The sequence below is a fragment of the Motacilla alba genome, chromosome 9 (genome assembly GCF_015832195.1).
Source record: "Motacilla alba alba isolate MOTALB_02 chromosome 9, Motacilla_alba_V1.0_pri, whole genome shotgun sequence".
In the NCBI taxonomy this organism is placed as follows: Eukaryota; Metazoa; Chordata; class Aves; order Passeriformes; family Motacillidae; genus Motacilla; species Motacilla alba.
The window spans coordinates 3,345,513-3,605,646 of NC_052024.1; the positions used below are offsets into that span (position 1 = coordinate 3,345,513).

Here is a 260,134-nt window from a genome sequence, read left to right on the forward strand (position 1 = left end):
TTTCAGTTCAGCTCACCTGGGGCTTCCAATGCTCTAAATATCACAGTAAAATCCAGGTGAGTAGAAGAACCCTGTAAAATTTTCCAGGTTGTTTGTTGCACAAGTAAAAAAAACACTCATGGAGGCAGATGTTGAAACAATTTGCAAACAATTTCCAGAGTTCAAGGAGCATTTGGACAATGTTCTCAGGCACATGGTGAGGATCTGGGGGGTGTCCCCTGCCAGTGTGTAACTGGATTTGATGATCCTTGTGGGTCCCTTCCAACCTGGGCTATTCCATGATTCTACAGGCATTTCCTTATCTCCTCCTCATGTCAGTGCATACACACACTTGTGTAGGGCTGGAGATTGATGAAAAAGCAGAACTGTGGCACTGATCACTGGTTTTTTCTGTGTGAATAATGACAGACCAATTTAGCCCAGCACATGAGGAATTCAGATCAGCAAGTGTCCAAAATGGGTTAAAGCATTGTGAGTGCTACACAAACAAAAAAAAAAATCTATAAAAATGCCCAATTTCTTATCTATAAATCCCAGAATATAATTAAAAAGTGACTCCCATGTGAATTAAAGTCAAAAATTCCCATGAAAATCAGGCAGATGGGAGAGGAAAGATTATACCAAACTGTCATGGGGCACTGAAGGATGTCTGGGACCAGCCGTAACATTTACCAGCTAATCCTTAACTCCATATTCTCTTATAAACCATGAGCAGTGGTTTATTACAATTCAGAAATGTATAAACTGCCACAAACTGTGGAAGCTGCTGAAACAAGAATGCTGATGCATAAAACCTATCAGGAAGAAATAAATTAAACTTTAATTCAAATTTCTAGTCGAAATTAACTTTCTTGGTACTAGGCCTTGTTAAAAAATAAAGGAAAAATGTTCTTCAGAAAGATTTGGTGAAGAACAGTAAAGAGAAGGAATTAAATAGGAGTTGGGTACTTGAATTCTTCTTCCCAAAGTCTCAAGTGCCACAGATAAGTAATAAGAAGTTAGCATAAGTAATCAAAGTTTGGGTGGTTTTGCCAGTACCTGCTTGACTGCATGTTCTCATCTTGCAGTGAAAAATAATCTATAAAAATGTTAAGAGAGTAGGTGCATAAGGGTAATAAAGCACTGCTGTGGGTTTATGGGTTTTCTTTTTCCTGATCTAGATATTTAATACTTTTCCCTGACTTAAATATTTTTAAATGAAGCATTTTCTTGGGTAATGGTAGGGTTTCTTAGATGCACATTGCTTGTACTTTCCCTTGTAGGACAAAACACTTGTTGAACATACCACTCTTCTCATCTAGGCAGAAAAACATCTCTGAAAAAACAGCACTTTTCATAATAATACCCCATAATGGACAGAGTATTTTATTTAGATTTTATTTAGTCCTCTCTGATGTGTATTGAATAATTGTTCTCCTTTTTTTTTTTTTTTTTTTTTTTTTTTTTCAATTTATTATGTTACTGCTGCTTAAAAATACTTGCTTTTGTTTTAATTTAATTTATGATTCAAGCAGAAGGGGCACCTTTGTGTTCTGTCATGGGCATCAGTGCCTTAATATGTATCTAATGTAGGAACTCCTTAAATAACAGGGTTAGAAAAAGCACTTGTTTGGCTGATGAAGTCTGGAGGATACTGGAGGATACTGCACATTGCTTTTTGCTGAAAGCTTCTCTTCCAGCAGCTTCTATAGATTAAATACTTGAGAAAATGGCCTGAACTTCCTTTCTGGGTTCTGTCAGAGAACATGAGGAAGGCTTTTACTAAAAATCCATTTTTTTCCTAATGTTAGTGGCCTAAAGAAGCAAGGCATTCCATAAAGAGTTTTGTTTCTTACAAATGAGGAAAGGGAAAAACAGTGCTGCTGATTAACATTAAACACTTATCTGACCATAAACAGTGCTGATCTTTCTTCCTGCTCTTCTTTGGCCTGTCATTTATTCTGCATCTGATCAGTGGAAGTGCCAAGCACCAGCAGGGATTTGAGAACTGTGAAATGGCTTTTGAAGCCTGAGGATGAAAGAAGATATTTCCTTGAGCTTGGTTCCACAACCAGTATCCATGTCAGTGCTGTCCTACCCTGATTCTTTTCATTTTATGCATAACTTTCATTTCCTAATAAGAAAGGTAAAGATAGCAATGCAAGTTTTGCCTTAATCCCTTGTTCAGTGCCATTCTTCAGCATGTTAAAGACACTCCTTGCTTTGGAGCAAAAATGTCAGCACCATCCTGCAGCCAGCCAATGATTTTTGTGCTGGATTTATCTAGATTTTATCTAACATAGTCTCATCAGACAGTGTACTGGCACTCAAATAAGGTGAATTTTACAGCAGACAGCACCACAGCATCAGAGCAGTGGGCTACCTTCCCCCTTCTAGGGGTAAATTTTCACAGTGAGAGCATCCCTAAATCACAATTTAGCTCCACAGTCAAAGTGCTGATTCTGCCAGACACATTCTATCTCTTCTGGGGGCATTGCCAGTGTAACCACACTGGTTTTTGCTCTGAGACATGCAGTTTGCTTTTTCTCAGGTAAAGCACCCAGGCAGACCTCTAACATTTTGGTAGCAAGGACTGCAGAGAAGGTAAAGCTGCTCAGACATCATTTGGGGGTTTCCTTCCCTCCACAGTACCTTCTGCCCCTGCACAGTGGAAAGTGAATTTTGTATAATACTGTTGTCTTGTTTGGCCATTTCCTCATGAGTAAAACAGTATTAGTGAGTCAAGGAATCCAAGAGCTTCATCACATCTGCTTAGAGAGCTGGAATTACTATGGAGCAGTATGGAGTTAGGGAGGACCATGCAGGCTCCTATGAATTTGACCACTCTGTTGTCATTAATGGGTGGGATGGAGGTCAAAGACCTGGCTGTTTACAAACAGAACAACAACAGATGTCTGGATCACAGGGATTTCTGTGAGAAATTCTGCTTTGAATTTTCTTGGAGCTAAGTGTTTCTCATTCTGGAAGCCCCTTTTTTAGTACAAAATGGCTTAATAAATGTACATAAATGCTTTGGGGCATTTATGTAGCTGAGGTGAGCAACAAGAAAAATCAGTCCACAGATGGGAAGTGCCAACTTGTAGAAGACAATGCAAGTAACACAATTCTCCATTTCCACAGTCACTCTGCTGGGAAAAAGAAAAATCCTGATCCTGGAAGTGCTGAGACTCCTGAGGGATATCAGTCAAATTGGGTGGGATAAGGAATCTCAAGGACACAACACAACTATAAAGGAAACTTCAGAAATCTGCTAAATTATGGTTTTAGGTTTTGGGTAGACGACTTCTTATGTTTTGCTCTTGTTTTGACATTAGAAAGAGCTCACTGAGACCTAGCAACAGAAGGAACAGCTTTTAGTAAGCTTTATTCTTTACATGGACCACAGTAGGGAAAAAACCCTGCAGTACTTACTCTCCTGCCAAAATTTCCCGAGAAATGTGGTAAGTTCCTGAAAGAATGATTGTTTACATGGAGGTTCTGCATGCTAGTGATGTGATTAAGAGGAATATTTTAGATGGGTGGGAATTGCTAACAAGGCCCAACATGTCAAACTTAAAATCCATTAATAGCATTCACATCATCTTTGTATTTCTACCAAATAGCAGATAGAATCCAATTCAGCCACTTTTATGTCTTAGGGGTTTTTTTTTAACTCATAAAAACTGGAGTCCTGCCATTATTCATAAACAAGGCTGGAAAAATCAGAGTAAACTGCTGAATACCATCAAATAATCGGCTCAAATTCACTTTGGAAATAAACAGCTCCAACTCAACTGCCAGACTAACTAAAATTCTGCTTTGTTCTTAGCTGAAAACATGAAGTTGATCATCTGAACTAGTAGTCAGCCTCCTTGCACATCATTTCTCACACCATTACAGCTTCTGGTCTATACACACCTGCTAACAGATAAGCCTGTGTCATTTAGCTTTGCTCTGAGGAGGAGTGATAGCAGAACCACAGCTCAGCAAATTTTCCTGGTTTCTCTATTTCTCAAACTTTCCTGTTTTTCCAGTGCAAAGTTGAAAATGTGAAGGTGATTTTATTGCACCTGTACTGAATGGGTCACCCGTAAGTACAAATGTGATAAACTGATGAAAATGAAGTAGTTTTATTAATTACATCTTGCCAGAATGTACTTGCTATCTCAGACACATCAATTAAGTTCTGATATTACTAAATATTTTCACAGGTTTATCATTATGGGATCAGGCTGTTCACTTGCTTGGATAGAAATGACATGCTGGGTAGGATTTCTCTTTTCAGGTTTAATCAGGCTTTTCCAAGGTTTTTTTTAAATGCAATATTGGAGATTATAATTGTTGTTTATGTGCCAGTTGCACAGGTGACTCTGTCAGCTCAGCTGGGGTGTCATGTCCATACTGCATGCAAAGTAAAATATGCAGAGCAAATAAAACCAATATTCAATAAAGTCAATGATAGTATAATAATAGTCAATAAAGAATAAGCTTCTCCAAAGAACAAGGCAGCAGCATATCAAAGTGTTCAAGGTTTATTCAGTGTAGTGCCATTAACAGACCTGGTTTGGGGGTTGGGGTGGGAGGGGGAAGGGGCTTTGTAACAACCCACAGGCAGTGCTGTAACATCACTTGTGCATTTAATTATTTCCTGTTAACCATCAAGCTGTTTGCATTTTTGATTCTGCAAAGAGCCTCCAGCATTCCAAAAACAGCTTTGAAGATTTCTCCCTGGCTAGTAATCCATCAGTTTAATTAGTACACAGGATAGCTGACAAGATGAGCAAATGCCTTCCCAAATAACTGATGTGCCAGTTTTGCAGCAATAAAATCCTCACAATGATCCTCCTCCCCACTATTTACTGTAAATCAGAAAATTTGAAATTTGTTTCTCAATTTAAAGGAAGAGGGAGAAGCAAAGAAAACTAGTAAGTTATTTTACTACAAGACTCAGGACATTAAAAAAGTAATGAAACAAGATACAGTAATTTAGAACTTAATGGAAGGTTCATCTTGGCTATATATGACCAATTTACTACCTAAATATCTTCAGAAACCCTGGCCTCAACTTTCAGTCCTCTGGTCATTGTTCATGTCTTGCATTTGCAAAAACCGTTTTTTATTTTCCTTTCCCTAAAATGTAATCTTGCATAGGCACAGCACTGATTGCACCTTAGTTGTGTGGCTTTCAGCATCCCTCTTGCCAAGCAACTGTGCAGTAATTAAATCACTTTGCAAACTGCACACATATTTCTTTTGCCTTTGGTAAAAATTTCAACATCTTTCATGCCTAGAGGAGAGTTCAACAGCAACATCTGAAGTGTGTAAACAAAGCAGGATGGCTAAGTAGAATTCAATAATATGTATTTGAGTTGCCTTTTAGAAAAAAGCTCCTGGCAATAAACTTTGGGCATGGAGGACATCTCATTCTCATGTTAATTTTTTTTTTTCACTTTCTATGTTCAATTTCATATAATTTATGTCTCAGAATTTATCTCAACTGTGGAACATTCCAGATCTCTTAGTACTCCACTTAGTGATGAACTGAAGAACTAAGGACATGGATGATTTATAGTATCTTTATCAAAAGTGACAGATTTTTATAATACACATCAAAGTAACATTTGTTAGGCATGCAAATGTAATGATAAAATGTCTGCAATGCCATTTTCTGAACTAAGTGTGAATGAGAGTATTGGAAAGATCAGATGAATGTTATGATGAGGCAGACTTATTCCTTGTCCTTTATCAACTCCTGTATATTTAACTCAGGAAAGTATAATGGCTTCTATTAGTTTAAGCATTGCAATATTTCTTGCTGCAAATTAGGTGTTGCAGCTTTGCACATGTGTGGGTCTGGAAGAACAACAGGTAAAACAATGTGTTCCTCTGTGCCTTTCTTTACCTTTTGTCCTTCTTTCAGCGGCACTGGCAGCCTTTCTGGTTTTAACCATGTTCAATGTGTGAAACTGCAAAATTTTTGCTTGTAAGGAATCACTTGTCTAAAGTAAAAATGATAGCTTAAGGAATTGATGCAAAAGAGCAACTTTAAAAGGAAAAAAAAATGCTGTAGTCATGTCCCAGCCTCAGTTACTGCAGAACTGCATTTTAGGGCACTCACCACTTTGTCAGTCTAAGCCTTTCTAGAGGTACCCTAATCCAGGAGCTGTTTTTTATACGGTTTTTATCTGCTCTGGAGTATAAAAATGGAAAAGCAGTATAAAATAGCATAAAGAACATTTTCAACTACTCCCTGAAATTGTTTTCTAAGGCAAACATCCCTTGGCCACTATTTATCTTCACCCAATGCTCAGTTTCTTAAGAGTTTGTGGAGATTTTTACCACAGAGGATGCTGTTTCAGGTGCCTGGAACAGAAATCTCTTTCTTATTCAGATGCTCTCTGATTCAGGCACTGCATCAGGCTGAGATTGCCACAGAATGCCACTTATTGCCCCATTGTCCTTCTCTTGGCCCTCTGCTCACTGGTTCCTCATCTCCCTCCCAATCCAACAAAATGTTTGGGTAGCTGGGAGGTGAAGTTCACCTGCCATTTCCTTGGTTGGGGTGATAACTCTCCAGAAGTTAAAAAAAACATTTGTGGCACAGCAGTAACAAAAGAGAACAGCACACAATGGAATTGATTGCAAGTCCATAAGCAGAAAAAAAAAAAGGAATTCCCAAGGGCATGGGCCAGTATTCCTGCCTCAGTCTGTCAGGAGCAAGTGCAGCAGCATCAGACCTGTCAAGGAAATTCTGGGCAAACAAGGACATCACTCATCAGTGTCAGTGGTGAGATTCTGAATTTGACAACAAGAAGAATAAGGATGGGTTGATAATGGAACCACATAAGCAGCACTTGTGGGGATAGGAAAGCACTTGGGAATGACAATGAGCTGCTGTCAGCACCTCTCCTCTGTGGGGATGGGAGGGAGTGAGACTTGGAGTCTTATAATGACAGGTTGGGAAATATTCCAGGCTGTGAGCTGCCGAGAGTCAAATCCCCTGGAAACACAAACACCATTAAATCACCTTCATGGTACCTGCATATCCAAAAAATATTTGAAACAGTTTCTCCAAGAAGAAGGAATGCATGAACCACAGGCCACCCCATAAGTAGTGACATGGACCTTCATGTGTAGCTAATAATTTAAATTCCAGGAGCAAATTCGCCATCTTTTACAGGTCCTACCTTTAATATTGATCTTACCTGGCCAACGAATACATAAATGTAATAAACTCATATTAACATCAGAGGATTTTATTAAAGTAAAGAGGAAATCAATTTAAAGGTCTACAGTTCAGTGCAATACATTCAGCTAAACAAAGTCAGCAGTGGTGATGCTGTTCCATCAAAATGAAAACCTCCTCCACAGAATATTTTTTAAAGAAATCATGGTAGTACTTTTATTATTTGAAGAGCCTGTATAAAACCCCCAGGTTTAAGAGCTGCTTCAACCACAACCTAATAGACAGCAACCTCCAGTCTTGAGCAGGGACTCAAATATTTTTTCTTTTCATTTTTTTAGGATATGGGTAAAGTTAATTTCCACAAAACTATACTTCCCTATAGGTAAACCATACCACAACAACAAGATTCATGTTTCAGGATCAGAGCACTCAGAATGATCAAGTTCATTACAACCCAGGAGTCCACAGGGAAAAATTGATTTACTGATGGATTACAAATAGTTGCTGTCAACATGTTTTTTATCAGTTTGTGGAAAAACCATTTTGGAGCACAAGGCCACACCCTGTGTATAAATTTTTCTGTAGGCTCAAGACTCCTGTAACTTCTTTATTTTGTATCTGCAGACTGGAAGAGGAATGGCTCAATGTTAACTTGTTAGAGGTCTTTATATTTCTTGCCATGACAATATCTTTATACCATTTATTGTGAGTTGTATAACATTATATTCAATAACATTTTTGACAATGTGTCTATCCAGTGTCCTGGATGTAAGAGCCAGGATTCATGACTTTATCTTTAAAGCTACATCTGTAATTCTAGAGATAATCTTCAGTTATAGAGAAAGTGTTTCTGCATGTAGCCTAACAACCAAATATCCCTGAAAGCTGAATGACAGGAGGAGCTGATGCTGCTGGGAAATGCTCAAGGAAGAGGGACAAAACCCAACACTAATTCTTGCATTTAATTCAGAGGTCAAGTGAATTTGTAGGGCTTCAGAGCAGTTGTGCTTTGTGGCCTTGAATCTTGAGTTTTACATGGGACAGTGCAGATAGGATCTTTTGCATGTCAATCCCAGGTCTAAAAGAAGTTGGGATGAAGATCAAGACTGATATAGCATTACTGAGCCCACTCCTGGCAGATTAACCAGCTCATTCTATGCTGCTGCCAATCAGACTTGGTCAGAAGAACATTTATTGCTAAAAAGACAATTTGGTTCATATTTTTGCAACCAATTATAAAGTAGAGTTGGGTTAAGGATTGTGTCATCTTATTACCCTTACCCTTACCAACTGTGAATTGGCATTAAAAGTTTCAAGGCTTTTGCTTATGGTTAAGAATCTTGACTTCTTGCATCCATGATCTTTTTACCATGATTAAATTGATGTCTTGAGCTCAAAGTCACCACTGGTATTTGCTACAATTTGAAATCCTCAGGGTTCAGGATTGTTTGATGCTCCAGAGCAATGACTGAGCTGGCTGACTCTGCCTTGCTCTGACATGAGGTGATGTATGGGCACCACAACTGCCCCAGGAGAAAAAACCTTGTGATGGGTCATAGTGAATCACCTCCAGCCTTCTTCTTCCATCTCTTCTGGAAGGAAACTCAGTGCTTGAATCCCTCCAGTGTATCAGTCCGCTGGGCTCTGCTGCTCAGAGGAAATTTTAAGGGATGAGGAAAGGAATGGTGTCTTCTGACATCATCATCTTCAATGGAACCTTTTCCCCTGAAAGGAAAAGGTTCCATTGAAGATGGTGATGGCATATGACAGCATGGCTCTGTAGACAGAAAATAAGAGAAAAATTGACAATTTTTCTTAATGGCAGTTTTACCAATGAGTGATAAAGGACCTTAGACAAGTTGAGAAAAGAACCTGGTAAGAAGCCAGAAGTGGGGCATGGCTCACAGAAACTCTGCCTTTAAGTCTCTACTGCATTCCTTTTGGGTGACTTGGATGTCATGGGTGATACTCTGTAGGAAATTAGAAATTAATTTCTGTAGGAAATTAGAAATAAGTGAATTGCATCTATCTCCTATGGACAAATTATGTACCTGCATAGCTGCCAGGGGCTCCCTGCAGTGATGGGTAAGACACCTGGACATGCTGATAGTGACATCTTAAAAGATTAAAGTGAAGAAGTTACAGTTACAGTTATAGTTACTGAGACTTCATACAGAATGTTGGAAGGGAAGGAGGAATTGCCATGAACCTTTCCAAGGTGCCAAAAAGTCCCATCCTTGTGGTGTGCTTGTACTAGAGCTGAGTCTGAGCTCAGCTTACTGCCAAAGCTGCTGCTTGTGGAATCTGTAGGTAGGAGGTAAATGTCAGGGAATTGTAATAAATGTGTGGCCAATGCGATGCAAGAGGAAGGTGGATGAACTCAAAATAACATATGTGCCATAGTTTCTTCCCATTTCCCTTTCTCCCAGTGTAGTTATGAAACACCTGCTGTGTTTTCAGTGCCTAAAATGGAAAGGTTGTTTTGTGTGCATTATTTGTGTGTCTTGTTTCTGCCTTGGACACTACTGAAAAATCTGTGCTCAGATTTTATGTGATTTCTTACAAATCAGTTCTATTCTAAATATGACATAAATAAAAATCTTTTACCATAAAAAGTGTTTCCTAATAAGTGAAAGTACCATATAAAGAGAGTTTTGCTGGTGACAGCTTTGTGATCTGGTGGAGCTGGACCCATGTGTGTGCATGGAACAGTAGCTCTCCTGCAGACACCTAAGGCATCTCTGCCTATCTCCCAAATCTTGGCTGGAGTGGTTGCTGTTTTGGCAATGAGATAATCTCCTGTGTTTCTCAGCTTCTGGTGCCTTGCTGGTTCTTCAGTTCAACTCTCTTTCAGCAGTTAATGCTTGTGCTGTTTTCAGAGTTTTGTTTCATTTCCTGGGTCTTCTGTTTCCTGCTTCCCAAAGTGGAAATGTGCATTTCTTTATTTAAAGTAACTCATTAAACACTTCTGAAAAAGATGGGAACCACTGTAAAAAGTTTAAAAATGGTGCAATGAGAAGTATAAAGATTAATTATCTTATTCCATTATTCTTTCATGAATAGACTAGAAGTATTCTTGTTATTGATGTCTCTGAACAGCAGCTGTTCCAGGTATGATGGAGTGCCCCTCAGAAAAAGCAGGCTGCATCGAGCCCGCAGATGACAAAGTGGTGCTGTCACTGCAGGCAGCACAGCTAACTTGCCAAGAGGGCTCTTTTTTGGCACAGGTCCTCTGTTGACACCTGGAGTTTTGTTAAACACTGCAGTTCCAGCTAGAGGTGTGTGTAATTCTCATGTTAGGCCACTTCTGTTAGACTGGCCAGACTTTGCAGCCCTGACCTGTGGCAGTGCAGTGCTGTTACTGATGTGGTTAATTAGCTTCCACTGTGTTATTGGTGATTTTCAAAGGTAGAACATTTGGTAAGTCAGTGGATCTGGAAACCCTCTGGCCACTTCTAACCTTCTGTCCTGTACAAATATTTGAGGTATAGATATCATAAAGCACCACTGCTCACCTCTGCTGGAAAAAAAAAATTTCTAAGTAAATGAACAACATATAAATTTAAATATAACCCATTTTTCCACCATAGCTTTGTTTCAAAAAGCACATTAAGTTACTGTCAAGGGAATAACACATGGAGAACCAGTTTTATTTAGTTAGATTAATTCCATTTTAGTATTTCCATTAGCCATTTTAAACTTGGCACTGCAAAGAAATAAAGTCCTCCAAATATTGACAGACAGAAAAGTAAATGCCACCCAACCATGACAAGCCATTTTTCACCCAACCTCCTGGAGACAGAAAGGCTGCTATCATGATTTATTTATATATTAATAAGGCACATGATTTTTATCACTGGTTATTCCCTTCTAGCAATTAAGGCAAAGCTGATAAAATCTTTGCTAAGTCAACATTTTGGACAACTTTAAAGAATTTGTAGCTAAGAATCTTTCTGGGCTGCACACTGGGAAGAGAACAATAAAGCTTCTCTCGTGGAGTGTGCCAATGACTCAGCCATGAAGGAAAGTGAAGAGTCACAGGGGTTTATAGGCACAAGGACTGGCAATGCAGCCCCCTGAATTTGCAGATTTCAAATATTTAAATAATCAATATTCATGAGGTTTATGCACACTAAGGAAATATTTTCTGATTTGTAAATACTGGAAAAGTAGGGCACACCTGTATAAAGTCACTTCCTGTTTTTCCACATCTGTCTCTCTCTTGATTCAAGACCAGAACTTCAGCTGATGACAACACAGCTCCAAAGTGGCCATATCAGCTGAGAATTTATTCTCTTTAGTTCTGGTGTTTGTCTCAGAAGCATGATAATTAGCATTTATTGTGAAGTCTAAATGATTTCTACTATATGATTACAAGGAAAAAATTAATTCTTGGAGAAATCACCCTTGGAAAAAGGATTTATACAGCATAAATGGGGAGAAACAGCTCCTGGCCTTTGGACAGTGACAATCACTTCTTCAGCAATATTATGGCAGTAGCTAGTAATCCCAATTTTGTAAAGTGTGTTTAAAGTGTGCACAGTGGTTTGCCACATGTCAGTGGGCCACGTTTTCTAGAAACTTATCATTCTGCTTAATAAGATTACCCAGGCACAAAAACAAAAATAGCTGTGTATTAACACAATATTCTAGAAAATGCATTTGCTACTTTCTCACTACCCAAAGAATATAAATCCATATATTGGATTGCCTGTAAAGTTATCCCTTTGTCCCTTGACAACAAAACTTGTGACTCAAAAAAGGTGAGGTGTCTAAATACAAATGAAAAGTTTGGGGTAAACCTTGCAGTATATTACACTATATAGATAGATAGATAGATTACATTTTACACTAGTATATAAAAATATGTATGTACATATTTGTATATATTTATAATATGTACAATATTATATATAATATAGATACATTTATATATTATATATATATGTATATTATGTATATATACACATACATACATACATATTATATTTCCAGCTAAGCAAGGCTCCCAGCAGCAGCTAAAAGATTTGCTGGGATAGGGACAAAAAGGATGCCTTCTTTAAGTCTGTCTTCATTACAAGGCCATGAATTTCATAGTAGAACTGAGATAGGCTGCTAAAACCTGTTGTTTCAGCGATAGAGAATTTTACAACTGTTGCTGGTTTTAACCTGCTAATTCATCCTTTCCAGCTGCATATCTTAATACAAAAACAGGAGCACCAAATGCAATTTTGTTAATGTATTTAGCAATCTTAGGTTTCCTAATGATTATTATCATTCCTAATTTTAATGATTTTCTTTAGAATTTTACATTTGGTTCTGCTATCCACTGTATTTTTAGTTTTTAATCAAATTATAGGTTTTAATCAGTTTTAAGGTATGCTGTAAAGGATCCAATGGTTTCATGTAGAAAGGGAAAGAATAGCATAAGAGTCCCACCTCACTCCCCTAGAAACAATTTTTTTTTAGTTCTCTACACACTGAATCCTTAAATTATCTCAACAACCATGCTGGCTTTGTATACTGAACTAGTGAAACTCTGTTTAACCTGCAAATCCTATAACTGGCAAAATCAACTTATATTTTCTTAGCCAACACAGAACTTCATTAAACCACTGTTCCTTAATTTACTCTTAAGCCACAGTAGTTCAAGTCCTGTGGAATATTAAAATATGGCATGACTTAGGTTTAATAAAACCAAGTGAATGAAGTGTGAATTTGATAATTGTGTGGTTCATCTGAGCACTAAAGCATGCTTTATGCCATCATGCCAGGCTACCTCAGGGGGATTCTGATGGTCTCATGCCTCTCACCAGCCCAGCAGCATCACAACCTCCACCAAAGTGTGCCCAAAAGGCTTCACTGCAGCTGCAGGGCAGGTTTCTGACAGCTGCTTTCATCCTGAGAGATGGACCATGCTTTGAAAAGCATTTTCAGTGGACACAAATCTAGTTTAATATAGCTGTATGTAAAAACAGAGTACACGTAGTCAAAGTAGAAATTACCCTGGGTATTGTATTTGCAGGGACCCTCGCGGCAGGAAGGAATGATGAATCTGACTCCATATTCTCAGAAGGCTGATTTATTATTTTATGATACTATATTACATTAAATAATACTAAACTAAACTCTGCTAAAGAATACAGAAAGGATACTTACTCAATGCTAAAAAAATAATAATGAAAACTCCCGACTCTCTCCAGAGGTCCTGACACAGCTTGGCCCTGATTGGCCAAAGAGTGAAAACAACTCCCAGCAGAATGCAATGGAACAATCACCTGTGGGTAAACAATCTCCAAACACATTCCACATGAGCAAACCACAGGAGAAGCAAATGAGATAAGAACTGTTTTCCTTTTTCTCTGAGGCTTCTCAGCTTCCCAGGAGAAAAATCCTGGCAGAGGGATTTTTCCAGAAAATATGAATGTGACGCCTGGGTTTTTGTTTGGCATTCTTTCTTAAGGTTCTGACTTTGTTTTCATAAAAAGAAAAATGAGAAGAGGAGCTCAGTAATAAGGCCTTAGATTCTCCAGTGAATCAGGGAAAGGTGGGTGATACAGGGATGATAGAATTTCTTTCTCTTTGTGCCAGTGTCCTCCTTGGGATTAGAAGATATAGGTCCAATATTATCAGGTGACATTCTTATTGCACAGAGAAAGAGGGGAGAAGGTGGATCCAACAGTACCTGCAACTATTTGGAATCCAGCCTTAAAGAGTTCCTGCTGTAAACAAGTCTAGTCTCAAAACCAGAGTCTGAAATATGCAAAAATATTTCAAGACTTCTGTCTACTTCACCCACCCCAGCTGCTGCTGCCAGCTGACCAAAGGCCTATTTTAATTACTTTAATATTTGTGAAGCCTGGTCTATCATGTTCTAACAATGAGAGTGCTCAGCCATAATTACAGCACTGTTACCATCAGCCTTGCTTCTCAGTGTTTGAAATGGCATGTTCTAATTGAATAGCAAGGCTCAACAAGGCAAAGTATGTGCTGGCAAACTGTAAAAGCTCTGATCTCATGGTGGCTGCAATCCCAAGATGAAGCCTCTTCTTTGAGATTGCTTTGATGCTGTTGTTGAAATACATAACCCTGAGAAATCTGGCAAGAGGAGTTTAGTTTGTGTTGCTAAGCAATGAAACCAACCTTCATGTGACAAATTTAGACTCTTGAATGAGTTTTTCCCTCTCAATATTTTCTGGAGGCTACTAGTGTCTTTTGTAAAGTAACTTGTCCTAAGGCTCCCCTCAGTCACAGAACTGCTCCAAAATCCAGAGTAATAGCTCAATTTTCAGAAGATTGTTAATCTCAGTATGTGATGTCTTCACTGCACTTTTGGCAGAATTAGAATCTGATTTTGCAGCTGCCTTTGTACTAATGGATCTCTACTGTTCCTGAAATTGCATTGACTCTTAACATTTATTTTATTGCAATATCTAGAACCATCACTGTGGACAAGCCCATTGTGTCAGACACTTTGCTGACAGAATAAAAGGATAGTTTGGGCTCCCAATGGTTCACTTTCGCTCTTATGCAACAAAACCCTTTGGGAAGATGCACAGACCCAACTCTGTGGCCATTTTAAACCACTGAAGTAGTTTTAATGCTTCATTGCTGCAAAAGGCTGAAAGGGCCTTTCTTGGCTGTGAAAAAGTGAAGATAACCCAGGCTAGATAATGCATTTGAACTGGAAAGAATTGCTTTTGCATACCCAAGTGAAAACAAAAATACTTTGTATAGTTTCCAGTATTTATAGGAGGCTGTGCACCTACACAGTAAATTATTTCCTTAGTGATGAGACCCTTGCAAGCCAAATGCCACCTACATACTATTGTATTAAAGTGACTGGCATGAAACTGTATTTGCAGAGCAAGGAATTGATTTGCTTGTCACAGGTCCATCTCTTCACCTAGAGGTTTTCTGGTGCACTGAATTGCCCCCAGGGCTGAAACTGTCACCAGGAATTCTAGCTGCAAGTAATTTTTAAACACGTGTCTAAGCTTTAAAATCCCAGAGGCAACAAAAGTTATGGTTTATTCATTAGAGCTTCTACCAGTCACTGAAGCACCCAAACCATCTGTATTGGGATATACAGCACAATATCCATGGCCATCAGCTAATGTCTGTAACAAATTTTGTGTCAAAACCAGTCTGAGGCACTGACCAGATTGAGGGCAATGGGGGGAGAAAAAAAGAAAGCACCAGTTTGGTTTTAAAAGGAAACAACCTGGTTCTTTAAGATGCTGGACAAAGAAAAGAGACCTAAATGAACTGGAAATTATTTCCAGCTCATCTACAAGATGACTAAGTTGTTTCTGCTCTCACTGCTCAGTGCTCTGTACTAATTTGAAGTAGGATTGCCCTCCAGGGATGCTTTTAGAACCCTGGTGATGGCTTGTGTAGGCTGACCTAGAATAGTGGCTAGACAGAGTTAAAGAATAAAGCAGGAATTTATTAAAAGGCCTCAATGGACCCACCTTGGGCAGCACAGGAGCCCAGCCAGGGCTACATCCAGGATGAACCAAAATGGCCACAAAATGCACGACCGCTCATGGGGTCTCTCACTTGGATCAGTCCTGCTCCATTTGCATCTTGGAGTTCATTGTCCCATTACAGCTTTAGCCCATGCAGTATATCCTTCTTTTTTCTCTCTCTCTTCAGTCCATCATTGTTTATGCTCTTGGGTCTGAGATTTGGATCATTTGTCCTTGGTGCCCAGCTAGAGCAGGAATTGTTTTGTCTCCCTGCTCTGTGCAGAGAGCTCAGCATCCCCTAATATGAAGCCCAGACCCACACACTAAAGCAGCACAGCATCTAAAAAAACATAAAAGCTAAACCCTGAGGCATCACTGGCAGAGAGAGGCAGAGATGGCAGTCACAGGACACCACATGTGCAAACCAGCTGTGTCTGAAGTTTGTGGCTGTTCTGGGTAGGTATGAGTTGAACCCTGACCTTCTTTTTTAGTGTTGGAAGCTTGTTTCCTGATATTTTCTTGCTGGCTGACACACATCTGTGTCAGGTGTGGTTAGGAAATAGCTCTGAGGAGTGTTTTGGAACTTGTGCATAGGATTTGTGTTTACAGTTTGTGAGGGTTAGGGTTTTTTATTATTTTTTGGTTGATAATTGGACTATGTTATAGGGATTTAAATGTTTTGTTTTAATATTGTTTATAATTGTAATTTCGTAGTATTTTAAAGATGGATTAAATAATTAATTATACATTTATTAGGTTGTCGAGTGTAATTTTTTTAGGTTATGAAGGATTTTTAGGGAATAGGATTTAATAGAGGTTTTTGATTTTGTGTTAGTTGTTTTAATTTTGATTTTTGTGTTAGTAATTGGTGTTGACGGGTTTTTTTATTATTCTTGTTGTTTATTGGTTGATTGGTTTTCTTTGTGTGGGGTTTTTTTTGTGGTGATTGTTAGTGGTTTAGGGTTATTGTTTGATTTATTTATAATTTGAGTAGTTGGGATGTTGGTTGTAGTTTGAGTGATTAGGGTAGCTGTTGATTTATTTTTGGAATTTTTTTTGTTTTATTTGTTGTTTTATAGTATTTAGTAGTGTGTGATAAGTATAGGTTTAGTCTATTGCAATGAGAGTTAAGGTAATTTTGTTATTTGTTTTTAAGTTATGAAAAAAAAGTATTCTAAAAGTTTTGTGTGCGAACACATTGTTCAGCTGAGCCTTTCCAAAAGGGGAGGAAGCTGTATTTAAATTGTACATCAAACACATGAAAAATAGAAGGAATGAGCTGGATGTAGGCCAGTCTATTTCCTATCACCAACATCCAGTATCCCGTGTTCTGCAAGAAGTGGGGCAGAGGCATGAAACACTCCTACTTTTGTTCTTTAAGGCAATTCTTCTCAGGCTTTGCCAGCAAACAAGGTCAGCTTGCTCAGGCTGCAACCTCTTTAACATCTGAATTATGTCAGCAGATAAAATAATTTATAACAGAACTTCTCAAATTATAAGTCTTTTTTTCCAGTGTCTATTCCAACATGAAGTGTGTGGATTTGGTACTGGGAACTCAATGGGGTGTTTTTCTTTAACAGCATGGGTTTACAGCTGCTTGAAACAAACATGAACCCCTGGCACTGATTTTTTAAATCAGCTAAAAATTACTTGACATTTAACTTAAAAATAGAGCAAAACCATTAGTTCTCTAATTGCTTTCTTGACATGATATGTTGGATATAAAGCTCATTGACATTAATATGACTTTCTGTTAAAAAATGAGTTTCTGATTGGGAGTTAAAAGTGTTTAAGCAGAACTAAAATGGAACTAAGTGACAAAAGAAAGTCAGGAAAGATTTAGATTCTAGTGTTTTATCACTTATAATGTGGGATGGAAGTGTTTAAAAAATCAGCATAGCGAGTAATAACAGGAATATAGAATCAGCCAAAACAGAATTATGAAAGTAGTCCTTTTTGTCATTTCCTTTTTATATTTTGATAGCAAAAATGTTCTGTATAAAAAGATTCTAAGTATAAGGAACAAAAAGGATGCTACAGAGCTAGGATATTACTATAAGTATTGCAAACTTGCTACAAATTTTAAAAAAAATCTTGTGAAACTGATTTTTGAATGTGAATTTGAAGGCACTCAGCAGAATAATTTCTTGTAGCACATAATTTGTTGACCTCTCTGTGGTCAATGGGAGTTACAGTGGCTGAAAAGTAATTCACACCTTTGGACACTTCTCTCTCCTCTTCCAAAACAGACTGAGGTGTAATTGATGTGAGGAGAATCATTAGTTTTATACAGCCTTTTAAAATTACTAGATTAAGTATTTCATTAGAAAAGTTGAGTGATACTTGGTTGCAATTTGCCTTCTTTTCCCCCCACAAATCTATAACAATATTCAATATTCTTAATTGAGATAGAAACCCAGGAAAGAAATTTTTGCATAGATGCAATATATTGTTTCCCACTTTGCTTGACTGTAACTTAAGCTGTCAAAGAGTGTGTCAGTGACAAGTCCCACTGCACAGAGAACTCAGTTTCTGCTGTAAAGTGTCATTAATCTTTTAATACCCCATAAGAAAACCTTTTTGAAGGAGATCAAAGCAGGTACATCTTGGATTCTCTCTATGGTTTCATTGTGACTATCTGCTGTGGAATCTCATGAGTCACTTCAGATGTAATGGTCATTTCTCCTGCTGGGTATTGCTGGTGCTGATTCACACACATTTTTCTGTCTCTATATCTGCACTGTTTCTGGTACTTTTCCCGGCCCTTCCCATGTTGAAATGGTCTAGTATGCATCCTAATTCCTACAGAATTCAAATGTAAAATGGTGAAAACCAACAATCCTGTTCAATTACAAGCTGTTTGTTCACTGGAGCATTGATGTATGTAGCCTTGAACTGGTCTGAGGTACTAGTTTATAACTAAATATTCTATTTTCTTTGTCAGAAGTGTTGCTTGTAATGAAGTGCATATAGAGGCAAACTTTGAATAACCTAGATTATTTGTAACAGCACTAGTTTACAAACAGCTTTACTCTGATAACTCTGATATTCTATTATCTTTCCAAAGGAGCACCTGCTCTGGACTGCAAAATTTGAGATGGAGCATGTAATGGGACAACCTGAAAATTCATCCATATTAAATTTTGATCATATGTAGAGTGTTGGATTTTGGTTTTTAATATAAAACTCTATCAGTAGAGGATACTTATACCACACCAACAGGATTTTTCTCTGTGTTGCTTTCCTGTTCATCATGTTTAAGAGCCATGGCTGCAGCTTTGATGCTTTAGTGTTTGGATGAAATAACTGGATGAAAGAGGGCAAATGTCATTTCCTTATCAAAGGAGAGAATGTCAGCTTTAGACTAGATAGCAAGTGGAGATAAAATTCAGCTTCCAACACTGACATATACTGACACATTCTGGGAAAGCATTTCCTGGGGTTTTTTTGTACTTCTTGTGTCATTTCCCCTCACATAAGAGAAGTATCTGGCTGCTTAAACTTGTAAAACCATCTCAGCATGCCAGGGAGGAGACCTCAGCTCTCTGCTGCAAGGGGAGCATCACATTTTCCTCACCACACCCCGAGGCCTTTGGAAAACTGCACACAGCATTAGAAGAACCACACTCCTCTCATTCCTCAGGTCTTTAACAGGGCCAGCTTTCAGGATATGCTGTATTTTCTGTCAGAATCTGTAAAAGCTGAATATTTTGTGATGAATCTAGATGAAATTAAATAGCTTTTTCTCATTTCATCATTTTTAAACATTATTCTAGTCAGAACTATGTTAGTAAATTGCTCATAGTATTTCCATTAACAAATAGATAAGGGTGTTGACTATTCAAATTATGAAAATAATCTTTACAGCCTGTAGTATGGAATCTCATGATGGTATTTCAAGACCTTGCTTTAAGGCTGTTTCACCAAATAGCTGAAGAAAAAAAATTAAAAACAAAACACAGACAGACAAGACCTAACTCATGCAGAAGGTGAATTACTGTCATATCAAAAAATTAAATGTAAGTACTGTGAGATATGTAAATTTACTTTTAATTAGCATCACAAACTGCTGATATAAAAAAAATTAGAACAGATGGTCAAGTGAGTGATAGGTTTGCAATGCAGTGCTGTGGTGAGAGCTGAGCTTCAAGGTGGGCAGCACAGCCCACCTTGAAAAAATTTGAAAGAGGCCTTTTCGCAGCAGAAAGAGATGAAATAAGTGTTACTTTTGGGTATCATATGTTGACTTTGGAATCATTTTGGCAAAGCCCTATAATTTTTCTAAAGGCCATCTTTCACCTAAAGCCTTGTTGTACTTCTTGGAAAGTTCTTGGAAAAATCTTGAGATGGCTTTAGAAGTCCAGAATTTCAAATAAGTGATTTCTTTGCCTGACTTTTAAATTATTCTGCATGTAAGTTTCAACCTCTTTTCCAAAACTAAAAATGCTGGGAATGTACATAAAATAAAATGCAATGTGATTATGCCCTAGCTCTTGGCATCAAGGAATATCTCCCAAATAATTCAAGAATTGTTCCAGGACTGGGAATTTACTGTTAATCTGATTAATTTTCTAGCTCTATAATAATAGAAAGCCTAGATGAAGAGAAAAGATTTGGAAGTGAGTTGTGTAGACACAGGAAGAGCTGTATAAGGATTCCTGCTTTTTTGGGCCACACTTCTGATTTTGTCAGGCACAGATGAGTGACATCAGCTGTAGGGACAGCTCCAATGTGATTTTGAATAACATGTTTTTCCTCTGTGATGGTAAAGACTAAAAAGATCCAGCTGCAATTGAAATAATTTTGAAACAGTTATTTACTAAATTGTGAAATCAGTGTAATTTCTTGTTCAGGTTCTGGCTGGCCACAAATCCTTTGTTCTGGGTCACTGAATAGGAAAAAGACATTTATTATAGACAGTAATTGCATTGTTTGTACAGTCTGCAGGCTGTGCATGAGGAACTGGGAATGCCTACACAAATAGATGGGACAGGCTGGTAAGTGCAAAATTGAAATTAAACCACATACAGTAGGTATTGTGGTTTTGTCTTAATGGTTGCACATTATCCTGTCAATCTCAAGGTATTTTATCCAGGGAAAATAATAATAATTCTAAGCAAGCCTGGAAAGAGCTTCTAGAAACCAAAGCTTGAGTATAATTCAAGCTCTCTGAAGAAACACAAGAAGTAAAGTGAATTTTGTGACCTGGTGCTACGAGCACTTAAATATAGTCCAGCTCTTCAATGTAACCCCTTTGAAAGTCACTCTGAAGTCACTGAGCTGAAATACAGCTTGTTAGGCTATTAAGTCCCTCTTTTCAAGAGGATTAGAACATGCGAACTGGAACTTGTGTTCTAGGCTGGTAACTGTGGGTTTTAAGTAGGTTGTCCAAGTTGTGATTTCATGCCTCCTGCATGTGCTAGAGAATTTTCAATTCTAAATATGTTGTTGCCCTTATTACAATTACAACTCTCTTGCCAACTATCTTGCAGGTATTTTTAGCTTTCCTATCAATGCTTTTCAGAATAAATCAAGAAGAGATTTTCAGGAGAAAAGACAGCAAGCCAAGTCCTCTTGGACAATCCTTTGGACAAGGTAACTTGGAAAGGAAACCAGGCTAAAAAATTATATTTTACATCTTGACAATTTGTGGAAGTAATTAGAGCAAACAAAGCCCATCCATTAAGAAGCAACAAGCTAGATGAGATGAACTAAAGCACATTAAAACATGATGTGGGAAATTGTGAGCTGCTTCTCCAGAAGATTTTGTTGCTCTGCTCCTTGTACCTTTCTCAGTGATGCATTCCTGGGCAGGAAGCATTAATTGGATTGTGTACAAAGATCCCTCAGTGTATGTTTCCCTACAAGATGAGGTTTGTGGGGGTTTTATAACAAGAATTTTGTGTTTCTGGCTATGTCTAATTTGCCAGCCATTACTGTGTCTTGTTTTTTCAGTCTTACCCTGTCCAGTTACCAGGATCCCAAGGATGCAGTGACACTCAGTCCCTTCTAGGGCTGTGGTGGCTGGCCTGGTAGAGCCACATGAAGAAACAAATCCTATTTTGTGTTAACAGCAGCAGAACTGGAAGCACACCCTGCCCAGCCCCAGTGCAGCACGTTCCTCAGGATGAGACTGCTCTCAAACACACGGCAGTTACTGACAGAAAAAGCTTTATCTTCTCTTTCACGAGAACCTTTAAACCTCCCTTTAAATAAAAGCTTTTCTGCTAATTGGTTTGACCCCCAATTCACCTGTTCAATAAAGGAATTCATCACTTTTGCCCAATCTGATGGTTAAAGGTACTGGTAACTCTTACCTGGGAGTGTGAATGAGGTTTGGTTTTTTTATTCCAGGCATCATGCTGTAACATTTATTGGGAAATCCCTACAATACCATTGATAAAGACTTTTTTAAACCTCATAAATCAGTGATTTATGTAATACTTAATGACAAGTCAAGGATATTAAAGTCTCACAGAATATAGTAATTTTAAAAAAAGAAAAAGGACAAAACCAGCTGTGCTTGCTTAAAGACTTGCAGAAAGGATTGATAATTATCCTGGCATTATAATAGGTTGATTTCTACAAGGTTTGCATCTCTTCACTTTATATGACTTTGCACATATGACTTCGAGGTATTAGTTTTAGGCTAATTTCTTACTAGGTTTCAGAATCTCATACTTGATGACAAGCCTGTACAAGCCTAAATAGGGTTCCAGTTCCCAAGGGGAGACTTGTTAAAAAAGAATTTATGAGGCACTATCTTAACTGGAATATTCACCTCATCTGCATCTTACAGAAACCTCTGGAGCCTGTCATCCACCAGCTGCACTCTTATCAATTCACAGGAATGATGCTTGAGAATTAACGCTCTGGTGCTGGATCTTCTCAAAAGAAGAGACAATTTATGTTGGCTGTGACACCATATCAATAAAGACAGTAAACGTGGAAGAGCAGACCTCAGCTGCAATCAAAGGTCATTGTCTTGCAATACTGGATAAAGTGACAGTTGGATAAAAAGAGAGAGATGGTGTCTATGCACGTGTGTGAGGGTGTGTAGGTCACAAAATGGAACCAAAATGAAAAATCAGTTAAGTGGCCTGGAAAAAAAATCCCAGTTTTCTTTTCAGTTTTCCATTGTCCTGTAGAAATTCAGCTCTGTAGAGAAAATAAATACCTACACCATGCAGGGATAAATAGTGATGTTCACCTTACTTTACCCAAGTCAGGACTGAACACTAATGCAGCTGGAAATGTTTTGTTTCTTCCAGAGAAGAAACAGCCTTCAATATCAAAGTTCTGACAAGTCTGGAGTGTCTTAGGTTGGAAATGGGGATGTGTATTCTATTTGCCATCTGTCAGAGCTGGGGCAGTTCTCTGCTGTTCATGGGGCAGGTTTCTTTATCTCTCCCACAACCAATCCTCCCTCCAGGAGATCTCTGCTGTCCATGGCCACTGAGTGTCCCTGCATGGCTGATCAAATTCCATCATCCCATGGGAGATGCTGCGCCCAGGGCAGGAGCCAAGCATTCCTACCTGGATCCAATCTGAGCCTGGGAGCAGCACAGCAGCCTTTGCCCCCTGCATTCCCAGAGGAGCAGCTTTCTTCTCACTGCATTCCCAGAGGAAGAGCAGGCCCATCTCCAGCAGCCCTGGAGCTGCAGAGGAAAACTCCAGCCTTGTCCAGGATCCCTGCTCCAGCAGAAGCACAGCTGGCACTGCAGGAGGGCTGAGCCACCATGGAATGGCACTGCTGCCACCACCCTGACCCACAGGGGGTCAGGGCATGCTCTGACTCTGGCAGTGTTGGTTTTTAATGGTTTGTTGGGTTTTTGTTTTTTGTTTTTTTATTTTTTATTTTTATTTGTACTATTGAATTAGTATTTTTTTTTTCTAGTAAAGAACTGATATTTCCATTCCCATATCTTTGCCTGAGAGGCTCTTAGTTTCAAAATTATAATAATTCGGAGGGAGAGGGTTTACATTTTCCATTTCACAGGAGGCTCCTGCCCTCCTTAGCAGACACCTGTCTTTTCAAACCAAGACACTGGAGGAAATCAGTAGAGATTCAGAGGGTGGGACTTACAGTTCTATAGAGCTTTTCAGATTAATGTTCATCCCGTCTGACCTTTTGTAAAGCTAAAAGTTCTCAAGGCTCCAGCTACTGTTCTTTAGCACTCAGATCTCTCCAGCCACTCTTAAATATATTTGGTCTCTTGCTAAGTTGGTTCCAATTCTTTGCCCTTAATTGTATCCATGGAGAATGACCAATCTAACTGACTGAAAAATGCATTGAGCCCTTGCATGACAATTTGTCAAATTACTCCTGAGAAATCTCCCTCATTTGAAGCCAACTGTAGCAGTAAACAATCTTGGGAACCTTTTGTGTGAGGTTTTTGTGTAGAAACACAGAGCAGGGCTGGCATTCCAGACCAGGAAAGAAAAGCTTATTTCTTTACCTGTTACATTAAATCCCACATGAAAGCATTCATGAGCATGGCTGCAGGTCCAGCTCTCAGAGCTGCCAGAGTTCACACTAATGACTAAGAAATCTCATCCTATTTATGCACAGCACAGGCCTACAACCCTATGTAAGGAAGTACAAACCCTCACTTAACTGCAGAAAGGTTCTCTATGTCATCCACATCCTTTGGGATATCTTTCCATTCTGTCAGCTGCTCCCAGAGCTGATGTAAGAAAAGCAAATTTCCCATAAAGATGATTATTTAGGAATTTGGAGACAACTCATGCAGCAGATGCCTTGTAATTTTTCCATCCTTGTCTCTTCATTTTTGTGCTTTGGCAATGAAAGGATTCCTTTTTCCAAGTTCTCCAAGCATGTAGTCAACCACAAAGCAGGTGGAAGACTGGATAAGGGACCTTCCCTAGACTTCCACTACAAACACATGGACACAAGCCCTTTGTGGGTTGAGATGTGAGTGAGAATTGCATCTCCAGTCTCCTGTGCGCTTCCTCTAGCAATGGATGTATCCCAGGGAGAGGAGCTCCCCAAAGCCCAGGATTTGCTGTGTCAGGACTTATAAGCTGCTGGGCAATCACAGTGAGGAAGGAGTCATCTGAGTTCCTCAGAGTCAGGACAGTGACCAGAGTAGGACAATGACCTGTTTCCTTCAGCAAAAACACCATCAAGGAGCCAAAGCAGGGGAATGTGGAAGCTGCATCAGTGCTCAGGGCACTCCCTGGTGCTGTCCCTGCAGAGCTGACAGTGACACTGGGGTCACAAACCTGTAGGGTGTCTCTTGCCGAGCTCAAGGAGCTTCTTTCCGTCCACTTCCCTCTGCATGTCCAGTTCCAGCTCTGGCATGTGCTGGGGTAACTGTTGGACTTGATAACCTTAGAGGTCTTCATCAACCTAAACAATTCTGTGATTCTTTTCAACAGCAATTGAACAGTTCTAAGCAGGTAAAGTCCCTCTGAAATTTGCAGAATTAGGTAGGACAGGAAATGTTGTATCTGGGAGAAGTTCAGCTTAATGGTGCCAGGACTTTGCACTTGCTGGAGGAGCCACTCCTGTCATTCCTACAATTCCTCTCTTGACTGATAAAAGAAAAAAGTCAGGAGAAAGAAGGGCTTGGGATCCTTGCAGGGGTGACTGCCGGTGTCTCTAGGAGGCAGCCACTGTTTTCAGAGTATTTAGGATGGTTTTCCCTCTGGGGTTTGAATTCCCAGGGCACCCAAAGCCCTTTGTGGGTGCGGGGAAGGCTCGGCGGTGCCCGGGGCTGTGCCGGGGCTCTCTGCTGCCATCTCCTGCCGCTCCTCCACCCTGGCACCGGGACCAAGCCAGCCCCGAGGAGCCTCGAGAGCCCCAGGAAAAAACTTCCCCGGCGATACTGAGTCACCGACATCCTTAGGAAAATAGCCAACAAAGGCATCTTAGTGTCGCTGAGCCAGAAGGGGCTGGCTTTTTAAAATTTAAGTTATTTTTTAAATTCAATTTAAACTATTTTAAATTTAATTTAGATAATTTTAATTTAAATTATTTTATTTTAAATTATTTTAAATTTTATTTAAAATTTTTAAATTATTCTAAATTTAATTTATTTTTATAATTAAATTGTGTTAAATTTAATTTGTTTTTATGCTTAAAATTATATTTAAATTTTTATAATTATTAATTTATTAGATTTAATAATTTAAATTATTTTTTCCCATATGCTCTGAAGTTACCCTGCTGGAAGAGTAATTTCCAGCCATACTTGTAGCTCTGTGTAAGAGCACAAGGAGATGATGTAGTGGCAGATAGGGGAGAAGATGCTGTATTTCCATAGCCTGGAATGGCACCTGGTTCCTGATGCCCTGGGCTCAGTAATCCCCCAGAAAACACTACATTTAACATAAAACCATTTTCAAATCTTCCAAAATTAAATAACAAAACTGAAATTATGAATGTATGATTTAAATAGAGTGTATAATATCACATAGTAGAATGCTTAAAATGTAAAGTTTTAAATGTAATAATATAAAACAAAAGTTTTGAGAGAGAAACTAGTCCTTCTTCACCTTCTTCTCCATAATTTTAAGTACTATAGTATAATTAAAAAGTCCACTTTACAAACCACAAGTAGTTAGTTATTACGTTAAAAGTAAAAATAATTTAGTAACATTTCTCAATTAAACAGTTAATCCTTTAAAAGCCTTATTAAAAAATACATCTCCACTTTTGATTTGTTAAAGTACTGTAAAACTCCTAATTTGTGACACTGTAATATAAATAAAAACTAATAAACATCTATATCCAAACAAAAAATACTATCTCACACATTTAATCCCAACAAAAAGAAGATCTAAAACTCAATATTTAATGATGTTTGTGTGAGGAGCTTGGTGGCGGTGAATGGAGTCACATGGAGTTTCCTGCAGGTGGATGCTTCCAGCCAGCCCTGGGTGCGGCACACATGGAAAGTGTGGCACTGCCAGGCATGTAAAAAAAAAGGCAAAGGATTTTTCCAAGGATATTGTAGGGATATATAAACATACAATATAAATGTTTTGTTATCATATTTACCCAGATTACCCAATAATACCCAAGCTGTAACTCTGTAAATTGTGTTTATTTGCACTTGCATGCTGAACCAGCAGCAGAGGCTGGCAGCATCGCTGTGGTTACTGAAGGAGGATATTATGTTTCCTACGTTATTGGGAAAAAAAGCCAATCTTTCCAAGAGTCTTTCCCCTCCCTTCTCCCCCCACAGTGCAGAGTTTTGAGAGACTTGAGCCATGTCTATTGTTTACATTGACCAAATTTGTTGTATTCAGGAAAAAAAAAGTTGTGCTCCAGCTTTAGGAGGAAAACTCTTTTACCAAAAATCTACTCAGCAAAGCAGAGTTAAGCAGCTGAAAAACTGGAAAGCAACAGCAAAGGAGTGCTGTGAGAAAGAGGTTAACAGCAAGGAATGAGGAATGTCCAGCAGCAGGAGAATCATGAAGTAAAATGAGAGTGGGTGTCAAGCAGCAGTGGAGCAAGAAGCAGAGAGAGTAGATGGGAGAAAAGACCAGGCAGTGTCCCTGGAAATACACCCTGCCCTGAATTCCTTCTCTCTTTACTGAGTGTGGGTGAAGGATTGGGATGACTTCCTATTGGTTATAAAAATTCTTCTTGTTTCCTGACTGAGGCATATTTTTAAAATGGGAATTAGTTGGCTAAAAAAGAGTGAGCTGGGCTAGTACAAAGGATTTGTAAATCAATATTTATCCTTTTACCAGCTAGGATACTTCTTCAGTACCAGCAGCTTGTAGTCAGCTACCTTTGGTTAGGTGTCTGAGTCCTGTCAAAGCACAGCCTGGCTGTGAGAGGGCTCATTGCACCCAGGAAGAGCAAATTTAAGAGTTTTACTGCACTTGAACACACACTTTGCTTTCTTTATGCCATTACTTTGTGACATTGGTCACTGAAGGGCTTCTGGACATAAGCACAATGTGGTAAACTTAACTGAAGGTTCTTTGAAAAGTGTTTTATGCCATCATAGTTTTAAATCTCACTTGCAGTGGACAATTGGACTAAACCCCTTCTGTTAGGGTTTATGCTCTTACTGCCAAACTTGGGACATGGAAATTGCAGGACTTCAAATAACTGCCCTGTAAAACGGGAATAAAAAAACAGTCAGGGAAGGGACAATGGAGCCTTAAGATTTAAAATATATTTCTTGCATGTTCCTCTCATAAGAGAGAAGCAGAAATAGCAGACTTTCTCCCTAATTTGTTGGTTCTCATTTGGGGCACATTTTTAAACTGAAAGTCTGTTTGCCAGTAGGTACAGATAAGCTCAGCAGCATGGTCCCTGTCAGGTTCAGGAGGCAGCATTGACCCTGTTCTGGGCAGATCTCCAGCATGGAAACTGGTCACAGATGTCATATCTGGAGCTTGCTGGAGATACTTGCATCATCATGAACAAAACGGTACCTCAATCAAAAGTATACAATATAGTAATTAATAACTGAGACACTGAAAGATGCTGTTACCTGCAGTGGCTGGTGCTGCTGTAGTGGTAATTGTACCACAATTAATGCCTTGTGTTTCTGCTGCAAAGGCCTGAGATTTTTGCAAGCTCAGTTTTCAGTGTCCCAAGGATGTTTTTGTCATGATGTAAAGTCACAGAAGAGCATCAGACCTATCCTGGTGAAAGGTCTAAAGAACAAGTCTGATTAGGAGCAGCTGAGGGAGCTGAGGAAGTGGCTTGAAGCTGTTTAGCCCCAAGAAAAGGAGGTTTGGGAAAACCTTCTCTTTCTCTTACATTTGCCTAAAAGGAGGTTGTAGTGAGGAGACAGTCAGTCTCTTTTCCCAAATAAGTGATAGGACAAGAGAAATGACCTCAAGTTGCACCAGGGGTAGTTTAGGTTGGATACTAGAAAAAAGTTCTTCACTGGAAGAATGGTCAAGCATTGGAACAGGCTGCCCAGAGCAGTGGTGGAGTCTCCATCCCTGGGGGCATTTAAAAGATGCGTAGATGTGGCACTTGGGGGAATGGTTTAGTGACAGACATGGCAGTGCTGGGGTAACTGTTGGACTTGATAACCTTAGAGGTCTTTGTCAACCTAAACAATTCTGTGATTCTTTTCAACAGCAATTGAACAGTTCTAAGCAAGTAAAGTCACTCTGAAACTTGCAGAATTAAGTAGGACAGAAAATGTTGTATCTATAGGAGAAGTTCAGCTTAATGGTGCAAAGAATACAAAGGATTACCAGGTTGTATTTTGATATTAGTTTCAGGCTCCCCAGCATCACTATATTTTGTCAAGACAATAAGAAAGAAAAGTCAGTGGCATTGAATTGAACAGGATTAATATTTTCTCTGGCTTTCTCTTGCTGTACTGATTGCTGAAGGGAGAGCTGGGCTTTTTGATGGCACATGGGAATCCAACTTTGCATTTGAAGCTCAAGCAAATTTTGCCTAGCTAATTAAGCTTAAAGCTAAGCTCTGTATAGACATGCCATTAGAAAATGCATTTATTGTACATGCCATTAGAAAATGCACCAGAAAATCTTCCAAGCATGTTATAACCCTTTCTCTGCTTGGTAAAGCTTACAGTGCTAACTGGAAGATAATCCTGTAATATTTAAGAAATTGCATTTTGTTTGCGGTTTTGGATCATTGCTGCTGGAAGGTTTTAGTCCTGAAGATAAATTAGACAATCTGATTTATTTAAGCACTGAACTTGGGGGTTTGGTGGTCACTGGATTATTATGAATCAACCCTATGAGGAGAGGGGCATTCCAAGTGTGCTGCATCATCTCAGAGAACCTGAAATGAAGGTGGGATTACTACAATTAGGTTTGGAGATGATCATGTTTGATGATCAAGTTCTTCTACTTGCATTTTCCCTCTTCTCACTTTCTTTTTCAGTCTCTGGGATATTGACTTGGAATTTAAACTTGTATTTTTAGCAAAATATAGTTTCTATATGGAAAAGGCAACAATTTTACCCTTGTCTGGTGTAGTTTTCTCTCTTTTTTTCACTTTCTCTATCCTTTCTATTTCTTTTAATTGCCTTTCCTTTCTTGCTGGCACATAAAATGCCTTCAGTGACTTAATGAAGGGGTTCCAGGGCTACCAAACTCCTCTGCCAGGACCAATCACTGGCATCCTCCAAGTCAGACAGCCTTTCAAGGTCTGGGCAGATGTTTTCAACATTAAGTGGAAACTTGCTTCCACAAAAAAGACACAGTATTATTAGAAATGCAGTAGTAGCTACCCTTTAATGGCCACAGTAATGGACTTACAAATGAAAATGAGATTTGTGATGATTTATTGACTGAAGAAGTAGTGAAATAAAAGAAAAGCTGGCAAGAGCCTCAGGAAATACTCTGATGTAAAGGATAAGATGGGCACAGTTAAAACGATATTTACATTTTCTTGAGAGAAAAGCCTACTCCAGCATATGTTCAGACACTTTTTACTGGGAGAATACAGAAGTTTTTCCAAGGGCATTGCACCATTGCTGTGATTTCAGCAAAGCTGATGGTGAGTTGCAGCCTCCCTTCTGTCAAAAAATAAGATGCAGGAAACTGCATTCCATTACTGAGGCTAGGGCTATGTACAGAAAGGCCAAGCAGGATTATGAACCGATGCAGGAAATCAGTAAGGAAGAGGTAAAGGAAGATCTGAAGGAAAAAACCCAACCCTTTCCCCACCTTATTGGTGCCAAGGTGATATTCTCACCTCTACATCCACCATTCAGCACCTCTGATGTTTTGAAAAGTTGTTGTGAATGTGGTGTTTGCTTTTCATTGCTCCCCCAAGGTTCCCAGTGCCCCACAGCAGACACAGAAGTGTGCTCAGAAGAGCTCTCCTCACCTACAGGGAAATCCCTTTCTTCAGAGGTCAAAGGAATAGGATGTTCCTCTGAGTATTTTGCAGACCTCAGTCTTTTCCAAACTCTTAAAAACTTAGTTTTAAATGGGTTTTCCCCACATCCTTATTCATCATCCCTGTGATGCCAGGAAGACCTGCCTGTTCTCTGCTGAGCACAGTACTGGAGTTCATACCAGCAGCAGAATGCATGGCAACGTGTCAGAAGCAGTGGGAGCTGAGGACATGTGCCTTCAGGGAGCAAAACAGAACCTTCACATGACCTCTGTGCTGTCGGCAACCCCTGGCCAGTGCTACAACCTCCCTTTTCCTTTTTGAAGGCATTTGGTTGGAATAACAATCCCCAGCTCTGGTCAGCTGACAAGTTTAGATTCATGTCTGTGGTGCAGAACTGTGCAGGTAGAGGAAGAGATAACACAAATCTACAAGTCAAGCTTGGAATGGAGAATCCATTTATCATCAATACATTTATCATCAATACAGCATCACAGTAAAAATGTCCTTCTGTCTTTTCCTTGCTTGCCTCACCTCACTCCTGTTTCTCCTTTATTTTCTTTCTCCCTCTGGTCTTAACCAAGCAAGAAGAAAGGTGGGTGCAGGCCCCAAATGCTTAGTGGGCTGTTGAAATAAGCATCTCTGACTAAAGGGATTGCTTCTTTGAAGTGCTGCAACACCAACAGTTCCAGCAAAGCTACCCTCACACTCTAGGAAATAATTCATCCATGCCCTAAAATTCAAGGAAGAAGGAAAAAGCAGTTCAGTTTCCCTTGACTGCACAGACATTATTGCAGCTGATATGAAGACAAGGATGGCTCCCAATTTACATTCTGTCATATGGATTTACTGCTAATGTACTTCTTGCCACTCCTCATTGGTGGGATAAGACATTTGCAAACATGGATGATGAGTTAACAGGAATCTTTCCAATTTCCTGCAAAGAAATCCTTTTTTCCCCTCTTAAACTTTATAACCCCACTCTAAGCTATCCTGTGTGAGAACTTTATGGCATCAATTCCTAACAAAGTCAGATGTTAGGTTACAGACAGGTCAAGGCAAAAGTAGATGGTACTCTAGGGTTATTTGTACTGCAGGTGAGGCTGCCGGTGAGTTTGAATCAGAACTGGAGAAATATGCTAAGAGCCATCAGGGTTTTCTATTGCTAATTGCAACATTCCCCTTTGCTAGGTCCACTTCAGCCTCTGAGACTGGCATTGCAAGCCTCTGAGTGGGGCTGGGCTGAGAATTTCTGTGGTCTGTGCTAAGAGTCCCACAGAGAAGGTGGTGGATGCTTTTTAGCTTTTGGCTGCTAAAACCATTAGCCTGGATGAAGGGATTGTTTGTGTTGTGTACCTGCCAAATGTGGTAGCCAAGAGAAGTCAAAGGACACTAAGTTTAGGAATATCTTTAACCACACATCCATCACTGCTCATTTTAATTGGATTCTGTTTTTTTTTTCATCACAAAACCTCTCAGAAATCACCTACCTCTTCCATATGGTCGTGGTTTCACTTTTATGTTGCAGCAGCATGAGGACGAACGGTTGGCATAAACACTGTGCTCTGGAGAGATGAAAAGAATGATTTTTATACAGGAAAAATGTGTGGGGCACAGTGTGGTCACTTCATTGCAACAAAATTTGCTGGCTGCAAAGATTCTGCCTGCGGTGGAAGGATTTTCTGTCAGCAGACTTCTCAAATAAATATTCATTTCTTTGCTGGAGGACCTTTCCTGTACATTCAATCCTTTAAAAATGAAAGAGCTATATTGCAAGTGCAGATGGTACCTTCCAACATAGCTGCTTCCAATTCGATATTCCTTGGGCAGCACACCATCCAACACTGTTGAGATATTTTCATTTTCCTTCTCCTGCAAGACACTGCAAAGATCATGCAGTAGGTGACAGAGGAGGCTGGGCAGTCTGTGACATTCACATTCTCTGAACACGATCCTTTCGCCCAGGATTTTTCTCCTGGGAAGCTGAGAAGCCTCAGAGAAAAGGAAAACAATTCTTATCTCATTTGCTTCTCCTGTGCTGTGCTCATGTGGAATGTGTTTGGGGATTGTTTACCCACAGGTGATTGTTTCATTGCATTCTGCTGGGAGTTGTTTTCACTCTTTGGCCAGTCAGGGCCAAGCTGTGTCAGGACTCTGGAGAGAGTCACCAGTTTTCATTATTATCTTTTTTAGCATCCTTTCTGTATTCTTTAGTATAGTATAGTATTCATTAATATAATATAGTATAATAAAATAATAAATTAGCCTTCTTAGAACATGGAGTCAGATTCATCATTCCTTCCTGCCACGGGGATCCCTGCAAATACAATAGTGGTCCTTTCCAGAGTGTAATATCAGAGACCACTGTGGTCAGAACCAAATGAGACTGGACAGGCTGTGGTGGAATGCACAGGTATTCAAGGTTTTACAAGTCTCTGTCCTGAGCATCTCCTTTGCTACTCTGAGGCTTCAGTCAGAGGGGTCTGGGAAAGGGACAGCTCAGGCCTTTGAGACACTGTCTAGAAGAGTTCATGGAGAGTAGATTTGATGATGTTCTCCTCGGAGGGAATGAAGGCACTGGAAGGAAGCTCTGCTGGGCTCTTCTTCCTTTTCACCGCTGGGAGAATGGGCTCCCCAAATGCCCCGGTGCCTTCAGGGCTGTTCAGGATGCGGTGGAATCAGGGATGCCTGAGAAACGTGCCAGCGCAGGGGAGGGTCTGTGTGTGCAGGATAAAGAGAAGGTCCCTGCATGTACATTTTCCTCCTTGGTACATTAGAGGAAGATACTCCTTTCAGCTCAAGGATCTCTCTTTAAATAGCACATTGCATTGGATTAGGTGCTGTGAAATAGCCAGAAACCAACCTGCTCCAAGTGGTATGGAAATATCAAGAGACATGTCACATAGGAATGAATCACACAAGACTCCATTTCCTTCATGGTGGAAAAAGGCCTTTCTTTATTCACATAACTCCTTTTATACAGTGTTACAGACCTCACGTGTGACTCCAATTGGTCAGTAGCTTTCTTGCCAATTACTTTATTGGTTAGCAAAAGGTATTTTACTTGTCCTTTAAATCTCTCTACTCTTAAATTGTTTACATATTTTCTTCACTGGTTCTCATGGGATAGATTTCATGTTTGTCGGTGCTAGCTGTTTTTGACTCAGGAATAGACTGTTGTGCTAACAAACTGTTCACACCAGGATTGTTCTCACATGGGAGCTTGCAAAGTGCTAGCCTGACAGGGCCAGCCACTGATGTAACAGAGCAGGCCTGATTGTATGAGGCCTTTATAATTTTTCTACCTTACTGCAAGAATGTCAAAGCCATCCAAAAGCAAAATTTTGCCTCCAGTCAAGAGGCAAATGCATGCCCAGGCCTCCAGCCTGGTCAGATGCTTCAGGAAGTGTTCCTGCCCACCTGACGGGCACAACTGCTCCCTGTACAGTGGGCAAGAGCCCTGCAGAGAAGGGAGCAAGAATGCTGAGACCTTTTCCAAGATGTCCTGGCTCAATTGCCTTCTCAGCTAAGGGCAATGAAGAGGTTCTGAGACTAGAAATTCAAAAAGAAAAATAAGGGTTGAAGAGCGTGATAGGTGTAGACTCTTCCCTCTCAAGACAGCAACTGGCAGCAGCAATGGGAGTGTCTGTGGCTGGGATAAATCAGCTGTCCTATGTTGTAAAATGTGGTTTGGGGGTGTGTATTTTATTTGCCATCTGTCAGAGCTGGGGCAGTTCTCTGCTGTTCATTGGGCAGTTTTCTTTATCTCTCCCACAACCAATCCTCCCTCCAGGAGATCTCTGCTGTTCATGGCCACTGAGTGTCCCTGCATGGCTGATCAAATTCCATCATTCCATGGGGAGATGCTGCACCCAGGGCAGGAGCCAAGCATTCCTACCTGGATCCAATCTGAGCATCTTTTAAGTTGGCAGCACCCCAGCAGCCTTTGCCCCCTGCATTCCCAGAGGAGCAGCTTTCTTCTCACTGCATTCCCAGAGGAAGAGCAGGCCCATCTGCAGCAGCCCTGGAGCTTCAGAGGAAAACTCCAGCCTTGTCCAGGATCCCTGCTCCAGCAGAAGCACAGCTGGCACTGCAGGAGGGCTGAGCCACCATGGAATGGCACTGCTGCCACCACCCTGACCCACAGGGGGTCAGGGCATGCTCTGACTCTGGCAGTGTTGTTTTAGTTTACTGCATTTTTAAATTTTATTTTTATTTTCTTCCCTAATAAAGAACTGTTATTCCTATTCCCATATCTTTTCCTGAGAGCCCCTTAATTTCAAAATTATAGTAATTTATAAAGAGGGGGTTTACATTTTCCATTTCACAGGAAAAGCTCCTGCCCTCCTTAACAGACACCTGTCTTTTCAAACCAAGACATCAGCCCAGTAATTCTTCCTAGCTTGCATCTTTTAAGTTTGCAGAATTATTTCTGTGCAGCATGAATGAAATACATTATAACTTTGATCTTTGACTTGGGACACTGATGACAAACATTGTGCAGCCCCTCCAAAGCTGTCTCGGGATGAGGCAGTCACCTGTACCTCACCTCAGCCTCTCATGGAACAGCCCAAGGAACACCTGAATACCTTCAGCTGTGGGAAGAAAAATGGAAGAGTGCCAAATGCATTTCCCTGAGCTACAATTTGTCTATGATACTATAGAGTCTTTTTGTCTGTCTGTTTGCCCTGAAGGTTTTCAGGCTGCACTGCTCCCCAGGAACAGTAAGAACTTATGCTAAAACTTTGAAAAGCTAGAACAGTTCATGAACTTCCACCTCTACTTAGACACTGAGAGATTGCAGAAGTTAATTTAAAGAGACCAGGTAAGCCACACATCCTGACATTTAGCAGGGCATTTCACACCTACTGTGTCATGTATGGTTAGCTAATGGAGTGATATGATTTGGTGAGCACCTCTCAAGCAAAAATACAAGAGCTATTTGAGTGAAGCAAGAGCATGGAAGCAATTTGAATATTTTCCATCTCAGATGCTGAATTTATTGCCTTTTTAAATTTCGACAATCCAAAAGGCCAGGGAAAGTTTTTCATGCCAGTGTTCTGTGTCAGCACTTTCTGATTGAATGATATTAATTTAGGCATATACACTTTAGATCTAAGTCTAGGTTAGAAGAGGACAAGTGATCTTTTCTTTCTGTTCAGTGTTTGGTGGAAGGAGGAATGAAATGTCTTTGTTTAATTGGAGAATACTTTATTTATGGAATGCATTGCAGTACTGCCATTATACTTAAGTGGAAATTCATTATGTGACCATGCTTTCTTTCAGTCAAAATAGCTTCCATTTTTCTCTGTGATCAGTGGAAAATTTAAATCTTCAAAGTAATGGTCTAATCCACCTAAATTGCAAAAATGTTAATATTTCCTGTCTCTTCCTTTTCCCACTGTGCCTCTTTCCCCCTCATTTTCTGTGAGCTTCCATCCTAAGTTCTTTGCTACAGCCAGGAATGCTGCTTTTTCTTGGCCGTGTTCTTTCCCTTTCTTCAGGGCTGTGTGACCTGGGAGAATTACAGCAGCATTAATCCAAAAAAAATGTTTGCCAATAGTGGCTTGGAGTAGTGTAACTTCAACAAATCTTGGCCTTTCTTGTCCACTTACTCTTTACTATCATTTGAGTTCAATGCTCTCTCTCTTTTCTGCAACACAAGAAAAGCAGTGGTTTAGGAAATTGTGGAGTGACCAAACTTTATTCTGCAAGGGACTCTCAGTAGTGATCAAGACTGTGGTTCGGTTTGTTTTAGAAAATAAAAATTAAAGGAAAATAAAGCAGTGGCATACACAGGGAGATGATCTAGAAAGCCTGAGCTGGTGGCTTTAGGAACACATTACATGGAGGCAGAATAAATAAACGTTAGTCAAAAGTGGTAAAGTGAATAAGGACCCTTGTCTGTGTCACAAGAAAATTCTCTGTCTTAAGAACTGTTCCAGTTTCCTAAGTGGCAGTTTTGTATTTATATCCCTCACAAAGCTTAGGAACATGAAAGTAAAGAAACAACCAAGGATATCACAAATCTGAGCTTCCCATGCAACAATTGCTTCTTCAGTCAATTAAGAAGAAACATCTTTCATGACAGCATAAATATTAGTGGTACACAACAAAAATAGTCATTTTTAAGTATTGTAAATCTTTAATCACTTCCATTGTCAGATGTGAATCTTAAGAGCCCTGTCTCCCTTCACAGCTGAGGGGAATGTGTGACATGTGGAGGCACAGCCTGGCTTGTCCAGCTTTCTGAGGATACCAGTTTGAAGTGTGAGCTGTGCAGAAACTTCCAGCTTTTCACAGCATCTGAAAGCTGTTCTGAACTTGTGGAGAAAATACAGGTTAAAGAGCTGATTCATGACCAGCAGAGAGTTGATGTAACAGGTGTTGAGGCTTTAAATCCATAAGATATAAGAGGGTGTTTTTTTCCTATAATCAAGGGACAAAGCAGTGGACTCTAAAACCTTTAGATTCTTGTGTCTAGTGAAGATATCTCCTGGCATGCTAAATTTTAAAATATTTTTCAATTCTTCTGAACCAGAAAGACAGAATTACCCATCTTATTGGCCCTCTGAAGTTGTCCTTTGGTCCTTGACATTATGAGAACCATCAAGCTCTCCTTGCAAGACACCTGTAATGAAATAACATGGAAATTATAGCAAAGGAAGGGAAAAGATGGTGATCTGTTTGCTTTAGCTCCTTCATGCAGCAACCTAAGGACTTCAGTTGCTTCGCCTCATTCAAGTTACAGCTCTGTAACTTAGTGGTTCTTCAAGCAAAGGAAATACCAGTGCCAAATATCCAGGTAATGGCACAGAGCATTTGTGGCCCATCCTCTTCTTCCAGATGAGTTTGTGCAGATTTGTGTCTGTTTGGAGCCATACCTCAGAATAAACCACCTGTGTTACATAAGTACCTCAAGCAGGGTTTTAACATTGTTAACCCATTGTTAAGCAGGGTGTTAACATTTTAACATTTTAACATTTTTGCCTCTGTTGCTGTCCTGTTAACTTTCAGGAATGAACAATATTTCCAAAGGTATTAAGTTCCCATGCATTTTTCTTTTTGAAAAATCCTCTTGTATATGTAGGAAAGAAACAAGCTGCCAAATTCTGTGAGAAAGCTGGGTGGGCTGAATTTTACTCTCCCCATATATGAAGATCCTTAAATAGGGTATTAAATATTCTGATATCTACAGTTATATATGGATATACACACACATACACATATTCTTATCTATTCTGATATAATTAGTAGCTAGAGATGGTGAATCACCCCTGGAATAGTCTGAGTGTTGCATAACTGCAGATCCAGGATGTGGGGGAGGCAGTGAGCATTGGGAGAGTGGTAAAAACATGGGAGTTCTGCAGAGCAGGGGGTGAATTCAGGAACACAGTGTACAAATCTGTACAGACCCAGACTTTGTTAGTTTTGCTACTCACAGTTCAAAAAAGCTCTTATTTCTCCAGGGAAATTGTCATATAGCATAGGAGTACATGCAAACTGTGAGTGGAATAGCACTAACCATTAGTTCCTGGTGGAAAATTTAAAAGCAAAGCTTATTTTAGCCTTCATCATTATTTGAATCTTTTTCAGGTCAGGCAATTACTGTGAATCCATGGCAATTTTTCCTTTAGACTGTTCTATTAGTATTTAAGTGAGCAGCTAAAGGGACCAACAGGAGACTTTATTATCAGTGCAGCTTCACTAGGACTGTACAAAGGTCAGAGGTAGTAAGGGAATATTTCCTTAAGAAGCCATACCTGGGTTTTTCTTACTCCTTTGTAAAGCCATTGAACATGGCAGAGGTTCTCAGCCTTGAGGAAAAGGATGAATAAAGCCTTTTATTTTCACAGTTCAGGGTTGAATCAGCAATGAAAATTTATTTTCTTGTTGCCTGCCTTTAACTAGTCAGTGGCAAAGTTAGAGTCAAATTCACATCAAGCTAGCTGGCCAGGAAGAAAGAGGAAAAAACCCTGTTCCTATAGATTTACTCCTAATTGCTTTCTAATCAGTTTACATTCCATTTGTAATCAGTGAAGCCAAATCAATATTCAGCTAGGCAGGTGTGCTATGGGGGCAATCTTCCCTGATGCCAAATATTAAAATAATGCCAGCTTGCAGTGTTACAACCTTTCTAATCTCACTGTATGAACAATGCTGAATCTTCAATTTCACAATTGCCAGGTTATCACAGCACCCCTGGCTGTGAGGACGGTTTGCTATAAACTGACAGGACCTTACCCACCTCAATAATTCTGATAACATTTCTGCTTCATAATGTTTGCAATGTTGTTTTTTTTTTTTTTAAGTATGCAATTCCTATTTTACTAGGAAAACCAAGAAGTGAAAGAGAGAGGTTAAAATAGTTGCTCATGGAAAAAATGTAACAAAGTTGCAGAATTCCAATGCCTTTGCTGTACTCAGAATTACAGTGTGCTCTTCTTTTTTTATTACATTTATTTATTGATTAGTTCAGGGACAGTGTGACTATTTCCCAGGCAGTTTACTTTTTCATAAATGTGCTCATCTGAAGAAGAGCTCTCAGAAATCTTTGTTAATATTTTTGTTTTAATCATATTTATAATTATCCTTATTACTATGTCTTAAGCCAAAGTACTAATAATCAGTGTTGATATATGTGTGTATATATATATAAAATATATATATATATCATATATATATATATATATATGCATTAAAATATCCAAATTCTTCAAAGTTTCCCTAGTGTAAGTCTGTCTAAAGTCCCAGAATTCATGAGCTCCAAGTGCAAAAATGTGTATTCTTCAACTGCATTTTTGATTGAAGAAATTTCTGTCTTATATCTTTGGGCCTAGAATCTGTATTATTTCAGGCATTTTTGATTAGTAGTGTAATATTTGTAGTTGCTAAACTTGCAAATTTACACCAAGGGGAAGGAAAAATTATCAGGGGCATATTTACAACTATTTACATGCATATTTACAGGACCATAAAGTCCAGAAACAATGAAAGATATTTGGGATAGGAGACTGACAGCTGTAAACAACTGCATGAACCTACTTAGCCACTGCATGATTTAATTTAATTTTTGTGCTTAGCCCCTTGGGGCTAGAATTGTTGCCTTTTAAAGTAAAAATTGCATGTGTAATGATGTATTTCAATATTGTATCCTCCACAGCAAAAAAGTGGGCAAACTGAGATTAGACAAGCACCTTAATTTCTGATATTTTTAAGTTTCAATGAAGGGAAGTACTGGGAGGGGAGGGGAGGGGAGGGGAGGACAGGACAGGACAGGACAGGACAGGACAGGAGTTCCCATTATTGAAAAAAGATGCAAAGTACTTTTCCAGCAGGGCCCTGGCTGTTCAAAGCTGGGAATACTGAGGAGCAGGAAGGAACTAGCTGTGTGTAAATGAATGCAAGCAACGAGTGACAAGTGGGTGCACAGATTTATATAAGTAAATGTGGTGGTATTTTGGAGTCTTCTCAAATCTCAGATTCCCTTTTGCTTTGGTGGCCACATGTTCCTGAAGAGGCTGACAGAAAACCCTGAGTGCTCACAGGGCTGCAGCCTCAGGAAATGGAGTTTTGAAGCTACTTCAGAGCACCCCCTTGGCAGCAGGGTCCTACTTCAGTGAGGGTGAGCAAAAGAGTGGTGCCCAAGATGCTCAGCAGGGTTTATGGAAGAGCTTAGTGGCACAACCTCTAGCAACTGAAGAAAGTTTATTTAAAAATCAAAAAATCCAAAAGAGTGATGAGTTCCAAAAGCAGCTTGTTAAGAGCTCAACGTTTTCAACAATATATAATATTTTGAAACAATTAAGTTGACACTTCAAGTATCAGCATTACATCTTTATCTGAGGTCTGTGACAGGAGGACCTATAGCTTTAATGAAAGACACAATATTAAAAGCAAGCAACATATAAAAACTTGCTTCAGTGACTCAGACCAGTGTCCAAAATCACATGAGAAAATGTTGAGAATATTCAGGTATCAACAGATTCATGAGATCAGCTTAATTATCAACAGGATGCACTGTTAAAAATTAGTTGTGATATGAAATTCCAGATAACAAATGAAAACTCTGTGGTTTTAAGAGACAGAATTGAAAGAATTTAGAACAAGACCAAAGGATGATGAGGTTTTAGGGAGGAAAGCATTATTATTCATAAAGAAAGAATAATAAAAACTAAGTCAATAAATGTGCTGAAACAATATGATTGCCAAGCAGCTTAATTTTCTTTTTTTTTCTTTTTTTTTTTTTCTTTTTTTCTTGGGGGGGGTGTGGCTGTAGTTACTCTGATCTGTTAATTTAGGATAGCTTCATTTTCCTTTTTTAGGCAAGAAAAGATGGTTGATATAATAATCTTAAGAACTGAAAGGGTACATAAGCTTTCTGCATCTTGAATTAGACACAGGAAAAATAACTTTTTCTTCAAGAACACCAGCTCAAAGAGCATTTGCCTCTAATTGTGTAGCTTAGAATAATGTAAAGATCAGGGCAATTCATAGAACACTGACTACTTTGTTATAGCCTAAATTTCATGTGTGCTCAGTTTAGGCTCTGGCACAGATATAACTCCATTTTGACCAAAGTTAATTATCTTCAAAAGATGCCTGAGACTCCTCTACTGCCTCCATCTTCTGTGAATTACATTGTTGTCAACTCAAAAGATGGGATGAACTCAAATTTGAATGCACTGGATTGTCTTAAACATTTTTACTACAATAAAAGATTTGTCTCTTTAAAGGTAGTTGTTTACAGAGAAACAATAAATACTAATTAGGCTTTCCCTTTTTCTCTCCCATTATAGTCTCTGGAAGAAGACAAAAGTAAATTTGAGTAGAATATGGTCAAGATTGGATATTCAAGTGCCTAAAGCTAAACCACATTTGTGTGTCTGCATCTTCCATCCACACAGTGCAGGGAGCACAGGATTGTGCTTTGTGCAGATCTAGGGCAGGATGGCACAAATTCTGGGAGTTGTTTGGACTAAATATTATAGGTAAAGTTCTTGGCTCATGGCCTGAATTTCATAAAATTTACCAAGTTAGCAAACTTCAGAGTACAAGGTCCAATGATTATCCAACCTACCACAGTGCAAAAAAAGTCATACAGGAGGTGGCTGTACACTGTGATATGGCTTAAGGTCAAATGTTTTTCTGACTATGGTACTTCCTCAAACTTCCCTGTCATTGTGATTATCATTCTGTATCCAAAGTCACAAGGCACTGATAAATAGATCTCCGTGCTCAGGAACTCAGATTTTCAATCTGGGAGATCAAAAGATCTTAGAGAGAGAGTGGTTGTGCACTCTACTATCAACACCTTCAGTATGTTCCTGCACCCTCATGACTCAAGCTGTAGATTTTTGAAAAGCATGCAATGTAGTTCACTGCTGAGAATTGTCTGCAATGTGTGTGAACCTACAGCAGGATCTTTTCAATGGTTTAATGTACAGCTATCTCCCTCAGCTATACTGGGCAAAGGGAAATGTGCTGCAGAGCATCAAAACCCTCATCTTGGTCTGGGGAGAGATAAAGTGGCACAGAACAGGCACAAGTTGTTCTTCTCACAGAGGTTAATGTCCAGAACCAAGACTCTGTTTCTTCTTCCCTCCAGATAATCTCAAATGGGAGGACAGTGCTCATTTTTTTTTCCTACCTCTTTTCTCCTGCATGCCACAAAACTTGTCTGAATTCTTCTTCCTAGAGACAAATTACTGCAGTTCTTGGGCTTGTTTTGGGACTATAATTCCTAGGGTAGCCTACATAAGGGAGGTCTGATAATTTCTACTCTCAGCTTGCCCACATTATCTTTTCTATTGAGATGCCTGCTCCACTCCAGTGCAAGAAGGCCAAATTATCTGAAGAGCACCCAAATCATTGTAAATTATACCTGACACAATGGGGAAAGCTAAAATCAATGACAGTTTACCATTCTATAAGTTCTTACAGTTCAGCCCCTACCCAATACAATCTCAGGGAGCAGTGAGCCAGCTGTGTATGGAAACCATAACTGCAACTCCTCCCACTCAGCTGTGTGTATTTCCTGCACCAGGCCCTTTCCCAAAATGACAGTGATTTGTAGAAAGAAATCTTGAGGAACCTAAGCAGGGAGATAATGAAAGAGTATTTTGCCTTTCCCATTTTGACCTTCCCCTGCACAGCATTGTGCAGTTCAGCAGTGTAAAACAGCACCACAGAACAGCACATCTGTAGCATTCACATTCTCTGGAAAAATCCCTCTGCCAGGATTTTTCTCCTGGGAAGCTGAGAAGCCTCAGAGAAAAAGGAAAACAATTCTCATCTCATTTGCTTCTCCTGTGCTGTCCTCATGTGGAATGTGTTTGGAGATTGTTTACCCACAGGTGATTGTTTCATTGCATTCTGCTGGGAGTTGTTTTCACTCTTTGGCCAATCAGGGCCAAGCTGTGTTGGGACTCTGGAGAGAGTCAGGAGTTTTCATTATTAGCTTTATAGCATTGAGTAAGTATCCTTTCTGTATTCTTTAGTATAGTTAGTATAGTATTCTTTAATATAATGTAGTATCATAAAGTAATAAATTAGCCTTCTTAGAACATGGAGTCAGATGCATCATTCCTCCCTGCCACGGGTATCCCTGCAAATACAATACACATCCTGCTGCTGTGGCTGCTGCCAGGGAGCACTGCTGGCAGTGTGCACACAAGCACCCTCTGACTGCTGCTCAGAGCTGCCCTTTCCACAGCTCTTTGCAGTGCAGTTGCCATAAAACCTGCTCAGAGCTCAAGCCAGAGGCACTCCAATTGTCAGCCTCCCACTGTGCCTGCATGAATGCCACTAAAGGTGGCATTTTTGTGGGAAAACTTATATGTGAAACCACACCCATTTTGCTGATTTCCACTCACTTTTGGTGCACTTTTACCTACCTTTTCTAGAGTTGAGCATCTTTTTCAGAGGTTGTATTGGCAAAGCCACCAGGCACTGGCAGTACAGGGCTTATAGCTGCTGTGTTAGCAACAACCAGAAAAAGCAGTGGGAACAAAAATTTTCCAACTCTGCAGATCGCAATATCCAAACAAACACAGTCTGCTGATACATATTCATTTGCTGTATTGTTTCTACAATTCTGCACGTGGAATTGTTGACTCTCTTGAAGTAATTTAAAGGAATTCTTGCCGGTCCAGTGGCAACAAATAGTAGATAGAGGCTTGACCTTATCAGCAGACAGCTGCTTGCTCCTTGAAGCTATGAAGAGGAAAGTGCTAACCCCATTTTACTTGAGTTTCTGCAAAATCAACACAAAATGTTCTCCAGGATTGTCTCAAGTTGCAAGATGTGGCTGGGGTGTGTATTCTATTTGCCATCTGTCAGAGCTGGGGCAGTTCTCTGCTGTTCATGGGGCAGGTTTCTTTATCTCTCCCACAACCAATCCTCCCTCCAGGAGATCTCTGCTGTCCATGGCCACTGAGTGTCCCTGCATGGCTGATAAAATTCCATCATCCCATGGGAGATGCTGCGCCCAGGGCAGGAGCCAAGCATTCCTACCTGGATCCAATCTGAGCCTGGAACAGCACAGCAGCCTTTGCCCACTGCATTCCCAGAGGAGCAGCTTTCTTCTCCCTGCATTCCCAGAGAAAGAGCAGGCCCATCTCCAGCAGCCCTGGAGCTTCAGAGGAAAACTCCAGCCTTGTGCAGGATCCCTGCTCCAGCAGAAGCACAGCTGGCACTGCAGGAGGGGCTGAGCCACCATGGAATGGCACTGCTGCCACCACCCTGACCCACAGGGGGTCAGGGCATGTTCTGACTCTGGCAGTGGTTCTTTTTTCTATTACTGCATTTCTATTTTCTTCCCTAATAAAGAACTGTTATTCCTATTCCCATATCTTTTCCTGAGAGCCCCTTAATTTCAAAATTATAGTAATTTATAAAGAGGGGGTTTACATTTTCCATTTCACAGGAAAAGCTCCTGCCCTCCTTAACAGACACCTGTCTTTTTAAACAGAGACAAGGATTTATCTCCAGGAATGGTGTGGAATTTTTTCTAGTATATTTGGCCAGATTGTCTGAAGAACAATAATTAAGTGCTCATATCTTTTCTTGGTTTCTGCTTTACTTGGGACATTCAGATCCTTTTCATAAGTGCGAGCAAGGGATGCTGTAGTTACCAGCAGGATTTGTGCATTCCTGCAAGGAATTCCTGGTTTGTCCTGCCTTGTTATAGCTTTTGTTTCAAGATAAGATACATTTTTCCAATTTCCATTCCTCTATCCCCCACAAAGTTTAAACACCTTCCTTCCTACACCTTCTTCTCTGAAGAAATTGCCCCCTCTTAACCTAGCAGCAGGAGCAAAGGAAACTCTGAATTAAAATTCTCCAATTACTCAACTTGGCTTTTGCTTTTCAATCAAATTTTTCTCTTGTTCAATAATGCAAGTATCTACCTAAGGGGCACATCTGTCCTGAAATGATGCAATAGTTTAACATTGATACAAAGCCCCAAATTCTGGGCTGTATTTCCTACAACAGAAGCCTCACTCATATAGTGAGGCTCTCCCTCAAAAGAAAGCACTTCCACAATCCCTTCCACAGGCTTACAGCATGTCTCTGTTAGGTAGTAAATGAACACACTAAGAATTCCAGAACAGTGCTCTGTGTGGGCACTGCTCTAGAAAATCAGCTCTGTGTATGTGTTATACTAAAAGAACTTACATTACATTTGGAGAAAACTTATTATTCCAAAATAAATAGTTTTTATTATAGAACAGTGTCCACCCTGGGAACTATTATAATACATTTCACTATATTGTGAAGCACAAACTAGAAAGAATATTAGCTTTATTTTAAACAATATCCAGCCTGTGTGAACTCATCTTTTTTCAGGCTATTTCCATTGTGAAAATAGTATTAAACAGTCTGTTTCTTTCCAGAGATTCTTAGTGTTCTCAAAAGCTGTTTTTCAAAAGGTTACCAACATGACAGATATGTGGATTTGTTTAATGTTCTGGCTGGAGAGAGAAATTTTTCTTCTTCTATTTCCTAGACAGTACAGTTTTCCCTTGAGTTTGTTCTGTGAAACAAACACTCATGTCTGAGCCAGGGAAAATGATCTGTCACCTCTGGCTTCAGTAAGTAGCCTTGTCATGAAAACTTCTCATCAAACCTAGGAAACTAAGTCTGAGATAATCATTATTCTTATCAATAATGTCCCACATGCCCACAAATTGAAGCTTTCAACTCAAATCCACTAAAATCCAATTTTAACTAAGAAAACTCCTCTAACAGTTTTCCAAGCAAGAAGAAATTACAAAATATTTTTCAATTAGGGATAGCAACATTAGAGTCAGGTTTCATTCAGTACAGGCATATCAGCTCCACCTGAGGACAGGGCAGAGACAAGGATTTTGTATTTTTGTCTGTGACAAAGCCTCGGCAAGGTGACCCCTGTTATATTTCAATCTTCTCTCCAGTGTAAGTAAGGTAGCTAATTGCTGATAAACAAAATTTTGCCAGCTTGGAGGAAAAAAAGAAGACAGAAAAAAATGGCTGATTAAAAGGGCACTGTGATATTAAAACTTCAAGTGTTTTGACTGTGTAATAAATTTATCATAGGGAGAGATTAAAACCTCTGAAATTAGGGAAAAGGAACTAAATTATTCATTATTCATTATTAAAAATTATTAATTATTATAATAATCATAGTATTTATTATATGTTATCGACTTTATCCAATATATATTATTATAAATAATAATTAGTTATTAATTATTAATTATTATTATAATTAAGGTAATTGCTGTCTATTCATTCAGCTTCTTTCATTTTCTGTGATACACATTTTAAGGGAAATAGGTTGCTGGGCTTCCTACAGCAGCATGTGTGTGTTCTGTGTTGTTTTTTCAGAACATGCAAAATCTGCCAGGGCTAGCTGGTCTTGCTTAGGTCCTATTTTATTATCAGTGATAAAGAATTCTTGGAATTCCTCCTGTTTCCACTCAGCATCATCCAGTGGTTAGAATGTGGTACAATGAAGAAGGTAACACTGCATCCTCCCAGGGAATGATGTGGAATTCTCTCTTGGAATTCTGGCTGTGAACAGCTGTTGACCAAAACCTCTCTGACAGAGGAGAACAAGGCAGGTTGGTTTTTTTTTTTTTTTTTATTGCAGCAGAAATAAATGGAAGTACCAGCTGGATGAAGTGTAGTGACAGAGAGAAGGAATCAGTTAACTGCAATTGTCAGTGTCTAGGAATGAAATCTAGGAAAAAATCAGCACAAGTTCAGAGTAAGTTCTGTTGTTGTTGAACCATAGAGAGTTTTATGCTTACCTGGCTTGTGAGACTTGGTGACAGGGTACTTGGGACTTCTGTGTTTACACTAAAATTAAATAATACATTTCAATTTTTTTTTAAGTCTCTATTTTTGCTATGTATGGACTAGTAGGCTCAAATTTATTTGGGGTTTCCTCTTATTGTTCTTATGAGTACTTAATCCCAACTGACTGTAATACCAGTGTACTTCATCCATACATATTAGGCCAATTTCTATGACTTCACATCAAAATTGAAGAGGCAGACAAGTCTGTGCCACCAGCTATCACTGATGCCCAGGACAGAAATCAAGAAAAAGAATTAAGAGACTCACATACTATGGATAATGCCTTAAGTAGATCAAGCTAAAAATCCATAAGCTCTCAGAGCAGAAACTGCTGGATCCACATTTATTCTCCCTGTGTGTCCCCATATCAGGCTTAGCTGATGATCCCCTCTGGAGCTGGTCACTCCTTCATCTGGTGCAACTTCAAGTCAGCACTAGGTATTGTTTGGGTCTTATCTCTCTGCCAAGTCACCCTGTGGCAAGGGTCAAAAAGGGACAGAAGTGCCACCTCTGACAGAAGAGGCCAGAAAAGAAGGTGAAATTCAGTCTGGGAGAGCATCCTGAGTGCTCTGCATGGGTCCCTCTGCTTTCATTGTGATCTAGAACAGGTTTGCCTTGTGCCATTTCTGCCCTTTCTCCCAATTTTCTTGTTGCTGTGGCCTAAAAATGAGCTCCTTTTGCAGTAGTTTTCCCTTACTTATAAATGTTGTGGATTTCATTTTAGTCTTGCAATCTCCACGAGATTCCTTTTCCTTTTGCTCTCATGTGTTGCTTTGATATCAATTGTAAGGACTGTTTTGATAAGATGCTGATAATCACAACCCCTGTGATAAAACCAACTGTGGAAAATCCCTTCTGTTCACCTCATCAACAGGTCTGGGAGTGCCCAGATCCATGGCCTGGTGGGTGGGCAGCAGTGCAGGAAAATTCCCCATCTCTTGATTCTGGCAGCTCCTACTACACAGAGGCAGCTGGAATGTGAACTTCTTCCTCTTGCTTTGCCTCTGAAATAATTTTACAGTGCTTCAAATATTGCAAAAATGAAGGGGGGAGAGAAGGGGGCATTTTTTTCTCTCTAAGGGATTTTTAAACCAGTGGCATTTATTTGGGGAGGAAGTATTCAAACTTTCACAGGTCAACCCTACAGCTCCTCTGCTCCATTGCTTGTAGAAGCAACACAGTTGAAAGAGCTGATGCTGTGAACAAAAGGCAGAGGTTGTGATAATTCACAGTTTGGCTTTGCCAGTGCACTTCTTTTTTAAAAAAAATACATTAAACAGTGCACTTCAAATTCCTTGTACTTTTCAGTTGATTGACTTCTGTCTAAAAGCCTCCTAAGAACTGAATTGTGCACATTTCTAGTTTAACTGCAACATATCTAAGCATAATTGCTATATAGCCAGTTTATTTTATAGCTTCCAGACTATTCACTTTGTTACATAACTTCTTAATTTAAGGATTTAATGAGAAAGTGATTCGTCATTTTTTGCATGTAACTCCGTTCTCATGAACTTCAGCATCCCTGTTTTGTCTAGTCACTATTTATCAGCAAGGAAGGAAAAATGTAGGCTCTAATTTTTTTTCCCCAGAAAATCACACAGATATGGAAAGTCAAAATTCTGTAAGCACACATGCATTAGAATTTAATTTCCTGCAGTTTTTTACCAATTTTTTTTTTCACAAAAGGGTTTTTTTTTTTTTTACAAAGATCAAGAAAATGATGGTATAAAACATTAAAATACAGTGCATGTGCTAACAGGACAGGCATATGTTTATGGAAGTCCCAATGGCAAAGAGACAAGGATCTTCCTTGTGCATTGCAGCATTTACTGAAGAGTGTAAAGATTAAACAATTGTATTTCCAATAATACTTAAATTAATGTTTTATTAATTAGAATTTATTATATATATAAATTTAAAATTTTCTAATATATATATGATCTAGAAATATAACCTATATATATATATATATATAAATAGTCTATATATTAATTAGAAATTATGAATGTATTAATTTAGATTAATACAATTCAGATAACTCACGTCAGCCAGCTTGGGCACAAGCCAGTCTTAAGCTTCAAGTCACTGCAGAAAGTTACTAAGCTGTCATTCAGAAACAATTCCAGAAAAAAGAAAAAGAAATTTTGAGAATTTTTTTTAGATTTTAAGGTTTAAAATTCTTTTTGTACTTTGGTTTATATTAATTGATTGATTTTTTATTTTTATGTTTTATTTTTATATTGGGTGTTAGTAGAGTGAGTTTCTTAATGTCATATAGTTTATTTTTATGTATGTTGAGATAGAAGGTTAAATTTTATTTTTATAAATGAAAAATTTTTTGGTAATTGAAAAGAGATATTATTAAATGTAAATTGAACAAAAGAAGTATTGTTAGACTAAAAGGTTTGAAGTTTTTTGTATATAGTGTGATAATGAGAAATATTTTTAATTAAAACTTGATTTTCTGACTGTAGAGATACAGCTTACACATGTGGAGAGAGCCAAAAACTTTGCAGTCTGCCTTCCATGACAGGAGCATCTTGGTGCTTCTAAACACATCCCACTGGTGTCCCTGCCAGGAGCCAAGGATTTGTGTTCTGAGGGGTTTTACAGAGCAAGGCTGAAAGGGCTCCACTTGTTCCCTACTAACAGGCATGTCCCAGTGGACAGCTGCTGCATGAAGGAGACTCAGGGGAAGTAAAACCTTGTAGGAGCCAAGCTCCCTTTACATTTATTTAATACCCATGAAGGAATGGGGAATAATGCTAATAATATGCCACTGCCAAATAGGCCTGTCCTTTCCATCAAGCCCAGGCAGCAGCATCTTGCAGCTGTTGTGGTACAAGCAGGAAAAAAAAGAGTTTGAATGGGGAACAGCTGTCACCTTGTGCCTTCTCTGTGGAGCCACAAACTCCTTCCTTACAAGGATTAGTACCTTAGAAACTATATATTCTTCAGCTGCAGTCCCAGCTTCCTACTTGGACTTGTAGGCATTTGTGTGTCACTGTCATATTTTCTGGGAAAAATCCCTTTGCTCAGGATTTTGCTCCTGGGAAGCTGAGAAGCCTCAGAGAAAAATGAAAACAATAATTATCTGATTTGCTTCTCCTGTGTTTTGCTGCTTTGGAATGTGTTTGGACATCAACAGATGATTGTTTCATTGGTTTCATGTGAATTGTTTTAACTTAATGACCAATCACTGTCAAGCAGTGTCAGGACTCTGAAGGGAGTCACGAGTTTTTCATTAGTATCTTTATAGCCTTCTGTCTGTACCCTTTCTCTATTCTTAAGTATAGTTTAGTATAGTATTCTTTTATATAATATAGTATCTTAAAATAATAAATTAGCCTTCTAAGAACATGGAGTTGGATCCATCATTTCCTTCCAACGATGGGGGACACAGAAAATACAACATTTGTGCATTTGAGAGATCAGTTCATGACTTTCCAACATCACACATGAAAGCCTGGCATCTGCAGGCACTACATGCAACACGTGCTTGTTGAGGCTTTGAGAAGCTCCACTGTTGCTTATCACACGGGCACTGATCTGTACATGAAGGCTTTTGCAGTAGGTCTATTTCAATCATCTTCCCTTTGCAAAAGAGAAAATACAATTATTAACTAACTGGCTCTGTCTTAGCAGTCATGAGCTGACATCCTGCTAAGTGACTGTCTTGGTTTGAACAGACAGGTGTCTGCTAAGGAGGGCAGGAGCATCCTGTGAAATGGAAAATGTAGACCCCCTCCCTCTGAATTGTTATAATTTTGAAATTAAGCTCCTCTCAGGCAATGATATGGGAATAAGAATAACAGTTCTTTATTAGGGAAGAAAATAAAAAAATAAAATAAATAATGCAGTAATACAAACCAACACTGCCAGAGTCAGAGCATGCCCTGACCCCCTGTGGGTCAGGGTGGTGGCAGCAGTGCCATTCCATGGTGGCTCAGCCCTCCTGCAGTGCCAGCTGTGCTTCTGCTGGAGCAGGGATCCTGGACAAGGCTGGAGTTTTCCTCTGAAGCTCCAGGGCTGCTGGAGATGGGCCTGCTCTTCCTCTGGGAATGCAGTGAGAAGAAAGCTGCTCCTCTGGGAATGCAGGGGGCAAAGGCTGCTGGGGTGCTGCCAGGCTCAGATTGGATCCAGGTAGGAATGCTTGGCTCCTGCCCTGGGTGCAGCATCTCCCCATGGGATGATGGAATTTGATCAGCCATGCAGGGACACTCAGTGGCCATGAACAGCAGAGATCTCCTGGAGGGAGGATTGGTTGTGGGAGAGATAAAGAAACCTGCCCCATGAACAGCAGAGAACTGCCCCAGCTCTGACAGATGGCAAATAGAATACACACTTATCTTACAACCCAGAACAGTGACATGTCTATAGATCCACGGCAGCCATGTGAGAGGAGGGAGCAGGATTATATCATAACCACTGTGAAGGTAGTTTGAAAACACAGATTTGATGTCTGTAGCTAATGAAGTTACACCTTCCTTTATTTAGGACAACTGTTAGTACCTTCACTGTTTTGGTTTCTGACAGGGTTTCTAAGAGTGTGTTTGGTACTTTTCATACAGCAAAACTTTCCTGTGGTCCCCAAAAGCAGTGCAAAAGCCTCAAATCAGAACCAGGTTTGCTGAGTCTAACAGATTTTGGCATCATTCAATACCTGCTTCTCTTAATTAAGTGGAGCTGTGCTGTACTCAGGGATCAGTGATCCCCTCGCTGGCTGTGAGAGCTGTGGGGTTGTGACCAGCCTAGCAGTGTAGTATTTACACTAGAGTTTACAAACTGCTACAGGTTTCCAGCTAGGTGTACAAATATCACAGGAAAATGATGTGTGAGTGCTGCCACTCTGTGCAAATGTGCAGGGCTGGTAAGCGCCAGTGATGCTGCAGCAGCAGTGGACAAGAAAACCAGTTTATATCAGAAAAACAAGAGTTATGCACTTTGCTGTGGGTCTGTATGTTGATATTACAGGTGAAGGGCTACAGTCTGTGATTTGTGACCCCTCACCATTCACTAAGTATATTGTGGACTTACATCAACAAAGCAAATGAGTATCACATGCCCACTCTTCCTAAAGGAGCTGGGTTATAAACCCAAACAGCTAAATTGAGGTAACAAGTGGTTTGTTTCATCCTATTTGGGGTAACGGGGAGTTTATACTCCAGAAACAAAGTAAACACAAACTTTTTTTTTCTTAAGAGTGAGTAGTAGAACTTTATTTAAGGGTAATACATTTATTGAGGTATTTCTTAGGGTTTGCAAGTGTTAAAAGAGAATTTTTTTGCAACGTTTTAATTAACTAAGTTATACTAGTTCACAGGAAACTATTGTATCTTCTGAGTCAAGAAGCCTTTAAATTTTCCTTGCCTTGTAAAGCCATTATTTATTTATCATGCTTTGAGGTGAGTATTTCATTGAGGTTGTGGGGGCAGAGGTGATGTGTGGTTCACAGGTTTTTTACTGATATTTTCTCATGGCAGGTTTCCTGTGATAAGCCATACTCTGAAAATACCCAAGTTTGTCCTCCCCTCAGTGTTAATTCACATTTAAATATTTTATTGAATTAGATTAGAATATTTTAGTAGATTTAACATAAATATTTAGGCATCCTATAGCCAGCAGCAAGCAATGATAAAATACTTTTCAACTGCCTGTTCAAAATTTGTGTCTATTTATTGTTATCTCTAAGAAGATCTCTAATCCTTGTACCTGACTCCTAGCAAGGTCATACCATGAATAAATCATGAGTGCTGGCTTAACTAGTTAGGAAAGCCAGGAAAGGGGCTGGGTGTAGACCAAACTTAGGTAATTTAACCTCAGTCTGAATTATTTTGTAGTGAGAATTCAAAGTTAGTTTCTTCACAAACACAGGTTACTGTTGGGGAGTTACACCTTTCAAATGTACCTGAAGAAACACAGTCATGTGAAAATCACTGAAAATCAATGCAGCTTATCCTCCAAGATCAACTGGATCCCGTAAAAAGTATCAAACACAACATTTCACTTTGCTCGTGTAAGAGGGTTCTGCTCAGTGTGGCACAGTTCTGGAGTGGAAGGATGCAAAGGATTAGATGGACACTAAAATGATAGAGAACGTTTTCAGTGAGCTTTGTGGGGGTCTTCTGTTTGCATTTGCCTAGGAGAATGTGGAGAGAAAATCTGAAATGCAGCTCCTCTAGTCCACAGGTTAGAGATAAAAAAAAACAACTCCCCCCCCAAAATGCTTTTTACATAAAGAATTTACATTTTAGGCACCTCGATGACTGCAGATTGTCAGTCTCATTGCTTCACAGGAAACTGAGCTTTGCTTCAGGAGCTAGTCAGATGTAGGGTGGTAAATTCCAGAGAAGATGTAGGAAAGACTAGGGAGGCCTGGCCTGAGAGTGGAAGATTCAGCTTGGAAAGATGGACAATGGCTAAATTCGTGGTGGAGGTAAACTCAGAGGATAAACAGGCAGTTAGAGTATGGAACAGGAGGCAGCAGGAACAACTTGCATTTATCAGATTTCTCACCTCTTTATATTGTTGCGTTCAATGCAGGAGCCAGGGAAAGTGTCAATCTTCTTATTCTAACTTTACTTGGATCTTCTCTAAATTCTGCTAATCTAAATTAGCACTGATCTAAACCAGCACTGACGTGGTATCTGATATTTAACTCCTCATGCAGTGAAAAACTATTCTATCATTGTCTTCAGTGGAATTTTGAGTGTAAGTAGAGATTAAGTATTTGCTTAAGTGATCATTTTAGGTGAATCACACCTGTAAGAACCTTTAAAAGACCAACATTTCAAAGCAGCATATAGAATTATCAGGGAAGGATGCCTAAGCACTTCATAAAAATAAAAGCATTAGTAATTGTGTAAGTGTAAATCAGAAGGGTACAGGCCTTCCCTATGCTTCCAGCATGTTCCCCAACCCCCCACTTTTACATGAAGGTCCTACAGTAAAGAAAACAGCACATTTTCAGCTGTAACTCTCTATTTTCCTTTGTGGTCTGTTTATCTTACATGGATTGAATTTTTAGTAAGTTCTTTCACAAACTAACAGGCACTATATTTACCACAAATGTAAATCTGTAATGAAATATCTCCATCTTTATAACTAATGAAAAGGGCAAAATATTGTATATGTTAAGAGTTTAAAACAATTAATTAACAATTGCTCATGTAGCTGGAAATTATTTAATGGCTGATTTCTCCACAGTTCTGGCCTTTCTAAATACTTACATGTTACAAACAGATTGTAATCAGAAACTCTGCTCTGTGTTTTTCATGCTGCAATGTATAGTGCAACAATGTAGGTAAACATGTTTATAGACATGTATTTCACAAATCATAATATAAATTTCAAACCTGTAAATTAGGTTTGTGCTGTGCTTCTCAGTGTAGCTGAACTCTGTGCATAAGAATGACATTGTTGTTTCTGGAGCAAATAACCTACATGAGAAGAGGAGAATCAGAAGCAGACTTTTAAGAGGAAAATATCAAACAGAATGAATGGTTTGAACACAACATATGATGCTTTTGGGTGCTATAAACATTTTATTGTTACTTGTTTGGGACGAACTGCATAACTCACTGGGGCTCCATAACTTGTGAGTAATGCAGCCATCTCAAAATGTAACAGATTTATCTGTCAGGGTGTTCAAATGAAAATGCAGGATCTCATTTCCTCCCTGGCCATTGTAAATTTGACCCAGTGTTTAACAATGACCCATCGGCATTAATTCTTTTACATTTACATAAAGCATTTGGATTAAAATGTAACCTAAAACTTGCATTTAAAAAATATAACCTGATGGAATATTTCAGTGCCAGAGCACTAAAATATTTGTAACTTCTATTTTTAAAAAGCACCAGAAATTTAAGGAAACTTTCTCCAACAGCAGTAACAACAGGAGAACAGGGCACTTCAGTTAGACTTTTTTTTTTTTCTAGAAATTAACAATTGCCCGTATAATTTATTCTGCACAGACAATAACCCGGGTCTCGATGAAGTGGCAGCATTACTGACACTACATTTTAGCCTCACTCTTTCACATGAGGCCATGTTTCATCCTCCGTTTACCCTCCGAGAGGCATCAAATGGTGCTTTCCAGGGGTTCCCTGGACACTTGGTGGCAGTGACCCCCACCTGCCTTTGGGGCCGGGGGTCCTGCCTGCCCCGGCCGCTCCGGTAAGGGGATGCCCAGCTCCGGGCACACCGGCCGGGCTCTGTGAGTCCGCATCGCTCCGATCCTCGCAGCATCTTCCCCTGCCAAGTGCTGCCCTGCAGAGGAGATCGCTCTAAGCCGGCTCCGTGCCGGGCACTTCCTGGCGTTTCCAAGGCTTTGCTTCGTTTTGGGGGACTTAAGATGACAAACCAACCCTGCAGTAGCCCCGCTGCTGGATGGAGTCTGCCTGACTGAGCAGCACAAAGCTTTTCGCTGGGAAAGTTTGCTATAAATAACACCCCCGCCGATTTTCGCCTCAGCTTCACCTAGTAGCATTATTATTCTTACTATTCACACATTCTGTGGCTGATGGTGTCCCCAGGCTTCTTCCAGCTCACAGCCATCATGACCCCGTGTGTAGCCGGAGCATTTTCCTCTTCCATCCAGTTGCGATATCGCAACCAGAGGCTTGCGGTGGCCCGTGTGGCGGCCGCAGCGGGAGCAGACCCGCGGCAAGCCCCACTCCTATTCCCATGCAAATTGCCTCAAAGCGGGAGCAGAAACCTAGCCCCGAGGAGAGCCGAGCTCCGCTTCTCGGGATTCATTTTAAGGCGGCACATAAAGGCAGCGTTAAGAGCCGAGTGCTTCGGGGAGGCACAGCCGGCTCGCAGGCCACCTAGGTACGCAGTGGTGGGGATTTCGGCGGGGGAGGGGGGCTGGGAGCGGTGCCCAGCGAGCGTTGCCCGGAGCGGGGCCGGGGAACGGAGCGGGCTCGGGCGGGGCCGCCGCCGGTCGGAGCGTGGCCGCGGGCGCGGGGCGGCGCGGGCGGCGCTGTGCATGCCGGGCGGGGCGGCGCGGCCAGGAAGCGCTCGCTGCCGGCCCAGCCGAGCCGAGCTGAGACGAGACGAGCCGAGCCCGGGCGCAGCCGGCGGCAGCGGCGGGGGCGGGCACAACCGGGCCGGTGCCGCGGGGGCTGGGGCACGGCAGAGGTAGCGCCGGAATGGGGGTGGCTTCCTGAAGCGCGAGGAAGGGAGGGCGGGAGGAGGCTGGTTCTTGCCTTTCGGTGCCTCTCCGCCCCCCTCCTGCCCCCTTCTCTCTCTCTCCCAAGTTTGCCGCTGTGTCGCGGCGCCTCTGGAGCGGCTGGCTGCGGGCTGCCCCTGCCCCGCTCCCGGCGCTGCCCGCGGCGGGGCGGGCGGGGACGGCGGCGAGCCGAGGCGACCAAGGGAGCGGCCCACCGCCCCCGGGTGAGGCTCTGCTCCGGGGAGCAGCGGCGGGAGGCGGCTGGCACGGACGCCGAAGCTCCGCCGCCCACCCCCCGGCAGCGCCGCAGTCTGCCCAGCGCCGGCAGCCCCGGGAGATGGTGACACATGAAGCGTGCGGGAAGGACCATGGTTGAGAGGACCAGCAAGTTCTTGCTGATCGTGGCCATCTCGGTGTGCTTCATGCTTATCCTGTACCAGTACGTGGGGCCGGGGCTGAGCCTGGGTTCCCCCAGCGGCCGCTCCTACTCGGAGGAGCTGGACCTCTTTCCCACGCCGGACCCGCACTACGTGAAGAAGTATTACTTCCCCGTGCGGGAGCTGGAGCGGGAGCTCGCGTTCGACATGAAGGGCGAGGACGTGATCGTCTTTCTGCACATCCAGAAGACCGGCGGCACCACCTTCGGCCGCCACCTGGTGCAGAACGTGCGGCTGGAGGTGCCGTGCGACTGCCGGCCCGGGCAGAAGAAGTGCACCTGCTACCGGCCCAACCGCAGGGAGACCTGGCTCTTCTCGCGCTTCTCCACGGGCTGGAGCTGCGGGCTGCACGCCGACTGGACCGAGCTCACCAACTGCGTGCCCGGGGTGCTGGACCGCCGGGAGAGCGCCGCAGCCAAGACGCCCAGGTAGGTCCCGGCCCTCGGCCGAGCCCTGCCCGCCGCGCTACCCCTCGCTCCGGCCGCCTCGCCCGCCCGGCCCTTCCCCTGCCGAACCCCCTGCCGTGCGCTGCCGGCGTGCTGTGCCTCAGCCTGCCCCGAGCCTTCCCGGGGCTGCTTCACCTGTCCTCCCCTCCCGTCCTCCAGGCTGTGCCCTGCGCCTTCCTCCTGCAAATTTCTTGCTCTTTGCCTCCCACGCACCTCGCACGCTGCGCCCTCAAGCCCATGGTCTGCTCTAGCAGCCTCTGCGGACACTTTACAGAGAGCATCTTTGTGCTGTTTGCTTTCTCTTTTAAACGTTTAGCCTTTACCTCAGGCATCGCTTGCCACCTCTTGAGAACCGTTTATACGCCACCCTTAGTCTCAAGCTTGTCTTTGTATCTAGCTTTGCCCCAGCCCTTTTCCTCCAGCTGAAATTGTTCTCCAGTGCAACCGAGGAGAGGCACACGAGCCCATCAGTACTCATGCTTCCCTCCTCGGTTTACTCCCCCCAGTCTGCGCACAGGTTTTTGCACATTGCAGAAAACACTTCTTAAACCCTCTTTTTATGTTCCTTGCTGTTGATCTCCATGGGAGACCTGAGGTGATCACTTCTGGGGAAAGCAGCGTTCCTTGAGCGTTTACTTGAGGTGATCACTTCTGGGGAAAGCAGCGTTCTTATGTGCCCCAGGAGAGAGGGAGAGCCATCCTAAAGCACCCCTCGCTGCATCCGTGTGGAACACCCGGTGTATTTTTGCCGTTAGCCCATCATTCCTCTGCCTTGGTCTTGTCATGAATTATAAGCTTATAAGAGGAATTTTCTGTTTGAAGCACTGTAGTAAAGACAATGGAGTATATGAAGATCTCCAAAAGATTGTGTTATTTTAGCTCAAATACTGCTGCCTCTCATTTCACAAGACAGTTTTTTAAAATTCTTTTTTTTTAAATTATCACTATTTTTTAGCACTATGCATGTTCTTTTGACGTATTAGTCGTTCTGTTGCTACACTTTGTAATCTGTTTGCCTTAAAGTTTCATTCAAGATCTTATGCTAATATTTGCTTATGCCATATACTTTATTTATAGGTGTGTTGTTAATATTATATATAATCCCTTTAATGAAAAGTGACCTTTAAGAAAGCACGTTTGGGCATCATAACAGTGTTTTCCCTGCGTTTTTTAAAAGCAATTCTTAATGATATTTCTTCCCTTGGAGCTGTGTGCAATTGCTGGGGTTCTTTATTGTCTCTGTCATGATTGCTGCTGTTTTCAGCCCATTTCACTGTTAGTCATCCAAGTGTGCTCAGACTGCTGTCGTGTAAACTGAAGCATATAACTGAAGGGTTGAGGCTTTCCTGTGCTCTCTTTTTAATAAGGTGTTTGAGAACACCTCGGAGTAAAATATCCTCTGCCCATCTAGGTTGCTGCAGAGATTTTTGTGAAGTGTGGTTAGGAAAAATGCACTAAGTTCAAACCTGATTTTAAAAAAGAAACAGAAATTACCCGTTTTGTGAACCTTGGCACTTACCTAGCAAACCATTAACCTTATATAAAGACCTGTGTGGGTTTATGAATTGTCTCAGAGCCTTGTGTGCTTCTGTTGGCAGTTTTGTATGAAAATTTGTTACGTGTTCAGTATTCAACTTTATTCAGCAGCTGCATTTTTTTTTTTTGTACAGGTACTTGAGAAAGGGGAATGTCAGAATGTGAGGTAGCAGTTAAATTCCTTACAGCAACTCGTAGGAAGTTGAGAATCAAAAGTCTGCTGCTTTATCTCACATGCTTGTAAATAAGACTTTCCTTGCCATTTGCTTTGGAACTTCAGGAACTGTATGCTTCCACATGCCTCTTAATTGTCTTGAATTTTGGATGTGCAGGAAAAATCATTAATGCTGTCCTATTCCCTCATGTCTCTGCATATCAAGAAATAGTTGTGCTCAATGTTGTTTCTTGACTTCCGTTAAATCTGAGTTAGAACTTCTTTTCCATGAGTTCAAGGACTGTGATGTGGAAGCTTTAGATAATCTATGGTTTATCACCTTGGTCTGTTAAACAAAACAAAATTTACTGATCATTGTATCCTGGGGATGGTTTTAGTGCAATCAGCTTCTGGCTATTTTAATAATACTGTCCCAGGATCTGTTGTACTGCAGTCCAGTTCAGTTGGCACCTTACCCAAATTATGGTTTATTTCATGCCTAAAGAAATTGCAAATAAGAGACAGGCAGTGCTTGTTTAAAATAAAAATTTAATGGGTTTTCTTTGTTAAAATACACATAGTCTTGTATTATGTCCATCACAATAAGAGCAATATCACTTTATTTGTCCATTGTGAGTGTTGGCTCTCTTATGTTGAAATGGGACATCTTTTTAGAAAAGCTATCTGCTAGAGAGGCTCTTGTTTTCTAATGGAACTGAACTATGAACATATCTCTCTCAAAGGAAACAGAAAAGAGAGCAGCAACCAAACATTTTCTCAGATTCTAATGTTATCTAATCTGGATTTTGGAGTGTAGTCTTCAAATTCAGATTTTAAAGCTAATGTATTGGCTTCTGCATTTGCTGCTTAATACAAAGTTTAAACCTTTGCTCTTCCAAATATATGTTTGTCCCCAAAACCAAAACAGCTGACTTGTGATTACAAAGAAATCTACATTCTAGTGAGTGCTAGAAAGCATGAAGGTCACTCAGTTATTGCCCACATGCACAAATCATGAGGTTCAAGCTGTTCCCTCTGTGAGGAATGCAGTTTTGTTGCTGCTGAGTGCCCTATTGCACTACATTCCATAACCTGGGAATGGAACATAAATTTGCAATGCAATTCAAATTTCCTCATTGTTCAGTTGTTCTGTGTCAGACTTAATGATTAGAAGCCCTAGATTGCCAAAGGCTGCATTTTTTTTTCTCTCTTTCTTTCTTTTTTCTGCATTGATGCAGTGTCAGGGATGGGTGTGTTAGCTCTAATGGGTCAGCACTCCAAAAGAGTGCTGGTTCTCACCCCCTTCTCACTCCCTCCTGGTGACTTGCCTGGTTTATATTCAAAAGGCTTCTGGACTTACTGAAGCAAATGTTATGTTTTATACACAGCCAGTGAAAGAAAGATTGATTTGTTTGGGGGTTGTAAAACTTGGGACTCCAAGGAACTCTGAAGTTGGCTGTGCTTATCAGTTAAGTCACTTAGCTGCAGTTCTCTTCATGGCTTTGGTAGAGGGCAAGTTCCAAGATTTGGAGAATGGAGGCCTCATTATTCCTTGTGCTGTTGGGCATAAATAACGTTGCAAAAGGCTCTTTTTAAAAAGAAGCAAAATTAGGATGCGTGCCTTCAGTCACCATGCTGATATTTCTGCAGGCAGAAACTGTGAACTGTTCCCTCCAATTTGTTTCACTGAAAACTTCAGAGATCAAATCTCTTCACTTGATTCTGAAAAAAAAAAGCCAAACTAATTTCTTTAATTTGACTTCCAGAATTATAAAAATCAGTGGACTGACCCACTAGTGCCTTGTTTGCTTCCAACACAGGAGCACAGCCCTGGGTGTTCTGAACTTGTACTTGGAGGACACTTCATCAGTGAACTCGACTCTAATATGCTGCAGAAGCAATAAAACAAATGTATTACACCTGAGGAATTCTGTGTGTTTCCTCTTCTTCCCATTCCAAAAAAAAAAAAACCTGAACAAACTCCAGACAACCCAGGCTTTGTTGCTGTCCTGCTGGCTTCTGCTGCTTGGTGAAAACAAGAGCATCAGAGCTGGCCTTTTCCTGGAGCTGCATTATTCACGTGGAAAGGATTCAAGACACACAGCTCCTTTAAAACAGCATTTCTGGAAGCTCCCTGTTGCTGGGGAGAGCCCATGGAGCTGATGGAGTGTTGGTTGGGCATTGCTGGCTCTGTGCTCCTCCAGCTCACACACACACACTTCTTAGCATTGTGTAGATTTTAAAATTTATTATTTTTTCAATGAGCTGCCTCAAGACGTGAGCTTAGCCTTGGCTTTCTGTATGGACTTCTGTGCTAGTCTGTCATAGGGGTTTGGTTTCTGAGTTCATCTGTGGACAAAACTAACTAAAGTGTGTGCATGCTTCTGATTTCTGTATTTTTTCTCAAGGTTTCATATGTGTAGAAAGAAAAAAAAAATTTTAATCCACAGACTTTTATGTAAGAAATCCATGGCAGGTCAGTAATACCTGCTGTTATGCAGATCAGTCAAGAATCTCTCTGATTAGCTATTTACAGCTTATGTTTTGGGGTTTTTGTTTTGTTTTGTTTTGTTTTTTTTTTTAAAGAAACAATTAACAGGGCTCAGCAGTTTGTTAGTTTGATTTTTCTGAAGTGTGAACTTTCACAGCTTCCAACTACATATCTGTCCCATTGCAGGGATCTGTTCTTGATGAGGTTTTTATTATATATGTGCTTGTGAGCTGTAGAAACACGTTGTCAAGAAACCAACTGTTTGAGAGTGAAAAACCTTACCACATCATTTTTATAATATTAGCACTTTCTAAAAGCCTGGGCTTGTCATTCTTTTGGGATCTGTGTGTGTTGGGGGTTGAGTAATACCTGTCTGCAGGGAGCAAGGGGCATTGTTTTTCCACTCACCAGTTCAACTCAGACTTGTTTATCATAAAGACCAGTGGAGAAATATCAATATAAAGCTATTTTCAGTAGCCTGGTTCATTTCTCAAACCTCTAGCATGTGGAGTATTTTAAATCCTCCTAGTCTGATTGGAAACTTTTTGCACCTGGTTGTGCTCACCCGCAAAGCCAGGGTGAGCTTTTTTGATACAGTCACCAAAAACTTGGAACTCTTTGAATAGCTGCCTTAGGTTTGAGGTACTGTATTTATCTAAGCTGGAGACTTTTGGCTGGTATGCCAGGTTTAATTACTCTTACTGGGTTTTTGTTGCTGTTGTCGACAAAGCAGAAGGATGTGTGTGTTTGTATTGACCTGATTTTTCACAATGAGACATTTGGATGTTTTTCATTAATCTTTGAACGAAAGTTGCATCATAGCATAGTAATTTCGTTTTTCTTGCTTAGAAGTTTGCAAACACTCTTTGCTTAGACCTCAGATTTTGCCTTTTTCTGGTTATCATTTCCTGCTCTCCAAATAAAAGTGTATAGTATTCGGAATAAAGCCTTGGATAATCAACTCTTTCCTTTCTTTCCGTTGTTTTTCTCATTTTTCTCATTTGTTTATTCCTTTTTCCTTTTTTTCTATTTTTAAACCATTTTGTAATAATTACTTTAGAAGAGCTGGCTTGAATTTTATTAATAACTGAAGTGGATGATTTGCTAGATACTCTCATTATAAGAAGAGTCATTAAGGACTGGTCCTCTGTAGATGCACAGCTGATGGGTTCCACTATGCTAGTGCAGGCAAACTTTTTTGAGGTTAATTACTTAGCTATTCGAGTTTATAACATTTTATGTGACACTTCTTGGACACAGCAATGCCAAACCCAGTTTTCAGGGTTCTGCTGAAGGCTCACACTGGTTTGTCAGTGTGAGATGGGGAACGCTCACCAAGAAATAAAAAATCATTATGATCACCAGCAATGCCACTGTGTCACCTTTATGATTCACAGGAAGAAATCTGTGATGGAAGGAATTTGGATTTCATTAGTGCTGTAGGGGCTTTAGGTGAAAACCAGCATGAAAAATTTGATGTTGCCTGGTAGAACAGCTGCAGAATTACCTGGTGTGACTGGGGGAGGGGAGTGTGGTGAGGACTCTTTCCTGCAGGAGGCTGGGGTTGGATATCTTGAGTTGGATATGAGAGCGTGAGCTGGACGAGGTCACGTTACCCCTGTAGAAAGCACTGCTAGAGAAGATGAAGTTACAGCTGGAGATGATTGCAATGCTGCCCTCTCCCTGGGCCCCTGCTCCTTCTAGGAAGGAGGAGGAGATAAGCCTCCTCTGATGGCCCCTTCCCTCCTTGATTTGTGGGGTTAGGCTTAATGGGCTTGTCCAGCAGTCAAGCAGAAGCTTTTGGCTGCCTGTTGTAGAAATTGGAGGATTCTTACCTGGGACGTGTTTACTGGAAAGTAATTCAGGACATGCAGGGCTGGAGTTATTTAAGAAAACTTCCTCATAAACTCATTTCATAGGTGAGATGGATGTGCCTTACCTGAGTCATGTTTGTCCACAGTGCCCACACTTCTGGCTTGCTCCAGAGTCTTTGATGACTCCTTGCCAGGATGTTCCTACCCCAGATGTTACTCCCACCCAGCAGGGAAAAGCAGAGCTCCAGAAAAATCAAGGCAAAGCAAATCAGGAGGGGTTGTGTGCTCTTCTAGTGACTTTAACCCAGAAGCAAAGAGTAATGAGAGAACACACCTGATTTTAAATTTGTTTAGAAATACCTGTCTTATCAAACCTATGACATCCATTCGGAGTCTCCCTCCTATACATCCTGCTGTCTTGTACAGATTATGGCTTTTGTAAATCTTGGGAAGTGGGAAAGCAGTGTGAACAATTGCCTTCAGCTAGTCAAAGAACCAAAATCTCTGGTTTATGTCTCTTCGATTTTAAACTTCCAATTGTTTGGAAGCAATTTTACCAAATTTATGGTAGTAATGCTTAAAATAGGTAATATTTTGTCAGTGAACACTTGGGATTGTGCTTGCTTTAGAAAGCCAGAGTGACATAGTCTAACTCCAAAAAGCTTTGTTTGTGCTTTTATTTCCACAAAGTACTAGAACAGAGAGGAATTTTCTGTTATTGACTGAAATTGTGCTTTGTCAAGCAAAGATGAAGCATGGTCTTTAATTCCTAATATTCACAAGCTACCAAGTCAAGATTTTTTGATGAAATTTCACTTGATGTGGACAGAAGGGAATGATACTTATACATGAGAAGCAAAGACCTTCATAAACTGAGATGTTACTGGGTTTGGAGAATAAAGAAAGTACAGGAAGAACACGGAGCTGAAGTGGCCCATTAGAAACTTCTTTATTTCATCAGTGATCGCTGACCTCAAAAGCAAACAAACAAGCAAAAAAACCCCCACCCTCTGCTTGTTGTAAAGGAATTAAAATAGAATGATGAGGGAAATATACCCACTTGAGGCCACACAGCTTCTGTAATCACTGTTTGTTGTAGTTCTGTTCCCCCTTCTGTTTCCATAACAGAGTACTCTGCAGGAAATGCAGCCTTGAGAATGTCTCTGAAGAGTCCTTTGGAGATGATTGTCACAAAGGCACAAAGAGCCTTCAACACCCCTGTGCTGTAGCATGTCAGGTCTGAGATCTGAGGAGGCCGCTCCACACAGTCCCAGGTGCTGCTGCCGAAGGAGGAGCTATTTCCCTGTGCATGTCTGCTGGAGCCTGGCATCTCTTGGGGGTGGGAAAAGGGTTTTCAGGAAAGGTCCACACAGGGAGAGCTCATCAGATGAAAAGCACAACGTGTGCTTAATAGGGTTTAAATGTCTACATTTAGTTAAATTTCTGCATTTATAAATGGTGTCAATCTGCGTCTTTTCCGTGCTTAGTAGTACAGAAGTACAAGACACTATTCTGGATTGTGAGAAATGGATTTGTAAATAGCAGTATTGTGTAGCAAAAGCTAATAGGCTGAAAAACATTTATAAGGTATTTTAACCAATAAATAAGTTTTCTTATAGTTTATACATAGTATAGTATAGAAATAAGTTTTCTGAGAGTATGGTGTTGAATTTTGCATCTCTTCATCGAGACTGATAATAGAATAAAATCTTTTAAAACACCTCTCAGTTACCCTGTCTCTATGAAAACTAAGAAAGCCAACACTGGATGTGTTTCATCCCTACAAATTGCTGAATAAGGCTAAGAATATGAGATATTCGTATGAGATATTCATCTCTTTTTCAGTGGTGTGCCCAGAAAGGGTTAAGAAGGTCCTGTTGTCCACCTTTAGCTGTAAACTGAACTTTTTAGCAGCACTAATTATATCTTAGCAGTTCTAATTATAGCATTCTTTCACCTGTGCACCTCAAAGCTTCTTTAAAATTTATAGTAAATATCACCTGGTGTTACATTAATTTCAGACTTCAGGTCTGTGCCTTCATTTCAACCTGAAGTACTAACAAGATGATTTGAGAATTTTCTGCCAAATAGCATTGCTTAGAGTTTGAAAATGCATGGTGACTTGGCATTATTTCAGATATATTGAAAGGGACCTTGCTTTTGGACAAGTACTAAAGATTTAAAAGTGCTGCTTCTTCCATATATTGCAGTTACTCTGCATGTTAGCCTTAGTTCTAGTTAATTATATACATACATATAAGATACCTGATAACAGTGAAATATCCAGCAACTTTTGGAAGATTTGGTGAAAAGCATTGCACCGGTCATTCATTTTTTTTTTTTAATAGAAAAGTGTGGCTTGTATTTTTTCCTCTCAACTGTCTCAGAAAATTTAAACATTCAAGCAAATACTGTAAAAACAGAATTGACTTTTTTTTGTTTAAACGAGCAGCTCTTGCTGCCATGACCCCCTTGCTCTCAGTAAAGATTTTAGTTCGGATATCTGTGACCCTGTATCAAAGCATCAGGGAGAAAATCAATGCCTCACAGCTAAGACAAACAGAAGCAGCATGCTGACTCGCCAATTTCCTGACAGGTTGTGCTTTCCTGGTGGAGATAGACAAAAGTACAAGCGGAACAGGAATCACTGAGTATAACCATATTCAGTAAACCATCCCTTCTGTTAACATGGCTTAAATCACAAAAGACAGGATTACCTTCTTCTGTTCTCTGCCTCTTCTCTTGCCACCTGTGCCTTTTTTTAGGCCTTTGAAAGAGAAAAGACAGACATGAAGTGGGTAGCTGTGCAATGGAACAGATTTATTCTGGCTGCTGAAGCAAGTGCAGGAGGGATCATTTAGATTAAACCCCCCATTAAGGGGAATACTTCATCTGTGGTGTATTGCACAGAAAAGAGATACCCAAATGCAAAAGGAGCCCTTTCTGGTAAGGAAATGCTTGGCATCTCCTCTAGAAGGCAAAACTGTAACTTCTTGTTCTGAGCACCTGAGAGAAGATTCTCTCCTTGGTTATACTCCTCTGCTGGTGTTAATATTTGCACCATATCCAAAATAAATCATCTGAAGTATTTTTTTCGTGCTGAAGCTTTCTTTGGTTTATTTGGCTGTGTTCACAAATTTGTTTTAAAATGACACCATCTTTCTGTGTGTGCATAATCTGACTCCAGTGGAGCCTCCGACCTGGCCAAAGGCTGTGTGGTGAGGTCCTGTATTTTTAACAACCAGATTGTGTTCCACATATCATGTCTCTGGCTGCTGCTACCGGTGGCTTTGATTTTGAAATGTAATATTGCACTGAATGCTAATGACTCAATATTGCCCTTCATTATTAAAGCCTTTATTTGGGCCCAGCATTTAATCCTGCTCTTTTTCTTGTACTTTGCAAATGGGCTTTTTCTGAGCAACGTGTTATTTCTTTATAACACCTGGGCAATTTTATTTTCCATTCCCTGAACTAATCCTTTCTTTCAGGTTGTCATCATCTTGTACCTTGATTGCTTCAATCTATGTTTCTAAAATGGATAAATTAAGTTCCTTTCCCTTTAGAGATCTCTTACTGCGTAACCCTTCTCACTCTCATAAGTTACCAGATTTTTCCGGGGGGGGGCCTCTTCTTGTTCTGGTTTTTGAAGAGCCCCTTTTGTAATAGGTCAGAAAGTTTTTGCCATACAAAATATAACTGTGCCAACATCAGAAACAACTGTTAAAATGAACAGTCAAATTTAATGCAAGTCAATACACTTAAATGTTTTTGGTGACATAATACTGCCTTCTAACACTACTCAGAAGGGGTTGTTTGATGACTTTGACTAAATTGGATGAAGCTGACACGTGTTTATGAAGCCAGTCATACATAGCAAACACATACCTTCTAGAAACTCCAAAGTAGCCAATTGCTATTTTCAGCAGTTCCACTTCACAGTTCCCAGTTTTCAGCCCTGACTCTTCAGAATTCAGACTCCAGGCAGTGTGCCAGCAGTTTATATGAACATAATTTTTTGTCTTTAAGAAAAAATGACCCTCCAAATATTGAAATGGTGACACAAAAATCACTGAATGATACAAGAGTTTGAATTAAAAAAATAACCCTGTTGTTGACTGTTTCTATTTACACAGGGCTGGCTATAGGTGATCTCCTATGTGTGACTTGGGGCTGCCAAGAAGGGACTGAAGAACAGCTGCCACAATTGTATGAACTCTGGTTTGATTGTATGTCACAAGGACTAATGTGACATATAATCCCACCAAAAAGGGATTTTGAGGGAGTTATTCAATGGCAGAAGGAGCTGTAGTTAACCTTTGGGTGTAAAATGAGCATCTGAGGTTTGCCATACAACAAAAAAAAAGAGGTAATAAGGGAATAAAAAGGAATCATACGTAACTTGTGTGGACTAGGATTTTCAGGTTGTAGGTGGTTTGTTAGTTACCAGTAAAGCTTTTTTTAAAATAACTGTAAAGTCTTTGATCTTAGTGAAGACATAGTTTCAATTTCTTGCCTTTCTTTCCACCTAATTTCTTTGCCTTGGGATTTGCTGCCAAAACTGTGTGCAATTCTTTAAATAAATAATACTGGACTACAGCATGTGAGCAAAATACTTGAAAAGTCTATTGTAAATCAATACAGTTTGTGAGACAACTAGCTTAGAGAATTTAAACACATTTGTCTCCCTTACTTCTAAAACATTTAGATCTTTTAGCTGCTACCTGCAAACAATGTATTTTTTATTATGATTTAGGCAACTCCTTGGAAGAATAATTTGGCAAGTTCTGTGTAACTTTCTGACTTTTTTCTTAGTGTTAGCTGCCTGGAGATGACTGAAGAGGTCATGGATTTGCCTTCAGCTATTCTGAAGGTTAGCCATGTTGTGACATGCTAGTTGCTCTCAACAGCAGTGCATGAAAAAGATAGGTGTTTTTCCCTGAAAATGCAATCAGAAATTAGGATTAGTGCCAGAAAATGGATGAACTTGTGATGGCTGTGATATAGAAGTTTTCCATGTTCCTTTGGGAAGGAATTTCATTTGTAACTTTTGGGAAGCAGGTTCCTGTGTGATCAGCAGTGTGGGGGGCAGTGTGCATGTCTTTCTTGGACATCCCTTTCTCAGAAACATTACTGAACATTTTTCTGGACTATGCTTCTGCCACAGCAGTTCTGTCTAGGTGTTCACCTGCCTAAGACAGCAACTCTTGGGAAGAACTATTCCCCTAGTTGCTTGAAGTGTTTGCACAGTGCTGTAACAGGAGCTGTCAGCAGGAGCAATGCAATTGTTTTGTCTGAACGTTTGAAATGGGCTGATGGAAACAGTTGTGCTTAATAAGATTCCACTGGCTGGAAAGCAAACAGGAAATCAGCCATCCCATTTCCATCCCATTTCCATCCCAGCAGAAGGTCCAGCCAGGTCTGTGGAAGCTGGGCATTACAGCAGCTGGATGCCTGCCCAGGTTAATTTGTTCTTCAGGGAAGTGAGCAGAGACTGTTCTTAGCCTGGCTGTCTGTCCCAGCTTGCCCAGGCAAGTCTCAGGTTTGTTTGACAATGCCAAGACTGGGTTCTGCACACTGTTTGCACAGCCAGCTCTCAGGGTGCTGAGCTGTGAGGTGATCCCTGCGTATGAGGGGCTGCTGGGCATGTTCAGTGCAGGTTTTGTGCTCACAAGGGCAGGGGGTGCTCCTCTCATGGTGTCATTACCAGGATGAATTGACCTCTTTCCTAATTAGGATATTTACTGATTCTTCTGAATTTCTGAAGTTATTTGGGGATTGTCATTAAAAGTTCTTCCTTTTCTTTTTAATGGCACTGTACAGCTATGAAGAAGTTTTTATAAAGACAGTGAGTTGTAAGCTGGCCCAGGAGACAGGAGCAGTTTTCCCACATGTGTTTGAAGGCAGAAAGAGCAGCAGGCACTGCTCCCACCTTCTGTCCCCAGAGCTGTTCAGGGAGCATCTCCCCTGTCACTGAGCCAGCACAGCAGTGTGAGAAAGAAGCAGTACCACCAGCAAACGCATTTGTTACATAATTGAAGATACTTGCCATACCTGTGACTCTGTATTTGTGAATAGCCCAGGTATCATCCCTAAAAGGCAGCAGAGAACTTTGCCTGATTTTCATACTCAGGCAAACTGCTCCTTGCCATCTGACCTGAAGTACTTCAACAATAGGTTTGTTTTTTTTTTATTGTCTCTAACTGGGGTCACCTTGGAGCTCTTTTGAAATCCATTGCCTGCATGAGAAATGGGGAAATGTTTGTATCTGAGTCTTAGTTTACCACAGATGAAAAGCCATTACCTGGCAAAGCTGTGTAAGGGCTGCTGTTCTTAAGGACAGTATTCATAGGATGTGAATGTGGACATACTCTGCTTCTTCAAATTCCTCTACAGTGTAACTGGTAATCTATGTGCCATTCTGAGGTGGGATATTTTTTGTACTTTTTAGAAATGCAGAAACAGAGACAAAGGCTCGATTGCTCACCATGGTATGTGCCAGGACACCAAATCTACAACAATGTGTTTGTTGATGCTCATCCATATGCTTACAGCAGTGCGTTGTGCCTTGCCACAAGCTGTGTTGTACAGCATGATGGAATTTTGGGATCTGCTGAGGGACTGAGCTTGCATTGGACTGTGTAACCTGGTTACTGAGGTAATCATGAGATTTCCTGTCATACAGTCAGACTCTCGGAGTAAAGATCTGCTAAATCAGTTTTCTAAACATCTTGAAACAAATGCAGAAGTAAATCTTCCTGCAGGCTGTCCACAGTATGACTGCTTCCATTTGGAAATAACTTTCCCCTAAGGCTTTCAGTCAGAATGCCTTCTTGGGGAGAGCATTTTCTTCTTGTGATCTAGCTGGTGTTGGAAGGGGATGACTTAACACTTGTAGTTGGCCTGTAATGACAATATAAATCACAGTAGGAGGGGTGCAGCTGCAATTTGTAAAATGTGCTGGATGATCAACAGTCTGTCCTGCCTTCTGCATGGATCGTGGTTAGCTGTGATGAAGCACTGCTTGTCAGGGTATCTCTCAGCTGAAACCTCACAGAAATTGAAGGATGGATTCTCTGAGCATTCTGGAGGTGTGGAATGCTTGGTCTGCCAAATACTTCAGGCAGGATGAATTGACCCCTTTCCTAATTAGGATATTTCCTGATTCTTCTGAGTTTCTGAAGTCATTTGGGGATTGTCATGAAAGGTTTGTTTTCTGAATTGAAGCCCAACCAATCCCAAATCTGGAAATAACTGCTCATGTGAGCAAAAAGAGCAGTTATATTTTTCAGCTCTACTATTGTGAGTAAGCGAGATTTAGAGCCTCTTGCCTAGTGCAGAAAGGATCTGAGAAGAGTTTTCTCCCTGGAAATAAGTAGAATTACTTGCACACCAAGGAATTTATGTGGCACTTTACTCCTTTTCATGGGAATCTGCGCTTGTGTTGGGATGTTTGTGAAAGTTTAAACTAAACCAAGTTAAAATAGATGCATTAAACTAAAACTGGATGTTCTACCTGTATAACATGCTGAATTATTCTGAAAATCATCATGTAATATGTGCAAAAACCACCCAAAACAGTATAGATAGGAAGCGGTGCTGGAAAATTTCCAAAATTGTCAAGTTATAAAGTTCTTGGATGCTTCAGGATTTACTGGAATATTCCTGTCTTGAGAAAAACTCTTTTTCATGTGAATTGGTCTCTCTGGGGTCAGTGAGGAGAGAATATGTGGAGGAAACAACAGGGTGTTGACAGCTTCCCACAGGATAAAGCACAAACAGTCCTTCCTTCCAACACATCCAGTTACTGGGTGTGAGCAGGAACTCAGAACCTTGTTCTTAATTAAGAATACTGGCCTCTTGCTCCAGAAAATAGTTAAGCAGCTGATTATAGCAGTGAGGGAGCTAGGAGGAGGAGCTGGTTATACTGATTAATTCTGGTTATTGGCTTTTCTTCCCCCTTCCTAGTTGTAAGTCATTTAACTGGGACTAACAGCTAAAGCTGGGACTATCCTGCATGTCACATAATCCTTTCTTATTTTCCATTCTGCTTATTGATGCAAGTTGAAATAAGGGCCTGGTTGTTTAAAATCTGTAAGAAAGTTCACGTGCTTCTAAGCCTGGCTTTTAAATCACACCTCCAAGCCTGTATGGAAAAGCTACAGGCAAGTTTTGAGCAATTCATTCTTCACTCTGTTCTGCACACAGCTGATGGCATCACAAGAGGGGCAGGAGGAGAATTAGCATGCAGATGGTTTTTTTAAGTTCTCTGCCCTGGTTAGAGGTGGAGCTGGGACCAGTGCTTTGAGGTCAGGTAAGGAGATACCTGGAGCTGTCACCCCCAGGGTCACAGGATCAATGCTGAATGTGCTAAAAGCTCACATGCTCCTGGTCAGTATTTTCTGTGCTGCTCTTGGGTAGCAGATGTTCTCTTCTAAAATGTGACTATCCATATGGCACCAGCAGACCCCTATTTCTTTTGAAGCCTTACTTGAGCAAGATAGAATGGAGGAACTGAGCTATGCATGCGGCCAGGTCATTCATGATGTTCTAACACTTCTACTGATGGTTTCTGCTTCCTCCAGGTAGCCTCTGTGGCATGCCATAGTGCTCCTCTGCTCTTTGGAAATAGAGGAGTGGTGGTAGAATGGGACACAGGTACAGAGGTGTCGCTGCTCTTGAAGCACATTTAGAGCAGTGTCCAAACTGTGATCCTGACATCCCTGAATCACCTCACTGCAGTTCTGTGATTCAAGGACCATCCAGACTTGCATCCAAGGGCTCCTTCGACACAAGGACCAAAACTTTTCCACTTAATCAGGTTAGAAAAGTTGTTTCAAAGGCACACAATATGGAATGTAGGAGGAACCTGGCCTTTAAAATGAGATAGTCACAGTGGCCATCACTTCAGTACCTTGGGCACGTACTGGATGTTGTTGTTCTTCCTTTTCTTTTTAATGGCACTGTACAGCTGTGAAGAAGTTTTTATAAAAACAGTGAGTTGTAAGCTGGCCCAGTGAGTTGTAAGCTGGCCCAGGAGACGGGAGCAGTTTTCCCACACATGTTTGAAAGCAGAAAGAGACAGTGCTAGTACCAGAAATAAACATAGATCTGGGCTTTACATATGGAGTTCAGTTTTCTCTGCATTTGTGTAGTTTTGTAGTTGTGATTCCTCTTTTAGCTTATCAGGGTTCTCTTTGCTTGGGAAAAGGAAGCAGCTCTTTGGGGTATAGCTCCATCCTCTGTGCCTTAACTCTCTTTTTCCCACGCAGGAGCAATTACAATTTTTCATTTTTTTTTCTTTCTTTTAACCATTTGATGCCACCATCCCTTACCTCTTTTTGTCTGTTCCTCTATATGAGGAAAAAAAAAAAAGAATTGTAGATGCCAGCACTCACTAACTCTCAATCTGAGAAAGATGGAATTCATTCTGAAAGCCACAGAATTAAGTGTACCTGTCACAGGATTCTGAGCCACTTCTGAAAAAAGGCTGGATTTAGTTTTAACACTTTAGTAATGAAATTCAATCGTGGGTAGCAGTCTCGGGAGAGGTACACTAACTAAAGGTCTTCATTTGCAACTGTCTCCTGAGAGCTCTCATGGCAGTGGGAGAGCTCAGAGCTGAAATGGGGATGAAGTGTCATACTGAAGATGTTTTGTGTTATTGATCTAACCTGGAGTGGACAAAAAAGGACTCATGTCAGACAGAAAGAAAGATTGGTCTGTCCATGCAGACTTGTTGCTCAGCGCAGTTGGTTTCAGTGGCAACAAGACAGAGTTTTTGGTGCTATTAATCCTTTTCTGGCCTTGCATGGCAGCGTTTCTTGGGTTTATGTGCTGTATCCAGTGCATCCTGCTAGAAAAGGTAGGCATCAAGAGGACACTGGAAGGTGCCTTAGCTTACTGGCCAAGATTCTGCATTTGCCTGCAAGCCTTTTCTGGCATCAGCCGTTCTGCCATGCCTCCAGTGAGAGTGCACAGTTTTTCAGTTAATTTGTAGGGTGCAGCCTCAGCCAGGTTCTGGCCTGGACTAGCTCACATCCAACTTTTGGTGTCCATGAGCAGAGAGATGTGGGAGGTTTGGGTTTTGGGAAGTTTTGGCAGGTACCACACACTTGCCAGAGATTCTGAAAAAGCAGATTTGGATCAATGGCATTGAGGACAAGCATTGCCCCTGCTTGACCTTTGAGGGTCAGAGCAGACTGCTGCTCAATTTCTAAGCTTTTCAACCCTGTGGTTTTTATGGTATATAATAAAAACCACAGTCCAGAAGTCTGTGCAAGAAGCAACAAAGGTGTCCATCAGAATTTAGGAGTTTGATTTTCTGTCAATTGGATTTTTGAATAAAGGAAGAGATAGTGATGCCCTCAATAGAAGAAGGATTCCTACTTTTTTTTTAAATTTTATTTGAGAAATATAAAAGGATGGAATACAAGAGCATGGTTTATTAGTTTGTTTTGTTTTCCCTTCCTTCAGAGAACAGATGTTGGAGTTATGCTTGATCATTCCAACACTTGCCTTAAGCAGAAGCCTCACTGAAAAAAAAAAAAGAGAATGAAAAGTTGTATGCCATGCCACAAAGCATATATGAATGTGGACTTACATTTCTGAATTTTGACAGGAAGCAAGGTGGGAAATGCTTTATTGGAAACTTTGTCTGAAGAATCTATAATGGCACGAGTCAATTGTGTTAGCAAGGAACTCTGGCAAGGTGCTTCAGCTTCATCACATGTGGACATCTGTGGGTTTTGCCTATTGTTGTCTCATGCCCTGCACACTGATGTTTTAAGAGAACAATGTTTGCTGAATGGGAGCAGGGAGATGGAAGCCAAACAGAGGAACATTTTCAACTCCAGCAGAGTCTACTCTGGCGTGCAGCACACTGCCTTTCCACAGGGTTTTGTGTGCTCTGTGGAATGTACCCCTGTTATCTGTGTAGATATGTGTGTAATGATGTGGTTCTGAAGATTTTCCACATGCTCTCCTCTAAGCCCAGATCAAACTACATGCAGAAGGCATCACCAGTGCTGTGAGAAAGCTCTTGAGCTTCTGCTGAGCTCCCTTCCCATGCCAACTGTCCTTCAGAGCCCATAAAGAGGGCATAAACTGCTTCAAGGCTACCTCAAATTAAGTTGGCAGTAACCTCTGAACTTTTGAGTGTGCTCCTGACTCCTCTCAGTTATGAGCATTTCTTGCTGTTAACAAGAAGTGCAAGACCTGAGATTGAGTTTGATTAAGGACAATTTGACCCCTGCAGGCAAACAGGACAGATACACCCACCAAGCTCAGCAGAAATATCTCATGGTGCCAGATCCCTTGGTGTCACACTTGTCACAGCTCAGAGCTGAGCCCTTGCTTCCTATCTTCTCTTGAAGGTTGTTCCTCTCCTTACCTGTGTTACACAATTTCATTTTTCAGTGCTGCTGTCCCACTTGCAAACATTTCTCCTGCTGCTGGTTGTAGCTTCGCTCTCTAAAATGTCAAGACTGGAGGGGCATTGCGCCAGCACCAGGAAGGATGATGTCACTCCTGGTTTTTCTCACTATTTCAACACTGAATTTTTGATACTTATTTTGAAAATAACTTTCATTTTTTGCAAACCTGGCCAACTAGCACTGGTGGCTGAGGAGCTGCTCCTCTTACAAGTGTTGTACTGAGATGTAGTTTGTGAGGACTGCAAAACCATTTGGCAGGCACCTGCCAAGCCTCCAATTTTTCCAAAGCCGTGCCTAACGAAGTATTTTATGACATCCAGAGATCAGTACAAGTAGACAGTAAAAATCTACTGCATTTATTTATTAATAATAAAAACAGGCACATTTTATTCTATACAAACATATATAAAATTGTTTTTTAATGGGAAATGAGCAGCTTCCTCATCTTTTGAAGTGTGTTATAGATGTTCACTGACAGAGGCTCAGACAGATCTTTAATCTTAGAGGGATTAAGTTTGGTCCTCCTATCTTTCTGAAACTTTGCATGTAATATTAAAATTTAATGTGTTTCATCCTGGTTTCTTAAGAAGTACACAAATCTAATTTCTAAAAAGAAACTGGTAGAGCTGAGAAGTATCATTTTAATGGCAAAAAAGCAAAAATTTCTTGAAAAGAAGCATAAGAGAGACTATTGCTTACTGGCCCTTTTTTCAATATAATAATTGGGAACAGTGGTTTAAAATTCTCTCAAACTTGTTGTGTGCTTACTTTTCTGAGCATCCTAAACAATCTTCAGTTTGAAAACAGATACATTAGTGGTGTGTTGCATGAAACAATTTAATTTGTATTTTTCCTACATTTTTCTTGCTGTTCATAGAATATAATTAAATATACTCTTTAACCTGGTGGTGGTGTTTTTCAGCAGTATTACTACTGAGAATAGATTTAGACTTAGGCCACTAAAATCACAGTAAACTCAGATTTTTTTCTTGCCTTGAAAAACCTGCTGAGCATCTCAGAGGGCCAAGCGCTTAATAAATGAATATTCCAGATACACTGGTCTTTTTTTTTTTTTTTTCCTCTTTTTCCTTGCCTTAGTTTCGTCTTCATTTTTGCAATCTGAAGTTGCCATTTCTTATTTTCCGGTATCTTTTGTCATTTAAGTTTACATATGAAAGCATAAATTACTTATTTATCTGTAGAATACTCAAAAGGGAACAGGACCAGTGTCCTTCCTATTAACCCTTGAGGTTTTTGGCAGGTGCCCTCTAAGCAGGTGAGTAATGCTGATAGGAAAGATGGGGGGCTCACCTGTGAAATGCCAGGGTAAGGAACTCAAAGGTGGTTCTTCCTTGCCTGCTGCATCTTCCCTACAGGACTTTGTTCTTAAGACATTTGATTTTTGTCTAGCAAAAGCATCAAGGAGAGAAGTGTTTTCTGGCTTTTTCATTTGAGTTCCCAGATTGCTGTGGAAGATGAGAAGAAGAGAGATAGGCATTATTGCTGTTTTATAATTAGGTCAGTGACTTCAGTTTGTACCTAAAGGGTTGGAGCTGTAGCTGAGTCAGTGGCGGACCTGCAAAGGCAATTTTATTTTATTTTGCCTAATTTTGTTGTCCTGACAGATACATTATCTGCTAAGGAGAGAAAAGCACTTTGAAATGAAGCTGCTGTGCCTTTCAGTGGTCTTGGCCCTGTATGTCCCTATCAAAGTCTTTATGTTTGACATTGTTGAATGGGTTGGGTTTTTTTTAAAAGATCTATTTTTTTGGTGGATTCTTACAGTTTGGCAATGGTCAGTGTAAGGGTGAGTACAGACTGTGAACTATGACTGTCCTTTCAGAATAAGAGTTTTGAGAATTAAATACGAAATGAGTTGGAGTAAAAAGTGGGAGGATGTGAAGAGAAAAGGGCTGGCAGAGAAAATAAAACCGTTGAAAGCAGGTACTTTACAGCTCACAACCAAAAATTGGCATTTCTCCATCTGTCCTGGCAGCCAGTGTGCCCTTTTACCCCTGTGTACCTGTGGGCACTGGGGAACTCTTTCCATGGAAGAGAAGTCACCCAGAAATTCCAAAGCAAATTATTTTAAAGGAATAGAAGAAGAGTATGTGTACTGATCATGTGAGAACATTTCTATCCATGGTTATTTCTAAGGGAGGTGGAGAGGAGCTGTGAGCTGAGAGAAGAAGAGGAAGGTTGCAAGGGAGATTCTCTGATTCACCACCTAAAAACCTGCAAAATGTGAGTGTGTCTTATAACTGCACGGGGAAGGAAAGGCTCAGTGATTCATTTTGTTTGTTTTAATTGAAGAGCCACTGGAAAAACAACTTATTATCTTAATAAGCCTGTTCAATATTTACTATACTGTTGTATAGTAAAACCCTTTACAACTACCATTATGTTTCCTCACCTCAGAGGTATAAAACCCATTTTTTTGCATCTGTGAAACATTGGCAATCACCCTTTCAGAGATTTTCAGATTGATATGTGAGAAATCAGGAGCATTTAACAATTCTTGCTAAACATATTTTTGGGCTAATATGTTGAGAACATGATGTCTGCAGTTTGAGTTGCATTAGCAATTGTGTGTCCAAGGTGTCACCTCAGGTGTGCAGGGAGTAGGCAGAGAAGCAGGGTGGTTTGAAGGTTTTGGAGGTTTTATTTCATCAGAGCCCATTTCTCAAAGCAAAGGTAGCCAGAGCTTGTTATTTTCTTGTCTGTATCCTTTTCTATGCTGAAAGCATGTGTAGAGGAAGTGGAAATTTCATGTTTGGCTTTCCTCACTCTTCAGTCCCTGACTGTTGAGTCAGCTTCCTTTCAAAGCTTCTGGTGGCATGAAAAGCTGTGTGATATAATTGCTGCTGCTTGGGTGGGTGTTTTAAAGGCATTTTGCTGTAGGTTATTACTCCAGTGCTGGGTGGTTTGTGTGGTTAAATTTGTTACATTTTTGGAGTGATTTTTATTGGATTTTTTTTAGCTGGATCACTGCATGTAAGGTATGAGCAGAAGTAAATGATGATATATTTGGGGTCAGACCTCAAGTGGGGGATAGAGCTCTGTATTAGATGTAGATTCTTTAATGAAAAAGAAGGCCTAAAATTAAATCACCCAACAAGAAATATGAAGTTGAAATAATGTGCAGACAGCTGAAAAGCACTAGAAGATCTTTTCTTTCTGGCAGTTATCTTGAAACAAAATAAAAGAGTTGGTGTGATTTAGTGGCAGGTCAACACAGAAGATAGTGTTATTGCAATTGTCAGTGCCTTTTCAAAGGTGTTGGTGTTTTTCAGAACTCCTGCCTGTGAAGGGTTGGATTTTTGGTACTTGTATTAGACTGCCATGAGGTATATTACTACAGCACAGTAATTTCCAATTGCTCTTGCAGCAACAGATGTTCTGTATAAAGGTTTCAGATTAAAGATGGGGGAATAGAATAGTTATTCTATTCTGCTTCTGTTCCTGCAGAAAAAAAAAAAACAAACCAAACTATAGTGGAAACTCATAAATCAAAGGAAAAGGGAGCATGCCTTGTGTATGTTGAGTCAGTTATGTGGCCTGAGCTTATCAGTCAAACATAATGAAATTCATATTTCTGCTGAAATTACTGTTTTCCGCCTCAGAGAGAAACACAGATCTCACAAATTCATGAAATGCCATGAGTTGTAAATATATGGGAATTCTGTGCATGCAAAAAAAATGTACTGAGGCAGTACAAACTCAAGATAATAATATTCTTTTAATGCAAGGGGAATAGCATCATGGAATCTGGCAGACACCAAGCATGGTGTTTTCCTAACATTTGATGTGTCAGTAATAATCCAGTTGTGAGAGAGAAACACAATGGCATGGGAGATGTATTGTTGTTTTGGCATATCATGATGGTAAAAAAGGATTGTTGCCAATTTTGGTGAAAGGAAGGGACAATTCTTTCTAGTCTTTTTGTTGTCTTGGGGGTGAAAAATGAAAAGCAAAACTTGGTGGGATGAGAGGGTGATGAAGCGCAGTAAAAATGGTTGAGACTTCCTATTAAAACACCTCTCTGCCAAGTTATTAATACTGACAGCTACTCTAATAAAAAAAAAGATTGTGTGATTCCAGAGGTGATGAAAGATACCTTTGTTGGTTTAGCCAAACTGCTAACAAAACACACTTGGTGTGTTATTTTTCTTGTTACCTTCAGCACATTATGTTAAGCGAGTTTGTAGACATGAGCTGGTAGACATGTCTGAGCAAGAAAATGTGCATTTTTACTGTGTTACTTAGCATTATAACAGTTTGCCAAGACTCAGCCAGATTTATATCTGTTTTTCATTTATGGAATTTTCTTTCTGACTGACCAAAAATAGGTTCCCTTTGTACATATAAGTGTCTTTGTGGCCTTACAAATACTTGTAATAAACGTTGGCACTTAGCATACATGAGGTTACTCATTCAGGACCCATGAGCTGCCTGACTGGAGAGTTCACTGTGCTTTGAGGTATGCATCATCCATCCCTTTGCATAACCATCAGCTTCCTCTGTGGACCCAGTGGCATCTTCCAGCTGTGCAGGAGAAGTTGCATCCTCACAGAGGGTACAGAGTTTGGTACAGAAACAATATACTGGGCTAGTATAGCTTTCTTCTAATTAAGGCTAGGACTTGGCCAGGCTCCAGGTCTTAACCAGAAGAGTTGCCCTAATATATTTCTTTTAAAAATCTTTCAATAATAGTAACATTAAAAAGACATTAAATAATTTATAACTGAAAAGAATCATAATATAGAATTATTACTCATTAAGTCAACTTCATAAGAACTTAGCCTTATGAAAACACAGCATAAAATATACTTTAAGAAAATATAAAGTTAACCTTTTAAAGTTTTAATACACATTCACATTTAGAAAATAGAAAAAGGGGTTTTAAAATAACACGTGTCATAGATAATTAGATAAAGATATGTTTAAGTTTATGAGAAGCTAAATATAAATAAGGTAATAATAGCTCATGAACAATGCTTAGTGGATTCATTAAAAAAAATAAATCAGTAGGGATTACCTTAAAGAAAGGAGAACTACAAAAAAGATTATGACAAAATAGCAACCAGCCAGTAGCCACTCCACTGTCCTCCTAGGCCCCCAGAAGGGTGATTTATGCTCAATAACCATGCCATAGTGAACTCAGATGCTGGGCCTAGGCCATGGCACCTGGCTTCTGGTTTTGTGTTTTCACAGCAGGAAATTCAGTGTGTTGCTTCATTGTTGGCATGCCTGTGAGTTTCTTGACCAGCCATGTCTCTGGCATAGCATGAGTATTATTTTTTAGGTTGAAGCTATATGTTGTTGCTCATTTCCATTAAGCTGTATTTTCTCTCTCTCTGCCCTGTGCTCCTGAAATACCTGTCTGACCAGGCAGGGGTTGGAAGGCATTCTTCCCAAAAGTACAAAGTTGTCAGTCAGGCAAAACCCGTGACACTTTTCAGCTTGGGGTTTATGGGGACCTGCATCAAAACATGATTTCTCATTTCAATCTGACTAGTATTTCTGGAGACTTAAATTTTTCAAGTCTAGACAGAGAAGAAATTGAAACTTTTTTGTTGCAGCAAAACCCAGTGGCCAGTGCTGAAAGCAGACACACTGCTCATTCTTAGTGTGGTGGGCACAAGGGGAGCCAGGCTATAGGGCAGCATCCTGGTTTTGGAGATGAGAATTGGACCCTTAGACTTGTGTAAGCCATCTGCAGGGTGGCTGAAGGGCAAAAAAAATAATCAGCCTAAGTAGAGATGAAAACAAACCATCAGGCTTTTAATCACCGGGTCAGTGTGGGAATCATAAATCAGGGAAAGGGCTAATGGAGTGCTTACAGGAAGCACAGGTGATTAGGAGAGGTTAGACTTTTCTTTTAAGATACTTTAGCTGGTCACTGACCCTGCACCAACTCAGTTTTTGCATAGCAGATATGATAAATAGAAAACAGGATTATATAGGAAGAAATGAGCATTATGTAGATTTTCTCGTGCACCTCTTTATAATTGCATTTTCTGTACTCTGGAATAGGTGTACCGTATGTGCTTCTCTTAAGCACATACGGTAGCAAAACACTACTGATGTTCTGATGAACAACATAAGAGTCATACAGTGTTCCTGTATTCCTTTTTCTTGCCTCATGGGTTTGTTTTTTCTTCAATTGCTGTCTCTCAGGATTAAAAAAAAAAAAATCACAAAAAACCACCTTTATAATATGATGGGGTTCTTTTTCCAGAAGAGAAAACCAGTGAAGTTTAAAGAGACAGAAGAACATTGTAAAGTAGCTTTTATGTTCATGTCGATCTTATTTTTTTTGTACTGGGGCCAGCAAGGACAAAACTGGGAAACCCATTGTTGTATTTACTATGTCTTAGGCACAGCTTTGAGCCTGGAAACAGCCATCAGAATTTTGTAGTCAAGGAATGTGTCACACCAATATTTTGTATAGAGTAAGTTAAGAGTTTAGGAGTTATAACAGAAGCATATGTATGTACATGTGATAGGAGCCCATTGGATAAAAGTATACTCATTGCAGCAGAAGTAAGTAAAGGTGATAGATTAGAAAAGCAAAATAAACTTTGTGGCAGCTGTCTATTGGATTAGAAAGTTCTATATTTTCTTGTAAGGAAGAACATGTGGCCACTTTGAGCTGTGGCTGAATACTTGATCTCATAAACCTCACGACCTCTGGGACTGATGTTTACCTGAGCAATAAATCCTTTTTAGCCTGACTGTGGTGCCATCCACCTCAATTAAAGCAGAGTTAATATCATCCTTGGTCCAGCCCAGCTGAGGAGCTCAGGGAACAAGAGAGATGTCTTCTGCTCATCTGTGCCAGAACAGTGTAGGAGAGGCCAGTGACAGGTGTAGGTAGGAATCATGGGCTGAATCAGCCCTGTAAGCACAGAGTGAGCAAAGAGGATCTCTGTGAGACCCTGGGAACTGAAGAGTGAATTGCACCAGGTAATAACAGTATTGGAGAATGGGATTCCAGCCCTGCAAGCCCTACAGCATCTTCTTTACCAGCCTGGCTTGCCTTGTGATTCAGCCTCTTGGCTGCAGGCTCAGGGTTTAACTTTTGGGGGCTAACTAATACTGTGGAAGCTTGTTGATTAGCAGTTGCAGCATGAGATTGCACTTTGGTGAAAACAGAGCTGCTGTTGCAATTTTCCTTCAGGCTTCTCCTCTTGTTGTATTTGCTGAGTTAGTGGTCTGCAAGTGATACTTGGATGAAGGGCTTTTTTTTTCTTACTGTTCAGTTTGAGGGCTCTGCCTTACAGCTGGTGGGTGATCAGCAAATGTCTTGCAAAGTGGTGGTTTTTTAAAAAGGATTGATGCCTTCAACATTAAGAAAAAAAATTCCTTTGCATAAGTCCATTTTAGCAGCCAAGGCAATTTTCCACATGGTGGCTTTATGGAAATGGGTTGCAGCTCTTGCCAACCATGACCAGAACATTACAGGAAATGTATTTTCATGGAAGATTTGCTGCAATTGCCAACTGGAGAAAGGGAGGGAGGCAGGGGTTTGTTCTGTTAATGGACAACTGTGTGCCATGCTAGGAGTCCCTCCTGTTAAATTAAATTGGTTTGCACTTTCCACTGTTGCTTGTTCCATGCTGAGAGAAATATTTACTTCCCCCTGTAAGAACTGACTTGTTGGTGTAGCATGACACCTCATGCTGAAATGGGGTGTACAACAAGCACATTTAGGTGTCTGACTGAGATAATTGAAGTGGTACAAACAATTGGAATATTTCCATGGGGTGGCTTGGTCAGAACCAGAACTAATGGAAATTGGCTTTGCAGCCTTAGTGCTTACAGCTGGTAATATCTTACATGATTTACACAAAAGAGATTTTCAGTCTGCAGATACTACTGCCCATGCCTGTCTTTAAGTATGTGAATAGTATTTTTAAATTAAAAATTCAGCATCAAAGTCTAAAGGTTTGGGTGGATTTTGATGCCCTGTATTCCAAGTAGAAGCAGGAATGCTGTGTGGCTTTATTTATATGTGAAAATGTTATCCATGCTGGGAATATATGATTGCTGGCAGGAAAAAGCACTGCATGACTGATTCCCCTTTGGTAAATATTTGAATTCCAGTAGGTCCATTATCAATTCCATATGAGATATTTTCCAGTTCTTCCTGCGTACACAGGAGATGAGAATAAAAGAGAAACAGAAGAGAGAAAATAGGTGCAACCCCTAGCAACCCCTACACTAAACTCCTTGTTTCTGTCAAAGTAGTTTGGAGCTGTGGAGCAGGGAGACCTCTCAAATACTCATGTAGGGTCATACTGGTTTATATTCTCATTTAATTTTTCTGCTGCTTGATTTCAGTCCTCTTCTGTAAGGAATTTAAACCTGAGTTCTCTAATTTTTTCTTGACCCTGACATTGGACAGGTAAGTCTGTTGAAACAGAGTTTAATAGAAATTTTACTTGAAATCAGCAAATTATAAAGAAGCACATGAAGAAGTAGGTTTTGCTCTGTAAGAGGAGAGTCACGCCAGACTTAGAGTGGGGGTGCTAAGACCATCCAGACAGTAAAAATTGTGTTTGTAAAAATAGTTTTGGACTGGTTGAGGTTTTTATAGTGACGTGTGGAATTTTTAGCAGTTGTGTTGGTTTTACTTTGAATTTATTTCAGAAAGTTTTAGTGCCTACTGTGTGATGTTTGTAATTATATGAGTAGGGAAAGAGAAAACAGTGATTGGATAAAACTACTGCACATACAATCGATGTACTTCTTAAAAAACTGCCAATCTGTTATAAAATTTTCATTATTAGTCCTTTGATTTCCCATTCCCTACAAGAAGAGATTGGTTTAGCTATGTTTGCCTGCAGAAAAACTGGAATGACCAATTGAAGTTGACTCTTTTGAGAAAGAGCAGATCCTGGATAGATATGGTTGATATAGTTCATGTGGCATATGATACATTTAAAGTCTGGTTTTAATTTTGATCCCATCAGTAGCATTATAATAACATTGCACAGGTTATTCTGCTGTAGCTGTGCTTTAACATTTTTTACACAGAGTAAATTGGAAGACATTTGGAATTGGGCGCATGCTGGAAAGGCTGGGGCCTTAAAGGAGATGACAGTGTCCAGCTTCCTCTTTGTGACTGAATTTAGGAAGTACAAGGTTCTTCTTTGTAAAGCTTGGTGATCATAAGGAGAGAGTGATAAGGGTGGATGGCCTCCAACCATTTCTTTACTATCTTGAGATGTGGAAAATATGCATGAAGCTCTTGAAACTGCAGAAGTAATTTAATCCAGAGCTGGGGTGGGGGTCCAGTTGTGCAGTGCTTTATTTTACAAGGGAACGAGGCAACCTTTTCCTGCTGCTGCTCTTCCGAGCAAAGGTATGTACCATGAACCACCTCCCCCAAATGTGACACTTTGATACAGACATGAAGGGCTAGAGGAAACTGAAAACAAAACCCTAAGTCCTGTCTGTACAGGAAATACAGAGAGTGAAGCTCACTGTACGATTCCTGTTTTTTCTTGGCCTGTTTTAATTTTGTTGATGGATAGCTGTTCTTCCTTAGCATGAACTTCAACTCTCATCTGCTTTCCTTGGGGAAAAGCTTGGGGTTTGATAAAGCAGTCAAATGAGGCAAAAAAAAAAAACCCAAACAAAAAACTTCTACAAATCAGCAGTCCCCCCAGTGAGCGTTTCCACCTGACTGGAGTGGTGTCTGTGGTACACTTAGTATGACATGCCATCTCCTGTGCCAAAGACATTATGAAACCAACATACCAGGCATGATTTCTTAACACAGTATCAGCAGAGGATTGTTAAATATTCACCAGGACAGGAAGAAATGCAGGCTTTGGAAGAAAAATGAAGCTTTCGTGTGCCAACTGGCTGTTGAGAACTTGATGAAAAATTATGGTTCCCCACAATTGTGGCCCATTGTGCTCTTGGAGAGCTCTGTGTAGCTTCTTCCCTCTCTGAATCCTGATAGCAAGGCAGCTCCTGAAAGAGAGGGAGGCTGTGCTGTGTGCCTGGATGAAGGAAAAGAGTTCTTTAGATGTGTATAGTGCTTAGAAAAAAGTGGCTTAATCATTTGTGTAGTCAGTGCTCAGCTGTAAGGAAGGGAGATAAATGTCACACGTGCTTGGTGCATGGCAGCAAAACCAATATGTGCCAGTGATTTACCTGCTGTGTGTGTTAGCTGGTACATTGTGGCATGGGTGAAAATAGTAATGCTTTTTGGGGGAAGAAACTATATATTTTGCAATGTTTGTTTCAGGAACAAGCATTAGATGTTTGCACCAGGAGTGACATTAAAAGGTTGATGCCAACTCATAAAAGCTGAGAAATGCAGAGTTATAACCTTATCATCCTTTTTGGACATTATAGCATCTGAATATAAAAGGTTTTAACTCTGAATCACTTGCTTATGAGGAAGACTCAGTGCACATAGCAGAAGCTGTGCAAATTACAGGGTCCATCTTTGATTTCTTTGTTCATTTGCAGTATGTCAAATGATGGAGCAGTGTGATTTTGTTTATGCAGGAGGTTTTCTCTTAGGCAGCTGACGTTTCTTATTCCACTGATGTTTCTTGGATTTTTTTTTCTTTTTGTTGTGTTTCATAGTAAAGAATGGTACTGGACTTGTGACTTGAGATTTTCTGTATTTTGTTGTCTTGACTTTTTCTTGTTGCCAGTCCTTCCCCTGGTTGGGTATCTGGCTATGAGCACTGCATAAAAACATTTTGGTAGTTCACTGACTGCTGTAATTCTGTGATGAGTCTTCCTGGCTGGACTGGAAACGGATTTCCTTGGAAATATAATATGCTGGAGGCAGTTTCAGACATGGCTTCCTGTTTTTTAGCAGAACTTTGCAAAGAGACTCAAGTTTATAAGAGACCTACATTGATTTTAAAAAATCCCATCTGGGTCCTTGCCACTTTAATTAATTAATTAGAACTAGTTCCACAAGCAGAGGTTTTAGTTATGAGCCAGCCAGCCATTATGATCTGTGATTATCTGCTCTGAAATATTGTGGCCTCACACACACCTAAAATGGCTATTGTTTGTATTAGTGCCTTTGGTTCTCTTTACAAGTTACAGAATACGTGTAAGGAAGCAATGTTCAGACCTTCTTGCAGTATAAATCAAATTCTTCCCTTATCTTGAGTATAGGGAAGGTCCCAGAGGTTACAGCTGGGTGGCATTTGGAAAATACAGTGCCATCTTCATCAGATACTAAATAGAATTGAAGGCACAAAAGAATTTAAACCCTTTACTCCAGTCTGAGTCATGACTTGGTCACAGATTGTCTCCTGTTGTTCATGTAAAGAGGAAAGCCTGCTTTTATGGAACAGCTGAGTGGGAGGTGGATTTACATTGGGCGATTTTATAGATGGGTTGCTTTTCTGCTTTCTCTTCAACACTCTGCTTACTGGATATTTGTGTCTGTAGCTGAACAGCTGATGCTTCAAAAAAGGAGATGGGTAAGTGAGAAAAGAGAACAACAGCTATTTCCTGAGCTGCTGTAAATTGATGTGGATATCCCATTGTTAACCAAAGCTTCTTAGTGCTGAGCTGTGGAGTTACAGCTGAAGATTGTGGCAGTGAGGTCCTGTAGTCCCAAGTCTTGCATCCTCTCAGTTCTCAGGAAGCACTTTTTCCTAAAGAAAGGAGCTTTTATTGTTATCCAGCAAAATACTGTGTATTTACTGCTTTTTACTGTTGTGTGCTAATTGTAGAGGCCATTTAAAGCCATTTCTTTTGCCCTTGATTTCTGTGTTGCTTGGGGAGGATCTGGGGCAGTCTAGTTCACAGTAAATAAAGGAGTTTCATGGGTGTCCAGCCAGAGTTGGGCACCTCTTCAAAATGGAGTAGGAAGATGCAAAGGGATCATTCATTCATTCTTTCTGCAAACAGCAAATGTAATAAAAAGCTTCATTGGGTTTTGTTTTCCTTCCTTCACACAGCAGCTGAATTGCAATTATACTTAGATTTTTTTCCACTGTTATTAGAAGGAGAAGAAAACTATTATTCCAGCATTTACCAATTCAGACATGAAAATGAAAATGTTTATTTACTTTTTTACAGAGGTTGAGTGCATGATCCTACTTGCATTGCATAAGCGGCAAAGCTCCTACTAATTTCAGTGAGAACTGGGTTGTCCTCTTGTTGGGAACAGGAGATACTATGATCAGCTTCATTTGTGACAGCTCTAGGAGTGTTCAGAGTCAAGGATTTGGAAAAAAAACCCACAAGAAAGAGGAAAAGTATATCAGAAAAACATCCAGCTGTCATATCTGTGGGCCTGGTAATAATTGTAGGGGAAGTAAACAATGGCAATGGACTGTGAAAACATGCAGTGATCAAGTAAAAAATACCAGATTGTTGGAAAATTTTTCCCTGAGGGAAGAAGTCTCTCTTTTGAAAATAGTAAGTTCAAAACAAATACAGCAGACTTGTTCAAGTTAAGATTTCTGATGCATGAAATGGGAGGTGTGTGGATTTGGGTTAGTCCAGTTTAATTTATCTTTAGATAAGCTTTGTGGGTGTCCCAGCTTGGCAAGTCCTGTTGTCTTTATGTGTTCCCAGGCTTGCAACAGGGTGGGGGAAAGGATGAAAGTATAAAAGGATGAAAGGATGTTCCTGCTGTTTTCTGCAGGTGTGGAGGTGCCCCAGTCTGAGCAATCCATGTGTACTGCTCTGTGCCCCCTTTAAATGGGGTGACCCAGCTCAAGGTCTGCCTATGTGGAGCAGGAAACAGAGTAAATAGTGCATTTTAAATCTCTCTTTGCTTCTTCTGCTGGCAGGAGTGAAGCAGAGCTAATTTTGTTTGAGTTTTACAGTATCTGAGCCAAAATTTATGTAGTCCGTGTCTCTGCTGTTTGGTGAATAATCAACAAAACAAAAGTAATCAGTCTGTGTCTTTCTTCTTAAAAAGCAACAAAAAGTCATTATGGGAACCCTTGAAATAGAATATGTGTTGAGAAAGGAACCCAGATTTTTTTTTCTTTTTTTTTGAATTGTAATGCCTTGCTCTAAGTAGAATGCTTTTAAGTTTAAATAACAGTTTTCAAGTGATAAGAAAGGAATGAAATGTGTCCTTCACCCTACAGCTTTTGATGCATTTGCTTTCTCTTGGAAATAAATTTGAGCAGAGAAGTGCTAATTCCTCAATGGATTCGACTTTTATTTCTTGTCTTGTATTTATATTCACTAACCCAAACCTTCAGTACTTACTTGAGATTTGGTTCTGGGTTAATGCATTTTGTCACTCCTTATTGTAAGCAGCTTGGTAGCTATTCAAATATTCTGCCTTCTCCATGCTCATCCTGTGCAGGTAGGAATGCAATTACTGCCTGCTTCTTGCACATTTGGAGGTGTTAAAAAAGAGCATGAAGATGATGGTGGCCAGAATGGGCAGAACTGATTAATTTGGGTGGGTTTTTTGATTTGGTGAGATTTATTTTGCATGTCTGTCCTCTCCCCTGCAGCCCCCCCCCATACCCAACACTGTGCATGTTCTGAAGAAATAGCATTTAACAGAGGGAAAAATGTCATTATTGCTGATTTCAGTCTGGGTATCTTATTTGATTGCTAACCAGATGGCAAATCCCTGTCTTAAATAAATAAAGGATCCAGCTAGGATAAACATCATGTAATTTAAACTGGTTTTTGGGGGAAAGGGGGAATTGGTTAGCAAACACTAAAATGATGATGCTCCTGGTCTTCCTTATCTCTAGTGCCCATGGGAATCCAAGTGCTGCAATTTCAGATTCCTGCTCAGCTTTTTGGGTTTGGCAGTTTAAGTAGATTTGTGCAGCTGCACGCATCCTACAGGATTGGGCATTGGGGGTCTTAAAGACAAAGATTTGCTTCTGAAACTGTGTTTCACATTTTTAACTTAATTGTTGAGCTTCTGGTGACTGAACTTCTTTTTCAGTGTTGCAAGGGTTTTCCCAGGCCCTGTATTTTATCAGCTATTGTTTTTATTTGATTTTGGTTTGGCCATGCCTATCCCACAGTGAAGTTCTGCTGTCTGCCAGGTTTGGTTCTTCCCGATCACTTTTCCCCTGTCCAGGGGAAGGTGTAAGGCAGGAATGTGTATCATCCTATGCAATCTCAGTCTCAAAATGTGGTGTCAGAAGAGGAGGCAGTGAAATTCTGACTGTTTGGATGCATCATGATGTACTTCAGACTCCTTTGTGCCTTTTCCTAGAAATGAGGTAGACCAAACCTGCTGAAATTGGTTGTTTTGGGTTTTTTTTCTTCCATCAATCCCTGAATATGATGCTAGAAATCACTTTCCATTCTGAAGCAGATCTGATTTGAGGAATTTGGAATAAACCCTCTCTGACAGGGAGTTTCTTTTGGAAGGCTTCTGTCTTGCAGCCCTGTTGTGTGTCCCAACTGATAAAGCTTTGAGGGAGGAGGAGGAGCCTTATGGTCTTTCGGCTTAGAAAACAAGAAAACAAGCATTTGTGTTACTTAGTTTGCTTTTTACTGGATTTTTCTAAAAAAACAAAAGGGATCTCCAAAGTTTCTGGGACATCAGAAAGAAGCCTGACATCTGTAACTGAGATCACAGAGCTGGACAGATTTCAGGCCCCATGTCCCTTGAGGTAATATTGATGTGGTTTTAAAATGTGTGTCATCCATTTTAGTCCACTGAAATCATGGACTAAACCTGTAACCAAGACTAGATTCTTTTCTTTCTTTGCTCACTTTTTCTGTCTAATGATGTTCTCACATCTCATCCAGGTAGGATGAGTTAGTACTAACTAGGGTGTGTTAGTCTTTAGCGTGCCAAGGATAAGCCATTTCTTCTGTGATAAAGGTGAGACAGTAGAAGTTGCAAAAATGCAAGTTCTGGGCTGGCATTCAGCATTCCTCCTCCTTTTCTGTGCTCTTGCCACTGACAGCCCTCCAGGTGAGTGGGGTGAAGTGCTGTGGTCAAACACAGGATGCAGGTCTCAAAAATAAGGTAGAACCTTCTTTTTGGTTTCTGTGATACTTCAAGATGTCTGGCACAAAGCACCTACATCTCATCTCCTAGCATGAGTAGGTTTAACAGCTCATACTGAGGTCACTGCACTTGGAATTATGCTGTTACCAAGAACTTCTGCTTTCCAGTTTGTTTTACCTGCAAACCAAGCAACACTACATGTATTCATTAATTGATTTATTTACTTTCTTCTTTGTTTTTATCCCACGCCACATCACCACTGTCCTGGTTGTACTTATGCAAGTTTTTTGGGACCAGACTTTCAAACAATATCCCTGAAAGCAGTTGATTCCAATAGATTTTCTCTAATCCAAATAACTTTTGATTTCTGTACAAGGTCCCACAAAGGCCTGCCTCAACACAGCTGAAAAAGACTATAAAGTATAATGTTGAAGTATGGATGAAATACAATTTTTGGGGTTTTTCTCATCCTATACCCATGTTTTCAGATGCTGTAGGGTTGGTGTGTCACAAGACCACTAACACAGCTGATTATTCAAAAACAGTATAAAAGCATCAGTGCAAGGCCACACCAGCATTTGGCTCTGCAAGAGCAGAGTGCGCACAAGCCAAACAAACTCCTTGGATGTACTCTTTGCTTTTCTTACTAAATAAAATTTTAGATATTCCCAGAAAATTTACAACATTTAAAGTTTGCTTTGCCTTTTTCACTTGCACCCAGTTACTTTCTCTGGGAAAACTGATCTGACAAACCCAGCAATGTCTGTAAAGCTCTGGGCTTTGTCACACTTGGTTTTATTTTATATCCAAAGCACTGATACTATATTGTTTACTGTGTTCCAGTTTAAATTCTGCAATTTTAAGTTGATAAATGGTCTAAAAAATCTTTTTTGAGACAAGGTAATTTTTTGCAGACTGTCATCTTTTTGGTCTTTCACAGAGATTCCATAGTATGAGAGCAAATTGTTTTTAGTTTAGTGTTTAAAATCCTGTGAATTTTGGCATGTAGAATTTTTCTTTTGGTGCTTTTATTTGTGTTATTTCCCAGATTATTTTTGTTGTTAATCTGTATAGAAACAGTTTATTATAATGCTTAATCCATTGTTAAAGGAGACCTGGGAGCATCCACTGTGCTGTAAAAGAATAATTAGCTATTTTTTTTCTTTGTTACCCTGAATTGAATTTTCACTCTGTGTCATATTGACTTTTAACAGTTTATTGAGAACCAGATTTGAGAAAGTCTGACTCCTGCCTGACAGGCTAATCAGTCAATCTCTAATAGACCTGTGATGCTCCACAGCCACCAGCTAATAGATTTTCCATTGTTGTCCCTTCCTTGCTGATCAGATAATCTGTTGCAGTAGCTGAGCTTGGCATGCACAAATGGTACTTTGCAGAGCATGTAAGACCCTAAAATTCCCCTTATACAAAGTTTCCATTCATTCTGACTTCCTAATTTGCCAGCTTCTACCTGCTTTCTGTCCCATTCCTCTTCTGATTCTGTTAAAAACTGCTGCTTGTTGGATTTAGAGATCCTAGAAGGTGGGATCTGCAACTTTTTTTTTTCTCTTAATCTCCATGGAACTGCTGTCCCACAGAAATCAGGAGGTAAAATTTCAGAATTTCAGGATTTTTTACCTCTGGTTTAGCTGTGGGATGTCAGCCCCTCTGTGGCTGCACTCACATCACGGCTGCTCCTTTCTGCTTGGGAAACACAGATGTAAAACAATTCCCCCTGCTGCAGCTTTATCTGTTGTCAGGGCTCAAGGGATGGCAGGGAGTGGGTGGAAACTTTTCTCTATGAGGGAGCTGATGTTTTGGGAGCTCTCTAAAAGCCTGTAATCTGCCATGAAATTTCTGAATATAAAAATGGACCATCACAGATGAGCATTATTAACAAATGAGTTAATGTCAGCGAAGCGTGAAAGGAAGGCAAAAGTGTAGAGAATTATATTGTTTCTCCATAAGAATTAGACTCTAAAAATAAGATTTTGAGTTATCTAGCATGCTGCTTGCACTGTGGATCCAGGTGGGAAGCAAGGCCTCCTTTCTTCTGCTAGAACTGCTCTTAAAATTTCATCAATGTGAAAGATAGAGCCCAAATCCTGCATAGAAAAGTAGTTGGACTCTAAGAAGCATATCTGGGGCCTGTAGGTCTAATATGAGCAAGAGGAGATGTTTGGGGTTCTGTCAGTAGCTCTGCACCCAACTTTGTTTCTGCACAGAACTTTGAGAGCTGTTTTTAACCAGGACCAAAAGTTAGCAGCTCCTCCTTTATTTATAGATAGGCTTAGTGGGCCACTAGATTGAATTATTCATCCTCAGTGCAGGCGAAGAAGAGTAATTAGGAAAAAAATTCTATTTGTGACTGTGCACTGGGCATTGTTTTGTGTCTGCACATTCCCACCCACCCTCTTGTCCTGACAATGGTAATTTTCAGAAATTTTAGCTTAGTGAATAGTAACTTGTGAGGATGGGGATGTGGATGAACACACTTCCTTCTCCCCACCACCCATCTGCAGGGAATGCATTTTTTCATGGTTGATTCATGAACAAATTACTTGTTCCTAGAAATGGCAAATATTTTAAGGATAATTCCCAAGGAATGTATTTAGAAGAGAAAAAATACCACCTTTGTAGTCAGTTTTCACTTCTCTACTCGAACAGCAGAAGTAATTTCAATAAAGTGTTGCACATGGTAGACACGGAAATTTTGATGTAGCAACACATGCAGCACTGAATGCAGCAACTAATTACTGAAGGGTGGTTGTACCATGAAGCTGACTTTTAAGAACTCAGTAGATTTCAGATGTAGTTTCATATTGTTCCCATGTTTTTGTGACTTTGGGCCCTGAAAGTTAGGGTCTTTTAGACCTGTTAAGCTTTGATCTGGTTTTACAGTCTTCACTGTGTAGCCTTCATTGCAGTAATTTTTTTCCCCTACCCTGTAGTGGTGAGCTTTTAAAATTAAAGTGAAATGAGGATGGGGCTGATTTGGTTAAACTCTCTGTTTAAAATCAGCACATGGAGTTCAACAGCTCAGTTCCAAGTTCTGAGCTTCAAGCACATGGTGAGGGGAGAGCAGTTCCATAAGCCAGTGTCTTGAGTCAAAAAGGGAGAGAAAATGACCTGATCCCAGTAGGTTTGCCCGAATAAAGATGATAGATAAATGGAAAGTAAGTAACAAAGGCTTCTAGGGATATTTGGGAGAAATAAGAGTTTTCTGGTTAACAGATTATTTAGGTAAGCTCACAAATGCTTTTCTTTCCACAAGTTCTCTGTTTCTGCTGGCTTAAGCTCTGAGTGGTAATGAGACAAAGATCTTTAGCTGATAATGTTCATCAGAGCATTACACAGCCAGCCAAAACCTTTAAATTATTATGAAAATGAAGAACTGGGCAACAGAAACCAGAAACTGCCCTGAAGGAAGGACCCAACTTCACAATTTCTTTCATAACTCATTATCCCTTTTTAAAGTCACAGTTTTCATGATGTGCACTTCTAGAAGAACTCTTGGGCCTAAATTTTCTTGACTTTAGATTGTTATTTCGGTGCTTTGCTGAGAGGTTTAACCCCTTGAGCTCCTGCCCAGGTACACTCCATGGATGTGAGGTGTGGTCCTCCACTTCTCTAGCCACAAGTGTTCATGTGGAGTGCTTAAAGCTCTTACAGACCTTCTGGGAAAACAGGGTTCACTGTTATGGGCAGACATTGTCAGCAGCCTTCTGGAGAAGGAACTTAGACTTACTAGACCCAGTCTAACATGCCAATTCAGGCTGTAGTGGAGCCCAGACAGCAGTGAAGATAACTTTTAATAACTCAGGCCAGAGTGATGGTGGAGCCTTCATCCTATGGTGTTTGCTGCTAAAAGTGGAAGATTTCATTATTCTTAACTGCAACTAGAATTGGGTTTTTTAAAAAAAGTCTAAGATTCCATTCACAGGAAAAGAGGAAAAATAAGGGAATTTGTACATGGATCTATGCCTCTACCCAAAGATTTTGGCCAGAGAGAGCAGTTGGCCCCCACAGGCTGAGCCCTTCCCTCTGCCTCTGAGGAGCTGAACTGCAGCACTTGCACTTGGTAGTCATTTAAAAAAAAATCAAACCCCTGATTGGATTGCAGTTATCTGCACTTTGTCTTGGTGGGAAAGTGGATGTATGTGTGGAATAAAAAAGGATTAGTGGTAACACTCTACAGAAAATGATCATGGAGTTTAAACTACCTGAGCTGCTTGTGACTCATTCCAAACCCCTCGGGGGGGGGGGGGGGGGCGGCAACAAGTGCAATCTGCCCCTCTTGCTTTGAGCTGGGTATACAGTTGGCAGCTTGTAATGTCATTTCTGAGAGGATCATTCCAGGCTGTGTTGGTTTGCACAGCCTGTTTCTTGGTAGCCAGGGGGGCCACGGAGTTGGCTTCTGTGAGAAGCTGCTGGAACCTTCCACTGTGTCCAGCAGAGCCTGATCCCTGAGGGCTCTGAGGATGGACATGCTGCTGGCCAAGGCTGGGCCAATGAGAGAGGTTGGAACAGACTTAAGAAGAAATTAAAACAAAATTTGTGGCGCAGTTTTAATTCCAGACAGAGAAGAAGAGGAGGAGGTGAGAACATGTGAGGGAAACAAAGTAGAGACACCGAGGTCAGTGGGGAAGGAGGGGCAGGAGGTGCTCCAGGTGCTGGAGCCGAGATTCCTCTGCAGGCTGTGGTGAGAGCATGGTGAGACAGCTGTGCCCCTGCAGCCCCTGGGGTCCACGGGGGATGCAGAGATCCACCCACAGCCCATGAGGATCCACAGGGGATCAGAGATCCACCCACAGCCTGTGGGGATCCATGGGGGATGCAGAGATCCACAGGGCATGCAGGGATTAACCCACAGCCCCTGGGGGGTCCATGGGGAATGCAGAGATCCACCCACAGCCCCTGGGGATCCAGGGGAGATGCAGAGATACACCCACAGGCCCTGGAGGAGGTGCCCAGGCCAGAGCAGGTGGATGCCTGGAAGAGGCTGGGATCCAGTGGGAGACCCACTGCAGAGAGAAGGCTTTTGCTCCTGGGCTGAAGCAGCCTGTCCTTGAGGGGCTGCACCCTGTGGAAGAGTGACCCATGTCACAGCAGGTTTGGGAGGACTATCTGCTATGAGAGGGACTCACATTGCAGCAGTTTTGGCAGGACTGCTGCTTGTGAGATTAGAGCAATGCTGGAGAAGCTCACAGAGAACTGTCTCCCATGGGAGGGACTCCACGGTCTCACAGGGGAAGGACTCCTCTCCCAGAGCAGTGGGAGAAACCTGGGATGATGAGCTGACCCAAACCCCCATGCCCTGTCCCCCTGCACTATCAGTGGGAAGGAGGGAGGGGCTGGGGAGGAGAGAAAGGTGATTTTAAAGGCTTATTTTACTTCTCAGTTTTCCTGCTCTGAACTTGTTAGTAGTAAATTTACTTTATATCTCTGAGATGAGCCTGTTCTGCCCTTGGAGTGTTTTCTCCCAGTCCTTCTCTCAGCTCATGAACTCTTTATTAAATTTTCTCTCCTCTGTCCAGTTGTGGCAGGGGAGGGTGAGTGAGCAGCTATGGTTGCCTGGTGTCTGGCCAGCACCTAACCACTACACAGGTTAAAAACAACCAAAAGCTGGAAAGAGTCCTATATTTTGTGATAGCTTTCCCAGCAGAGAGCATATACTCTACCCGTGTACTCTAAATGTATTTCTTCAGGCGCTTTTCTCACCTGATTTGGTGATTTCTGAGCACCTTGGAACACCAGAATGGTTTAGTTCATTTTGAAAAGTAAATCAAAGCATGTGTTGTGAACAACAGAATGGATTCTGACAATGCTGAAAAAAAGAATAATAAATAAAAGAATATTGAAACTTTGCAAACAGATTCCAAATAGATTATGTTTTCAATACAGGAGTCACCCCAGGGATGAGCTGTGTTTTATGAACACTTCTCAAAGTGCCAGGTTACATGTTTTTGTTTCATTTTTGCTGGCCAATGTCTTAACATTCACCTAACTGTTTATACAAAAAGCTAGATATTGCAATTTGGCTGAAGTTTCTGGCTTACTCTTAAAGAGCTTGATGCGTCAGAAACCACAACGGATTTCTAAGGAATTGCTGTTGTCAAAATCTACCTGTGGTAAACTTCCATAAGAAACAGTCAAGGTAGAGGGAATATTCTTGGAGATCTCCGTATGTAACAGTGAAATAGGAAAGATTTATGTTCTCTAAACCACATGTAAGCAGCTTCTGCTGAAATCATTACTCTGCCTATGAGGTATTTAAAAGACCTGGCTGCTGGCCGGGCACTCCAAAGGTCTCAGAGAAGGGCTGGGTGCTCCAGCTGAGAAGGGATTGGCTCTTGAGCCCTGGGTTTAGTTGTCATCTTTCAGGCTGCCAAATGAGGAGACTATTATTTTATTAATGATCTATCCAAACATACCTACTTATTATATATACTCCTTTGTTTACCAAAGAAAGTAATCCATTTAATGAGTAATAGCAAAAGAATGGGAGAAGGGAGAGAAAACCACTCCTACATCCATTGGGACAAATGTCCTTGCAGAGAAAAGCCTTCTGTTTGCCATAATGAATTCCTCTACAAATACAAGCATATCTTAAGTGCTCCTGCTGTGCTAATGTGTATACATTATGTATATGAGCATAATTGTGCAATAGGTGTAGAATATGAGGAGATGCCACTTGGATATAAATGCAAAAACATGGGGGGCAAGTTTGTCATGAAATATGTTATCTGGGATTTCTTCAACCTCAATTAATTAGGTGGAAGACTCCGCAATTCCTAAGGAGTGTGTGACATTGTTCCTCCAGTTTCTGCTACCTCTTTCTTTAATGTAATTATTTCTGAAATCTGTTCATTCAGACCTATTTGTCTGAGCATGTAAAGTGAGCAAGGTGGGAAAACCCCAATCATTGGCAAGGTTTTGTGGTACCTTCCAGGGGAGAGAGGGTGTCAGGCTGTTAATGGGAGCGGTGGCTGCTGGTGACAGCAGGTTTCCTGATTGCTATCATCAGAAAGGACAGCAGTGCTAAGTGGACAGGCAAAAAGAAATTTGAGACCAGAGCACAGCACTTCAGCTCTCACAGACAAATGAAGTGCAGAAAAGGGAGCCCACCTTTCATAGACACAAAGTCACCAATCCAAACAGTAGTGGGACCACTGCAGTGACGCCTACGCAGACTTTGAAGATGTAAAGCCAGAACACCCAATGAATACATCTGACTGATGTTGATCAGGAAAATACACTGTTTGCTTGTAGCCTGCATCTCTTACAGTTCCCTTGAAAAGTTACTGAGAGCAGGATCCAAAATCCTTCTTGGAGAAAGATGGGACAGAGGGATAAAAGACAGAGAAAAGCAAGAAAGATGGAACTGGTGTGGACAGCTCCATTTGTATCTGTACAGGATTTGTCATCTCTCCAAAACTGTTCCACTGCATTTGCCTGTTTGCAGGGTACAAACTGTTCCTGTCCCAGCCCTCCCTGTGCAGAAGCCAAATATTGCCAGAAGCTCTCTGGAGATTTGGTAGAGCCTTCCAAGGCTTAGACTTTCTACATGTTCACCTGGGGAGGGAAAAAGAAATGGGATGAATTGGCACCTGCTGGGGGTGGCATTATTTATGCTGTGCCATCCTGATGCACCATTTGGTTTTCGACTTTAGTCCTTAGATGGAGTTACACTTCCAGTCAGTTTTTATCCTAAAATTTGATGGAGAGGCAGGGTAAATAGTAATTCCAGGTGCCTTTTCTGAATCTGTCTTAAAATGTAGTGTGCTGTTTTTTCCACAATGATTTTTAAGCAGTTACACTCAGCTGTGGCAATGGAGGGTGAAAAGAGGAGGAGGAGGAGGAGGAGGAGGAGGTGACGTCTGTGCCTTCACAGGTACTTGGTAACCTCTGGACCAGTCTTGGTTAGGATTAAACAGGTCTTAAATAAAACGTTGTTACTTCTCCTCTGTTTCTATCAGTTTCTACAAAAATATTATAGAAAAGTACAGGTTTGTTTAGGAGAGAAATAAAACAAGATACTGAAAACATCCTTCAGTTGAATCTGCAAGAGTTTAACTTTTTTAACTTTTAGCAAAAGAGAAGATGACAATTTGAAAACAAACACCACTGTGGAAATGATCAAACAAGCATTTTCCTGCCTACTTTACTCTTTTCTAAGCATTTATTGCGTTGCTTTCATTGCAGTGTTTGCTGTTATTTCCACACATGTGCTGTAACTTAACCTTGCAGTTCACTGACCAACAGCAATCATTGCAAGTGCAACCCATTCTGACTTTTAAAAGAAAAATAGAAATACAGTGGTTTTTATAACCAATGCATGCATTTTCTGAATAGTGGAAAAGCATCTGGAAGTTAGCATTCACTTCTCTTAGCTCTAGAAATTCTTTTGAGTCTAAATTGCTTGGATTTTTCCAAATACTTCTTTACCCAAAAATTCAGAAGTATTGAAATGATTAAATGCTGCAAAAATCTGCTACATTTGATCTGTGGGTAATTACAAGTATTAAAAAGTTTTATTTATTGTGTTGTAGATTTGTTAGGGGGGACTTTTTCTACTGCATCCCCAAGGTTGTAACTAGGACTCCAATTAAGGTTGTTGGAGATCACAGCATGAGTTCAGAGTGATGTGCATTGCATTTTATTCCTGACTTCTCACAGCACTGGGCAAGGCAACTTCACCCTTTTTCTGTGTTTTTCTTGCTAGCATGTGTCTGTTCACTCTCATGTCCTATTTCTTCTGGGATTTTTATAAGTATTGCAGGTGCCCTGGGCCAGGATGAGCCTTTGCTTTGTGTATGTCCTAACATACACAAAGAGAAAGGCAGATCTTGCTTAAAAACCTCTAGGTTCTACTGTAATAGTACTGGCAATCCTAAATACTAAATAACAACCCCATAAGCACTTTCTAGTTTACTGCAAACAGCTTTTGTTCATAATACGTAACTTACTTTTTTCTTTTTTCCTTTTTTTAAAACAAATTAGAACATGTGAAGTCAAGATAAAAACCCCAGAGTATTCAGGTTTAAAAAACAATTCCAATTAAAAATAAATTCAAATTGAAATAAATTCAAAAATAAAATAAATTAATAAATAAAATAAATTAAAATAAAAATGAATTCAATTTTAAAAAATCAATTTAAAAATAAATTTCAGAAAGTGCACTGTGTCACTTAGAAGAAGAAAGTGTGTAGAAATGCTGTATTTGCTGTCTAGATGGAAAACATGTCAAATATGCATGAAACTCTTGGCCCAGGGGGTGGGGAGGTTAAGAAATGGAATGCGTTTTTTTTACCAGCTAAGAGAGACCATTTGCTTTCAGCCTCACCTCTAATCCTGATAAAAGAATTCCTTGGACTCAGATGTTTTTCAAAGAGAATTGAAGGGCACGTTCTAATTTTATTTCTCAGAGAAAGTTGAAATGACAGCATTCTCTTCATATTCTTGGGGCTGCTTCAGAGCTGGAAAAAAAAGCAAGAACAAAGCAGAAAAATACTCACTCTGTCTGTTCCCAGGGCTGGTGCTAGAGTGTTTTATGAACTTTGTGTTTCCTTGCCCTCTAGTAAAGCCACGCGGAGCTCAGCACCAGGCATGAATCAAGGGGAACAGCCCATCCTCCTCACTCTGGAGTGAGGACCTGGAAATCCAGGATTTCTGAAGGAAGGAACCACACTGGGGGCTCTGCAATTTCCCCTTGCATCTGCAGCTATGAAAACTTTGCCATAATTGCTGTTCAGCCTTTGCTTTCTCAGCTCCTCTGTATATCCTGACCTGTTTCTAAGGTGGCTGTGAAAGACCCAAGCCAAGTAAATTTGAACAAGCTTGTTTATAGCTTAAAAATTATCATATTCTACTATCCTGATGTATCATTTGGTGTCCCTGTGAGCTTCATAGTGTGAAAATAAGGTACTTTTACATGGCTGGGGAATAAATTTTCAAGGGATATAATTTGTTTTTCGACTTTTGTGCTTCCTTTCTTCAGTCCTGGCTTCCTATTTTATTTGAATGTCTTTGGGAAACTTCATTGTAAGATGGAGTTACACTCTCAGTTTTTATCCTAAAAATTGGTGGAGGGTCAGGGTCCTTGCGTGCATTAGCAGCTGCTCAAGGAAATTTTGCAATGGTGAAAAGGTGAAATGCCACACCTGCTTCTTTACCTAGGTTTTCTAGAAAACCTTGGTAAAGGTTCTGGGTTTTAATGGGGTTTTCTAGGTTTCTATGTTTTCATGGGGTTTTCTTGGGGTTTTTATGATGTTTCTTGGAGTTTTCCAGGTTTCTAGGTTTGCATTGGGGTTTTCTTCCCTATGAAACCCTGGAAAAGTTGAAATCTCCCTAGGAAAAGATGTGTGGTGCTGTAATGGTTGTTTTTAGGCAGTGTTGAAGGACATCAGGTTGTGTTCACACAATGAAGAGGTTTTTTGCATATGTTATGGTCATGTGGGGATTTATGTCATTGTAAGTCTTTAGCCTCTGCATTTTGGACCTCCACAGTCAGAGGACAAAAGGAGTTTGGCTTGTGAAGGTTGTCCTTTTTTTAGAGAAGGAGGAAGTTTTCCTTCCCTGGATCTCAGCTTGCTAAAGGAAGGCAGGATACCTTCACATAATTTTTCATGTGGTTGACCTGTAACACAGCTTTAGAGTCTGTCTGCAGGACACACTCCTGGTGTCTGGAACAGCCCCTGTTCTGTTTATTTTTATTTCTTTATTTATTTTTAATTTATTTATTATTTATTTATCATTTTCTAATTTTATGGAGTTTAAAAAAGAAAAAAAAAGGTTTGCTTTTATACCTTCTCATTATAAGACTGGAATTGTGCTGATAAAGAATGAGCAGAAATGGGCAAACAGCCTCCCAGGGAGAGGAAAGAATGGTGTGAACACCTTTGTTTAGACTTTTTGGCAGTCACTGGATCAGGTTCTGTTTCATTCATTATTTGGAGGTAGAGAGCAGAGCCTGCTGATTGATCTGTTTTATGTTGTATTGAAGAATTGATGGTTCTTCCATTGTATAAATTACTTGCAATTATTTTTTAATTTTTGCTAATCTCCTTGTAATTAAGAGAAGAGGGAACTTTCCAGTTTAGTGCTGGTGGGAAAAGGTTAATTGAACTAGCTTGATCATTTATCAGCTAATAAATTGGTATAGGAAATGTCATTACTCTGTCCAGTGTATGCTGGTTACTAGTTCTGGTTTTTGGTTCTTGTCCAGTATTCACAACTTGTGAGCCGTGTTTTTTGGTTAATTTTTCTAATGTGTTTTATAGCTCTTATTTCATTTTGCCAGAGTGGTAAATTTGTCCTTTCATACAACAACTCCCTGTCTGTATTAGGTCCCTATATTATGCATGAATCTTCCTTCTTTTCAACGCTCCCAGGTCTCCAGGTCCATAAATATTCCATGATTAGAAAGCCCCTTATGTTTCCCCTCTGGACTGGAAGTAGTTTAGAAAGAGGAGAGGTTACAGAAGTAAGGGGGTGGGGCAAATGTTGAGCAATGATTCAGTTAATTTTTTTTTTCTTAATTAAATCTAAAAATCTTTGTGACTTTCCCCTTCTCACCTCTACTTACAGCATGTTTGGGCTGCTTTTTACACTGGAGTGGGGCAATAAACTATTTTATTATTTAGTTCCTGCTGTTTCAAATGTCCTTGGAACAATTTCAGTGTCAAATATCAGAGAATGAGAGCAGAAGAGATAACAATGGTTTGAAGTCAACATGTTGTTTTTAGGTTGTTATTTGTGAAATTAGCCAGTGAGGATGTAATGATACAAAACAGAATGGAGCTGTGACATGCAGCATCGATAAGAGTAGGGCTGAAATATTTATGGTTTTCTCCTCCATGGAACAGTTGTAGTTTTAATTGTTCCTTTTTTCTGCATCCATATGATGTTTCTTTGTCTTCATGTGGTGCAGTTGTTTCTATGAAGCTTTCGTAACTCTTAACTTCTATTGCCAGAGTAGCACCTGCTGGCTAGAATTGATAGAAATGTCATCTGAAATTCTTTGCTGATCTTCTTTCTTCCCTATTTATTCAGGCCATAACTATTTTCTTCCTTAGGTTTGAAGAGTTATGCCAATTGTCAATGCAGAGAAGTCACCATCAGTATCTTAAAAAAATAGTCTGATTTTCCCTCAGGAATTAAGAAACAGGGTGCAGAGATGGGGTTAACAGCACATTTGTACTCTCTTTTCCCCTAAATACATACATTTTTGCTCCTGGACATACTATTTCAGTTCCTATCACAGTTCTCATGCCAAAACAGAGTATCTTTGATCTCTGTCTGTCTCTTAAAATGTGCGAGCCAACTTTCAAACTGACCCCATAATCTGATGTTTCAGTGTGTTCAGTACATGCCATTAGCAGGGAAGACAGTGCTGCAGATACTGGAATGGAAAGCAGTGGCTAAGTCTGTGTAGGGAATATATGACCTTGTTGAAACAAGGCCAATATTGTGTTACCAGAGAAATTAATATGAATCCCTTAATACATGCTAAGAAAGGGAAAAGACCATGAGGGATATGCTTCCCCTGCAGTTCTCCCACTGCACGTGATCTGCTTTTCAGTCATGTTGTGAGTCTCTGAGAAAATTTGTTTTAACTTTCAAAGTTATAAATAAATACACAGAATTAAATGTGTGGTGCTAACCAATGTCCAGCTGGGATTTACATGAGGCATGAGGTGGCCTTTTTGTGACAGAGCTGAATTGGGTTTATTGTGAAATGCTGGTGAAAGATATTCTTGGAAAGTGATGCATTCTGGTACCTGGCAAAGAGAGAAAATGTGTCTGAGAAACATTTTTATGAGGTTTTGCTTTAGCAAGTGTGATTTCATGGTACCCACAGAAAGGGAGAAGGAAAGGGGGAGAGACTGAGAACCCTCTCAGGCCAAGAAACAAAATCTTAATGAGGTAAAAACTTGAGTTGCTCAAGAGTCCTGCAGCATATCCCTCCCTCAGCCCCACCAGCACTGGCTTGAGCTGGCTCAGGAGCTGGGGCATTAAAGTGTTTGTTGTGAAGCAGTGGGTCACAAAGTTGCATTTTTGGGGAGGTTGTTCCTGAGGCTGATGGGCAGTGGCAGTAGGGTCTTGCTGGATGCTGGATAAATGTTGAGCTGTGGCACAACTTCCCAAAGGATGTGGCTTGCACAATGCTGTGGAAGAAGCTGGTGGTGATCAAAACCATGGGTTAGATCTGCATTTTGTCCACTTGCCCATGCTATGCTGTCTGTTTAAATCAAGGTACTGCTCTGAACAGCAATAGAAACAAATAAATGATCACTAGACCCACAAGAGCCAAATGCTCACAACTGTATTGCTCACGGTCTTCATTTTGGTGTCTTTTGTAGAATTACAGAAAAAGTACTAAAAGGGTCTGAAAGAGACTCTTTACATTTAGAAACTCAAACTTTTCACCTTGTAATGGATTGCTGCTGGCTTCAGCTGTAGGTAACCACTTCCTGTTTGCTTCATTAGTGTGAAACTTCAGATGGAAAAATGAACTTTGAGTATCTCTGCAGTGTGCACATCTCAGCACAGTCACCTGCTGCTCTCTGCTCTAGAAATGCATTTGTCATTTCATATCAGAGTTTGGTGAATGATATGTTGAACTATTTGAATATCTGAAATAAAAGCAAACAGAGTGAGCACATAATTTGTTGTGCTCTTCATACTGATATTAAAAAAGAAAAGCAGCTCACTAGAGAAGCAAAACCTTCCTCTTTATGCACTTAACATATTTCTGTTGCTTTGCTTGCATATGAGATGGCTTAGCTACACAATATAGTCTGGGAACTGAACTGCCCAGTGTTTCTGCTCCCTGTCATTTGTCACCTTGTGTTCCTGTTCCCAAAAGAAATAGGAAGGGTCAGACTGGATTTTCAAAGTGTAGTTCTCATCACTGTCCAACCTCTAATTATTCTGCTACCTCTGCTCCTGAAATACAGAGATTTTTCAGTGCTGGGGGCTGGAAGGAGGAAGGGAAGGAGTATTAGCCAGGAATGTGTAAACCTTTTTCTTCCCTGCTTTGCCTGGTGCTGCCCTGACCTCTCATAAACTCAAGGGAATTTCAGGGCTAATGTGGAATTTATTCACATTTTTCTTTGAAAGCTTAGTATTTTGAGCTGATAATAATTTACTGAGCCAACTTCTGCCTGCCAGTGAATGACTACGGTGGTGAAATTAAAAGGAGAAAAAGGAGTTGTAGAGAGAATTTGTAGGAGAGGAGGGGATAATTTTAAAACAGTTCTGACATCCCCATTTACTTGGGAAATCCTGTGTACAGGGCTCAGTCCTGATGTAGGTCTTATGAAGAGAATAGAACGACCTGACCCGAGTAACTAAACTGTTAATTAAGTTGTCATAGGAGTCACGTGAATGGAAGCCCTGGCATTACAGGAGTGGTTTTACTGTAATCCCCAGTTGTTCTTTGAGCAGTTGCCCAAATAGATTTCAATTTGCAAAAATGTGAGCATGCCTGTGAGAATTTGTTTCTTTATTTGTATAAAGAGCAGTTTGACGACCTGCAGAGCCTCTGTGTGTGCTAGGCAGCTGGAGCAGAGTGCTCTCACCTGGGCAGCTCAGGTCTGTGAGCTGCAGGAGAGTTGTTTGAATTTCCTGGTGTCTGCACGACAGCCAGGACTAAACAAAGGTGTGTTCTGAGATCCTGATCTCTTCCCCTTCCAGGACAGGGTGCTGCTCTTCATCCCATCACCATGGGCTGCACTGGGGAGAGGAGGAAGGAGCACAGTGCAGGGTTTGTCCTCCACAGCACCAGGGAACTCTGAGATGGGAGCAATCCCTCAGCATTCATCCCGTGTTTCCAAGTTTGGCAAAGATTTTTTTTACTTTAGATCCTGGCTCCAGCAGCAGCAGTGTTATTCTGGCTATGGGAAAGGAGAAGTAGGAATTGTCAGTAAGGATTTCACGGTGTCTTTGACACGAGGCTCTTTGGTAGGAGAAGAGGGTGAAGGAAAAGGAAGTCCAAAGGCAAAACAACTTGAAATAGACCCAGAGAATGTTTCTGTATGGAAAGAAGCAGGTTACTTTACTGTGCACCATGAATGAGGTAAAAAAAATTCAAGCAAAAGCTTGAACAAAAAACCCAAGCCCATGTGAACCAAAAGGGGGTTTACTCACATATATGTTTCTAAATGCTTTGTATTACAGTCTTTTCATAAACTCTTTTTCTTCAGGTTTTATTGTGTGTTTATTCCAAAATGAGCACTTGATTTTTGTGCCCAGTGAGCAGAAGAAGATTGGTGAGTTTATAGGTGTTGGTTCCCTTTACTTTGGAAAAAGGTCAGTTGGTTCCATAAGCAGCTGTTATTCCTCATCTCACTTTTTAGGTGAGCTCAAACACTTTGAAGACAACTAGAGAATCTTTCAGTTAGACATAAATGAGCATAAACTGAAATTCATAGCTTCATCTACAGTATTTTCTCCAAGAGTCCAAGGTAAGGCTGCAGGTGTTGTTGAAGTAAACAACAGATCCATCAGCTAGCAGTTACATTTTAATGTGGTTTTTACAGAGAATTTATTTGAGCCAAGCTAGGTAAGTGTAGGTTAACAAGCTCTTTCTGTGCCCTGCTGTATTCCTTCTGGTTGAGCTCTGCTCAGATGCTGCCACTTGTGCCAAAAGGTAGAGTGATTTTGCAGCAACCAAGGAGCAGGATGGGACTTGCCAAATACTTGTGTGCTTGCAGCTAATTCCAGAACTAAAAAAACCCTGTGGCTTGGGCTGCTTTATTGAAAATGTTGCTTTTTATTTCCCCTTCATTTTTGTCCTGCTTTCTAACAACTCTGCACAGTTGCAATGGCAGCATCCAGCTGTCCAAAATACCTGTGGGCTTTTTTAGGTGTGTGACTTGGAGCAGGAGAAAAGTAAAACAATGTAGAAATTCTGTTCTTTCCTGTGGGAAATGGATTTGTAGAAAATTCTCAAAACTTGACAGAAGGCTCACACAGCGTGCATCTGTATGCAAACCTTGAGATAAGAAATGCTGGCTTAGAAATGCCATGGAATAGGACAGACATTGCTGAGAGAGAAGTGGAACTAGAAACAAGTTTCAAAGGATGGCCTTGCAAATAAGACTGGATACTTTGGAGAAATAGAACTGTGAAAGATGCATTGTAGCAAGACCCACAAATGGTAATTGTAGATAATTGGCTTTAAGGCATTTATAGCATGCTGTGGCAAAAAGCTGACAGGCCAAAAAACACTTACAGTGTCTTGTAATTAAGAAATAGTTGTCTTCTGATTGTGATAGCATGAATTATAACATCTGTATTGTCTCACCCTTCTCATGAGACTGAAAATGGAATAAAAGTTTTTAAAACACCTCCCAGGTGCCCCATCACTGGGTCAGAAAAGGGCATAATCTGACACTTTCCCTAACCCCATTCCCTTTTTCAGGAAAGGCAAGCTAGGCAGAATATTTAGCAGTGTTTATATCTGTAATTTTTAGAGCTGCAAGTGGAAGGAACCTGCCTAAATTAGCCCAGTGGTCCCCTCTTTGTTCACCCTATTTCTGTTCCTGGTTTTGGCACTTCCTTTCCCACTGGATTCCTGTCAAGGAGCTCCTGCACAGTTCCCCTGCCTGCAGCCAGCTCTGTGGCTCCCAACCCACAGCCATAAATCACCCCCCTGTCCTGCTCTGGATGCTTTTAGCCAGCTCGGGGCTTGTAATGCAGATGAACATCTCAGCCTCTCTGGGGAGCAGAGCAGGAGACGGAAGGAAGGGAGGGAGGCAGAGCTGCAGCTCCTTTCAGGGGCTGTTTGTGCTTTGCCTTTGTTGGGTCCCGGTCAGGTCACACATTTGCACTTGTTTAGAATGAGGCAGAAGAGCCCTTGAGAGGCTGCATTGCCAGGGAATGCTCTGGGGGCTTGGAAAGCAAAGGGAGGGAGAACTAATGCTCCTTCAGCACAGCAAATGAAGGTCAGAGGTCTCCTACGACCTTGCACTGCCTTTGTGACCTTTTCAAGGCTCTTGACTGGGATGATTCCCTGCCTGAGGGATTGCTGGCATCTTCAGGCATTCCAGCAGCAGTTAAACACCTGTGTGTTTGCTGCTGACATTTCATTAGGACAAGTAATGAGCCTGAATATTAAATGTCTGCCTTTCTGGCTGGTCAGGAGGGAAAACAGGAGGGAAGCTGTGTTGTGTCTCAGAGCTTGTGAAATCCTCATTTTACAGCCAAGCTCTCTGCCCTCAGCCCTGCTGCTGAGCAAAGCATGGAGAGCAGACCCAGCATCACCCAGGATGTGGCCAGGACCTAGAAGCTTCTCCCACTTTTATAGCCATGGCATAGCTCCCCTGTGTCCATCTCAGGTACCTCCTAGAAGGACAAAAAAATTCAATCAAGATTCCCTAGGAAAAATGCCCACACTCAGGAGAAAGCTTATTCTGTAGCCTTCAATTGTAGATAATTTTCCTGTGCTGATGGATTGTGTCCCACCCTGGCATACGGACAGGGTGTGCAGAATGCCTGGGCTGGGGAAAGCACTGCTTCCCTCTGACAGCAACCTGTAGGGCTGGGGAGCAAGGTCAAAACATGGGAACTTCCTGCAGTTAAATTCAGCCAGAGAGATCCCTGAGGGTGAAATGGCTCCCTGCTCATTTCAGTTGTCAAAGAACTGTGTGTTTTGAAGTTGCTTATACCACTGGTACACGTACACCAAAAACACATACTTTTTCAAACCTAATAAATGTCAGGCTTAAACAAACAAACAAAACCCCAAGGGTGGGTTAATGAAAATTTATTCTTTGCACAAAGATGTCTCTGCCTATAGCCTGATCATGCAGGAAACTGCACCTCCAAATCTAAATCTTTTTTTTGTTTGTACAGGGGAGAGTGCTTTTCCTTATCCTAACAGAAGCTGAAAGGGCTGGATTGCTGAGAAGGAAGTGGGTTCTGTGTACACCTACAGTGCCTGAAACCAAGGCATAATTTTTCTCTTGGAGTGCTTTTTTCACAACAGAGATGGCAGCTGTCATTTTTTGCTGCTGCTTTGAGCCCTGCTGAAATAAGATCTAGTGACTTGTACTGATGTTCAGAAAAATTGATGTTGCTTTGTTTATGCAGTAACTTAAAGATGTGCTGCTCTTTGCAGACAGTTGGCAAGCTTCTGTACTGAACAGCTGGGCTTGGGATGGTTTAGACAGGCTGGTGGAAGTGCCTTTGTAAATTTTAGGAGGTGTTAAAATTATACTCCAATAGGCAAAGATGGGTTTCCATAACCATTGCTGTCTTCTGCTAAAAGCTTACTGAAATAAGTGGGCTGAGATACAGATGTGGACCACGGTGTCTCCTATTTGTTACAGTTGGCTGAAGGATAAGAGAGGTGTCCCTTAAGCTTGGAATGAGTTTAAGTGGAGGCATGTTATGTTTCACTCTATCAAAATGAGTTTACCATGGTGCAGAGAACAGTTAGCTGGGTTTTTTAGATTTTTTTTTCCCCAGCCATAGGGAAATTATTGCAAGATTGTTTTATTCCTTTTGTTGCTGATGTACAGGACAATACCTTCATGAGCAGCATTTTCATTTCTGACAGTAGCTGGCCCATATATCACTTTGGCATAAAAGTATTGTTTGGAATCTGAAAACCACATGTACCTTACATAACTGTGTTGCTCCTGCCACCCAGGCAGGAATGTATTCACAGAAAGTCTGAGGGCTGCTTAGACTTCTTTATGTCCACATGAAAGAAACAGTGGGTTTTTTTCTTGTTCCCAGGTGTCCATGTGTTGGTTTGGTTATGCATCTGTTTTCTTGTCTTCATTGTACTGCAGGCATTGGTGTCTTTGTGGATTAGTCATGAAGGGCTGTGTGTTTGCCCTTTCCCCAGAGCTGTGCCTTCCCCCACGAGGGCTCTGTGGTGGTTTAACCCCAGCAGCAGCTGAGCCCCACACAGGTGCCCACTCACTCCCCACTGATGGGGGAGAGAATCAGAAGTGAGAAACTCCGGGGCTGAGGTGAAGACAGTTCAATAGGTGAGGCTAAAGCAAAACAAAGAAGAAAAAGAAGCAAAGCAAACCAAGGAATACATTCCCCCCCTTATCAGCAGGCAGGAGTTCAGCCATCTCCAGGAGAGCAAGGCTTCATCATGTGTGACAGTGACTTGGGAAGACAGATGCCATCACACTGCACTTCTCCTCCATGCTGAGCACAATGCCAAATGGCGCGGAATAGACCCTGTTCAGGGTCAGCTGTCCTGGCTGTGTCCTCTTCTGTTCACCCCCAGCCTCCTCACTGGGGTGCTGGAGAACAGAAACGACGGCCTTCACTCTGTGTAACAGGCACTACTCAGCAATTACAAAAGCATCCCTGGATTGTCAGCACTGTTTCCTGCACAAAGGCAGACCACAGTGCCATACAAACCACTATGGAAAAACGGACTCAAAACCAGCACAGATCCTGAGTGGTTTCACCCTTGCTTGGATGTTCCTGTCCCTGCTGTTCCTCTGTCCCTTTGCTGTCCTTCTCCCTTGGCAGAGCTGATAGACACACCAGATTGCTTCAGGGCTGTGCTCAGTCTGAGCAGAAAACTTCCTTGAGACTGCAGTTCAGTCATTTTTGCAGACAGCCCCTGTGGACTATCAGATCCTGACTCCAGCTGAACTGTCCTCCCTGTTCCTTCAGTGTGTTGTGATCTCTGGTCCCTCAAGCTTACGGCTTCTCCTGGCTCTTCCAGCAGTGATGCTTCACCCATTCCCATCAGCAGCAGCATTTGGAATCTAGAAAAGAGCATGTATAACACAGAGCTTTACTTGCCCTTGAGACAAGATTGTGATTTCATGGGCAGTGACAAATTCTCTGAAACAAGGCAGATTTTGGTTTCTAAAGTGCTTGTTCACTCTGGCTCTGCCAAATCAAGTCAGAGAGATTCTGAGAAGAAATACTGAGGGAAGTCTGCAAAATCACTGTAATTTGGTGGAGCAAAGTGGCATAAATATGAGTGGGGATTTTTCTGTTGAGCATTATATGGTAAAAGCCAGTCCCTGTGTTCTGACTCCTGCAATCAAAGATGAGAAGACACCCAGGAGGTGAAATGGGGCTGTAGCTGACAGGGGTCTGGGAACCCTTGTGCTTCATGATCCAGCACATCCTCAAATTCTCAGGGATGCATTTGCCTCTCTGTGCCACTTTTCAGTCAAAGCAAACCTTTGGGTCTTCCTTTCTCATTGAAAAATCCCTATTTCCTTAATACAAATATACACCTGAAAGGAAGAAAAGCACTTTACAGGAAAAGTTGCAAAAAATGGTGCTTTTTTTTTTTTTTTTTTGTTTGTAAAGTAAATATCTCTGTAATGAAGTAACCCTTTCAGAACCATGCTCTGTCCTGCTTCTCAAAACCAGTGCTGCACTGAATGCAGGTGGGATCCCCAAAAATGCAGGATGTTGATCTAATTCTGCTGTCACTGAAGTCAGAGCTGCTGATTTCAGTAAGAGTTAAGGTTTATATTCATGCTTGCTTTGTTTGAGGAAAACAAATTAAATTCCAGTGCCCCAAAACTGTCTCTTGGTTTCAAAGACTGTATGGAATGCCTGATGTGATGCTTAGTTGTAATGAATCCTTAGATTTTTCTTCTCAGTTCTGAAAAATACTATTCAGTGTTTAGTAAAACAAATATTCCAGCATGAAGGTATCACTTTAACTGCCTGAAAAGCTAAATTTTTTGAGACATCTTATCACTGTTTTTCTGTTCACTCAATAGGGGAGCTCCTAAGGTGGAATGCGTAATGCTTTTTAAACTTGTTTTAGAGGAGGAAACTGTAGTTTCATCGATGCTCAATATGAATTCAGCCCACTTCATACAGAAACAGAAAAATATTTAGTGACAATTAAGAGGAATCAGTCTAATTTCATTCCACACAAACATTTTTATGACTAATCTGAAAAAAAAAACCTTATAACTCTTACCATGTGGTTTTATTTCAATGTAATGCTATCTTATTCTAGAGAGTCAAGGAAAGAATAGTGGAAGTCATCAAGGCTTTTGAAAAACATATTTTGAGTGGAATTGGTTTTCATCTTCTTTTCAGCTTGCACAGGGATTGCTGGGATGAAGTCTCAGCAGTTCCCTCTGCCAGCTGGCCTTGCCCTGAGTTGTGCAGGCCATGTGAGATCTCACCCAGAGCCTTTCCTGTTCTGCTCTGTTCATCCCTGCCCATGGAGCCTCCTGGATGTCTCCAAAAAAGAGGGGACACTTAGCAGAAATGCCAAGTGATGATATCGTTGGAGTCTGAGCTACAAAATTATTTGCGCCGTTTTTCTCTGTCACTCTGTGCCCAAGGCTTTGAATTAAACCCTGCTTAAATGCTGAAACAAGGAATTCTGCTGTGTTGCCACAGCCAGCCAAGGCCCAGGTATGCAGAAAACATTGCCTCTTATTTATTTTCCATAGGAGATTCCTTGTAGTGGAGGATGCCAACTGGGCTTTGTTCCCTTATGGTATAGTTGGCTGATACCTGATCTGTGTGTGAGGACTCATCTGTCCTCATGGAAGTGGGAATCAGCATTTTAAAAATGCAATAAGAGAGGGCTTTAAATGGAGTTTAAATCACATTGTGTTAGTTTTGTGCTGTGCTGTAAATATTAGTCTGATCCTAAGCTATTGAGATTAATTAAGATTGGACTCGTGTGGCACTGCCAGGGAAATCGTCTCAGCTCTCCAAGGCTGACAGATGCAGCAGGAGCAGCAAGGGAGCAAAAAGAAGACAAAATTGAATGATAGAACTGGGAATATGGGTGTGGAGTTTGAATAGAAGTGTGTAATATCACAGGGTAGAAAACTTAGAGTATAAAGATAAAAGTTTTAAGGCGGAGGCTGGTTCTTCTTCTTCACCTTCTTCATAAGTTTAAGTAGTATTGTGTAATTAGATAAAAATTCAGTCCACATTAGAGAGCATGAGTAGTTAGTTATTGAGTTAAAAATAAAAATAATTTAATTGTCATTGATTAATTAAACAGTTTATCCTTAAGAAACCTTGTAGAGAGAGATATGGCTCCATTTTTAACTTATTGGTAAACTACTATAAAACTCACAATTTGTGAGACTATAATATAAATACAAAGTAATAAACATTTAAGTCCAAACAAAAAATACCGTGTCACAATTTAATCCCAACCCTAACCAAAAAAAACCCAAAACAAAACCACAAAAACTCAACAGTTCTGTTCCATCCATAGTGCACTAAGGGTTTGGTTTGAATTCTCTGTTTTTTTATCTGCATGCATCAGACTACTGCTAAACTAACACACAGCAAAAAGGCAGCACTGGAGTAGAATTATTTTGTTACACTTTTTCACTCTAATAAAGGTTGAGTCTGATTTTGTGGAGCACTCTTAGCTCCTGCCATCAAGCCGATGGGAATTGCAAGTAATGTACTCCCTCTTTTTTTTTCTTTTTTCATGTTTCCTTGATGTCTTCTGACCTGCACATGTTTCCTCGTTTGACATGGTTTAGGTAAGTGTGTGTGCTCTAAAGAGTGTTGGTTTTTGTGGTGGGATTTTTTATCCTCTCCCTCAACCCTTCTGTGCAGGGGCCAGGGCATTTCCCAGGTAAAACACTCGGGGTGAAATGGGTGCTGCCACTCAGGGCTGGCACACCTAGAGCTGATGAGAAAAGCTTGATGGTGTTACCTAAGTGAGTGCTGAGTGAAAGGCACCTTCTCTTATCTAAAACCCCACTTTTGTTATTTTCCCCTTTTTTGTGCCTATAAATCAAAGATGCATTTCTTTCCTAGGGCACCTTCGTGTGTATTCAGAGTCTACAGCACTTCCAAGCTCAATAGGAGCTGGAGATTTTTTTAACTTCTCCAAAAATTTCAGTGTTAAAAACAAACAGTGGTTCACAAAGCCTTCTTTGAGGGGCTACTTGGAAAATCTCACCCTTTTAGGAAATGTATTTGTATACTTTTGAAGTGATAAATGCAGACAGAAGTCATTTACCCATTGAGCAGTAGAGCTGCTATCATGTGATACTGACTCTAGAACATTTTTGGACATAGCCATTCTTTTTTAAATTCAAAATGAAGTGGATTTTTTAATATTTTCAACATATCCAGACTCAGAGACTATGCTGGCATCTGCTGAGAGTGTTAATATAGCCATGTGACTGAGACAAGTGAAGCACTTCCTGTGGCTGGGGAGCTGACTTGTGTCCTTGTAATAGAAGCTTTAATTGTCATCACTGACTTCTTAATAGATTCCTTTTGTTAGAAAAATACAGAATGTAGAGATACTGATATTCCATGGCAGCGTTTTACTCCTGCATGATGTAATAGAGTAGCTGCTGCCTTTACTAAACCACAGTGGATTTCCACTGATAAAATGAGGCATAATTTGAATTGCAGAATAAAGATACATGGACTGTCTCTCCTTCATGAGTATTTATGTGTGAGAAACATGCAGCTATACAAAACCTGCATGCATAATGTGGGAGCCCATATGCTTGACAAAGGAGAAAGTACAGAGGGCAACCTCCTTGTTAGATTTGCTGTGTAGGAAACAGATACTTGGTGGATTTAACATTCAGAGCTTTTGTGCACAGCAGAGCTGGTTAGTTATCCTGCTAACTTCTGTGGGGCTGCAAGGAGGGGAAACAAGGACCGGAACAGAAAATAATCCCCAGGGCCAGGGCTCCTGAGTGTCTCCATGGGCAAAGCAGGACAGATCTGCTTAGAATTCCCATTCCAGAAATGCCAGCCCATTAGCAGGATGGCTGCTCACAGGAACTGATGGTCAGGCTGCCCCAGAGCTGGCAAGGTGTGACAAGGTGTGACAGGGCGCGACAAAGCGCTTCCTGCACTGGCTGATGTGTCCTCAGGTGCCTGTGCTGGCATGGGCAGAGGAGGGAAGCTCTGCCCTGGAGGCAGATGTGCCCCTGCCCAGTGTCTGGCAAGGGACAGATGGGATACTCTGCCTCTGTATGGTTCAGCTGGGAAAGCAAACACGGGCTGGCTGCCTGCAGAGGGACAGGTGACTTTCAGCAGCTCTGTGACCATTGCTGTGGCTCTTTTCAAAGACAGTTGTCCCAGCAAGAGAGCTTGGGCGTGGCACTAGCCACATCTGCCTTGAAACAGCAAAGGCAGAAGAATTTTGTCTCCAGCACATAAAGTTTGCTACTTGGGCCCCAACACTGGCAACATGGAGAAATGAATCAGCAACCAACCACACACATTTGTGCTTCTGCAGGGACCCTGCTGGCTTCGGCAGTGCCAAGTGCTGTGTCACATGCCATGGTGGCATTTCCCACCTGTTGTAGTTGAGACAGAGACAATACAAAGCAACACACTCCATTTTCAGAAGGCTTCAAACCCATTTTTATTCTAGCAAGCATGCTTTTTTTTATACATTCTTAGAAAGCTCATAAGTTTACACTTTACTCATTGGTCATGAGAGACAAAGAAAGTGCTCTCTGGCATAGGCAGTTGCAGGTTTCTCTTATTTATCCTCCTTTCTTTCTTGGTTTCTATGTCAGTGACCTTGGTAGAAAATTCTGTCAGGGGTAAACATGGATCCTCTTACCAAACTTCTCTCTGGCTCACAGAAGTTGCTGTAAAACCTCTTCCACACCCACCCATGCATGGCAGCAGATTCAGCTCATTCTCTTCAGCTGTCCAAGTCCCACAGGCCCACGTTCCCAGTGTGACACAGTGTGTTGAATTTGTGTCCCCACATGTTCCTGCAGCATTAAATGAGCAATATTTCATTACCTAGACTTTCTTGACAGCAGTCAGCATACCTGTTGTTAAGTGCTCTTTAGGAAAGAAGGCCTCTTTGGAGGCCTTCTCTCAGAAGCTGGGAGGGTGGGGGTGGCTGTGGGTTGGCTCCTTGTGAGCATGGGGAGGGAAGGGGGATCCAACACAGCCGCTCCTCTCATTTGACACACTCTATGGCAGCTACGTGGGGTGTCCATGGTCTAGGAGTCATTACCAGGGAGAAGGAGCTGTAACTCCTGTGAACAGGTATTTGCAGGGAATGCCCCCACAAAGGGAGGAATTATGGATATGACTTTGTGTTCTTAGAAGGCTAATTTATTACTTTATAGTACTATATTTTATTAAAGAATACTATACTGTACTGAAGAATACAGAAAAGATATTTACAGAATGCTAAAAAGATAATAATGAAAACTCCTGACTCTCTCCAGAATCCAAACACAGCTTGGCCCTGATTGGCCAAAGAGTGAAAACAACTCCCAGCAGAATGCAATGAAACAATCATCTGTGGGTAAACAATCTCCAAACACATTCCACATGAGCACAACACAGGAGAAGCAAATGAGATAAGGATTGTTTTCCTTTTCTCTGAGGCTTCTCAGCTTCCCAGGAGAAAAATCCTGGGCAAAGGGATCTTTTCAGAGAATGTGAATGCTACAAACAGGGGGGTTAGGAAGAGCAGCAGTTACTCCAGGCTATTGAAGATATTCCTTTTTAGAAGAGCTGAACCAACCCATTGCTGCCTGCCCCTTGTGTGGAGCAATTTTGAGGACCTGGGCATCAGTCTGGTGAGGGACCAGTATAAAGAGGGCATCAGCCACACTGCCCAGTGTCACAGTTCTTGCGCCTAAACCTGTCCTGGGCCCTCCTCACCCTGCTCAGGGTTGCAGAGACAAAGAGAAGCAACATTTGGGCAGGAGACAGTTCTGAAGGGGGTTGTGCATCATTTGTGCTGTAGCAGTGCTGAAAAGTCTTGATTATTTTAGCTCCTGTGTTGAGCCAGCTTCAAACCAAACCATGTAATTTAATGACTGCCTCTGTTTAAACTTGTCATCTCATTCAAAGAGGAAACGAACAGGTTGGGATTGAGGAGGAGAGGCAGCATGCAGACCATCCCCTGACAACAGCAGCTGTCAGCTCAGCCATTGCAGCGCTTGCTGCTGCTCTGAGTAGCTGGTGTTGCATGTTCTGGTACTTGGGAAACATCACCTGAGAATTAACTGTCCTCAATTTCAAACAAGGAGCTTGTGCTTATATTAGAAAAAGTTGTGAATTTAGTCACTGGAATAGGTTACTAAAGCAGATGGGGGGGGGAAATTTGCTCAGAGTTTATGGACTGTCTGGGTAAATATGTAATTCAATAAAGTTTTGGGTGCAGTTGAATCTGTCTTGTTAGCAGGGTCTCTTCAGGGTCTTTGAACACAGTTCTGGTGAACTTAATCAGTTGTGACTTGAATCCATCTCTTTCTTTTATTTTGTTCTTAATTCTTGCAGGTCAGGGGAAATGTCAAATACTTGGTTAGCATAAAACACCTTTCCAGGGGCTCCAAGAATCTGGTTTACCTGACAGAATAGAAGCAGGATTATGATATTTGTGTGTTCCCTTTTTTTTAAAACATTCTAACTGGATTTCCCCACTGTTGCATGACTCCTTCTGTGGATTATCATGACACTTCACCAAGCTGATAAGTGATGCAAAGAAAACCAAGATTTTGGAACAAGTATTTCATTTCAACTGCCACATAGTGTGATAGACATTTTTGTTTGCAATTAGGCAGCCTGCTTATGTACTCTAATCTGCAGTAATTTTTGCTCTATTAATAACCTATTAGTAGCCTGGAGCATGTTCTCTATATATTACTGCTTCACAAATTATTGAATTTCCCCTCACAAGTTCATATGAAATAAAAAAAAATACAGCAAAAAGGAGAAAGATTGCTAAAGAAAAAAATACAGCAAAACTAAAATAAACTAAAAAATTGGCAGAAAGGAGAAAGATTGCTTTTATAGAAGAGGTAAAATCTGACCTCAAGATCACAAATAATGATTATTGAAAAAAACAGATGCTGAATATGAACTATTTGAGACCTTTGTACTTCCCCCCTCCTGTGCAGCGAAGCAAAGTGCTCACACTCCAGTTTGGGTCACTTGCCCAGTGCCAGCACAAAATTCACAGAATCCCCAGGTTGGAAGAGACCTTAAAGACTATTGAGTCCAACCCAGCCCCAACACCTCAACTAAACCATGGCACCCAGTGCCACATCCAGGCTTGTTTTAAAGCAGCAACCAGGTAAATCCCAGCCCCAGGAAGCCTTCCTTGTCATTCCAGTTACACTGCCCTTTGAGCCCAGGAACTGTTAAATGCCTTGCTCTGGATTTTATAAACAGTGTGCAGAGCAGAGGCAGAGATGATGATGCCTCTGTTGTGGTTGTGGGTAATTAATCTCTGCCTGGTTCTGAGCTTCCAGAGGAGCTCTCTGCCATTGCTCTGCACCTGCCCAGCTGTGCCCCCCGAGATGTGCACACCTGCACCGTGGGGTGTAGGCTGGCCCTGCAAATCCTGCAGGGCTGGGGAAGCCAGGGGGATGCAGGCAGTCATGGCATGGACAGGATCCATGAGTATCTGCCCAGCTGTGGACTTTTAGCTGCCTGGTGATTGTCCCAAGTGAGGGGTTTGCAGAGTGCCTGACCATGATGAGCTGCTGTGTTGTTCAGCTGGGGCAATCACCACTGATTTTTGTGCTGTGGAAGAGACTCAGACTATGGGACTTGAGTGCTGGAGCCTGGTCTGGGTACACAGGAAATTCTCCTTTGCTGGAGGCTGTGTGGTTACATCAGCTCTGCCTGAGCTGCTGTGGGCAGCAGTTTGGTCCTAGCAGCCCATGGTCCCTGGACTGTGCTGCTGGCAGACTCCATGGATGGGTTATTCCACAATCTGGGCATATTGTAGGCACAGATTCCATGAGCTGATAGCATTGCTTGCAGCCTGTGGGCTGTTTGTTAGGCAGTCCAGGTCCAGAGATGTTTGGCAGTGACACTCCCAGGTATTGCAGGATGTGTGACCTGACCAGGGAGGAGTGGAGGCTTTCCCTCCAGGCTCTGTCTGAAGACCACAGAGGGAAGTTTGTGCAGTCTCCACTTCTCCAGCACACCTGGAGAGCCCTTGGTGGGTGCTGCCTCTCCCACAGGGCTGGGAGTGTGCAAGTATGCCCCCCGGATGGATTTCCCATGTTGACTGAGCTGGGTATTCCCATAGGAGACAACCTTGGCAGGGCTGGTGAGTGCATACCCACAGCCCAGCAGAACTGACTGTGGGGACAGAGTGATTGTTTCTTGGAACAGATTCAACTGAAAATGTGAGCCAATGTGTCTTTTCAGTAGCTCCTTCTCTGTTTCAGTATCAATACATTCTTTTAATTCTGAATATTTTGCGTTTTTATAGGTTTTTTTCCCCTGTTTTTAGATAAAGACCTGAATTTATTTGGAGGATTTTAAATTCTATTTGTTCACTTACTGTTACATCTAGCACCAGATTTCTCCTTCCTACATTCCCACATAATTTTTTTTTTCCTGTAGAGAGACGCCTGAGTGTTTGAGGCAGGTCCAAATGCAAAATCAATAAAAGCTCATTGCTGTACATGTCATGGTATTAGGGCTCAGCAAGTGAGACTGTGCTGGACCAGGAGCTTGCCTTCAGCCCCTTATCAGACACTCACCTTGCTCTGGGCTTTGCAGCCACAGCACAAAGGGAGGATGTCCTGCTGGTCCTGAGCAGCAATGAAATTAACACGGCTCTGTCATCTAGGTGTTTTACCAGCAAATATTAATTATTACCAGCAAAAATTTACCAGTCACAATATTAATCTTCCTCTTTTCCTTCTGAAAATTAAACAAACCAGACTTTGGAAACCTTTTCTGTCAGGAGTTTGCTCATTGACTATGGGACAAGATACCTAACAAGAGTATTCATTAATTATTATTATTAATGCACATGTATGTTGCCTCTTGACAGTTCCTCAGTACTGAGTTCCTGAGGTTTGTAAGGTTTTTTTTCCTTTCTTTAGTTTTCCCGTTTCTTTTGGAAAATTACAGTAAGAGAGAGACTTCCTCGTGTTTGGGTTGTTTTTCTCCGTTCCTTAAATCTGTAGGCTTTATTCTGGAGTATAAGAGATGAATTTTGAAGGTTATGAACTTTGCAGCTTCCTAGGAAATCCTCTTCTGTGGCCAACAGAGTCATAATTCATTGTCTTTCCTGCAGTTCTTTCTGGAAGGGGAAAATACATACATTGGGTGGGGAAACTGGATCTTGGCAATGAGAATAGGAAGTTAAAAAAATTAGTACGGACACAGGCACTGTGTATCAAGATGAAGTACTTTCTGTCTTTTACTTAATTTCTAATTCCCCAAATATTAGTGGAGTTTTTACATATTCAGAGAGGCTTTTGCACTTGGAGTGTGGTTTTTGACTTTTGGGACATTCTTCCCAAGAAATAGGCCAGCAGCAGCAGCTTCAGAAAAACACACAGTGACCAAGGCACTCCCCATGCCCAGCATTTCAGGTACCCAGTGCCCCAGCCCCAGGTCTGTGGGGATGGCTGGTGCCTAGAAAATGGTGCATAAAGAATGAATGTCAGCCAGAGAACAGAAGTTGGATAAATAGGGTAGGGGGAGGTGGGGTTTTATGGCACCATCTGGAGCCTCAGTGTAAAACCATGGTTTGAGCTCTGTACTAAAGGTTGACAAAAGCCTTTAAATAGGGTAACTAATGGGTCAAACATATCTTCACTTGTTAGGTTAAGACCCACAAGTCATCGTTTGTAAGAAGGTGGGGGGTGGATTGGTCGCTGGAGAGGAAAGACATTAAATTAAATGTGCTGGAGCAGCCACATGGGACCGCTTAATAGTTTCTGAGTATTTTCTTAATGAAATGTAGCTTAATGCAATACCACCCTCCCAGCCTGACAATTCAGCTCTGGCCTGCTGAAGGCTCTCATGTCACTGCTACCTTTTAAATGATTCTGTGCACTCTCCACTCTCTGCTGCATTCTGTCACTTACAGCCCCTGGTTTTTGACATAAACAAGGGAGTATGTCGGTGGGAAGCTGGGACTGTCAGGCCTTTCAGTTTTGCTTCTCACTTTATTGCTTGCTTACAGCAAAAAGTAAGATATATTTAAGTGGGGGTTGTAGAGAGAGCAGTGGTGCATTAAAACCAGGCAGCAAAAGTGGGGGGAAAAACATCTGCAGAATATGAAATATGAATGGGGATGTGAGCTCTGGAGGTCATGCTTGAGTAGAGACAGTGTTGTTCAGGGTGGATCCATGGAGCCTCAGCACTGGGTTCATCCTCTGGTCAGGACTCAGAGACAACATTGCTCTGTTGGAAACACTGAGTAGAACTGGGTCAAATGCAGGCACCTGCTTCATTTTAAGAGCCATTTCAGGAAAAAACATGGGTCTTAAGCATATCTTTTTAGCAAGGTCAAAGGCCACAAACCCTGCTAATAATTTTTATGAGTGTGTGTTAAAACATGGCTAAAGCAGCATTGCAATTGACCATGCCTCATCAGGAGCATCCTCATTGGTGAAATGCTGGACTCTCCTCTAACAGCTCAGTCCTGGTTTTTGTTAGGAAGGGGCTTTAAAAGGTACTTCTGAAACCTCCCCCAGAACAGTTTGTCCTTCAACCCTTCTTGTTTTCTGTGCAGGAGCTCTCATTTTTCCTGCTTTCTCTTTGGTGGAGAAGGAGCAATCCTCCTTCCCTTCACACCTAGAGATGGATTGCACTGGGGATTCCTGCACACAGCTGATCCCAGAGCCTGCTCATCATTTGGGGAACACTTATATGTTAGTTTTAATGCTTCTAAGTCTCATGGACATTGCAAAACATTTTTCTGCAAGTTGGCTCTTTCTGCAGATGCCTTCAGCTCCTGTTATCTGTGTGCTCAGGAGATATTCCTCCTGTTACCTGGGCTAAATGCTGAAAGATCCAAACATTTAGCTCTCTCCATATTTTGTCCCTTCACAACAGTGAAGCACCCATGCTTCTGGAGTCTCTCTGATATTTCTGGTTCCCAAGGTAATGTTAGATGGAAGCATTGCTCTGCTTGGTGGGGCTGCCTACAAAGTGGAGAGGAATTGCAGTCTAGTGTGGGTAGCACAGAGTGAGCTCCCTGTTTAACAGGCAAGGAGCAGGGTGTATTATCACCATGCTTTATTTCTGGCTGCTGAGGAGAAGAATTTAAATGGCTGCAGCATTGAGGTAGTAAGTTTTCTGCCTTTCTCTGTAGACAGTCTTTTCTTTCACTGAATTCTAACTGTTTTGAGGTAAAGGTGCTTTTAGTTCTGGCCAACAGGTTTTTAGGAATGAGAAGCTTTTGAATTTCTCTTAGAAGTATTTGGGAAGCAGACAGAATCTGATAGTGTTACTGAGGTAGGTGCTGGGCTCAACAGGAATGCAAGGGAAGCTGGCTGGAATTGAGATGTGACAGGAAAAGTGGAGGTGACAAACATAGCCTCTAGTAGTTCTCATTATCACATAAGTACGTGTGGTAGGAGGTAAAAAAAATCTGTTACCTCAAACTATATGTGTGTGGAAGTGAATCTAACAGATGTGTCCCACTGCATCAGTCTCCACAGTTCCCCTCATGCTATTGCTTTCCTGATCTACTTTGGTCTTTGTTAATTGTGCATGTGCAAAGTGAATGTATTTACCTAGGCAAAGTCCTCTCTGTAAGCTAATCCTTACTAACACTGATAAGGATTGTCCAGCAAAGCCTGCTGAGTCCTCTAACAATAACAGAGAGCACTTGCAAACCTCTGAAATGGATGAGGAGATTTAAAATAACTCTCCTGCCCGGCTGTGTGCTTCAGCTATTGTCTGACTTGAATTCTGGAGAGAACTGCTCAAAACCATCCCTTAAGGACTCTGCTAATCAACATAATCTGCTTTATGAAACAGGACTGCTAGTCTAATAGATGTGTCTGTATAAAAGAAAACTCTGAAAGTGGCACAGAATTTCCTACCCTAGTTGGTATCTCAGCAAAGAGGTGTGAGAGTGACTTGGTGTGGAATCAAAGGTTGCCTTTTGTATCCTGTGAAGGTGGTTCTGTCCTGGCATGGTGGAGACACTCACAGTGCCCAACCTACAGCAAAGCTGTCCAAGCTGGCACCATTTCCGGGTAAAAACAGTCTGTGCAAACACAGAGGATGCTGTGGTCCAGCAGAATTCCTGTGAATACTTCTCAGATAGAGTGAAGAAAGGTTACCAACCCTTAACATGAAGTTCTGACCCACACACTAAAGCAGCACAGAATCTGAAAAATACAAAAGCTAAAACCTGAGGCATCAGTGCCTGGGCACTTCGACAGCCCAGTGTTTGTATGTAGCACACAGGTCGCAGATTTAGCAGAATCAGCCTGCTGAGAGCCTGTGCCTAGGAGCAAAGAGGAGCAGAATTGGTTCAGTTTCTTGTAAAGGCAGTTCCCAAGGTGGAGCTTCCCCCTGTGCTGCTACTTTAAAGCTTTTGTCTCTTCTCCCACCTGTGAGAGTCCCTGCAACAGCTGCAGAATGTGGATTTCCACATCTCACCATCAGACTCAGCTGTGTCCTGGAAAGATCCATCTCTGTGTTTTCCCTCAGGGGAAGCTGGTTCTTTGATTGTCCACTCAGGGCTGGCTCTAGCTGGGGACATTAGTGATAATGTCTCTAGAGGGCCCTTTCAAGCTGGGACCCCTCTGCTTGGTCCTGTTTGGGTAATAGAAAAGTGAAAGGCCAGGGAATTCATCCATTTAAGGATTATCTTAGGAAAGATAATATATCAGGTTATTAAATAACTGCCCCCACAAGGTTTTCACGGGTGACAAGCAGAGCTCAAATCTGATGTTTCAGTAAAAATTATATTCAGGTATGCTGCACTCATAACCTGCTTAGGGCAGGTGAAAGCCCTTAAGGTTATGATATCGTAAGTGTGGGTGGAAGTCATAGGTTGTGCAGTCATAACTGGGTACATGTGCAAACCCCATCCTAAACCCTTGAGCTTGTTTTAAAGCTAATCCATTTGTGCTTAATTTACAAACAGCTGGTTGATTTAAAGGGATTTCCATTCTGGAGTAAACAAGAAGAACATTTACACAGAGAGTAAACTATCACACTGTAAATTCCCTTTGCAATTGTTGGAGCTATTTGTTTGTATTAGATCTTAACTTCCTCAGTGCAGTGCTAATCCTTCTTGATCCCCTAGTGAAGTCATGATCCTGTGTTTGATGTCACCATCTGTTGCCATAGAAGCAAATGTGATGTTGCAAATAAAACTTTGTGACTTCATGGCAAGATAAAAGCACGTCTTCATCTGGTTGCAGAAGTGGTTAGGAATATTTCCATGAAGTGTATGGAAAATGTGCCGGTTTAGATTTCGTCTAAATACAGTTCTTGTCAAGTTTATGAACAGGGAGAGCTTGGAATTATATACTATATGAAAGCAGGAGAAAAAGAATCTGGGGCTTGTATCAGATTTGATCTTTTGGAAAAAAAATAATTCTGGCAAGTAATTCATCCTTGCCAGGAGCCCTGCTGTTAAAAAGTTAGTATGGTTACAAACAGGATTGAAATAGAAACAGTTTAAAACTCAAAGCACTGTACAGATATCTCCTGTCTGTAGAGAAAAGCTCTCATGATCTCACCTGGCTGTGTGCAGCATTGAAGTCATTGTCACATAAATACCCAGTCAAGGGTTACAAAAGCTTGAACAAGAACATATTGTTATTTTTTAAAATTGTTTGAGAAGTTAAGCCTCGATGATTTTTAGGTATCTGACTCAATTTGAGAAAAATCTTCCTTTTCCTAAATTAGAAGAATTTTTTTTGCCTAAATGGCAAAAGCGGGAGGAAAAAAAAGGAGGGTTCATTGGTGCAGGGACAGCAGCAGTGGCACAAGCAGCAGGCAGAGAGCCATGTGCTCCTCAGAGCCCTGCTCAGCTGTTCTACCAGCAATAAGAGGCTTCAGAGAATGCAAAGTTTAATGTAGACATTTTTGTTTTCCTTTTTATATACAGAAGATAGGGGGATGGTGTAATTTTTTTTTCACTTTCTGCTGAGGGAAGAGAGCTGCCAAGTCCTGAATTAGGAACTTATTTATTTTTAATTGGAGCTTCCTCTTTCCTGCCATCAGTCATTTTCTTGACATTTCCTAGTTATTTCTCCCTTAAAAAAGGACAGCCAGCTTCAGTATCTTTCAATTCTATATCTTTGAGTGATATAGGATTCACTATCAGTATATATTCACTATATTCATATTTAGTGGTGGACTAAATATTACTTGAATAATTTCTTTAGGGGAAGGCACTATTTTTGGGTTCTCCTGCTGTGTCTCTCTCCATCTCTAAATATCTCCAAGGGAAATGAAAGTAAAAAGTAACATCCAGGGACCCTCAGAAGAATTAGGTTCACTTTAAACATGACACGTGCTCTATATCCCTGGGGCAGGCACTTCATTTTGTAGTGTTTCAGACTTTTATGACACAATGATTGATTTTGTAGAGGTGAAGTTGCTTAAGTCATTAGTTAAAAAGCCTGATAAAGCTGCACAAAGATATTAAGTTGTTATCAATCATCAGCCTCTCTTTGTTCTCCCCCAGCTTTACCCCACATTTCAAAGAGAGGGAGGAGACAGGCAGGAGGCTGCCTCACTTTCAGTCTGTCAGGGTTTTATGAGATCCTGGCTCTCCTGTCAGGGTCTCTGCTGAAGGCCAGATCTGCACCAGATGATGGATGGGGAGCAGCGTGCTCCAGCTGCCCGCTCCTGCTCCTGCTCCCCAGCTGGCAGCCTGAGCCTGCAGCAGCCAGCCTGGCCTTGCTGAAGCCCTCCTGTCCCCTGTCTCTGCCCTGTTGCCTTTCCTTGCCCTGAGCCCTCATCCAGCCCTTGCCCTGTCCCCTTTCCCTGCCCCCTTTTCTTGTGTCTTGGTTTGAAAAGACAGGTGTCTGCTAAGGAAGACAGGAGCGTCTCTTAAAATGGAAAATATAAACCCCCTCTGTCTGAATTATTATAATTTTGAAGTTAAGGGGCTCTCAGGCAAAGATAGGGGAGTAGGAATGACAGTTCTGTATTAGAAATGATGTCTCAGGTTTTAGCTTTTCTATTTTTCAGATTCTGTGCTGCTTTAGTGTGTGGATCTGGGCTTCATATTAGGGGATGGTGAGCTCTCTGCACAGAGCAGGGAGACAAAACAATTCCTTCTCTAGCTGGGGACCAAGGACAAATGATCCAGATCTCAGGCCCAAGATCATAAACAACGTGGGCTGAAGAGAGAAAAACAAGCAGGATGGGAATTGATGGGCTGGAGCTGTAATGGGACAATTAACTCCAAGATGCAAATGGAGCAGAACTGATCCAAGTGAGAGACCCCGTGACCGGTTGTCCATTTTGTGGCCATTTTAGGTTGTGCTGCCCAAGATAAATCTCTTGAGGCCTCTTAATAAATCCCTACTTTATTCTTTATCTCCGCCTAGTTTCTGTTCTTAGTCAGCCTTCAAATTAGTCAGCCTTTCAAAAAAAAAAAAAAGAAAGCAGTAATACAAAACTCCACTGCCAGAGTCAGAGCATGCCCTGACCCCTGTGGGTCAGGGTGGTGGCACAGTCCTATTCCATGGTGGCTGCAGCCCTCCTGCAGTGCCAGCTGTGCTTCTGCTGGAGCAGGGATCCTGGACAAGGCTGGAGTTTTCCTCTGCAGCTCCAGGGCTGCTGCAGATGGGCCTGCTCTCCCTCTGGGAATGCAGTGAGAAGAAAGCTGCTCCTCTGGGAATGCAGGGGGCAAAGGCTGCTGTGCTGTTCCAGGCTCAGATTGGATCCAGGTAGGAATGCTTGGCTCCTGCCCTGGGTGCAGCATTTTCCCCATGGGATGATGGAATTTGATCAGCCATGCAGGGACACTCAGTGGCCATGAACAGCAGAGATCTCCTGGAGGGAGGATTGGCTGTGGGAGAGATAAAGAAAAAACTGCCCAATGAACAGCGGAGAACTGCCCCACCTCTAACAGATGGTGATAGAGTACATACCCCAGCCGCATCTTGCATTTCCAACATAAGACACTTTGCCCTGTCCCCTGTCCCTGCCAACCTGCAGTTGGAAGCTGGAAGAGTTTCAGGGTATTCCTTTCCTTTTCTCCTACTCTGTGTTCCACTCCCTCTGGTGGGCTTTAAGTGGTTCTTGGAAATCTCTTCAGAGTCTGAATGGCAGCTCAGATCCTGTGGGGAATTCAGAGTTACCCAGCGCACACACAGTTGGTTCGTGCCCTTGATTGTATGGGGTTCTCCCAGATGTTTTTAATTATGTATTTTCTCTGAATCACAGAGGTATTTTTCTTGCTTTCTAGTATTTGATTTCCTCTGTCATTTCTACCACCAGTGTCCCAGGAGCTGTCCTTTTCACTCTGAATTCCCTTTTTACCATTGCCATTTGCACTTGCAGACTAGGGGAAATCCTTCCATTACAAGTTTTATGTTGGATTGTGGTTGGGAGTATTGTTCAGGTTATCATCATAAGAACAGAAGTATGTTGTGTGGACAGGATTTTCCAGCCCAAATAAGCTTGTATCCTGATGGTATGGCTAATGAAGGGGTAGTGCAAGGTACAGGTGAATAACAGCTTTTTATCATCAGCTCACAGAGCTGAGGACAGTAAAACTATACTTGATTCTCGTACATGTATTAAGATTCCCGATTTCAGGCAGGCAACCAAAGCTGCTAAATGCTTCAGACAGCTTACTCTGGCAATACTACTGTAGTGGACTTAATTTAGAGTGTGGGGAATATACATATATTTTTTCTCTAGGTTTATGTTGTGATTTTTCTTACTTTTCATAGTATAAGAGCATTCTGAAAGTAAGGTCCTTTCTGTCACAACACAACAGAACAGATACAGAAGCATGTTGGAGGGACCTGTCATAATTTTTTCTTCTAGAGGCTTTTTCTTACATTAGCTTCACTGGATGGGTTCTTCAGTGGCACACAGATACTGTACTAAAGCCCAATTTAAATCTGTTTTGACTAAGTTCTGTTTGGTTTGTTGGGGTGGTTATTTTTTATTTTAAAGAATGATGTATCATGTCAGACCACATGAGTCCACCTAGCCCCCGTATCCAACAGCAGCTAGACTGGAATCCTGCAAAATAGCACCAGAACAGGGCAAGAGTATAATTATCATAGTGATGTTCCATCCTCAAGGACTTCCCTGAGTCAGAGGTAACACCTTCAGCTATTACTTCCATTCATTTTTCCAGTTTCTTTCTGAACCTGCGTTCCTCTCAGCATTTACATTCTGTGAAGATGACTTTCACAGTCTTAACTAAACACCGAGTGAAGAGTGAAGAACCTTTTCCTTGGCCACTTGTGGATTGGCTACCTGCCAGTTTCATGTGCTGCCCCCAGTCCTGTCCCAGAAGGCGCAGTCTCCAGGAATCTGCTCTGTGTCACGGCATTCCATAGCCCTTGTCCATGGGTCTGCTTAATAATTTCTGTTTCAGGCTGAAGGTTCTTTTCTAGTTCAGCTGCATCCTTTTTCACATGGTAAGAAAACACAATCTTGTTCTGTCTGTACATTCATCATACTTATCAATCTCTTATTTGCTGTTCTGTTCTTAATTCTTGTCACTCTCCTTGCTTTTAGACAGTTAGGGAGCAGTGAGCTGGCATTTTTATCCAGCAGTCCCCTTTACTCCCAAAGCTGTATTCTGTAATGACCAATTTATAGCCCATCACTGCATGTGTTCAGTTAGAATTATACTCTAGGTGCCTGATTTAATATTTTTCTGCCTGGGTTTCATCTGCCATTTTATTCCTCACAGCTGTAGCAAGATCTTTCTTCAACTCTTTGAAATACTCTGTCTTTCCTGTCTTGATTCACTTGATTCACACCTTTGAACTTCGTGTTTATTAATTATAGATTTTCATATTGGCTGGGAATGTGTTGCCTGGGAGAGACCCCAGCACAGCTGTGTGTGCAGTTTCCTTGTGCCTTTTTGCTCCTAAGAAAAGCAACCACTGTGTGTAAAGCAGTTATCCTTCTTCTTCTCACCCACTGAAACCTCTTTTTTGAGACTGATTTTCTTCTGGATATGCACTTGTTGCTCAGAAAACAGAATTGCCCAACAACACATGTGAGACTCTCAGAATTCATTGAATGGTTTGGCTTGGAAGGGACCTTAAAGATGATCTTATTTCACTTCCTGCCATGGGCAAGGACACCTTCCACTATCCCAAGTTGTTCCAAGCCCCAGTATCCAACCTGGCCTTGGACACTTCCAGGGATCCAGGAGCAGCCACATCTGCTCTGGACACCCTGTGCCAGGGCCTCACCACCCTCACAGCAGAGAATTTCTTCCCTATTCCTCTTTTCAGCTCCAGAATGAGTTATAAGATTATTTTCCAGGCATAAAGGCAGAGAAAGGATTAACTTTGTTGCTCAAATGCTAATTTCGGGTAGGAAAGTTTTTAGATTATCAAGCATGAAAGCAAGTTTAAAGAAGAGGTGAAAAATATCTGCTTCTCCTACTGATGCTTTACTGGTTGCCTGTGCTTTATCTGCTGTTTGTATATCACATAAATTCATTTGCCAAATAAGTAGATTGGAGAGTGCCAACTTGGATGAAAATACAAAATTTAAATTAAAACTCCCTAAGATGGATAATGTTCACTAAAGATGCAGTAAAAAAGCAGATACTTAGAGCTAAAAGTGTTGAGATTTTCTCAAGCTTCTCAAGGAGTTTCTGATCCCCTTGATTTCACCCCCAGTACCCACACACATGCTGGCTGGTTGTGCAGAGCTGCTCAGAAATAAAGCTGATCAGTAGCTTATGGCTAAAAAATAATGCCAGTGTTCACTGTGGGCAGAGCTCTTTTCCAAGCCATTTTACTTCTCTTTTCAGCAAACATGACATTGATTCACAGAGTAGTTTGGATAAACAGTTATTTAAAAATAGCGTATTTGGATTATTTTCTCTTTGGAATTGGGAGTGAGTGAGTGTCTTAACAAGTCAGGTGGTGGTGGTGCTCTGTTCTGATTGCATGATTTAAATTTCTAAAGGGAGGAAATCAACAACTGAAAAGAATGACCATCAAGGTAATAATGAGGATTCTTGTTTTAACACAAACACCCCTTCAGCTCTGGAGAAAGGAGCCATTTCCCTAACATTTGTGGAAACAAACAAAAAAAATGCTTCAGTTGAACATTCATGAATAATAATAATAAGGCATGAATATTGTCTGTAACAGCTGTTGGGTGAGCACTGACATGTAAAGCAGCATTTTGAAGAGTTCACTTCTTTGTTCAAGAGCATGAAGGTTTTGTTTTGTTTTTTTTTTTTAATACAGCCACTGAAATAATAAAGCTGTGGTGTCCCAGCAGCAAAGACCAAAAGCTGGGGAGGAGGGTTTGGATATTTCCTTCATTTCTGCACTGCCTGGGACACACCTGCACACATGCATGGCTGATGTCTGCAGCACACAGAGCTTTGCACGGATTCCTGGTGTGAAAAACACCTTTACTCTCCTGTGCAAATGTAAAAAGTTTGATAAAGGACAGTGGGAGAGCAAAGGTTATTACAGGTGCATCTTGGCACTCAGCCAAGGGCACTCTGTTAGCATGAGGATACCCCTTAAATACCTTTTAATTACATCAGCCTGTTGCATGTTCACAGACTCTTATGCATAATAAACTTTTCCCCAAACTAGTTTACATGTTCCAAGAATTGTTTAGCTTTTCTCCTCCTCTGTTCCACCTTTTTAGTGCATGTGTATTCCTTGGTTGTGGTTTTAGTCCTTTTTTATCCCCTCCAATTCTGGGCCTTGGTCCACACTGTCTTCAGAGGGTGAGTGCTGATGGTTGGCAGATCTGTACAGGTGTCCTCATCCTGTGTTCATTGGATGTTATCCCATCCAAGCAGGCATTTTAACACAAGCACACTTATATCAGCTCTTTCACTAGGCTTAACTAACAACAGGAATAAAAACTGTATTTTTAAAACAAAGTTACTTTAACACCACACACATAAAATCCATTTTAATATTTGCCAAAAGCCAATATTATAACATGTATCTGTAACACTGTCAGTGAAGCTCTCACAGCAAGATGGAAGCTTTGTAAAATGCTTGCAGTTCCTGGCTGGGGGCTCATTCTCAGAGAACTCACAGGACAGCAGAGACTGGCTCTGGTTCTAGTGCTGGTAAAACCACAGGGTCAAAAAATGCCTAAGCACTTCTGGATGGGGTGTGAGGAATGATACAAATCTGTGAATCATCAGTGGTCTTTTCCTTGTTGGATTTTGTTTTAGTTTCACAGGAGTGAGTAGCACAAGGGCAAGCAAACAGGGCTTAGTGCCAGTTTCGTTTAAGAGCACCTCATACATGGAAAGCTGTGGTGAGTAATCAGTTTAATTGCATGTGCTTTTCAGTGCCCATCTACTCCCTGGAAATTCTGTTTCCTGGATGGCCCAAGTGAGAGCCCAGAGGATGCTCAAGAACCTCTTGGTCAGAGGAGGCAGCAGACCCCAGCTGTATGGTTCCACCTGGGCTCCATTCCTGGAGCACAAAGCTGATTTTGTGAAGTTGAGGGAGCCTAAGACCTTGCAAATGGTTTATTTTCTGTTGGACAAGGCCCAAGAGTTTACCTCTTACAGCCATCACCTTACTTTCAGAGTAATGTGTGGAGAGGTAACTTCTCTTGTCAGAATGTTTACTCAAAGGATTGGCACAAAACAAATAATTTGGGAGTACAAAGGGAGGCTGATTTCTCCCCTCCACCCCACCATTCATGACATGGTGCAGTTCAAGCTTGTTACCTCCCCATGTAATCTGCTCATTTTCCCTTGTCAGGGAGGCTCTCAGCACTGTATTTACAGCGAGAGGATTAGGCTGGCAGCTCGCCAGGAATGCTGGAAACTGCTCCATGAGCCCTGATTCGGCTGAGGTTGTCAGCACTGATTGATTTTCATGGTTGACAGCCTTTGAAATGCTTTCAGATTAGGATTTCTCACCGGGCCTGATATGGGGGAGGTATTTTTATTATCAGTACCAATAGTAGAAACAGTATTGTCTGGATATTTGTGCAAGTAGAGATCTGGGGCACAGGCTGGCATGAGCAGTTGGTGTCAAGCTTCATGTTGGCAACGAATAATCTCATCAGGACTTACATTGCAAAATGTAGCTAGCTCGTGGTCTTTCCAAGGTAAATGAAAATTCACCATAAATTTTCATATTTTTACTATTTTTGCCATTGTGGCTTAATAATAAAGATGCTGGGATTTGGGTTCTCGGGGACAATCCACTAGGGTTTGTCACTTTTAAAATTGTGTATCTTTAGTTTGATGTGTCACTGCAAGCTGTAGAAAAAACAAAATCTCTCCAACATCTTTTCAGTGTTAGAGAATGAAGGCATTGCTTTATTCTGGCCAGGATGCTGATCTGGCCAGGATGTGCCATAGAAATAATTTAGTCCACGCATTGCGTGGGTTGTACAGTGAAAATCATTCCATCCCACGTGAATCTTTACTAGAGTGTTCACATATTTCTGCAGAGAAATCCCAAAGAAATTCTCAAGGTCATTGCTTTTAAATTACACAATTTTTAGTATTTGATCTCCTATTGGCTATTGATCCCTTCACCTTAGATGCTCATTTATATATTTTGATTAATTTTATTTCATTTCATTGATTTAGATTGATTTTATTTAGATTCATTCTTCAGTTCTCTTATCAGTCTTTTCTCAGACCAGGCAAACCAGGGGATGATGTTTGGGGTTGATGTCCATTAATTTTTGTTAATGTCTCTTATCTGCTGTGTTTCTTCTGGCTACTCCCAACCTGTTGATGTTGAGGTCATCAGGCTTTGACTGGTGAAACAGAGTCTTTTGGAAGGAAACTTCAATTCCTTTCCCCCTGGGCAAAGATGAACAAACCCTTGACCAAAGTTAGTTAAAAACATTTTAGAAGTTGTATCATTTCCAGCAGATGGAACAAAATTCCATAGGTTTCAAAGGTGAGTGTTTTAGGTTTTGGAAGAGCAGTTTTTGAACTGCTTCAGCTGAGCAAAGGATTTGCAGGCTAACAAAAACTGCAGGGTGGCTGTTGTTGGAAGGCACAGCATGTTTGTGTTTGTTTTCTGTGAGCATCGAAGAACCACAGACTGGCCTGGGTTGGAAGGGGTCTTAAAGACCAGCCATTCCCACCCTCCTGCCATGGACTGGGACACCTTCCACCCATCACCCATCACATTTTCAGGCCCCCAGGTGCAGCTTTTTCATTTGCCTTGGTTTTGCTCAGCTTTCAGAGCAAGCAGGTGTTTGTTAGTGTCAAGTCACTCTGGATGTCACTTCATGTGACTCCTGTCTGTCCAGCTCCTTTTTCAGTTACTTGCAGCAATCCCAGCTCAGGAGCACTCAGATAAATCTTGTAGAGACTGCAGAAAATACATAACTGCTGAATCCTCCAAATCTGCACCTCAACCCTGTATTTTCCCCTGCTATGAAAAATAAAAGCCAAAACTCATTGAAGGCAGCACAGGAATATCACTGAGATTTATTTCTAACATATGAAACATCTGTCAGTTTTGTGCTATATACAACATACCCTAATGCTGTGAAATTAGCTTTGTTACTGGTAAGGATAGCAAAATAAATAAAAGCACCCACATAAACAAAAACTGAGCAAAAGGATGTCTGTTAATAGCATTGCTCTGAAAAACACTCTCATCTTTGTGGGAAATACATTACTCACGAAAATAGGAAATCACAGTGGCTGGTCAGAAGAAATTTCAGAGTTGGATCAGTCTGCTCATCTTTGTTTGAAGGGATACCCTTATAGCAAGAGAAAAAGGTCTTTTTAAGTTCAGGTCTAAAAGATGCTACTGTTCATGCATTATTTCTTTTTTCCTGCAGTAAAAACATTAAGGAAAAATAATTCCAGCTGAACATTGCAGTTTAGGGCTATAGTCTCAAGGATTTACATGTAATGTGTGTCCTGTATCACCCCCTGAGGCACACTAGTGGTAAACCTATGACCCTACTTCAACAGATGTTTCCCAGAGAGCCTGTGGACCAAAAATCCCTTCACATATGTGAATATGTGTAAATATGTACCAAAGACCAGCAGCCCCTTCCTCCAAGCTTTTACTGCTCTTTGGATACTGAACTTGGCAGCAAGATCCTACGCATGGCTCTAAGAAGTGGTGAAAAACCTTGAACAGGGCAAGTCAGGCAAAGTCCTTGGCAGCTACTAACTCATTTTAAACCAAGGAGATAAGCTCTGCCTTGGAATTTCTTCCTTTTTCCCATGCTGTCAGGAACTATATTTAGTAGTAATTTGGCTACATTTATGCAGCCAGTCTTTCTGTTGACATCACAGTGCTGGAGATTAGAGAGAATCACATTTTGGCTGCAGGTAGTTGCCTTATTTATATACTAATCAGTTATAACTATAACATTATAATAATACTATATTTTTATATATAAATATATGTTATAATGATTATACTAATGTAATGTATTATATATGAGATTATATATTATATAATAATATGTAACATATAATTTTATATAAAATTATATATAATATAATATATACCACACATATATAATAATATATATTCTAATAATATGTATTACATTATTATACTATAATATGAATATATTATAATAATATATAATAATACATCTATACTAATATGATATGTATATTATAATAATTTGTTTAGCCAGCGCTTTTCCTGGAGCTCCCTGTTTATTTTTTCAGTTGGGAGTCTTTCTGTGTTGGTTGGTTAAAAGTAAAGGTATGCTGCTGTATTCCAGATCCTCAAATACCAGAAGAGTGCTGTTGACGTCCATGGGATTTATTTACCCAGGAGAGCCCAGTATCATTTCTGTTCTGTGGAAAGATAATTTGAGGGGGTTTTTCTCTTCTGTTTATGCTTTTCATTGCTTACTTGAGGACAGTATCTTCTCATTTGTAGTTCTGTGTTATGTGAATGACCTAATACCAGGGACTTCATGAACCTTTCATTAAAAATGTAGATAAATTCTCTCTTCTCTGTTTATTTACCTGCCATACAACTAATACTGTTTGAAGTAAAATACTGTGGGTTTAATCCCAAAGAATATGTATGACTTGCAGCTGTAAAATAGATTCAGATGGTAATTTACACATTTATCTACTATCTAAAATCTGTAATACAGTTTGTTTGTTAAATTATCACAAAAATACTCTGTATGCACCAGTTTTAAGTATCAGGAACAGGAAGCAAGAAACAAAAGAAAGAATTTCATCTTTGGACTCCACCTAAACTCCATCACAAATACAGAAGAGTCAAGGTCAGTTGGACCAACATGAAAATAGTGCTTGAAATCTAAGGCTTCAAATGAAAACCAAATGAAATTCAGTTTGTCTGCTGGTCCTTGTGTGAGTGGCTAATAAAGCATATGTATGCATTTCTGATTCCTCCAAAGAACAGTTTTGGCAGCAGTTATGCCTATCAAGAACCATTTTTGTTTCCCTGCTGGCTCAAGGGATATAAAGGGGAATGGTGAGAAATAAGCTCCTGAAGTGATCTTCACTGTCAGACCCCTTTGTGTTTCAGGGGCAATGCCAGATCTTTTGCAGGTGAGATTTCTCCCACAGGTGTATCTGCCTCAATCAGGGAACACATCCTGAGCTGGGGGTGGTAGAGTGGAGTTTGTCCCTGGAACAAGATCTGCTGTCTGCTGGCCTTCTGCAGGTCTCCATCCTGGAATATCTTTTATTAATTTAATCAGCTCTACCTTCTGCAGAGAATCATCTCTGATTTAGTCACACTTCACAGGTTGCCACAGAGCTCAAATGGTTCTTCAGGAAAGGAGTATCTATTCCGCAGTGGACTGAAATTTGGCTATTTCATTCAACAATCAAAAGATTATTTCACCTGCATGGCCAGGCATGTTGCAGAAGAATTTCTTTGTGTAGGTTGTTGGATCTCCTCCACAGGTTTGGCCTCTAATTAGTCACACAAAGGATGTGTTTTTTGATTTGAGGAACCTGGAAAATGATACTGCTCTGGTTTTGAGGGAAAAAACACATAGAGCTGAATGTGATGCAGTCTGGTCCTAAATGAGCAGAACAACCTCAGTCAACAGCCAGGGTTTATGCAGAGTAACTCTTGCCAGAGAAATCCTGTGGGTTTACTTGCCAATTTAAAAATTAGTGGCTGAGAGGAATGCAGTTTCAAGGCAAAAATAGATATATAAGAGAGAGAGTGATTTATAGTGCTAGAACAGGAAATGAAGGAAGATGTAAGCTTGAGAGGATAGGAGGAGGAAGGAAGTGAAACAGCCTGACAATGAAATGGATTAATTTCTTAATAGTTCTCCCACTGGATGCATAAAGCTCAACTGATACAAATAGTACTTACTGTACTGTAGGGACAAGTTTGTAATGGGAGAGACACAATATAAACTCAATTAGTCTGTTTAACGTGTAACCTTGTTTTTTGCACAGGTTTGGGTGTATTTTTCAAAAAGAAAACGTTTTGCTGGCTAACTGTTAAGCTGTGAAAGCTCAGTTACTGATCAAAAATTGAGAGCTGTTTTCCTTTTTTTGTTATTCATAGTCAGTTCAGTCTGCCCTGCTAAAAGCACCCACTTTAATTGATGGGGTGACAATTTTCACACATTAGATTCTGTATGACTCTCTCTGTCCAGCTTCAGAAGAACATGAACAACTCAGGTGGCTACCCAGAGCAATAAGCACATTTTTAATACAGGATGATGCTCTGGTCATGGCCATGTATCACTTCTGATTGAATCTTAGAAGGAATTGTTTACAGAAGGAACAAAACCAGCAGCTGCCTGGCCTAGCTTTGAACTTAAAAATCCAAACCTTACATTCCCAACAGACTTCAGCCAGGTGCACTGCTGAGCTGCCTCGGGGTGCTCTCTGTTACAACATGAAAATAGGGCAGCAAGGGCTGTGCTGCGAAGTGCATCTTTATTTCTTTCATGCCAGGGTGTGCCTTTTGAAAGGAGCACTTGCATTATTGGATAGGCAGAATGGATGTTTCATTTTAAAAGTCTGGGAGAAACTTGCTAGTATGCCCTTTTCTTTTGGAAATGCAGCTCTTCAGTTTCTAAGTAGATAGGTATGTTAAAACACTTCACTGCTCTGCTGCTTTGTTGGGTTATTTTGCTTCATCTTTTAGAACTGTCCAAGAACTTTCAGCTACTGTCTTGGTTGGAAGACTTAGCCCAAAAGGATTTTGTTTTGGTTTTTTTTTTTTTTTTTTAATCACCCATTTCCTATGTTCTGAGTAGTTAAATGCTCCCTCTTTTCTGAGAATTAGTTTAACTGGTGTTTGTGAGGAGGATGGAGCATAGTCTCCATTCCTGCTCTTTGTTCAGGGCACAATAAATAGCCACACTGCAGACCTGGTCACTCAGCTTCTAAGCTAATGTTGCAGTGAATTTTTTTTTACAACTGGGAAGCAGACAGATGACATATTAGATTAGTCTGCATTCACTCAAATGCCTTTTTTTAGGCAACTGGAAGACAATATATTGAAACAGCAGCAGTGGTGAAAGTCTAGGGGTATAATAGTTTCACAGACAGATGATACCTTTTGTTGCCCTGACTGATCTGCATGGGAAAGCAGGACAAGCTTTTGATGACAGTTATTTAATCAACTGAAATATCAAAGCACATTCTCTTATCTGTACATTGTGGAGATGATGTTTTCTAAGATTTTCATGATGATTCAGTAGTTCTTTAAATACTCATGTTTACATCAGCCAGTGGGAATGTAGAATTACCTTTTCTGCTACAGAAAGGTGAGTGTTAAGAACAGACTCACCAAGTCTGCTTGGGAGATGTCTGAAAGGTTTCTTTGGGGTGGTTTTTTTTAGCATTTCCAGAGGAACTTGAAATTCAGCCACTCTTCATATGCTGGGCACTGCAGTGAGGTGCTCATTTGAAGTTGATGAATGGATTCAATGAGAGCAAAGTAATTCTGGAATCATGAACAGGGGGAAGAATAACTCACTCCAGGAAGAGCTCTCCTGCCTGCTCTTGGATGTTTGGCCTTTCTTTTAATGGCAAGCTGTGGCAGTCAGCTGCCAAATGCATATTCCTGCTGTGACAAGAGGATATATAGTATATTCCCATCTCAGAAATTCAGTCAGGCTGTGGTTTTGTATTATTACAAGAGCTCCCTGCTGCTAGATCTATGGCAAAGAAGAGGCAGTGTCCAGGCAGGAATGTTAGGAATGTTTAGCATTTGATAAAATGATGGCACAATTAGCAGCAATTTGTACTGTGTCTTTTCTTGTTTTCAAATTTAGCTACTCTTAGGAGCAAACACTGAATGTTTAAGATCTCTGAAGTGTATATATATGTGTGTATATATATGTGTGTTTGTATATATATATATATATATATATATATAACATATAATATTTAAGTTGTCCTATAATTCACTGCATGCATTAATTTTTCTTTTAGTTCCTGTGTTTGAAGGGCATATAAACAGTGGATCCCATAGAGTGCTGTTTAAGCTAAGAAATTGAATTGACTTATTGTCACTGAGATGAGAATTACAACAGGAAATTTTTATTTGCTCAGAGCTGGACAGTCTAACTTTGCTCCTTATCCTTCCCACCAATATTTTAAAGGAACAATAGCCACATGGAACAGGCCTGTCTCAAATCTCTTGTACACCTTCTTCTGCTTGTTAGTGTTTATGGGTTTGTACCTGTTTTCCCATCTTAAAACCTGTTTCCCTGGTGCATAAACACCTGTACAAACAGCAAAGTGGATAGGCTGTGAAAACCAGAAACTGCTCAATGCACAATACCCAGAATTAACAGGTGTGTAATGAGCCAGCTTCTGTGTAAGCTCCTTTTACAGTCTCTGACTGGTGCTGCAATGGGGTTCTGCTGGCTGTCAGCTAGATCTCTGTATTTTTACTTTATTTACTGAGTAGAGGAAGAATATATGAGTTTTTCCCTTATCTTTCATTCACAATAATCCAAGGGAGCTGGAGTGACTTTTTTAGTAAATGAAAAGACCATAATTCTATCTAAATTAACATGTGCTTTCATCTACATTCTGTTTCACCAGATGGTTGCATTGTTGTGGTCCCTCTTTGTCCTTTCTTCTCAATGTTATTTTACATTCCCCCCCCCCCCCCCCCCCCAAATGTAGAATTTGTGTCCATCCCTGCTTGCTTGCCTGTAGTAGAGACAGAAAGGCAGGAGAAAGGCTTGCCATGAAACCAAACTGTGAAAAACAGAGGCTGGAGAGAACTGCTGAGCTGTTCCCAGTCTGTGATAACAGTGATGGTCAAGGTAAGGTCCATATCAAACAAAACCTAAAATGCTCTAGTGAACACTTTTCATCTCACTCACACAGAAGTCACTTTGTCCTGGTGAAGTGGGTTTTAGAAACTGAAAATAAAAAGAATCCCCAAAGGGTTTTTCTCAAGACCTTTCTCTCATGATTCTGGCGGACGAGGCCTTGGAGGGGACTTTAAATAAAGCCTTTGGCTTTGAGACTGGGCTGTAACAGGAGCTCTTGCAGCACCTGTGCACGCCAGCCAGCTCTGAAATAGGGGCTCTGAGGGGATGTCAAGAAAAACATCAGGAAAAATATCAGTAACTCTCATCTAGACAGAGTTGCATTTCCTAAACCAAACCAGCATATGCAAAATGGATTGCATCAGATAAAAGTCCTTGAGTTAGGATGCCTGAGGCAGACTTACCAGAAGCTGATGGAGTGTGATTTCCTGGACAGAATCCATCTTCACCAGCCTGGTGTCAAAGTAGTTCCTCTTCTTCCTCAGTTCTTTTAAATCTTGTATGTGGCAGCTTTTACTGTCTCCTTCAAAATGGGCTCTTTCAGTTGAATTGCCTCATTTAATTCCTGGTGTGCTGGTCAGGAAGCTTTCTGCAAAATACCATTTATTTCTTAGTTTTCCAATGTGGAAAAGGAGTTTCAGAAAGCTTGGAAGAATGAAGCATGTAAAAGAATCATTAAAAACAGGCATATCAAACATCCTCTGTATTTCCTATCAGCAAAAATGCTTAAATTTAATCATGCTTAAATTTTCTAATATTGTCACAGCAAGCAAACTGATAGAATTGGATTTCTGTCACACAAGTGGTAGGAAATTATTTGGAGTAGTTGAGTGCTGAGTGAGAGAACCAAAATCAAGTTTTGTAGTCACCTTTGTGGACAGGTACAGCATGGTGTCTGTGCAGTGCCTGCTCTAGGCTCCAGTGCACTGAGCTGAGCTCCATCCAGGTGAACTGGAGAACTTTGTCCTGCCTGTCCCTGGTAAGAGGTGTTCACTGGACAGGCTCTGAGTGTAGTCCTCAGAACCAGAATGATGCCTCCCAGAATGGGCTTCAGGTATCCAGCATGTATCCAAGTCAGTCATCTCAGGTAAATGTCTAAAACTTGAGTAAAACAATTCTGGACTATTTTCTCTCTCTCTGTGAGAAATGCTCTTTTATATATTTGTTTTGGTTTGCTCATACAGGGAATTTAATTACAGACTTTGTTTTCCTTTCAGTAAAAAAAAAATAAATGTAGAAATAAGAAAGCATTTAAAGGGCACAGTTCTGATGTAAACAACAATTTTGGATTAGAAACTGCCCCGGATTCATTTCACTTTCCAAAAAGTGGACCTACCATATGAAAAACTCCGCTATTTGCCTTCCCCTTGCCCTTCTGTTTGGTTATTCTTTTCCCAATTGTTCCCTCCTTTCCTGGAATAAGAGTAATAATTTTGATGTCTGCAACAATTATGTTATTTCCCTTTTTTAATGCTATGAATGACCCTATCTATCACATTCACAGTTTCCACAAAAAAGAATATGGAATTGGAACCTGTTTGTGTTATAGAGTGGGGAGGGAGATTTTCCCTTGGCCAACTCCTATGCTTTTTCTAAATTAAATTAGATCCTATCCAATTAATTAAGGACACTTTCTCTTAAACATGATCTGATCCAGCTGCTTAATGGAAAGGCAAGTTAGTTTTGTTAAACTAAAGGAAAGCAAACTATTCTTTCCTGGCCCTGTGCCATGAAATGAACACCAGTACTGGCCTGGGTTGTAAGACATGAAAAGGGGGACACTGGACCTTTTGTACTACAGCGCTCAGAAATAAAATCTGTGACATATTGTATATTTTAGACATTCAGGACATGAACAAGGTAGGCTAACCTGTCAGATATTGCCATATGTTGCCATTTATTGCCAGATACAGTAGACTGTAGGGGACAGTCTCAGTAAAAGAAGGACAGCAGTCTCAATAAAAGAAGGATCTCCACGTCACATGATTTATCATGGCACATGGGACAGACAGATGTTCTCAAGCATTAATATGGTTGGGTTTCAGGATTGCTTTGGGAAGTAGTGGTGGCTCACTGTTGTAAAGTGGAAGCCCTGGTTTAGGGCAGTGCAGTTCAATTTTGGTGCTTCTGTGCTATGGCATTCTCTTCTTCCTTACTTTCTATTCCTCCTTCCTTACAAGGGGTGAGGAAAAGGTTTTTCCCCTTATCTTACTTACAGGGTAAGGAGCAAAGCAGGAGTAGGACAGCTATCAGACTGTTCTATGAAATCATCCTTTAATCTCGTGGCTATTAGCCCTTGAGGTTTAAAAGGAAGTTTTATCTGATAGACTTTAGGCAGGATTTTACATGTGATTCATCCATGCTTCTGGAACACCCTCCTGCCCAGACCTGTCAGAAAGGCAGCATTGTTATCAGATATAGCTGAAGCCTCCTTGTGGCCCCCCATGTCTGGACAGAGTGTTGTCATCCTGAGCTGTAAGTGATTCCCCCAGTGTTTTTAGCTAAGTTTCCAAGCAAGCAAGATTTAAATCAGTGTGCTACATTCCTGTTGAATCCCTGACTAAAAGTATCTGGAGCAGAGAAGTCTGACAAATTCCAGCCAAAGAGGAGAAGTCGTTTAAAGAGAGGAAGGTCTATAACATTTAATGAAATCAGGCAACAGTGTTAAAACAGGGGCAAGAATCTTACTAGAATAAAGGCTGTGATGTTACTATATAATAAAAAATCAACACTACATTTACTTATATAAATAAATATGGAAAATATAATTTAATAATTTATATTTAACAATATATTCAATATTATATATTACTGTATATTATTTAAATTAATATTTAATAGTATAAATTTTATATATTTTAGAAATTTACAGTTTCCAATAGGAGGAGTAAGTTATGATCAATTCAACTTATGATCAATGAAATAATGCAAGAAAGATGAAGTGTGTGAATTATTTTATCAAGAAAAATTACCTGCAGTCTTTTTGTAGCCTTACCATTGGACTTTATGGAAGTCACACAAGAAGGTTAGTCCTAGACCATCATGGCTTGCACTGTTACTTAATTCACCATTCTCCTTTTTGCTCAGCATTTCTCTCCTGCTTTAAAATATAGAGAAGATGGAAGATTGCTATGGGCTTTCTCATGGATTTATGTGGGTTTTTTTACAACTATTCTCAGTTTTAGAAGCAATATCTGAATTAGCTGTCTCATTAAAATCATTGCTGATGATTTTAAATTAGGGGTGGGATGCTTGGTGGAGAGGGGAGAAAGGAAGACACTGGCATCTGCTGCCTGTTAAGTCCATTAATTGAAAAGAAAATACTGCTGGTGCCAGAATGTAGAGCCCTGCTTCTAATTAAGCCTAAGAAAGAAATGGGCTGGTTTTAATTGAGAACAGCATCTCCCCTAATGGTGCCAGCTGCTAAAACACACAAATGGATTCAAAGCATACAGCACATGCAAGGCAGTGATGACTCTTTATTTGTAGGGTCAGTCCTTGTGCCACACTTGGAAACCTTCAGCACAGCACAGGACCTGGAGGAATAATTGGGTCCCAGTTAGGGGCAGAGTCATGCAGACTTTCCTAGGTCTGGGAGAGGCTGTTTACAGTACAAATTAGCAGTAGTCATTAGTAGTGTTCTTTTAGAAACAGCTAAGGAAGGAAGAATTTCCTGGTGGCTTTGGTGGCAGGGGGAGGAGCTGCCATGCCTGGCTTTGTTTGTGGCAGTGTGGGTCCAGTTAGTGTGGTCTTTATACTTGAAATATTATGTGCCTGGGTCACCCACAGGCCCAGGCATCCACTGCCTGCATCCCATTTCAGTCCCTGCTCCCTTAGGTATTCCTATTTAGCATCACAGTACAGAAAAACATAATAAAAAATCTTCATCTGAAATGGTCAGCCATTAGGGGTTCTGTGCTGAAAAAATGTCCTAAATTACTTTTAACCTGCTTTCTGAAGGGAATGAGGTATGTATGATTGTATCATCTAATTTCATGCTTGTCACTCCTGTTGTAAAAGCTTTTGAATTCACTAGGCAATTTCATCTGGGAAGTTCAGTGAAAATAGGTGGCCAGGCAAAGCAGAGAGACACATACAAATTAATTCCCTGCTTGAGGGGAGGTTTAGGAGTAAGCTCAGCTGCATTATTAGACATTAATGAACCCACATGGGACACATGCCTCTGCTTCTAGAGAAGCTCTGAGTAGAGCTCCTACTTTTGTTAAACATGGGATAATCAAACCCCAAGCCCTGGGAAAATCAGGCTTTGTAAGTTCCACTGCTCACTTGCTTTCTTCGTTAGATAAATTTTGCCTGATGAGCTCTGGAAAAATCTCTCTTCCTTTCTCCAGAGCAGGAGGCTCATCCTTTCCCCAGCCATTTCTTCCCCCCACGCCATGGAAAAACTGCAGCAGGCTTATCCCCCATTTCAAAGCAGATTTTTGACCCACATTCACTGTCTTCAAGCCCAGATGCTTGTGTCCCTTGCAGTGAATGTATTAGCTGTATGCTGTGTCCTTTTTTTCAGAATCTGGCTCTTTATCTCCAGCTACAGACAAACCCAAGGCTCATGGCTTCAGAAGCAGCTGCTTTTGTCCATTTTGTCAGCTAAAATGTTCCTCCATCACATCAAACTGCAGACATTTAACAGAAGCAAGGTTGGGGACACAGAAATATCTCAGATCCATCTCTTGCCTCGTGGATGCTGGGCTAGTTAATATATTGAGTAACACACAGAATTCTGAACTCTTTTGGAGCTACAGATCTGATGAGACTGTTTACCTTGAGTAATGGGTGGCACTCTGTGAAGGGAAAACCACTGACCGCCCTATCCTGCCTGGCATAAAGGTTCTCTCAGGGTGCCAGCTGCTTACACTCGAGTGCCTGAAACCAGAGGCTTAGGAAACAACTCCCAGCCAACACCAAAGTACCTTTCAGCAGAAGGGGCTTTGGATAGGATTTACATCACTGTAGTTTGAAAAGTGCAGTCTGGAAGGGGGCTGAATCATTTGTGCTTGATCTGGAAGTAGGATAAAGTCAAAAGAGACTTTACTGTCAGTCTGGGACTTCTGTCTGTTAAGCTTAAGGACTCATTTCGCTTTGGCATTAGTCCAGATCATGTAGTATCCTGGCTCATCTGATTCTGATTCAGGTTATAATGTCCTGGTTATGTTTTTAAGCTGCTGCTGTGAGCTTTATTGTGGATTTAAACATGGCTTATGTTTTCATGGTAGTGGCCACTAAGTCCTGTGTGCATGTTGTAGGCCTTTAGCCATGGTACCTGCTGGATTTTTCTCTTGATTGAACTGCTCAATTGTATTTCTTGTTACAACTTTTTCCTGTAGAATTCCAGCCTGTGATTTGTTCTGAGGTGTGTATTTTCATTTTGATATCTGCCATGGAGTGAGCTTCTACATTCTGTTCATTCACAGATGGCAGCAAAATAGTCAGTGACCAGGAAATTAGCCAAGAAATATGATTAAGGGTGGGGGAAATCATTATTACTTACAAATGGGTTGCATGTGGCAAATAGTTTCAAGTCTGAAATAAATTTGGCAGATCTTTCTCCTTTTTATTGCCTTCATATAAAATTAAATTAGCTCAGGTGGGTAGAATCGACGGGTCAGGCCCACCACTGCTTCCAGGAGTGGGCGGATGAGAAGCATGTTGTTTACAGCTTTGTCCACTGGTATGCAGGCAGAGCTGGGGACTCTGGTACTCACAGGAGCATCAGGAGATCCCAGTGTTATGGTCGGACATTCGAGGTCCTCTTCCTAGTTGGCATCCTTCAGGTTAGGGTGAGGGGTAAAAAGGATCTTAACATACACTGGATTCAGTCGCTCACCTTTAGACATCGCTTAGATCCCTTAATTCCATGTTGGCTCGTTGTTATAGGGGTTTTTTGCAGGATTTGGTATGGTGTTTACACCTTTGCATGCTGGTCCTTCACATTTGCATGTCAGCTCCGAATTCACCCTTTCAGTCCCCAATGTCATCTTAGAGGATGCGGCGGGGCGGGGAGCGGATGCTCGATGGGAGAGGGATTTTTAACCATCAACAGGTGATTAAAAAAAACTATTAACAGCAGGGGATTACAACATGAAATTATTAACAACAAATAGTTAAAACTCCAACTTAGCAGCAATTTAACTATGCAACCTTTTTTTAAAAAAAATGAACACCTTTTTCTACTTATCACAAGTCCAAAAAATTAAAGGATTTTTTTTTTTTTTGTGTTTATATAGGGGAAAGGTGTAAGACCCAGAAAATAAAGCTGGTTTGGTATAAGCAAAAATGAAACCTCTGCATTAATTTGATCATTGACCTCTCTGATGAGCTGGGGTTTTTTCAGCCTGGAGAAGAGAAAGCTCCAGGGAGACCTCAGAGCCACTTCCAGTGCCTAAAGAAGCTGCAGGAAAGCTTGAGGGGGACTTTGGGTAGAGGTCTGAAATGACAGGACAAGAAGGAATGGCTTTAAACTTACAGAGAGCACGGTTAGATTAGCAAGAAATTCTGCCCAGTGAAGGTACTGAGGCCCTGGCAGAGGGTGCTCAGAGGAGCTGTGGCTACCCCTGGATCCCTGGAAGTGTCAAAGGCCCGGCTGGACAGGGCTTGGAGCAGCCTGGGACAGTGGAAGGTGTCCCTGCCCATGGCAGGGGGTGGAATAAGATCATCTTTAAGTCTCTTTCAACCCAAACCATTTGATGATTCTTTGGCTTACAGTATTTTGTGTAGCTCAAAGTTTAAGTGTTCTTTGAGTTTAGGCTACATTCTGCAGATGAGGGATACTCCCCACAGCCAAGACCTAGGATGCTTCAGGGTTTCTGTATTTCTCAAGGTCAAGGCTGCAATGTTCTCTTACCCTTTGACTTCTTCAGCAATGTCTCTTGAGATTTTGTGGTTTCTGTGGTTGTGCTGTTGCAATTTGTGCTTGGGCAATGACCTCTAAGCACAGTTTCAGTTTTTGAAGTAATGTCTTTGACCTTCCAGGCCGAACAGTAGATTGAACTTTATAAACTGCCCTTTGTTCGTGACTCAGTAATTCTTAACTCTTCTGGGACCACCACCTGGGAGGCTGGAACGCAGTCTGGGGCCTGCTGACCTGTGGCGCTCTTTGTAAAGACAGTCAGGAGGCAGACTGTCCGGCATTCAAAAAGCCTTGTTTGTGTGTGCCAGAGGATAAAGCTCCCACAGCTGAACCCTTGCAGAGCCTGAGCTGTGCGCTGGCCCTGCCTCATGTTTTATTTGCCCTTCACAGAATGGAAGTCACCTGGCATGTGACGCTTGATGGGTTAGACACTGGGCTGAGGTCAGGACATCTTGGGAGTCTCACAAGTTCTGCCCCTGGCCTGCTTTTGAACCTTTGGGCAGCCTCTGTCGCTCAGTTTTCTGTTCATCCTTTGTCTCGGACATTTCAATTGGAAGCTCTCAAAGCCCTCTGTGAGTGTGTCCTACCTGCCAGCAGCAAGCCCTGTTGGGCGCCTGGCTGCTGCTGCTGTCACACACAGTGACAGCCTGGAACTGATGAATATCTTTTGTTCCTCTTGAGTGAGGTTTGGCCCCATCCCATGTGCCTGAGGGCCCCTAGCACTGTTCCTGGCACATGCTGGTACTTTCCTGTGCTCTGTGACCCCGGATAGAAAAACAGCCTGGTGGTTTGAAGGGTCATTCTTGTATAAAAATGCCCAAATATTTTTTTATTTTTCACTGATGTGGAGATCAGGAATATTCTTAGCAAAGTGGTTTGGAATTTCTAATGGAACTGTCTTGACATTGAAAAATAAAATGAGGGGGAAATCACAAGTTTGCCTAAGAAGCTGAGTAATTGGTTAAATAGTTAAACAATTCAAAATTCAGTTCATACCCCCAGAAATACTGACTTCTCATTCTCACTGTTGTTCCCTAAACACACACATTCAGACAGTGTTCCCCGGAAGAAAACAAGTGTGGCCAGCAGTTGGTTGAGAAACTCTTCCTTAGTGATGTTCCTTTAGAAGTGAAAGAATTGTGAAACTGGGAGAACAAGTGGTCAGCACTGAGGTGTCTGTATTAGTTCTTTCCAGGTTAGCTGTCAGGCTTGTTTCTAATTGCTTCTTTCTCCCCCCTGTTTCTGTCCTGCCAACTTCTCTTTGTCTTTTGGGGGCCCTCACCTTGGCTGTGGGATGCCTGGCAGGTGGCACAGTGCTTTGGGGAGCTTTTAGCTCTGCTGAAATAGTTTCAAAAGGTGCTGTTTAAAAACGGGGCCTAAATTCATTTGGGGTTGTGATTTGGGTCTGAAAAACAAGGATGGCTAGCATCACTTCCATTTGTGCTATGGCAGACTGGACAACATCATCCCTTTCAATTGTTTCCCATTGTGAAAAACAAGGTTCAGTCTTTAGAAATTTTTTTTAGTAAATGTTTAATAAAGGATAAAAGGGATAAAATCCAGCACTGGGAGGTTTGGCTATCTGCCAAAAGCACGCCCTTAACTTAAAACCATGATTTTTATATACTGTTACATTACAGGGGGTACATGCATATTCATAAGAGTTTATATATTATTCCTTTGAGTTTAAATATTCTTTTGCTTGGTTTTAACTTTTGATTGGTCTTCATGCCATCTTGTAGATTAAACCGATATATTTTATTTCTTTTTGTGGTGCCATCTTGTTTTTACACTCCCTTATAACAAAGAGTCAGTAAACTGAGTTCTGGGCTTTGTCACTATTATGTTATCACTCTGATAGTCTACAAATGTGAGGAACCAGCTAATTATCTTACACCATTCTCTGAGTTAGTCTATTTTAATATTATGCTATGGCCTAAGATATATTTACCAAATTACTATTTACTATTTATAGAAGCTATACAGTGCATACATAAACTGACAGATTATACCATACTAAAAAGCAGATTCAAAGGAATAACAAATTGTAATTGTACTATATCAGGATCTTTGTGATCAATAATAACTTGCAAAACACAAGCTAATACATAAATGCAAAAGCCAATAACTATATCTGTTATTTATAACATTATGTATTCCTGGCTGATTCAAGCAGTTCTCTCTCTCAGGACAGGGCATGATGCTGAATAGAAAATCTGCTGCCCTGAATTGCTGAGTGTTAGAGATACATGTTATAATATTGGCTTTTGGTAAATATTAAAATGGATTTTTTATGTGTAGTGTAAAGTAATTTTGTTATAAAGATACAGTTTTTATTCCTGTTATTAATTAAGCTTAGTGAAAGAGCTGATATAAGTGTGCTTGTGTTAAAATGCCTGCTTGGATGGGATAACATCCAATGAACACAGGATGAGGACACCTGTACAGATCTGCCAACCATCAGCACTCACCCTCTGAAGACAGTGTGAACTAAGGCCCAAAATTGGAGGTGATAAGAATGGACTAAAACCATAACTAAGCATACTCTGAAAAGGTGGAACCAAGGAGGAGCAAGGCTAAATAGTTCTTGGAATATGTAAACTAGTTTGAGGAAAAGTTTACTATGCATAAGGGTCTATGAATGTGTAACAGGCTGATGTGATAGAAATGGCATATAAAGGGTGTTTCTAAAATAGCAGGTGTGCTCTTGGCTGAGTGCCAAGATGCACCCAGCCATAATCTTTCCTCTGTGGTCCTGGTCTCCCATTGCCCTTTATTAAACATTTTGCATTTTCACAGGAAAGTGAACGTGTTTTGCACACTGAGTGTATTGCAGGGAGAGTGAGACAGCAGCTTCCTTATCTGTTCTGCTTTTTCTTCTCCTGCCCACGGCTGAGCCACACCTGTGCTCCTCCTTGCCCTCCCCAGTAAACACACCGGAACCCTTGGCTGGCACGGCTGTTAGCCTGAATGCCAAATCTCCCAGGCCTCCACTGGCCTTTTTAATGGAGCCCTCTGAAAGCAAAAGCTTTATTTTGGGGGCTCTGCTAGACAATGGGCTCTCTGGATTCTCCTCCAGGTGACAAGCTTGTCAATCAAATTGTCACAGACAATAATTACCCCCTGCTTTATTTGCTCTGTCTGTCTTCACAGCAGTCAATTAGAGCTATTGATACAGACAAGCCATTCTCACCAAGTTAGTTTTCAGGCTAATTAAAAGGAACCTGTCAGTGCCTTTCCCTTTAAGCCTGGGGCTCCTGATGGCTTCTCTTTGCGTGCTGGGCAGGGGCTGAAGCTCAGCCTCCCTCCATCACACAGAGGCTTCCTTAAGGTGCAGCCTTTCATCTCAGCCTTTGCTTCGCTTCTGGGGAGAGGGTGGGATGGAGGGAGGGAAAGGAGGGTTTTCTAGAAAAGACAGTCCTGTCTGCCTGGTTTTGTTCAGTGTTTTTCAAATTCATCACGTGGAAAGAGAAGAAATGCGCTGAACTTGAGAATCCTTGAAAGAACTCTGGTGGTAAATAAGTGTTAATTCTCCCTGAGCGTAGAGACCTTTAAACAGAGGAGTAAGGGCCCTTTTTAGGGATGAAAAACAGTGCTTTTTCCTGCCGAAGTGTTTTGTTCTGCCCGTTTTGTTTTTTTTTTTTTCTTAAAATGACTAGAACACACAAAAAGACACACCAAAAATCTCATCATCTTCAGGATACTGCTGATCTGAAGTATGTTCAGGAAAGTAAATACTTAGACCAGGCTTTCATTGTGCTGTAAGAAAGAAACTGCCACACTCCACGATTTAAGGTCGTTTCAACAGATTGTATCCTCAGCCATAAAATAAACTTGCTGTTCCAATCCTGAAGAGGGATTCTGTCATGAATTTACACCTTCTGAGATCCAATGTATGTGATCTGGTTTGTGGAGAGACAGTGGGCAAGATCTTCAAGCCTCTGCTTTTATAGCACCAAGCTGTCTGTGTTATATAAACCTCATTTTCTGAATTAATAGTGTATCTTTTATTTTTTCTCTTCCATATTTTTCACTGTTGTTGGATCTTCTGTTGTTCTTCTCTTCATTTATGAACTGAAAAATACAGGTAAGTGTAAAATCTTTTTTTGGTAAAAAAACATTAATACTTCTTTCTTCTTTGCCTTTCTCCCCCATTGTATGTTCTATTACAAGTGACTTTTATGTAGTGTGTTGCACAGAGGAGAAATAGTCATGCTATGACCCCCAATGCTGTATAAATACATGTCCCAAAAAATGAGCCATTTCCCAAAAAGAAAAGAATTTCCCAACCCAAGTTTCCCATTTAACCCAGAAACAGTATGAAATGAGGCAACACAAGTCTCTTGCCAGTGAATTTGCTAACCTCCCACTTTGTGCCAGTGTTGCAATGAAAAGCACCGGAATTCAAACTCTGTATGAGGAAACTCTTTGCTTTCCCTCAGCAAGGCAGATCTCCCTAGGAAGTCACAAAATAATTTCAAAGTGTAATTCAAAATGGGAGTGGGATTTTAAATGGAAGAAAGCCTACCAATACATTTAATCAGTATAGCTTTGATCTCAGAAACTTTCTGCTCACTCTCACAAAGTGTTTGCTGAGCAGTTTGCTGTAATATGTTAAGTCTGTTGAAACACAAAACCTGTCCCAAATCCTTACACCCAGCCCTCCTCTAATTATCAACTAAATAACAGAGAATAAGGAATATCTACATTCTGGAGTCTTGAAAAACTTTCTGCCATCTTTGAAGATGTGTGGAGAGTCAAAAGGGTTTGTGAGATGTGAAAACGGAGTTTTTAGAGAGGTGCCTGAAGCCTGGACTGTTGCCACTGAGGTCAGTAGCACAGGACAGCCCAAACTTCTCTCACCATCTGTGTGCTCTGAGATCCTCATGGAGCTTTGGAACTTGCTCTGGAACTCCCTGTTGATGACTGCGTTATCTGGAGGGTGTTGCAGGTATCTTCCACACACTGCTCTTGCCAGTGCTATAATTTATTTTCATAGCAATTTGTAGGAAACTGCTGAAAATTCAGTCTTGTTCCTAATCTTGTGTTTCCTGCCTCATTCCTCCCCACGATATATGTGACTCTGCTGATGCTGCTGAGGCAGAGTAGCTGTCTTTGTGCTGCTACTCATTCACCTGCCATATTTTTTCCCTAAATTTGATTAAATCTTGTTTTAAATATGTTTGGTTAATGCTGTGAAATGATGCTGCAATAGCCAAAACACCAGAAATTGCCATTTTTTGGGAAATTGTTTCACTGGGTAGGTGAACTCCAAAGCAAAGGGCAATTGCAACTGTAAAAGCACTCACGTAAACTGCATGCTTTAAAAGCTGTTGTGTTACAGCTTTAACACTTGAAATGTAACAAAATACCATCAATATTGCACATAGCACAACATGGAGCTGTAGGTCTGAGCTGTATCTGTGTAAGCAGAGTTTGAAGCCATCCAGCTCTGGAAGCTCGTGTGCACACATGCATATGTAATCTTGATCCACTTCCACAAGTATATATTGACCTTAAATTGTGTTCATCTGGGATGTTACCCTTTCTGAAAGAAAAGAGAATAAGAACAGCTGTACTGTAGCAGGAGAAAAATCCATCTAGTCTGATAGCACCAGGAAGACTAAAACAGGGCAAGCATATGTGAAACTTCCCCTTAATAGTTCTCCAGCTTCCAATTATTTTCAGCTTAGTGATTTCCTCAGCATTGTAGAAGTAGGACACGGAGGGTGAAAATTAAACTTACCAGAGAAATACGGGACATAATATGTTTCTGACCTAAGTGTTTGAACACTTCTCACAGCAATGTATTTATTGCTTTCTTCCCCAAGTCCCACATTCCTTAAAGTTCCCAGCGCTGTGCTCCCCGTGCTCACCCACCAATGCTGGCTTTCTTCCAGAGGGCAAATAAATATTGTGCACTGGTGTACAGGTTCCTTTGATGTAGCTCTCTTAAAACTATTTCAGTGTAAGTGATAGTTACCCAGGGAAATTGTGGTTGGTGCTGAAAATTGAAAGCAGTGCTGGTTCCGCCTCGGGGGAAGAGGGAGATTTGTCTCCTTCTTCTCCCAAAGGCACCACTCGGGGCTGTGTGAGATATCTTTCCTTTCCTTCTCTATGGTTTTCACATGCTCTTTTCCAGGCGTGCCAGCAATAAATAGTCTTTCTGGGTTTGTTTAGTTACATAGAACAGTTGGAATCTGTGTCTATGCCAAAGTCTTTGTGACTGTGAGTGGCTTATGCAGCATTAGAATTAAATCTCTTAGGAGCACCTACCTGCTGTCCTTTTGAGTACATAAGGGATATTGTGAGCCCTTCAGTTTAATCCTCCAGTGCCAGGGATTTTCTTCAGCACAAATAGCTGCCCTTTACTTTCCTTGCAGAAAAACTATCATTGGTCATCATTTTGAAATTACTTATTTCAAAAATAATGTTTGTCCTTTACTGAGAATGTTCAGTTTGGTTGCTAAAAGCGGTATTTTGAAATGTAGCTAGAGATAGGTAATGTGCACATGTTGGAGGAGTGGCTCTGGAAGTGTTTGTAGTATTACAGAAAAACTGGGAAATGAAGCCACTGGATTTGCACTCAGAAGGAGGCTCCTCTCACATGCAGCTTTGCCTGCTGTGTACCAAGTCACAATGGCAATATGGTAGGTTTTTTGTTGTGAGTTTTGGGTTTTCTCCAAATTCTTCTTGCAAATAAAAGACCAGGCTTTGAATACTGTAGTTGAGAGGTGTATCTTTGAAAAAACTGTGTTCAGTAAAGGCTTTTTCAGAGAAATGGTGAAGACAACACTTATATAAGTGCAGGAAAGAAAAAGTAGCAGAATTATTAACCATACCATTATTCTTTTTACAAAATGTGTGTGTGTTTGTATGCACAGGAATTTGGGAAGGTAGCATATTTGAAAGGAACAACACTTCTGGTTGATGTCAGAGTAAGAATTTATTGCTGGGGGTTGAATGAGACATGAACTGTCAATTTGCCAGCTATACATGTGGAAGATTTCCAGACATTTTGTCTACCATTTTTGGCAAACTGTGCCCTTGGGGTGTTGTCAGCTGTGACAGGGAGGTTTTAATACATGTAAGTCCTGTTTAGAAGGAACAGTCCCTATTCATAACAATTTTTTCCATTAAAAAAAAATCCAAACAGGTTCTCTATATGCCTCACTAGGAATCCACTGGGTCTCAAATATATTAATGGCCTTGAAATTTTCCATATCCTCCTTTTCTCCAGTTCCTGAACCCTTCTCAGTCTCGAGTTGTAACACACCTTGTATTGAGACATGACAAACCAAAGCAAACTTTTCTCAGCTTAGAAGTGAGTAAGGAACTGGAGATCCTGAGATAAGCAGAAATCTCATGGTGGACAAAAACAAGTCAGATTTTAGCAGGATGAAGACAGCATATGTGAATACTGCAGATTTGACTGAAGTTTAGAATAAAAGAATGAAAATGCGTCAAAGGTGTTCTCTACCTCATAAACTTAAGTTTCAATTTTTTTTTTTATGAGCATCCCAGCTTTCCCAGCCTGGTGTGTCACCTTGCTGAGGCTCACCCTGCAGTGCCCATAGTGACAGAGCAGTGCACTGTCACTAGCTGGGTTTACCAACACCTCTTTGAAGTGAAATATTAGCCTTGCTGCTGTAGACACTAAACTTTGATATACTCGTGGTGATTGAGTGTGAGGGCTCACATAAGTGTTAAATAGTCTTGCAGAGCTACTCCACAGCCTTTCATATGAAAATTCAGCCAGAATTTGTAGTTTACTAAACCTGGATATGTCTGAAAGCTCAGCTGAAGGTTGCATGTATTCTCAAGTGAATTAAGTGTAGTTGGCCTAAGTTTCTGGAATGATGTGAGGAGCGAAGACAAAGAATATATCCAGTACAGAGACTGCTGGATTTTCTTGTGTGTACTTCAAAGTGGCATGTGAATGAATCCCTGCCTTCCCTGCAGCTGTGGTACAGCTGTATCAGCAGCAAGTCCTCTTGGTGAAAATTGTTTTATATTGCATTATTATTATTTTTATATTATTTTTTGGCATTATTTTCCTTTCTTTTTGTTGCTTGTAATATTCTGAAAGTATCCCTCAGTTTAAGGCATTTCTGCTCAAAGCTGGCCTGTGTGGGAGGGAGGGCTGCCATGGTTCATCACTTTGGGTGCAAGTCTGAGGTGGAAGGGAATTGACATTCTCTTGAGATAACTGGAAAACAATTCTTGCTATTTCTTTTGATATATTACTATGTTGTTCAGCCCGGTAATACACATGCATCATGTCTACCAGAAGATAGGCTGTAGTAGATGTTTGAGAAATGCAAGCATGTAATTAAATATTGTACCATAACATACTCAAGTGGGAATGCAGTTAACATCATCCCCTAGCATAAAAATTTTTCTTCTTTGGAACATTAATTATACAACAGTAATTCTTCCTTAATATGTTTTGGTTTATAGCTTTGCACTCAAAATACCTACATAACCAAAAAGATTTACTTCTGTAAATTGAATTGCCTTATCCTTAACATGAAATTGCCTGAAAATTTATTGGCAGAGTTACTCCTGTGTTTTTTTCATGTCTTATGGCATTGTTGCAAACAGATACAGAGCTAGGATTTTGATCACAAGGAGATAAGAATGACTAAACTGGCTTCATGCTGTTGTATCACCTCTGCAGTTACTATTCCCTGCTTTTATTTTGTCATTTAACTTGACTGCACACAGCAAAAATAAAAGAACTCTTAGGAGGTAGAAGCATGGGCGCTTTTAAAGCTGGTGATTATACAGGGTAAAGGGACAAAGGAATGGGGTGTTAAGATGCTGTAGTTGAGAACCATAGTTGAGACAGATATAATACAAAGCAACACACTCAATTTTCAGAAATCTTCAAACTGGTTTTATTCTAGCATGCATGCTTTTTATACATTCTTACAAAACTCGTACGTTTACACTTTACTCATTGGTCACAAGGGACAAACCAAGTGCTCATTGGGACAGGCAGTTGCAGGTTTCTCTTATTTATCCTTCTTTCTTTCTTGGTTTCTATGTCAATGACCTTGGTAGAAAATTCTGTCAGCGGTAAACATGGATCCTCTTACCAAACTTCTCTCTGGCTCACAGAAGTCACTGTGAAAGCTCTTCCACATTAAGAAGATGCCTGAAAGTCAGAGGAGGCTTTTTTGCTTCCCTGGAGACCCCTGTGGCTTGGTCTGTGCCTGTGAGTGGTCTTTTCTACACAGCCCATGGAGCAACATGCCTTGCTCCCAATTTGCTTTGGTCTTTTTATTCTCCCAGCATCACCATTAATTTTCACATTGGTCAATGGCACATGTAAATCATTATGTCAATCCAAGATATTTCGTATCTTGACTTTTTTGGTGATGCTGGGAGTAAAGCAAGTTGCAGACAGGTCTTTCCAGGGCAAGTGAAAGTCTGCGCAATGTCTGTGCACTGCTCAGGTACAGCTTGCAAATTTCAGTCACAGTGCATTTTGCTACCGTAGGAATCAAGTTGATGTCAAATGGCTGTCCCATTGGGAAGTATACAGATGTCACAGTTGATTTATTTATAGGTATTTGCTTATACAGGTGGACAACCCAAAAGCCAAAATGAGTCTCAGTGAAGCTGAGCCTGATGATGAAAGTTTTGCTGTATCTTATCCCATTGTTTCTTGGTTCTTCTGAATTAAAACTAGGTGGAGATATAGTTTCACCTCTTTTTTCCCTGTCATTTTTGTTTTGACTCCAAAATGATTTATGGTTTTAATTATATTTTGGAGAGACTTGAGCTGGCCTTGGATCTAGAGGGACAGAAGATTTTAAGAGAAGAAAGCAAGAACTCTTCAGATTTGCATCAATGAATGGGGCACAGACATTGGTTTGCATATGTGTTTATCTCAGAAATGCACAATGTAATTTTTCCTTCATCCTGTGGGCTTTGTTATCCTGAAGATGGTTATTACTGAGGTTGGGAAGTGCCTGGCTGTTCATTGGCTAAAAGAAGGCATTCACATCTAGCATTGTTTATATCTTCTGCATTCCTCTTGAGTGCATTTTTGCAAGTCATTATTTCCCAAGAAAAACCATGGCAATTATTCTGATTGAATTTTTTTTTTAAAAATTCATTAGCCAGGCTCGGAAAAGCATTTATGGCTTTCCACTCCAAATATCAGTGGCTGACAGCATCATACTGAGAACAGGCTAAACAAATTCAGATGGGTTCCCAAGCAAAATTATTACATGAATATATAAAGTTTATTAATACCAACCCATGTCCTCCTGCAATATCAGCAGATGGTCCAGTCAGACAAGGAAAAAAGTAATCCATCTTTCCAAAGATCAAAGAAAAGGAAGAAAGTAACAGCTAAAAATCTAGAGTTTCTTAGTAGATGTGTTGGGAATTCAAATGTCCAGAGAGAACAAGTGAGCAATGTGAGCCCTCAGAATAAAACAGAGAACTCAGCATCTCACCTTTTTTCACCAGACTAACTCCTCTGACAGCAGCTGAGATAAACTGTACTAACTTACAGAAAATAACACCCATTACTTTAAATTCTCAAAGGCTTAAATAATTCTGATCATGCATCTCCAACCCTTCTATTCTTCCCCCAGAGAGAGTGTCTGTGGGGAGATGCCAGACAAGTCCGGAAATGAAAGACCCCTCTGGCCCTGGGGTGTTAGAGGGGTGGAAGGCTGTCAAAAGGTTTAACAATGGCCATACTGATCTACTCTCAAAATTAGGGCACAGAGCTGATTTTACCAATCTACACCTACACCTCATTTTATTTCCCAGTTCCCTGTAAAACCTCTCTTTTCTCGTTACAGCCATCTTTATCAGGAAAAATGTCCCCAGCTACAGTGCTGCAATTTTCCCAGGCTCTTATAGCCAGAGGTGACAGGAATGTGACTAGTTTGTCTTGCTCCAGTCCCAGATACATTTTTCTCTTATTTTCCTGCTTCTCCCATCTAGCATCTTAGGAGTATTTTCCTGCCTTGGGGAGTTATTTCATGTTTCTAACCTAATACAAGTAAGTAATTTAATGAAGAAAGGAACTGAATTAGCAAATATAAATTAGCAAACATTTTATGTGTTTAAGGATGGTGAAACCAGTCTCACTATGATTCTTAGAAGGAAATGTGACTGTCAGTGCAGCTGAGTCTCTATTACTTAGCTTAATTGCTTGTACAATGTTTGAATCCATTGATGAAGAATGAAAATTATTAAAAAAAAATAAATTTAAAGCCACTCAGTGAGTTACCTTGTTGAATTTTGCTGTATGGCTGTTCTGTAAAGACTGATAAATATACATTTTTCAAGGTGAAAAAAGTAAGGATACAGCATGTCTGGGTACTACAGAAATATCTTGGGTTCACATAATGATTTACAGGGCCATTGACCAACATAAAAATTATGGTGGTAATAATAATAATAAAAAAATATATTATTATGTTGGACTTTCTGATTTTCAGTTTCATTTGTTTCCTGAGAAGTATCTTAACTGGTAAAAAAAAATATGGGGGTGTGAGTTTTTTTAAGAAGTTTTTAGGAAAGATGGAATTTGGTGGTGCTACTTGACAGGGAGTTTTTGCATAAGTCTTTCTCTGGTTTGATCGTAGGCACAGAAACCTTTCCCTGAACCTATTAGACCTGTTGTTTTCTTGTAATCTTTCAGTGAACCCTTGACCTTATTGATAAGGTCAAATACTTTCTTGTGTAGGGCCAGTTCAGTTCTTTAAGGGACTCTTGACTTAAGCTTCTTACAGAAATGTTCTAACCAAGCACAAGCTGCATCTGATTCTCTCAGCATTTACCTGCTTGCTGGAGGGCAATAACAAAGGCAGCTCACGGAATATTTAGGTGGGTTTTTGTTGCAAAGGCTAAATAAAATTACTTTCATGAATTACTTGCAACAGAACTATAATTAACTCAAGTAACTTCCAGGAAAATTTTGCTGCTGATAGCAGGGGGAAGTACCATTAAAATGTCCAGTAATATCACAGAGAAAGTGTGATACAAAATCAAAGTAATGGCAAATAGTGTAAGACATCCTGCATGGGGAATTATCTGTAGCTGTTAAAGCTGAGTATGAAGCCACAGTTTAATTTCAGCTTACGTTGTCTGATTTGGCATTTCTAATACCAGTCATGAGGCACCGGCATTCCACAGCCTTTATTGCCATTAGGCGGAGACACAAACTAATAGTCAGTTTCATGTATAGTAAGGAAATACAAGTTTCTAGCCACAGGTTTCAATTAATGGGATGAAAATCCACTTAGAGAGGGGGGGAAAAAGTGAACTTGAGAGCTAGCACTTCACTTTGGGCTTTCTTAGCCATACCCTTAGCCTTAGCTTTGAGCTGTGTTGGATTGTGAGCCTCTGCTTGCAAGTCACTGTGGCTTTGGGATATATCTGTGCACAAATGGTCTTTTGGGGCTTTGTCCTGTGGATTCATTGCATATTTATTGCTGGGACTAAAAGGATTAACAAACTGGGGTTTGAAAATACCACAGCATTTCTGTTGTGGCCATCCTAAGAGATTTGGCAACCTTGTCTTTAATAATGTATACTTGACTGGGGAAGAGTATATGGAATTGCTTCTGGTTCCTCGATTTATTTATTTTTTAATCATATTGGCCTGACAGCCATTTCTGAGAGAGGCTTTGTGCCAGCTTCACAGCCTTGCCAAGCTGCATCAATCACACAGCTCATCCCAGGTCACAGAAGCCAGCATTAAAATCAAGAACTTTCCACAATAAGCACATTCACCTGTTTTTGAGAACAGATGGCAGGATTAACCCAGTTGAGTTGTTGACAGCAGTGAGTGTGCTGACTCACCTCAGCAGGCTCTGTGCTCTCTGCCATCACTGCAGCACAGGTACAGCTACTGCCAGCCCCACCCCAGCCTGCCAGGGACATAGCTCAGGGGTTCCTTGAGAGGAAATTAGGAACTCACTCTATTGAATGAGTTGTTTCCATCAAGTGGATTCTTGAGCTTTTTTCCCAGCTTTCCCTGCCTCTGACATGCTGCTGAAGTCAAACAGTGCATTTAAGGCAGAGGATAAGCATGGTGCTCTGGTGGGAGGGAAAATGGTGTATTGATCTGCTTGTAAACTGCACAGCAGAGTAAACTTTCAGTGCTAGTAATATATTGGTAATAGAATATGGGAAGAGCTGTCTGTAAGGAAGCAAAAGGTGCAGTATGAAGGGCCCTCTTATGGAGTGGTAGCTTCAGGTGGTTTGGGGGACACACCCCAAAACTGTTCTGATTATTGTGGACTCAGTACACCTGCTGATCTTGAAAACCAAACTGTCTCAGGCTTATCCAACACGGGCGAGAGGCTGCTTGGCAAGTTTAGGTATTGTAGGCAGGAAGTCCAGACTGAAGAGCAACTGCATGTTAAACACTAGAAATCAAATGAACTCCAGCAGTTAATTCACTCTTTTCCCCACTGCTAAGCTGCAACTTGTGCAGAAGAAGATATTTCAGAGTCCTTTGTCCTGCTACCTTGTGAAGTTTTTTAACAACTTTCCACTTGTCAGCTGGTGCCTACATTCCTGTCTAAAACAGCTGACTGAATTTGCTCCATAATGCTGCACCTTCTGCCTGGTGTTCCTGCTGTTACACTGAGACTGGCAGGAGCAGCCACAATCCAGGTGGTCCTATGGGGAGATTTCTCTGCAGAACCAACCTCCAGTGCAAACCAAAAAAATTAGACCAAAGGCAAAAGGAGAAATACAGAGCTGGAGAGTGAGAGATATGCTCTGCACATGGCAGGTCAGTAAAGTATTTGGGAAAATCTGATATTCTGATTCCAGCTTCCAGGGAGGCAATAAACCATTGGAGCCAGCTGCAGCTCCTGACTGACTGTTGGAACTTGAATCACTCATCTTCATTTCGAGTCCAGCAGGCAGAGCACTGGCTTTTTTAAAGGCTTTGAAGCAGAGGAGACTGCTGAAACATGCACTTATTTGCTTATGGTGACAGACATGCCCGGTCCTGAAGGACAGTAGTAGTTGAAAACTGGCAACCACAGACCTACCTGTTCTTATTATGTAGAGGTATCTCCCTGGAGTGATGGAACCAGGAAAAGCTGTGTGAGGGTTTGGAATAGTGCCTGTCCTCTCTGCCAACATATCTCCCCACGATGCTGCTGATGTGGCATCTCGTGGCTATGCCAAACAAAAACACTGACTGGTGGTCTTGAAGCTTGATTACAGAAATGGTGGAGGCAGATGTGCTTTGGTCTCTTCTCTAGCAGTTAAAAATATTGAGGACAGGATTGCTGAATTTTTATCCACATCTACTCAGACAGAAGTTCAGTGGTTGTAGTTTTCCTTGGCCAGTGACACTTTGGGAACTGGTTTCTGAGACAGTTTTCTCTTTACAGGATATTTTCTCTTCAAAATTACAAGTGGTAATAGGTAATATTCTGCAGGAGCACAGGCAATGCCATATGTGAAGGAAACTACTGAACTTCTGATAACCTTGCAGTCTGATTTGATTACTCAGTTCACCTTTAGAATAAAGTCTGATTCAGAGATAGGAACTGATCTAGTTTTTCATACACCAGATTAATTTTCTGCACAATTTTTTGTATCTTTATGAGCTAAACTGGCTAACCTTTTTCATGTGGGTTATTTTAAGTTATCGGAGTGCTGTAGCTGTCCTTTTGTTTTTCTGTTTCTCTAAGCCAAAAGCGCTGTACTGCTGATCCTTCTGATTTCCTAAAAGTAGTCAAAAACCTAAAATCAAACAGATCTAACTTTTTTGAAGTAATGGAAGCCTGTGTACATTCTCCCTCCTCCCTGAACCCATCTCTCTGTCTTTTACTATGCTTACCCAGTCTTTAGCCCTTTCCTTTTTGATTGTCAGGTAGTAAATTCAGCATGAAGAGTATCTGGGATGTAGAGAATTGACCCCTCTTGGCATGGGAGGGGGTCTGTTGGGGTGGGCAGACAGCCTGCTCTTGACCGCCTTGCAGCATCCTCCAGGTAGCTGTGAGGGCAGAAGGAATGGAAATTATGCACAGTGGAACTGCAGTACCTTGTCCTGCAGAACTTGGAGTCCTTGATGAACTCAGGAAAGGTGTGTATTGTGCCAGTGCCCCAGGCAAAATGTTTACTTGTCTTCTCTTCACCAAGATGCTGATTTCTAAATAAACGCTCCAGTCTGCCTTCCCCTGTGCTGTGCATCTTACTCCTGCTCTGGCATTTAGGTGACTACAGGTAGGGAAAGTGATCATGGGGTAAAGGAAGAGTGATAGGTGCTGGGTACAGCCCTGTGCTGACTAGTTCTAAATTAATGCCTCTTGTTACTAATGTTTTGTGAGAACGAGAAGAAAAAAATACAGGGAAACTTGCATGTGATTTGGTTGTAAATGATTTGACTGTAACTCTTAAGTCCTTAAAACAGTCTGTAAGAGCAAGATAAAGGAGGTACATGAAGTTTATAAAGTCTTGCATGATGCATTGCCACTTGGAAATTTAGCATGCCATCTCCTTCCTTTCCTGGTGGTTACAGCCATGAAGTGGCTCAGACTCTGAAATCATACATTTTTTATACACATGTGCTTTCCTAAGTGTCACTTATTTGGGATGCTGTGTAAAACATTTTGATTTAACTTAATTTCATCTGATTTTATTGGATTGTGAAGAGCTGTTAGTTTCTCATTTAAACTGACACAAAGCATTTAAATTCATTAATTGACAATTAGCTAACAAGCAACAGGAATAGCTCTCTTGCTGGGCTGAAACCTGAAAAGCCCATTTGAACCTTTACAAATGCTAGCACATTTAATAAGCTGACAGTGAATTTGAGTTTCTGCAGGTTCAGTGGGAACTCTTCCTAATTGATGGCCAATTGGATTTTTCCCTTCAATCTGGGAGAGGTAATGAGACAGGGACAGTGTTCAGAGCAGTCCACAGAAAGTCTGTCTTGAGAAGTTGTTCCTTCTGTCTCCATCCTGAGGCTGGACTGAAGACTGCCTCCCATTTCAAAGGGTTAGCAGCTGATATACATTATTTTGAGTTCCTGTAATTTTATGTATGGGGAAATTGGGAGGTTATTATATTGCATTTAAGTGTCAACTGTAATATATTCTGTCACCTAAACGGCCTTCTTTTAGGGTGGGGAACTAGAAGTGTGATTATAATTAGCACTGGCCAAGGTAGCACAGTGGTGGAATCCAGATACTCTCATCTGGAAAGGAGGTTTGATGTCTTGACAGCATTCCATCCTTTGCCTCATTTATTTCCTTTTGGCACATAGGTAGTACAGATACTCATGGGTTTGGGTTTTAGTTTGTCACTTTGTGTGTGTGAACATTGAGTGCTAATTACATCACACAGCTGCTGAATATCAGCATCACACATTGAAGGTACAGAGCTCGACCTGAAGGCAGAATTGGCTGAGGTGGTTTGTTTCAAAGGAGCTTTTTCTACCTTACAAATTCAAGTTCAAAGTGCTGGGTGAAAGCTGGAGTTACTGCTGAGGTTAAGCTAAAAATTGCTGGGAGAACTACACTGGAAGTGCGTTTTCAGGGGAAAAGCCACCCTACAGATGAAGTGCTCTTGCTGTGGAATCAGCTGCACTGGCAGAGCTGTTTATTGAGCTGTTTTAGTAACATTTCTCCCTGGAGTGGAGCACACACATGAAATGAGCTTCCCAGTCAAAAGCATGTGCAGCCAGTAGAAACATGTCTGCACAGAGGGGCTTCAGCTGGCACAATCCTGTCCTGTGGAGCCCCACCTTTTCCCATCCTCACACAGGCCTCTGCCAGCAGATGCCTGGCACACATGCATGGCCTGATTGTAGGCTGAATTGCTTATTCATCCATGTTTCTGGAGGTCCTTGTGACATTGAGGGCAGGGTGGCACAGTGCTGTTCACAAAAACCAGCCTCTCAATGTCAGTCTGTCTATTAATCCTTGCTAAACCTATTAATTCCTGCCTCTTAGTGCACTTCCCACCTGCTTCATTCCACAGTGCATGTTCTTATGAGCACTGTGAGCACATAGATATCAGTAGATGAAATTTTCACAAGTGTCTGAAGTGAACTTTGTGACTTAGGGTCTTGAAAGCCTTACTTTGTGTAGCTTTTAGCATCATTTAAGGTCTGCAGTCTTGTATTTGTATTGGCTGATCGCTTGTACAGGTAGGTAATTCTCCTTAGACTGCAGACAGCATAAAGGCAGATCATCACTGATGTGAATCAACATCAGCCCTTAAATTTTGATGAAAGAAGCTCATTTACACCACAGTAAAGATTTGGTGCTTTATGTGTTTGTGAACCTTGAATGATAATTGTGCTCATATTGGAAAAGGTTTCTTTGGGGCATCTGAGCCACTAAATGCTGTTCAGAGAATCTGCCACACTGCTCCATACCAGAAATGGCAGCCTCAGACAGCTTCCCCTCTTATAGCTTAAGTGTATGTCATATATTTGCAATACCAAATATGTGTCAACTATGAAGAGCAGCCCAATTTTATGTGTTTTTGAAGCAGCTGTTACACTCCTTGTAATTTGTTATTGGGAGTTACTTGCTTTTCAGTCAGCTCCAAAGTGTGAAACAGAAAGTAGATTGTTGTTATTGCATGTTCTGACAGGGAGTATACAGATTCTCACACAGGTTCCCTCTTCCACCTCCATAAGAGCACGAAATAAATTTTCCCAATTTTCTCCAAATAGTTATGATCTTCCCATTTTTTGTCAGTCTTGTTCTATGTGCAAGAAATGTTACAAATTGCTGTATTTTCAGAATAACGTCCTTTTGCCCATATCTGTCCTGAATACAGAGGGGTCTTAGGACTTAAGCATCAGATCTCTTGAGCATATCCAGTGCATTTCCAGGACAGTTTCTCCTGCGCATCAAACAGCACTGTCAGTCAGTCCAAAGAAAGCTGCTCTGTGCCAGTGCAAAGTCATTCTCTCTGATCTGCATATTACATTTTTCATTTGTGTCAAAAAATATGCTGTGCTGGGGTTTTTTGCAGATGTGTCTTGCTGGTGTCATGGGAACTTTGTCAAAACAGTAGTGCTGAGGAAGTAGAGAAATCCAATCTGGGATTTGCTTAGGACTTGTCAGAGTTGCTGGTGCTTTGTGTCAGTGTCAGGCAGGCAGCTGGGCAGCAGGAGGGAAGGAGACAAATGACTTGGTTTCTTTTCCTACTTGTTAGGAGTGACTTGTTGGCTAAAGTAAATTCTAAGGTGAAGTTGTGAGCATCTTTTCTGCTCTGCTGTACTCTCCAACTTTGGAATGTAATGTTTAGTTAGGAAATCTACTGCCATCATTAATTCCATGCTCAAGGCCACTGTCACTTAAGAGGTCATGAAATCAAAGGTCTGACCCCATGTGAGAGGGGGAAGATCAGGTCAGATGATCAGATGTTGGCACTCTCCAGCATTCAGAATTAAGTGGATCTGCCATTCATGTAACAACTCAAATGATTTTCATGCCTTGGAGAAAGGTCTTTTCTTTCACAGATTTCTATTGTGAAGAAATAAGGCTTTTCCACGTAGGATAGAGCTTTTACCCTTGAAGGGTCTGATGCCTTTGTGCTCGAGCCCTCCCAATCTCCCTCCATTGAAACTGAGGTGATCCTGATTGGAGAGAAAATCTTCAAAAACAAGACTGAGGCTTTTATTCCCTGCCCTACCCCTGTTCTGCCATGACTTTCAGGAAGACTCTGCATCCTTAAAGTGCTATTTTTCTTCCTGCCTTGTCTGTTTAGGAACCTAGGACTGAAAGTTCTCTCTTCAACTGTAGCTGCAGGCAGCCATACCCTGCAGAGTGGGGCAGAGGCTGTAACACACCTGCCTCAGGTGTAGACATATCCACAGGCTTCCCAGTGCCTTCCAGTTCCCTGAAGAAGTGAACCTGGAACTGCGGGGATCACTGATGGGTTATGTCCTGGAACAAGCACAGGTTTGTTCAGTAAAACCTGGGGTCACTGTAAAAGGACACTGTGCCCTGTTCTAGATGGGACAAAGGAACAAGCCTCATCTCAGCCATGGAGCAGCTTTGTCCCTGCCCCCATGAGGAACCAGTGAGATGGGCATTATATATTCTATTTCTGGCAGGGTTTTGTCTGTCTTGGTGCTAGCCTGCTACAAATAAATGCTAATAATTGCAGACAAAGGGAATACAGGACTTTTCTTCATGATGAACTTGTATCTGGCTCTTCAGTGGTGCTGAGCCCAGACAGCAGCTCTCACGTATTTCATGTATTTGGTGCTTTTAAAAATTATTGGACCTTCAATATTCCCTAGCCAGCACTGGGGTGAAAAAAAAGTAAAGTAAGTTAATAATCCTCAAGAAAATTACTTTTTCATCTCCCTTACCATTCTGTTCAGGATGAGGTGAGAGAATAAAAGTAGAAGAATTGAATTTTGAAGATGTTGAAATGCTTTGATAACGTTAAGGTGTTGGTTTTGTGAGCATTGCCACACTGTCCCAAGGCAGCCTGACACACTGACGGCTCGATATAAAATGTTAAGGGAGATCATTTAAATAAATAATGTATGAAAAGAGCTCCTCTAGCCCAGTTTTTATTCAGCAGGAGGGTGGGTGTGAAGGAGAGGGGGGAGCTGAGTGATGATGAAAATAGTCATTCAAATGTGAAGAATTTTTAACTGGGGGAAAGGGAGGCTGAGACAGGAGCAGGGGAGGGAGCACGGAGGCGGCAGAGCAGGCGAATAACAGTTCTTAAAGATGCATTAAACTGCAGGGAGCCTAAAGCAGGCTTAGAGATGAGCCTAAGTAACTGGGACAAAGTCTGCTCAGAAACCACAGATGGGCCTTGGCTTTCACTATTATCTGCTTGAACTCACAAAGGGAAGGAGAGGTAGAGAAGGGGGTTAGCCTAAGGTGCTGCCTGCCTCCCTCTCCCTGGCACTTGCATCGAGAGAAAAGTATCATTCATTTCCGTTTGCGGGGAATGAAACAAATTTGGCAGGAGAGATTTCTCCTTTTTAATGCTTTTATTAAAAATAAATCAGTTCAGGTGGGGAGAGTCAACGCTTGCACACACACCGCCGCTCCCAGGAGTGGCATGGATGAGATTCATGTTGTTTACAGCTTTGTCCACTGGTATGCAGGCAGAGCTGGGGACTCTGGTACTCACAGGAGCATCAGGAGATCCCAGTGTTATGGTCGGACATTCGAGGTCCTCTTCCTAGTTGGCATCCTTCAGGTTAGGGTGAGGGGTAAAAAGGATCTTAACATACACTGGATTCAGTCGCTCACCTTTAGACATCGCTTAGATCCCTTAATTCCATGTTGGCTCGTTGTTATAGGGGTTTTTGCAGGATTTGGTATGGTGTTTACACCTTTGCATGCTGGTCCTTCACATTTGCATGTCAGCTCCGAATTCACCCTTTCAGTCCCCAATGTCATCTTAGAGGATGCGGCGGGGCGGGGAGCGGATGCTCGATGGGAGAGGGATTTTTAACCATCAACAGGTGATTAAAAAAAACTATTAACAGCAGGGGATTACAACATGAAATTATTAACAACAAATAGTTAAAACTCCAACTTAGCAGCAATTTAACTATGCAACCTTTTTTTAAAAAAAATGAACACCTTTTTCTACTCATAACAGGGAGCCGAGCAGAGAGGAGAGACAGAGCAGGGAGAGAGCAGCAGCTCATGGGATCAGGCAGGCCGGGTTCTTGCTCCGCGCTCCCGGCAGGCAGGGCGTTAATGCAGCGTGAGGGCGGTATGAGGGCCGGGCCTCCCTCCCTCCCTCAGGCAGCGGGGTGTCCCGCACGCCGCGGCCCGGTGGCTGGCTGGCTGTCAGGGGCAGCTCGCTCCGTTAGGCAGAAATTTATTACTATTATATTTCCCCCCAGCTTTTTGTTAGAGCAGTGGGAGAAAGTGACAGCTGTATTAGGGGTTGAAATACCGCCAGAGGGATCAGAAGACATCTGCAGGGAGGGCTTCTGACAAAAGCCCTTTTCAGTATGCCTTAGCAGCGGCTTCCAAAGATACCGCAGAAAAGAAAAGAAGGGAAGGTTTAGTGCTTCTGGAGGGCTCAGGCTCCTGTTTTTTCATTTCTCTGTTTGTTTTTCTATTTCTTGATTCCTTTCCAGCCTTTCACAAGGCAGGCATCCTTCCCTGGGAGAATAACTGCTTGGTGCCCTCCGCTGGCATGCTCCTCTCTTCTCTTTGTCTCATTCCCAAATAATGAAAAGTGGAGGCTTTGAGGGAAAAGCTTGTCTGGGAGTCACATCTGAAGCAGGTGCTCCCCTCTGAAGGCTGGTCCTCCCTCAACCGGTGCTACCAGGCTTGCCAGAAATATTTTTAAGCAGTCAAAATGGCTTTGTACTTTTTAATCTCTCTGTCCCTAACCATCCTTCCCCCTCTCGCATCCCATCCTTCTCAGCTGCAAAGCTTGGGAGGGGAGGAAAAAACTAAAATAAAAAGCCAGCAATGGCTTTTATCATTAACCCATTCATCTGCAAATCCCCCTCCCCGAAGAAAATGCACATGCTGATTTGTGTATGCAATCAGCTGTATTCTTCATTTCTATAGCGCCTTTCTCATTAACCACCTCTCTCAAAGGAACTCTTCAGGAAATAAAATTGGTTGGAGATTAAACACAAAAAGTCAGGCTTCCATGTTAAAATAGTGCCATTTTTGTGAGGGAGGCAGCATTAGTTGGCCTTATCATTCCACTTTTCCATCTGCTGCCCCTTGGAGATGGCATTGGCACAGCAGAGTGGGCCTGTGCCAAGGAACTGGGGGCAGCCTGCCTGTATTAGTGGGCTTAATCCTTCATTACCTTAACAGGTTTTACTGCCTGGGATTCTGGTTTATTTTTATTTTCTTCCCCAGGCTTTGAAACACTCTACAGACTAAAACACAGCCCTGTTGTTTGGTTTTTTTTTGCGTTCCAGAAGGTTTCATTCAAACCTTCCCAAGTTCTGTTTGTTTCAGCTTATCTCACCTTTCCTGGCAGTGGAGAGAGCTGCAGCAAGAGGAGCAGGACCCTCCTGCTGGGCATCAGAAACCTGCCACAGCTACTGGGGCTGCAAGGTTTGGCAGCTCTCCTGGCTTTTATCCCCCCCCAGCTTTGGCTAAATCACCTGTTACAGTGATTGCTGGCAGTACAAATAATACCAAACCTTTTTGGGGATTAAAGGACTAAATGAAAACAATCTTGAAATTTAAAAAAAGGAGAAGGTTAATATCACTTTGTAACATGTATAGAAAATACAGATATAAAATGTAGAGGAAAGTATAACATCATCTATAGCACCTTGCTTTCTGATTGCAAATAAGCTACTGCTGACCATCAGAAGAAATTCAACAAGGAAGCATATTCGTGTTCATTAATCCTGGATGTTGTTGTTTCGAGTATGTTTCTTCATTTTCTGAGTTCCTGTTTTAAATCCATGCTTATTAAAGCAGTGTTTGAAGCTGGAAGTGAAAATTTGTATTATAGGATTTCCCAGCTGGAGGCTTCTGTGTCAGTTACAGCTGGACTTTTGCTGAGTGCTTTACTGAGTACAAGCAAAAAAGGCCAATTTTCCCATAAAGAGTCATGAAAGTAGAAGAAATTACTTTTCAGATTCTATCATCTGTAAGGAGTAGTACCAAATACTGTCATTTGGTTAAAAAAAAACCCAAACAGGTAATTTTGAGTAGTCTCATTTTCTGTAAGAAAGATAAGAAATTCCAAAGTGCTTTCCAGGGCGTTACTGAAAAACATCAGTATTGTTTAACAATTTTGCATTCAAGCTCCAAAACAAAATTTAAATGGATGTCATTGTGTGCATAATTAGTATCCAGGGGCATCTCATTCCTTTATGATAGTTTGTTTTCTATTAACTGTCATGGCAAGAAGAAATTTTGCACTAGTGATTGTTCAGTCTTGTTTATAAATGGAGAATAAATCCACATTATAGTAACAGCAGTGCTCCCCAAGGTGAAGTGTTCACACTCCAGAAGGTGCTGGAGTTTTTTGGTGAATCTTGCCTGCCTGTTTCTGTGCTTTCTTAAGTTATGCTTTAATAATTGAAAACTCTTAAAAACACAAAAGTTTTTGGTAATTTACAAATCTGAGTTAAAGCAATGCTGAAGATGGATGGAAAAAGACATTGAGAGCTGGTCCACTTGGAATTTGGCAAGTTTCTTAATAATGCATAATTCACCTGGCAGGTCTTTGAATCCCTATCCTAAGAACAAACTGAGGCTGCAGCTGGAGCCCATGTGGAAGGTGCCACCACCTCATTTCTGCTGTTTACAGTGAAACTTGGTGTTCCTGAATTTGAGTTACTTAACAAAAGTACCAGACTGAAGGTGTAGCTTTAAGAGAAAAGCAGATGCCTGTCTGCATCAGAAAAAGTTGAAACGTCATGCGCTTTAAATATTTGTAAGGGGTATTGTTTGCATTTTAATTAATGCAGAAAATTATGAAAATCCCAGTTGAGTTGCAGTAGTACAGTAGAAATTGGATCAGGAGGGATACATAGGTAGTGAAGCTACCCTTGTAGCTATTCCCTTGTTTATCCTAATGTCCTGGTGCTTTAAATATACATACCTTCAAAATCCCTCTTTTATTCACTGTTCTCACAAAGGCTCCTGGTTCTTGGGTTGCCCTTCGGCTGACCAAGGTCCTGCTCCCTCACTGCTCAGGTTGGGTTTGTTTTGCCCTGGCCTTGTGATGCTGTTTGTGATGATTTCTAAGGTCCCTGGATGTACTGGGAAGCTGGGGACAGGGGGACAGCACTCATCCAGGATGGCATGATTAGAGGAAAGAGCTTCTGAAGATGTTTGGATGCAGCTTCTTTTGTTGGAGTGCTAAAGCTAGAGCTGAACCCATTAAACTAAATGCTTAGCAGCCTATGAGTGTCAGCAGAATCTTTGTTCAGGAAGTGTGAATTCCCCAGAGCAAAATAATGAGTGTTCTGCTTCCAGTTTTTCTCACCCAGCAATTGAATAACTCGTGCCTAGGGTCAGAACCACAACAATGGTGTCCCTGCCCTGGTTTTCTCTGTAATCCTCAAATGCAGGCAGTCCTGGCCCAGAAACTCAAACCACATATGGAGAATGTGACTGCAAGGAAGAATCTTTGATTTTGAAAATAGGAGAATAAAGTGAGGAAATGCAGAGAATCTCACTGCACACAGCCAGCCTCGCTCCTGGATGATTCATTAAAAAACCAGTGATGAAGAAGTGCTCCATTTTGTAACAAATGGGGGAATCACATGCAACTCCCCTGCCACCTGACATGCTCCTGACTGCTGTTCTCCTTCAGAGGTCAAGGAGTGTACAAATAAAGAACACAAACCACTTTTCCCTTGGTGAGACAGGAGCTCTAATGTTGCAGGATCAGTTGTAACAGTGAGGATATTATGGCCATAATGATCAAAAGATTTAAAGAAAAAAAGGATTGTAGGGATAGTTAGTATGTTTTATTGGATTAATACAGCTGCAAAGAATGCGCAGGCTCAAGCGGAGTTGGGGGGACGATCTTGTGGAGCTGTTGTCTTTGCTATTCCTGTTCCTGCATGAAAGAGGAGCACACACTGCAATTGTCAGTCAGGGATGTGGAATGAGTCCCTCAGAAAGCTTCTGCCTTAAAACACACCTGAACACACACTCGTAGCATGACAGGCACCTGCACGAGTTCTCCCCTGAGTGTTACAAGCAGCCATGGAGTTGGTTATACTTCAGGAGGGATATAATCACAAGAGGAGAGGGGGACGAAACCAAAAAAATCATGCATGTGAACTGACTTGACACAAGTTAAGCATGAATATCACTAGTTTAGCAAGTTTTCATTGGTCTTTGTGTAGTACCTACCATTTCTTTAAGTAGAGAAACACAAGCTTCACCTGTGTTTTAATGCCCTCCAAGAGAGATAATGATTGTGATTGTTGACAAGGGGTAGGAAGGAGGAGAAGTGGGGAATTGCCATGAGGATTTCTATAAATAGAACTTTGCTATAGCAGTGCTTTTAGTGGAGAGTGTTTCTTGCAGACAGGCTTGTAATGAAGAGGAAGCAGATTTATTGTGCAGGACTGTCAGGCTTTCTCTGAAAGATTTGTTGATGCTGTGCCAGTATGTTCAGTTTAATTCTGTGCTTCTGTCTCAGAATTCCCCCTCTATGCTTTTTGCCTAAGATTTTTTTACTTTTTTCTGTAGTCTGAACAAAGACAAAGAAACAACAATAGTCTATAGAGTTTTGATATAATTATTTAATATATAAATTTTAAATTATATAATTATTTCAGTTAATGTAATTGACTGAAACAATAATGAATCCTTCATTGTTGTGTGTAGTTTCAGGCTTATTTCTGAGAGGTACCTTTTCTTCTCCTTCCCTACAAACACTCATTTTTAATTTCTGTGTAGATGTTCTTTTCCTGAGAGGCAGCTGGACAATGCTCCTTGCTGCCAGGGTCAGTGGAGATGTTCATGCAAGTCAGCATCATTAGCTTTTGGCACTCACTCAAAAGCAGATATCAAACAGAAGTAGAGAATTTAATTTTATTTGGTTTATTCTTTCCTAAATTGTATCTACATCAGTCTCTGAATCTTTCTGAATTTAATGATCATATTTTATTCTTCCTTTATCAGAAAGAACTCAAGCCTAGACATACTCATGCTGTTGTTTCTTTGGTTTTTTTCCAGTGGAAATAAAGGCTGAAAGACCACTCTGGACAGTGGGAACCTGGGCAGAATCTGCATGCTGACCTCCCCATTAACCTCATCCCAGCAGCCAGAGCTGAGGAGAACTAAGAGAGCAGAATCTCACTGCATCTGACAGATTCATCCCAGAATCATCCCTGAGGGGCAACTCCTTTCCCCATTTTAATCATAAAACAGTTCATTACTGTGTCCACTATGTTAGCAGCAATTGGTGAAGCCATTTGTGTTCAGAAGAGTTTCCTATCACAAGCTGTCTCAAGTCACCAGGCATATCAAGACAATTGCATTTAGAAATTGGGATGGATGGCAGCTGTTCAAACATTCCTTGAAAACATGTTATTTTATGGCTCAACTATAAATCTCCCAAACATCCTAATACAACCCATTGAGGAGATAGAGATATCCTGTACTTGATGGCTAGAACTCGGGCGTAACTGTTGCTGCCTTTCCTCTTGTGGAAGGAAAACCTGATGGAATGGGCAGGTTACTGGTGGTAAACAAGTAAACTGGTGGTTTAGTGGTGCTGGTGATTCTTCCATGGTCAGGCTCTCATGTGTTGCTGAGGGCCAGAGCAAGGTGCCCTCCAATGGCAGCACCAAGACCTGTGTGAGAAGTGACACTAGACTGTCAAATTCAGAGATGCCCATAAATAGGAAAACGGACGCACAAGGCACTACTCTTATTAGCAAAGTAATTTTTTTTTATGTTCAGGAATAGCAACTTCATTTCCTTATTTTTTTCTTCTTTTTTTCCATCTAGCTTGTTTCTAAATGCAAAAGCCCGAAGAGCTGTGAGTGGCTGTAATGCTGGCTGCATTAGACTGATTGTCGTGGGAGGAGGCAGCTGTGTGCTATCTCAGACTGTAGGGGAGGAAATCGAAAGTTCACCCCAGAGCAGACACTCCTGTCAGTCAGAATTCATCACTAAGCAGGATGAACCTTCCCTCCTCCTCCCTGCTGGCAAACACCACAGAGGGGCCCATTGTTGCAAAAGCTGTGAGCAGGGCAGACATGCTGCAGTGGCATATTTAATCCACAGGAACTGCATGTATTGATCACAGCAGCTTCACTGAGGAGAGGCTGAGGAATGAACATATGGGTAACAAGGAAAAGGAGGCTGCTGGTTAGAACTGGAAGCATATTTGGACCAGATTTGTAGGTCTGAGCTCATTACAGTTTCTCAGGCCTATGATAAGATGTCACATATATAATTGTATTTGACAGATCATCAAAAGGCACAGAGGCTGCTCCTTGCCCTAATGTTGACTTGCCTTGACAGTCCAGTGGCCCGTAACATCTGACCTGTAATCTCTGCAGAGTTACAACATTAAGTGGGATCAAATCAAGTCAAACCTTCTCAAGGCTGCTCCAGGAATGTACAGGAGTGTCCCAAGAGGACAGTCTGTCTGTCCTTGAGTTACCATTGGAGGAAGATGCTGACAGCAGCACTGTGTCATGCTTTGCAATTAGAAGCTTCTTTAGTTAGAGCCATGTCTCAGCTCTAAGCACTTCTAACTTTGAAAGAGTTTGACTTTTCTACTGTAGTCTGTCAAAAACAGTGGTGTATTTAGAGATAGAAAATATGGTTGTAAAACCATTTTTACCTTCCTGTTGGGGGCTGTAGTAGGAGACTTCTTAAATAAAATCATCTTCCAACTGCAGGAAGGAGGGATGAGGTGCCTTAATCCAGGTAAGCTTCCTTTTTCAGGTTGCTTTGTATTGCAGTTGAGGCAAAGAGCACTCCTTTTCCTCAGCTTTTAGTGCTCTGCAAGAGACAGCGTTAGTGTTGCCATCTACACTACAGCAGGTTCATTATCACAGCTATATTTCCTCTCCCTCGCCTTTTTTTAGGAATACCATCTGTTTAGTCATTAGCCCCATCAGCTCTCATTAATTGAGTCATGTCTCATTTAGGTTTCTCTATTAGCTTCTCATTGTTCCCTAGACAAGGCTTTTTTTCCATATGCCTTGCTTCCTGTTGAGCTCTGTCCAAAGTCAGGTGTCAGCTGGAGAGCAAGGATGGGATCCAAACCCAGGCTGTCTTTCAAAACCTCATGCCAAACTGCCAGCCTGTTTCTTGAGGGCACCAAGTGCCAACTTGTCTGCGCTGGCCCAGCTTTGGAGAGTCATGGGGGATATGGAACAGCCCTGGCTAAGGAAAGAAAGCCTTCTGTCTCCTTTCCCCTTTTATTTCTCTGCTTTTCATCATCTCTGCTACAGCTAATAGGGTTTTTTCCTCCCTCCCGATGGCACAGTGGGTGCATCTAAGTATCAAAACCCTGATGCACAACAGATACTAAAAACAAATCACCTAGAAGGAGATGATGTGTTGCATTTCAATGAGCACACTCTGGTTACACAGAATTAGTCCTGTCACAGAACTTTATCAAGAAATCCTTCAGAAAAGCAAGGAGGAAAATGGAGCCCTCCTGTGTAGCTGTATTTCATCACTGGAGGGCTGAGGGTTTGTTAAGTCTTCTGTTTAACTCAGCTGTCCCAGGCTTATGTTTTTTTACCATCAGTTTTATCGAGCTTGCTGATTTTGATTGTTTGAAGGGTAGAAGGATTAGTTACAGCAAAGCCCTTTGAATGATTCTTTATCCTTAAAAAAGCCCAACTGGAGTGGGAGAATGTGTTAGAAACTACCCAGTTCACTGTGGAATGGATTATTGTTGAGACTGCAAAATGTAGGTGTGAGTTTGAAAAAGATGCCTGAGAGCATGATTTAGGAAGGTGTTGAAGTAATCAAGGCTTCTCAGAGTGATGTACAAAGAACTAAATTTGAAAAAATTGTGAGATCACAGTTTTCTTAAATGACCTGCCTGGCTTGTATGCTCTTGGGCCTTCAGACCATATACACAATCAATCGCTAAATATTTTAAACACTTTGCCAAAGGAGCAAGAACAAAACATGAAGCTGCTGAAAGAAAAGTGTTTATTTTGGCAGACATTTGGATGAAGATCTGATATGTCTGTGTGGCTTTCCCAACCTGCTTAGTTATCAGCTAATTAAACATTAAAAACAAATTCTTCTTCTGCTCCCGTTGCTCCCATGTACATCCACTTTCATTTTCATTTTGCTGCAATGAGATGCCTGCAGTTTCTCCTAGGGCTTCTCTTTACACCTGTCAAATGGAGGACACTGCTTCCCCCCAAACCTGTGGCTCTGTGTAGGTGTCATATGTGCTAAATCTCCTAGAAACAGTGTCCTGATGAACCAAATCACCTAGAAACAATGTCATGATGAACCTTCCTCAGTGGGCAAAAATCTGGGAAACTCTTGACTCTAAATGGGGTGTTAGATGGAGGTGATGCTGAGCCAAACTGTAAATTTCCACAGCAGACCTAAGTTACCTGTGTGTTTTAATTTCACCTTCCCTCCCAGAAATGCAGGGTTTGCTTTGACCTGTTTTACCATGCATTTGAAGCCAAAGCTGGAGGAAGATTTACTGAGACTTAAGAGGACATAACTCCTTGGCCATCTGTTCTAGCTGTACAGCCTTGGGGCCTGGTGAGTGCATGGCAGGGCTGGACAAGTTATTTCTCCCTTCTGCATGACTATTTGTAGTTTCCGCTGGCACCTCCTTTATATTGCTGCTCTAATTAACCTCTTCTTAATGTGAAGCAGCCATAGACTATCACAAACTGTGCATTGCATATATTTTATTACCTGTCTTTCTCCAGCCCTTTTGATTCCAAGGGAAAATGAAAGACAATTTTCTTCCACCAGAAATTGTGCATATTATCCACATATGAAAGTATGCTACTTTTACTAGTTCTCTGTAACAGCTTAAATATTTTTATTATAAATGCATAAAAAGTAAGCTTCATCATTCAAATGGTTTAAACTCTAAATAAGAACAAAAAAGTTGAAGTTCGTAGGATAAAATATAATTGCCTCAAAATGGAAAATTAAAAGGAAAATAAAAGAAAACCTACTGGTAGCCAGTTCTTTCTTAAATGCTGTGACTATGATGTTTCATGTCTTTATTCACTCATTTTCTTATCCTTGCAAAGACTAAACCAAATACTCAATGTGTGGCAAGATAAAGCTTCAAAGTTATTGATTTCTTTATAGGGGAAGCTTTAACTGGTTCCTGACAAGCCATCTAACTTCAGACTTCAGTGTAAATATGGATTCTGGTTCACCAAGGTGCCAAGACATCCATAAACTCTCCATATCTACTTGTCATTTTGCAACTCAGAAGAATGCATTAAGAGAATGGAACCACTGAAGTCAGGTGGAGGGGTGCCTGTGATTGTTGTGTCTGGGAGAAGGAAAGAGCTGAGTGATCACTGGCCCTTCCCATCACTGGGATGTGCAGTGATGAGGGTTTGTGTGACCAGCTTGACTAACCCTTCCACAGACCACAGAAACACAGCTGTTAAAGATGGAAAAGACTTCTGGGGAGGCCTTGTTCTTCCCCAGGCTGCCAGGCTAAAGCACAGGGACAAGCAGGGTTATCCCAGAGCCAACAAGCTCATGCTCCTTAGGAGGTTTCAAATCAACTTGTCGTAGTGAGCCAAATACAGACATTTTTCTGAATATCATCTGAGTGAGAGAATGAGTGGGGATAGTTGTTTGCCTGTATCGTTTCTAGGAGCTGAGAGGCTTAGTGGATTAATCTTGCTTCTGGAATGTGGATCAGGCTGAAGTGCAGGGCAGGATGATTATTAAGACTGAAATGCTCTGTCAATTTGTTGGCAGAGATAGTTTCTCTGCATCACGGTGATGGTGGCAGAAGTGTCTCATCTGAGAGGCAGCACAGGGAAGGAAATATCTGAGCTGAGCCTGAGAACAGCAGGCAGCTTTCTGCCAGGGAGGGAGGCTGGGTTCGCCACACTGCATTTCTCTAAGTCTTTGTGCTTTGTGTAAGAATTACTTTGTTTTTCCTGCAGAGTTTTTTGTAAGAGCTAAGAGCATTGCAGAGAGCAGCACTCCTCAGTGGCCTGACTCTGCTGTTGTTTTGGAGGCTGAACAGGTCTTTCTCTGTCCCACCAAGGCTGGAGGTGTTTCTTTGTTTTCCCCTCACAGACCAGAAGGTTTTTCTCTGTCCCATTTAGAGTCAGAGTGGTGGTTGCACTCAAGCTGTGCTGAATGCTGCCTTGGTGCCATGCAGTTTCCCAGCAAGGAAACTTTGGGGGCTTCCTTCTTTCTCAGTCATTGCCTCCAGCTCCTCTTTCTCACTGATGAATAATGGTTTGGTCTGGGGCATTCATTGTACATTCCTAATGTCACAAATGCAGAGAGCACATGACTTTTTTCTTTTTCCCATATTCATTTTGCACTGTGGGAGGTTCTGGAGCAGGAACTGAGATGTGAGTGTACATCAGCTGTGTGTCTTCAATACTGGCTTCAGTTCTGCTACCAATGTTCTCATTGCAGTGCTACACAGGAGCCCAGGGAGCAGAAGGCTCTCATTGTGCTGGGAGCTGGACAGCCACAGCAGAAAGACAAACCAGTATTTTTGGTCTCTCACAGTTTCTGCTCTGAGAGTAAGTGTAAGATCAGCTGCTGCAGTTGGAGGCTGGCATGCAGGGACACAAGGAGCCAATAGCAGCCAGTACTATATTCTTGTAGTGATTTTTCAATTTCTGAAGGGTGATAAAATAGAAGACAAAAACTGGTAAAACTGGTACTTCTTTTGTTCTGTAACATTTAAACAGTGCCCTTTTGATTTTGTTTATTTTGTATTGTAGTGTGTATTAATTTAAGTAAGCAGTATGTTGCATTCTCATTTAGAAATGAGCCTGTATCTTAAATACTCTGAAGAAATGTGAATTTGCACTTGACTCTACAGTAGAAAGAGTGGCAGGTTCCAGCTTTGATAGTCACAGGAGCTTGCAGGCAGGTGTGTTTGCAGCCTGAGGCAGAAAATAGCTTTGTGAATGCAAGTTTTTGTCTTTATATTGGTGTTAAATGTAGCCCCAGGAACTAGTTTCTGGAAAGGTCTTCTCCAAATGGGGTCTTTCTGTGCATGCTTGTCTTCTCTCTTAGGGTGTTTTGTACTCAGGCTTCTCTTTTGGGGCAGTCTGAATTTAGATATTGAAGCACGTGGTCAGTTGGTTCCAAATGTGTAGAGACATTTCTTTCCCGCTTGCTACTTTATTTTCATTTTTGTGCAAGTTTTGTTTTTAAAAGATTGAAAAAAGATAACAGCAATGTTGTTGGTCCTTCTCTTAATCTGCAGTTCATTTTTTTCCATTGGGCATTGTGGGAAAGAGATGTGTGTGCCTGACCTTGGATCAGTCCTTCCTACAAAGCTTTCGAGTCAGGAGGCTTAATCCTCCTTTTCATGTCTCACCTCTGCACAATCGGGGCCAACCTTTGAGCAGAACATAATTATTGAGTGTGGTAGGCTGAGCAGATGGCAGGGGAAAATGCATGTGAGGTATTCTGGGACTTCTGGGGAACAGCCTCCATCAGTTAAAAGATGATTGTTATAATTTGAGCCGTACCTTCAGAGCTTAGAAATGACACTAGCTGGGTATATGTCCATGCCTCAAGGCTTTCCACGGTCTCTGTTGCCTTTTAAAAGGCACTTTTTGAAAACTCTCTGGCACCAGAGCTTGGAAGTGTCCAGATGGCACTGAAAGGGTCAAGTCAGGGCTTTACCTGCAGCTCTAGGGCATTCTGCTCAGGCTGGGGCTTGTGTTTCTGTGTGAATTGCCAGGTGTTAATCCAAGCTACTTCTATTTTAATGTGTTATTTAATACTGGAGACATGTGCAGAGTCACCTAGGTGAGTAACTCTCATAAACATGTCCCCCTGCCAGAGCTGAGGGTGGCTGTGCCTCGTTCCCCATCACCCCCTGCTCCTCTCACACCAGGAGCGCAAGGAAACTCTCAGACTCACACACTGCTTAAGGACAGCTCCATCCCTGCCACAGCAGCCCCTGCCAGAGCTGAGGGTGGCTGTGCCTTGTTCCCCATCACCCCCTGCTCCTCTCACAGGATACTCTCAGAGGTGAGCACACACTGCTCAAGGACAGCTCCATCCCTGCACACCAGCTGCAAGCAGGTTAGAAAACACTCTTTAATTGGGAGTGCTGGGGATGGGAGCCAGCTCTTAAACTACTGCTCACCCAGGTGTATTTAGTGTTTCCATGCAGGAAAAGCCAGCTACAAGCCAGGGAGGATGATGCAGATCAAGGTGCAAGGCTCATGCCTGCTCATGCCCTTGAACAGAATGCACTGCCCTACTGTAAATTTTGATTAAACCCTCCTGAGGCAAAGAGTTGTTGAAACATATATCAGTATGCTGTAACCTGACAATCCCCCGAGGGCAAAGTGTTGTACCTGAAGCACAGGATGATTAAAATATTAGGCTGACACATGTATGATACCTGAAAAGTTTCCTGCCACAGCCATTAAGCCCCTTAACACTGTGCTTTGGAATGTGGCCATGAGCCATAAAAATGTCTGAACAGACAAGCAGGTTGGTAGTGTCATAAATAATGGTGGTACAGCTCTCCAAACATGCACGAGCACAGAAAGAAAAGGAGGAACAAGGAGCAGAACAGGATGACGCAGTGAGATTTATTAACCTTTGCATATGTAAGATTTAAGATAGGCAATTTTCTGACAAAAAGCAAACAAAATGCTGTAAGTTCTCCTGAAGTAAAAAAGGGCAGACTGTGATTAGTGCTTGGTATGTCAGTAGCTGATATTTATTTTTAGCTGCAACTGTTGTAAAAGATACAAAAAGAATTGAGCTGTGCTAGTTTAGTTTACTTTATTTTGACTCACCATACTGTCACTGCCATCTACCATACACATCTACAGTGTATGCTAGGCAAAGGAAATTTAGATTCCATGAACAGTGACTTCTGTGGAAGTTAATGTTTTTTCCTGTGTGATGAAGGAGATGCAATGAAACACTGCCATTTTCAGCAGAAGCTGCCAATGGCAGCATTTAGGGGATGTTGTGTTAGAAAAAAAGCCTTGTCCCAGACTATTGCCTTTGCACAGAAGTCACTTTGTGAGCAGCAGAACTGATGAGCCCCAGTTTCTTTAAGAGCTGTGGCCTGTGCATTGATTTTTTCATGTGGCAAGATTTGGAAAACTGATGTTCCCCAACAGCTGAGATTAAATCATCACCGCACCTCCTCTGGGCACTCTCTGTGTTGCACTGGGGTCTGTGTCCAGCTTCCCAAGTATCAGGTGGTTTCTTCATGGCTGCTTCAGTTTGCAGGGTTGGAAATAGCCATCCACAGACACAGACAGGTTTGGACTTTGTGCTTATTCTTGTTTATTCAATGGGACCTCAATCTCTCTGTATCTTTCTGTGCTCTGTTACACATATGGATGCAGCTTGGAGACCAATATCTCACTGACAGAGTCAGCTTGCACTAATTTAATCCATTTATATAAAACAATGTGACAGGATAGTTCATGAAATCCCTCGCCCCAATACTGCTACTTCACATACTTGAAAATACTTCGACTGCCCTGCATGATATGAAAAATAATGTTGACATTTAACAACAAATTGTTACCTTCTCTTCTGCACACAGGGATGGAGCCAGAGCCAACCTGCAGAGCCAGGAAGGCTGGTACAAAATCCAGAGAGCTTTTAGTAAATGCCAGTAAAGGTTGTAGACCCTTTAGTAAGGTTTTGGATGCTTTATAAGGAAGTTACTTTTATACATTATAAATTGAACCCTTTAGGAGAAGTAGGTCAGAGACAGTTGGAAGTGGTCACAGGAGAGAAGTTTTAGAAATGGTGAACTCTTCACCTCCAGATAAACTGGTTTAACTACATGGTACAGAGTCAGGAGGGTGAACTAAGCCACAGAACCACACCACCAGGCTGAGGGGAGGGCTGATCCTTCTGAAGACAAGGTAGTAACATTAGGAATGTCCCTTTGTTTTACCTCATGCAGCAGTTCTTTAGCCTTTCAGATGGCAAGAGAGGATGTTTCTCTGACATGGAAATCCTTTTGGGGAAGGATGTTCTCAGCTGCACCTGTAATAATGAGACTCTTTCTACCTGAGGGACTTATTTTCTTAAACTTAGCTTTTAGTTATTTGTAACAGGCAAACCAATGGTTAATGTTACTTAAATTTTGAGAACTTCAGTGCTTTTGGTCTTAAGTTTCCTTTCTTTCTGCAAAGTTTACCAATACAGTGCTGCATATATTGCTTGATGCAGAGTTCCAAATACATTATTAATTATTCAATTGCTGTATTTTCTGCAGAGATAATTTTGTTCTTCTTCAAAATATTTGTTTCCACTGTGCCTGGCTCCTTGCACCTTCCTTGGCTCAAGTCAAGGTGCAGCTTTAGAGGCTGAATAACAGGACTCAGTGTCAGATTCAAGCGTCCCCATTAAAGTGTACATTGGAAACCATTTTGGAATTTGTAGATTTGAAATACCAGCAGACAAAGGCCAAGTGACAAAGAGAAGTGAGGCTGGACTTTAGAGAGATTACGAACTTTTTTTTGCATGGCAACATTGATAAAAGCCTCCTCCCCACATCCCCATTGCTGAGGGGGAGCAAACAAAGCCAAGCTTTTTAGCTCTGTCTCTGCAATAGAAATGGACATCAGAAGCTGCATATAAAATAACCAAAGCAATATACAATTGCAAACTTGGATAATCTCTTTAGCCTGCTTTCCTGCAGTAAGCGTCGGCTCTGTGAATCACCATTGAGAGGCTCAGAAAGCACCCCCGGGGCTCGGCTGCGGGAACTCGCTCCTCCTGACTTCCAGGCTGCTTCGCTTTTTGTTTTTATTCTTTTCTCCCCATGCGTCCCGTCTTTGCCTCGTTCTCTGGTTTTGTCCATGCAAACATTATAAAAGGCCTGAAAGTGGATAAGTGTCTGCTTCTAGTGTGTTTAAGAGGGAGTGCCATGCAGAGAATCCCCCAAGACAGCTGCTTTGGTTCCAGGCCAAGCCAGCATTAGTGCTAGAGGGATTTAATTATCATATAGTAATATACAAACATGGAGTATATGATGCATTTATCTGTTCAAACGAACTTTAACTCTGTTTATAATTATTATTCTTTGCATTTTTACACTTTCACCTGAGAATCTCAGTATACTTTGTCTGCCTTTAGGTATCTTCAAGATGCTGTGTGAGGACAGGGACCTTTAGAAAGCTCTGCTGTATATCTAAAACTTTGAGAATAGAGTGGTTGGTGTATGCACACAGTGTACAGCTGTGAGCTTGGGACACAGTTCTGGGGTATGGAATTACATTGCTGCGTGAGAACAGCCAGGGAATCTCTGGTGCTATGCAGAAGCAGCATCTTTTAATTTCAGAAGGCAAGATAAAACAGATACTACGCTGTCATTAGAGAAACAGTTTATGCAATGTCCTCATTCTTAATTGCAGATTTCCTCTTGGATTTATTACATTATCTGGGTGCTTCCCTAGCATGCACTCAGAGAGTTCCTGTCTCTCTCTGTTTTCTCCTTATTGTTATCTAATTATGGAAATTTATTTTAATGCAGCAACTAGACACTAAGTGTATTTAGTGAATGCAAGTCACGAGAAGAGTTTCTTACTCCCAGTACAAACTACTAGTGACCAGTTCTCTGAACTGCAAGTAGTTAGAAGAATCCTAGTTTTCCTTTTTTTCTACTGAGAATTTCCAGGATTTATTCCCTATAGCCAGCACTGTGTACAGACCTCACCCAGCCCAAGGGTGTATTAAAGGCCCATGAATCTCCCAGATGTTCACATATGGTAAGTGCTCTGCTGTCACCTACCCTGTGGCAGCTCGTGGCTCTTTCCCTGTGCTGTCAGCAGCCTCTCTAAAGTGCTGCCCTACAGAACTGAGGGGGAAGAAGGGGAAGGCTTCCTCAAGCCCTTCCTCCTCAAGCACTGTTTCTCTGCTGCACCATTTCCACATAGATCCTTAGGGAAAATTGAAGTTTACAACCACAGATTCAAAGACAAAATAATTTCTTGGGGCAAGGTGTGACTGAAGTGGGTTGCCCCCCTTCCAGCAGGGCTATCTAGCAACCTTCCTCTTCTGGGAAAGTGAAACAAATTTTTAGCAACCAGATTTCACCAGGCGCATTGAGTTAACTGATGTCTGGTACAGCAGCAGCCAAAAAAGGCAAGGGATGCAAACTTCCTCATGTCCTCACTTCTTCCCTGCTCTGGCCCTGGTCAGGGCTGCAAGCACAGGAGCAGTGTGTCCTGGCTGCTGGAAGGATGGAGAGCGGGGGAGCCAGGGACATCACAGACCATCACAGGCCAGCATTTGTCATTTTATAAATGCATATTCTCACCTGCAATTCCTGAGACTACTTTTATGGCAAAGTTTTGGATGAGTCTGCTGTGGGCAAACTGCTTGGGACCACTTCCTGGGGGATTTGGTCACTTCAGAAAGTCTGAGCTGGAGTGACAGTGACTTGCTGTCCAAGGGGCAGACATGGCTTTGTGTCTTCCATTCCCCACTCTGTGCATGCCTGTCCCTTTGCACTGACTTAGGGATGTGATTGGCATTTCTGTGAGTGGCTTTGCCTCACTAAACTTGGAAAAAAAACCCCACTTTTGAAAAAACAGTGGGGATGTGAATTGCTCCCTGACTTGATGTGGGTTTGCACATAAAACTTGATGTGCTGGCATGGCTCAAGGGGACATCAGGTGTGTGCTGGTGCAGAAGAGGGCAAGAGCTCATGTGGCAAGGTAGGGAGGAGAGTAGAGGGCAGCGTGGGTCCTACTGGCAGCAACGGGCTCTTCAGGTGGCTCAGCTCCTCCCATGAGACCATGCTCAAGTCCATGCTGCCATCCAGTGCTGCTCTGGAAAAATATAATGAATTCCAGGCTCCTTTGGCAGAAGTTGCATCTTCCCAAGACAACAGTAAGTGCAGGCTTGAGGCTGTGTGCTCTTGTGCTCACAGCTGTTGGTCTGTGAGCTCAGGCACCTTCAGCTGCTATTTAGGATTTGTGTGGGCTTTCAGCAATAGCTGACTCTTCTCAGACTTCCTCAAGTGAAGTTTGTGCCAAACTTCAAAAGATGCAGCCATGCCTGCATCTGAGCAAGACTGACTTTTTTTTGAAAGTTTTGGTGTTTGCAAAGTCCAGCTTCAGCATTCAAATTCCATCTCCTGAATGCTATATTTTTGCAGTGTTAGGGAAACAAAAGCCAAAGTAGTTGAGAATTCAGCCCTGTATTTTTCCCAGCTCCCACTGGGAGGAAAACAGTTGTCCACACAGTATCTTCTTGGGGGTCATGGTGGCAAATGGATGGCATTATTATGGGATTCTTTTCATTAAAAGCCAAAAGGATGGGATCTCTCTCCATCACCACCCCAAAACTCTGCTTTCCCTAAAGAAGAAAACCCAAGACCCCAGGCAAGTCAATTAAGCATTGTATAGACCTGTCAGACAGATAAGAAAGGGACTCTTTGGCCACAGTGAGGCCAGCAGAGGGGAATGGATCCCAGAAAGTCTCTGGAGCAGATAATAAATAGCCTTTATGTGGGAGGTGTGTCTGTGTGTGTTTTTTGAGGAGATGAGATGTCAACCTCCCAGACTCGCCTGCTTTGTTGGGCAGACATTCTCTTTAATGAAAAACCTCCAAGGGAATGTTAATTGGCCTGGGTTGAGGGTGGGAATCATTACTTCATCCTCTCTCTCTCCAAGCCCATGCACACACACATGCAGGAACACTCATGCTTGCTTTTACAGCACAGAGAAGCAGCAGCAGCTGGTTCCTGGCAAGGCCCCCCTTCCCCGAAGTGCCCGTTTGCGAGTCATGGATTGGGAAAGGAGCAACAAATACATGTGGGGTTTGGATTCCTTCTTCCTGAGAAGTGAGGGGAATATTTGCCAGCTCCTTGTGTCCACCTGAGAGCCCTGTGCAGCTGGTTTCCCCGGGATACGGTATTACGTAAAGTGGAGCTGGACCCACTTGGCTAATGAACACTCTTTGGCTTTGTTCCTTTGGGCATTGTTTTCCATTGTTTGTTTTTTTTTTTTTAATTAGGTCATTTTGTCCCATCGTTCAGAGTGGAAAGCCTCAAGTGAGCTTGCAGAGACATGACAGAGTTCTCTATCCCATAAAACCTTTGCTAAATTTTCATTCTTTTCAGCTTTTCCAAGATGAGTAAAAACAACCTTACCCAACTTACATGCTGGATATATACATTATCACAGTGTAGACTGACCTCTCCCCATCATCCCCATGTTTTTTCCTTTCCTGCTGTCACTCAGAGCAGTAAGGGCAGTTTGTTGGGAGTATCCTTTGGAAGCAAAAGTGGTAGATGGTCCTGCTGGCTGAATTTTTGGACTAATGTGAATCACAGTTTCAAAGTCCTGTGCTTTTATCTTTCCAAGCTGTCATCTCGTTAGTACCAGTTATCCTTGTGACTACAGCTTTTCCTAAAGCTGTTTAGTTTCAGAATACTGTGGTTTCTTTTCCTTTGTGTCTCAAATATTATCTATTGTGACAGTTTGTAGAAATAAATTCCAAAATACAGATAATAACTGAAATTAAAAAAAAATAAAAATACAGCTCCACCCAACCTCACTGTCATCTGCTTCCAACAAAAGATGTGTTTTTCTTTCCTTGCCCTAAAGTGTAGATCCAGAGGAGGAGAAAGTGCAGCAGCGAGTTGATCCCTCTCCATGCAGCTCCCTGCCCCATGGTGCCTTGAAAAGTCCCATCCAACCTTTGGTTACACTCAGGAGCAAATGAAAGGGGGAAAACTTCCAAAAACACACAGATGCTGTACCTGTGTATATATGAGCATAATGTGTAAGAACATACAATTTGTAAATCATAACTGAGTTTTAGCTAGCATTTTCCTGAATGGCCTTGGGTTTGAAGGTGCTTAAGCACAGGGATGTATATTCATACTAATTCACTCGAAATCTGAGCTAACATGCAACTTCAGTCCATCACAGCTATAACAGCAGCTCAGTATTGAACTTCAGGCTTTTTACATTGTTAACAGAGAGAGAGAGACTCCTGTTTGAAATGCTTTTATCACCTTCCAGGGGAGGCTTTCTCTCCTCTGACTGGCCAGGAAGGCTGTACCTGTACTCCCAGCACAGATAATTGGGATAAATGTCAAAATTTGGATATCATAAAACAGGAGTACCTGGGTTCCAAGGGCTAAGGTCTCTGCAAAGCTGAGGAGAAAAATGAAGCCTGTTCATTTCTCCAGAATTATATTTAAAATGACAGAAAACATGTCAGGCTTTTGGGGGAGGTAACACAGCTGCCTTGTATTGCATTCTGGAATGTCTTTTAAAAGTGACCTTTTCAAAGGATGTTCTTGTGCTTATGGCTTGTACCCATTTTTGCTCCTAGGTATTCAAGCATGAGTGTGATTTTACTTGATAATTGAAAGAGTAGAGCTATTGAATTCCTAACAAGGACATCCCTTCTCAAAAATTGCTCATTAACTGTTGGAATTTTAAACTAAACACTAGAGCTTTTAAGGAGCCTAAATTGAAAGGTCTTCTCTGCTACATAGCTTTCATTCACTTGATTCACGTGCTGTGGTAGTTTTTGGCATTAGCACGACCTTTCAAAGTAAGCAAGGCATAAATCTGTATTACACAGAAGAAGCAGGGGAAAAAAACGTAGCAAAACAAGAAAATCTCAGAACTCCGTGGCATTTAAGCTTTGTTTATTCATCCTACAAAGCACGAGCCCCATGTGGTCTCTTTGGAATGTCTCAAGGTAAGAAAGAGAACACTTTGTAAATTGTGCAGGATTCCTTCATGTTACTGACTGATCTTAAAAGATGGGTGGCAAGGTTGAAAACCTTTTCGGTCTCTAGAAGAGCTGCAGGTTTGAGCCTCCAGCAGCACAGCAGATTGCACAGACGTGCTCCTCAGCCCATCACTGCTGAATGCATCTGCCCTGCTTCTAAATCTTCTCTTCCTGGGCCATCTTTTATCCTATCCCTTATTTTACTTATGGTTTAGTCACTACTAGTACCTGATGTAAATTATAAAGCAAGGAGAAGTGTCTGTATACAGTGAATTTTCACCAGACACTGGAATTAAAGGACCGCGGGGCTGTGGCTAAGGCTGCTCATGACAAATGCATTTTGTTTGATACAGGTTTTTAGCCAGTTCTCTTGTAGTGCCTGTATGAGCTGCAATAAACAGTGCAGTAATAAAGCAGCTGGGCCAACACCAGAGGATTTAACATCTTTCTGTTTGCAGGAGAACTTTAAAATCTCTGATGTCTTTCATTCTCATCTGGACATACAAAGCATTCAGATTCTTTTACAAAATTTGGGGAAAAAAAGAAAGATAAATCCTTTAAGTGGGCTCAACAACAATTCAAACCATTTCTTCAGGCTGACCAACAGATTAAGGGAAAACACTGTGAGAAACTAGACTTGGGCCCAGTTTCCTGGAATAATCAGTGATCCCAGTCTTAGACTAAGTCCCACATGTGCTGAAGTCAAGCAGGTGGCTCAAACTCAGGTTTTGCAGGATGAGACACTTTGATTCAGGTTATTTCTCAAGTAGCATTTGTCAGTATTCTAGCACAGAAGCAGCACTGAAGGCAAGTTAAAGGACATTTTTAAAGTATAAAACATAGGAGGTCTGCATAAACATAATTTTGAAAACTAATTACCTCGAAAATCACAAACCACTGCTTTGTCTACTCTGAGTATCTCTTTTTCTTGTAGAACTGCTTTAGAAATTGCTGGTTTTCTTCTTTTTTTTTTGGATTAAAAGGTCAGCATACGCATTTCTTTCCACAAACCTCACAAATCACTTCAGTCAATCAACAAATTGGGCCTGCTGACACAGAAATGGGCTGGGGTGCTAATCTCCTGCCCAGTAAAAACCTGAGATTAGGTCCTAGCTTGTAAATCATGTTGCCTGGAACGTTTGTGGTTCTTTCCTAGGAGCAGCATCATCCAAACAAGGGATGTCTGGGCTGAGAAGAGCAGGGAAGATTTGCTGGTTGCTTTGGAGCTGCTGTGCTGACACATGCATGTGGGGAGAGTTTGCAGGCAGCAGGAGATCTGTCCTGCATCTTGACTGAAGTCAGCCCACTTACAGTACTGAAAAGAAGAAGGGAGCCAGCTTAGTGGTCTAAAATAGCTGATTTGCAGCTATGGAGGAGTTGCTGAGTGTTCACGTGGAAGGACAAAACCAAGTTGTCTGTAAAATGGATCTTTCAGCCTATGGGATGTGTCAACAGGAGTGGGGAGGAACACTTGTGGAGTGCAGGTGGTGTGCCTGGAAAAATGTACTCACAGAGAGTGCAGATGGCCAGGAATCATGCTAGGTGATAGGCAATTTGTCATCTATTTATGTTTTTTTAAGTATTAAGTATTTTTGTAAAATACAGGAGTTAGCAGAAGATGATCCTAATGACTCCAGTCTGTGGTTTTCTCCTTCTGTTCATTTTAGTAGAGCCCATCAAATACCAATAATTCTAATCTTTTACAAGTACCTAATGGCTCCCTGCCAAGAAAGGTTTTAAGAAATAAATAGGAGCTCTTAATGCAGTGAATTTCAGTTTTGCCTAATCTGTGCAAATTGATGAATTAAATCCCTTTGCATCTCAAACCCACTTTGGTGATTTGCATGGTGATTATTTCAGTTTTCATAAATCTTCCCCAGTCATTTCCTGTCATTTCTCGAGAACAGGCATACAATCTCTGCAGAAATATGCTTGTGCAGTGTGTGCTGTTTAAAACTTGTCTGTAGGTATTCAGCTCTTGCCTGGCCACAGATAATGTATGTAGATGCATGCAAGACACAAGAAAGCTCAGCTGGCCCCATGCATGTGCCTGCAAAGTCTGTGTGTGCATCCTCTGCAAAGAGCAGAGGCAGATTTTGAGCTAAAATCAGTGTGATTCAACAAGCAGCAGCTGAGTTTGGCTGCCCTGTGTTTGTAGGAGGGGAGGCTGGTTGTTATGGATGAGTCCTGTGCTGTGTTCCTGTAGAATATATTTAGTAAACTACATATGATGTGTAGGACCAAGGCTGTGCAGTAGAGTCCAGATGCTGGCACGCTGAAGTGACAGCTGAACAGATAAGCCAAGAAAGATTCTTCTGTCTTCTGTTCCTGTTCCTTGGAGTGCTCTAATGAAGTTTAAATGCCACTCTGCTCAGGCATTAATTGAAAAGGGTCCTTTAAAATGCAGCTTCTTTGGCTTCTGGGACCTTCACACAGAAGTTTTGTCACGTAAGTCTTTGCCTCTCATACAGCCTCTCAGCATGGCATGAGCTGGAGAATATTCCTTTATCTCAGAGCTTGTCCTCATTTTGGCACATTCTGGCACAAAAGGGAGTGTTCCTGATACGTGTGAAGTGTTGGAATACACAGGTTCCAGTGTACCATGGCACTGGGTTATTTGTTCTGCTGTTAGGAGTTCTAATAATTCATTTGTATCATCAGAAAACTTCTGCTACTCTGAGGTGAAGTCTCTCTTCTGCAAAAATAGCAGTTCTGAGTACCAGCTGTGGAATTATTGTTATTGTATCCTTGGCCTTAATGCTTCTCCATTTTCACCTACTGTTTTCCTGCTTCTCTGGAATGACATTAGAGAAGCAGGGCATGTATGTTTTGTAGATAAATGATTATAGATACAAATGGAGCTAGAGACACGCATCATGTATGTGTTCCTGTCTGTGTGCCTGTGCACTTCACGTGTTCATATGAACTAGGAAGTGCTTTAATCCCAGTTTAATGGCAAGGACAGCATTCTGAGGAGCTAATGGTGTAGTTGCAAGGATGAAGGAAAAGCCAGAATTCTTACACTCTCTCTGCTTTCATCAGAATTCCAGAAGATCAGCCTAGGAAGGACAGGAGGTCTGCTCCATTCTGATGCCCCCAGGCAGGATCCATTCAAAATAAACTGCTCATGACAGATATTCAACTAACTTCTTAAAGCCTCTGACAGGAGAGGTTCCCAGAGTCCTGCCAGTGATCACTTTGGCTGCTAGCTGGATATTTGCCCACAACAGACTGTCCTGTCACTGGGTCTTGCCTCGCCAGGATTGCACAGCAAAAATACAGAGCCAAGTGGGAGCATGGTTTGGGTAGATGACTGCCTTTGGTAACCCTGTAAGTTTAATAGATTCTTTCTGTGTTGAGATGCACTGTGGTACTCCATGTTGTGGTATTTCTGAATCTTCTCTGTTTAACAGAGTCTCTTGGGTATCTGTTTTAAGAATTCTGAGCCTGTTTCTTAATATAGAAAAGGGACTGTAATACTGTAGCAGGTTGAGAATGGTCTTGCTGGAAATTCTGCATTTTCTTGGTAAATACTTAGAATGTGATTGTCTCATATATTTGGTTGGACCCATGGAAAAACCGCGTGTAGGGGAAGTACAGCTAAATCAAGGAGGAGAGAGACCCAATTTGTCTGACTCTGAAGACCCCAAAACCTAGTGGTAAGGAGGCTGGAGTTTCATATGATGTTTTTGGAGTTATGTTCTGGTTAGTAACTTACTCATTCTTTTCTTAATACATAAAATGAGGCAAGAATCAGTGCGATTCCATGAAGTTGGAGGACGTGAGGATCAAATTAGGGCACGGTTTGAAAATCTAATTATTGGTGGCTTCGAGGGCTAACAGTTCATTGCTGGCCTCTCCTTTGTCCCTGCCTCCCACAGCTGCTGGCTCCAGGGCTGCATGCTGCACTGGGCTGGGAGAGTAGTCAGGGCTCCCTTCCTTCCTTAACTTGTCTCAGTTGCTTGATCAAGCCCAGCATTTCATCCCCATGAATCAGTTGTTCTGACACTGCTGCAGTGAATGCTTTAAGGGTGGAAAAGAGCTGTGCAGGGCAGGGATGGATGGCAGGAGCTGCTTCAGTTGACCTTGCTGCCAAAATGAATGTGGATCATTCTTCCCCTGGAATGCAGCACAGCAGAGAAGTGCTGCCTTGAGAAGGCTGGTGTCCAGGCTCCCTCTTCACCACTTAGACTCATGATGGAGGGAAGAACAGTTTCAGTTTTCCCTGCAGTCCCCAAGCAGAGAGTTTCCTCTTTAGCCTGAAGAAACCCTTTTAAGAACACTAGCTGAGCTATTACAGTGATGAGGATGCATGTAGGTCAAAGTGGTCGTTAATTCACATGTCCTCATTCCTCTGCCTCTGTCCTGCCTTTGGCAGTCACTGTCCACCAAGTTGTCAGAGTTTGTTTTTTAACATAGATATCTGTTGCCTAGGCACTGGATTACGAGTGCCCCCGTTGCCTGATCAGTCTCTAGGTAGGAACATCCATCCAGGCTGAATGTGGGGCTGTAACCTTGTGAGGAGAGTGTGGCTGTTCATGATCTTGCCCCTGAGCTGAGTCTCTCTCCCCACATGTGTAATCCTAGAGTTTGTGTATTTTCCAGAGAAGAGATTTCAGTTGGCCTTTGATATCACCTCAAAAATATTTATAGAGGACAAGCCAGCTCTCTTATACAGTGAGTGTTGCATGTACTGGGAATCAGAGTGTAAATTATATCTTTCTAAATGCATGCACTTACTCTTGACTATTAGAGCTGCTCTTAAAATACATACTGCTCATGAAGCTCTTTATTGCCATTATGAAGGAGCTAAATTTCAATTTAGAGTGAGATCTTGGTAAGCCTTACATAGGAAAAGGCTCTTTGCGCCTATGATGTCCTTGCCAATGTTTATAATACTACAGTATCCAGCAATTATACTGGATGATTGGAGCCTACCCGTTATTAATTTGCAATGCTAAGTGCTGTTACACCAGTTGGTGAATGTTCCTAGGAAGGAGAATATTATGTACAGGGGCATTTTAAACTGGACTTCTCAATTTGCAAGAAAGAAATGCAGTTACTATAGCACAGTAAATACAGTTAAGTATAACTAAGTTAACTGTACCTTTCCACTGCAAATCTTTGCAGTATTTTAAAGCTCACCCTTCCTCATGGCTGCTACCCACCAGTCCAAGACAAAGACAAAAGAAGTTACAAAAATGTGATTTTGGCAGTCTTGGTAAAGAATTTTATGTCTGTGTGTATGAGATCCATCAGCGTGTTATGCATCCACCACATGTTGTGTATTCCCAGCAAAGCAGGAAACTTGTGGTCTGAACATGAGGAGTATTTACCTTTCATAGGCAATTATGTAAAAGTGGTTTTTGAGCTGGGTCTTATTACTGGGACAGGTGGAATTCCCACCTTCATCTTGGTTTTGGAGATGAAAGCTTGTATGTCTGAACAGTGATTTGAGAGGGCACAAGTTAGGGGTGAGCAGGCCAGCAGCTGAGCACTAGCTCCAGAGCTGGGAATGAGGCTGTTTGTATGCAGGTCTGTGTGCCTGTAGAGCTGCAGGAGGGCTGTTGTGCAGGATAAATGCATTTTACAACTCTTGGGGAACATTCTCTCCCACTTTCCTTACCATTATTATCTGGATTCATAATTAGCCTAGCACAGTTTAACTTGATTGCACAGTGGATTTTCTTATGGCTGAAACAGAGCTCTGTCTTCTGTCAGAGCATCTTGACTGCAAGCTATTGCTTAGTTTCGTCTGAGAGATTTCCCCAGTTTAGCTGCTTAAAAGCATTTCTTAGGAGGCTGCAGGATTTCACAGAGCCATTTGTCTGGCATTTCTCAAAGTTTGCTTCCTGTTGATAGTAAACTGATGTAAAAATGCCAGAGTTGTAATAAAGTGTGTCCACTCCTGCACTGCAGACCAGCTCTAGATTTGCTTAAAAGTCACTGGAGCTGTGCACCAAGTACATCTTTTTTCTTACTCTTTTTATTATTTTACAGAGCTAAGGGCAAAGCCAGGCTGAAAGTCAGTTTACTTCTTCCTGCAGAAAGGTGCTGTGTCCTTTTTGTGTTTGCCAGTGTTTAGTTAAGGGATAAACAGACTAGAGCACTGGCTTGCCCCTGAGGCCTGTGGAGCTGACCCAAAGGCATTCAGATCCTGCAAAACTATTTTGGCAAGAAGCTGGCCGGTAGGGACTGAAGCAGAAGTAGGTTTCTCCTGCTGGTATTTACCTACATGGACATGGGAAGTAATAAACTTGTCACAGGTCCACATGCTAATGTATAATGCTGGAAAAATGCAAAAGTGACTCGTGTGAGCATAGGTTAGAACTATTCCTGACTTCTTTGGCAAAATGGTTTTATAAGGCCAGCAAGAAAGCCACAGAAAAAATTGGCCTGGGAGAGCAGAGAGCACAGCCATGTGTGGTGCTGTGCCTGGAGGTGAGTGAGGGAGTAATGCTCCTCATATAAAGATTATCTCCACCCATTGCCTGTGAATTTCACAGATAGGGATGCAAAAGACAAGGAGAATATAGAATTAAAGCAAGCTTGTTCCAAGGGTGTATAATCCCAGGTCACCCAAACAATCTTTCCATGAAGGAAAAAGGGTAAAATATCCATAGTGAACAGACAGGCCCTTCTGGTAAAGTTTTAGCCACTAGAATTGTGCACCTTGAAGGGCTGGGAGGTGGAAGCTGCCCATTAAGTCAGAAGCAAAATAAAGCACACTGATGAAGGGCTTCCTGGAGGGGCAGCAGGTACCAGCTGGTCTGGGGACAGAAGCTTCTTTCTGACACCTGAGATGCTCTTGCTGTGCTGTGTTGTGTGTTAAGGTGATATGTTCTCCAAGCAGAAACACCTGGACATGGAGGAAGTCATGCAATATTCTGCAACATTAGTGTATATATATAAAATATTAGTATTAGTGTATATATATTATTTTGCAATATTAGTACTAAAATGTTCCAAAGGGATGTATTCACACTGCTGCATTTAGTTTTTTCCTGGGGGAAAAAATATGTTGCAGTGGTGGAAGATAAAATTAGCCCTTAGTCACAGACCTGGCAAGCATCTATATATATGGTAAGCATTCTATGTTGAGAGTAAACAGTGAAGCCATTGAAATGCTCTTTTCTTGGTAATGATTTAATCCCAGACGATGCTGCCAACATTACAGTCTGGCAAGGAAGGCCAGAGCCAAAGTTAAGTCCCAAATGTTTTCTGTGGATGTTCCTTAGCCAGGCAGGGTCACTGTGTTTGAGAGTTCTCAGGTTCTCCTGAGCTCCTTCTGTGAAAGCAGCCATGGGAGGGAGGAAACCAGAGAAGTTTGGTCCTGAGGAACATCAAGGCAGGGCTGCCTGGGACAGAGCTGGAGAAAGGGCAGTGTGGAGAAGGTGGAAGGCAGCCACCCTTGATCAGGCCACATCCATCTTTTCACAGCTAGAAATGATGCTCAGGGGTGGCCAGGAGGGTGTCAGGTCCCAGCCTCCAAGAGTAGTTTTAGTCCTTCTTTTTAACCCCTTGTGCATTCAGGGTGGGGTGGAAATAATTATCTTTTTGTAGATTCTTATGCAGTCCTCCCTTATTTACAAAATGAATATTGGAGCCATACCAATTTTTCATGGACAGGAAGGCTTTGAATCTTGCATACTGGTTGGGCTAAAAGGGCAACAATATGATGCATTTTAATACATGCATTTTAAGTTTCTTTTAGTGAAAAATATCAAGCAAGATAAAAGGATGCCAGGGCTACTTCTGAAGCTTGCAACATAGTTAAAAGCAAATAATCTAAAACATTTCATTAAAAATGAACCCAGAAGTTTTTTGAAGCTCAACATTTTGTTCTGCAAGCTCAGCATATTCATTAACCTCCCAGTGAAGACTGCTGAACAGCTGGATCCAATTTTTGGAAAGATAATCATAAAGAAATTAGATTAATAGTCTGCAAGTGAAGCAGTTAGTGATGATCTCTTTTATATGTAGCATGTTGTTAGCTGGTTTCCATGTGAAGATGGTTCCTGCAGTCCCAAGGGGAATGAGGTGCAGGTATCAGTTCTCCTGGACTGGGAAGGCAGCAACGCACAGATAAGCAAGATTGCTGCTGTTTCCCTTTTCTTCTTTCCTATCTCCCTATTCTGGACACTTGACCTCCATGAAATATTTGCATTTTTGCTGCAAGGATATCACTGCCCTGTCAGTATCAAAGACAGGATGTTTCTGATATACCAGGTAGTGCAAAAGGGCTCCTGCTGGACCAAGTGCTTCTGTCTGGTGCTTTGTTGTAATACAGAGAGGTAAATGTAAAGGATGGCCTGTCCCTCCAAATGCACAGCCACAAATGAAGTCCCATTTAGTTAATGAGCTTCTCTCTGCCTTGATTTAGCTGATAAAACTCAGCAGAGGCTGAACTGGGCCAAGGCAGAGTAACCCATCAGGCCGTCCTAGCACCACTCTCATTTTTCACTTGCTTTCACTTTTCCACAAGAAAAGCTGAACATTTCCTTATGTTCTCTCTGTCAGTGCCAGCCACCTTTGTGCAAACCCAAAAACCTCTCTGGCCCTGGCTCCCACAGCATGTCCTTCCAACAAAATGCTCCAGCAGGGAAATTCCAGCGCTATTTCCCTGCACAGCCACTCCTGCCCTTGCATCCCTGTATTCTAAACAGGTGTCAGACAGCTTTGCCTCAGTCTCCAAATATTGCATCCTCACTGAAAATGACTGGTTTTGCTTGCATGCAGCAGCTTCATTCAAAGGAAACAAAGAACTTCTTTGAATGCAAATACAGAGCTCCTATCAGTGATGTCCCCACTCTGTTCATGTTCTAGGAGCTTGCTCTCAGGTATGGGACAAAAAAAAATGTAACAGTAAGGCAGGAATTGAAGCACTTTCACTTTTGCACATCCTGCAGGCACCTGGTTGCTCTGTGCTTTGCTTCTCTCACTCATTCTCTGACCTGGAAGTTTACTCCCATTCAAGCAAAGAGATGCAGAATAACCTGGCAAACCTTAGGGTTTGATTTCCCTGACTGGGTGACCAGAAACAGCTTGCAGTTGTTTGCAGTGTGATTCCCAGGCAGTTTAACAAATTCACTCATCTCTCTCAGTGTTCTGCAACCACCAAAATGATACACTAGTTCTTAGCCACTGACATCCTTTTTTTGTTGTGTCCCCCACTGGTCCCATTGCAGAAGATCCCTCATTTTAAAGGAAATGTGGAGCAGAATAGGCCAAGTCTGACTTCTGTCATGCTGGAAGGCAGCCAGATCTCTGAAAGTGTCAGTCTTTTTCTTTATGGCCTGAAAGGAGTATTTGAAATAAGTGACAGAGCTAGGTAAAGAGGCAGAAGGGTTTTTTGTTTCCCTTTTTACTCAGACTTTCAGTACATGCTTAAAATGTGACATTCTTGTCTGGTATTTTCAGTTTAGACAGAAAGTAGTTGTTTCTTGGGTTGAAAAACCGAATTCCAGAAAGAAATAATGCTTTTGGCAGAGCAGTCTGCATTCCAGGGCATGATTTCCTCTGGTAACTAGTCCAAGAGAGTCAATACTGCCTGATAACCATGACTGCATGTATTTCTCATTACTTTTCATCAAAACTTGCCAGAAAATTCATGTTTTGGTGCCAACAAATCACTCTTCCTTTCCATATATTTTTGCTGTCATCATTCACTAATGCCAAAAGTGTCTCGAAGGAAAAGATGTAATGCAGCACACTCATCTTGTCTCACTGCCCACTGCAGAGGGACAGAAAGGGACAAATGGAAGGAAGCCCTATAGCAAAAAGTTGGGAAGTTCTTCAAGAATGTGGGTTTGGGAGTCCCTCGGAGGATCAGTATTTTCTGGTGCATAAGAAAACATTATTCTAAATGAGGTCATAAAGTACAGGGCAGCTTTGACCTTTTCTTGCTGTTATTTTTTTCTGCTTCAGCTCTGAGCAGAGCCTCACTTGTACATGGTCTAATTTTTATGTTTATGCCCTAAATTACCTCAAAATGTCTTTTGCAAATCCTCAAGCCTTTCTCTCTCTTCTCGGGGGGGTGTGTGTTGGCCACTTCTGCTGCACTGCATGCCACAGCAGGACTGTAAACCTTCAGGTCTCACAACACATGGAGAGCGGGGTGTCTCTGTGCCTCTTTTGCCTCAAAGAGTCCTGAACTGGAATAAAGCATAATGTGACCATAGTTTGTCAAAGAGGGAAGAATGCAGCTGCAGATCCCAGAACAATCAGTGACAATAGATCCCAAATCCTGAATTCTCCGAGTGGTTTAGCACTTTTCAGCACATCCCATCAGGCAGCTAAACAATTTCTGTGTCCTCTTTCTCTAAAAATTACTTAATTTTATCTTTCTGCATGAACTAGTTAGTTGTTGTAGTTGAGACAGAGATAATACAGAGCAACACACTCCATTTTCAGAAGGCTTCAAACTGGTTTTATTCTAGCATGCATGCTTTTTATACATTCTTACAAAACTCGTACGTTTACACTTTACTCATTGGTCACGAGAGACAAACCAAGTGCTCATTGGAACAGGCAGTTGCAGGTTTCTCCTATTTATCCTTCTTTCTTTCTTGGTTTCTATGTCAATGACCTTGGTAGAAAATTCTTCAGGGGTAGACATGGATCCTCTTATCAAACTTCTCTCTGGCTCACAGAAGTTGCTGTAAAACTTCTTCCACAGTTAGTGATGTAATTACCAAAAAATTGACCCATAAGGGATTTTTTGAGATTCCACCTGTTTGTCACTCCATCAGGTGTCATTCCTAAGCACATTGTCAGGACATACCCCAAACTTTGCTTTGTTGTCTCAACAGGCCAGTCTGTTCCCTGCCTTTTGGATTTATCTGAAATCTTCAGCACAGAGGTTTTTCATTCTGAGGATACTCCTGCCTTCTTAGTGGAAAAGAGAAGAAGCCCTGGGAGTGTAGTTTGAGGCTGGGCTGGAGCTCAGGAGATGGGCAATAGTTTCAGCACTGGCAGCTGAATGGACTAAAGAAAGAACTTGAAGAAACTCTGTACTGCAGGTCTCAGCTCTGTCACCCTGTCCTGCCAGGGTATTTCTTCTGTCTCCTTCCTTTTTCTGTGAATAAAACAGCTGGGAGTGATCCATAAACCAAAATTACATTCACAAGTATTTTACAAATGAGGGATGGGAGGTAAATATATAAAGACAAAAATGTATATAAATATAAAAATTTTAAATCTAGAAATGTATATGTTAGGTTAATTATTGACTTCACTGAATTCACCTGTGAGAAGTAGTGCTTTTATCATTGTGTATTGTACACAGAGGGGAGTTACATTGAATTTCAGCAGAGTTGGATTAGTTGAAATACACATAAGAATCAGCAACTAGTATGTGTGTTTATAGCGGCATTTCTAATTGGAGGCTTTTTAAATAGTACCACTGTAGAGTTCTTCCTTATATCTCAGCTGCTGAAATTGCACTTTCATGTTGGACTCCCCTTATGGAGCAGAAGGAACCTTTACAAAATTTGGGACTTTCTGTGCAATAAAAGCTAGGAATGTGTGCAGGTGCGTCTGTAGGGGGAGTCCCCTAACTCACTCCATGTTTGACCTGGCACTGTTGTACATGAATGTGCAAAGAGAAGATGGGGGGGGGGGGGGGGGGGGGGGGGAATCTGATCTGCTTAAATCCCCAATGAAATCTATGCAGTTGAGTAATCTGAGGGAAAAAAACTCCAGTCCCTGCTCATGCACCACTGTCCCCAGTGTATGGGTAGACCCATCCCACTGATCAGATCTCATCTATTCTATCTGTTAAATTAAGAGATTTTGAGAGCCAAGTGACAAAGCTCCTTAACTGCAAATCTGTTAGCATCAGCAGTGCAGTAATCACCACCTGCAGTGTGAGCTCAGCTCTGCCCTCTGTGAGGCCCATGGGCAGCAGCAGCAGGGCAGGCAATGTGGGGGGATGCTCTTCTGCCCCTCTCCCCTCCAGCTGCACACTTTGCTCTGTCTTTGGTAGGTTCCTCTCCTCTAACCAGGATTTCAGAGGCAGGGACATGGAAGGGGGTAATGCCTTTGGGAATCATGGAGCTGTGAGTGTTGAAGAAAGACTCCCAATGAGACGGCTACATGCCATCCTGCAGACCTAGGCAGTTTGGACAGTGTTTAAAAAAACAGCCTTGTTTCTCCTCCATTTTCTCCCTAACATTCCCACTTAGGAGCAGAAGAGAAAGTGAAGTGATTGGTTTGATTTATATGGCACCTGGGTGGACTAGGTGCTTGCTTTACAATGTATGTAAAGTACCAGTTTCAACTGCTGCCAGCCTAGGGAGATGCACAAGATGTGACAAGCTCTGCTGGCCCAGAGGATGTGCTACAGGGATATTCCAGGTGGGGGAAGGAGGATAGCTGGAAAGTAGCTCAGTGCCGAATTCCTGCCTGCTAGAAATTATTCCCTTGAGTGGGTGCTCACTGCAGCTGTCTGCAGGAGCTTTAGCTTGCAGGTGAGAAGAACAAAAGTAGGCAGAAGCCAGCTTCTTTTTCTCTCACTCAGGTGTGGTGCGGGATAGTTTGGCCTGACTCTCAGCAGTGATGCTGAACCCAGAATATTGCAGAGCTCTCAAACCCCCATGAATTTTTTTTCAAAATGCAGTTCCTTATTCTACACCATGTTGGCAAAGCCACATCAATCCCACCATGCTCCAGCCCCAAATTCTTCTAAGAAACCTACTTATTTATTTCAGCTTTCCTTGAAACTGTTGTATGGCAGAACTGCCTGTGATGGTGGCTGCTGGCAGAGTCGTGACAAAAGGCAAAGGGCAGACACTGCAGTGAGTGAGGTTTGTGTTTGATCTTTGCTGCACTGGTGCTGCCTTGGGCTGAAAGCTGCAGAATTCTCTTAAAGACAATGTCTGTCTTTCTCTTTCTCAAAATGTGAGGGGTTTGTAGTGTAAGGTTTGCTGTGTGTAGATTGCTTCAGCATTCATTTAGCTCATATAGTGATGTGCTCTGCTGAGACACCCAATTTCCATGAGATCTTGAGTGAACAGCCCATCCCCTCTCAGGAAGGGGCCACAGCACGTGTGGAAGCCCTGCCAGAATCAGAGGACACGAGGCTCAAACTGAGCCTTAGACCTGTCAGCTCTGTATCTGGTAGTACTCTTTTTTATCCCACTTATTTATCATCATTCTGAAACTAATTTGGAAGGTAATGATTTAATACTGTCAGAAAGCGTACAGAAGGGGAGGAAAGGCCTCCCTGATTGTGTTTTGACATTTTTGACATCAGCAATTCTTTTGAAAGAAAGATGAAAAATAAACAAAACAAAATCTGTTCAGCCAAGATTTTTCTGCTTTTTGTTTTCTTCGGCTAAGAAAAATCAGGTTGCAGAGAAGCTGGTGCTGTAGAACCAAAGCTTCCCTCCCAAACAGTAGTTTTTCAGAACTCTGTTTTCATCTGAAGGCAATTTTACAGAAATTTGCTCTCCTGTAAGTGAGTGTTCACTTTGTAAGTGGTGCAGCACTTCAGCTTTCCCAACACCTCAGAGCTTTGTCTCAGTGACTTCATGGATGTGTTACTAACGTTTGCATAACACATGGGCCTGTCTAAACACAGCAGAATGTCAGCTTTTTGCCCAGGGTAGATAATTTAGCAATGGAATAGCACAGTTTGTAGGGCTAAAACGCTGCCTGAAAGAGGCTGCTGCATTGGCTTGTGAGGGGAGCTGCTCGAAAACTCACATGGCATCTTCAGCGTGGAAGGCTTGCTAGGGAGTTGTTTCTTTTATTAGCATTTCAGATAGGTTTCATCAATACTTTCTGGCCAAACTGTATCAATAAGATCCCCAACTGATGACAGAATTTATCAGGTGTGTGGTCTCCCAGGCTTTACAAGCATTCCCTGGAATTTAACTGACTTCACTCAGGAGACACAGAAGGCCAACACCTAAAGCAGGATTAAGTTTTAAATCCCCCTTTCTTGGTCTTTTTGTTGTTTCTTTTTTAATTTTGAAAAGAAACTAGAGCATTCCCAACCTTTTTTTACAGTTATGTACCAAACCTTAGGACCAATATTGCATTCATGCCCTATAACAGAGGAAATCCTGTTTTGCTAGCATGAGACAAAAAGTGACAGAAACAGTTAAATCCCAAATTTTTGTGAGAACCATTTGTTCTCCTTCCTACTGCCCTGCTGGAGTTGGTAGTCCAGTGTTGGAAGGATCCAAAGGCACAATATCTCCTCTCTCTGTATCTGTATCTCTCTGAATTTCTCTTAGCTCGTTACAGGGGAGCATTACAGAAACCTCTGAGTCTGCCATGGGGGCTCTTGATAGATGCCACTACAAAGCCCATTCTTCTCATCTGCCTGTAGCATGCGTGAAAGGCTCTCACAACAGATTTCTCTCCTCTAGATGTTCAGGATATTTTCTAAGCTTCCCTGGTAATCTTTAGCACTACTTCTTTGTTGGGTTTGACAGGTAAATGAGAGCACAAGCATCCAAAGTGGTTTTTAGGAATTATGTTGAAATGTCTACATTTTCAAAAGATCAGTAAAACCTGAAATCTCCTGAGAGACCTAGGGCTTCTCCCAAATGAAAAGGCCATTACCGTTTGAATATTTCCTAAGTGTGTTCTAGATGTCTTTTAAAATTTTGATTGAAATATAAGTGTACAAGTTGTTTTGAAGGGCCTTTCTGATCAGTTGTCAAGAAAGTGAGTTGAAAGGAATGAGTGACTGAATTTGAGCAAAATTGAAGGCTTGTGGGATTTCCCACAAGTGGGTTCTGAAAGAAATCTGAACTCCTCCTCACCTGTTCTTTGTGGGATGTGGTTACGGAAGTGACTCACAAAATGATGCACAGACTGCACTGCTTCTGGTGCTGCTGCATGGCAAACGACACAGAGAGCCAAGCATCATTCCAAAGGGGAACAAGAAGAAAAACACAGAGATTTTTAATAAGCTGCCAGTAGTTTTCTGAACCCCAGGAAATACAGTCACACCCTGTTTCACCCCCATGTCTATGGCAAGGCACCCCAATCCAGCCAGTCAAAATGAAGGAGCACATTTTGCAGCATGAGCTTGCCCGTGAGTCACATTGTGTGGTTGATGTTATTGAACTCCATGGCTGTTCACAGAGCACTGTCTGCATCTGTAACTCCCCAGTTTCGAAATGTCCACAAAATGAAGTGCATAAATTGTTCAAGTGGCTCAGATTTGTCCCTACAACTGAGTTAAGAGTCCATCATCAGAAAACCTGGATTAGTATGCAACATGACACAATTTCTTAATAATTTTGTGGTTGCTTAAAAACAAAAACATAAAGTACAGACAATACACTCTCAAGTCATTGCTTTGCTCTGGTTAAGGCAGAACTTTAAAGCTGTATCCTGTCTTTCTGTCATGAAACATACTGAGAATTCTGTCACTCATGGGAAAACATCCTTCAGAAATCTGAATGTCTTCGTTGTTTGTCTTTTGGAGGTTGCTTTCTTGTTGCTGTTTTTTAATGGTAGTCCTTCCATTTCCCATGTGTTTAAGAAGTTGTACATCCCTGGTACCTTGCTGACAGTCCCACCAGTCTGTGAAGAGCTCACTTCAGCCATGTGCAGCTTGCCCCTTGCTGAATCCAAGCAAACAATGCCTCAGTGCATTGATGATGGAGGGATGTTCCAGGAAAAGGGGCTGGGGCAGCCTCTGGTGTGCTGGTCAAGTAGGGAGCTGCTCTTGCTTTACCCTCCTGTTCAGACCTTAAAAACAGTTTGCCATTTGGAAGATTCCAGAAATTATTCTCCTGGGAGAGAGACAAAACTCTGGCTTGTTCAGATGGCGTCCAGGGCACATTTGGAGCAGTTTTGTCCTGCAGGCACATTCTTGAGCATTCTCCTCTCCCTGCCCAGAGCCAAGAACCAGCATCCATCCCGCTGGAATTTCCAAGACCACTGTTTCATGCTTTTGACTCCAGCCATGAATGAGATGTTTCATGGAGCAATCCAGCCTTTGTAAGCTGGCATGCAGAAGCTTAGGAAGTGGTTCAGTTCTGCCTTCCGTGCATGTCTTCACAAAATTAGGGGCTGCAGAAGGCATTGTGAGTCAGAGCTGTATTAACAGCCAGATGTGGGAACTTTAAAAGAAAGGCATTCTGCAGATTGATCACAGCAATGCTATTAGCATCAGTGGTGTGTAAAGTGTCAACTGCAGCTGTGTTGAATTATTCATTATTTCATAAATACAGTGAGGCTTCCAAGGACAAGGTTTTAAAGATCCATTTGAAAAGTGAAATGAAAGCCCCTGTAATTAAAAATCATTACTAAACTTCATTTATTTAACTTCAACTGTTTCCTGTGTGATTATTATTAAAGTTATTATTATTGATTTTCCTACTCCCTTCCCTTTCTCTGCCAGCTAATGAGAAAAAAGTGGTTTTGAATTAAGCAAATAATCTTGCTCTCCCTAGACAATTGTTCTCTGTGCTCATGTTGACCTCCAGAAAGAGATTTACTGGGTGATGCTCTTATTTTTGCTGATAGAAGACACTGTGCCCATCAGCAGGAGATAAAAGGAAATAAATTAAAAGGAAATCTGAGTTTCATGTGCTTGCATCTTAGACTCTTAAAACTGTCTGGAGCTTTGGAATGACTGGAATCTGCCCTGGGCTCAGCAGGGAGTGAAGTGCAGCAGACAGAGAGCAATGCTTTCTTGTTTCAGAGCAAGAGCTGGAGACAGAGTGCATGTCCAATTCCATACAAACCACATTATCTTCAGCTCATCGCCAGTAACAGAACATATTTCCATCAGTGCCATGCCATTTGAGATAAAATAAAGTTACATTTGAGATAAAATAAAGTTACATTTGAGATAAAATAAAGTTAAAGACCTCTGCAGTCTTTATGGCCATGCTGCAATGCTCTTGGGATCAAGGCTGGGGTGTAAATAGCTGTGCTGGCTTGTGTGGCAGCACCAGAGGAACAGTGATGGTGCTTAAAATACAGCCTGAACTGAGCTCCATCATTATTGTAAAGGCAGGGCAACCCCAACGAAGGGGAGAGGAATGATGCATCTAACTCCATTCATATCAGAAGACTAATTAATTACTTTATTATACTAAATTATTCTATACTATATTACACTACATCTAAACTGAATCTGCACAAGCACCCAACTGCCCAGAATCTTGTGACTGTCAGCCAACAGTCCCAACACAAACGTGGATTCAATTGGTCAGTGAATCAAAACACTCACACCAGAATCCAATCAGGCAAATTCCTTCAGGTAAACAATCTTCTACAATGCATTCCACTTGTGAACAACACAGGAGCAGTAAATGAGATAAGAATTGTTTTTTCTGTCTCTGAGGTTCAGAGAATGTGAATCCCAGAAAATCCTTGGGAAGTTGTGCCTTGCTTTTCTCTGTGAAGAGAAATGCGGCCACGCATCATGGCAAGGATTATTGTTTCCTACTCCTTTGCAGCTGGTAGGGGGTGATGCAGACAGCAGCAAGGATGCATTTGAGAGCAGCACATCTGTCCCAAGGGCTCCTGGCTCCCCAGCCACTGCTGGCCATGGCCACAAAGGTGGGAGCAGCCAGAGGAAACTGGATGTGCTGAGGACACAGGCAGCAGGGTCCTCACAGTGCCAGGTCTCACCTGCCACCATGTCTCACCCTTCCCTCCTTCCCAAGCCCCCTGCCACAGCCTGGCTGCCCTTCCCTGCCTGGCACATGACAACAGCAGCAGCTGGCCCAGGAGCCTGCTGAGGGCTTTGCTGCTGGATGTGCAGTCACCTCCTGGGTGTCTTTAATTACAGCTCTCCTAGGCTTCAGCTTCATGCCTGCCTTCTGGAACTCTTAGTTATTGTAAATGCACAGGTGCCCCGATGAAGGAAGGAAATGACGAGGAGGACTCCATGTTCTCAGAAGGCTAATTTATTACTTCATTATACTATATTATAATAAAGAATACTATACTGTACTGAAGAATACAGAAAAGATATTTACAGAATGCTAAAAAGATAATAATGAAAACTCCTGACTCTCTCCAGAGTCCCGACACAGCTTGGCCCTGATTGGCCAAAGAGTGAAAACAACTCACACCAGAATGCAATGAAACAAACACCTGTGGGTAAACAATCTCCAAACACATTCCACATGAGCACAACACAGGAGAAGCAAATGAGATAAGAATTGTTTTCCTTTTCTCTGAGGCCTCTCTCCCTGCCTTTCAGCTTCCCCGGAGAAAAACTCTGGGCAAAGGAATTTTTTCAGAGAATATGAATGCCACACTTAGTCTTTGCCAATTTCTCAAGGATCCTGCAGGGTGTTTTTATGGATATTATATCAAGGTTCCTCTGACTCTGCAGCAGGAGATGCTCTGAAGTGTCAGGGTGTTGTCACATAATGTTGTTGCCTTTATAAGCATCCATGTTCACTGAGTTCATTCAGTGCTTGGCCTGGGAATAAAGACTAATAATTCCATTTTGCCTTTATGTGTAACCTTTCAATCGTGCAGCATTTTCCACAATTGGAAGCAAAACTGGAGAGACACAAAACATTACATATTGACTGAGAAAATGAGATCTTTTTGTGGAGCTAGTTGGGTAGGATTCTTCTTCTGCCAGCTCTGTCGTGCAGCCTCAATATTGTACCTACAAGCACCAGAGTGTCTTAGAGATAGTGAATATTCTTGATCCCTGTGCTCGTTCAGACCCCATGGTAGAGGACACGTGCTCTATAGTTTGTTCCAGCTTCTCATGGGGAAGTTGAGCTATAGGGCTCTGCTGAGACAGAAGAGATAAATAATCTTGTGAAAGAAGTTCTTACAAAACTCCCCATCCCTTTCAGACTGGTTTTCCCCCAGCCCAGAGACAAGAAAACCCCTGGGGACAGATGTCAGTGGGCGGGAGAAGCTCTCAGACCAACTCTCTGCTCAAACTCCAGACCCTTTGGGTTCTCCACCTTACAGAGCTCATTCTGACAATTGCTGTGGGTTTTTTGAACCTCTTTCCTCCATTCTCACTACATCCTTGTCAAAGATTTAATTCCCTGAGTAAATTCATTACATGGATGAGTGTCAGGGCAGTAACAGACAGCCTGGGAAGGTTTTGGGGTGAAAGTCAGACACAGTTCATGTTCCCCCTCACTTCTGTGACCGTATGAAACGTATGTCTCATTACTCATGCCCTTGCTCATTTCTCATTCATCTTTGCTCAGTAGTTACTGAGGAGTGAGATCATAACTGGAATTCATTTAGAGCTCTGTTCTCTCCACCCTGTTGGGTCCTTCAGTACAGAGACTTTAGCCAGGATTTCATTTCCTCCTATCTTTTTTCATGAACAGAAAAAAGGTGGATGGAAGAATGCTCTGGCAGAATTGCTTTCGTAGAAGGCCCTGGTTCTCCTGACAGCCTCACACTGAGTGACAGTGAGCATCATCTCTGAAACTCATCTGCTCCTCCCCACACATGTGCGTGGCTGCAGGGTGCTCCCAGCACCCAGCTCAGGCCCAGGGGAGGAGAGGAGGCTTATTGTTGTCTCAGGGTATTTATTTACTATTTTACACTGCAGACAGGCACAGCATGTTGGCTGGGACACAGTCAGCAACCTGACCCAGCTGCACTAAGGGTCTCCTTACCTTGTGTCTTGGTTTGAAAAGACAGGTGTCTGCTTAAGGAAGGCTGGAGCCTCCCTTGAAATGGAAAATGTAAACCCCCTCCCTCTGAATTGTTATAATTTTGAAATTAGAGGGCTCTGAGGCAAAGATATGGGAATAGGAATAACAGTTTTTTACTAGGAAAACTAAAAAAAAAAAAAAAAAAAGAAAAAAAAAAAAAAAAGGAATGTAATAGTACAAAAAAAACCAAACCAAACCAAACAAACAAAAAAAAAAAAAAAAAGACCCCCTGTGGGTCAGGGTGATGGCAGCAGTGCCATTCCATGGTGGCTCAGCCCTCCTGCAGTGCAGTGCCAGCTGTGCTTCTGCTGGAGCAGGGATCCTGGACAAGGCTGGAGTTTTCCTCTGAAGCTCCAGGGCTGCTGCAGATGGGCCTGCTCTTCCTCTGGGAATGCAGTGCAGAAGAAAGCTGCTCCTCTGGGAGTGCAGTGGGCAAAGGCTGCTGTGCTGTTCCAGGCTCAGGTTGGATCCAGGTAGGAATGCTTGGCTCCTGCCCTGGGCGCAGCATTTTCCCCATGGGATGATGGAATTTGATCAGCCATGCAGGGACACTCAGTGGCCATGAACAGCAGAGATCTCCTGGAGGGAGGATTGGCTGTGGGAGAGAGAAAGAAAACTGCCCAATGAAAAGAAGAAATCTGCCTTTTCTATAACAGATAGGAATAGAATACCCCTATTTCCAGCCTAAGACACCTCCCTTCAAGGCTGGCATGACCAGGGAGTGCATGTCTTCTTCCAGCCACCATAGCAGACACATTTGCACCTTTGCAAGTGTTTTCTGTATTTGTCTGTAATCTTTTATTCTTACATTATTACCTTAATTTCTCTGGGGGAACAGCTCTTTAGTTGTGTGCCATTTAGGGTCAAGCATTACAGCTCAAGTAGAAAAAATAGAAACAATAGAAGTTTTTTAATATTCAAGCCAGCTTGATTTTGCTTTCCCAGAAAAGGTTCCTTTTAGGATTAAAAAAAAAAAAAAAAAAAAAAAAGGTCTAATTTTTATCATCACTGAAAATGGAAAAAATTATAAAAATAATTCAAACACACTATGCCAAATTCATTACAGGCATTAAAGGGAGGACACAGTTGTTGTGAGAAAGAATTTCCCATTTTTTGGGGTTTTTTCCTTTATTTACAGACACTCATGCGAAACCTTTTACCACAATGTTGGAGCACTGATGATGAGGCAGTTAAAGGATTTGAGCTTCTTTCAGTAATACTGGAAACCTTTCAGCCTGATAAATTCCTCAGGAAATTCATAGATTTTCTGGCTTAAAACATTCTTTGTTTCTTTTCTTGCATGTAATGCTTCCCCTCCCTTTTCTGCCCCTTCATTGCACCAAAGTTGTGTGTTTTATGGATTTTTGTTGTTGTGTGAACAGGTCTCCAAAGCCTTTGCCTTTATTTCTGCTGGAAGTGGCCAGCTAATAGAGGGAGAAGGGGCTGGATGTTGGAGCTCTGCCTGGGGCTCTGGGAGAGCTGCAAATGCAGAGGGCTGGCAACTGGAGCTTTGCCAAGGGCTTCATGCTACTGAGTGTGTGCAGACAGATCCATTGATACACCCCCTTCCTTCTTCCTCTCTCTGCACCCAGGACTTCGGGTGGAATGGTGTGTGTCTGGGTTAAATTTCATAGTACACAAAATATCTTCCTGTTACTCCTTTGATGACATGGTAGTGTCATGAAGGATGATTTGCATAAATCTTTGAAATCTTTATCCACAGATAAAAGCACTTTGTGTCACCCTGTTTCATTTGCCCCGTTGTTTTTACTTTATCAGAGAAAGCAAACTAAATTGAATTAAAATGTCTTTTTTTTTTTTTTCTGCTTAGCTGGGGTGCTCATAATGAAATACAAATGTAACTGTGTATTTTTCTCTCTCTTTTTCTTTTCCTTTTCCCATTCGACCTGGATTTGTCTTTTGGTGGCTTTGATATCGCTGTGTGATCCTGTCTGCTTCATTACCTTAAAGGTAAGATTATGATTTCCTCAGTCAGCATTATACATGTTTCAGAGGTACAGAAATAAAACTTGAAAGCTCTTTGGGGAGGAGGTTGGTAAGGAGCTATTGGGAGTACAAGAATTCCAGTTAAGAACATTTTTTATTTTGTCTTCACTATCCATTGTCTGAAGTAGGGATGCTCCCAAGGAGGAGGCTGGGATTTCCTGGGCACCGCCCAGCACCTGGACATGCTGCCACTGTGCCAGCTGAGCTGTGTGTCCTGCTGCCACCCACCTCTGCCAGCTCACAGGGGGCACCAGAGCAGCCTTGAAACAGCAAATCTGCCCAGGACTGCAGGAGCAGGACACAGCCACCTGATATTTCCCTTTGATGTCACCTGATGTTTCCCTTTTGCAGGAGTTCCAGAGAGCTGGGGCTGTCAGAGGTGGCTCAGTAATTTAAAGATCACATCTATCAGCCTGTTTAAATAACAGTAGAGAGAGGGGATGCCAGTCAAGAACAGAATAGAGACAGAGAAGTGTCCAGAGACAGGCAGGGACATTGTCTGTCTCTGAAAGTTGGCTGTGTTTTCTGTCTATTGCTCTGTTACAAGTATGTCTTTGGTTCACTCTGCATTTTCTGCCACTTGGGAGTCTGCCACAGTCTGAGGTGAAATATCTCCAAGCCTGTGCTTCCCAGAGCTTGCTGCCTTTTTATGCCTTTTCAGTGCTCCTCCAGAACCAGGACACTTAGGAAAAAGAATGTTTTGCAGGAGAAGTTTAGCAATGTGCAGATGTTGGGAGGCAGGACCATGTATTTTCTGACAAATTCCAAGCACAGAATTCCACTGAAGACAAGCAACAGAAACTGCAGTAAGAATTATTATTTTAATGAGCACTTTTATATGCAACCAGCAAATGGCAAATGGCGAAGTTCTGATGCTTCCCAGCCTGTGCAGAGACAGTCCTGGTCCATGATAGATCTGAAAGAGACTATTATTTTTCCAAACTTTCCAATTCCCCCACTTCCCAGAGGTCCAGAAGTATGTGCTGTTGTGTGTGGGTCATTTCCACAACCCTGCAAAGGCCTGGCAGTGTTCCAGAGCCTGACTGACAGAGGGTTGGACCCAGCAGCCTTGTGCCTCTCTCAACAATGTTAGGTTGCCTTCATTTACATAGTGACAGTGGAGTCACAGAAGACTCAATGAATTTAATTAGTAGGAACTGGAAAATGTGTGTACTCATTATGTAAAACGTGTAAATTTAACCCTTGAAATCAAATTTTCAGTGACTCGCCACTGTGGCTGGCTGCCAGCACCAGAGGCAAAATGATAGAAACTGCAAGTGTGTCACAAGAAATTAAATTAACTGTATGAAGGTTCCTGGGTTTTGTTGAGGAGATGGTTGTTTGTGCGCAGTAGAGACTAAAAACTTGTTAGGAATGTTGAGGTTTCTCCATTAAAATGGGCTTTGAGGTGGGATATGTGTTTGTAAGAAAGTTAATTAATAGAAGACCAGAAAAATATGGTTTGGAGTAGAGGAATCATATGCTGGATCTTTACTAAAGCCTGTGCACAGAATAAAAGGCCATAATAAACATTACCCAGTGGTGCTACTGGAGATAGGCTCAAGGCTCTGATGAGTGTTGCAGTGCCAAAAAGTGGCTGAGAGGAAACTTCTTCCTTATCCGGTCACTGCAAATGTTAATTCACAGGCTCTCAGACAATTTTCATGTGGCTGGATTATCACTGTGGGATGCCCTGGGGTCTCATTGAGAGAAGGTTCCATACTCTCTCCATTGTAGAGAGTATGGAACAAAGAATTTCCTGGGGAGCTTTAGCTATTGTTGGCAGTAAGAAGGGAAGGGACTTAACCCTGGGAGTGTTGCTGACACTTCTAGCTGCCATCCAGGAGCAGGTGTGCATGGTTGCAGCTCTTAGGACTATGCACAAAAAAGAATTTGTAAGGGTCTCCTTGAGCTGTAGCCACTGTTGAAAAGCAAAAGGAAAGTCTCTGAGCAGCTCTGAATGTTACACCTGTCATGTGGTAAATGACCCTCCAATTTTTCTGTGCTGTCCTGGACTCAGCATGAAGATGAGGCAGGATGAAGTCAGAAAGGGGTGTCGTGGAGAGAGTCTCTCTCTCTGAGGGTCCCTGGGTCTGCGCCCTGCGTCTGGTCTTGCCCAGCTTTCCCACTCAGTCCCTGTCTGACAGCAAGGCACATCCTCCCCTGACTGGCAGGCTGGGGATGCTCTCATAGGGTATTTTCATCTGCTGATGGTGTGTTTTCAAGAGGAAGAGTACAATCAGGGAAACATGCTCGCCACTAATAGGAAGTAGGGCCATTGTCATGAATTCTTGTCTGTCCTTGAGCATGGTCTCAGTTTGTTTATTAATTTACTCCAAATTCCTCATTTTTCCTTGTTTATTTTCGAGCTGCTCTGAAGTTTTGCTGTGCTCTCTAGGGACCATGTGATGTGTCGCATCACTCTGCTTTGGAGGCTGTTGCTTGTCCTGCATTTCTCTCCACAAGCATGCTGGCTTCCAGAAAGGGCTGTGTGCTCCAAGACCTACACCCAACAGCCTTTCCTGACCCCATTCCCAAATGTCACTATCCAGGGATTTCCTGTGCATACCCCAGAAAAGAATCCTCAACATTTTACTCAGAACCAGGCTGTAGATGTGAATCCTAGCAGAGCCAGACTCCCACCTCCAGCAGTGCCTAGCTGTGGGGGAGGGGAAAAGGCCACGCGGCTGAGCGAGGTAGGCCCGGAGCCTTGGGCAGAGACGGAAGAGACGGAAGGGTGGAAGAACTCGGAGAGGTAGTGGGCAGCCCCCCTTTCTCAGGAGAGAGAGAGAAGGAGAGAGGTGCCAGTGCTATCTTGAAACTTGATAAGCACTGGCATGGCCGAAGAAGAGAAGGGGGGGGGGGCCCGACGAGGGGAAGAGTGCTCGTCGTGTGGGAGTTCCAGATAAGCAGAGACTGTGATTTTAACCCTTCTGTGAGACGATGGAAAACCTTGCAAATGCTGATCCTCCAGGAGCTGAGAGAGGAGAGAAACGGATAAGAAGGAATGCGCAAGTGTGATGCAGAGTTGTGCAAGTGAAGAAGGACTGGGAGAAGTTGAGAAAATCTTAGGTGGAGGAGATGATGGAGTGGCTTTTGGCTGGACTTTTCTTGTATTAGCCATGGATAGAACCTTTCCTGTAATACAGAGACTGCATTTTAGGGGGAGGCTGCGCCAAAGGAGTGATGTGTGCGGAGACGACAGGTGATGAAGTGCTGGTGAGACCCCTCGGCCCCAGGGGGTGAAATATTGGGGGGGACTGGTGTCCCAAAATGAGGTGAGAGACTGTCGTTCTCTTCTGGAACTGGGCAAGGCGTCCTTGAAAGGGGAAACCCTAAAAGCAGCTCTGGTCCATGTGCAGTGGTGAGAGCACTGAACATGGAAGGAAGAAGTCACGACGTGTAGTTGCTGAGTGACGGGGATTTACCTGTGGTGGCACAAGGAGGGCTCCTTCTCTCCTTAATGAAATGAGGAGTGATTATCTGAAGGGTGGAGATGGACTGAGTTGATTATCTGAAGGGTGATGGACTGGATTAAGATCTAAGGTTCTGTAATATTCTGTAAGAATTGAGTGGGGGGAGGAGGAATGTTTTAAAAGGTTTTCCATTCTGCTCTGTGTGTTAATTTTATTGTAATTGTGTAATAATAAAGTTTTCACTGAGCAGGGGAGCACAGCTTACAGGGCAGGTGTGACACCCTGAAACAAGAGAGCAGGAATTGTTTTCATTCAGAGACAAACTGCACCCTGATTTGTCTGTTGCTGGCCTGCCTATCTATACCCCCAGCTCTTCAGACCTACCTGTTTGACCCAGCAGCTCAAGGTGTGCAGCTTCTCAGCCAGGAATGACACAAGTAAGATTTTTTTGTATTGTGATGCTGCTTTATTTTCCAAGGTTTGCAGCCTGACAGCCTGAGGCAGTTATTAGACAAGGATGCTTGACTAGATCAGAGTCCAGGATTATTCCACTCTGGGGTTACCATGTCAAGTGCTGTTGCTTGCAACAGTTGTTTGAAGGATTTAACTTCTTAATATCCCCAGTTAGTTAGGGAGTGAGCTGTACTCGTGATGGAAATGCTTGCTCATGCAGAACTCTGTGATTTTATGTCTGTGATTTACACCACACTCCAGACAGAGTGGAGGAGATCATCAAGGGAAGTTTAACTAATGGGTGTAGAGAAAAGGTTAGGAGAAGATTCTTACAACATTTTTGATACCTAGAGAAAGTTCTGGTCCTCTTCCCAAGCCTGTCCCTGTGCAAAGGGTATCTGTGGGAGTTGGGGAATTCTGTGTGGAAGCCCACAAGGCTTCTCCATAGTAGCAGTCTGCTCTGGCATGCAGGGATTTGAGGTGTCTGGGTGTGACTCTGAGCCCAAAGAGCCTGCCTCAGCCACAGTGAGACATTTGAAAGTGAACTCAAACTGTGTGAAAAGCACCACAACTGACAGCAGTGGAGATCAGGGACAAGGAAAATAATTTCATCAGCATTTTCATTGACTTGAACACTCTAGGTCTGACAGTTGTCATCTTCTTCAATATAACTGTGTTTGCACTTCATTTAGAAAAGAAAAAAATAGCCAAAGAGGAAAACACATTTAGGAAAAAAGAGTGAAAACCTCTCAGGCAGTAAAACAGTGAGGGGGGAGAGAGAGGGGGGCTTGGCCTGTGTCGCAGCACTGCCAGAGCACACCGCACACTTGCAGGGACAATGGGAACACTCATTTGTGTCACAAAGCTTTGAAAAAAACATTTGTTTATGGAGTGAAAGTCCTTTGTAAAAGTGAGAGTGCAATTATCTTTATGAGATTGTAGCTTGGGGGACAGCTGCATATTGACCTTCCCTCCTCCCAGGCAGCCAAATTAAAATCATCAAAGCTGATCTTTGCAAATGCCTGTGGGCTACTGAGCTTCCTGACTTGGAGCAGCAGCAGGAGCTGTGCTCCAAGTTTCCTCAGAAGGTACCTCCCAGCTGACCCAATGTGTCAGCTGGGCACATCTACCTCTCATGGGTTTTGAGGAAATGCTGGTCGGTCGTGGCCTCCACACTGAGTTTGCCTTCTGTACTGAAGACTAAATGACTTACACCGAGACAACTGAGCATTAACTGCTTCCCTGTACTGTTTTTTTTTTCTAGTCTGGTTTATAAACAAGGGACCTAAAAATAAACTTGCTGCCCCACACTTGCCATCTTGCAAGAATTTTGTACCCAAGGAATACTTTGTTTCAGAATTTTGGCTTGTTTTTCCAGACCTTATCACAAACATAGCTCTTGCTAAAATAGGAGCTGCCACTGCTAGTCAGCAAATTCCTGTCTTCATCTAGTTCCTGACACACATTAGTGGCTGCTAGATGATAATGAGGTTTTGTTCATTACCCTCCTCCATCTGATTAGAATTCCTGATCCAGAAGCCAAATGCTGCGACATCTCATTTTCAGCCGTGAGCAATTTCAGGTCCTTGTTTCTCTGGGTAGCAGAATGTGAAATTTGTCCAGAATGTCCCTGTCAGTATTTCCATCATTATTGTTGCTTCATTTGCACTCTTTTTGAGAAGGTCAACCTGTTTGCTGAGATGGGATCAGTTTATGAGCCCTTTTTATACCCAAGCAGCAGCATGACACTCATCCTAACAGCATCTGAAGGGGCCCAGGGGATATTAGTAGGGTCTGGTGCCATGGTTCTCCTCTTGAGAGGTACTATAGGTACACAACAAGTGTCCACCAGGAATTGTGACTTCATCCCCTGCAGCCCTGAGTGTAGCATTCACTCTCCCTCTTCAGCTCTGGTACCCACAGCTGGAGAAGGCAGGAAATAAATTGGGCAGGATTCCTTGGGAAATTAAGTGAAAGAAAAAGACTGGAAACTAGCCCTCCAGAAGAAGCTTAGAGAGCACAATTTGTTGGGTTCAACCCAAAGTCTTAAGGGTCATCGATTGGCAGTTTGGAAAGAGAACAGCAGGCTGGCAGTGAACTAATAGAGTAAAGACAGATGAAGCTGGACAAACATGGGCTGAAGATTGCAGAAAACTCACTGGATTGTACTAGGCTGAGCACTGCTGACAGTTGTTCAGTTGAAATAAGATTATTTCAAGAATACATGCTGAATTCAAGGAAAAGCGAAGTCTTAGCAACCCAATGGCCCCTGTAATTCAGAAGTCAAAATTGCAATAATCTTTTGTGGCTTTACTTTCTGTGAATGACAGTGAGATGGACAGGTTCCTGCTTTCACAGTGATTTGGTCAGAAAATGAAAATTAGTGTGTCTCTTGATACTGAAGAGCTATCTCCCCTTGTTTTCCATGGCAGAAGGACCTTTTTGCTTTGATTGGTGAGTTTTCTTCCCTGCCACACACATTGTATGGAAATACATATGAAAATATAAAATAAATGAAAATATAAAACCAAAGCTTTTCATTGGAGCTCTACCTAAGTTGCTGGTGTTTTGCTGGGTTTAGCAGTCAGGAGGATATGAGAGATTGGACATGCATTTACTGATTTAATGTCAGTGAGGTCTCAAAGAAAAAAAGTAAACTAGTTGACAGAGTAAATATTAGCACTGAATTATAAGTAGCCTAGTTAACATAAGGAAAATAGTCTAAATCTTGATAGCTCCTCATTTACCTGACAAAAAAAGTGATGGGGCAACTGATCATTTCAGCAGGGCAGGTCTTGGCAAGGAAGGCAAAGAGATGAAAAGGCAAATAAATGACTCACTGTTCTGGAATCCCAGAGGTGCAGGAACTTTAGCACAGGTTTGAGTCCTCTTGATTCACCATGACTCCTGGTATTCACTCTTGTAACTAGCAGAAAGTGCTTCTGGAATCCCAAGAGGAAGGCGAAAGGGAAGGAAAATCTTGGAATTACACAGTGGCAGCATTTCAAGAAGCAGACGTAATTTGGGAGACCAAGCTGGTGTGAGTAACATTTTTCTCATAGATGGTTTTATGGTGTTGCCATCTTTCTATTCAAAAAATTGTATTTTGTTTAACCTGGTGCTCTCACTGTAACATCCACCTCCTTCAGCTGCTAAATTGGCACAAGGGGGATTGTGCCAAAGAAGGGGATTGAAACCCCCAAGCAGGCCCTTAGTTTATCATTGTCAAGGCTGGGAGATACTGCTGCCTTTTCTGAGCCAAAAAATACTTACTAGAGCGTTACACCAGTAATCTAAGGCTGTTCTTTATGTGCACCATATCACAGGTTAAATGAACTGGGAAAGCTCATAGAAAAAAGCTCATACAGTGCAGGTTTTGTTTATACTGAAATGTTCCCATATGTTTCCGTTAATGCAGAAAATAATTGGGTCTGCCTTGGGATGGAGACATTTTTCTTACACAATTTATCCATTAACCATGTGTGTGGGAGAGTCCACTTCACCAGAAATAGCTTCCTTTCCATTTTAGCCAAAAACCCACAGTGCAAATCTCCTCCCTTCTCTCTTCTCCTTGTTGCACTCCTCCTCTCCCAAATGTTCTGCCTTGCTTCAGAGAAATAACCTTGTGGAACAGTTTCAAACATGAGGTAAAATAGGTCTGCCCTAAATTAGCTTTCAGTTAATGTATTTCCTGGCTCAATTCGCTGAGCAGCTCACATAGCACATGGACATTCCTAAATTAGAAAATCATACATATAAAAGTTTTCTTGTGTTCTTGTGTGTATATTGTTTCAAGGTCAGGATTTCTGGTTTTGGTTTTAGTACCTCAAAGTAACAGGAAAGAATTGTGCTTGACATTACTTACATCCTTCTGCCTGCTTTATTATTATTTGGATAAACAAGCTACTGATTTGAGGGAGAGAAAAGTCTAGAAGGTGTTTGAGGTCTTTATTTCCTTTTCCATTGGTAAACTTGGAGTAATTTAGCTTGTCTAATTTGCTGTTGCTGGAAACCTGCTTCTGGGAGTGTTCATACTGAGAGAGAACAAAATTAGTGAGCTGCAAGGAAAATTTCAGTAATGAGATGAGAGGCAGGGAAAATTTGGCTTTGTTTGCTTTTTGTGTGTGAGAATGTGAAAAAAAGCAGAAGGAATATTGATTGTCTGAAAGCAAGCAGTAAATGGAGCTCAGAGCTGTCTGTGGTGTGATCAGTGTGTTATCCATCATGCCATGGTGGGCTGTAGAGTATTTTAGCCTCCACTGCCCTTCCAGGTACAGACACCAGGCTGGTGCTGTTCCCTGTGATTCTCACTGGTGCTGGGCAGGGATTTACAGCTTTGTAACTGATCCCTGAATTGCCATCCCAGCCGAGAGGAGCCCTGTTTTATCCTGGAGTTGGTGTTGTGGTGATCTGAGGGAGCTGGAGTTGGTTTCTCTGCACGCTGCCACTAATTCCCTCGTGCTTTATTGGCCCACAGGAAGTCCTGACAGCTTGTAAACCTAAGCCAGGCTTTGTACTAGTGCCAGTTACTACTGGCAGAAGGCAGATTTGGGTTCAGAGGCATTCAGAGCTCCTCTAGCCCTTTCAGGACCTGTACCATACATTCCTTGCCATAATGCTTGGGGGCAGAGCAGGTTGGTGATGACTGAGTTTCAGGCATACAAATGTTCTATACCAAAGGACAGTCCCCTTCTGTGACACTTTGAGCCACTGGGTAATCAGTGAATGAAGACTTGTGCTGGTGGTGAGAAAAAGCCCCTGTTAAATTTGGAGTGAGATCAGTTTTCTTACCTGGAATCCAGTCTGAGAAAGCAGTTGCCCTGGAAGAGGCTCTCTGAGTTCCTCATGGTGCTCATGCACACAGGTAAAAAGGTATTTTTTGGTTGAGCTGTTCATGGAAAAGCTCAGTCACTTCAGCTGACATGTAGAAATAACCTAGTCTCATTAGTTCCATGGTTTTGGAAAGCTTCCTTTAGTCCTGTACTAACTCCCTTTCCAGGTGCCTGTTCTTAGTTCCACATTCTACTTGTAGTTGGCATTTGCTTATCTTTAAAAAACTTATCATGAGATACATCTGCAAGTCAGCAGACATGACAGTGAACACACTCTGAGAGTGAATTTATCACTAAATTGCTGCATTTCAAAGCTCTGTTTAAAGGGTCACAGACCACAGGGAACTTTGCTGCTGCTGGTGGGGGGGGGGGGGGGAGGGGCTTCTGCTTAAGGATCTCTGCATTTTTGTTTGTAGATATTTACTGTTCCTTTTCCTTATAATTAGCACAATTCCCCCCTGCCTGGCAGTCCCAGTTGCTTAAGTCTTTCCATGCCACTGTGTAGTCCGGTCCACTGCACCCATGTGCTTACAAGCCCTTAGGGACATCCAGAATTCATACCACATGAGAGAAATTGCCAGCTAAGAGACAGAGAACTGTAATTGTGCAGGAGGCAGAGTGATAAATGGGTTTCTAGAAGGAGGCAGTGAGTGGATATTAGTTTTTAACAGCTTCTGGAAGTCCTAAAATAGAGCAGAACTGGGCCCCAACTAACAGAAATGCAGAGTGCTCGCTGAGGAGCAGAGGCATGGCTGTTGGAGGGAAGGAGCTTTGGCAGAGGACTCCTCCCACAGCTTTCCTGTAGTTACTGGAGTGAATGACTTGGATTCTGGGCTTCTTGGAAGGATTCTGGGCTCCCCTGCCAGAGTACTTGGAGTTAAGCAGAATGAGGTCAGCTTAATGTGCTGGAATTTTTCAGCCAGCCCAGTGGTTCGCCAGGGGCCTGAGTCAGATTTTCTGAATGCATGACTCTGGCAATTTATGAATTTTTTGGCCTTTATAACCATCAGCCACAAACAGTGTAGAACCCATTTTGGATGTCCATGTGGACAGGTGGGAATCCCAGCCAGTACATGCCACAAGAATCGATTGACAGACTGTGGTTCCATGGGAGAGCTGAACTGAGAGAAGCTTCTGCTAAGGCTTTTATTTTCTACCTTCTAGCTTCTTAGTAAATTAGCATGGGATAAGTTTGGTTTCCTTGGTGCTGCTGAACAGCTGGGAGACCCCAGTGCTTCTGCCAAAGGCAATGAGATCAGCAGAGTCCCAGGTGACAAACTGGGCACAGAAGGTTGACATTGTGATAATGGCAAATAGGACATCATTCTGGGGAGAAAACAGTGTTTGGCTCCCTTAACAAGGCTTGATAATATTTTTTTTCCTTCAAATTGTCCTTCCAAAGGATGTTTGATGCTGCTTCTGTTCAGGGGATAAGATACATGTGTTTTGTGGCAATTCCTTATACCCTGATCCCTTTGTCCTGCTAACAGGGTACTGCCTGGAGCAGCCCACAGCTCTCCTCCAGCCTATTGAAAACACAGCACATGGTGGCTGGGGCACCTCTGAACATCCTGGTTATCCCAACTGGATTGGAATTCCTGCATCTGCTGGTGTAGACATGGCCTAAGGGAACTGGGGGGGATACAGAAGGCAAAGTAGCTCCTGCTGATTTTCAAAAGATTTCTTTGAACATGGATTGGGAAGGGTCTGCATGTCCTCAGTTGTTGGTTTTCAACCTATTCAACTATTTTCAACCTATCTCCTGGTTACAATACCTTATAAATTTTTTCAGCCTATTAGCTGTTGCCACACAATGCTAGTATTATTTCTAACACAAATCACCTATATTTTTTCCCCACATAGTCCTACTACAATGCATCTTTCACAATTCTAATTCTCGAAAATATCTAGTCTTTTTACAAGACCATATTTTAAAACTTGTTGAAACTTATTTCTAATTCAATCTCTCTCTCAACAAATCATCTCTATTCCACAGCCTTCCTAAATCAGCACACCTGATCTCAGTGTTTACATACACGTATACAAGACTGTGTGATCATTCTGTCACGTTTTAAGAATTCTTAACAAATCCATTTCTCACACTCAGTTAAACATATCTGCCCTTTTTGCAGGAAGGTGGACCCTACTGGGATCCTAGCTGGCCCTTTCTGAGAAAGGCATTAAGACAACATGGAGATCCAAGTTCCTACTTAACCTAGAGATTATTCTTCTAAATAAGGGTTTGGGCATAAAAGGCAGGATCAAGTGTTACAATTGTAGGATCAATTGTTATAATGTGTAGTGGTGAAATCATTTTTGTCTGCCCCTCTTCCACAGATTTTACTGGTTTTCATTTTTACTCTGCTCTCTCCCCAGCAAGGGTCACCAGCAGGCTGCATTTCCTCACAGGCTTCTCCCCCCACATTTGTCCTCCCCTAGCACTTGTCACTCTTCCCTAAGAGAACTCATACACAGCATTTGCTTTGTCTTCAAGGAAAGACTTTGGCAGACAGGCAGGTGAAGTATGATCCAAAATCCCTAAGAGCCAGTGCAGATTTTTCCTCTGAGTTCAGTGAGCTTTGGATTGTGCCCTGATGGAATGAAAGCTTGGCAGAGGAATGAGCAGACTAGCTGTGACTAAAGTCAGGGAAAAAGATAAAGATTTCAGCAAACCAATGGTGGCTGGAAAAGCTTGAGCTGAGTGCAGGAGGCCAAGCAGGAAGGAACAGAGAAGTCAGCACTGGTGCCCTGAAAAACACTGGTAATGACAGGAATTCTCTGTCAGAGTTATGGGCTTGTTCAGTCAATTAAAAGTGACAGTCCACCTCTGAGGTGTTCAACTTTCAGCCTGCAACAAGGCTGGGTGTGTTTGTAATTCACCTCTGTTAATGGTGATCATTTTAAAAATACATCATCATACTTTCTCACCTTGGAGACAATGCAGCTTTTAAGTAAGACCTGTGAAAACCTTATCCACAGAAAGAAAAAGAAAAGGTCAGATGATAGTAAATACATTTTTAAAAATAAAGCTTTTGGATGATGATGTATGTAGCTAACCTCACCCAAATATTCACCCAAAAAAGAACCAATCATGTCATTTGCAGCCTAATCTATCCCCTCCTGCACAAACCAGTGTTAAAGGAGAAAATGTCTATATTTTACTATAGACATTAATATGTCTAATATTAATATATTAGACATATTAATATGTCTATAGTAAAATATAGACCATTTTAGTTTTCCCTCTTCAAAAGGGAAGCCCTTTGTTTTACCACCAGATTGACCTGATGGCGTACTTGAGGCTGATATGTCTTAAGTAATTCTACTAATTTAATCTAACAAATCTAATTAAATTTAAACTCAACAAATGTAATCACAATTCATCTCAAGCTCCTCTTTTCTTATCTTCCTTCCTTGTCCTCCCTATCCTGTCATCTGGATCATTCTGAGTTTTTTCTCACACAATATTTTGCTACTGCTAAAGGCTTAGACAGATGAGAGTTTGTGGTTAAAGAAATTCCATGTATTCACTGGGGATAGATGAGAGTGTATATGGAGCTATCAGTTGTCAAGGATAACTGTAACATTCTTGTGAGGGGAAAGGGTAGCAAAAGCTATTGAAGATTCTTTGGGTTAAAAAAATTGGAATATGATTCATAAATCTGCCATCCATGATCTTCAGTTCCCTGTCTCAAGGCTCACAGCAGCCTTTAGAGGCTCCTTGATGATGAGGTCAGGACACAGTGCTGGGTATGGAACTTTGGCACCCAATTTCTGTCAGTGCCATCAGAAGCCTCATCTGTAAAGTTCTGTGTGTTCATGGTGATAAGGGCTGTTTTGTTCTTCTATGGAAATAATCTCCTTTTTCTCTGAGAACAAATGCTCTAGAAAGAGGAGAAAGGATTTCACTCAGGATTTCATGTAAACGCCACACAAAATAAAATACCATTATTTTCAAGGTTACATGCACAGCACAGGTATTGCATGAAATATGTTGGAGTTTTGCTGTAAGTAACTTCGATTCCCGGTTGAATTCCAGGTTCCCATTCAAGAAAGTGATCTCACATTGTAATGGACTTGAGCCTGTACTTTTTGGTTTTCTGGAGCAGTATGAAGGCTTGTCCCAAAAATATAGCAATAAGGGGAATCTTCCTTTGCATTTGAAACACAGTGTAATATATATGATACATGTTCCCATAAATAACAAGAAAAAATGGAGTGCCTCTGAGTCAGAGCAAAGATATGAGACTTAGGAGATAGAAACACATCCAGAATCACATGTCTGGAGTTGAATTACTAGAAAGAGTTTTAGAATTTAAACTTGAGTTTGGGTGTCTGCAACTTCCCATGCTTTTCTAATTTTTTCCCTACTATTTTCTTGGTTTGGGTTACAATTACACTTTCTTTGATCGATCCTGTCCCTATGTGCTTGTTCACCAGAGGGATGGGATCAGCCTTGGAGGAGAGTCTTTCTCCAGCCCCTCAGGAACTCTCCCCTCCATGCTCTCACCTGTAGGTATTCCCAGGCTAGTGCTCAAAAAGGGAACATTCTGAAGCTCTGATTTTGAAACCTGAATCATCCTTGGGTTCCAGACTTTTTTCAGCTGCCTTTTTTTTGGTTTTTGAAGCAAAATAAAATAGACCTCTCCTGTCCTTCAGTAGTAAAGGAGGACTAAAGTTGAGAGAGACATTGCAGTGCTGGTTTAGCCACATCCTTTATTGGAATGAAGAGACACAGACAGCAGGAAAGTGTTCTTGCTCCTGTGCACATGGTCAGGGCTGCCTTGGCCAGGTGGGAAGATGCTGGGCACTTCAGGTACATTTGCAGACAGTGAGGAACTGACTTCCACATGACAGCAAAGGCTGGAGTCTTGTGGGGTTTCACCCCCAGATTGGGGTGACCCCAAAAGATGGAAAAGTCCCTCCTCCAACCCGTGCCTTCAAAGAAAGACTCAGTAGTCTTCTGTTGTCTGTTCTCAAGGTCGGTTATTGTTGGTTATCTAAAAGATTCTTCTCCTGAACTGCTGTGGCCCGTTCAGCAGGTCAGACAAAGGCACACTGCCCTCCCAGGGGGCTGGTGCCATCTTTTATATCATATATTACGTACTACATGTTTATGCCTTTTCCCCAATACCTACTATCTATATTGAATAGTGACTTTCTACTCTAGACCAATCTGTGAGTGCCAACATCACCAAAGACATGGAGGCTAGGAAGGAGAAAGAAAGAGGACAGGGCACACCCAAATCCCTCCATTTTAGAACCCCTGACCCCCATGTACAAAACTTGGACCCCTGCGTACAAGGCTTAAAACCCCCCTGTACAGCACTCAAAAATCCTACCCGTCACTTTGTGACTACTTCTACTACAATATCTAAACTTTTGTGACTTCTTGTTCTTCCTGCAAAGTTGGTAAACTGTTCCATGGGTCAGATTCAAAGCCACAGGGGTCTCTGGCTGCATGCCAGGGTCTCAGATGCTTTTGACCTGGGTCTAGAAGGTCCGAGAATGTCTGTGGGACATTCTGAGTTCCGACAGAGTCTAAATCTGCTGGTTTCAAGCTGAATTGCAGCTCTTCAGCAATGCTGCAACTTCCATGGGGCACTCCCTACTTCCCAGGGGAAGGGGAGCAGGCCCTTCCATAGTGCAGAGCTCTCTGCCATGGATCCGAACAAACTGCCAAGAGGAGAATCCTGAAGTGGGTCCTGAAAATGTCAGAACTGACAGGTGAGCTGTCTTGTCTGAAAGAGCAGTTCTGTCCTTTGATGTTCCTGTGCCTGATTACAAAGGACTGTGCAGGAAGGACAGCAGAGACTCTAGCTGTCAGAAATATTTAAAGATCTCTTGAGAAGGAAGGGTCATTATGCAGAGGAGGTGAGCTTCGCAGGATGGAGGAGACCAAAACCAGGCCTAGCACCTGGAGGGAGACTGGAGAAGGATGGATACCTGTTGGATGCAGCCATGAAGAGAAATTCCCAGTTGTCTTTAATTAAGCCTATTCCTGTCCCATCAAAGAGAAATGTGTCCCATGGCAGTAACAGAAGGGAAGTAAGTCAGTGCCTCTGCTGTTAATTTAGTCTCCTCCTGGGACAGAAAGAGAATATCACTGTGCATGTTTTGATAACAGGCATCATCCCACGAGGAGGTTCTGACTCTTCACAGTACCTTTGAAAATGCCCTGAACCTCATCCAGAGGCTCTGGAGCATCCCCTGAGCAAAGAGGACAGGAACTGGGAGAAGTACCTTCTGAACCCCAGTTGGTACCTGCTACCAAATGTCTGTCAAGCAGTGATGGGAAAACCATGCGGCATCTGCTTTTCAGAGGAGAGCTGTTCTTGTGAGCCACAGTGTGCAAGGGCTGGAATCTCTTGGTTAAAACATATGTTGCAAGAAATAAGCAAAACCTAAAGTAAAAAGTTTACACAGAGGTAAAGCATCTGCTGACTGCTGCTGTACACAGGCAAAAGGAGGCTCTGTTTGAAAATGGCCTCTTTTTGCCCTTGATGCCTTTTTTTGTACAGTGGAACAACTGATGCCTCAACAAGCAGCAAGCTCCATTACTTATGTTTCCACTGTGCATTTTCTTTCCCAAACAGCGTTTGCTTCCCCAAGAGCCTAATTATCACCTAAGAGATGTTAACAGCCAGATCATTGGAACTTGGAAAAGGTTTTGATCAAATACAAGCAAGATGTAGTTTGTATTTTGGTGCCCTGTGTTGCAGGAGCAGCTGGTCTCCTGAGGTAGGAAAGTGTGGACTAAGTTAATGAATTTAAATATGCTTCTGTTAGATCTTTTAATCATGAATGTAATTGCATCTGGTAGTCCTTTTAAATTTTAAGTACAGAGGATGTGATTGGATTTCTTTTTCCTTTTTTTTTTTTTAATAATTTTCAAATCTGTCACTACTGTTCCTCCCTTTGTGGAATTCTCCAGATGGACCTCCTTGTCTTCCCAGAGTGAGCATTGTGAATCTTTACTGTATTCATTATTTCACTATTAATTTTCTACATTAGCAGTCCCCCTTCTGTCCCTCTCCACAGCTGCTTCTGCCTTTTTTGTGTCTGGCATAAGGAGCGCACACATGTAATAACAGGTATACCAAGCCTGAGCACGGAGTGGGAGGAATTTTCCTTTGGAATTCACCTCTGATGCGTACATACCTTTCATGCCAGCTCTGCCACTTGTCTCCAGGCTGACTGGAATAACAGGATGCACAAGCATCAGCCCAGCTTTCAGAAAGATTAACAAGGGAAGTTTGAAGCCCAATATTCGTGTCCCACCAGTGACTGAGAGTGTTTCTGGTGTTTGAGCTAACTGGTAATAAAAAACATCACCAGGTCAAATGGAGCAGACAAAGGAAGCAGTGCTGGCAGTTCTGTGATGCTGAAAACTTTCCAGATCTCTTGCTTTTGCACACATCCTCTCTTTGGGATGGAAAAAAAAAATACAATACACCAAGCTGAGATCCTCCAGAGTATTGAAAGAAATGGATTGCAATGGCCCTGCTACCTTCCAGTTCCCATTGGCAAAATATTCAAAGAAAAGATAAATTATTATGTGAGGAGACAGGCAGGGGATTGAATGACTCAAAGCTGTGGGAAATGGAGCCTCATATAACAAGATCACCAGCTCTTATTCACCCCATGTAGGTGGTGGCGGAAAGCCTCTCCAAGCTCAGCAGTTTGCCAGAGTATCTGAAAGAGCTAATGGCCCCAGCCCAGCAGATCCCAGTGGGCAGAGACTTAGCACAGCATGCTCCAGGCATGTGGATTGCCACACACCTACTTCAGAATTTACCAAACAACACAAGAAAGTTTTTCTCCGTGATAATTGTTTTTACAGGGAGACCGAGCACATGCCTGCACTCAAACTGTGGTTCTTTCAGTGGAGCAGTGCTGATAAACCCTTTTTGGGAAGGAACTCACACTGGCAAGGATTATCTGCTCTGTAATTTGACCCATTTCCCCAGACAGAATAAGCCATACCCACCACCACATAGATATTGCTACCCACAACTTTTTGCTGGCATTGCTATAATGTTCTTTTATCATTTACTTCTCACAGTACAGCTACACCAGCAAAACTCTCCCATGCTACCTAAGCTTATGAGGGAGAAAACACCTGTGTACATCTTTTAAAGGTGGTGTTTCTCAGTCAAGCCTGAAGCAGAGACTTAAGCAAAAGGCTCAGTAGGTGCAGAATTACAACCTCCCGAGGCAAACCCCGGCGCTGCGTGTTCTGGTGCCACATCCCCCGCAGGCAGAGGGCACTCCGGGGCCAGCAGGGAATGGCTGAGACACCGAAAGTGTAAACGCCCGGGGCAGGTGCTGTCAGAGCCTCGAGAGGAAGGCTGGGTGAACAGAGGATTGCCGTGGGAGGATGCCTTAGGAGGATGCTCTTAGGAGGATGCCGTGGGAGGATGCTCCGTGCCGGCTCCTCCCAGCAGAGGTGCGGGTGGTACCCGGCGGGTGACTTCTCGGGACTCCAGGGTGGCAACGCTCCACGGGCATCGCTGCCTCCCGTGGAGAGGGAAACAGCCCCAGTTCCCAATTCCCGGCAATTAAATGGTATTTACAATATAAGACACGGGAAATCCCAGCAGAAGGGAGATGCCGGCGAGAGGAGTTGGCTATCCCTTCCAGCCGGAGCCGGTCCATGGCAGGCAGGTGCCATCTAGTGGGTACGGGGCACAGCCGGGTCCCCCTGTGCTGGGGTGTCGGGGCATTCCCAGGTTGCAGCAGGAGCTGCACAGTCAAACTGAGCACTTTCTCTGCGTTTCTGTGGGCAGAAGGCTTTTCCAAGTAGAAAGCAGCACTTTGGGAGATGCAGCATACGCTTTTAAGCACATAATTAGGGTTACTTGCAGAGGAATTTGGCAGCCCTTATGCCAGCTGGAACACCTCTGGTCTCCTTCACGTGGGAGGTGAGGGAATAATGTTGACCTGTATTTAAATTTAAAAAGTCTTTCAAGGATCTATTAATTAAAAATCAGATTTTTAAAATCACATTCAACACATTGCTGCTTTTCTGGTATTCACAAGTGCTCCTGCTAACCACAGGGCAAGGAATCCCATTAAACACACTTAGAAGAACACAAGGTTTGTCAGGGCAAAATATCCCTTCTTCACAATAGTGCAGGGGTGCCGTTTGTGAAATACCCACTTGATATTTCATAACTTTCTCAGCCTCACAATGCACAGGTCTGAAGGATCACCCAGCAGAGAAGTCCTGAGGATGCTGAAGTTTTTGAAGTTTTTGAAGTAGCCTCAAATGTCCGTGTGAAGTACCAAACCACGAGGCTGATTTGTGCTTCCTGTGAGCGCAACTGAAGGGAAACAAGAGGGTTCCTGTGGTTAGAAATAGCTTTGCTGCTTCTTGCACTTCTCTGGGCAGCACCAGGGACAGGTCACTGTCAGAGACAGGATGCTGGCTGGCCAGGAGGCATCAGTGATGGATTTGGAGCAGCCCTTTCCAGCACTGCTCAGTTTATGAATTTTGCAGTCTTTGTTAGCTTCCTCAGCATGGTGATTCACTTAGCAGAAAAATTGTTTCTGCGAGCTAGACCATCACTCTGACACTTCCTGTTGGGTATGTCTGTGTGCCTGCTCCAAATGAGCAGTGGCTGCTGAGGCTGGCAGGGAGCACTTGTGCTGTTTGGGATGAAATACCCACACTTTGTGCTTTGCTTGTTGCATATTCTCCTTTTCTTCAGCAAGCAGTCTTAATGAAAGTGTTAATTGCTGGCCAGCTAGTGCTGCATTGTTTCCAGGCTCAAGCAAAATTAGTTCAAACCCAGAATCAACCCACTGTTTTCAAATCAATAATTTGTGAAAAATGAATAATGATGCCCATGCAGTCTCCCGTGGAGCTGTGGGCCAGGGCTGGTGTTGGTTACAGAGAACATAGAGAGCAGCCCTCTCTCTCTTGGTGGGGCTGAGCCCTCCTGCCAAGCCTGGCTCTGGTTGTGATTTTAAGAGCAAAATCCCAGCAATTGTTTCCTTGGGGCTGACTGGAGGCAGTGCCACATGCAGAATTTGGGCTTCTTGATGCTGGCAAGGCCTGAGATTTCACTGCACACCCTTTGATGGATTTGTTGCATAGAGCTTTCAGTAAAGCTCTTGATTTCCCAGGAAATTTTGTGTTTCAGACAGAAGCCAGGCAGCTTGTTACTCTTGCCAGCTGGCAGGGGGGTAGGTGTGTGCATATATATATTTGGTGTTTAGTAATTGAAAGTGGATATATCAAGGTTGGCAGCATGTCTTTCAGCTTTAAAGACAGGGTATTGTTAGAGGAAAATGGGATGTTTTCTTGTGCCCAAGACAAATTTTTCTTCCCCAGCTAATCTTGGTGTCTGCAGCTGCTGTGTCAAAATCTCTTCCTGAAAGGCAGGGAATGAACTTCTGAACATCTGCAACAGCTACATTAAGTAGTGTGGTTTATTGTAGAATTATGGATGATGATGGCTGGGTTACTAAACTGTAAATCAATGAAAGCATTTTGATGATATTCTAGATCATGAGAAAGAGACTCATGCAGCAAGAGACAGTGATTTATTGCACCAAGTGGTAACACATTCAGCCCCAGTCATTTTTATTTATCATTACTTTAAAAAGATTTCAAACCTTAATTAAAGCACATTAAAAAAAATCTGTAATGATAATAAAGTTTTGCTGTAATGAAAATTGACACTCCTGAACTGTGATTTCTGGTGATAGGAAAGTGAAGAATAAGGAACTTAAGATATACAAACTTCACACTAAATTAGCTGAACAATCACCTTTGTTTAATTGTCTTTTACCAGCAAATGAAGGGAGCTTTTCCCTTTTCATCCTTAAATCTGTTCCTTTGAAAGCATCTCACACTATCTGTAATTTTGAGCCATGGAACCCGGGATTTTGGATGCTTAGCAAGTCATCCATTTCCAAGGCATTAGCAACACAGACAGGATTTATTTCAATCTCTGCATATGATTCTTTGATCTGGGGCTTACTTAAGTGTATTCCAGTGCAATCAATTAGGAAAACAGTATAAGGCAGTGGCAACTCCAAGTGATCTTAAATGTAAAAGTGACTGATTAGTTGCTCTGCTTTCTTGAGGATTATCTTTTGCTGCTTAACAACATCTGCTATTCCTGAGCAAGGGAGAGTCAGTTAATTGAGGAGAGGGAGCTCTGGTGCTCTTTGTAAGCTACTAGTTTGACTATTCACAAGAAAATCCGCGCAGGAACCTCCCCCAGCACTTGTTTTAAGAAAGAGCTGGGTGAATGGGATTAGGAGCAGTCCTCTACCTGATGCTGTGAGGTGTGTGGCAGGATGCAGCTCACGCTGGCTGCTTTGCAGGGCAGCACTTGTTCCCTTTTCCTGGCAGCCCTCGGTGGCTTGCAGAGCTCCTTGGAATCCAGTCCTTTCACTGGGCCTGCTTTCAGGGGTGGGTTCTGCTGCTGTTTGTGTTTTCTTCCCTGGAATGTCTTGTTTCTGGATGTTGGTTGGCTGGCTGAAAGTTACAGTGTTTACCTGTATGTTCAGGACATGCCAGCCCAGTTTAAAAATCCTCTGCATTTCTATTCTGTTTCCAGAGTCTTCCTACTCAGATCAATAAAAGTGGCTGTCCATTAGTTTTTGATTGGAACAGGATTGATCAATGAGCAGCTCAGGGGTGTAGTGTTGCAGCTGCAGCTGCCTGACACAAATATTGCCTCCCTTTGCCAAGGAATTCAGTTGTCCTGCACAAGCAATCAATTTCTGCTCCTCTGACTACTCTTGCTTCCTTCATCTTCCTCTATAGTTTCTTTATAATTCCATCTTCTTCAAGGAGCCATATTTCCTGTCTATCATGCTGTTGCATTTTCCTTGAATCTTTTTTAAATCTCACAGCCAGTGGAGCTCTGTGATTCACAGAAGAGAAGCTGACTTGCAGTTCAAAAGAAAATGCAAATTCTAGCCTATCTGCTTTATTTACACCTGCTTCAAATAAATATCTTTCCATACTGCATAGTTACTTCAGCTCTGTCTTTGCTCTAGATCAACTTGCTTCTGATTTTCTTTTTTTTTTTGTTTGGCAATATCCTGGTCATTCTTTCTTCTGCATCCTGAAGTGTGCAGGCATCAGATGCAGAAATAATGCTTTATTAGTTAAAGTATTCACTTGTTTTATTCATTGCATCCATCTTGACACCTGGGGAGGCTAAATCCCTGGCATTCTCTTTCTTCCCAGGACAAAGCATGAAGCTCCAGAGATTTCTGTGCAGAACCAGTGCAGCTCAGCCCCAACGACACAGATTTGGCAGCCTGCACTGGCAGTGTGTTAGGGAACAGCACTTATTCCCTGGAGCTGGAATGAGGCCCCAAATGCTTTCCACTTATCTTGTGGTGGGGTGAAAACCACTGTCCTATGTTACATGTGCAGTGGACATTGATCTCTGGCACCGAGATGAAAAGTTCAGTGTCTCATTGCAAATGCATCATTACTCTTCAGGGATTGATTTGTTACCTACTTGGTTGCAGTATGGCCACACAGAGGAAGATACTAAAAAAAAAGGGATGTAGAACCCTTCTAGCAAATATTTTATTGTTAATATGGGTGTAATGTGTTACTGACTTCTCTGTGTTGTTTAATGCCAAAATCAATGTAACTGAAGGTCTCTGTGACAGAACCAGTAAGTGAAGGGAGAGAAATTTTTTTTTCATGTTTTTCCCTCCTGAAACTTCCTACCTTGCTGACAGCTGGGGCAGTAATAGAAGCAAAGGAATGCAAAGAATAAGCACAGGTTGCAGTCCACCTTTCTGCCATCTGTTCCCTGCCAGCACTGATGTAATCCCTCTGGCACTGAAACTTCCCTCTGCCATCTGTCAGCATTTCGAGGTGCTATCGATTAGGGGGGTTGCTGAGGTCACTTAGGAATTGCGACAACCCTCCCAAAACTCAGGAAAGGTACTAAATCAAAGGAATTTGATTTGTAACTTGCTGTCATTTTTGGTGCCTTGCTGCAGTACAAGACAGCAGTCAACACTTCCTAAGCTCCTCCTCACACGAGTAAAGTTATGGCAAAAGAAAGCGCTTGTTTATAAACGGTGCAAGTAACATAAGCTTTTAATGGGTCCTAGAGGAGTCCAAGGCTCCAGAGGGCTCTGGAATGCCTTTCTCTCCACCCTCATTTGATTCCCTCACCCTGACCCCCACAGTTTTTTTCCAAGCCTTTGTCCAATTTTCGTCATATGTGTCATTTTGAAAAATGAGCTGGCGGTTCACTCCTAAGGTTCATAGCATGCCATGTATCTTTTTTTAGATTAACTTGTTTGCAGAGAGACAGTTCAACAGGAAATTCTTGTGCTTACACAGCAGTGCAATTTTTATGAAAAGCAGAGATGTTGTTAAAACTCATTATCTGTGTCAATTCTGCTAATTGGATATAAAAAAAGTCATGAGACACGAGGGTGATAGGACCACACTTGCTTCCTGGGGAAAAGCCTATTAGTACATTGCTAACAAATCTGAACTGGGGCTGAGTGTGTAACAGTGTAGTATGAACACAGTGACTACCAGCATTGCACAGCACTGAGATCTGTGGTAAAAGTGCATCTCATTTCATTTATGGAGATAAATGGAGATGGTGGTCCTGAAAGTGTCCATTTCTGATGGTTTCAGAGAAATTAATGCCCAGCCATAGCTACCTTGATGCTCCATTTGATCCCAGACATAGAATGCTCCCTTGTATTACCATACATATCAATCAGGATGGAATAGCCTGTATCATTCTGCCACTCCCAACATGGGTGTAAAGGCTCCATGTGCCCTCCCAACTTTATCACAAAAACCAGATGTCAAACAAACCCTGTGCCCTTGGATCTGACTTACATCCTTTGTGCCTCCACTCCAGCTCTGCTGCCTTTGCCCGTATACTTCAGGAGGAATATCTATGTTATAGGAACACAATACTGTTCTAACTGTTGCTTGGCAGACCTACCTTTCTTTGTAGGTCAGCTTTAAACAGAGATACCTCACCCTGTGTGCAGGCTCACAGCATTACTGCTCCTGCAGATCCCAAAATCAAGGCTGTGGTGCTGCATGTGGCTGGATCAAGCACACAGACTGACCTTTTTCTGGGTTTCATGTCTTCAGGTCTCTTCCCCGCCAGTCTGGAGAAGCCTTGCAGTTGTGTTTGGCTGTCTCTGGTGTTCCAAGCCAGACTATGCATGGCTTGGAACACCAAAAGGGAGCTTTTGTTTAAGATTGTTTTGAGTGGATGGAGGGGTGAGTGTTTCTCCTGTGAAATGCCTGAGCTGCTGCTTGTTCTTTAATCTCCATTCTTGCTCTCAGACTCTGTTCTGCTTGCACACAGCCGTGGTGTTGGGCACACCCAGGTCCAACACACAGGAGCTCTGCAGTAGGATCATCACGCTGTGGTGACAGGCTGCATCACCAGGACTGCAAACCATCCCAAATTGCCCACATTTTATAAAATGCATGCGTGAAAAGAGAGAGGTGTGGCTCTTCTCATCTGCCTCAGGCTCCTGGAGGAGAGCATCATCCTGAGCATTGCTTCAGGGCTGGCTCTGAATTGGCCCATGGTGAAACCGGCCCCCAGGATGATTTCAGCCCCGAGGATGATCCTCCCTGAGTGAGGATCTGGAGGGTGAGCAGAGCTCGTGTGAGGGCCGGCTGTTGTTACATTTCCAAATGTCCTGTCTTTTAATACAGCCAAGTCCTAAGAGCAGAGACCATCAGGCAAAACAAACACAATTATGCAAAATAAACCTTTGGTTCCCAAAGCAAGCACTGACTGCCCCTCCTTTCCTGGCAAAGGAAATCACTGCTGTAGGTGTTTACCCAAACTGAGAGCTGGAGGATTGGGTTTGCTATTCAGCTTCTTGGCTTTTGGGGTTTTGTGTTGCAATCTTTATTTAAACATAGAGGGCAGAAAAGACAGTTTGTTTTGTTTGTTTGGGGTTTTCTTTCTGTTCCTATGACTTTTAAAGGAATGAAGAGTTTATTGTGTGTGAAATGCAGGAAGAGTCTAAATGAACAACAGATGAGAGGAAATAGACTGAGGAAAATTAGGGCTATTTGCTACCAAAAGAAGTAATCCTCGTACATATATTAAATTCCAATCTCTAACTGAGAATTTGCTTGTTATACAAGAAGTCTGTCTGTAGAGGAAAACAGGGAAATATGTGGAGTCTTTTCAAGGTTGGGCTTTAAAAGTGGTGAGTATGGGTTTGGTAAATAAGGCAGGAGGCAGCTTTTACTGAAGCCAGTGATGGCTGGAGAGTCACCCGGAGTTTCTCATTGGAGCAGAAGGTTATTTTCTGTGCAGAAGGGGGAAACTGTTTTTCATACAACTGCTATTGGTAGGTAACATTTAGTGTGACTTTATAATGACAAAATGAATTCTTTATGGACTTTCATCTGCCACATTATCAGCTCATCCATCATCAGAGACACCTGACTCACCTCTACTTGTGACTTACTTGTGAGTCCTTGCTGGGCCTGTTCCTTAAGGATACTCTGCTCATTTCCAGTGGAGATAACCCTTACAGTGCTCTGCTTCTCCTCTTGGTCCCTGCAGACTAACAGCAGTGCAGCTGCACGAGTACATTTCACTGCTGGGAGGAAGAATTAGTGGTGGTTTCAGTGAAAAACTACTTACAGTGAGAGCCAGTGGAAATGAAATAAGGGCTCTCACCACGGATTTGTGGAGTGTGCAATACATGGGCTTGACTTAGAGGGATGCTTTAAATCAGCCACAAATTTGACATTACTGCATCTTTAAACAAAACACAGTGTTCCTCATTACTGCAAATGGCAGACCCCCTGCTCAGATAATTCAGCAAAGATATAGAATGATTTTTCAATTATTTTTTTCTTTTAGCAGTAGAAAAACTGTAGCCTGGGGGAATGTTGCTTTGACAGATTGGGGTTATATGGCTGAAGCTGACCTATGCAGCTTCCTTCCCCTTCCCCCTCCTGGCAGCAGATAAAGCATTTAGGATTGCAAATGGCTAGCTGTATTTTGTTCTTTATCTGATGGAAGGCCAATACAGTAGTCAAAAAGGACTTGTTACGTATTTTGCTTGTCCTGGGAGGAATGCTTGAAAGCTCAGTAAAGAACCTGTAAAAATTAAAAATTAAAAAAAAAAAAAAAATTGGCCATGTGGCAGGAAGCATTTAAGCACAGGAAAGACTAGGGAATTGCACAGTCAAATAAGCAGTTCTTGGCAGAATTTAGAGACCAGTAGTAAAAAGCAGCAGTAAAAAGGATGCATTGGCATGTAAAAAAGAGTGGGAATTACCTGAAGAGAAATGTTAGCATCATATTTAGAATCTGTCACTTCATCAGAATTATCTTGACTGGTTATTAGCAAAAGAGAAGGAATTGAGTTTTTAGAGGAAGAAGGGTTTCATTTCCCTTTCATTAGCTGAGGAACCTGCTGACAGGAATTAAGACAGAATATTGCTAAATGGCAGCCTAGCAACAAAGGGTTATTTTTAACCCCAAGCTGCTCAGTGATTGCATTTGCAGCATGGCCCTGCTTAAAAAAAACCAAAACTGTGCTGGCAAAACTAAGGCTGCTTTGTGCTGCTATGTGAGAATGGGAAGGAGAAGTCTGGGTGGGAATCCTGTAGGGTAGTGGTGCCTCTGACACCCGTGTCATGAAAATATGCCTCCAGTTAACCATTGTCCTCTGACCTCAATCCATGCTGAAACAGGGGCTTTGCATAATCCTGCAAGGAGACAGCTCCTGCTCCAAAAGATGTTATGTTTTGAATTTCCAAAACAGACAAAGGAGACATTGTCAGCCCTTCACACATGGGAAACACAGGCAGGGAGACAGAGATTTGTCTGGGGCAAGCGGGCTAATTTTGACAGAATGGGCACTTAAAGTGAAGCTTCCTGAATTAATTGGTGTATTATGACCACAAGGTTGGCCTTCCTTTCTAATGCTGGCTTTTGTTTTTCCTGAAACTTCAGTTCAGGTACAGGGTTGTTGATGAAAACCATTCTTTTGTTCTGTTCTGTTTAATAAGTATGCCAGGGATTCTTTCCTTGGGCACTGTGCAGCTTGCACGCAGGTTTGAGGTGAACTCTGCAAATGCCTCAGAAGTGGATTTTCAGGTGGATTTCCATTTTGGGACTGCCAGGAGCAGCAATGCAAGGAAAGGCAGAGGTGTGACTTTGTATTCTGCTTGTCTTTATGCCCTTGGGGATCCCAGCCCCATGAGTGTGTAGAAGGGGAGCCTCCAAGAGCAGTAATGCTGCTCAGCTCAACTTCATATGGGAGGAAAAATCTTACTAACTCCAGTGTCCATTTGTCTTGCTGAAGCTTGTTAAGTCCAGAAAGGCCAGTGAGATATGCCACTGCGTGACCAAACCAGGGCTTTTTTATGAGTGGAACCATCTGGCCTAGGAGAATACCACACTTCTGAAATGAGCCTTTAGGAACACTAAAGTTAAGCAGCTATCTGGGACACCATGCTGAATGAAGGGCACTCACAGCTGCATGGGTTTTATGGGTTTATTTTATCTCTGGTGACAAAAAAAAAAAAAAAAAAAAAAAAAGGGTACTAGTCATGTGGTTCCTCATGAATTCCAAGCCACTGTTAAGGAGTGGCATTGCCTGTGTTCTCAGCCATGCTGGAACACAGTTCCCCCAGCTTGCTGACTGCTCATGGACAGTGATTTACAGTTACCTATTTTTTCTCTGAACTTCAAGGCAATCCCAAGTTATACTTCAAGAACAGAAACTTCAGTATCCTAAGTTCCTTGAGTGAACACTTGCACAGTCATTCCTCTAATACTCAAGTGGCTGAGGGCTGAGGGAATCTGCTCCTCAGAAACCAATACCTTTCTAGAAAGCTAAATAGAAATTTGGGAGCATAACTTCCACTATGTCAATGGTGCATCTCAACTTAAGCAGTTAAAACTTCTTTTGCTGTTAAGTCTTTGTTTAGTTTTGTTTGTTATGGTTGTTGTTTGGTTGGTTTGGGTTGTTTTTTTTGTTGGTTTGTTTTTTTTTTTTTTGGGGGGGGGTGTTGTTGGGGGCTTTTTTGTTTGTTTAGTTGGTTTTTTTTTAAATTTTATTTTATTTTATTTATGCCCTATTGGGGCAGGTTTCTAAAGTTCTTCCAGGGGCCTGGTTCCAGTTTCCAAAGATAAATCTGATTTCTGTGTTAGGAGGCTAGCTCTTTCCTTCAAGTACTTTTCTATGTGACAGACCTAGAAAGGGGCAAATTGAATTGATAGTAGAATTTCTAAAATTGTAACCTATTTCCTGTGCTTTTCATTCATTGAGATTAATCCCTCATGGTAAAATATTTACCAGGGTATTACATTGATTAAGGTCATAGCTCTTATAGTGCAGGTGTGAAGAAAGAAGTTCTTGCTCCTTAAACTTTTTCCAGTCCATGTCCTGTTCAGTGTCTCTGTTTCAATGGACTCTAGAAGCTTTGCATGATATTTATTCATCTGATTTACTAACAGACTCCTAAAGTTTAAACAGAGAAACAGAGAGAAGATAAGCCGGACTCAGACTTGCAGGAATCAGATTCATGCCAACTCTGCCACTTCTATTTGACTTTATGCACATCAGTTAATATTTGTGGCTCTCCTGTCTGCCAAATGCAGATACCGATTCCTCGTTTTTTTTATCCCATTCCATACTTGTATAGGTGGCATGTTTGGACAGGAAGCAGCTCCTCCTTTGTGGTTACCTCACACACAAATGAGTCCCTGATCTTAGGGATCAGGGAGGAGCAACCTTCTGGTTGCTTCTGTAGCCACAAAATAATAAATGGCTTCGACCTGCTCAGTGAAAAATGCAACCTTTGGATTACATCAGTGAAAATAAAAACCCACTGCAGTTCACAAGTCAAAAACTGCTGATAGTGTTTAGCACCACTGTCTGTCATTGTTTTCAGTTAAATGCTATGCTCTGTCTCACCCCTCAAAAACGTGCGGTTTATTCCAAGCTGTGATCCTCTTCTGCAGTATCATGTGTCTGTAATCCCATTGGCCCAAGTCTTATTCCATGCCCACTTTGAATCTCCCTGCTAAGCTGTGTGAGGGAGACGGAACCCTCTCTTGGCCCTTTTCTCCCTCTCTCCCCCTCCCTCCCCCTTCCCCCCTTCTCACTCAGAAACCTTGCTGCTCCAGGGGATGGGACCCCCAATAAACCCTCATCTAATTAACACACTCAGAAGCCATGTGGAGTCTCTTTACCTGCCTGCTGCTACCAGCAAAGATACTGCTTAGAGGGACCCCCAAACGAACAGCAACATCTTTGAAAATCTGGCATTCATCACTGCTCTTCTTTTCTTTCCACTGCTGTATTTTATCCCATCTATTGGAGGTTTCTTGGCTCAGTCTGTATAAATTATGGCCACCTCTCAGTCAGGGTAGTGGAATCACTACAGGCTGCAAGGTAAAGGAAGGAAAAAGAGGTAGGCTTTTTTAAAGTCTTTAAAAGAAAGTGTCTGTTCCCTTTTTTCTCCCTGTCCTTGTACACAGACAGTACTGGACAGAATTACTAGACAGCAAGATACTCTTGCTATTGAAGAGAGATGGAATAGTTTCCAAAATTAACAAATATCTGTACCAGCCCTAGTTATGAAGGCAGAAAGCAGGAGAGGAATTGGAGCTTGAGTGGACACCCGCTGCCATTGATGGAAAGACCAAAACTGGCTGCTTTGGAACAGCCCTTCAGGAGGTTTATTATGAATTAGGAAAGCAAACATTACTTAATATGAGACTTCCTGGGCAATGGCTCTGATGTGTAATTTTAAAACTAAATTGCTCTTATTGTACAAATTTAGGTTACTACTAGGAAGAATAGTACTGAAGATGCTAAGGAAAACACTAAGGGGTTAAGGGGCTGTTAAAATTGGCCAAAACAGAATACTTTCATATTTTTTTTCCTCAAAAAACTGTTGACTGCCATCTCAGTGGCCATTCCATTTGGTGTTCTTGAACAGTGCTGGCAAGGCAGTGAGCTCTAGCAGCATTCTGAAGATGCGTTTCTGATGGGGACGTGAATCCGCCACTACCCTTGTGTGAAACACTCCTAGCTGCATATGTGTGTTTCTGCCAAAACCAGATGCTTCCATGTGTGCACAGTGTCACAACCCCATGCCCTGCAAGCGCATGCCAGCTTTAGGAACAGGAGAAGGTTACTTCCTCCTTCTGGAAACACAAAGACACCTCAGTCCCACACTGCTGGCAGTTAGGGAAGAAAAGCCCATTTCCCTCTATGTGGAGAGGGCTGTTGCAGACTGCCATCTCTGTCAATCCCAGAACTTCATGGGCTGAAGGCAGAGGGTCTCTGTTAGAGACAGCTGTCATGTTTTCAGTTCTAGGGACAGCTTGTATTGTTGAGGACTTCACTGTACTTAGAACAGCAAGAACGCCCCATGTCATTATGTGTGTTCTTCCTGGTTGTCTTGCTTTTCCCTTCTATTTAGTCTCGTGTCAAAAGTGTGTCTGAAGTTAGTTTGATTTAATACCAGGTTGACTGAAATAGAAATAAATTATTGCTGCTATTGCTGGTTGTCAGATCAGCTTTCTCTTCCTGCAAAGCATATTGCATTCCTGATTTCCCATTGTTTTTCATTTATGTTCCTGTAATTTTAATCTGCTACTCACTGCAGACTCCGAGATTTCAGCTCGGCAGCCAGATCAATCAAGCAGTAGGTGTCCTGGTCAGCATCTGCATGGAGTAGAGGTGATAGGCCCATCTCACAGACAGGGGCTTCTGGGCTGTCCTTTGGAGCCGGTCCTGGCTAGCACTGCAGGCACACAGTGCTTGGTAGGAAAGGCCAGGCAGTGCCAGGAGCCACAGTTGCTCTCTGAAGTCAATGAACAGGTTAATTTCTGGTGATTTGTTCTGACTTTGTAGCCTGTTGCTGGCAATGGACATCCTGGTGAAGGTGCTACTACTTGGCAAGGCTAAAATTAGAAACATGGGTCTAATGTTGCACAAAGGGCTTTGCATGAGATACTGCAAGAAAAAAACAACCCATGAGTACAGTGGGATGGATGATGTGATGTTGATTTATTCTCAGTTTTTTGCTGTCTGCACTAGCTCTCTGCCTGCCAAGCATCTCCCGTTGCTAGCAGAATATTTATTCTGTTTTCTCTTCTTCTTATAGAAAATTTTACTACATCACGCTGTTGAGAGACCCTGTATCTCGTTACCTCAGCGAATGGCGTCACGTCCAACGAGGGGCTACTTGGAAGACCTCCTTGCACATGTGTGATGGCAGGACACCAACTCCTGAAGAGCTGCCCTCGTGCTATGAGGGCACGGACTGGTCGGGCTGCACACTGCAGGAGTTCATGGATTGCCCCTACAACTTGGCCAACAACCGCCAAGTGAGGATGTTGGCTGACTTGAGCCTGGTGGGCTGCTACAACATGTCCTTCATCCCAGAGAACAAGCGAGCGCAGATACTGCTGGAGAGCGCCAAAAAAAACCTCAAAGACATGGCCTTCTTCGGCCTGACAGAGTTCCAGAGAAAGACTCAATACCTGTTTGAGAGAACTTTTAACCTCAAATTCATCCGGCCCTTCATGCAGTACAACAGCACGCGGGCGGGTGGGGTGGAGGTAGACAACGACACCATCCGCAGGATCGAGGAGCTCAATGACTTGGACATGCAGCTCTATGACTATGCAAAGGACCTCTTCCAACAGCGCTACCAGTACAAACGGCAGCTGGAGAGGATGGAGCAGAGGATAAAGAACCGGGAGGAGAGGCTCCTCCACCGGTCCAACGAAGCACTTCCCAAGGAAGAGACCGAAGAGCAAGGACGTTTGCCCACTGAGGACTACATGAGCCATATTATAGAGAAGTGGTAGCCTAGGCAGACTTTTATATTAATGATATTCTAGGATTTCCATATAAGAGATCGTGGAAGTAAAAATGACAAAAAAAAACCAAACAAAAACAAAAAATATTTTCTTTAAAAACAAGTCTGTAAAACAGAAGATAGATTGCTTCCTTAAGCATAGGGTCTTTTTACTGTTTCTTACAAGACCAATGAGATTCTTAAAAAAATCAATAAATACATAAAAACAAAAAAGGGTCAACATTCTAATGGAGAGATAAAAAATGCACAAATGCAGTTAACCACGCATAAGGCCAAATACTGAAGAATGTTTCTTATCCTCACGATTTTAACACAAATGGCAGAAGGAGGATTTAAAAAAATCTCTTTATCCCCTGAGCCTAATGATCTAAAGATACATCATTAAAAAACAAGGAAACAGGTTTTCTTTTGTGGAGGAGGTGGGATGGGAATTGCACTGTTTGTCAGTAACTCACAATGGTGACTAAGTTGAGGATGGGCCATCCTGTCAGGCTGGGATCTGAGCACACAGGCAGTCACAGCATTTCAGCTGGCAGCCACTGCCAGAAAGTAGAGTGCCATAAAAAAAAAAGAAGAAAACCAGTCAGAGGATGAGAAACACTAAAGCAAATTGACTATGGCCTGGGAAGTGTACTTAGCAGAGTGGTTCTGATTCATTGCACTGGTATCACATATACATACGCAGCTTCATCACAAAAATAGTGGGGAATTCATATACAAAACTCCCAGATTTGTTTCCCAGACAGGTCCCAAAACAAGTTAAAAGCCAACCATAGACTCAAACCTGCACTCACATGTTATCCTATCAGCTTACACCACTGCCACTCAAGCCACTATCAGTATTGTGTGTTAATGGCACACAAAAACCCTATCCTACATATTACAAAAAAAAAAAAAAGGAAGAAAAATTTAATAACTCTTTCATAAATCCACACAAAATGATAAGTCACTAATGGGAATGTGACAAGGGGGTGATTCTGTTTTGTTTGTTGTTATGTGAAATACTGACCCAGAATAAGCATTCAGACCTTCCCTAGCTGTATTATATCAGTTATTTTTACTTGCTTTTATCAAAAGGTAATGGGCATCAGCCTGCTTCCAGTGAAGTCACTAGAGCTGATTTAAGTGGGAACAGGATGGGGCTCTCTTCCAGAGCTGTGAAAATTTCTGACTATGGGTCTAAATTAATTATGAGACAGTGCACATTGTCTTTTGGCATAGTGCCTGTTTTGCAGCCCTTACTTTAAATGAACAAGCTGTGTTCATAAAACTGGAAAGGGGAATCATGGATAGTGTTTTTTTAGTCTCAGACCACTCTCAAAGCAGAACTCTTTCAATGCTGTTTTTTAGGCCCTCATGTAAGTTTAATCCTCCAGTGTGGGGACAGTCTAACCAGGTTCTGCTTACTGACTTTTGAGTCATAGAACAACGACTTCTCTAATTCCTCTTTCCACTCGTCAAATTAAAATATGACTTCTGTTTTTTTTTGGTTTTTTTTTTTTCTTTTTTTTTTCTTTTTTTTTGCTGTTGCAAGCACTTCTTTGTTTGGCTGGAAGCATGGAAATGAAGCAGTTTTTGCCTGGTTCATGTCTCACTCCGTTATTACTCAGCCTGTAAGACCTGAACCAGCTATTGTTTAGGGTAAACTCTGAACCAAATGGAATAGGATTTGATTTTCAAAGGCCACATTAACTGCAAATCAAATATGGCATTGAAATCATTGGAGGAGAGGCAGAGAGCTGATGCACTCAACTTCAGCATGTCATTTTTACAGCATCCCTTTCCCATCACACAAATCCATTGATGTGCTGCTTGGTTTGGATTTTTTTTTTTTTAATTCTTTCTCTGCCTCTGTGCACTGTTTCCAGCAGTTTCAAGTTCAGACTGAGTTTGCAAAGGAGGAGTTCCTGGGGTGGATAAGCCTTGCTTTTGGAGACATTTTTCTCCTGAAGAGCAAAGATAAAAAGATAAAAACTTGAGAAGAGAAAACACAAAGAGCACTTAGGGCTCAAACACAATTCTGTTACAGCCCTGAGCCAAGATCCACCAGAGTCAGAGGATGTCTTTCCTGTTGATTTCAGGTGGATTTTGGTCAGCTCTGATACTACTGCTGCAAAATGCACAAGCACACACTCCCCTATATGCAGGCACAGGAGGACATTGTCAGCCACACATTCAGCTAGTACCAGTATGTGCTGGTGCTGTCCATGTCTTTAAGGCTGGGCCAGTGCTTCTGCCACAGAATGGCTCCGGTTCCCAGAAATGTGTAGCCTGGCCATAAGCATTTCCTCCTGTATAAAAACTGAGGAGCAAAATGAAGCAATATTTGGTGGTTGGCTTGGGGGAGGAGAAGGTATTACAAGTCTATTTGCTCATCTCTGAATCCCGAGAGTGGCAGAAGCTATGTCTGCTAGTTGCCAGCATTTTACATTTTGCTGTAACTACAGAAAACATTTTATTTTAAAAATACAACTTTGCAGGCTGTTTATCCACAAAGCCAGCACATGAGATATAAAAAGCAACTGTTGCACATGCACAGTTTCCACCTTTCCCCAAAAGCTTTCAGGGTGTGTCCTGTGTGGTGGATCCATAAGGCACAAGGGGTTCCTGCAGCTAATCCCTGTTTGTGTCTCACTTCTGGAACTTTGTGGGATTAAGACCAGAATTGTGATTAGACTGTGTCTGCCTGAGCTGTTCCTGTGTTACAGGTTCTGAGTAACCAGCTGGATGTTAATGAATCTGTCTGCAGGGTTGTCTAAATCAGAAGCAGCCTCTGACCTTAGTAGCATGTCAGTAGAAGACCTTGCTCCAACAATTTTTTTGGTAATGTATTGCAGGAACAAGCAAAAGAAATGAAATTTTATTGAAAACTGTCTTTAGTTAACAGTTTCATTTCAACCACAAAAGGAAGGCTGACCTCACTTAGTACTGAGGCAGAAGTTTCTAGATTTAAATTCTGCACCCATGCAAATGCCTCAGTTTTTCTACCTCTACACTGGGAGTAACAAATTTATAGACTCTAAAAGGGTACTCCAAGATAGGAAAAGTATAGGGGTATAGGGCACTTTGAAACAGATTCTGAGTAATGGGAATGAACAGAATCACCCAAAAGCCATCCCTCACCCTGGCTGCTGTGCTGGTCTGCTTCTGGCTGTTAATTTATTTTAAGTGCTGTGTACCAGAACATGGGTTGCAGGACATACCTGGCACTGTCTTCTTCCTTTAGTGGGTGCAAGGGAACTTTTTTAACATAATGTGAATGTAGTTTTTCATTATTTATATGTACCACACTTTGAAGTGGTACTATTTCTTTTCTTTTTAGGACTGATATTTTGATGCTGCAATAACATGAAAAGAGTGTGTGTGTGGTTTTAAAATAAATGGAGAACAACAGCTTTAAGGCACTCTGGCAGAAGTAGTGGCTAGATAGTAGATTCTTGTTCAACACCTGCCCCTTTATTCCAAAATGTTTTTCCTTTGACTTCCAGACGCACCAAAAGCTTCTTCAGGACACTAAGTGTTTCTTCAGGGGGTCTGTCAGTGCATCATGATCCAGGTCAGGTTAGGAGAGTGCTGGGAGCAGGGCAGGCAGGTGCAAGATTGGACTTGTCTCTTAAGGACTTTGTGACTTCTTAGGGCTAAGAAGTCAATTTGCTTTTAGTCACCTAAACAGTGTAAACATCTCTGCTTGGTGGGTGTTCTTGCTGAAGAAAACATTTTCTTTCTGGTTTGTCTCATCCTAGTTAACTCTGTTGAAGGAGTTTACCTCGTCCAAAGTTTTCCAGACAGTCAGGCTCCACCTTGTACCATATCCAGGTCACAAAATGCAGGATTGACTGGTAAGGTTGCCAGTCTAGGCTGCCACAGGGTTCAAAGTCATAAACAAAACAAAACAAAACAAAACAAACAAAAAAAAATGTCAGCAAAGGGTTAGTGTGAATTTCTGGCTTGTCTGAATTTCTCCCTTTATGTATGCCCAACATTTTGGAATGAATGAGGAGCACTTCAGTTGATGTTTTTGCACCCCGCAGTCCCTTACTTGCTTACAAAACTGGGATGACAATGAAAGCAGCATAAAAAAGATCCCAATAAGGTTTTGAATCCTCTCTCCCAGGGCTTCCTGTTAGAGCAAAAAAGAGCAGTACAGTTGCTGAGAGTGTGACCAAGTCAGAAGGACTCCGCAGTGGCAGTACAATTAGGAAGTTTTCCCTCTGAGCTAGTCAAGTCACTTCAGAGAGCAGTGGACAGCTCCAGAAGGTGATGGTAGTGTCACAGCACAGGGCCTGGCCAAGGTTCATACCTTGGGGTTAAAAGCATCTCTAGTGTCTCACTGGTGTTCAGAGTTACCCAGACCCACAGGCTTCTCTAGTCATCACAAAAAAAGGGGTAGCACTGCAGGAATTCATCCCCAACCTGTGCTTAATGCTGTATTCCCAGAGGCATATCTTGGCATGCAGCTGACACTGTCTGCTGGACTCAAATCACAGGGCTGGCTGTGTCCTCTTTTTATTCTTCTTTTCACTTCCACTGATACTAGCAGCTCATGTTCCAGAGGCAGAAGTGAGCATGGCATTCACTGCCTGATCTGGAGTGTTCCAAGCCTTTGTAGCACAGGTCAGTGAGCAGCAGCTCAGGTGAGCCAGAGCACACAGTTCCAGCTATCCATGGCTGCTTGTTTTACCCCATCTACAAAAATTCTGCCAAGGTAAATGCAGCTCGGACGGGTGTTAAAGCCTGTGTTGTCGCAGCTCTGTAATTCTTAGCCATAAAGGCTGAAAAAAACAAGATTTGCAAATGAGTCTGTCTCCTCAGAGCCCCACAATTCCCCCTCCCTGTTCAGTTCCCCCACATGTCAGTTCTGGAGACTGGATTGAGAGGATTGTACTATAATGAATAATTTTATATTCAAAAGTTTACTGAGCATGATTTGTTTTGTACATATTGGAATATGATTTAACTTATTTTTATTGCCCCTTTTAATATTTTTTTTTCCATAAGGAGAAGACAAAAATCCCCATCCTCTCTCAATGTGAAGTTCCTATGTGTTTATGTATAGTCTGCCAGTCAAACACACAAGAGGCAGAGGATTTCTCACCATCCCTATAGCTATCTGATTTTGGTTTTCATTGTCATTTCCATTCATCTGGGACCTTGCTTATATTGTCTCTTCTTTCGTCTCTGCTGCACAGTCTGCACAGAGCAGGGAAAGGTCAATGCAGGCAGGATTTTCTTTTTCTTCCTCCCCCCTTTATGGTGTGCTTTACTTACCAAGGAACTCAGTTCCTCTAGGACTTGTGTGACTGAGGGTAAAAAAATACAACTGCCCCCCCACCTGCCTTCCATCCTCCATATTGTAGATGAAACAGATTCAGCTTCTCTGAAAGTGACTGTGGCTGGACTCATTCCATTGGGCTGAATGTGTATGGTTTGCACTTCCCCCCCCACTTCAGGAACTTAAAACCAACAAAAAATAAAAGGCAACTGTTTTAACTTGAGCCAAGTAACAGTTAAAGCTTTATATATTTATTTATAGCATCTTACAAAAAGTGTTAAAAGGTTTTTTCTTCCACAAGAAAAATAAAATTTTAAAATATCATCTAATTGTTTATGTCTAGATCAAGGATGAATGTTAGCAGACGAAATAAACCCTAAAATTGAGCATCTGTGGTGTGTGTTGTCCTTGCATTGGCCTTTGATGCTGTTTCAGTGTAATATGTCTTACCTGTTTATTACAGAGAGATAAAGCTGCCAGTGCAGTTGATGGAGAATATTTGTTTTCTGCTACAAAAACAGACTCCTGGACAAGAAATATTCAAGCAGAAACTGCAGTCTCTTGGTTCCTATTGTTACATTTGAGCCAGCATTGCAAAAAGCCCTTAAACCTCATGGAACCTGTCATCTTTTAAAAATTACCTTTGATACTGTACGGTCTTCTTAGTTTTGTTTTTCAGAGGCACTGCAATGAACACATTTACAGGCAATAAATAGAGGTTGTTACACCAAATACTGTGGAATAATTGACAGATTTGTTTGTTTGTTTGTTTGTTTCATGCTCAGAAGTACTTTGTTGTGTGAAAACATTTCTGCAGCTACTGGGCTGAGCCATGTCCAGTTTTGCACAGTGAAAGTGAGTTAGGGATAAGAGGATGGTGATAAAAGTGTTTCACAGCATCCTGAGTGAGAACAGCAAGATATTTATGGAGGTGTAGTGAGTAACAAAGCTGTGATTTTACCAAATGCTCCCTCTTGGAGAGAGGAAGGGGCTGTGCAGGTGCTGCTGGAGGACTCAGGTAAGGGATGGTGTGAGAGTGAAGCACGGACAGACAACTCTTCAACTAATTAAAGTTGAAAAGGATGTACATTCATTACAGCACTGGACACATGGGGAGTAACTTCCCAAAGACCTGTGCAAAAAAGTCACAAACTCCTTCTGTCTGTTTATCCAAAAAGGTTTTATATATTCAAATGGTTTCCAGGACAGTTTCTATGATGCAAATTACATAAACATTAGCTCTCACCTAGTATTATAATTAGCTGAATGTCCATTACATCTGCACAATTGCCCTCTTTAATTGGGCCGGTGGGCTTCTGGGGAGAAAGTAAGACCTCCTCCTCGTGGTAAATTCCTCACCTGTATCAAGTTGGTAGGGCTTCTTAGCCAGCTGGTCCCAGTCCAAACCTCCTCTCATTCTTAGAAGCCAGTGGTGTTTATGGCTCCTGCACTCTTACATACTTCATGTGTCACCTGTCATTCCCAGCCTTGTTTCAGTTATCCACTAATTGATATCGGGTGATATGATACCACCTGGTATCAAGTTGTTTCCTTGTTAAGCTCTAATCACAGTGTATGATCTTGGCTAACTACATTTCTAGCTTGACCCCTCGACTCAAGGGGATCACCTGAGATTCCCACGGGGGCTCAGCCATGAGGGGAAGGGACAGACAAAGAGACAGTGACCTCGGGTCAGCCCCTCTGGCTGTGCTGGTGCCACTGCTCAGGAGCTCTCATGTCAGGACATGAGAGCTGCAGGAGGAATTTCACTGGACCAAGCCAAGTTGCAGTCACAGCTTGTCCTGCTGGGTGGGAGCTCTGCTGTTCCTGTTTCAAGGCACTTTTTTGTCTCCTCCTTGACCTCTCCAAAAGCCACGAAAATACTCTGCCATAAGAACTCTGAGCAGGTAAAATGTTTTAATTTCCGTGTGGTGTTCCTACACCAGCTTTAAAATGGTTCTTGCTCCCCATGCAGGATCCTCCAGGAAAAGGAGAGGAGGGATGAGAGGGAGAATGCTTCTGCAGAAGGGGAAAGGAGCAGAATGGATGCTTGAAGGAGGGTTAAAAGAAGCAGAGACATTACTGAAGGAATAACCTCCAGAGTTTTGGGTTTTTTTTTCTTGGTTACACTGATGACTACTTAGTTTCTTTATTCCTGTGTCCAAAATGTTCCTGTTTCTGTTCTATCTGGTGATTTTACACTCTCCAGCACTGCCTCTAGGGGATGTGCTGCCTCAGGTTAGTTGGCAAGTGCCCTCCTTTTCCTCCTGCAAAGGAGGATTTCTTGTTACCCTAACAATAAACAGCCCCTGGCTGTTCTGCTGCCCCAGGTGACAGCCTGCTCTTCCTGAATTGAAAAGCTGATCCTGACTCTACTGTCTCAGAGGAGGTGATGCTGAGATCTTGTTCAGAGGTTTTGTTTTGTTTCTCTGGCTCACAAACTCACACAGAGATACTTTAACTCTTTAATAACCCTTGTCTAGAGGACAAGGAAAACCAAAGTAAATCTGCTTTAACACTGTAATACCAAAGCTTTCCCACATTGATCTTTGGGTCATGCAGGTTTCCTTTTTGCATTTCTAAGGATCCGTGTGTGTGTCCTTTTAATGCTGAACTTCTTTTTTGTCACAGAGCAGAAAGAGGGACCTAGGTCCTTGCACAGTTAAATGTGTATCCAGTGGTGACTATAGGTTTCTGGGGATTTTGCAAAAGTGGTCAGATTTTATGAGAGTCCCAGGCCTTGCAGTTTGTAACGCTGTCATGCAGTATTTCAGTGGAACTTAGAGTGGGGCACTTACACACAGATAAAATAAAATTAGGGGCTTTCTGCAGTTGGAAATGTTCGTGGCTGATTTGGACACAGCTTCCCCTCTCTGCTGCAGGGGGAAACCGAGGCACGTTCATACATAAACTCAAAAGAATATATTGTGGCCTTAACAGTAAAGTAGTTTGGGGTTTCCTATAGCAGCTATTTCATAAACTTCAAATAAAGGGGTTGTAGCCAATGAAATATTCATTAATTTAGCCGTATTTAATAGACTATTGCTATGTATCTATTAAAGCAATCAGAGGTTCAAGTGGGGAAAGCTGCTCTAGCAAGGCCCTGTCTACTTTAATTGATCTGGGAAGTAAGTGGCTTGGAAAAGAAACCATGCATGTTCAGATTTTGCAAGCATCTCTAAGCCTAAAATAAGTCTCTATTTATTAGTCAGACCACACTGTAGCACAAGCAGGAGCTTTTGTATGTGATACTGCTTGTTAGGGCTTAGAAATTCTTTGTCCAACATGAATTTATGCATTTCTCTCTTTCGGTGATGTTCTTCTCATAAGCTTTTTTACTCCTGAGTGCTTTCATGTCCCTGCCTTACTCTGGCCCACAGCTATTCCTGCTTCACAGAAGGTTTGTCCCCAGAGATGGAGGGCATGCAGTATCTTGGACAGGATTCTTGTGACATTTGCGCAAGGAGCTGCAAAACTGAGATGCTTTTAAATCAACATCCAGCCAACAACACAAGGGAAAAGTTGAATACCCATCCTCTAGGAGCTTGGAATGGATGAGGGGTAGCAGTGCTTTGCAAATGTTTAATTAACTAGATCTTATTTATTTTTTTATTTACTTTGTCCTTCCCCACTACTATATTCTATCAGCTTGGAATCCAGATGATTGTGCAATGAATGAATAATAGTGATAAATAATAAGCATTTAATTAAAGTGGTTTTAACATACTCTGGTTATTACTGGATTCCATTTAAAAGTTCCTTATTGACTTAAACCAAATGTTATACTCAGTTGTGCTGTAAATGGAAAAGAAACTCCACATGGCCTAATCTAGTTAATTCAGGCTGGATACCTGATCCTCAAATAAATATGTGGTAATCACTCATCAGTTTTCTGGCACAGGCAGTGACAACACATAAAAATCATACAGCCTTTCTGAGATGGTAAATAACTTTCCTGTAGAGCCCTTTCTGTGGGATTGGATTATTAGTGCCAGACACTGTTTTCTGAACAAGAGCTCACAGCCAGATTGGTGAATGCTCAGATGTTTTGCATACTACAGCAGCCCCTATCAGGACTGGTTTCTACTCATCATATGTTCTTTTCTTTCCTTCATATCAAATATTTTGATGCTAAGTGAGAATTTAAAAACTGAACCCAATTAGCCATAACTTCATGTGAGCTTTTACACTTTACTGGGTTAGTGAGTGATCATTCCTTTTGTGTTACTGGAAATGCTAAAGCCATGCTGCTGCTGGAGTCCATTCATGGAGGCTTTGTTCCCTGGCTGGAGAACCTGGGGCTTGGAAAACTACTGTTGGGAGAGGTGTGCAACCTTCTGGCCTTAGGAATCTGCTGCTTGTTAGGTTTTTGCTCGAGTGCCAAGTCATGCAAAGAATTAAGGGTGTGTGGTGTTCTGTTTTGAGGGTAGTCTGGCCTTCTGAAGCAGCTAAAATTACCAACTTCAGCTGTTTTGGAGGTGAAAACGGAGACAGGGGCCCTATCAGAGGAGAAACCTTCTGATAGGAGCAGCCTAGCTGATGTTATCAAGAGACCCTTCATCATAACTGTTCTGCAGAGATTTTCATGTGTTTATTTTGAATACTGTTTTTTCTCTCCCCTGGCAAAGCTTGTCAAAGGAAAGTGCAGAACTGAAATCCTGGCCCTCATTGGCATGGCCTCATCTCCAGTTGTTTGTGTTGCCCTTAGAGGAAGACACCCATAACCCTTTGGAAACTGTGTTTAACCTGAAGTCATACCCAGGCTTTTCTTGGCAGTGTCTCAGTAATTTAGGGTAATTTTGCTCTCGGTGTGGCTGTGCCATGCCACAGGCAGTGAAAGGCCTGAGCATGGCTGCCCTCTCCAGGGAGGGACAAACCCAGGATTAACTGCCAGGGCAGCACTCTGAGACAGGACAAGCCTGAGGGGACAAAACTCTGGCCAAGCTGATCTTTGTGGTGTGGGTTTTTTGGGGGACAGCGGTGTCCTCCAGCAGGGCTGACCTGCCAGCCAGGTTCTGGAGATGTGTACATGCTGTCTGGATTTTTATATCTACATTTAAGGACTTTCCCAAGGAAAACAAACCATATATCCACAGGGACAGTGTGGGGAGTAACAATTACAGCAATAAATAAAGATTTCTGCTGACATGCCAACCCAAAAGGCTTTACTGTCTCCTCACCAAGTGATCTGCTATTTGTTAGGAATTGCTTGTTAGGGCCTTTCTGCTCTAGGCCTTTTTTTGCTGTTGTGTATATTTTACTCTTCCTGACAAGAGAAAAGAACTCTGTTAGTAGAGGCATTAGCAATTCACAGTGCCTGTAACATCTGTGGCAGGACTAGAATTACAAACCACATCAACATACTTCTTTTGTTTGGTTGGTTTCTCTCTGTTTGGGAATTTCATTAGCTGTCTCACATTTTTGGTTGAAGGTTATTTTTTGCCTGCTCTCCCATGGCTTCTTTGTGAAAAATATTTGTTTCATCATCCTTCCTCATTCTTTGTAAAGGTGGCCTGCATATCTGGGCTGGCCAAAGCCCACAGGAGCTGGCAATGAAAGGATGTGAGGCAGTTGTCTCCTTAGATGGGAAGGTGGTGTGTTCCTTCCAGCCTCTAGCATTCGTTTCTTAGGTAGTCCAGAACAGCCTTTAGTGCATTAAAAGCACTTAGGTGTGTTTATCACCCTCCAAAATTTGTTTTTGACCTGTCGGTGGTGTTTACCCCTCAAGCCTTCTTCTCCTGCTGATGTTCTTTTTTTACCAGCACAGACACCTCATGGGAATAACTATGCCTGTAAGGTGTCTGGTTCTTTCTGCACTTCCATATATTCACTCACATACTTTCAGTAATTAAGGCACAGTTTTCTGTGACTGAAATGATGCTGAAATGTCTGGAAAACTGGAAGGTGAGTGTTGGAGAGGATGAGCAAAAGGGGATAAAGACAGATGAGCTGGTAGTCACCAAGCTATGTCACTTTTTAAGGGTTGGGTGGAACCCAAAGCTCTCATGCTGGCAGAGATAATGCTCTAGGAGAAAATAAATGGAAAGTTCACCTTGAGTAACTGCCCATCTCTCCTCTCTCTTACTCTATCTCAAGCTCTCTGCCACCTCGATAACCATAGGCATGTCTGACTCGTCAGGCTGCTTCCATTTAATTGTTGAGCATAAGCCAAATTATTGTTCCTGTCATATTTAAGGCCCTTCATATTGTTAAGTGGTGGTGTGTAGTAAAAAAGAATTGTATAGAAATGTGCTTAAAACACTGACCTAGGAGGTCAGTGTGCTTTTTTCATATGTGTTAGACCTCTTGTTGTTTCCCCTTGCTACAGAGATTCAGTCTTAAATTTAACAAAATAAAAATAAAATATAAATATTAAATATTTAAATCTAAAATAAAAATAAAAACCATTTAAAAAACCCAACACAAAATGACCTTCCTTGTCTGGGGTTTTGATACATAATAAATGCTGCAGGTTTTCATTCATCGTGTTATCTTGAAGTGTTGTAGCATTTGTATCCTGGTTCATCAAATGTGTCCTGATTGTGTCATAAGAACACAGTGAGGCCCTGCTTCAGGGCCTGGAACACAGATCATGAGGAAGGAGAATTGGTTTTGCCTCATCCCTGGGCTCTGGCATCATCCATGATTTTAATGGAAAGATAAGATACGAGCTTCTCACTGTCAGCATTGTAAGGACCTGCAGCCTTGTCTCATTAAGAATAAATAAAAGCTGCCTCTTCTCAGATTTACATTTAGCCCACCCAAAAAGTGAATGTTACTAACTTCAAAATATTTTCCTTAAAGTATTTTTGAAACTGGCCTATTTGGGGCATGTAAAAACACAGAATTCCTCCTTAATATTATTGTCATCCTGTTTGAATGCCTGGTTACCCTATCATGCTTTTCTCATCTACAGAGCAGGCAATGAGCCATGATTTTGAGAGGACAATGATTTGATAACATTGATGGGGCTCTCAAACTCCAGTAGGGTGCATGAATCACAAGTTAATTAGTCATTTTTCCTAATATAGTGAAGTTCTATCTTTAATCCCACAATTTCTAGTCAGATTTGTTTTTATCTCCTGATGGACTGTTCTGCCTCTTCCTTCGAAACTTTCTAATGTTATGAGGTAAAGTTTTTATGGGTTTTATAGTTTTTAAGTTTTCTAAATACTAGTTTCTTTTCTTTGAGTAAAAACTTTCCAAGGTTATACTTTATCCCACACAGGTAAAGATTTGAAACTACAGCTTCAGGAGTTTTAATTACTACAGAGTTTCCTAGGCAATTAGACCCAGAAAATTATGAGGTCTGATTGGCACTCTAGATAGATCTCTTCTCCAGCCACAGAGCTGCCCCAAAAATACATTTGGGAGTTTCCACTTGGAAAAACTCCTCCATGCTAAGGGTACATGCACAAGTTGCACTCTCTGTGCTGCCAGGTCACAGGAGAATCTGAGGGAGGATGGCCTGGACTTCCCTTGGATGTTGTTGGGAGAGCTGAGCTGAAGTATTGGAAGTCATATCTGATATGACCTTTCTCTGCAAGGTCTTTGAAGGCTAAATTATCCAGTTAAGAAAGGACACCTAAATTATTTTCACTGTTAACCCAATAACCAATCTCTCGTATCCCACAATGTGAACTTTTTTATCCAATTACCCAAAACCACCCAAACCCATGGAGAAGAAACAGCCTCTGCCCTAAAACCTCCATCTTGCTTTATAGATAGTATTATATTCTACAACCTTACACTGTAAGTTTTCCATCCTGTGATATTGCACACTTCTATTCAAAGTCCACACCCATAATTCCAGTTCCATCCTTCAGTTTTTTATGTCTTCTCCACAGCCTCAGGTCCAATATAGTATTCTCCTTTCAGCACAGAAAGTTTAAAATTCTCAGCATCCAGGGTTCCAACAAGCAGATGCACTGCTTGGGTAGATCCAGGGTTCTATCTGTGGGGCTGTCCACTGCTTGCTCTGGTAGAATTGGAGAGGGATTTTCATTTTATAGATGGAGTATTTACTAAAAGGTGGCATGTCTCAGGGAACTGGATATCAACTTTGTGTAGCATCTGCTCTCCACAGAGAAATCTTCCTTCCAAGTCTGAAAACACATCATCTCCCTGTCCTGTGTGCAGTTCAGAAACACTGACCCACTAAAACAACCAAAACATTTTCTTGGTTTGCATCTCCAGACCCCTTAACACTGCTAGGGCAAGCTAGGCATGAGGAATGACAACAAGTATGGTGTAAAAAGTTAACGTTGCCTCTCACTTTGCTTCCAGCAACAATTTGGCAGGAGATTTTCTCATTTGGGCAGAGGGGGAGGGGATTGATGGTTTAGTTTGGGGTGGTTTTTTTTAGATCCTCAGGTAGCAGAGCATTTCCTATACCCTAAGGATGGAAAGTTTATAAGGCTGGTGAAGAATGTAAGTATTTAATTTTTTTATTTTTACATAATTTTGAAATCCTGAAATTGAAGGTAACGGATACAGCATAGTTGGACAATTACCCCAAATTCAGCTGTCTGTTTTATAAACATTAATTGGTGGACCACCTTGTGGACCACCTCATAAAATATGCATTTGGGTTGCTTTTCTGCAAGACAGGAGGAGACCTGAGTGACTTCAAGTAAGATGAATGTCAGCTGGGCAGGGGGTGGGATGTGAGAGGGGACAGTTTGAGGGAAACAAGCTGGAATACCATGCGGAACAGGAGGAGGGGTTGAGGAAAGGGAGGAAGGAGAAGGTGGGAGCCTGAGGAAGCTGTGGGCTGCAGCTCTCCCTTTGGGTGTGGGTACAAGAGGGCAGCATGGCTGTAGGAGAGCTGGAGGGGAGAGCTCTTTCATATATATTACTATATTCTAAAACCCCAAACTCTAATTTTTCTACCCTGTGATATTACACACTTCTAATCAAATTACACACCCATAATTTCAGTGCTATCAATCAATTTTAGAAGCCTTCTCCACAGCCTCAGATCAAATGCAGTGCTTTCCTGAGGGTCAGAGTCTGTCAGCACAGAAAATCTAAAATTCTCAGCATCCAGAACTCCAACAGAGAGGCTCTAGAAATCAAACTGAGAAACTGGGACAGCCCCAGCAGCAAGAGTTTTAATTGTAAAACTGCAGAAAAATAGATTGTTTCCACGTTTTTGTTGGAGCATTCAAGCCCATGTGCAGGTATGGACTGTTTTCAGTAGTCATGTTATTCCTGGCTGCTGACAGAAGGTTTGGGGAGCCAGACCTGGGTTGCTTTTGAATTGCAAGTGGAGAAGTGAGGGATTGGCCATGAAGCTGCTCTGGTACACAAACTTTACAGCTACCACCCTGTAACCACTGTACTCAACAGCACGTTATCCTGCCGCAAGCTACCTGCTTGGTTTGAATTTTTTTATCACAGTACATCATCTTGCAAATGAATCCTTCCCCACTCTTTTCAAAGCTTGTGTTTTGTTGCCTTTCAGTCAAAATTATCTGCTCCTTTTATTTACCCCCTGCTCTACTCTTTGAGACTTGGCACAGCATGCAGTATTGAAGGAATTTCCAGTCCAGATTGACTCTCGTGGAAAAAATTCACACAGAAATCAGGGAAATAAGAGAATTTTCTGAAAAGCAGAGTGAGCCTCTCTTGTGGGAGACAAAGGGAGTCAGGGTTTAAGTAAGGATTAGATAATTTCTGCTTTCAAAAGTGACAGTTGAGTAGGAACTACTCCTTCCATATACAGTGACGAGCAAGTGCTCATGTGCTTCATGGAATATTTAATTATGGCTCATTGCCTGCTCTGCAGATTAGGTAAGCCATCATGTGGAATGCATTTGAGAATATTTCCACCAACTTCATGTGAGGCTGTTCTTGCTGAAGGCTCACAAATGTCATTCAGGGCTTCTCCCTGCAAGGCCTGAGGAAGTATTAGTGCCTGCTGTTTGTTGCAGACTTGAAAACACAGAGGCTTGTGTTCAGTCCTCAAAGCCTTCTGCTCAGTTGCAATGCTTAAAAAGGAAATGAGAGATGAGAAATTACTCATGCCTCTCTGTTCAGAAGTGTGCTGGTGAGGAGGAAAGTGATCTGCTCTGAGAAGGAAAATTATCTACTCCAAGGAGTAATCTCTTTTCTAGGTTAGGGAATTTCCCACAGGAGCAGTTTGTAGATTGCTGCTCTGAGAGAGCATTGTGGTAAACTCTGTTTTCTGAGGCCAGTGAGATATGATGCACTTTGCTGCAGGACTTTGAATTTTTTCATTTTTTCAGGAAACATGCATGTGGTGTTGTGGAAGACCACTGCTGACTTTTATCTTGGGGTTCTCTCCAAAAAAGTAAAACAAAACCAGCCAGGAATGCAAATTGAAATGAAAAGGCTTTTGGGTTATAATGAGTATTTCTTGGTTGTGAATTCTGAAGGGGCTTGGAACAGGTGTAAGAACCTTTCCCAGAGTGACATCTCATGGCTACCAGAGTCTTGACAGGACTGCCAGAGGGAATCACACCCAGTTAGCTGCTGGATGTGTGCATGCGTGGCTGCCTCCCTGCCCTTTAGCCCCAGAGGCAGCAAAACAGCTCTGCTCTGAGAAAAGAGGGAGGAGGAAGAAGGAAAAGAGTGTTAAAAGGTGGCTGGGGCAAGTGACCTGTCTGGAAACCTCTCTGCCCATCCGTGAGCTGTTGAACAGCTGTGACACTGCTCCTGTGATGCCTTTTGGGGCTGCCTAAAAACAGAGGCCAGACAAAATTAAAGGAATAAAAAGCAGTTCTATTTATTGAAGGGCTTTCAGGTGCATTTTGGGCAAATGAAGCCCCCCAGGGGCTACACCCAAAAACAGACCATGGGTCATGGGTTTTCACACTTTTATTAGGTTTGGTCTATTTGCATATTGGGGATTAATCTGCCAATTACAGCTTTAGGTAATTAAGTAATTTACCCCAAGTTTGCTCCCCGCAACTGACTTTTGTTTACATTTCTTGGGGCCTGAGTCAGTGAGGTGTCCTTGATTGCCAAGCCTGGAAAGGAATTGTGGGGTCTGTGGGGAAAGCAGAAGCTCACACTGTGTATGGAGTTTAGAGTTAGACACTAAAGACCTGCAGGATTACAAATACATGGAAGACATAAAAGCTAAAATCCTAAGGCATCACCTGAAGTACTCAGGTGCACAGAGCCATGGGAACCTGGCCCACCAAGGAGGGATGAGAGAGCAGGTCAGAACTGAGGAGGAGGTCCTAAATCCATCTCTATATTGAGGCTGTATGAAAAACTTGGTCAGTGTGGTCTGATGCTTATGTATAGAGCAGAGCAGAAAGCCTGATGAAGCATTTGGATTTCATGGTCTGCATAAGAAGATGCAGCTCAGCTTTGGGTCAGTTCCATAAAGAGGCCTCAGATCCTGTGCACAGGACACTGCAGGATTAGGTGGTGCCTCTACACCTCTCTTGGAAGTTTCTGTCTCTGCACACCACATGACTGTTTTCAGGTCTCACAGACCAGAGTTTAGGAAGGTTTTTTTCTCCTCACCCATTTGTGTCATTCTGAGTTCTGCTCTCCTACCCAATCTGAGACAAGCATTTATGTTCCCTAGAATTCAGGGTGCCAACTCAAAAGCTCCTTAAATTTTCAGGAATGATTTCACTCTGTGCAAAACCTGCCCCTTCATAGCTCTGAATGGAACAGGGTAGGTCACAGACATTCCTTCCTAGGCTGGCAAGAGCAGCTGTTTGAGCGCCACCCAAGGCAGGGGATGCAGATCTCCAGGATGTTCCATATTCCAGGCTAAGTTTGAAAACTTGGCTCTTCGGTTCACTTTTTCTGCCACCGAAGCAAAACCCCATATTGAGATTGTAGCAATTACAAGAAATTTGCCCATCTTTGATGGTGGGAAGAGGCTGGAATTAGCAAATCCTCTCTCTTAGCTGGAGTCTGGGATTTTCTCTCGTGCCCACAATGCCCTGACTTCCCTCAGGAGCCAGGCCAGACATGTGGCTTTGGACTTCCTGCACCATATTAAAAGGTAATAGAGTGTTACAGAGACAAGCCAGAATTACAGCCAGTTTTCAGGGAATTTACTGTGCATCTTTTTTTCTGGTTATTCTCTCCTGGTTTTGGATATGAATGCAAGCAAAGCCACTGCTTGGCTACTGCCTTTGGTATGGAAACAGTCTAGAGCAGCAGGATTAAGTTTCTATTTTTGAAGGCTAATAATTCAGGTTTTTCAAGATCATTGTGTGCCATCGTATGGCATGCTTTAACTGCCTTGTGTTGAGTAACTGAGAATATTGGAATCTGTGGAATTCTCACCAGACTGGGATGTCAGAAGAACCTTGGAGTGGAGTGTTGGGATGTCAGCACAGCTGCTGATGTGGTACTGCTGGGCGGCTTTTCTATGACACAGCTCCTTGCAGGATTGCACTTGTAATTTGCACCTTCATGGGTGAGGTTGTGACCTTAAACTGGTTTGGGTTGAAAAACACAAAAACAAGATCACTGCTGAGAGTTGTGGGGATCCCAGAGGGGCAATGACTTTATGGAAGACTGTGGCTACCCCAGCTGTGCTCACATCAGGGTGCACTTCCTCCTTTGTTTGCCAGGCGAGGGATTGCAAGAGCTAGTATCCCCGCAGCTCAGGGAGGGGAGCTGGTATCCCTGCAGCTCAGAGAGGTTTGCCTGGAATTTCCTGACCTGGCCCTCCTCTAACAGAGGGATTCAAGCCTCCAAGTCAGACAGGCTTTGTCTGGAATATTTTATGTGAGCACCTTGCTGTTGGTTGGAGTGTTAAAAGCACCACAGGATGGGAAGGTCTCAGGCAGATCAGGGAGGTGTCCCTGGGCCTGCAGGGTGAGTCCAGGTTACCTGGGCTGTATTTGGTGTGTTAAACTGAAGACATTCTCTATTTATTGCACACACACCATGGCTGTGGCCTGCATTAAGGACAGGCTTTACACGTAATGATGTGTATCCAAATCCCAGCAAGCACTGGGAGTGAAAGGGAGAATTTGTGGTCTCTGCTCAATGTGAAAGTTGAGCTCTGTGATGAAATCTCTTCCTATGCATGGCCTCTACACTGACCAGGCCTGCAAAAATACCTGCTGATAAGGGGGAGTTGATGGTATCTTCACTAGGGGAAAAGAAACTAATATAGGACAAAAATGGTTTTTCCACTTGTTACCTGATGAGCTTTGAAGTTCTGCTTCAGCCAAGTGGTGTGAAATTATTACTTTGGAACTGCTGATTAGACTGAGCTCTGGTTTTTGCTACAGGCTTTGTGATAACAGAAAATGGACACCTGTTCTGGGTCTGCTCTCAGGAGATGCTTGAAAAGCTGATGCCTGGTGATGTAGCACTCAGCTCCTTGCAGATAAGGAATTGTTATCTCAGTCAAAATTCTTTTTCTGTTGACCTTAAAGCAGGATCAGGACCCTGGATTTCTGTTCAGTTACTTTGCTTTCCTTTTAAACTGTCCAAATAAATATTGTTTCTGCACACTGATGCAGCTGTGTCATAACTGTTAAGTTTGAAGTTTGTTGGCAGTCTCGTGCTTAGTGTCACCATTTCTCACCTCCTTGTTAATTAACTCAGAGTTCAGTGACAGCTTGGGAGTCTTTCTGCATTTCCCATCAGAGACTTGCTGCAGATCTGGATTGTGATCGTATTTTGCTGTACTATATTCAAATGTGTTTAAATAATAGTTGAGGACTGCTAAGTAAATACTTACAATGTGAATATATTGCATGACACCAGAGGAACACACATATAGGGAGTTTTTCTACACTGCTTATTTTCAGTTTCAATGGAAGTATGAATTGTTAATGCAGTGACTTGGATCAGACATTAGAAAGTTCATTTGTATTCTCACTAACAACTACAGGATTGCTTCATTTAATGCCTTGCTTTGACTTTAAAGGTTTGCTTCTACATTGCATCTAATTTTGTGTAATTTTCAGCAGCTGTGAAAAATGAGCTTAGTCCCATCTCTGCTCTTCCACTGCAGATAGACTTTTTTGTTTGTTTTTGCTTGTTTGTTCCTTTTTTCTTTTTAAATTCATGTGCTCCCACTTTTTTTTGCACACAGTGATGATGTGGCCTTAGAATCAGTACGTTTGGAAAGCTGGACTGGCAGAAACAACCCCAACAACAACAACAACAACAAAAAAAAAAAGCTCCAAACATTTATTCTCATCAGAGCAGCTTGCTGAACCTATTTGCTTTCCAGGTGTGGAGTTAATTCAGTGGGTGAAAGAAACAGGGCTAGGACCAGCCCTCCCTGGGACTATACTTGAATTCAATGCAGCTCAGACTGTACCTGTGTTACTCCATTGTGCAGTTTATTCACAGTGAGATGTTCAGAAGGCATAGATTTGTATTTTACTACAATTATATTTTACTAATAACAGTAAAAAGCGTTAGTACAGTGCAGGGTTGGTCGTTTGGGGTGGGGGGGGTTGGTTTTAAAAATCTAAATTTCACCTTTTAAATGTCTCTGTTTTGTTCCTATTACATACTGAGCTTCTCTTTTGGTTCTGGACACATAAATATGGTCACGTTGCTTTTATCTGAATGAAAATGGTGATCCCCATGTTGGTTTTACCTATAAAAAAATGCTATGAAATGCTTCTACCTGAATGGAAATGATGTTCCCCATGTTGGTTTTACCTATAAAAATGCTGAGGATTCCTGAGCTGCTCAGGAGCTCACTCTATGCTGTTCTGGGCTGGTTCTTTTCCCCCAGGCATCACAAGGAAGCTGCGGGGTGCTGTAAGGTGGGATAAGGCTCTGAAGGAATGGCCCTTGTTGCATTTCAGAGAACCTTTCCTGCCTCATGAAACCCCATCTCAAGTGCAGGAGGAGATGCAAGCTGGTGGATTTTATGGCTGGTGTGGGTGTGCATTTTTTTGTGACAAACAGTTGAAAATGTTCTTGCAAGTTGTGGATCCAAAAGGCTGTTTGAAGGACAGAAGAGGTGTTTTGTATGGGACTATCTATCTGAGGTTCTGGTGCCTCAGTTCATGCCTCCTGGCAGCTATCTGGGCTGAAACCAACAACTGACTACTTCCATGACTGCTTTTTCTCCAGAATTTTGCTCAAAATGTTGTTGTTTTATAGGTTTGAACTAGTCTGTGTATACAGATCTCAGCCACCATTCAAAAAAATGCCTCAAGGATAAAAAATTCAAGATGCTCACAGGGCCACAGTTACAAACAAAATTCAGTTGGTGTGACTGTGGATATATTATTTATTGCTGTGCATTATTAATGACCTTGTAACACACCAGTGACAGCACATCAGAGCCAAAAGGGCATAAAAAAGGACATAAATAGTTGAAATAAATAATGCATCTGCTTTCAGGTCATGAGTCCATCATTTCAGCAGTAGTGAGTTTCTTTGGTTCGTTTTTCTGTCTCTGTAGTTCAGTACTGCTTGTTTTTATTTGATCACTTGCCTTCTGCTACTAGATTAGTTAGAGAAGGCTCTGTGCTGCTTTTATAATTAGATGATGAATTAATTCTTTCCCTTCCTTCTGGTTGTGTTTTGGATTTTGATTATCAGAGTAGCCTGGCTACCGATTTCGGTAATTCTTCCATTATTTACCTGTGACACACAAACTGGCAGCATGCAGAGCCTATTTTGGGTTTTTTGAGTGTCTGACACCTCTGAACTCCTGCTGGACAAAGCTTAGGAGACAGCTTGAGGAACCACTCCCCTCTTCTTTGTGGGCACACCTGAGTGAGCACAGGTGAGCTAAAAATTCTGTGTCTTGGAAAGACATTTTGAGTTGCAGATTCCTGCAGTGTTCCAGGCATGTGACTCCTTGTCCCCTCCCTCCCCACCCTGGGGAGCTGCAGATCCAAACAGAGGGAAGTTTGAGTCTCAGTGTGAATTGGATGATCATGACATGAAAAAGTATCTCAAGAGTCATCTCTGTATTGGGCTCAAACATGAAGAAAGAAAGAAAAGGAAATAAAACAAGTATTTCTTCTAAGTCCTGATTTTCTGTGGCTGCTGTAGGGTAGTGACTGGGGGATTTGTTGCCTAAAGCAATTAATTTCTTCCTCCAGGTGTGTGCCATTGCTGGCAGCAGATGAATTTCTCATACTGGCTCTGGTGCAGGTGCACAGGTCAGTGCTGTGGGTACTGCTCTGAGCAGCTGCTGATTTACAGGAGCAGCTTCTCTCCTGTTCTCTGCTGCACAGACATGAAATCTTTACAGCCCTGTGGAAATGAATGAGTGAGCAAAGGAGCTGGACAGCATTTAGTTGGTTGCAAGTTTGGGTCCCTGTAGTAAGAGCTTTTTAATACCTCATTCCTTGATAAAATTCCTGGCCTTTGCTGAAGAGCTTTTAAAATCAACTTTCAGATCTTAAAATATTCAGTTATGCTTGATGGGGCTGACTGTTGTCAGATCACATTTCTGCTTTTAGAATTCAGTTCTTGCTTTGATCAGCAACACAGAGTGAACAGGTACATTTATTATTTGAGGGATATGAGCTGGCAAGAGATTTTTCGTGCATCAGCTCTGGTGGAGGGAAAACAGGCAAAGCAGGAACTGTGACAATGAGGAAGAGGATTGTATCTTGCTCCCCAGTGGGTTTGTCCAAAAGAAGTAAGCAGAAAGGCTTGGAAACTCAGGCAAAAGTGTGGAAATTCAGTGCTTCAAAACGTAGACAAAGCATATCTTCAGCTCTCTGATGGTAACAGGTTATTTTGTGTCTCAATCACTGCCTGCTCTCAGCTGCTCTGCAAACACAGAAAGGTGGGGACACACATTCACAACACTCTCTCTGTATCCAGTGCTCAGCCTTTAAAGAAATAAAATTTATTGGTTGTATCAGTGAAAAGAATAAAAGTCTGAAAAGTACATATTTGATTTTAAACCTTATGTTAGTTCTTAGATAGTAATGTTATGCAGGCAGAAGTGTTTCTCTGAGTGGGATGTGAAACAAGAGCTTCTCTTGGAAATAGGATTTTCCTGAAAGAAGGTCACTCTGAGTCCTTTCTGCCAGAAGAGCACAAGGCAGGAAGGTGATTCTTGAACTATGCAGGTGTTTCTGAATTACATTCTGCAAGATTTTTTGAAGAGCTTGTGATAGTTGTCATACTAGGCAGTGGACCAAATAAACCTCAACATAGTGCAAAGGTCTCTGTATTGGCTCATGATTTGCCCTAGAAAGTTGGGAAAACACCAGTTTAACTTTATTTTATTTTTAATAAACAGTAAAAATACCCCTCACCAAAGCAGCAAAATAAAGAAAAACCCAGCCACAATAGGTCAGGAATTTGATCTGTTTGGCTGCTCCTTTTCCTGGAAACACCGAGACCTTTTCAAGGGATCTATATTTAAATTTAATTGAAAATACTTATAGGAGCAACTGTAGTGAGTGATCAGCACTCCACAGAGCTGCTACTCATTGCTTGTGTTAATGTCAGTGCAGCAGTGAGGTATGTTTCTGGTTTTTTTTGGTTTGTTTTTTTTTTCATGGAAGGCCACAGAAGACTACATGGGAAAAAGTTCTCACTTTCAAAATTGCTGGAAATTGCAGGAAGGGGTCAGCAGGCAGTTGCGGATTTTCAAAGCAGTGCAAGTGCTCCATCTACAGCTCAGAGTGTCTCCTGAGATTATTGTGCAGTACACTCAGAATCCTTTTCTTTAGAATCTTAATTAGAAATAAAACCACACTGCTAAAATCTCTCTCAGTGAGCCCACCAGTGTGACTCTGAGTAGCCAGCTTCCAACAGAAACTTGTGTCACCTAGTATAAAATCACTTTTTTTTTTTTTTTTTTTTTTTTTAAGAACCTGGCTGGTTTATTCAGTCAGACAGGGGTGGTGGCAGAGGAAAAAAAAAAGGCTGTAAATTTGAAGTTCGAAGTCAGATGTTGATGTGAGGGAAAATGTTGATGTGATGCTCCAAAATAATGTTATACATGTAAGCTGAGGTAGGCAAATGGATGATGATCTGCAACACACACTGTGGGAGCAGCTTCCCAGCAACAGGGTGGGAAGGGAAGGGAAGGGAAAAGGGAAGGGAAGGTTCCAGGAAGAGAAGTTTCCAGGAAGGGAAGGTTCTGGGAAGGAAAAGAGAAGCTTCTGGGAAGGGAATGTTCTGGGAAGGGAAATAAAGGGAAGGAAAAGGG

General features: G+C 41.8%; 1 protein-coding gene across 1 annotated transcript; it reads left to right on the plus strand.

The window, feature by feature from the left end:
• Positions 1-55,846: 55,846 nt before the first annotated feature.
• HS6ST1 (heparan sulfate 6-O-sulfotransferase 1) lies at positions 55,847-242,633 on the plus strand. Its single transcript, XM_038145861.1, has 2 exons — positions 55,847-56,841; positions 236,031-242,633. The coding sequence occupies exons 1-2, from the start codon at positions 56,324-56,326 to the stop codon at positions 236,737-236,739; spliced, it is 1,227 nt and encodes a 408-aa protein (XP_038001789.1). The 5' UTR covers positions 55,847-56,323; the 3' UTR covers positions 236,740-242,633.
• Positions 242,634-260,134: the final 17,501 nt, after the last annotated feature.

Coding starts and splice junctions, on each gene's coding strand:
- HS6ST1 (XM_038145861.1), top strand. CDS start 56,324: ATGAAGCGTGCGGGAAGGACCATGGTTGAGAGGACCAGCAAGTTCTTG. Junction 56,842..236,030: donor GCCGCAGCCAAGACGCCCAG/GTAGGTCCCGGC, acceptor TTCTTCTTATAG/AAAATTTTACTACATCACGC.